The 259,927-nt window shown below is 44.2% G+C and overlaps 5 protein-coding genes and 1 pseudogene across 5 annotated transcripts; 5 read left to right on the forward strand and 1 right to left on the reverse strand.

Moving 5' to 3' along the window:
* Positions 1 to 31,610: 31,610 nt before the first annotated feature.
* On the forward strand, positions 31,611 to 212,959 carry fkbp16 (FKBP prolyl isomerase 16). Its single transcript, XM_060852871.1, has 9 exons — positions 31,611 to 31,694; positions 37,486 to 37,945; positions 44,877 to 45,046; positions 78,753 to 78,841; positions 176,572 to 176,789; positions 190,831 to 191,003; positions 201,815 to 201,892; positions 212,635 to 212,772; positions 212,873 to 212,959. The coding sequence occupies exons 1-9, from the start codon at positions 31,611 to 31,613 to the stop codon at positions 212,957 to 212,959; spliced, it is 1,497 nt and encodes a 498-aa protein (XP_060708854.1).
* On the reverse strand, positions 210,198 to 210,321 carry LOC132834447 (5S ribosomal RNA; annotated as a pseudogene).
* Positions 212,960 to 218,213: 5,254 nt separating the features above from the next.
* Positions 218,214 to 220,662, forward strand: LOC132834207 (zona pellucida sperm-binding protein 3-like). The gene is made up of 8 exons (XM_060852872.1): positions 218,214 to 218,438; positions 219,079 to 219,194; positions 219,284 to 219,387; positions 219,476 to 219,653; positions 219,737 to 219,863; positions 219,941 to 220,029; positions 220,120 to 220,241; positions 220,541 to 220,662. The coding sequence occupies exons 1-8, from the start codon at positions 218,214 to 218,216 to the stop codon at positions 220,660 to 220,662; spliced, it is 1,083 nt and encodes a 360-aa protein (XP_060708855.1).
* A 7,535-nt stretch (positions 220,663 to 228,197) lies between these two features.
* Positions 228,198 to 230,601, forward strand: LOC132834209 (zona pellucida sperm-binding protein 3-like). The gene is made up of 9 exons (XM_060852873.1): positions 228,198 to 228,383; positions 229,021 to 229,136; positions 229,227 to 229,330; positions 229,420 to 229,597; positions 229,681 to 229,807; positions 229,885 to 229,973; positions 230,061 to 230,182; positions 230,268 to 230,402; positions 230,480 to 230,601. Exons 1-9 carry the CDS (start codon positions 228,198 to 228,200, stop codon positions 230,599 to 230,601), a joined length of 1,179 nt encoding a protein of 392 aa, XP_060708856.1.
* An 8,094-nt stretch (positions 230,602 to 238,695) lies between these two features.
* On the forward strand, positions 238,696 to 241,289 carry LOC132834210 (zona pellucida sperm-binding protein 3-like). The gene is made up of 9 exons (XM_060852874.1): positions 238,696 to 238,920; positions 239,707 to 239,822; positions 239,912 to 240,015; positions 240,105 to 240,282; positions 240,366 to 240,492; positions 240,574 to 240,662; positions 240,750 to 240,871; positions 240,956 to 241,090; positions 241,168 to 241,289. Exons 1-9 carry the CDS (start codon positions 238,696 to 238,698, stop codon positions 241,287 to 241,289), a joined length of 1,218 nt encoding a protein of 405 aa, XP_060708857.1.
* Positions 241,290 to 249,789: 8,500 nt separating this feature from the next.
* LOC132834211 (zona pellucida sperm-binding protein 3-like) lies at positions 249,790 to 252,179 on the forward strand. The gene is made up of 9 exons (XM_060852875.1): positions 249,790 to 249,813; positions 250,593 to 250,708; positions 250,798 to 250,901; positions 250,993 to 251,170; positions 251,254 to 251,380; positions 251,462 to 251,550; positions 251,638 to 251,759; positions 251,846 to 251,980; positions 252,058 to 252,179. The coding sequence occupies exons 2-9, from the start codon at positions 250,593 to 250,595 to the stop codon at positions 252,177 to 252,179; spliced, it is 993 nt and encodes a 330-aa protein (XP_060708858.1). The 5' UTR covers positions 249,790 to 249,813.
* Positions 252,180 to 259,927: the final 7,748 nt, after the last annotated feature.

Below are 259,927 nucleotides of genomic sequence, written 5' to 3' on the forward strand. Positions count from 1 at the left end.
TATTCAGCTTACTTCAAAGCTCTATTTGTTTCATTCAAAATAAGCAAGATATTTGAGTCTGAGGCTTTGGTCAATTCTATGTATGGGTAGGTGACCTTATATTTGTCATGATTTGTAATGCGGTAATTCAAAATAGTGAGTTGAAATTGTTCAAATCTACATTCATGCAAGTATAATCTGAACTGTTTGAATGGTTATGGTTTACAGCAAGCAGGTGGTTCAAGGCAGAAACTTGCATTGCCAGATAAAGACCAATTCAGAGCAGGTTTTAATGAAAGAAAAGTGTTTGTGCAAAACAGAACAACAAATCTAAGTGTGCTTATCTTGGCATCAAACAATACTGACAGAATTAATGCACACAGGCCATTAGCATCTCAAATGCAAATGAGATTCTGAAACGGTGGCGAAATGGCAAATCCATGATAAGTTACAGGGAAAAGGTCAACTTAAAAATCATACCTTACATGAATATAACAAAACGTGGCATTAGGACTGTAAAAGTTAACCATGTCAGTTTTTGGGGGAGAAAGACTGAGCAGATCTTTGGGTGGTTCGGATAGTGTTAATGGACTTTTGACGAAAAGAATGGCAAGGCAAATGTCACAACACTCTTCGGAAACATTTAATGTTTTGTGTGAAGCAAATTAATTATTGATTCTCTGTCTTCAGATACAGTTTGACATTAAGAACATGACATTCCAGACATCTAAACACTCAAGGCAAGCTGCCATTGGGGCGCAGTGGGAAGAAAGGAAAGAAAATCAGAAGGCTGTTCAGCCCATTGAACCTGCTGCCCTGTCCAACCAAGCTATTATCTTTTATCTCACTGCCATTTTCCTGCACTATCTTCATTTCCCTTTAGACATTTAATATGTAGAAATTTATTGACCTCTGACTTGAACGTACTCAATGACTGAGATGGGTCTGCTCTCAAAGGTAGACAATTCCAAAGATTCACCACCTGTCCAGTGAAGAAATTCATCCTCACCTCAATCATTAATGGCCTACCTCTTATTCTAAGAGTTTGTGGATTTTCCCCCAGATGTTGGGAAAATGCTTCCTGCATTTATCCTGTTGAGCGCTGTAAGATTGTATAGTTAGAGTCATAGAGTCATAGAGATGTACAGTGCCGACACAGACACTTCGCTCCAACTCATCCATGCTGACCAGAGACCCCCAACCCAATCTGCTAGCACCCGGCCCATATCCCTCCAAACCCTTCCTATTCATATACCCATCCAAATGCCTCTTAAATGTTGCAATTGTACCAGCCTCCACCACTTCCTCTGGCAGTTCATTCCATACATGTACCACCCTCTGAATGAAAGTGTTGTCCCTTAGGTCTCTTTTATATCGTTTCCCTCTCACCCTAGACCTATGCCTTCTAGTTCTGAACTCCCCGACCCCAGAGAAAAGACTGTGTCTATTTACCCTATCGATGCCCCTCAAAATTTTGTGAACCTCTAAAAGGTCACCCCTCAGCCTCCGATGCTCCAGGTAAAACTGCCCCAGCCTATTAAACCTCTCCCTATAGGTCAAATCCTCCAACCCTGGAAACATCCTTGTAAGTCCTTTCTGAACCCTTTCAAATTTCACAACATCTTTCCGATAGTAAGGAGACCAAAATTGCACACAATATTCCAACAGTGGCTTAACCAATGTCCTGTACAGTCTCAACATGACCTTCCAACTCCTGTACTCAATACTCTGACCAATAAAGGAAAGCATACCAAACGCCTCCTTCACTACCCTATCTACCTGCGACTCCACTATGAACCTGCACTCCAAGGTCTCTTTGTTCAGCAACACTCCCTAGGACCTTACCATTAAATGTATAAGTCCTGCTAAGATTTGCTTTCCCAAAATGCAGGACCTCACATTTATCTGAATTAAACTCCATCTGTCACTTCTCAGCCCATTGGCCCATCTGGTCCAGATCCTGTTGTAATCTGAGGCAACCCTCTTCGCTGTCCACTACACCTCCATTTTTGGTGTCACCTGCAAACTTACTAACTCTACCTCTTATGCTCACATCTAAATCATTTATATAAATGACAAAAATTAGAGGGCCCAATGACAAAAACACTCAATCAAATTTGTGAGACTTGATTTCCCACGCACAAAGCCATTCTGACTATCCCGAATCAGTCCTTGCCTATCCAAATACATGTACATCCTGTCCCTCAGGATTCCCTCCAACAACTCGCCCACCACCGAGGTCAGGTTCACTGGTCTATAGTTCCCTGGCTTGTCTTTACCGCCCTTCTAAAATAGTGGCATCACTTTTGCCAACCTCCAGTCTCCCAGCACCTCACCTGTGACTATCGATGATACAAATATCTCAGCAAGAGGCCCAGCAATCACTTCTCTAGCTTCCCACAAAGTTCTCGGGTACACCTGATCAGGTCCTGGGGATTTATCCACTTTTAACCATTTCAAGACATTCAGCACTTCCTCTTTTGTAATCTGGACAATTTGCAAGATGGCACCACCTATTTCCCTGCAGTCTATATCTTCCATATCCTTTTCCACAGTAAATACTGATGCAAAATATTCATTTAGTATCTCCCCCATCTCCTGTGGCTCCACACAAAAGCTGCCTTGCTGATCTTTTGGGTGCACTATTCTCTCCCTAGTTACCCTTTTGTCCTTAATGTATTTGTAAAAACCCTTTGGATTCTCCTTAATTCTATTTTCCAAAGCTATCTCATGTCCCCATTTTGCCCTCCTGATTTCCCTCTTAAGTATACTCCTACTTTCTTTATACTCTTCTAAGGATTCACTCGATCTATCCTGTCTATACCTGACATATGCTTCCTTCTTTTTCTTAACCAAACCCTCAGTTTCTTTTGTCATCCAGCATTCCCTATAGTTACCTGCCTTCCTTTTCACCCTGACAGGAATATACTTTCTCTGGATTCTTGTTATCTCATTTCTGAAGGGTTCCATTTCCAGCCGTCCCTTTACCTGCGAACATCTGCCCCCATTCAGCTTTCAAAAGTTCTTGCTTAATATCGTCAAAATTGGCCTTTCTCCAATTTAGAACTTCAACTTTTAGATCTGGTCTATCCTTTTCCTTCACTATTTTAAAACGAATAGAATTATGGTCGCTGGCCCCAAAGCGCTCCCCCACTGACACCTCAGTCACCTGCCCTGCCTTATTTCCCAAGAGTAGGCCAAGTCTTGCACCTTCTCTAGTAGTTACACCCACATACTGAATCAGAAAATTGTCTTGTACATATTTAAGAAATTCCTCTCCAACTAAAGCTTTAACACTATGGCAGTCCCAGTCGATATTTGGAAAGTTAAAATCCCCTACCCATAACTACCTTTTTATTCTTACAGATAGCTGAGATCTCCTTACAAGTTTGTTTCTCAATTTCCCTCTGACTATTGGGGGGGGTCTATAATACAATCCCAATGAGGTGATCATCTCTTTCTTATTTCTCAGTTCCATCCAAATAACTTCCCTGGATGTATTTCTGGGAATATCCTCCCTCAGCACAGCTGTAATGCTATCCCTTATCAAAAGTGCCACTCCCCCTCCTCTCTTGCCCCCCTTTCTATCCTTCCTGTAACATTTGTATCCAGGAACATTAAGCTGCCAGTCCTGCCCAACCCTGAGCCATGTTTCCATAATTGCTATGATATCCCAGTCCCATGTTCCTAACCATGCCCTGAGTTCATCTGCCTTCCCTGTTAGGCCCCTTGCATTGAAATAAATGCAGTTTAATTTATTAGTTCTACCTTGTCCCTGCCTGCCCTGACTGTTTGACTCACTTCTGTTCTCAGCTGTACCCGTCTCAGATTGATCTGTTTCCTCACTATCTCCCTGGGTCCCTTCCCCCCACCTTACTAGTTTAAATCCTCCCAAGCAGTTCTAGCAAATTTCCCTGCCAGTATATTAGTCCCCTTCCAGTTTAGATGCAATCCATCCTTCTCGTACAGGTCACTTCTACCCCAACAGAGATTCCAATGATCCAAAAATGTGAATCCTTCTCCCATACACCAGTTCCTCAGCCATGCATTCATTTGTTCTATCCTCCTATTCCTGCCCTCACTACCTTGTAGCACTGGGAGTAATCCAGATATTACTACCCTTGAGGACCTCCTTTTTAAATTTCTGCCTAACTCTCTGTGATCTCCCTTCAGAGTCTCAACCTTTTCCCTTCCAATGTCGTTGGTTCCAATGTGGACAATGACCTCCTGCTGGCCCCTCTCCCCTGTGAGAACATTCTGCACCCTCTCTGAGACATCCTTGATCCTGGCACCAGGGAAACAACACACCATTCTGCTTTTTATCTGCTGGCCACAGAAACGCCTGTCTATACCTCTGACTACAGAATCCCCTACACAATTGATCTCTTGGAAGCCGACGTACCCCTCGTTGCATTAGAGCCAGTCTCAATACCAGAAACTTGGCTGTTCGTGCTATGTTCCCCTGAGAATCTATCACCCCCTACACCATACCAGTGTGTGAGTCGCTTAGAAGGGCAATGTCATCCAAAGTCGAGCAGTTGACTCTTTTGCCGCCCAGGGGCATGGAGACCTCTCCAGGGAACATACCAAAGGATCCAAAGCGATGTTATATTGGTAGTTGCGCCATGGTTAGCAGTGTCTGTCCTATAATGATACCTGCAATTAACAATGATATAACTAAAGATGTCAGAGAAATCGAGAGAAGGAATCACATTTGAAGAAGCGCATAAAGTGAGAGATCTTGGCCATTTCACCAGAGTGCTGTGTATAGTACCTTGCATAGATGGAAATAAAGGAATGTTACAGGATAGCAGTAGTGGGGAAGGTGATGGCTGAGTGGTATTATCACTAGATTGTTAATCCCGAGACCCAGGTAATATTCTGGGGACCTAGGTTTGAATCTGGTTACAGCAGATGGTGGAATTTCAATTCAATTAAAAAAAAACTGGATTTAAAGGTCTCGTGATGACCATGAATCCATTATCAGAAAAGCCCATCTGGTTCACTAATGCCCTTGAGGGAAGAAAACTGCCATTCTTACCTGGTCTGGCCTACATGAAATTCTTAGCTGCCCTGTAGGCAAATTGGGGATGGGCCTCAAATGCTGCCAAGCCAGAGATGCCCTCTTCTTGTGAATGCATTTTAAAAAAGGCCCTCACAGTAAATATGTATACCACTATTGCCCAGAGATATTGACAACTGTTATCTATGTGTTAGGTAGCAGTGTCAGTTTATAGCACACAATAAAGGATTGTCATCTCTTGGATGATATACCAAGGCCTCATCCACCCCTCAAGTGATTGTCAAAGATTCCTCAACATTATTTGAAGAAAGGCAGGAGACCTCTTCCCTTACAGTGGTCAATATTACTTCCGCTGTCAGTATGACTCAAATAGGCTATCTGTTCACTGATTCAATGTCAGTTTGTGGGAGCATACTGTGTGCAAATCCATTGCTACATTTCATTTCCTACTTTACAACATTGAGTACACTTCAAAAAATCATTGGCTAGAAAGCACTTTGGAATATCTTGAAGTTCTGAAAGCATGATATCAATGCAAGGCTTGTCTCATTTGTGTACATTCTGAATGATTGGTTAGGTTTGCTGAGGTCTCTGCAGGTTATCCTTCACCACGCCAAGCCAAAACTGCCTGATGAGAGCACATAGCACGCGGTCAGTATGTATTTCAGAAAAGGTTAAGTGGGGTTTACTCGCTCCACTGGCTAGGTGTCTAGTGTGTTGTTTAGTGTAAAGCCAACAGTATTGGTTAAAACTCTTTATTGGTTGAGGTCGTGTTGTGGAGACCTTCCTCCCAATGCTTATGGAGTGACTTGCCCTGTGCTGATGGCCCTTTGCGTAGATCATGGATTCTTAACATACCACATGGTCTTTTTCCTTTATGCTCATGCTCCTTGAATCCAAGGGTTGTGGACTTCAACATGGCTGATAAAAACTGGCTTAGCCACTCATCAGTTCATCAGCCTAGACCATTCAGATTCTCTGGATATCACTCCCTTTGACCAACACAGTCCACTGTCTGACCATCCTGCTGATGTCAGTGCTATCAGAGTTAGAAATGCAAGACCCTTTAGGGCTGAAGCAGAACAGCTCCATAGTTAGACCATGAGAACACTAGGAGCACGAAGAGGCACGAAGAGTTACTTATGACATTAAGCTAAGGAGTCTGTTGGAATTAAAGACTAGTCTTCACTGATATCATTGCAGAGCTCAGTGAGAGTTGCACATCTACTGATCCCTAGTGCTTCCTACCCCTGGCAGATAGGGAGAAAGTGAGGACTGCCAATGCTGGTGATCAGTGTCAAAAATTGTGATGCTAAAAAAGCACAGCCAGTCAGGCAGCATCCGAGGAGCAGGAGAGTCGACATTTCGAGCATAAGCTGTTCATCCTTTTTTTTGACCCTGGTGGCTGGGTCTAAGTCTATGTTGTTACAAGAAGAGGCACGTGTTTTCTTCTCTCCCTTTAGCTTTGTGAAAGTCGCCGTGTGGATTATGGACATTTTTGAGACACCTTATTTTGTATTGATCGATAAAACACATTATTTAATTCTGCTTCATATCTTCAGTGCTTTTAAATCACTTTGAGATGGCTGTAAAATGAGCTATATAAATGCACGTTCTTTCTTACTTTTCATTTTTTTACTTCATCAGTGTCCTTTTCCAACTACAAACATCTTTTGAATTTCTTCCTAGTCCCTCACAGCTGTCAGTGAGTTTATCTACCCTGTGGCTCCCTGCCATATATCATTCTCTACAGAGCATCTTTGCACATTGCTGAGCTGTTCATCAAAAATATTTAGGCCATTTTTGCATAGTGTAATCCGCTGGGAACTCCGTGTCCCACTCAGTCAGTGAAATAATCCTTTTTGTATTCCGTGCAGAATCATCCCCGGGAAGTATTTGCACATTCCAAATCTGCGTGAATGGAATTTTTGGCAATTAAATCAGTTAAGTGCTTGTTAGAGTCCTGGGGAATGTAAAAGAAACGTTACTGGAAAGTCACAAGTGAAGGCTTTTTTCATGAGGTGGATCATTTATTTTATATTGAGAGAGGAGCAGGAAGGATTAAGACTCACAATAAGACGACAGGTTAAATGTCATTTAAATATGTGGAATACTTGAAACCTACTCTGAAAATGAACAGCAAGTTGAGGGCAGCAGCACGGTGGCTCAGTGGTTAGCACTGCTGCCTCATAGTGTTAAGGACCTAGGTCTGATTCCACCCTCAGGCGACTGTGTGGAATTTGCACATTCTCCCCTGTGCCTACACAGGCTTTCTCTGATTTCCTCCCACAATCCACATGCAGATTAGGCAGATTGGCAATACTAAATTACCTGTAGTATCAAGGGATTAGTGGGAGGGATGCTCTTTGGAAGGTTGGTGTGGACTCGATGGGAAAATGGCCTGTCCCCACACTGTCGGGATTCCAATTTGTGTTTATATGGTGGGTTAAACATAATAAAAATTCCAGGGCCATGGAGTGTTATATTTGACACCTAGTCACATAAGGTGAAATGAGGGCAGATCGTCAAAAGCCAACACAAGGAGCTGGGTTTTTTAGAGCATCGCAAAGAAGGAAAGAGTTATAGAGAGTGGGAGAGGTTTTAGGACAGAATTCCAGAACTTGGGCACAGAAAGCTTCGTTACCAAAATTGGAGCAATTGGAATGATGAGTGAACATGTCTCAGAGGATTGTGGGACTAGAGGAGATTACAAAGATGAGGGAGCTTGTAAGCAAGGATGAGAAGTTCAGAAATTAAGGCATTATTTAAGCAAAGGCCAACAGTGTGGATTCCTCAGCCAGATGTGTTCTCATGGTCTGGGAGGGAACAGTTAAAATAAGCCAGTAACTAAACTCACCTCCTTTCTGCCTGGCCCTGAGCTGATTTTTACAGCAATGTGGTGAGCACCCTCCAAGACCTTCGTTTCCCCAGCCCCCAATGCCTTATCTTCACCAAGGACATCCGGTCCTTATACAGGTACCAACTTGAAGACCCCTCCTCCTACTGCCCCCTTGACCATGGCCTCACCCCTCCATCACCAAACCATGATCTCCCAGACTGTACACAACCTCATCACCTCAGGAGATCTCCCACCCACAGCTTCCAACCTCATAGTCCGGGAACCCCGCACCGCCCAGTTCTACCTCCTACCCAAGATCCACAGGCCTGACTTCTTGACCAACGCATCATCTCAGCTTGTTCCTCCCCCATTGAACTCATCTCCACATATCTTGACACTGTCCTAACCCCCTGGTCTAGGAAATCCTCACATACATCCAGACACTACCTCCACCTCCAAAATATTTTTGTTTCATAGAGTCATAGAGATGTACAGCATGGAAACAGACCCTTCGGTCCTCTCCATCCATGCTGACCAGATATCCCAACCCAATCTGGTTCAACCTGCCAGCACCCAGCCCCTATTCCTCCAAACCCTTCCTATTCATATACCCATCCAAATGCCTCTTAAATGTTGCAATTGTACCAGCCTCCACCACATCCTCTGGCAGCTCATTCCATACATGTACCACCCTCTGCGTGAAACGGTTGCCCCTCATAATTTTGTAAACCTCTATAAGGTCACCCCTCAGCTTCCCAAGCTCCAGGGAAAACAGCCCCACCTGTTCAGCCTCTCCCTGTTGCTCAGATCCTCCAACTTTGGCAACATCCTTGTAACTCTTTTCTGAACCCTTTCAAGTTTCACAACATCCTTCTGATAGGAAGGAGACCAGAATTGCATGCAATATTCCAACAGTGGCCTAACCAATATCCTGTACAGCCGCAACATGACCTCCTAACACCTGTACTCAATGCTCTGACCAATAAAGGAAAACATACCAAATGCCTTCTTCATCCCAGCCCCCAACTCCTCATCTTCACCATGGACATCCAATCCCCATACATCTCTATCCACCATGACAAATGCCTCCTAGCCCTCCGTTTCTTCCTCTGCTGGCGTCCCCCCCATTACCCCTCCACTGACACTTTTGTTTGTTTGGCTGAACTGGTCCTTACCCTCAATAATTTCTCCTCCCAATTGAAGGGGTAGCCATGGCAGCCGCATGAACTCTAGTTATGCCTGTGTCTTTGTCAGTTAACAATCCATCTTCCACAGTTACACCGACATCACTCCCCACCTTTTCCACTGCTACATTGATGACTGTATCGATGTTCATCAACTTCACCAACACATTCCACCCTGACTTTAACTTCACCTAGACCATCTCCGACACCTCCCTTCCTTTCCTGGACCTCTTCATCTCTATCAATGGTGACTGACTCAACATGGACATCTTCTACAAACCCACCAACTCCCACAGCTACCTGGACTACACCTCCTCCCACCCTGCCTCCAGTAAAAGCACTATCCCTTATTCCCAATTCCTCCATCTCTGCTGCATCTGCTCCCAGGAGGACCAGTTCCACCACAGAACACACCAGATGGCTTCCTTCTTCAAAGACCGCTAATTCTCCTCCCACGTGGTTGATGATGCCCTCCAATGCATCTCATTCACTTCCCGCAGCTCCACCCCCAAACTCCACCCCTCCAACCCCAACAAAGACAGAATCACCGGTCCTCAGCTTCCACCCCACCAATCTCTGTATACATCGCATCATCATCTGCCATTTCCACCACCTACAAACTGACCCTACCATCAGAGATATATTGCCCTCTCCACCCCATCCACTTTCTGTAAAGACCATTCCTTCCACGACTCTCTTGTCAGGTCCACGCCCCCCCCACCAACCCACCCTCCCCTCCTGGCACCTTCCCCAGCAACCCCAGGAATTGTAAAACCTGTACCCACACCTCCAACCTCACCTCCATCTAAGGCCCCAGAGGAGCATTCCACATCCATCAGAGCTTTACCTGCACTTCCACACGTCATTTATTGTATCCATTGCTCCGATGCGGTCTCCTTTACATTGGAGAGACAGGACCCCTACTTGCAGAGCACTTAAGAGATCATCTGCAGAACACTTGCACCAACCAACCCCACCGCCCAATGGCCCAACACTTCAACTCCCCCTCCCGCTCCTCCAAAGACATGCAGGTCCTGGGCCTCCTCTATTGCAACATCCTAACCACCCAACACCAGAAGGAAGAATGCCTCATCTCCCGCCTTGGGATCCTCCAACCCTATGGCATCAATGTGGATTTCACCAGTTTCCTCATTTCCCCTCCCCGCACCTTATCCCAGTTCCAAACTTCCAACTCGGCACCACCCTCATGACCTGTCTCACCTGTCCATCTTCCTTCCCACCTATCCATTCCACCCCCCTGACCTATTACCTTTACCCCCATCTCCATCTTCCTATCACACTCTCAGCTACCTTTCCCCCAGCCCCACCCACCTCCCATTTATCTCTTACCCTGTTGGCTCACGGGTTCATTCCTGACGAAGATCTCTTGCCCGAAACGTCGATTCTCTTGCTCCTCAGATGCTGCCTGACCTGCTGTGCCTTTCCAGCACCACACTCTTGACCAAACTCAGCAGCCTACTGCTGTATGTAAATGAATAATTAAATAACAATTAGATTTATTAGAGTCAGAGAATTGTACTGCACAGAAACAGACCCTTCAGTCTAATTCATCCATGCTGTCCATGTATCTTAAAATTAATCTAGTCCCATTTGCCAGCATTTGTCCCACATTATTTAAACCCTTCCTATTCATATACCCATCCTGCTGCCTGTTAAATGCCATTGTTCCAGCCTCCACCACTTCCTCTAGCAGCTCATTCCACACGTGCACCACCCTCCCAGTGAAAAGGTTGCCCAGCAGGTCCCATTTAAACATTTGCCCTCTCACCTTAAACCTATGCCCTCTGGTTTTACAGTCCTCTGCCCCGGTGAAAAGACCTTTGCTCTTCACCCTATCCACATCCCTTATGATTTTATAAACCTCTATAAGGCCACCCCTCAGCCTCCGACACGCCAGCGAAAACAGTCCCAGCATATTCAGCCTCTCCCTCTAGCTCAAACCCTCCAAACCTATTGACCTGAACAATACACTGCTGACTCTGGAGATGAGCATCTGCAGACCTCACTTTTGACTCTGGAGATGGTTGGCTTGGACAGGTAGATGGGAGTTATGTTTCTTGGTCATGTGAGGTTTGCTGTCACAGAAGCTTGGCCAAAGTTTTGAGAATCCTGAATACGGTAATTTAAATTAGATGGCTTAGCCTATTTGTAGTCAGCAGTTTGTCGTGAAGCTGCTGAAAACATTTAGTCAAGTCAAATTTAATTCCAATTAATTTGAAATGTAATCTGTGTCCAGGTCTGAAATGTAACTGACAGTGAAATCAGTGCTAGTATATGGTGGAGGAAGTCAGCGGGTGAGACAGTGCCTGTAAACATTTGACATTTCAGACCTCTATCCTTCCTCAGAACTGAAAAACAAAAAGATGGATAAAATATTTAAATCAATCAGGAGACAGTGGAGGAAAGAGTAGTATAAATCAATGCAAGGGTAAAGGTCAAAAGTAGACAGTTATTCAGCAAAAGTAATGGTGGGATGTGAGAATTGGAAGAATTAAGGAAACAAATGATGGGCTACTGACGTTCAAAAGATCACTGGCTTCACTAACCTCATTAATGGAACCATCAGGATCTTAGCAAGGAAGGTGTAATCCGTCTCCCCAACATTACCGAATTACTGAGATTTTGTGACACAGAAATTCAGTTTTTCCCACCCGATCTGAGTTAGTGTTTATCATCCACACCTTTATGTCTGCACACTGTTCCCACGTCACTCGCTCCCCTTTCCATCAACTCCCCCCCTACCTAACATGTAGCCTACTCTCAAAGGGATCCTCTCAAAAAACATGTCAACCTGATCACTGAATCTTCACGATGTGAGAGTTTGGTGCAAAAGCAAAGGCTGGTTTTAACTGACTATCTTGAGATTTCAATAGCAAACGTTCTGTAGGTTAGACACTAATTTACAAATCATCGAGGTAAAATCAATGACTGCAGATACTGGAAACCAGATTCTGGATCAGTGGTGCTGGAAAAGCACAGCAGTTCAGGCAGCATCCAAAATGCAGCGAAATCGACGTTTCGGGCAAAAGCCCTTCATCAGGAATGAAGATCTTGCAACTATGCAGCAAGAGGCCAGGGAAATTCTATCTTGTTTTCAGCTGAAGTTGCATCCTTCATGTTGTTCAAAATGTCATTGACTTTGAAGCAATTTGACATTGTCCCTCAACGAGCATGTGGAGTAAAGGGTTACATAATGATCACATGACGATGGAGACGCAGTGGCTTTGATCTCAGTTTTAGCTTTGTTTACACAGTTACTATGATGTCAGCAAAGAATTACTTTGAAAAGTCCTCAAATTCTAACAATGTCTTTTTCTTAGAATAGCACACACTAAACATCCTCCAAACACACAAGACAACAAAGGGACAAACATCCACACAAACAGATTAAGCAGTTGTTTGATAAAGTAAAAAAAAAACATTTTTTAAAAACGTACATTTCTAACGTACATTTTGTGACTACAGGATAGCCCGATGTGCTTTATAATAAGTATTTCTGAAGGTTAGACTCTGCTATATCATAGGAAATGTTACAAACAATTCAAGCACAGCAAAGTCCCACAAACAGCCATGTGATAGAGACTGGATAATCGGACTTTAGTCATGTTGTTTTGAGGGATGAATATAGGCCAACACACCAGGGAGGACTTTCCTGCTGGTCTTTGAATAGAGCTATGGTATCTTTTACTGAGTGGGCAGACCAGGCTCATCTGAAAAGATGTCACCACGAATTGTTCAGTGCCCCTTCAGTGATATACTGAACTGTTAGCCAAGATCTTGTGCTCAAATCTCTGGAGTTGGAACAAAACCACAACCTTCCATCTCACAGGCAGGAGCACTATACTGAGCCTTGGCTAACACCTACACAGGGTTAGCATCAAAACTCTTATTTCCTCCATTTGGTCAAGTGTTTATTTGGGGAAAGCGAGGTCTGATAGGTCTGGTTACAATTACATAAGATCCAGTAGATCTTTAAAACTACCTGCACAGTTTAAAGTGAATTCAATTTTACTGTATTTCTCTATTCAAATATTAATTTACATTAACAGCAAATAACAGCTGGTAGATGGTTTGTGAGGTTTATTTGTCTCGTTCAGTGTATGTCCAAAATATTTGTGACGATCAATTTTCCTGTCACTTTTTGAATGGACCTCTAAAATGTTCATTCTGATCTCTTTCTGTACCTTCTCTGCAGCTGTAACACTATATTTTACATTCTGTTCTACTACTTTGATATACTTTGCATGGTACTCCTGCCTATATAACATGCAAAACAATACTTTTCACTGTGTCTCGGTACATGTGTCAACAATAAATCAATCAGTCAAGCAACTACCTACTGATACTGCTGGAAAAGACTCCCCACAGTGTGGAAACAGGCCCTTCGGCCCAACAAGTCCACACCAACCCTCTGAAAAGTAACCCACTAGGAGTTGGGATATTGTGTGCAATTCTGGTCTCCTTCGTATCGGAAAGATGTTGTGAAACGTGGAAGGGTTCAGAAAAGATTTATAAGGATGTTGCCAGGGTTGGAGGATTTGAGCGATAGGGAGAGGCTGAACAGGCTGGGACTGTTTTCTCTGGAGCGTGGGAGGCTGAGGGGTGACCTTATAGAGGTTTACAAAATTATGAGGGGCATGGACAGGGTAAATAGGCAAAGTCTTTTCCCTGGGGTTGGGGAGTCCAGACCTAGAGAGCATAAGTTTAGGGTGAGAGGGGAAAGATACAAGAGAGACTTAAGGGGTAACATTTTCACGCAGAGGGTGGTACGGGTATGGAATGTGCTGCCAGAGGAAGTGGTGGAGGCTGGTACAATTGAAACATTTAAGAGGCATCTGGATGGGTATATGAATAGGAAGGGTTTGGAGGGATATGGGCCGGGTGAGACTAGATTGAATTGGGATATCTGGTCGGCATGGACAGGTTAGACAGAAGTGTCTGTTTCTGTGCTGTATCTCTTTATGATTCTAAGACACCCAGACACATTCCCCCTACCCTATATTTACTCCTGACCACTGCACCTAACCTGCACATCCCTGAGCACCAGGGGCAACTTAGCATGGCCAATTCACTTGACCTGCACATCTTTGGACTGTGGAAGGAAACCAGAGCAACCGGAGGAAACCCACCCAGACATGGGGAGAATGTGCAAACTCCATGCAGACAGTCACCTGAGGATGAAATCGAACCCAGGTCCCTGGCGCTGTGAGGCTGCAGTGTTAACCACTGAGCCACCATGCTGGAGTCGTTGTTGAGCATACAAAATTGACATTAAATTATGATGAGCCACTACTGTGTCAACTCTGTACACCACAATGGCTCTACATTTCTTCACCCAAAGAGTGGAGCCTTTGGAATTCTCTCCCTTAGAAAGAGATTGAGGCTAAAACATTAACTGTTAGAAAGAATGAGTTAGCTGCAGTTTTTGGGGCAACAGGGCTGAAAGGTTGGGGGAAAAGCAGGAACTGGGTATTGAGTTGGATAATCAGCCTTAACTATATTGAGTGGTATAGAATATTCAATGGACCAAATGGCCTACTCTTGCATCTATGTTCTAGCTTTCTATGCTATCCAGGATTTCTTAGGATTCTAGAGAATGTGTTCACTTTAAAAATGGTTGCCTTTCACTTGTGTAATTAATTTGACAGAATGTTAGTTGTATCTAACAATGCTCAAAATTCAAAATTAAATGTGAATGCTTGGTTTTGGAACTTATTTGTGTCAGTTGATGTTAAGTGCATGGTGATGGAAGGAATTGTTTGGATCATTAATTGAGCGCATATCAAGAGACACTTACAGACACAGGAGTAGGCTGATGTCAGGACTGATATACCTGTAATGGTTCACACTGTGAATAAATCCTTTGGCCTCTTCCTTCATCAACTGGTTGTTGACAATATAACACCCAGTAGATGTCAGTTTTTTAAATTAATTACTGGACTGTGGGTGTCGCTGGCTCGGCCAGCAATTTTTACTCATCCCTGATTGCCCTTGAAAAGGTGGCGGTGAGCTGCCTACTTTACCGGTTCGAATCCAGAAGTTGCAGTAGGGACACAATCGCCTAGAGGTATTATCGCTGCACTGTCATTCCAATGACCCATGTAATGGGAACCTGGGATCGAATTCTTCCACAGCAGATGGTGAAATTTGAATTCAATAAATATCTGGAATGAAGAGTCTAAGGGTGACCAATAATCAATTGTTGGAAAAACTCATCTGGTTCACTAATATCCTTTATGGAAGGAAACTGCCACCCTTACCTGATCTGGCCTCCATGTGACTCCAGACCCAATATAGTTGACTCTTAACTTTAGGATGGGTCTAGCCAGCAACATCCTCATCCCGTGAATGAATAAAAAAAACAATACCCCGAGCGTGCCTTCCAGGATTTTGAGCCAGGAACAGTGATATATTTCCAAGTCAGAATAGTGACAGTAGCTTGGAGGGAAACTTAAAGGTGTGGTATTCTCATGTATCTGCTGGCCTTGTCCTTCTCGATGGTGATGTTTATGAGTCTGGAAGGTGCTGTGTAAGGATATTGCTGAATTTCTGCAGTGCATCTTGTAGATAATACCGAGCATCATTAGTGGGGGTAATCAATCCTTAAATTCAGCATTCTGCTTGTTTCTTTCTGTGAGGTACCTAACGTCTACATGTCACTGCGACCTCTTGAGTAAGAGGTAAATTCAAATAATGTTAGTATGTCAACCACTGAACATGGCTGCAGCTTAGAGGAAACATTGGATGTAGTGCCAATAAAGCGGGCTCTTTTGTTCTATACGGTGTAATGCTTCTGAGAGTTGTTGGAGCTGCACTAATCTAGGCAAGTGGGGAATATTCCCTCATACTTATTAGTTGTGCCTTGAAGATGGTGGACAGGCTTTGGGGAATGAAAGTCAAAGAATTCAATGTCAAGAGCCCTCTTAAGATATAATTATAATTCTTATACACCCCACAATCCACTGGGAATTGATGTCATGCTCCGGAGTGGATGAAAGTTGCACTTTCCCTATCCCTGGTCAAGACTCAAGTTCCCCTTGAAGTGTTGAGTCCCCAGCCACTTTGTGTCCCTTGTGCTAATTTGACCTTGCCCTCTGTGTGTCAAAACCGAATGTATCACTTTGTAGAACATTTAGCGAGATGTCAATAAAATTCTTGTCATTGACTGCATCAGTGAAAAGACTGGCCTCCCAGAAGGAAATATTTCTGGTTCCATAAAGTAAATGTTCTTGGCTCGAAGGAGGTCAATTACCACAAACCTGATCCAAAGCTTTCAGCTGTTTGACTCGAGCTGTATTTGCTTTCCACAAATATCTGTTATTTTAGACAAATATTAATAAATCAGAGGAAAACTCAGTTACATTTCTATGTGACGTGTTAGCCTGTTCCTCTAGTTAAAAACAAACACAGTTTCTTTAAAAATATCTCCATGGACATAAATGATCTGTCCATTTATAATAATGGGAAACATACATTGGCTTTCCCTCGAATCCATGTTAAAAATTCTGTTATAATTCCTAATTTTGACTTTGCATAGTTGTGTAAAATGGGTAATCCGGAGTCAGCAGTCAGCCTGGGGCAGACAAAATTGAAAATCTTGTGCGACTTAAAGCAACATTCTGACACATTATCAAGAGTTGTAAACCATCCCATTATGCCAAGTTCTATGTCCATAGGATCTTTCATATGATGATAGTGCAACGGTTGCTTCCCTGTAAATCCAGCTCCAGATGGATGCAGAAGCGATGTGAAGAATGGGCACCAGAGGTAGACCTGAGTTTAGATCAGCATTGACCAGCTCTGTCAAGCTTGACAAGCCTTTGAGGTTCAATCTCTTGAGAAAGATGGTGGTGTACAATAGCAATTCAGAAATGACTAATGCTGGGGATCAAACCACTAAGACAGCTTGGAGTAACTGGTGTTTGGCCTCCATGTATCTCCAGGCAATGTGAGGCCCTCTCCAATGGCCCAGCAATCCCTCAGGTTAAGGGCAGTGAGAGATGGGGAACAAGTGTTGGCCTTGCCAGCAATAGCAAAAGTGGGTACTGCAGATGCTGGAGATTACAGTCAAGGTTAGAGTGGTGCTAAAAAAGCACAGCAGGTCAGGCAGCATCTGAGGAGATTCCTGATGAAGGGCTTTTGCCAGAAATGTTGATTTTCCTGCTCACCGGATGCTGCCTGACCTGCTGTGCTTTTCCAGCACCACTCTAATCTTGCCAGCAATGCCTATATCAATTGGAAGAAAAAAGGAAATGAAAACAGTCTTTCCATTTTCAACATTCCCACACCCTTGCCATTGATCACCTGATATGCCCACATCTGTGGTATGCCACCTTCACCAACTGGAGTTTGAGCATGGTCTTCATTGCCCTAGTGGATGATTTTTGACGTTGAGCCAAACAACCTTTAGCCCTATTGCTAATATTTTCATAAATAATAAACTAAAGCGTTCCAAGAAAATAAAAGCAAAAATAAAAGTACATTCCTATGACTTTTCTCCTGGGTTACTCATAACAGTGTCTGGAAGACTAATACATAATCTTTGGAGACGCCAAGGAAATCCTGGATGCCTAAGCTGAAGACTGGACCCCAAATCCTTCTGGCAATGAATTCATGTCACGGATATAATTCATTTACGTTCTCATTATTAGCTGAAACATGATAAATATTCGAAAGTCATTGTAAGTTTATATATTTAATCAGAACATTCACAAAACAAGTCCTGTACAGCTGCACCTGTGGGTGGAGAGATGTTTTCTTAAATGTACAATATGCTCTTTCATAGGTACATGGGTCGTGGGCACAGACTGAAGTGAAGCTCAGCTTTTTCTCTCTCACTCAATTTCTGCTTCAGGGACCTACAGAACAAGGCAAACTTGTTTCTACTTTTCAATCAGACTCTGCACTTTCTCGTGATGTTAATGATGTACTCAGGAAAGTCACTCTATCACAGTTTAACTCCAACCTGTCAGATAAACTTTCCATCTGTGTATCCCAGTTCAGCTAACACCACCCAAGCTTTTTAAATGTATACATCTGATCTTGAAGCGTATACAAGTAAGTTTGTCAGCAAATTCATCCTGAATGTTTCTCTTGGCCATGCTAACTGTGGGATAAATGGTTCTTTTCTTTCAGTAAACCCTACATGAAAGGCTAAGGCAGCATTAAAAAAATTAAAAGCGCTGATGATCTGGCTGACAACAATTTCCCACCCAACTTGTAGAGAGTTATTTGCTGCAGCATTATTAAATTGAGATTAAAATGAAGATGCTACTGTAATTAGGAGCTGGTAATTAGTGCCAGAACAGCTCAAGTTAGAAAGGGAGTGATCTCCTGGAATGCACTTTTCTAGAACCAACTGTGGGGCAGTCTAGAATCAATTTAGTGGTGACGAATGAATTAGTTGCTGCACCATATGCATTGGATCTATTTAACCCTGAGTCCTTGGTGCTCTCGGAAAGAAGACTTTATTTACAGCTTAGAATATATTCACACTCTTTCAATAACTTGTTGCAGCTCTGCTCCCTCCCAGTTCTCTCCTAACCCTGTGACACTCCACGTTACATATAATCTTCATTATAAATGGAAACTTGTGTAGCATGTCAAGATTAGCACAAAATGTTTTTAATATTAAAATCAAAGAGGGTAGGCAAGGACAGCATTAAAATAGCTTCTTCCCTGCTGTTATTAGATTTCTGAACAGATCTCTCAAATTTCAACTCTAATGTTGATCTTGATTTTTGTGCACCTCCTTTGCAACTGGGACTTTATACTCCTCGCTCTGTGCTATCACCCCATGGTCTTTGCACAGTATGATCTGCCTGTACAGCTTGCAGACCAAACTTTTCACTGTAACTATGTGCATGTGACAATAATAAATCACACGAAAAACATCATCAGGCATTCTGCTCACGTTTCATTACTCTGCATTAATTTAGATACTTTCTAACCATTCTGTTCTGAGATCTGACCTCCAGATTAGGTGTAACTTCAACTCAGCCCTCCTGGAACAGAGGTAGAGACACTACCACTGTGCCGCAAGGCACTGATTGACCAGACACTGATCAAAGTATAATTGAATACAATGGTGACTTTGAAAAGGCTTGACACAGTCACTAACCTACAGCGTTTTTCTGTAATGTGTGGCTGTTTTTGTCTAAATGCGGAGTCTATGCGAATTTTCTTTCATGGCTGCCCAGGCAAAACAACTCAACATGCCTGTGTAGGAACTTCCAGGTTGTTGTGTAGCTGCCATGCTGTGTAGTTTAGATGGAGCATTCTTCTTTATTTTGGCATGGCTAACACTAACAAGGTAAAGCAGAGACTGACGGTAAAAAAACTGGGCAGAAAACATTATTGGGTGATGCAGCGCATGAACACTGGCTTAATACAGAACCACACTGCTAAGCGGAAATAGCCACTTACTGTTAAACAGTGACAAATGAACTGAGGGAAAATCAAACGAAACAAAGTTCAGACATAAGTGCACAAAAATAAAGCAGATCCTGGGGAAGGGGGGAGATATAATCTACATTATAAATGGAAACTTGTGTAGCATGTCGAGATTAGCACAAAATATTTTTAATATTAAAATCAAAGAGGGTAGGCAAGGACAGCATTAAAATAGTCGAGGTAATATTGAAAATGAATGTAACAAAATAGCAGATTTGTTGTATAATTAAATTGTGCTGATCTTCACTGTACTGAAAGGAGATAATAAACCTGACAAGGGAAATTAATAATGCATCAAGGACTGGAACATGGTTCAGAGTTTGAGCAGTTCAGAGAGCACCAACTTTGATCTTTAAACACTAAGTTATGTCCAACTATCCTAATTTTTTTTGGAGGAAGTATCAAAAAGCATAGATGGGGGAATGGATGTAGTTTATATGGTATTTAATAAGGTTCTTCATGATCACAGATACTTAAAATTAAAGAATACGGAGTTTGGGATGAACTTGTAATCTGCTTTGGAAATCAGTGAAGACAACAGAAGGCAGAAGGATCAGTTGCATGTCCTTGAATTTGTCCTGCAACAATCTGTGTTGTGGCCTCGATTATTTACGACATTTGGAGAACACATTAAAGGATTATATATCCAAGACTGTTGATGACAAAATTATTGGTGGCATAGTAACTTGTATAGGTAGGGAATGGAATGTTAGGCTTGATATCCAGACAGGAAAATCAAACGAAACAAAGTTCAGACATAAGTGCACAAAAATAAAGAAAATCCTGGAGAATGGGGAGATACAATCTACATTATGAATGGAAACTTGTGTAGCATGTTGAGATTAGCACAAAATGTTTTTAATATTAAAATCAAAGAAGGTAGGCAAGGAGAGCAAACCCTCCAACCACAAGGGATGAACTCAGACTTCTCCAGTTTCCTCATTTCCCCTCCCCCCACCTTGTCTCTGTCCCAACCCTCGAACTCAGCACCACCTTCCTAACCTGCAATCTTCTTCCTGACCTCTCCGCCCCCACCCCCACTCCAGCCTATCACCCTCACCTTAACCTCCTTCCACCTATCACATTTCCAACGCCCCTCCCCAAGTCCTTCCTCCCTATCTTTTATCTTAGCCCGCTTGGCACACTCTTCTCATTCCTGAAGAAGGGCTCATGCCCGAAACGTCGATTCTCCTGCTCCTTGGATGCTACCTGACCTGCTGCGCTTTTCCAGCAACACATTTTCAACTTTGATATCCAGACGGGGCTAGGCTAGAAAGGGGAGAGATTCTAGCTACAGCTATACAAAGCCTTGGTGAGACAGTATCTCAAGTTCCAGACCCATCATCTTAGAGTATGTACTTCCATTGTATCAAAATTAGCATACATGCCATTGAGGTACTTCAGTCCTCTAATACAATTAGAGAAATTGGGATTGTTCTTTGAGCAGCATAAGCTAAGATGAGAAATGACAGTATGGAATGTTATGATGTTAGATTATGAGAAAAAAATTACATAAACTGGGTTTATAATCCCTGGGATACAGAGGGCAATAGGAGATTAGACTGAGATTGTAGGACTTTGAAGAGAATTGAAAGGATAGGAAGGGATAAACATTTTCATTAACAAGAGTGTTGTAGATAAGGGGGCTGGTGGGACACGTTACAGATCAAGCAGGAGTCAGAGTTGCAGTGATAGCAAACATCTTCACATGCATGTTGTCATCTGGAAGTATAGATGGTGTTGGCAGGGGCCCACAATGTTCTGTCGATCATACAGCTGAGCAGGAATAGAAAAAGAGGACATAACCTTAAAATTAGAACCAAGCCATGCAGGAGAGAGGCTGGGAAAAACTTCTTCACACAAACGGTGATAGAAGTGTGGGATTCTTTCTCATGCAGAACAATAATTCATGATCTGAAATCTGAGATATATTGCGCTCCGAGGAATGGCAAGCAAACCAGGTCAACATGAAATTGAGCCATGATCTCAGTGAGTGGCTCAGCAAGGCTTGAGGGGCTGAATGGTCTACTTATGTTGCTATGTCTCAAACATTTCTCCTCTTAGCTTATGCTGCTCAAAGAACAATCCCAATTTCTCTAATCGTATTAGAGAACTGAAGTACCTCAATGGCATGTATGCTAATTTTGATACAATGGAAGTACATACTCTAAGATGATTATTTCCAATTTTTCATCTTTGAGTGATTGCACAGAGCCAGGACAATGCTATAACTATCCAAAGTATCATGAACTTAGAGCCCCTACAGTGTGGAAACAGGTTGTTCAGCCCATTGAGTCCTCACTGGAACACTGAAGAGCATCTCACCCAGACCCAGACCCAGACCCAGACCCCTTATCCTATCACCCTGCTGTTCCCATGGCTAATTCTCCCAACCTGCATATCTTTGGACCATGGAAGGAAACCAGAGCACCTGTAGACATGGGGAGAAGGTGCAAACTCCACAGCAACCTAAGGCTGGAATTGAACCTGAGTCAGCAGTGCTAACCATTGAGCCACTGTGCCACCCAGCATGATTGATAGGGCATTTCTTCATTTCAATGTAATTCCATTGGAAATTCCAGAATAAATCAGCACTATAAAATCTGCCTAAGGCATTTACAACCTTTTGGTGACGTCTCCCCTGATGAAATTCCAGGTCAACATATCATATGACCCCTTGCATAGACATTTTGATTAAAATGCATAAAGCTAAAAGTGCAGTTAGAAGACTATAAAGCACATTGAAGGAATTCAAGTTTTCTAAAATTTTTTGAGTACATTTTGAAGCATATCCAATGTTGCCTGTAGGAAACGCAGCATCCAATTTTCACATTTGCAATGTGATAATGGTCAGAATAATCTTGTTTGAGTGATGCTAGTTGAGCTCCATGTTGGCTAGTTACCCAGAAAGAACGCCCCTGCTGTTCAAAACTGTATCACTGGGATCTCTGACATTGCCGGGAGATGACCGACAAGGTCCTTGGGTTTTAATATCTCGTTCAAAAGGGTACACCAGAGAGAATCAGCCTGGATAAATCACTCAGGCCTCTGGAGTGGGGCTTAATCTGACCACCAGCAGATCTAGGGGTGAGCATTTTACTGCTGAGGCACCAGTCTTCCATTTCTTTGCTTCCACCGCCACCTTCTGGCCCCTGATTAAAATGCCGTGGAGGAGCTTGGTGAGGTGAGCACTGGCTTGCCATAGCCCTGTCTGTGTGGCTCGCCAGTTCCTGGAGTCAGGGTGAGGGTGTCCTTGTTCAGGCACTTGGTGCCCAATTAAAGAATCCCCCATCAGGTTTGGAGGAAGCCGACTAAAAGCCACAGCTCTGCCTTCCTCACAATCTGCAATCCCCTTTCCACCTTCACCTCGAGCGTGGCTTCCAGTGATAATCTGAAGGGCTGGAATGAGCCTAGTATCACTACCTTCCCCATGATACTGCTATTCAATGGATTGGCTGGTCACTAATTGGCTGGCAGCTCTTGGCCAGGGATCTTGTCCATCCCTCAAACACCCCCTTAGGGCCCTGGATCCCAGCAATGCCCCATCTCTGTCTCTGAGTGGCACAGGTCATGATGGGTCTTCCCTAACTGAGGCATCTTGGGCTGAATCTCTAGCCAGCAATCAAGAATCCCACTACCTTCGCAGATTCTGCCTGATGGGTTGAATGAATTCTGTATGATTTTTCTGATTAAGTGAGTGAACAATTATTGCTACTATTGACTTTCTTCAGTGAGTGGGTCATCCTCTGTCAGGTGACATCGAGTCATAGAGTCATACAGAACAGAAACAGGCCCTTCGGCCCAACTTGTCCCTGCCAACCAGGTCTCCTAAACTGAACTATCCCCATTTATCTGTGTTTTGCCCACATCATCTAAACCATTCCTATCTGTATACCTGTCCAAATGTCTTTTAAATGCTGTAACTTTACCCGCCTCTAACACTTCTGGCAGCTCATACCTGTGTGAAAACGTTGCCCCTCAGGTCCTTTCTAAATCACTCTTCTCTCACTTTAAACCCAGGCCCTCTAATGTTGGACTCCTCTACCTTGGGAAAAGACCTTGGCTATTCACCCTATTCATGCCCTTAAAGTTTTAAAGAAACTCAATAATTTCTTCAGAACTGCAAGCAGATTTCACTGAAGCTTCATAGTGTTGGAGATAAAACATGATGGAAACACAAAGCAAACAACATTTAAATAACTACAAGCCAACGAATAAAGTGGAGCGATGAAAAGAATAAAGCTCAGCTGGCAGGACATAGTCATGTGAGAATTATGGCTTCCTCCTATAGGTTGTGAAATTCTACTGGAAAACAGAACAGTGGCAAACAGTCAGCAGAACCTAATGGGCTGAACGATCTCCTTGCATGCTGTAAGCTCAATACTTTATGATTCAGAGTCATGAAGGATATAATATCTTGGTTTGGTCAGAGAATCACAGAGTCACAGAGCCGTATAGCACAGGAGCAGGCCCTTCAGACCAACCGATCCATGCTGATCAGGTTTCTGTTGAATCATGGAATCCCTATAGTGTGGAAACAGGCCATATGGCCCAACAGGTCCACACCAAGCTTCCAGAGACTAACCCTCTCAGACCCATTCCCCTACCCAATTACTCTACACTTAACCCTGACTAATGCACCTAACCTACACAAACCTGAACTTGTCCCATTTGCCTGCACTTGGCCCATATCCCTCTAAACCTTTCCCATCCATGTACCCATCCAAATGCCTTTTAAATGTTGCAATTGTCCCCACCTCTACCACTTCCTCTGTCAATTCGTTCCATACCCGCACCAGCATCTGCGTGAAATAGTTCCCCCTGAGGTCCCTTTTAAATCTTTCCCCTCTCACCTTCAGCATATGCCCTCCGTCTGCTTTTTGCATATTGTGGAAAGGAGAAATAGATTTTAGGAGGTGACAAAAAGATTGGGTCTGATTTTGTGGCTATGTCTGTCAGCCAATGCTCAGAGCCCACCATCACTAACTGTGGGTTGTGCCTCTGTCCTTCTGCAGTCAGCCGCATAACACTTGTCAATTACAGCAGCACTGTAATATTCTTAGCACCCCTTGAAGAGGCTGTACCACTCCATCTAATCTTTTAGCAAAGGTGACTTTGAGATGTTGGGAAAGTGGGCAATGCTGCAACAGAACTCCATACTCGAATATAAGCTCCAAGAGGTGGAGGTAAGAGGCAGGAAGCACATTGATTTTGGGATGAATGATGGCATACTTGATCCTAGTTTCCTTCCAGAAGTAACATGTCCAAGACATTATCATGTTAACTTTGATAAAGTGAACACTGAGATGGAGATGTTACTGTGGACAAGATACAGTCAGTTCATTCACAGAGCAAAGAAATGCTTTATCTCTCTATCACAGGCATAGAGTCAGAGTCATACAGCACAGAAACAGACCCTTCAGTCAAAATAGTCCATCTCAAACATAGTCTCAAATGAAACTAGTCCCACCTGCCTGCTCCTGGCCCATATCCCTTCATAACCCTTCTATTTATGTTTTAAAATATAAATTTTATATTTATAATTTAAAACTAAGTTTTAAAACTTAGTACCCACATCGACCACTTTCTCAGGACATATATTCTACACCCTCTAAGTAAAGAGGTTACTCCTCATGACTTTTTAAAATCTCTCTCTTCTCAGCTTAAAAATATGCTCCCTAGTCTTGAAATCCCCCCACCCTAGGGAAAAGACACCTTCTATTAACCCTATCTATACCCCTCATGATTTTGTAAACCTCTATAAGGTCACCTCTCAACCTCCTCCTCTTAGTGAAAGAAGTCCCAGACTAACCAACCTCTCCCTATAACTCAAACTTTCCATAACCAGCAACACCCTGGTAAATCTCTTCTGAACCATCTCTAACTTAATAATATCCTTCCTATAACAGACCTGGACACAGTATTCCAGAAGAGGCCCCACCAATACATGATTTGTACACGATTGGATTAGATTTCTTACAGTATGGAAACAGGTCTTTCGGCCCAACAAGTCCACACCGACCCGCCGAAGAGTAATCCACCCAGACCCATTCCCCCCACCTTATATTTACCCCTGACTAATGCACCTAACATCATGGGCCAATTCACCTGACCTGCACATCTTTGGACTGTGGGAGGAAACCCACGCAGACTCAGGGAGAATGTGCAAATACCACCCAGACAGTCACCTGAGTCCCTGAACCTGGGTTCCCGGACATCCTCAACATGACATCCCAACTCCTATACTCAAAAGGTATGAGCAATGAAGTCAATACCTTTTTTAACCAGCTTGTCTATCTGAGATGCAATCCTCAAAGAATTATATACATGAACCCCTAGGTGCCTCTTTTCTATAACACTATCCAGGGCCCAGACATTAATTGTATAGGTCCCGCCCCTGCTTGTTGTACCAAAATGCAATGAATGGGACACAAGTTGGAGATGGGATGAAAATGCTACCATTCCAACACTTCAACTCCTACTCCTGTGCAGCAGGTTGCTTGCTGCAGGTGTTGAGAAGTTACCCTAAATAGCCATTTACAACATTCACCCCTCATTAGTAACTTCATTGGCACTTTAATTCTGTGTACTGACATAACACAGCTGGGTTATTATGCATGATTATTCTACGCAGAATGTACTGACTTGTGCTAATTATTTTACATAGTGGTCTCATGCCAGATAAAGCACGTCAATATAACTTTCATCAGTATTGCAGACAAAGTGCGTTTAGCCTTTGGCCTTTTCCATGAGGCAGCTCAGATATTATCTTCAAATCTTGAAAATGTCCATGCCACTTGAGCCTTAGCCATCGATAAATACCCTTCCCAGTATTCTCTAAACCCTTGTTAGTGAACTATGATCATCCCTGTAGGCTACGCTCCCTAGAGAATTGTTGGAACTTGTTTATCTCATTGACTCTACCAGCGACTGTTTATTCCCAGGACTGGATAGATGTTACTATTGTTAGGCCTGTGTTCTGTGTTACCTGATGCCATTAACTAGCTGCTGTATAAACTGTAGGCAGCAATTACCTTGCACCCTTCAAATTAATAATAACATATACAGGACAATAACTTACAGGTGAGATCATTGTCAAAGATAATCTGTGGAAACTGGTAATCCTGCAGTTTGTTTATCACATGCATCAGTGCCCAAATTAGCCTCGAAATTCAGCTATTTCCCATTGCACAGGTTTCACAGCAATGGAAAAATATACAGCGAAGAAAATTGAATCTACTATAAATAATACTGGAATGGTCTCAGCAGATGAAGGATTCTGAGAGCTGGAAGAGGATCTGTAAGTTGCCCACATTTAGCTTTTGTGTTTTAGAATGCTCTTCGAAGTTTCAGCTAATTTGGCACCACATAATTCACAAAATTTAACCCTGATGTTCCAACAAGGTGTTCTAGCTGTAATTTGGACGTAGGAGCAGAAATAGACCATTCGGCCCTTTAAGTCGAAAGCGAGGACTACAGATGCTGGAGATCAGAGTCGAGAGTGTGTTGCTGGAAAAGCACAGCAGGTCAGGCAGCATCCTGATGAAGGACTCCGGCCCGAAATATCGATCCTCCTGCTCCTCAGATGCTGCCTGACCTGCTGAGCTTTTCCAGCAGCACATTCTCGACTCTTATCTCCAGCACCTGCAGATCTCACTTTCTCCCACAAAGACAGTCATATTGGACTCAAAAGATTAACATGGTTCCTGTCTCCACATGTCTCGGTTGCCAGATCAGTTGAGAGTTTCCAGCACTCTCAGTTGTTACTTTGATGTTTTTTGCTCTCCATGACCTGGAATTCTGCTTGTACCAGAGGTAAGTGGAGAGTGGGCCATCACAATAGAAAGAGGGGAAACGGTGTGTTACGGTATTATTGTTGCAATATGCATCAGCTTTCCATTGTGCCATGCATTGGAAAACAAATTGCTGGCAAATCATAGGAGGGCAACAATTTTTTAAAAAATTGTACAGACTTGATAGTCTTTCACCTGAAATACAGACTTTTCTTAACATGTTAATGAAAGGGCAAAGTTTAAGTTACTCAGCTAATGGCACAGCATTTCTTGTACAAGGACAGAATGTTGTTCTTCTGAGGCAGAGCATGGAGATGAGTCTGAAATAAGATGTGTTTCTGTGTGGGGTGATGTGGGTCGGATTTTCTCACATGATTACATGCCAGTTTTTCTGAACCCTGCTGGAACCTTATGGCACCAATATCCAACTTCACATTTAAAAAGCACCCAGACAATGCTCCATTCTCTGTAATTCATTGTACATCGCTCAATCCCCCCTTGCTCATCAAACCCACACCACCTCTGAAGCTTGTTAGAGCTGCTTGCAATATCTCACAGAATCCCAACAGCATGGAACGAGGCCGTTTGGCTTTTGAGCGCATAGGCAAAAGTGAGGACTGCAGATGCTGGAAATCAGAGTCCAGATTAGAGTGGTGCTGGAAAAGCACAGCAGGTCAGGCAGCATCCGAGGAGCAGGAAAATCGACATTTCGGGCAAAAGCCCTTCATCAGGAATGAAGGCAGGGAGCCTCCAGTGTGAAGAGATAAATGGGGAGGGTGGGGGTGGGGGTGGGGAGAAGGAAGCAAAGATTACAATAGGTGGATGGGGGCGGCAAAAGGGGAGGGTGGAGTGGATAGTTGGGAAGGGAAATTGGCAGGTAGGACAGGTCATGGGGATGGTGCTGAGCTAGAAGGTTGGAACTGGGGTGAAGTTGGCGGGGGGGGCGGTGGGGGCGGAGGGGAAATGAGGAAACTGGTGAAGTCCACAATGATGCCCTGGGGTTGAAGAGTTCCGAGGCGGAAGATGAGGTGTTCTTCCTCCAGGTGTCAGGTGGTGAGGGAGCGGCGGTGAAGGAGGCCCAGGACCTCCATGTCCTTGGCAGAGTTGGAGGGGGAGTTGAAATGTTGGGCCACGGGGTGGTGGGGTTGATTGGTGCAAGTGTCCTGAAGATGTTCCCTAAAGTGCTCTGTGAGAAGGCGTCCAGACTCCCCGATGTAGAGGAGACCGCATCGGGAGCAACGGATACAATAAATGATATTGGTGGATGTGCAGGTAAAACTTTGATGGATGTGGAAGGCTCCTTTGGGGCTTTGGATAGAGGTGAGGGAGGAGGTGTGGGTGCAGGTTTTACAGTTCCTGCTGTGGCAGGGGAAGGTGCCAGGATGGGATGGTCGATTATAGGGGGACATGGACCTGACCAGGTTGTCACAGAGGGAACGGTTTTGCGGAAAGCGGAAAGGGGTGGGGAGGGAAATATATCCCTGGTGGCGGGGTCCGTTTGGAGGTGGAGGAAGTGTTGGTGGATGATACAATTTATACGGAGGTTGGTAGGGTGGAAGGTGAGGACCAGGAGGGTCCTGTCCTTGTTACAGTTAGAGGGGTGGGGTTTGAGGGCAGAGGTGCAGATGTGGATGAGATGCCTTGGAGGGTAAATTCAAACACGCGGGAAGAGAAATTGCATTCTCTAAAGAAGGAGGCCATCTGGTGTGTTCTGTGGTGGAACTGGTCCTCCTGGGAGCGGGTACAGCAGAGGCTGAAGAATTGGGAATACGCGATAGCATTTTTGCAGGAGATAGGGTGGAAAGAGGTGTAATCCAGGTAGCTGAGGGAGTCAGTAAGTTTGTAAAAAATGTCAGTGTCAAGTCGGTCATCATTAATGGAGGTGGAGAGGTCCAGAAAGGAGTGAGGTATCAGAGATGGTCCAGGTGAATTTATGGTTGGGGTGGAATGTGTTGGTGAAGTTGATGAACTGCTCAACCTCCTTGCGGGAGCACAAGGTGGCGTCAATGCAGTCATCAATGTAGTGGAGGAAGAGGTGGGGAGTGGTGCTGGTGTAACTATGGAAGATAGACTGTTCTACGTAGCCAACAAAGAGACAGGCATAGCTGGGGGTCATGCAAGTGCCCATGGCTACCCCTTTGGTCTGGAGCAGCGTCTGGGTGGGACGCTCTTTGAAGGGTTGAAGTGGGAGGATTCAAAGGAGAAATTGTTAAGGTTGAGGACCAGGGTTCCGTCAAACAAATGAGAGTGTCAGTGGAAGGGTACTGTTGGGGACATCGGGAGTAGAAGAAATGGATGGCTTCGAGGCCCTGGTCATGGCGGATGGAAGTGTAGAGGGATTTGATATCCATGGTGAAGATAAGGCGTTGGGGGCCGGGGAAACTGAAGTCTTGAAGGAAGTGAAGGGCATGGGTGGTGTCTCAAATGTATGTGGGGAGTTCCTGAACTAGGGGGGATAGGACAGTGTCGAGGTAGGTAGAGATGAGTTCAGTGGGGCAGGAGCATGCTGAGACAATGGGTCGGCCAGGGTGGTCAGGCTTGTGCATCTTGGGAAGGAGGTAGAATCGGGCGGTGCGGGGTTCCCCGACTATGAGGTTGGAAGCTGTAGGTGGGAGATCTCCTGCAGTGATGAGGCTATGTATGGTCTGGGAGATGATGGTTTGGTGATGGGGGGGGTGGGGTCATGGTCGAGGGAGTGGGGTCTTCAGGTTGGCATCTGGCTTCAGCTGTGTAGAGGTCAGTGCGTCAGACTACCACTGCACCCCCTTTATCTGCTGGCTTGATGGTGAGGTCGGGATTGGAGCAGAGGGACTGGAGGGCAGCGCGTTGTGAGGGTGAGACGTTGGAGTGGGGGAGGGAGGTAGACAGGTTGAGGTCGTTAATGTCCCGGTGACAGTTGGAAATGAAGAGATCGAGGGCAGGTAATAGGCCAGCACGGGGTGTCCAGGTGGATGTAGTGTGTTGGAGGCGAGTGAAGGGGTCCTCGGAAGGTGGGTGGGAGTCCTGATTGTGTAAGTAAGCTCGGAGGCGGAGGTGGCGGAAGAAGTGTTCGACGTCACAGTGTATATTAAATTAATTGATGCGTGGGCGGAAGGGGATAAAGGTGAGGCCTTTGCTGAGGACTGATCGTTTATCTTCAGTGAGAGGGAGATCTGGGGGGATTGTGAAAACTCGGCAGGGCTGGGAGGTGGGATCTGGTGTGGGTGTGGTGCTGGGAGTGGGGGCGGAGCCTGTAACTGGAGTGGGTGTGTTGGTAGGGGGAATGGGGATAGAGTCATGAGCAGGGGCGATGTTCCCCTCAGGGTACTGGGGGGCCGGGATGGTGACAGTGGGATCTGTCTGAGGGGAAGGTTGTTGGCAGTATGCAGGTGAGTGGCATTGGTGGGGTGGAATTGGTGGCAAACATGGCAGTAGGGGAGCAGAAGTCGCTGAACGTGTGATGTCAGCGATGACATGTGGGGTGGAAGTGATGTCACGTGTGGTGCATGTGAAATTGTGAGGGGCGGAAGTGGCTGTGGAAGCTGCCATGATGGGGATGGAAGTGACGTGATCAATCGCCGTGGGGATGTGGGCATAGAGTGCATGTCAACCCTTCAAAGAGCGTCCCACCCAGACGCTGCCCTACCCCTGTAACCCTGCATTTCTCATAGCTAACACATCCAACCTTGAAATTAGTGGGCCGCACGGTGGCACAGTGGTTAGCACTGCTGCCTCACAGCGCCTGTAGACCCGGGTTCGATTCCCGACTCAGGCGACTGACTGTGTGGAGTTTGCACGTTCTCCCCGTGTCTGCGTGGGTTTCCTCCGGGTGCTCCGGTTTCCTCCCACAGTCACAAAGATGTGCGGGTCAGGTGAATTGGTCAAGCTAAATTGCCCGTAGTGTTAGGTAAGGGGTAAATGTAGGGGTATGGGTGGGTTGCGCTTCGGCGGGTCGGTGTGGGCTTGTTGGGCCGAAGGGCCTGTTTCCACACTGTAAGTCTAATCTAATTTGTCAATGCTATGGGCAATTTAGCATGGCCAATTCACTGAACCTGCTCAGCTTACGATTGTGAGAGGAAACTGGAGAACCTGGACAAAAACCTACCTGACACGGGGAGTGTGTGCAAAGTCCATACAGGCACTTACCTGAGGGTTAAATTGAACCCGGGTGTCTGACGCTGTGAGGCAGCAGTGCTAACCACTGAGCCTCGTAAAGTCCTAATTCTTCTATATTCTTCTATATTACTGTCTAACACAAAGTCAAAATATGTAAGAAACCTCCTTAAGGCACTCCTATCTGGGAGAAAAGACAAACTATTTTCCCTACAGGAGGATGCAAGATGCCATCTGACCTGAGGCAGGCAGCCCAGAAAGACGAAACTGCAGAGACCATAGTGAGCCCCAGACCCTGCAGTCACAAGCAGGTGAATGACCTGCTGTAACCTGCCAGGATATGCACCACTATCGACTCAATGCCCCATGCTTCTGTCAGTGTGAACATTATAAGGTTGCCACTGCATGGGACTGTCACACAGGAGGTTGGGTGCTAAATACATTTATCAGTTGCTTTATGTGCAATCAATGTCTGATTCATCGCAGCTCCCAATGTAACATGACTGGCACCATAGTGTCACTGCCTCTGGTATATCCACCAGGATTCACACAGAAAACAGACAAGAAGCTACAACAGCTCCCATACCATTCAGCCTCTGGCCTTCCATCACAACTTGGAGAATGTGCACAACTGAGAGCTGCTTTTCACCAAAGCCTTGCATGGGACAAGGACACAACCAGAAAAGATGGCTGACTGAGGTGAGCCCCTATTCGTGTCCAGCTGGCATCAGTCAGTGTGACTATCTCATTTGGGTGAGGTTCTTGGTCAAGTCAGGCTTTTGCATTTGACAACCACAAGCCAAAGGGCATATGACTGAAAGTCCTCATGAGCTGGTCAACATGGAGAGGCTTCACCGCTACCACTGAGTAAGTATTTGCACAAAGAAAAGTCTTGGCAATAAAGAAGCCAAATAAGTGAAGAGGTCTGTACTTGCCAGGACTTAGTTGAAGAAATCTACCCTATCCAGGTAGACTGCCTCATAGACAGTCAGATTTGTGAACACACGTGTTTCCCATTTATATTGAAGCAGATTGTTTCCCTGAGTGTAATTCCAGCAGACTGAAATCTTAATGATTGTTCACAACATGCTAATTAATGCAAAACAGAAGGTCGGGAAAGCTATCCTGCATAAAACGTTCTGAGAACTTAAGACCAAAACCACAGATGAAACACTGAAGTTTTGTCTCCTACTCAATTAAACTTCCCTCACACACTTCTGTAAAATCTCTGGGGTGGGCAGTGAGAATTCTGCTGAATGTTTCAGAAGTGATGCCTTTTTTAAAAAAAAAATTTGCTCCTATTCAAAATAGTCTTGTCATATCAATAACTTTCATTTCCATCGAGCCTGAAAAGGAGAAATTATTCCCGGCTGATTGACTTGGACAGAAATAAACCGAGATAAAGTTGCTGGTGCATGAGTTAATGGAACAGCCAAAAATGAAAGATTTTGAGGTGGTTTCTGAAAATGTAAAGGTGAAGCAGAGAGAGTTTTGGAAGAGGTTCTGGAGATGAAATCCTACACAGCTGAAGATCAGGGTTTTGAATCCTTTGGGAATGGATGGCTATTCCCAGTCCTGTTTCAAACAGGCTCCACATTTCTGGCCAGATGTCTGATTGGATGATATCTGATATTGGGATTCTTCCACATGTTGCTGGATCACTGGGCACTGGGGAATCCAAGTTAATTCTGCTCTTGCCAATACCAGCTGGTGACTCTGTTCACTGAGACCCTGATAAGATCTGGGATCCTTACAAAGCTTTTCAACTTGTTCATGAATGAATGAGAGTGAGGTGAGCAGGGAATAGTGTGCCAAAGTGGAAAGTCACAAGATGGTAACTAGGTAGGTGGTGACAACTAGCTACATTGGTTTGAGGAGGGAGTCGTGATGGCCGTGGGAGTTGGACCCTATGCCAGGGAGTTGGACCCTATGCCTCTATGTCAGAGGCATCAAAGACAAACCAGAAGGTTAAAGGGGCAATTGGAGGTTCAGGGGGAGGGGAGTTAGAAGGGTTTGGAGATCAGGGGGTTGTCAGAGGATGTTGAGCTTTCCCTGAGGGTTGGGGAGGAGTCAGAATGGTGGGCACAGTGGGGGCAGCAAATATTCAACAAGAACAATGAGAAGAAAGGTGCAGTATAGATTTATCGCTGTTTATTTGTCGAAACGGTACTAATCAATGAAGAAAGGAACTTTCTGCAAAATGATTATGTGATTTTATAAAAATGCCAAGTGGAATTACATTTTGGAAAAGGCAGGAAAGAGAATTGAACCTGAAGCCAATAAATATTTCTACTTTGGCAGAAATCTGAATATGAGCTCTGGATGGCCTTTGATTTCCCTTAAATGCCCTTTGCAATTAATTGCTTCGGTCACAGGATGTACCAACATGATTTCCTAATGCAACAAATTAATGATTGAGTATAAAACCAGTGATGGTTTTTTCTTTCTCTTCTGTCTATGTTGGTTTTGTGTGATATAGTGCAGAGTTCAATTCAATTTTGACTGGGTCGATTGCCAAGGTTGACAGCATTCTGACCCCTGAGTGAGGGGATCAGGAGCATAATCTTCACTCCAGAGAGGAAATACTGAAACTAGTATTTCAGTTCAATACTGAGGAGTGCCGTACTGTCATAGGTGAGACTTTTCTGTGAGAAATTCAACCGCCACCTGAGCAGTAAGATATAAATCACTATGTGACGCAATCCTTGGAAGCTGGGAGTTCTTATCTTGATTGGATAATAAGATTCTTAAAATTATGGAGACAATTGAATGGGCTTGAGCTTTTGTTCAAGATTTAAGGGTCGCATTCCTATTAGGAACTAATCACAGACACATAAAAGAAAAGGAAGGATTTATAGATGAATTTTTAATAGATATAAATGCAACTTAAAGCAGGTGCAGGTACTATCATTACGTAAATTGTTTAAATTGGAATGAGGCTTTCATGAGGTAACAGTGTCATAGGTTAATTGAATTTTCTTTCTGAGGTTAAGATGTATTTCTATTAATATGCAAATTACCAAAATTGGATGAAATCAAGGTTCTTTTTAAAAATAATTGTTTGCAGATAAGGATCTGAACTGAAAGAAAATTCTTGAGCACTCAGCCAAATAGGTAATAAATTAAATGCAAAGAGAAAATACTGGAAACGTTCAGCAGCAATTGGGAGACAGAAGTGGAATTAGTCAATTGAATGTTCATCTTGGCACACTGCAACTTCCTCCTTGCTGTTCATAAGAGAACTCAACAGAGATCAGCCCTCACGAATGTGGGGTATTGTATTTTAATAAAATAAAGAAGGGTAGGGCTTACACAATTAAAGGAAGAGTCTTGGGTACTGTTGTAAAACAGAGGGACTTCAGGGTTCAGGTACATCATTCCTTGAAACTTGCATCACAAGTATGATAAAGAAGGTGTTTAGCACACATGCCTTCATTGCTCAGAGCTTGGAGTATAGGAGGTGGGAAGTCATGTTGAGGTTGTACAGGATGTTGGAGAGGCCTCTTCTGGACTACTTCCCCTCCCCCCACCTTATCCCAGTCCAAATCCTCCAACTCAGCACCATCCTCTTTACTGTTCATCGTCTTTCCCATCTATCGGCTCTACCCTCCTCTCCAACCTATTACCTTCACCCCAACCTTCATCGATCTATTGCATTCTCAGTTACCTTCCCCCCAGCTCCACCTCCCTGTCATTTATCTCATAGACATGTTCACAAATCAGGCAGCATTACTCAGAGACTGCTTTGCATGCAGTTTATCTATAGGTTAATCCCCTTTCAAATCTATTTACACAAACCATGAGTAGAAGCAAGTGTTTGTTTAAAAGTTGCACAGTTCACGAATGTCCTTTAATGGAGGAAATCTCTCATCCTTACTTGGTCTGGCCTGCATGTGACCCAAGTCAATGTGGTTGACTGTTACCTGGCCTCTCCAATGGCTGAGCAAGCCCCTCAGTTGCATTAAACGATTAGAGTAAAAGTATTGAGTGTAAATATCCCACATGCACTGCAGCGACTCAAGAAGGCTTCCACCTTCTCAAGGGCAAGAAAGGATCAGCAATAAATCATAGAATCCTTGCAGTGTGGAAACAGGCCCTTTGGCCCAAAAAGTTCACACCAACCCTCTGAAGAGCAACCCACCCACACTCATTCCCCCACCCCGTATTTACTCCTGACTATGGCCAATTAACCTAACCTGCACAGCTTTAGACGATGGGAGGAAACCCATGCAGACACGGAAAGATTGTGCAAACTCCACATAGACAGTCACCTGAGGGTGGAATTGAACCCAGGTCCCTGGTGCTGTGAGGCAGCAGTGCTAACTGCTGAGCCACTGTGCCACCTTTGGTGTCAATTTCAGTCTGACGACGCTCCTGTCAAGCAGGTGCTGTCTCCTTACTTTAAAGATGCTTCATAAATGCAAGTTGTTGTGGCTCTCAAAGCACTATCAGATTGTTACAAGCATATTTCAAATTATTTCAAAATAAGTCTTTAATGTAAAGCTCAGTTACTATCTTCCTACTATCCTATGCCAATGCATGAGCTAGGAAAGGGTACAACAATTTTAACAAAAGACATACATGGGGTAGAGATTAATTGTGCATTTTCAGGTGTGAATGGGGGCACTTGCCTGTGATACCTCCAGTGACTAATCTGTGCATATGTTTGGGCCTATGCTCAACCTCTCAAGATCACTTTTAGGCATTTCAAGAGGTCACCTAAGAAAATGCATTAGGACCCCCTCCACCTAGCACATATTAATAAGAGGCCTCTTTGAGAAATTGATTTCTGACAAGCAGAGCCAGAGCTTGGACATCTTCCTCTCAGAATCCTTTGACACGTTTACGACAGCAAACCTGTGGAATCGCAATAGCACAAAACATTTCTCAAGACCTGAAGACCAATTTCAGGCTGTTTTTTAGCCACCCAATTGGGAATTCAGGTGTTGACGCCACCGATTATGAACCTAATTTGTGTTGCAGATGTTTCGTCCCCTGTCTAGGTGACATCCTCAGTGCTTGGGAGCCTCCTGTGAAGCGCTTCTGTGATCTTTCCTCCGGCATTTGTAGTGGTTTGTCTCTGGCGCTTCCAGTTGTCAGTTCCAGCTGTCTGCTGCAGTGGCCGGTATATTGGGTCCAGGTCAATGTGCTTATTGATTGAATCTGTGGATGAGTGCCACTCATAATGACATTTATCCACAGATTCAATCAATAAGCACATTGATCTGGACCCAATATACCGACCACTGCAGCGGACAGCTGGAACTGACAACTGGAAGCGGCAGATTCAAACCACTACAAATGCCGGAGGAAAGATCACAGAAGTGCTTCACAGGAGGCTCCCAAGCACTGAGGATGTCACCTAGACAGGGGACAAAACGTCTGCAACACAAATTCTCAGCTCGGCGAACAGAACCACAACAACGAGCATCCGAGCTACAAATCTTCTCCCAAACTTTGAAAATTATGAACCTAAAGCATACATTCTAAATAATCCATTCCTGAGGCTGTCAAACACTCAACAGTGTTGTTAATTAAGCAGATGTAAATATAGAACAATATTGTAGAACACATGCTTCTGTAATAAGAATGGACTGGAAAAGATTGTTGAGTTTCAGAGCATCAGAATCTGAAGCAACTCTGGGAAAGATCAAGGTTCCTTGAGTCTTTTTTTAAAAATATATTTTCCAATTATTTTTAGCTGAAGTTGTTCTTTTAAAATCCAAGGAATGATGGGACTGCTCGATAATTAATTGGTTTTGACTGACACTTTACAGGATTTTGTCATTTTAATCTACAGAGATTATCTCCACAGATTCCTTACTGACATTGTTTGATGCATTTGTAAAATCATCTTAGCTGTTCATTTTGTCCTGCTTTTGCTGTAGAAATGCTGGACAGTCCATTGAACTAGTTAAGTGAAAGCTGCAATACCTCACATATTGTACAGACTTAGCTGATAAACAGGAGACCGATGGATTGATAACCTCTGAGGGACTCTTCAATTGAGCAGAGTCCTCCAAAAAGACTCAACAAACCCCCAGGAACTGATTACCAAAAACTGAAGAGGAATCAGTTAATCGTGCTGAAATGTTTTTGCAGTGTGCACATCCATCAGCCTGTCCAGATGGTGAGACCTTGGCAGAAGTGGATGAGGATAAAAAACAGGCAGATAATTGGGCAGATATCGAAGGAGCTCAGCGCTGTACACGACCCAAGACCTGTCCAGATGGCGAGGCCTTGGTCGATGAGATGGGTAAACATCATCAAATGCTCGGAGCACAAACGGTCAGAGGACCAGGGAACACCGACGAAGCAGCTTTCAAAACCAATAACGAGTCCATCATGGGATCTGTCAGTCCACAGGAAGTAGGACAAACAAACCTGGGCAAAGTTCCTGGCCTCAGTAAAGTTGTCAGATTTCAGCTGCCTCCAGAGACAATTCGAGCGTCTGATGTTGATGATTTACAGGCCCCATTTTTTGAAATCGATGGCCTTGGAGAATGCTGTGTCAGTGCTTTCACGAACACTTATCACTCTGAGAATTGGATTGGCATCACAGGCAAGTATTGACCCTTTGACCTGTTGAATAGTTACCATAACTTTGATCTAGAATTTTTAAAGAAAGTCATTATATCAGCAATAATCTGTGCATACATATAAATATGTCCAGATCCACTTACATAAAGCAAATCATTGAGTTATTCTGACTGCAAAAAGATAATGTCCAAGCAGTTTACAATCCTGAAATCTAAACAGTTTATTCTATTACCCCACCCCCCACTTTAAAACCTTTTGAACAATTTTAAGACCCGTACTTTACAAAAATATACATTTGATTCAAAGGATTTATTTAATGAAGAAACATTGAATTTTGCAATCAGTTTGTTTCTGGGAATTATTTAAAGATCAATCAGTAGCTGTAACATCAAATCCCATTTAATAAAAATAACACTTTCTTTAATGGCATCTCTAAGCTTCTGTTTTATATTTAGTGGAGTGTTAACACATTGCTGACAGAGTGGGGGCTGCAGAAATGCCCTTTCAAACTGTGTACTTGGAGCAGGAATGTAATTATTACCTGCAGGCAGCATTAACATTGAGCTTGGATTGGATTCTTCCACATTTTTGATGATTGATGGTGACAAGAAACGGTGTCAGGAAAGGAACAGGTTAATTGACTCAGCCATCCCTCAATATTCGCTCTGCTTGACCTTATTACTAATGCTTTCTGCTCACTGGTATCCACACATTTCTATTCTCTCAGTCATTCTGGAGCTCAGCGAAGCAGCACCCACTTTGTGCAGTGTCTTTGCCAAATTATTTCACCGAATTGTTTTCAGAAAGCAGTGTAATCTTCTTTTTGAGGTTATCAAATCCTTCTATCTTGTCAGACCACAGCAACGCTGCGACTGGGGCCTCCACAACTTTCTCAATTCCTCCAACCAAACAGTTTCTTGGCGTGAATGACAGGAAATTGTAAAGGGGCATTAACCCAGTGGAATGGCAAACTGAAAGCATTAGGTGGAAAGTCAATTTATATTGACTGTAATAGAGGGTAAAATTGCTCAGAGTTTGATATTTAAAACATTCTCCAGGCGGGTTTCAAACAGTCTAATGAGCACTGGTCTGATTGGATGAGATGCCCCAAAGGTGGGGAGGGAGGCAAGACCTGGTGTAGATCACACTGTGCAGGGCCCTCCAACCCCTTACATCCCCCAAACCAGTGAGCAAAGATCTCTGAATCTGCAGGTATACACACACACACACACCCACACACACACACACACATCTATACACACACATACAATACACACACACATATACAACACACACATTCACATACATATACACACCCATACAACACACACAAATACATATACACACAACACACATGCACATACACACTCACCTACAACACACACATACATGCACATATACAACATACACACAAACACACATACTTACATGCACACATCCAGCACACACCCATACACACATACACACAAATGCAGTGCACACACACACATATATACACACATATAAACACACATATATACATACATATATACATGCACATGTACACACAACCACACATACACACAAAACACCCATACATATGCACACACACAGATACACACGTATACACGCATACATGCACACACACATACACAGACACATATGCACACATATACAATAGACCACAAACACATATACACACACAACACACACAAACACACATAGACACACACACATATGCAACAGACACACACAACCACATACACAGACAACACACACACATACGGAGTTTAATTTAGGTAAATGTGAGGTGCTGCATTTTGGGAAAGCAAATCTTAGCAGGACTTATACACTTAATGGTAAGATCCTAGGGAGTGTTGCTAAACAAAGAGACCTTGGGGTGCAGGTTCATAGCTCCTTGAAGTTGAGTTGCAGGTAGCTAGCAAGTGAAGAAGGCGTTTGGTATGCCTTCCCTTATTGGTCAGAGTATTGAGTACAGGAGTTGGGAGGTCATGTTGCGGCTGTACAGGACATTGGTTAGGCCACTGTTGGAATATTGTGTGCAATTCTGGTCTCCTTCCTATCGGAAAGATGTTGTGAAACTTGAAAGGGTTCAGAAAAGATTTACAAGGATGTTGCCAGGGTTGGAGGATTTGAGCTACAGGGAGAGGCTGAACAGGCTGTGGCTGTTTTCCCTGGAGCGTTGGAGGCTGAGGGGTGACCTTATAGAGGTTTACAAAATCATGAGGTGCATGGATATAGTAAATAGCCTCACCACCCTATCCACAGTGGGTGGGGAGTGCTCATGAGCACAGATCTCCTCTCCATCTGCTGCAGTTGGTATCTGTTCTGTTCTGTGATCTATTCCTGCGTATGATCCCAATGGGAATGCTGGTTTGAAAACTTGCTTCAGTGTTTTAATTCCAGTTTGGGAGCCAACTGACATTAGCCTGGGAGTCATTTTATTGACAAATCAGTGTGGTTCACGTTTCCAGGCCAGCTGGCTGGTTCCATGAGGCCTACAATAGTCTCGATAGCCTTCCTCCATTATATAGATTCCAGGCTCCTCCGCCACTCTCCCTGCATCCTCCTCTCCTTTCTCGTCTCTGTCATCCTCTGAGGAAGAGCCATCTATCTTTCGCTGCCCCTCATCTACCTTCAGGCCTCCTGGAGCAGACACCTGCAGCAGACGGTCACAGTGTAGGCCCCTCTAGCTGGCCTGAGCTGGATGCCATCACTTTCCCTCTACTCCTCCCCTGTCTGGATACTTGACGGCGTAATAGGAGCCACCTCTTCAGGAGATAACCCTTTTCCCCAAGCAGCCACCCACAAGATCTGGATTTCAGCCTAAAGAGGGCTGATCCCCAGGACTGTCCCTAGAATTCCCGGCTTCCCGGGATTGAGGACCATCCTGCAAGATAAGCTTCCTGTGGACAAAGACCATCTGGACAATGGGTGGAAGCTTCTTCTGTTCAGCAGTGGGGCTGAGTGCTCTGGCAGTGCCTTGATGGCTCTGCACAGTCAGTGACCCCCTTGTAACATGATGCAATCCATCGATGGTGGTAAAGGTCAAAGTATTTGCACTGTCTCTGTGTCAAGTTAGATTCATCCTTGAACTCCCTGGAATAAGACATCCACAAGCAGCTGAGTGTGCTATTCCTCAACCCCACCCCTAGCCCCCTTGAATTCAAGGACCTCACAATGACACAGGGAACAGCAGCCTGTGGATACACACAGACAAGCCATGGATGTCTCACTAGGGTGAACAGTGATGGGCTACTGACGGTGAAATGCCACCCAGGTCTATGGCTATCCCCTGGAACAACCCAGACCTTTCAAACGTCAGGGCGTTGATAACCTTGATGGATGCAAATAGGGAACTGTCATGGAGTTCATGAGCAACAGAGCACTTTGCAAGACTCTCAGCCCATTGTCCTAGAGGGGCACTTTCCCCCTGGTAGAGACACTCTGCGGGGAGCTGACTCCTGGGCAGTGTGCCTTCCATTGCTCTTAGCGCCACCTTCTCTTGGCACTCCTCAGTGAGCTCCTGTGGCCTCCTCCCGATCAGAGGGATGCTTGGGCTTCTCCTCATTGCTCTGCTTGGATCGGTGTCGCCCATTCCATTCTCCCATCCCTGAGTTGCCAGCTGTTTGTGTGGCAGGACACCTTTTGCCAACCTTTGCCACCCAGCCGAAACCAACAGCCTGACACCCAGCCCAGAACTCATATACCCCTCCCCTCCCCACACAGGTATCGATGAGAAATGTGAGGTCCTCAGCACCAGCAGTGTGAACTCTACCTACTGAGCTGTTTATTGTGATTATCTATCTTTCCTTTGAGTTTCCCTGTGCCCCTGTTAAGCCTGAAGGCTCTCCTCTGTGTGCCCACCTGGGGTACCCAGACGCTAGGGTTCTCATGCCTGAAGGTTGAAAAGCCCAAGCTGGCCCAGTGAGGACTCTTCTGTCAGCCTAACAGGTACCTCCATTGTCCATTAAGAAGTCATGAAGACACATCCGCACCTTCCCATTGGAATTGGCTTTGCATTCCTCTCCAATAATGTGATTATCAATTTCACACATATGCGTGCTCACCTGTCCAAACTCTCTGACCGCTGTGTAAGATTCTCTGTCTGCTGACTAGGACCAATATCCTCGGTGATGTGCTCAGATCCCTGGACTGTGGTTTGAACTCCTGATCTTTGCATTTTGAGATAACAGGAATTTCGCTGTGCCAAGGCTGACATCTTTTTTACTACTTGCCTATTCATTCCATTGTCCAAAAATCCCCCAAAAGGAAGTCTCTCCCATGAATTGTCAAGACAAATGCTTTTGCCTTGTTGAACCTATTGGCAGAGGACCAGGAAAGCACACTCGCCGGCAATGTTAATGCATCCCGTATGCCGTGTTCCAAGGCCTCGGGTAGCACCATCCTTGCTGCGGAGGCTCCCATCTGTTCTCCTGCCTGTTTACCCCTGAATAACACCGACACAATCGAACTGAAACTGTCCTCTCGTCCAACAATTAAGCAAATCAATAGGCAGAGAAAGAGCCCTAAGAACAGGAATGTGGTGCTTCAGGGTGGCAGGTATATCAACATCCCTGCATTTGCTGCACTTCTGGTCAACTGACACAACCACCTTGGGAAGACAGAATATCAAATACAATGCATCAATCTAACCCAGTGCCAAGGTGTGATTCCTGTATAACTTGCCTTAATATTTCCTCTTTGTATTTGTGATTTATGTAGAACAGATATCTCAGCACAGTTCCTTCTGAAAGACTCCTGATTGTTGTGAGGATTATGTTTGATTGGATTTCTTTAGGTGAGATTGAGAGCCTTTGAGCCACCCGAGGGCTGTAATGTAGTGTTTGCTTAATCCAGTCAAGCAAAACTTTCCTTCAGCTAACTATTGTAAACGATGAAGCCATGGTGCTCAGTGGTTAGCACAATTGCCTCACAGTGCCGGGGACCTGGGTGACTTGGGTGACTATCTGTGTGGGCATGCTCTGGTTTCCACCCACTGTCCAAAGGTGTGCAGGTTAGATGGATTGGCCATGCTAAATTGGCCACAGTGTCCAGGATGTGTGGCCGAGGTGGATTAGACATGGGAAATGCAGGGATAGGGTTGATATGGGCTGAATGACCTGCATCCATATTGTGGGGATTGTATGATTGTTTTTACCCATCTTAGCCACCAACTCAATCCCTTTCCTGGACCACTGTCTGAGATGCTTTCAGACAACCAACAAATGTAGTGTCCTATTTAATCCTGAGATGTGTTTCCATATGTAACCCATCAACTTGAGTAACATTACCCTTCGCTTTGCTGCCTCAGTTTATCTGTTACTGGAACCCTCTATCATGCTTTTGCCACCTCAAGACCGCAATGATCTTCTGACTAGCCTCCAGTCTTGAACTGTCTGTAGACTTGAGTTTAGCCAATGCTGTGATGCCTGTATGCTAATTGTGATGCCTGTATGCTAATTTGCTCCAAATCCCATTTGCCAACACTGTACACATTTGCCTCCTTGAGTTCCTGATTCAGCCTAGATTCCACTTTTAAATCTTGTTTGAGTTTTTGGTTTCTTCCATGGCCTCACCCCTCACCATCCCGCCAACTTCTTCCAGCTTTACATCTCTCCAGGATCTTTGTGCCCATCCTGCGCTCTTACACATTCCCAATTTTAATTGTTCCCAACTGGGAGCCATACCTTCAGCTGCCTCGCTCCTGAGCATCTGCCCCAAAACTCTCAACCTTGATTTCCTCATTTAAGATGCTTCTGATAACTTACTTCTATGACCAGGTGCTTGCTTATCCATTCTAATGTCTATTTACCCGATGCAATGTCAAACTTTGTTTGTTAATGTTCCAAGGAATACCTTGAGATATCACACTGCATTAAAGTTGCTATGTACAAGTTGTTGCTGTTGCTTCTGGGTATATGTCTTTGCCAACTGATAGCCTGAATGTTGGATTACTTGAGTCCCCCACTTAATTATAGCAGTAATTATAATTCAAAAGTACCTCATTATTTTGGGACATCTTGAGTTCATGAAAGGCGCTATGTAAATGCAAGTCTTTCAAGTCTTTCCAATGAACAATTGCTACAGACATTCCTCTAGTGTCAGGCATTCCTGAAACCAGTTCAATGATCTGACAAAGAGCAGATCTCTGGGCAGGTGTAAGATCTTTGAACTCCTGCCTCAAGGTTGTCTCAGTATGATTTTGCAATAAGTTGAAGCTGTCTGGCATGTTTAAGAATTGTGTTTCTAGTAGCCATTTGAGCATTTCTTAAGAGATACAGTGTGTGCATATTGGGATACCTCAGATTTATTGCATTGTCTTCTGTTACTTAGATTTTAATAGATATCCAACAGTGAGTAGCATGGCCCTGGTCGTCAAAGATGTGTGATCATTCAGCTAGCTTTTCACAGAGAGCAGAATCCCGCAAGATTAGCTGTAAACTTCGACTAAGTCACCTCACATTTTTTGGAGAGTATTTTCGTTGTGGATTAATAAGAAAGAAAACAGATCCGGCATTTATAGCGTATCATTACCCAAGGATGTCCCAAAGCCAGTAAGGAACAGAAAAAAATGTACTTCATGCTGGGAATGGCAACAGTCAAAATAAACACAGCAAACTTCCACCAACAACAAAAGACCGGGTAACCTATTTTAGAACGTTGGCATTTTGCAAGTCCATAACAAGTTCCCTGGAGAATTTAGAAATGCACTTTTTCAAGGTTCTCGAAGTCAGGAGAAAGCTGCCTCACACAGAATGAAGAATTGGTCTTTGGGACTGTAGTCACTTAGTGCTCAACTCAACTGTTGCTAAAGTCAATGTGAGGGGCAGTCAGCAGTATAACTAGCAGCAGTGCACAAATCAGAGTGTTGCTCTCTGCAGTGCGGGCTGCACTTGTATTTGAGTGGATTAACCCATTACAATAACCTTCAAAACACATTCAATTTACAGATGACTGGCTGCTTCAGAAACAAATCCTGAAAGAAGGGCAGGGACAAGCTACCAGACCTGATGTAGGTCAAGAGGTCACATTAAAGTTGCTTGGAGTCCTGGAAGATGGGACCATAATAGACAGGGACCCAAAGCTTACCTTTATCATTGGTGATGGTGATGTCATACAGGTTGGTCCCATTTTCATTCATTTTTACTTTGGTTTCACTGTCTTGATTGATTGCTCCTGACCATGACTATGTTTTCCCACCCATTAGAATATCTCAATGCAACCATGTTCTTCTTGTGTTCTCTGTCTCTGCTGCAGGTAGGCAAAGAAACTGGCCCAAAATTCACCCCAACGAGTATAAGAATCAAACCCCACGCTATTGGCACCAACCTGAGGGTTGCTCAGTGGTTAGCACTAGGGTCCCAGGTTCAGCCTTGGGTGACTGTCTATGTGGAGTTTGTGCATTCTCCCTGTGTCTGTGTGGGTTTCCTCTGAGCACTCCAATTTTCTTCCACAGGCCAAAGGTGTGTTAGGGATAATGTGGGGTTACATGAGTGCTTTTTGGAGGCTCAGTGCAGACTCAGTGGGCCAAATGGCCTCTATCTGCACTATCCATGACAGCAACTAATCCAATCAACCCCTTGACCTACCAATTGCTGAGAAACATATACATCTACGTGCATGTTATAGTAAATAGACACAGATAGTGAGGATAGAGTCTCCAATTGCTAGCTTTTACATGGCTGACTCCCACTTTGACTGTCTGCCATTGGCATTTGTTTGAAGGAATCAGAGGTTGGTACTCAATTTTAGATTTTTTTAGATGAGATTACTTATAGTGTGGAAACAGGCCCTTCGGCCCAACAAGTCCACACCAACCCGCCGAAACGCAACCCACCCATACATTTACCCCTTATCTAACACTACAGGCAATTTAGCGTGGCCAATTCACCTGACCTGCACATCTTTGGACTGTGGGAGGAAACCGGAGCACTCGGAGGAAACCCACGCAGACACAGGGAGAATGTGCAAACTTCACGCAGTCTGTCGCCTGAGTCGGGAATTGAACCCGGGTCTCTGGCGCTGTGAGGCGGCAGTGCTAACCATTGAGCCGACCCAATTTGTTTGACCACAAATGCCCATTCCTTTGTCATTGTGCCCTTGGGTGGGATTTGAACCCGGAGCTCCTGGCTTAGACACAGAGCACCACTGAGTGTGCTGCAAGACCTCCACAACCACATTACATCTGATTAAAAGAAATGTGTAAAATTAAGAGACTTTCTGACATAAAAACAGGAAACACTATACAGATGCAGTCCATTATTCAGATTCTGAAAGAAAATAGGCTTTATAGGCTTGGCAGCGATCTTCATGAAGGGTCTCAGTCGAGCCCTCTGTGTATTTCCAGCATTCTATACTTTTTAAGGATTAATTCTGCTTGTTATTCATTCAGGAAATTTGTGTTGGCTTAATAGGAAGGGAAATTAATGAAGAGAATCCTATTAATAAAGTCTGGGGTCCATTTGTCTAATACTGTCAGCTATTCTTACCCATTAGGAATTTCCCAAAAAACCAGCATCTGGAAAAAACTGTTACCTCGTGGGAGATTGCTATTGTTGAACAAAAGGTCACTTTGTAGAATTAGATGAAAAAGGTTTGCAATCTTTAGTTGCAATTAATTCAAATTGAAAGTAAAAACAATTAATATCACACCGTTTATATCCTAAGGTTATCCTGAAGTGTTTTATAGCCAGTGACAATTATAGAATTATTTTTATTCTTTCATGGGAAATGGGAATCTCTGGCAGGGCCAGCATTTATTACCTGTACTTAATCGCCCTTGAGAAGGTGGTGGTGAGCTGCCTTCTTGAACCGCTGCAGTCCATTTGGTGTAGGTACACACACAGTGCTGTTGGGAAGATGGTGCCAGGATTTTTGCCCAGTGACATTAAAGGAACTGCAATATATTTCCAAGTCAGGATGGTCAGTGGTGTGGGCAAGACCTTGCAGGTGGTGTTTCCATTTATCTGCTGTCCTTGTCATTCTCTATTGTAGTGCCCATAAATTTGGAAGGTGTTATCTTAGGAACCTTGGTGAATTTCTGCAGTGCATCTTGTAGATAGTACACATTGCTACTGCTAAATATTGGTGAAGCAGAGGGTGAATGTTTGGGGATCTGGTGGCAATCAATCAAGCTGATTTATCCTGGATGGTGTTAAGCTGCTTGAATGAAGTCATAGAGATGTGCATCATGAAAACTATGAACCTGCACTCCACGGTCTCTTTGTTCTGCAGCACTCCCCAGGACCTTACCATTAAGTGTGAGAATTCTGCCCTGATTTGCCTTTCCAAAATGCAGCACCTCACATTTATCTAAACTAAACTCCATCTGCCCATTGGCCCATCTGATCAAGTTCCTGTTGTACTCCGAGGTAACCTTCTTTGCTGTCCACTGCACCTCCAATTTTGGTGTCATCTGCAAGCTTTCTAACCATACCTCCAATATACACATCCAAATCATTCATATAAATGACAAGAAGCAGTTGTTTAAGTTGGTCTCTTCGATTAAGTGGGGAGAATTGCATCACACTCTTGCCTTGTAGATGATGGACAGGCTTTGGGAAATCAGATAGTGAGTTATTCACTGTTAGATTCCTAGCCTATGACCTGTTCTTGCAGCCACAACATTTATTTGGGTAGTCTTGTTCAACTTCTCGCCAATGATACCCTCACCTCCCCTTCCCCCACCCCCCTCCTCCCCCCCCCCCCCACCCCACCCCGAGGATAATGGTTGAATGTCAAGGAATGATGGTTAGATTCTCTCTTGTTGGAGATAGTCATCACTTTATGGATGTACAATGACAACCCAAAAGTAACTCAAAAGAATTTGATCCAAACTTAGGCACTAATCAGTAGTAAGAGGCAGGACAGAGCCAAAGAAGATTACATATCCTCAATATTGCAAGGCAAGGAAAGAATAACTCCTGAGTAATTGTGTCAGTGATCACTAATGAGGGGTTTGCTGCAAAAATTGAGTCCAAGCTAAAATGCCATGGGCAATGAATGATGTGAAATTTGACAGACAGGATATTCTGGGAAACTTGGTGCTGCTAATAGTGAGTACGTCTCCTGATATAGATGACTTGCAACCTAGGTTTCCAAGGGAGATCGGGTAGACAAAACAGAATGACTTGCCACCATCCTACAATTTTCCTTAAATCCCCCAGAGACAGTGTCAGGGGATGGGAAAGTGGCAAAGGTCATAACCTTCTTCAAGAAAAGGTGTAAGAACATTCTTACTGATCACAGATCACTTAATTTAGCATTCAGGTAGAGTAAGAATATCCTGTCTGTCAAATTTCACATCATTCATTACCCATGCCATTTTAGCTTGGACTCAATTTATTAGATTGATAAATTCTTGATGTCACAAGGAATTAAGGGCTACGGGGAGAATGCTGGTAAGTGGAGTTGAAATGCCCATCAGCCATGATTGAATGGCGGAGTGGACTCGATGGGCCGAATGGCCTTACTTCCACTCCTATGTCTTATGGTCTTATGGTCTTAAGACTTGGGAAAAGATTAACAAGTGAAGACGTTAACACACAGTTGTAGAGCTTTAAGTTCCTTAAGGATAGAGAGTATGGATTTCTGAAAGATTGTGTTTGACTAACCTAGCTGAATCTTTTGATGATGTAACAAGGAGGTTTGCTGAAGAAAATGTTGCAAGAATGGTTTTAAGAAAGCATTTGACACAGTATCACGTAAAAGACTGGTTCACAAAATTGAGTCTCATGGAAAGAAGGGTCAGTGGCAGATTAGATAAAAATTTGCTTCAGAAAAGAAAATAGTGAGTCATGTTAAATGGCTGTTTTTCAGTCTGTGAGATCATTGACAGCTTTGTTCCTCAAGAGTCAATGCTTGGATCACTCCTTTTCTGATATATTTATAACTTGCAGAGACATTGGAATTTAAACCATTAGACCATAAGACCGTAAGACATAGGAGCAGAAATTAGGCCACTCAGCCCATCGAACCTGCTCTGTCATTTGATCATGGCTGATAAGTTTCTCAACCCCATTCTCCCGCTTTCTCCCCCTAACCTTGGATCACCTTGCTACGTCTTAAATATACTCAATAACCTGGCCTCCACAGCCTTCTGTAGCAATGAATTCCACAAATTCACCACTCTCTGGCTGAAGAGGTTCCTCCTTATCTCCATTCTAAAAGGTCTTCTCTTTACTCTAAGCCTGTGCCCTCGGGTCCTAGTCTCTCCTACCAATGGAAACATCTTCCCAACATCCACTCTGTCCAGGCCATTCACTATTCTGTACATTTCAATAAGATCCCCCTCATCCTTCTGAACTCAGTTGAGTATAACCCAAGTCCTCAAATGTTCTTCATATTTAAAGTCTGGTTGAAGATTTGTAGCTCGGGTGTCCGTTGTTGTGGTTCTGTTCGCCGAGCTGGAAGTTTTTGCTGCAAACGTTTCGTTCCCTGGCTAGGGAACATCATCAGTGCTATTGGAGCCTCCTGTGAAGCGCTGCTTTGATGTTTCTTCCGGTATTTATAGTAGTTTGTTCTTGCCGCTTCCGGGTGTCAGTTTCAGCTGTAGTAGTTTGTATGTGGGGTCCAGGTCGATGTGTCTGTTGATGGATGTTCTTGCCGCTTCTGGGTGTCAGTTTCAGCTGTAGTGGTTTGTATATGGGGTCCAGGTCCATGTGTCTGTTAATGGAGTTTGTGGATGAATGCCATGCCTCTAGGAATTCCCTGGCTTGTCCTATGATGGTAGTGTTTTCCCAGTCAAATTCATGTTCCTGGTTGTCTGAGTGTATGGCTACTAGGGATAGCTGGTCGTGTCGTTTTGTGGCTAGCTGATGTTCATGGATGCAGATTGTTAGCTGTCTTCCTGTTTGTCCTATATAGTGTTTTGTGCAGTCCTTGCATGGTATTTTGTAAACTACGTTAGTTTGGCTCGTGCTGGCTATTGGGTCCTTTGTTCTAGTGAGTTGTTGTCTGAGTGTGGAAGTTGGCTTGTGTGCTGTTATGAGTCGTAAGGGTCGCAGTAGTCTGGCTGTCAGTTCTGAGACGCTCCTGACGTATGGTAGTGTGGCTAGTCCTTTTGGTTGTGGCATGTCCTCGTTCCGTGGTCTATCGCTTAGGCATCTGGTGATAAAGTTGCGTGGGTATCCGTTTTTGGCGAATACCTTGTATAGGTGTTCCTCTTCCTCTTTTCGCAGTTCTGGTGTACTGCAGTGTGTTGTGGCTCTTTTGAATAGTGTCCTGATGCAGCTTCGTTTGTGTGTGTTGGGGTGGTTACTTTCATAGTTTAGGACTTGGTCTGTGTGTGTTGGTTTCCTGTGTACCCTTGTGGTGAATTCTCCATATGTTCTTCATATTTTAAGCTTTTCATTCCTGGACTATTCTCGTGAACCTCCTCTGAACATACTCCATCTTTCCTGAGATATGGGGACCTAAACTGCGCACAATACTCCAAATGTGGTCAGAAATACATCCCTGCTTTTATATTCAAGTCCTCTCAAAATAAATACCACTTGCTTTCCTAACTACTGATTCAACCTGAAAGTTTACCTTGAGAGAATCATGGACAAAAACTCCCAAGTCTCTTTGCACTTCAGACTTCTGAATTTTCTCCCAATTTAGAATATAATCCATGTCTCTATGCTTCCTACAAAAGTGCATGACCTCACACTTTTCCCACATTGTACTCCATCTGCTACTTCTTTCCCCACTCTCCTAACTTGTCCAAATCCTTCTGCAGCCAAATGTCAGAAGGAATTTAATATAGAGTTGTATGAGTTGATGTGTTTAGACAGAAGGGAAACAATATATATCAAAGGATAGAATTTGAAATGATGGAGATCAACATGGGAATCAAATGTGTTGATTCTTGAAAGTGATGTAGAGAAAAAGGTAAGCAAACGTATGGGATCAAGTACTATCCAATTTACATCTTCATTATTGATCATTACCTGGAGCATCGCAAGGAGAATGAGGCCTGTAGCAGAGCAAGGGGAATCCTGCCAGGAAGCAGTATGAGGGGAATGAGGAGCAGTATGAGGGGAATGAGGCCTGGAGCAGCGCGAGGGGAATGACACCTGGAGCAGCATCAGAGGAATGAGGCCAGGAACATGGCAAGAGGAAAGAGGCCTGGAGCAGAATGAGGGGAATGAGGCCTGGAGCAGGGAAAGGGGAATGAGGCCAGGAGCAGCATAAGAGGAATGAGGCCTGGAGCAGTGTGAGGGGAATGAGGCCTGTAGCGGCATAAGAGGAATGAGGCCTGGAGCAGCGTGAGGGGAATGAGGCCTGGAGCAGCATTAGAGGAATGAGGCCTGGAGCAGTGTGAGGGAAATGAGTCCTGGAGCAGTGTGAGGGGAATGAGGCCTGGAGCAGTGCGAGGGAAATGATGCCTGGAGCAGTGTAAGGGGAAATGAGCCACAATGCAATGCAAAAGGAATGTGTCCTGGAGCAGCACAAGGAGAATATCGCCTAGGCCAGTGCGAGGGGAATGAGGCCTGGAGCAGTGCGAGGGGAATGAGGCCTGGTGCAGTGCGAGGGAAATGAGGCCTGGAGCAGGGCAAGGGCAATGTGGCCTGGAGCAGGGTGAGGGGAATATGGCCTGGAGCAGGGCAAGGGGAATGATGCCTGGAGCAGGTCGAGGGGAATGAGGCCTGGAGCAGGGCAAGGGGAATGAGGCCTGGAGCAGGATGAGAGGAATGAGGCCTGGAGCAGTGCGAGTGGAGTGAGGCCTGGAGTGGCATGAGGAGCAGTGAGTCCTGGTGCAGCATGAAGGGAATGAGGCCTGGAGCAACATGAAGGGAATGAGGCCTGAAGCATTGTGTGGAGATAAGACCTGTTGCGTGCAAAGGGAATGGGGCCTGGAGTCGCATGAGGGAATTGAGGCCTGGAGTAGCATGAGGGGATTGAGGCCTGCAGTGGTGCAAGGAGAATGAGGACTGGATTAGTACGAGGGGAATGAGGCCTGGAACAATGTGAGGAGAATGAGGTCTTGAGCAGCACAAAGGGAATGAGGCATAGATCAGTGCCAGCAGAATGTGGCCTGGAGCAGTGCGAGGGAAATGAGTTCAGGAGCAGGGCAAGAGGAATGATGCCAGGAAAAGGGCAAGAGAAATTAGGCCTGGAGCAGGGCAAGGGGAATGAGGCCTGGTGCAGTGCAAGGGGAATGAGGCCTGGAGCAGGTCGAGGGGAATGTGGCCTGGAACAGGGTGAGGGGAATGACGCCTGGTGCAGTGTGAGGGGAATGTGGCTTGGAGCAGGGTGAGGGGAATGAGGCCTGGAACAGGGTGAGGGGAATGATGCCTGGTGCAGTGCGAGGGGAATGAGGCCTGGAGCAGGGTGAGGGGAATGAGGCCTGGAGCAGGGTGAGGGGAAGTGAGTGCCCGTACTGCACGAAGTGAATGACACCTGGAACAGTGCAACTTATCTTGTTGCAGCTGAGTGCCAGTGAGGGGTGGATTGGAGGCTGGAGCGGGACAGTCGTTAGATTTGGGCCTTGTCCTGATGGTCAGACCACATGCTGAGCTGCTGCTAATTAAAACTCTCTGCCAGACTGTAATGTCAATCCTATAACTACCTTATTTCTAACTTAATTTTTATACGCTGTAAGTAATGCTGCTACTTTTCCTTTTGGTCCTCTTTGTATCCAAGATTTGTACCTGTACCCAAAATAGAGCCATTAAAGGCAGCCATTGTTAAAACTTTTCACTGTACTCCTGTAGTTCTGTACTGGAGTATATATGACAATAAAGAAATACTATTTTCCACATTAGATTAGATTAGATTAGACTTACAGTGTGGAAACAGGCCCTTCGGCCCAACAAGTCCACACCGACCCGCCGAAGCGAAACCCACCCATACCCCTACATTTACTCCTTACCTAACACTACGGGCAATTTAGCATGGCCAATTCACCTGACCCGCACATCTTTGGACTGTGGGAGGAAACCGGAGCACCCGGAGGAAACCCACGCAGACACGGGGAGAACGTGCAAACTCCACACAGTCAGTCGCCTGAGTCGGGAACTGAACCCGGGTCTCAGGCGCTGTGAGGCAGCTGTGCTAACCACTGTGCCACCGTGCCGCCCATTCTATATCATTCCACCACTGTAGGCAGCAGTTTCACCCAATTGCTCTTGTTTTGTGAAAAAACATTCTTTCTCACCTTATCATGAAAAGCTTTGTGCCTGTGCTAAATGAAACAACAATACGGAAGCACAGTGAGCCTGGTATTTCTGGCTGATGGGGTAAACCATAAAAACGGGGGAGAAAAAGATCAATGCTGAGTACATGCAAGTGGGTTTAGAGTGAGTGAGTGCTTTGACTGCAAATGGAGAGGTGGGGATACGCTGAGTCCAGTCCCTGAATACATAGTGTCCTTGCAGTAACATGATAGTGATGGTTGCTGATGCAGCCTGGCTCACAGCATTCCAATGCAAAAGCATATAGTGAATGGATTAGAGACGTACCTGTAGAGTTCTGAGAGGCTGGCACCAACGTCAGCAATGTGTGGTGAGTACACAGTGTGCCCTGAGATGTTGGTGCTAAATATCCAACATGGAGGTCCTTTGGAGCAAGTAGTGAGCTGAAGTAGTCACTCTGACTTCCATGTCAAAACATTTTGACAAGTAACTTGTTTGGGAAAGTAGGACGCTGAACATTAATGAGGCAAATTGTGCTGTTAATAAAGCATTTAGCAAACTATCGTCCCCTTAAATTGCGAACTTGTTGCTGCCTAGCAAGAAGCATGGCCACCATTCAGCAAACAGCAAGTTGCTCCTAACATCACCATAGGCCTCATTGGATTTCCCACATGATTCTGCCACAAATCTCACTATTGCCAATGTGGCTCAGGCCCACAAAAGCTCACAAAATTCCACATATATGGGTTGGTTAGACAATAAGAGGTTCCATGTTCCAAATGTCTTGCTTCATTGCAGTCTAACAAAATGGTGTAAGACTAATAAGGCTCCTTCCTCAAGCAATAGCAACTTAAATACTTCCACCAAACCCTGAATAATGAAATTTGTCAAACATTTGAATTCTCATTGGTTATATTAATGACTATTTTATATTTATTGCCCTGGTTTTGCATTCTCCACAAGGGAAATCATTTTCTCTCCAACTTGCTGAGTTTACACCTCTGTAATTTTTAAGGGCTTGCAAACTCAAGAATGAAGGGACTCATCAATGAGATCCTTGAATCTCTGGCCAATCTTTAGAGTAATATCAATTATCCATTACCATAGTATACTTGCTAATTAAAAATCAATTGATTAAAAATTTATCAAGGGGTATCAATGGTCTTGGGGTTTCATTGCTAAGTTATTAATCCAGAAATTCAGCTAATGTTCTGGGGACCTGGATAAAAATCCCACCAGGGCAGATTATGGAATTTGAATTCAATAAAGAATGGGGAATTAAAGGTCTAATAATAACCATGAAACCAACTGTTGGGAAAAATCCATCTGGTTCACTGATGACCTTTAGGGCAGGAATCTGTCATCCTTCCTCAGTCTGGCCTACATGTGACTCCAGACCCACAGCAATGGGGTTGACTCTTAACTGCGCTCTTGACAATTAGGAATAGGCAATATATCCTGGCCTAGCCTGAAGCCTATGTCTCATGAGTGCATTAGGAAAAGATATTTAGTTGTGAAATCTTTTGTTAACCGATTCTCAAATCTTTTCATTAATTACAGGTTGTCAACTTGAAAATGCTTTCTTTTTCCCTACTTTCTGTTTTCTCTCTGTTAACCATTTATCCATTCCTATTAATACATTACTCCCAAACTCATGGACCCTTACCTGCGTAACTTCCTAAGTGAAGACAGTGACATCACTATAAAATGGTTTTGAGCATTTACCAGTATGTACGCTTTATTTTGGTATTATCATCTTCCCAAAAGGTCTATGTACCAACGATGAATCAGCCATTGATCTCTGTACAGCCTTCACACATTCTGCATCAGTCTGCTGCATCCAGCTTATTTTATCAGTCATCTATTTTCTCTCCTGCTTCCTTCTCCTCCTTTTCCCATTGATCTAACCTCCAATAACGGTTTGTATCTACCAGCAGCTTCAATGATCTCAGTATTGAATCATTGTCTCTTTCATAATAAACAGTGGCTCACAGTGTCAGGGACTCAGGGTTGATTCAATCCTCAGGTGGCTATCTGTGTGGAGTTTGCACATTCTCCCCATTTCTGCCAGGTGCTCCAGTTTTCTCCCACAGTCCAACAATATGCTCGGTAGGTGGATGCTGCCTGACCTGCTGTGTTTTTTCAGTGCCATACTTTTTGACTTATGCTAAATTACCCCTTTGTGTTCAGGAATGTATAGATTCGGTGCAGTAGCCTTTGGAAATGCAGGGTTACAGGGATAGGGTAGGGGGATGAGTCTGGGTGGGATGCACTTCAGAGGGTCAGTATGGACTTGTTGGGCTGAATGGCCTGCTTCCACACTGTGATTCATTTTTTCTCTAGCCACTTCTAGCACTTCATCACTAAGTTTTCTGTCTGGAAAGGCTACCAGACCATCCTCTTATATGTCCACATCTCGGATGAATCCAGCTTTCCATTAGTCTACTTGTTTGTTGCCCATGTCTCCAGGATATGTGACAAATGGCAAAATTTATTTTTAGATTCAGGCTCAGTTCCTGTTTCAACACATCCATCAGTCTAGATTGCAGAATTCACAAAATATTAGTTGTATACAGTGGACCTAGACATAAATGGATGGAGTTAGTGTCCTCATGAATCAATCAAGGTCACCTCACAGGCTAAGTTTCATGGATTGCAGTTTGAAATGTATAGCCATCAAGATAAAGTTGAACTAACTTATCTGAAGTGGTGTTCTGCACCATGGCAGTCAGAGTCCTAGATATGTACAGCACGGAAAAAGAGACCCTTTGGTCTAACTCATCCATACCGACCAGATATCCGAAATTAATCTGGTCCCAATTTGCCAGCATTTGACCCATATCTCTCTAAAGTCTTTCTATTCATATACTCATCTTGATGCCCTTTTAATGCTGTAATTATACCAGCCTCCACTACTTCCTCTGGCAGCTCGTTCCACACACACACCACCCTCTGTGTGAAAAAGTTACCCCTTAGGTCAGTTTTATATCTTTCCCCTCTCACTTAAACCTATGCCCTCTAGTTCTGGATTCCCCTACTCTGGGGAAAAGACCTTGCCTATTTACCCTATCCATGTCCCTTATGGTTTTATAAACTTCAACAAAGCCATCTCTCAGTCTTGGATGCTCCAGGGAAAACAGCCCCAGCCTGTTCAGCCTCTCCCTATATCTCAAACCCTCCAACCCAGCAACATCCTTGTAAATCTTTCCCTTCAAGTTTCACAACATAGAGTCATAGAGATGTACAGCATGGAGTCATCGGTACAACCCGTCCATCCAACCAGGTATCCCAACCCAATCTAGTTCCACCTGCCAGCATCTTTCCTATAGTAGGGAAATCAGAATTGAATGCTGTATTCCAGAAGTGTTCAATATCAAGTCAATGTTGGTACTTAGGAACCAGGTTCCTCTCAAAGCTTTGAGACTGGATTCTTAGTTCACAAAGCAGTGTGATGCCAACAGTGTGGGTTCAATTCCCAGGGCTGGTTTGAGGTTACCATGAAGAGCTCTCCTTCTCAAACTCCTCTCTCTCCTGGTTAATTCACCACCAGTTGCCTCTCTCTGATGGGGGAAGTTCCTATAATCTAGTAAGACAATGGTGACACAGCAACAGGGACATACAAGATGAAGGGATATTGACAGCAGTTTTTATGGAAAGGTCATTGGTGCAAAGCACCTTTGTGTTTTGTACCGAATGACCACACTCAGAAAGAAAAATTGGAAAACATTGCCTGAGAAATCTACAGAAATCTTAACCACAGCCAGAGTCTGAGCTTAAAGGCTTAGAGAAGAGATTGGAACAAGGTCTGTCCATGTTTTAATAAAGCAGAAATTCAGGATCAGAGAAACAGACAGCTCCTGCTCACAAACCTTCACTGATGAAAATTTACATGGATTTATATTCCACATTTTTTGTGCTTAGTGACAAAATTTTATACAGATATGTAAACATGTTGAACTACTTCTGGAGGCGCTTTGATGTTAAATTTCCAACCTATGTTTGTTAATGTCACACTGAAAATTGGAGTAATTAAATATGATTTATACAGAAAATGTTGGCCTCCTAATGAAAGTGTAATTGATCATTTGGAGTATCCTTTCACTGTGATTTCTGACAAAACACACCCAGGTGTCCTGGGAGAAGGAGAACTGCCAGCTGGCTAACAGTTGCCTTGTCTTTGGTTTTACAAGAAAGCAGCATACTGCTGCATTCTGAGAAGTGATAGCACATCAAAGTTATTGGTTGTATTCACAAGAAGCTACCACACAGTCCAGCCTCGCTGACCCCTCAGATCAAGGACTGGCCAGGACTGCCCCACTGCTGTGCTGCTACGAATTCATTTATATGCGTTGGGCACTGCATCAATACATCTTGTAAAGAACCAAGCACTGTGTGAACACTAAACACGTTCCTGTTTGCCAAGTTGGCCCTTTCATGTTGCTTTGCCTCGGCTTCGTTTAATAAGCTCTTTGATTTTATATCAGCTAGCTTATAGTATGGCTTCTTTGTTCTTTTGTTGTTTAGACAGTGGGAAGTCATTCAGAGTCCCTGAAATAAAAACCCCTGCGCAATGGCAGCTGGCCAAACATATTGTAAGTAATTAAAGAAAAATGTGGGCAAAACAGTCTTTTAAAGAATCAATTTTTCTATGCATTTCATCTCATGAACACTCGATTAGGTTTGGCAATTTTAAAAAAATGTAAGTGGTTGTTATGCGAATTAGTCTGGATAGCTCCACATTTGCAACAGAACTCAAAATTTGGGTCTAGATTAGAGTGGTGCTGGAAAAGCACAGCAGGTCAGGCAGCATCCGAGGAGCAGGAAAATCGACGTTTCGGGCAAAAGCCCTTCATCAGGAATAGAGGCAGGGACCCTGCAGAGTGGAGAGATAAATGAACTCAAAATTTGGTCAGCTCAGTTGAAGTTAAGGATTCTTCAATTCCTTCACTGAATGTTAATGTTGCTGGTGAGATCTGTATCTATTGGCCATTCCGAAAAGCTTTCGTGAAGGTTTGCTGTGCCACAGTTATGAATCACCCTGGGGTTGGGGAGTCCAATCTAGAGGGCATAGGTTGAGGGTGAGAGGAGAAAGATATAAAAGAGACCTAAGAGGCAACTTTTTCACTCAGAGGGTGGTATGGGTATGGAATGAGCTGCCAGAGGAAGTGGTGGAGGCTGGTACAAGTACAACATTTAAAAGGCAACTAGATGGGTATATGAATAGGAAGCGTTTGGAAGGATAAGGGCTGGGTGCTGGCAGGTGGGACTAGTTTGGGTTGGGATATCTGGTCGGCATGGATGGGTTGGACAGAAGGGACTGTTTCCATTCTGTATATCTCCATGACTCTACGACATGCACATTATAATGTATACCAATAGCGCCATTTCAAGTGGACTATTTTGGCCACAACTATAGCATGTGACTTGGAGGGAAACTTCTGTATGATATAGTGATGTTCCCATGTATCTGCTGTCTCAGTCCTTCTAGGTTTTAAAGTTTGGAGGTTACTACCTAAGGTCCTTTGGTGAGTTTCCGCAACGTATCTTGGTAGATGGGATACATTGCTGTTGCTGAGCATTTGTGGTGGGGCGAGTAAGTTTTGAGGGTGAAGTGGGCTGCTTTTTCCTGGATGGTGTTGAACCTCTTGTGTGTTGTTGGATTTGCACTCGTTCAGGGAAGTGAAGTATTGTTTCTCACTTTTAGTCTGCAATGAATTGTTTCCATTCAAGGAGTGAATTCCTACTCCAAGAGTTTGAAAGAGTTCCATCGGCTAGTTCTTCACATCGAGTCATAGAGTCATACAACACGGAAACAGATCCTTTGATCTAACCAGTCAATGCCAACCATAATCCCAAACTAAACTATCCCCAGCTGCCTGCGCTTGGCCCATATCCCTCCAGATATTTCTTATTTGTGCACTAATCTAACTGTCTTTTAAATATTGTAACTGTACTTGCATCCACCACTTCCTCTGGAAGTTCATTCTATACATGATCCACTCTGTGTTAAAAAAAATTGCTCCCATGTCCTTTTTAGTCCTCTCATCTTAAAAATATGCCCCCTCATCTTGAAATCCCCCACCCTAGGGAAAATACACCTGCCACTCATCTTATTTATACCCCTCATGGTTTTATAAACCTCTATGAGGTCACTCCTCAACCTCCTACACTCCAGTGAAAGAAGTCCCAGACTATCTAGTCTCTCCTTATAACTCAAACTCTACATTCCTGACAGCATTCTGGTAAATCTTTTCTGAAACCTCTCCAGCTTAATAATATCCTGCCTATAACAAAGCAACCAGAACTGAACATAGTACTCCAGAAGAGGACTCACCACCCCTTCAACTTTCACAACTTCAACATAACATTCCAACTCCTACGTTCAAAGGTCTGAGCAATGAAGGCAAGTATGCTAAATGCCTTCTTAACCTAAGTCTATTAACTTGTGGGGCAAATTTGAAACAATTGTGCACCTGAACCTCCAGGTCTCTCTGTTCTACAACATCACCCAAGGCTCTACTTGTAATTGTATAAGTCCTGCCCTTGTTCATTTTACCAAAGTGCAATAGCTGACATTTGTCATAACTAAATTCCCCTCTTCAGCCCATTGACCCGATTGATGAAGATGAATGAATTGAATTGAATTTAGTGTCACGTGTGCCAAGGCACAGTGAAAGGCTTTCTCTTGCGAGCAATACAGGCAGATCACATGGTTAAATAGCATAGATAGTAAATAACAGGTAAACAGGGACAAAAACAGAAATACACAGATACAGGCAAATGGAAGAGTTTGTGAGTCCATTCAGTATTATAACAACAGTAGATCTCTTTGTAATCTTAGATGGCCTTCTTCACTGTCCACTATACCACCAATTTCAGTGTTCCCTGTAAACATGCCTTTATAGTCTATAATCATTTATTTAAATGGCAAACGAATGTGGACTCAGTACCGATTCTTGTGGAACACTGCTGGTCACAGGCATCCAATCAGAAAAGCAATCTTCCACCATCACTCTCTGTCTCCAGCTGGTAAGCCAATTTTGTAACCACTTGGAAAGCCCACTTTGAATTTCCTGTGATCTAACTTTACTAATTAATCGACCAAGCAGAACTTTGTCAAAGGCTTTACTGAAGTGCAAGTAAACATCACCGTCATCAATTTTCTTGGTTACTTCCTCAAAAAACTCAATCAAGTTTGTGGCACACTTAAATTAGATTGTCAAGTCTTCATCTTGTACGAGTTGGAACATGTTCACATGGACCTTGGTGAAGTGAGCTTTGAGTATTATGCCCTGCCTGATGAAACCAATGATTTATTTGATGTGAGAAACATATGCTCAGGAGTGGAATTTCACAGATTCAGCTTCGTCCATTGGCTCTAACATCTGTCTCTGTTCTTTTGGCTTTCCTATGAAAAATGGAATGTAAAATATGGGAAGTAGGGATTTAGTAGTGTTTAATCAGGATGCTCTAGCCATCATAGTGTAGAGTAAGCTTGTGATAGACCAGCAGCCTTTTACTGCCTGATGAAGTTTTATTTTATTCAGTCCCTTGAGTCACTCTGCCATGTAATTAGATCATGGCCAATCTCTTGTCTTAGTTTGATCCTTGTAATCTAGTTCTATACCCTAAATGTATTACAGCATGTTATCAAGCTTGGTTTTAGGTTTTTCAACTGACCCAGTCTTTTTGAGGGAGGGGTAGTGGTTAACCGTATGTAATAGTTTGCAGAACTGTTCAATCTGTGAGCAGATAACTTCAAAAAGATCAGCTGAATTTTTATACTGAAATATAAGACGATTGTTAGCCTCACCTTGCTGAAGCAAAACAATTGCACAAATATGGCAATGTGACTCAGAAAATTATCAGCTATTTTCTTTCCCTCTGCAAACAGTGGAGAAGAGTTTGCTATTCTGATCACTGACACAGATTAGTAAAGTGTGGAGGTGAATTGACCTGAAATGAAAACCTCAACACCGTTCTGAGTGGGTGCCACTCATGTTCATCTGGAGATAATGGAGCCATAGAAATATCAGAATGGTTATAGTGAAAATAGGCCAAGCCTCAGAAATTGGCTACAAAATCTTTTGAGAATTGATGAAGGGACAAACCTAAAACCATCCAGTAGATATAATATATTGGATTTCAGAAAATATTTAATTAGGTTCCACATCTGAGGACATGGAGTTATCAGTGAAGTACTTAAATTTAATTAAAAATGATCCAGGCAGTAGGAACTTAAAGGTAATCATCAATGGATAAAGGTCTGTGCTGCTGACAGCAATACATATAATTCCAAGAGTATCTGCCTGACTCCCCATTAGTTATAAAAGATAAACTGTGTTCTACATCAGTAATATTCTCACATTTTTATTGCTATTAAATGCATAATTAAATGGTAAGCGTAGAAAAGGCAAAATGATAGTCAAAGATAAATTAAACAGGTGGATTAAATTAGAACTGGTAATACTTTTTACAAATAACTAATCACTTGGGAGTTTGTCATTGATCAACAGAAAACGTTATGGTGTAGGTGAATATGTTTTGGCAAAGACAGGAGCTACTTTTCAAAATTATGGCCAAGAAAGGAAAGGGCCTGCATTTATGTAGCATCTTTCATGTTTAGATTACTTACAGTGTGGAAACAGGTCCTTTGGACCAACAAGTCCACACTGACCCACCAAAGTGCAACCCACCCCCCTACACTTACTCCTTCACCTAACATTATGGGCAATTTAGTATGGCCATTCCACCTAACCTGCACAGCTTTGGATTGTGAGAGGAAACCGGAGCACCCGGAGGAAACCCATGCAGACACAGGGAGAATGTGCAAACTTCACACAGACAGTTGACTGAGGCAGGAATTGAACCCGTGTCTCTGGCGCCATGAGGCAGCAGTGCTAACCACTGTGCTACCGTGCCACCACAGTTAGTAAGTCCCAAAGTACTTTGCAATCAATGAAATACTGTTTTATTTGAAATGTGGTTGCTGTCGTGTCATAAGAAACACACCAACCAAATTAAATGTTAGAATTGTACATTAAAAATGTCTGGTCTGACAAAAAAACTACTCTAAATCTAGACTAGTCCCACTTTCTAACACTTGGCCTAACATTATGACATTTCAAGTGCTCATCCAAGTACCTTTTAAAGGTTGTGAGATTTCCTGTTTCAAATTCTAAACAATAAGGTCCCTCAGATAGCGATGTGACTAGATTTTTTATTCTCATTCATGGGATATACATTTCACCATCTTTGACCAACGTTTATTTCCCATCCTGTGTGGGTGGGTGGTAAGTTGCCTTCTTGAAACAGTACAGTCTCTGTGATGATGGTACTTCCACAATATTGTTGAGGCGTGAGTTCCAAGATGATTAAGACTTGACAACATAGCTCCAAGTCAGAATAATGTGTCAATGGAAAAGGAACCTGGAGCTATTAATACCGTTGAACGTCAAAGTGACATTGATGAGGTTCCGCTTGTTCAGTTGTCTGGCACATTGTGTAGTGAAAATGTCACTTGTCACTCATTAACCCACATCTGGATGTTGTCAATACCTTGATGCATTCAAGTATGGACTGTTTCACCCAGAAACTAAGGGAAATTTGGAACTCCTGTCTCAAAGAAAGGTTATTGACGGTCAAATGTAAATTTCAAAAATGAGATGAATCAATTTTTGTAAGGCAACAGTAATAAATGTTACAAAAACAAGGCAGGGAAATTAAATCCAACGATAGAATAGACTAGAGAGCTGTTCCCATGTTCTTTTTACTGTTGAATGTCTGTCTTCTCTGTATTCCACCCCCAATATTTATCATTTCAAATCTTTTGACATCAATATTCAGTGGATAACTACCAATTTATTTGTTCTCTTGAAATCACATACATTTGTATCATCTTCAAATGTTGCTATTGCACCCATATATCTGAAATAGACCTGAAATAGAGATATGGGGAAATAGTGACTTGGTTAATGACTCCAGGAGAGTTGGCCATGATAGGGACTTCAATAATAACCATTAAACACAATGTTATCATAACTTTGTGTCATGACCAGTAAAGGCTCAACCAATCTATTACTCTAAACATGGCTTGCATTCAGAATATAAATTAAAGAGTGTTCTAGAAAATTAAAAATGGGTTCCAAAAGAGACCAATAAAAGACGGCTACTGAAGGTCAGGTGACTTTTTGTCTTTCTGCGTCAAGTCTCCAAAAAGTTCCGAGTTGAATAACTGTGGGTGGAAGTCCCCCTTGAAAGGACGTGCATACCGAGAATCTACCTGACAAAAATACACATGCTTTTATTTACGGTTTGCTCAAAACTCAATATCTATAGACTCCTAAATGCTTTGTCTCTGAGTCCACTTTTAAGAACAAAGAGCTAAAGAAATTATTTCATCAAAAGTAGATATGAATGACCATTGTCTAATTCCCATTGAGTAGCAGTGGATTTCGACATCCAAACCATTCTGAGTGGTCAGTAGCAGTTACTCATGTGACTGAAGTTGGTTTCAGATAATGAGTCTTGTTATCCCAAAAACGAGATCGCAACTGGCCAGTTTGCAGAAATAGCATCAGGGAGGAAAAGGTGCAAGTATCTAACATTAAAAACCTGGAGATACCTCCATCTTAAAGTGTTCCAGCACTTCAGTTTGAAGCTTTCCCAATGCAAAAACTTGACCTCATAGTAAGAAAAACTACAAGTGACAGATGTCATGACCTGCAGAACACACAACTCTTTGAGCTGTAATGATTCCTCCTGATGGTACTACTGTATAAGTCAGATCTCAGAATGAAATTTGGCCTGATTGTTTTCTTAGTTATTAGTGCTCAATCATTAAAACATAGTCACACGAGGCTGTTGAGTTTATTTAGCAACAGAACGAAGTTTATTACATAAAAGAAGATTTAAAAAAACACTATTCAGGTTTCAAACACAGCACAAAGATACTCAAATATGCAATAAAACAAACTCTCATCTATTCCACATCATTACTTTATAGTGATTCAAATCTGGAGACATTAAGCCTACACATCAAATTTTTAAGTTCAATAAATTTGATTCATTCCAATTCTTTCCTGTGAACTGTGAAATATTTGTACATGAATATAATAATGAGAGCTTATATTTTCTCAGCTTTTTAATAACCTGAAGATTTCCAACCAAACTTTTCTGGTCTGAAAGTTTCACAAACTGAACTGTTTTTTATTGAAGTGAATATACTATTTCTGATGTAGTCTAGGCTCTTATTTTATAGGGAAATTATAATTGCTTCTGACAAAAATCAGGGTTCCTCCAAACTATTCAAAAACTGTAAATCTCTTGGTTTCCTCACAGAAGTCCCAGCCTTGATTATCCTGAATCAAAAGTAAGCTCATGAGCCATATTGTTATAAATCAAAACAGGACAAGCAATCTTCCATTAACACCTGGGAGAGGTCCCTGCTCTCTGACACAGGTCATTGTTCCAGAAGGATTGTCTGATTTAGTTATTATTTGGAAACCTTTCAGAAAAGTAACAAATCCTGCATACCACTATCTTAAAATTCAAACTCTAAAATTTATATCTATACAATATATATATCAATCAGACACCTTTCATTAAAGAGAAAATTCTGAAATAATCTTGATATAAGGCTCTAGCCATTCAAATCACACAGGCTACCCTTTTGGAATGGGAACACCTTCTTCAATGAGCCTATGATGAATAGAATCCGTAGTGTGGAAGCAGGCCGTTCTGTCCATTAGGTCCACACTGACCCTCTGAGAACATCCCACCTTATCCTTGTAACCCTGCATTTCCCTTGGCTAACCCACCAAGCCTGAACACCATAGACACTATGGGTAATTTAGCATGGTCAATCCATCTAATCCACTCATCTTTGGACTGTGGGAGGAAACTGGGGCACCCAAAGGAATCCCACACAGACATGGGAAGAATACACAAACTCCGCATGGACAGTTGCCTGATAGTGGAATCAAACTTGGGACCTTAATGCAGTTAACCATTGAGCCATTGAGCCACCGTTCCACCCACAAATATTTTTTCAATGATGAGCCAAACACATGGACAATGAACTATTCTTTTATTTACAACTATAAAATGCATTATCCTCTTTAACTGTAAATTTTGAGTGTGAGTGCTGAGTGATGGATGTAGCATTAAACTTTTGGGCTGAATGTATAAACACATAAGCCTTCTTATTTGAAGCCAGGAAAGTCTCATTCATTTAAAAGTGACCACACACTCAGGTTGAGAAACTCACATGGATTCCTTTAAAAGAAACACACTCATTTGAACAGTTAAAACAAGGAAACAAGGGTTTCAATTCTCCCCCTACCCTAATCGTAACACTGTGAATGTGCCATTATCCATCAATTTGTATGAACAAATATTTTTCAATCTTTAACAGGATGCTTTGAGTTCACCGTTCTCTGCTAGTCATTGTCTGCTCCTCATGTGGTCTTCACATTAAGAGAAGAATGTTTCTTTTTCTGCTCAACCAAAGCCAAAGATGGAGCTAGCCATGAAATGCTTTTCATTTCCAAATTCACTGAGCAGTCACTTTGGTGCCAGCAACCTTCACTATCTCATCCTGAATTATTTCTTACTGCAGATGACTGCAAACATTTACAATCCAAACTCAAATTATAACCTTCACACAACTAGATTAGATTAGATTAGACTAGATTAGACTTACAGTGTGGAAACAGGCCCTTCGGCCCAACAAGTCCACACCGACCCGCCGAAGCGAAACCCACCCATACATTACCCCTTACCTAACACTACGGGCAATTTTAGCATGGCCAATTCACCTGACCCGCACATCTTTGGACTGTGGGAGGAAACCGGAGCACCTGGAGGAAACCCACGCAGACACGGGGAGAACGTGCAAACTCCACACAGTCAGTCGCCTGAGTCGGGAATTAAACCCGGGTCTTCAGGCGCTGTGAGGCAGCAGTGCTAACCACTGTGCCACCGTGCCGCCCACTAATGCTTTATTGCCGAACCATCACTGGAGTATTCCTTGTTTAATGTGCAAGGGAGGGTCATGGTCTCCAGGCAATTGGAATGAATCCATTGAATGCCTTTGTGGAAAGCAGCTTGGCTGCACAAATTGTATTATGCTGATTTGGAGAGAATTCATCTATCCTAGCCTTGACTCGAGAGTCAATGAAAATCTCAAGTTGGGGCCAAACCTACAAGTTGCTGCCAAATAAGTTGATAATTCACATTTGAGTTTTCATTCTAATCCTTTTACAAATATGAACGCCTCAACAAGCATGAGAAACCACTCCTGAAATTCAGAGTGATACAGTCATAGAAACGTACAGGATGGAAACAGACCCTTTGGTCCAACTTGTCCATGCCGATCTTATATCTTAAATTAATTTAGTCCCATTTACCAGCACTTGACCCATATCCCTCCAAACCCTTCCTATTCATATACCCATCCAGACACCTTTTAAATGTTGCAATTGTACCAGCCTCCACCACTTCCTATGGCAGCTCATTCCATACACGTACCACCCGTTGTGTGAAAATGTTACTCCTTAGGTCCCTTTTAAACCTTTCCCCCTCACCTTAAATTTATGACTTCTAGCTTTGGATTCCCCCACCCCTAGGAAAAGACTGGCTATTCACCCTATCCATGCCCCTCATGATTTTATAAATCTCTGTAAGATCCCCCTCAGTCTCCGATGCTCCAGGGAAAACAGGCCCAGTCTATTCAGCCTCTCTCTCTAGCTGAAATGCTCCAATTCTAGCAACATCCTTGTAAATCTTTTTGGAATCCTTTCACGTTTCACAACATCCTTATTATAGCAGGGAGATGAGAATTGCACGCAATATTCCAACAGTGGCCTAACCAATGTCCTGTACAGCTACAACATGACCTCTCAACTCCTGTACTCAAAACGCTGACCAATAAAGGAAAGCATACCAAACACCCTCTTCACTATCCTATCTACCAGCGACTCCACTTTCAAGGAGCTATGAACCTGCACTCCAAGGTCTCTTTGTTCAGCAACACTCCCTAGGAAGTTACCTTTAAGTGCATAAGTCATGCCTTGATTTGTCTTTCCAAATGCAGCACTTCACATTTATCCAAATTAAACTCCATCTGTCACTCCTCAGCCCATTGGCTCATCTGATCAAGATCCTATTGTAACCTGAGGTAACCATCTTTACTGTTCACTGCACCTCCAATTTTAGTGTTATGGGCAAACTTACTAACCATGCCTCATATTCATACTCAAATCATTTATATAAGTGATGAAAAGCATATAAGCCATTTTCTCTGTTAATTCTTTGAAACAAATGGCTTTAAAGGTGTTGGATTCTCCAAAGTTTGAACAGCTATTGAGATGTTGAATGAGATTTAATTTAATCTGAAGAAAAGATTTATTTTCTTTGTATGCAGTCACTCAGGGTTGAGGATGAGACCATAGGACCATGAGACACAGGAGCAGAAATTAGACCATTCAGCCCTTCTCCACCATTCAATCATGCCTGATAAGTTTCTCAACCCCATTCTCCCGCTTTCTCCCTGTAACCCTTGATCCCTTTGATACTTGAGAATCTATCTGTCTCAGTTCACTCAGTTGAAGGGGTTCTAAAAAGATAAGTCCAACTGGGGATCAACAGATTCTGCTACATGTATGGTAAATGGTTATTACAGAGTTGGATGGTCGGGTTTTTTTGGAGGTTTGTGTGTTCCCTAATGCAGTTTCTTCATGTGTCCTGTGCCTTTCTAAATGAGCTTTCTCCATTTTGGTTGGATATGAACCTGGATCTCCCACGAGTTATTGACTATATATGACCTTTTAAAAAGCTTATGTCCTTTTCACTGTTATAAGAACATAGAATCCTTACAGTGTGGAAGCAGGCCATTCTGTCCATTGGGTCTGCACCAACCCCCCTGAAGAGCATCCCACTCAGCCCCACCCCTAACCTATCCCCAAAGCACCACATTTCCCATGGTCAATCTACTTAACTTGCTCATCTTTGGATTATGGAAGGAAAGCGGAGCACCCAGAAGAAATCCATGCAGACATGGGCAGGATGTACAAACTCCACACAGACAGAACCAAACCTGGGTCCCTGGTGCTGTGAGGCAGCAGGGCTAACTACTGAGCAACTGTGATGCCCATAACAACATAAGATCTAGGAGCAGGAGTAGGCCGTCTGACCTCATCGAGCCTGCTCTGCCATTCAATAAGATGTTCTTTTCATGGACTCAGCTCCGCTTACCCCCCAGATCACAATAACCCTTAATTCCTTTACTGTTCAAAAATCTACCCTTGTCTTTAAAACATTCAATGAGGTAGCGTGAACTGTTTCACTGCAGAGGGAATTCCACAGATTCACGACCCTTTGGTGAAGTAGTTCCTCTTCAGCTCAGTCCTAAATCTGCTCTCCCTGTTCTCAGATTGTGGCCAACACTGGCAAGGCCGTAATTATTTCCATCTCAATGAGAAGGTGGGGCGATATTTCTGTTTAAATGCTTTGAGATTCTCCTGGTGAGGATGCTCCTGAAAATATCTTAGAGAATCCCAAAGTGTTAACAAAGTTTAGAGACCATGAAGAATTAGCAATCAAGATTTTGGTCAAAGTTTTAAACATGCCCCAAAGCACATTATGACGGACATTAACAGGAACACCATCTCCTTTTCAGGTTTCATTCTTTGCTGTTTTCAAAAGGAAAGTGCTGAAGATGCTGGGAATTCAAAAGAAAAAGAGGGAATGCTCAGCATTTTCAGAAGTCCGGAAGCTTCTATGGAGAGACCGAGTGTGAACACTGTTACTCTCTCCTGAGACGCTGCCAGATTTGCTGAGCTGTTTTCAGCCCTAACCCTAAACATATCACTGGTTTCAATTTGAATCTTAACATGCTAAAAACCAATGTGTCTTTTGTTAACAATTCAGATGCAAAATTGATTCCATTGCTGATTCCTGTTCTAGCTTTGCAAGTCTCTTTTCAACAACAGTAGATTTACTAACTTACATTTTGCTCTGATCAGACTGATTCCAATTTTAAAATACAGGCACAAGGACACCCAGCAATCTCCAAACTAAAGAGGCCATCATTAAATATTCACAGTTGGTTTCAATGTTGCCACTGGGGCCTAGTCTGCCATTTTAAATTGAGGCCTGAGTGAAGGATGCATTAACAGAACCCGATTTTGTCAATCCTTTGCTTTATGTCCTGCCTGCAGGGTGGCATGGTGACTCAGTGGTTAGCATTGCTGCCTCACAGTGCCAGTAACCCGGGTTCGATTCCAACCTCAGATGACTGCCTAAATGGAGTTTGCACGTTCTCTCTGAGTCTGCATGGGTTTCCTCTGGGTGCTCTGGTTTCTTCCACAGTCCAAAGATGTGTGGGATAGGTGAATTGGTCAGGCTAAATTGCCCATATTGTTCAGGGATGTGTACTTTAGGAGCATTAGTCATGGGAAATATAGGATAAAGGTATGGGTCTGGGTGGGATACTCTTCGGAGGGTCAATGTGAATTTATTGGGCCAAGTGTTTCATCACTATAGAGATTCTATTCTTTACTATGTCAGATTTTGAATAAGAAGTTTTGGCAATCAAGTTTCTTTAATAAATATGAAATGGTTACTTTGTAATGGGAAATGTAGATGTTTACCCCTCTCAGTAACCTAACACACACACACACACACACACATGCACACAGATACACGCGGTAAAGGGAATAAAATGTATTTCTCTCTGCAGAGATTAAGTTTGAGAAATAAAGCACTTATAAGCAATAAGTCTTAATTCTTGAAGGCAAGAAGAATAAGGTGTAGCGTGTTCAAATAGCTGTCAGTCAAGCACTGTCATCAATAGAGGCAGATGTCACTAGCGTCTTCGCTCAGACAGTAAATGCAGATTGCTCAGGCAGCACAGTATTGAGCAGTCTCTCTTCCAGATGTTCATCAAGAGGATACAGTCTGGTATCACAGAGAATTCTCCACAAACAGGAGCAAGAGCCAGGGGCCGAGCACCTTCCTTCTTTCAGCAGCTTCCTCAACCGAATGCCGAAACCAACCCTGCAGAACGTGTTGAAACAGAACAGCCATAAAACCCAGAGGTAAAAACAGTCAGGAGCTTTCCCTGAAGTGAGTTCAAGCAACCAAGATTTGCAATTATCTGGAACCATGCAGCTTCAAAAGAAAAGCCTTCTTAAAAAAACACAATCACTATCCTTTCATTGACTACTTTTTAAAAAATTACAGGATCGCCATAATCTTTCAAACTCAAATCCACAAAACAATTCATTAAGATGCTGTCATAACAGGATTAGTAATCCAGCAGGGCTGGGTGAATAATCAGAACTGTGAATTCAAAGCCTGACGTTGTATAGCAACTGTGAAATGTTAATTCAGTTAATGAAGAACATTAGAAATCCCTACAAAACAGCTAGCCTTATTCGCGCAGACGAGAACAGGAAATTGATTCTTGACTTCCCTCCCTCAATTTGCTCAGCATTGCCATCTCAAAGGGCAAGCAAGGATGGAAAATAAATGCTGCCTTTGCCAGTGGAACCCATATTGTACAAAGGAGCAGAAGAATCAGCTCCACAGCATTGGAAGAGGGAGCTGGAAGCTCTCTTTATCCCCATTCACACCAATAGTCTTTGCATATCCATGTTCTGCCTTAATTAGCAACACAGGACAGAAAAGTGGGATTAGGCCATTCAGCCCTTCAATATGATTATGACTGCTCTGGTTGTGATCTTAGACTCATAGAGATGTACACCATGGAAACAGACCCTTCGGTCCATGCCGACCAGATATCCCAACCCAATCTTGTATCACCTGCCAGCACCCGGCCCATATCCCTCCATCCCTTCCTATTCGTATACCCATCCAAATGCCTCTTAAATGCTGTAATTGTACCAGCCTCCACCACTCCCCCTGGCTCATTCCATACACATACTTAAAACCACTTTATTGAATCCCTGCTTGGCCTTTAATTGGCAATTGGCACACTTGTCATTATTGGTCAGTACATTGAGTATAGGAGTTGGGATGTCATCTTGTAGCTATACAGGACATTAGTTTGGCCATTTATGGAATATTGTGTTCAGTTCTGGTCTCCCTGCTATAGCAAAGATATTATTAAACTAAAGGGTACAGAAAAGATTTATAACCCTCCTAGGGTTAGAGGGTTTGAGCGATAGGGAAAGGCTGAATAGGCTGGGGCTTTAATTCCCTGGGAAGTCAGATATTACAGGGGTTTATAACAAGATGTGGGCATGGATAGGGTAAATAGTGCTTTATCCCAGGGTAGGAGAGTCCAAAACAAGAGGGCATAGATTTAAGGTGAGGGGGAAAGGATTTAAAAGTGACCTGTGGGGCAACGTTTTCAAACAAAAGGTGGTGAGTGTATGGAATGAGCTGCCAGAGGAAGTGGTGGAGGCTGGTACAATAACAACATTTCAAAGATACCTAGATGGCTATATCAATAAGAAGGGCTTAGAGTGATATGAGCCAAATGCTAGCAAACGAGACTAGATTAATTTAGGTTATCTGGTCGGCATGGATGAGTTGGACTAAAGGGTCTGTTTCTATGTTGTACATCTCTGTGACTCGATAACTCTTATTTCCTTGTGCTTCAAAAATCTTTCAAATGCTGTCTTGATTAAATTCAGTGACCCAGCCTCCACTACTTTCCAAGGACAAAAATTTAGAGATTAATAAATCTGCAAGAGAGAGAAAAAACTTTTCATCTTTGTCTTCAAAGAGAGATATTTTATTCTTAAATCATACCTCCAAGCTCTAGTTCCCCTCACAACAGGAAACACCCACTCAGTATCCAACCAATTCAGTCCTCTCAGGATCTATATGTTTTAATAAGCTAATTCTTCCGCCGCCTTCGCCTCCGTGCCTACTTTTACAACCAAGACACCCGACCACCCTCTGATGATCCCTTCTCCCGCCTCCAACACACCCCATCCACCTGGACACCCCGTGCTGGCCTCGTACCCGCCCTCAATCTATTTATAGCCAACTGCCACCGCGACATTAACCGACTCAATCTGTCCATCTCTCTTACCCACTCCAACCTCTCACCCTCGGAACGTGCAGCCCTCCACTCCCTCCGCTCCAACCCCAACCTCACCATCAAACCAGCAGACAAGGGAGGCGCGGTAGTAGATTGGCGCACTGACCTTTATACCACTGAGGCCAAACGCCAGCTCGCAGACGCTTCCTCTTACCGCCCCCTTGACCACGACCCCACCTCCCACCACCAAACCATCATCTCCCAGACCATCCATAACCTCATCACCTCAGGGGATCTCCCATCCACCGCCTCCAACCTCATTGTCCCACAACCCCGCACCGCCCGTTTCTACCTCCTGCCCAAAATCCACAAACCTGACTGCCCCGACCGACCCCTTGTCTCAGCCTGCTCCTGCCCCACCGAACTCATCTCCGCGTACCTCGACACGGTTCTATCCCCCTTAGTCCAAGAACTCCCCACCTACATTCGGGACACCACCCACACCCTCCACCTCCTCCAGGATTTTCGCTTCCCCGGTCCCCAATGCCTTATCTTCACGATGGACATCCAGTCCCTGTACACCTCCATCCCCCATCATGAAGGACTCAAATCCCTCCGCTTCTTCCTTTCCCGCCGCACCAACCAGTACCCTTCCACTGACACCCTCCTTCGACTGACTGAACTGGTCCTCACCCTGAACAACTTCTCTTTCCAATCCTCCCACTTCCTCCAAACTAAAGGAGTTGCCATGGGCACCCGCATGGGCCCCAGCTATGCCTGTCTCTTCGTAGGATATGTGGAACAGTCCATCTTCCGCAACTACACTGGCACCACCTCCCACCTTTTCCTCCGCTACATCGATGACTGTATCGGCGCTGCCTCGTGCTCCCACGAGGAGGTTGAACAGTTCATCAACTTTACCAACACCTTCCATCCCGACCTCAAATTCACCTGGACTGTCTCAGACTCCTCCCTCCCCTTCCTAGACCTTTCCATCTCTATCTCGGGCGACCGAATCAACACAGACATCTACTATAAACCGACTGACTCCCACAGCTACCTGGACTACACCTCCTCCCACCCTGCCCCCTGTAAAAACACCATCCCATATTCCCAATTCCTTCATCTCCACCGCATCTGTTCCCAGGAGGACCAGTTCCAATACCGTACAGCCCAGATGGCCTCCTTCTTCAAAGACCGCAGATTCCCCCCAGATGTGATCGACAATGCCCTCCACCATATCTCCTCCACTTCCCGCTCCTCTGCCCTTGAGCCCCACCCCCCCAACCGCCATCAGGACAGAACCCCACTGGTTCTCACCTACCACCCCACCAACCTCCGATTACAGCGTATCATCCGCCGTCATTTCCACCACCTCCAAACGGACCCCACCACCAGGGATATATTTCCCTCCCCTCCCCTATCAGTGTTTCGCAAAGACCACTCCCTTCATGACTCCCTCGTCAGGTCCACACCCCCCACCAACCCAACCTCCACTCCCGGCACCTTCCCCTGCAACCGCAGGAAATGCAAAACTTGCGCCCACACCTCCTCCCTTACCTCTCTCCAAGGCCCCAAGGGATCCTTCCATATCCGCCACAAATTCACGTGCACCTCCACACACATCATCTATTGCATCCGCTGCACCCGATGTGGCCTCCTCTATATTGGGGAGACGGGCCGCCTACTTGCAGAACACTTCAGGGAACACCTCTGGGACGCCCGGACCAACCAACCCAACCACCCCGTGGCTCAACACTTTAACTCTCCCTCCCACTCCACCAAGGACATGCAGGTCCTTGGACTCTCCCATCGCCAGAACATAACAACATGACGGTTGGAGGAAGAGAGCCTCATCTTCCGCCTGGGAACCCTCCAACCACAAGGAATGAACTCAGATTTCTCCAGTTTCCTCATTTCCCCTCCCCCCACCTTGTCTCAGTCGATTCCCTCGAACTCAGCACCGCCCTCCTAACCTGCAATTTTCTTCCTGACCTCTCCACCCCCACCCCACACCGGCCTATCACCCTCACCTTGACCTCATTCCACCTATCACATCTCCATCGCCCCTCCCCCAAGTCCCTCCTCCTTACCTTTTATCTTAGCCTGCTGGACACACTTTCCTCATTCCTGATGAAGAGCTTTTGCCCAAAATGTCGAATTTCCTGTTCCTTGGATGCTGCCTGACCTGCTGCGCTTTAACCAGCAACACATTTTCAGCTAAGCTAATTCTGGACCATTCTGCTAAATTACTAACAGAATTGGGATAGATTCCATTGCCCCACTCTCCCCCTCATAAAGAAAGTGTGCTTTTAACTCTGTGAAGTGTTCATTGGATTTATGATACTACCATATTTCTCCATACATTTTTGTGTTCTGGTGTAAAGTTGGAACAAAATCAAGGATAGATTGTGGGAATAAAATTTCTATAAAACTGTAAAACGGAGATAAAATGTCTTTTGAAGTAAGGTCCCAGCTCTGGCTGCACATGTCTCAGGATGTATCAAGTCAGGTTTGTTTTACCCCATCTGCCTCGCCATTGGCGTTCAACAGAAAGCAAGCACTTTATTAGCCAATCAGATGATTCTTGTTGTCAATGAAATTTTTCGTCCCATCTCAGAGATTATTTTAACAAAAAAACGAAAATGTTTTGCAAGGAATTTTTTTTATAGTCATTATAATTTTTTTTTCCAGAGTTGCCAACAGTAGTGTCCTAGAGTTTAATTTTTAATTCCTGGAGATTTCAGGACAGTCCAGGAGGGTTGGCAACTTTTTAAAAAAAATTATCAACAACGTACAATTCAAGCACAAATGGTAAGATTTGCAATTATGTAACAGCGTTCACTTCCCAAAGTATTTTATAGTCAATGAAGTGCTTGAGATGTAGGCAACTTTGTGATGTAGACAAATGTAGCTGCAAATTGGCAGCTCTTACAAACAGCAAATTGACCAAATAATGTGTTTTTGAGCGTTGGTTGATGTAAAAATATTGTCTCGGCCGTAGGGGATGAGGCCTCTTGCTCTTCTTCCAACAACATCATGGAATCTTTTACAGTCACCTCAGACATCTAATATTTCGTCGAAAGGATAAATCAAATTTAAAACATTTCTAGAACGAAACCAACAATGAAAAGCTCTGAAACTGTTGAAATAGTTCCAGAAAGAACATAAAATTCATATTTGCTACAGGAAAACGAAATACAATTTCATATTTTGTCTGCTAAAATATTTAGTGCAATATGTAAGAGGACAGATATTTCCTGGCAACAATGTGAAATGGATCAGGCACTGTCTTGTGGAACCCAAATATTCAAAAATACTCACACCCATAGTTGAGAGTCTCTGACTGGATTTGTTTTTCCCTTATTCATTCATGGGATTTGGGCTTTGCTGGCGAGGCCAGTATTTATTTCCCATGACTCCTTGCCCTTGAGCAGGTGATGGTGAGCTGCCTTCTTGAAGCTAATGGAGTCATCTTGCTGTAAGTTGACCCACAATGCCTTTAAGGAGGAAATTTCCGGAGTTTAACCCAGCGACACGGAAGCTATAGCGATAAATTTCCAATTCAGGATGGTGAGTGTCTTGGAAGCAAATATGCAGGTGGTGGTGTTCCCATGTATCTGCTGCTCTTGTCCTTCCAGATGGAAGTGGTCTTGGACTTGGAAGGTGCTGTCTGAGGAATATTTGGTGAATTTCTGCAGTCATCTTGTAAATAGTGCACATTGCTGCTGCTGAGCCTCGGTGGCGGAGGGAGTGAATACTTGTCGGTGTGTCAATCAAATGGGCTGCTTTGTCCTGGATGGTGTCAAGCTTCTTGAGTGATGTTGGAGCTGCACTCATCCAAGCAAGTGGGGAGTATTCCATCACCCTCCTTCCTTGTGCCTTGGAGATGATAAATGGGCTCGAGGGAGTCAGGAGGTGAGTTATTTGGTGCAGATTCTTAGTTTTCCAGAAAGAACATATTCTCATGGAAATATGCATTTTAGTTTTGTTGTACAAATAAATTAACAAATTTCTCATTACAAAGTTGGTGCTGTCAATATTTCTGCCTGAAATTAATTAAGAGGTGGGTTGTCCTGAAAAATTCCAATTGTGACAAATTGGGGCTGTGGACTCCTGTTAAAGATTATGTTCCTGTAACAGTTGGAAATACATTGACTGCTCCTCAGGGAGATGTTAAGTCTGTGTCATAGTGGAGCCATTTTCTGGTCTTTAGGCAACTGTTGAATTTCAGTTTGAGCTCTCATTAACATTGGATCAAGGTTTCTACAAACAGCACGATACTTTGCTTCATCTTTCTAGCCCCAGCATCAACCCTGCTCAATCATGGTCTCAACAGTTATAAGTTTGGAGGTTTAGAGGTTCAGCAGCAGTCAACATTGACCAGAAATTCAACTGTATCAGTTACGTAAATGATGTGTCTACAAGATCAGGTCAGGATCAAGGCATACTGTGACAAAATGGCTCACCTCCTAACTCCTCAAAGACTTCCCACCACTTACACGGTGCAAGTCAAGAATGTAGGGGAAGACTTATCACTTGCCTGGGTGTGTGCAAAGACAATATTCAATACTCCAATACTCAACACTGTTCAGGATAAAGCATCTCATTTAACCAATGATTTCAAAGTCTCCACCATCCCCATTCATTGTGATTGTCGTGTATAGCATCTATAGATTGCACTGTGGTATCCTAATGGCACATCCCAAAACCACACTTTGTATCACCTATCATCAGTAGGTCTATGGTAACACCATCAACTTCAAATTGAATTACAAGCAACATACAATCCTGACCTGGAAATGCATCTCTCTTCCTTCATTGTTACTGGATCGGAATCTTTGATCTGCTTATCAATCATTGGCAGTAAACCTTCACTACATGGACTACAGTAGTTCAAAAAGAAAGCTTCCCACCATCTTCTCAAGAGCAATGAAGGATGGACAATGAATTCTGTCTCTATTAATGATGTTTGTAATGTGTATGTGTGAATTCAAAAGATATATAACAGGGATCAAATCCTGAAGATCAAAATGGATCCTCATACCCTTTCAGCAGCTATTAAAACCAGTCTGTGGTTTGTCTTCAAAACTGGACAGAAATCAGCTTTTAGCACATTGGAGGGATCTACATCGGCCATCTGGTGTCATTCCCAGCACTTCAATAATCTCAGGGTCCATGCCTGGTATATTGAACCGGACTCACATATATCTTTTGTGTGAGGAGTTTTGTTGAAGAGTTATGCCTATTGTGATGCCAAATGTTCCCACTCCCAATCAGTAGTCAATTGGTGTCTTCTTTCTCTGCAGCCACTTCGCTTTATGTCACAAACATTGCATAACAACATAATTAATTTATGGGTTATTTACAATTTACTGCTATTCATTTGTTTCTCCCTCTCTGACGAGACAGTGGACTCAAGGTGTGACATGGCCCCATGAGCACTGGTGGAACTCTAGAACATGGAGAATGTTTATGTCCAAAATAAATATTCTCCATGACCTTAGAGAGTGAGTTTCAGTGGAATAGTTGATTAAGGGACTTAAGATGCAGGAGCTCTGCCATTCCACAAGATCATGGCTGATGCTTGATCTCAACTTCACTTTTATAACAGAATCTCCAAATTCTAGATACACTGAAAGACAAAAAAACTGTTGTATGATTGATTGATTTTATTTATTGTCACGTGTATCTAAGCACAAAGAGAAGTTTTGTGAGTAGTACAGGCAGACCAGAGTAAGCAAGGACAAAGGGTGAACACAAAACTTCAACAGAGTAACGCATACAGGTTACACCACATGAAATGGACGCTAGGTGAGATCGACATTAACAAGATCAGTATTATTTGAAGTTAGAGAGTCCATTCATCACTCTAATAAAGGCAGGGACCTCAACCTCGGTGGGCAAGACAATATTTGACTATCAGAGACCAGACCATCTGTGTGTTCAGGAAACAAGAGCTGAAAATGTGTTGCTGGAAAAGCGCAGCAGGTCAGGCAGCATCCAAAGAGCAGGAGAATTGACGTTTTGGGCATGAGCCCTTCTTCAGGAAACAAACCAAGGCAGAATGGGCAAATATTCCATGCCGTATACAGATAGCCCCCAAGAGTTCCATTCTTGAATCTGTTTGTTAATTGATTTGTGCACCAGACAGACCACGATGCAGATTAGATTGCTTACAGTGTGGAAACAGGCCCTTCGGCCCAACAAGTCCACACCGACCCGCCAAAGCGCAACCCACCCATACCCCTCCATTTACCCCTTACCTAACACTACGGGCAATTTAGCATGTCCAATTCACCTGACCCGCACATCTTTGGACTGTGGGAGGAAACCGGAGCACCCGGAGGAAACCCACGCAGACACGGGGAGAACGTGCAAACTCCACACAGTCAATCGCCTGAGGCGGGAATTGAACCCGGGTCTCTGACGCTGTGAGGCAGCAGTGCTAACCACTGTGCCACCGTGCCGCCCAAATATGCAGGACAATATAAAATAACTGTTCATAAATCCAGCAAGTGTTTATCTGTCAGATCTTTAAAATTACACCCTTATATGTGATCATATTCATAAGTATGAGCGTTCTTAAATCAGGGACCCCTGATTACCTTAATCACTTTGTACAACTTGGAAGACTTGTAATGCATTCAAGCAATTAATTCATGCCTTAATATTTATTTTGCTATCTGTAGGCACTTGAATTCTGTGCATTTTCAATGCAATTGGACGAAGTTGCTCTTGTAATCTCTGACGGACAATATGCCTACGGTCACACTGGGAGGTAAGGTCATATTTTCATGTCTGTCGAGAGATTGTGGCTGAGAGATGTTAAAAGCCTGAACTTCTACGATGTTGGTACAGCAGACAATCATAAAGAAGACTAGAAATATGGGCAAAAGTGAAAATAGTCATCAAGCAGTCGACTCATTTTTGAAATATGGTTCATGTCGATATGTAAAATATAAATGTGAGCTTTTATTTATAGTAAAGAACTCATTAAGTATTGAAGTGCAAGAGGTTTCAAGAAAAGTAGTAGAAGTGAAAAGCCTTCATAAGTTAGCCAGACGTGACTTATAATGTTATTAAATTGACCACTGACCAAGTGGCTGCCTGTGAGTGAATGCAGCAAAACTCAGCTTTTACAAATAAATGTTTGTTTCTAAGTTTCAAAATCTTTAAGTTATTAACATCTAGATAATTTTTCTCAGATGGAAAGTTGCTCATGTATTTTCTGGTCAATCAACATTCCAGTATGCTGTTGATCCTTTAAGTTATTGCACAGTATTATTGCACATGTTGCAAAGAAGTCTCTCCTTATTGAATGTGGAATGCAAAAATAGATTAGATTTGTAGCCGGCTAAAGTTAAAGATTTGCATTTACAAATCCTAAAGCACTCTACAGCCAGTGAGATAGTTACCACTGTTACACAGAAAACATAGCAACCAATCTCGGCACCACAAACTCCCAAGGCAATGTGAAAATGACCAGATAATCTGCTTCAGCGATTGAGGGATAAATATTGGCCAGGACACCAAGTACAACTCCCAAGGAGTTTCAATTTCCCTTTGAAAAAGTGCCCTGGAATCCTTTACATCCGATTTGGGTTTCTGCATTTTGGATTCCAGTTCAGATCGATGAGATTGTGCCATTGAACAGATTAATATTCCTGCTGGGCAAGTCTGACCCTTTCCAAACTTCAATGACATGTGATGTGTTATTTCTAAATGTTTTCTAGCTAATCCATCATTATTATACCGTTCTGTTAAAATGCTTAGTTGCATCCACTGAGTTTATCCAAATGTTATATACTGTTAAAGAAACTATGAAAATGGCCGTAGGGAGGAGGATATGAACTAAGTCAATGCTGCCTTGGGAACACTTTATAAAGTTAAATATAAATATTGCGCATGATGAATATGTTGCACTTGGATCCAAATCAGTATCAAAGATCAACAAAGTGTATATTTCATCAATATAGACAACTGAAAAGAAACAAATAATTTTCTTTTCATTTAATTTACTTCCTGTGAATGCTATTTTGTTACTTTGGTGAATTATCTGAGCAGTGCAGCAACTTGTAACCTCCTAATTGCTCAAGTGTGACTTAGTAGCTGGTAGAGGAGCATTCAATGACAGCATGGTGTTGTATCACCTCAATGATAATATTCTAGCTGTACTAAAGTTGCAAAATCATTTTACCATGGCTGTTCTTAATTAACATTGTGACAGCCCCACTTCTCAAATTTAGACTCTCAGTTGAGCCAACAGTAATACGCTCCTTTTGAAATGCTTTGTTTGCACAGCCAGCATTTTCCAATACATTCGTCAAAAGGCTGACTCCTGCAGGATTTGTATCTAACCACCATTTTAGCTTTGACTTGTGAGTATTTTCTATCCAGTCAGACAGGGCCAAAGCCTCACAGAGGTGTGTTTGTCTTGCGATCCTTCCAGTTGCTGCCCATTTCAATAAAACATCTTGCTCTCGTGCTAGCACTCCCACCTTACGCCTGCCACAGTGCTTCAACACAAGCTGAAGAAACAGCACGTCATTTTCCACCTTGGCATTGTGAAGCCTTCAGGACTCAACTTCAAGTTCAACAACTTCAGACCATGAACGCTGTCCAACATTTCTGCCATGTCTTGATGTCATGAGTTTGATTTCTTGGAGCAGATCGGTTTTCAATCAGTTACATGTTACGAATGCTGATATGGCGTCAGTTAATTCAGTTGGCTGGACAGCTGGTCTAGGCAAAAGTGAGGACTGCAGATGCTGGAGATCAGAATCAAGATTAGAGTGGCGCTCGAAAAGCACAACAGGTCAGACAGTATCTGAGGAGCAGGAAAATGGACTTTCGGGCAAAAGCCCTTCATCAGGAAAGCTGGTCTGTGAAGTAAAGTGATGGCGGTAATATGGATTTAGTTCCCACTCAGCTGAGATTACCATAAAGGTCCTACCTCCTCAGCCTCAGACCTTACCTGGGGAGTAGTGACTCTCACATTAAATCCATCAGCATTCATCTCCCTGTAATGAGAAAGCAGCCCTCTGGGACTGTGGTGACTTTACCTATTGACACCTACATCTCTTCCTTATTACCATGACTTGGAGGTGCTGATATTGGACTGGGTTGGACGATGTTAAAAATCCATTCAGGTTACACCCCAACAGGTTTATTTGGAAGCTAGCTTTCAGAGCGCTGTTCCTTCATCAGGTGGTTATTACCATTGGCAGTCATTTTGTCTCTCGCTCTCACTAACTGTTCCATTAGATCCTCCTTCACTTCTGTCACTTTCCAGTCTCCTTCAGTTCCAAAGAAGAGTCAGATTGGACTCAAAACATTAACTGTTTCTCTCCCCACAAAATCTGCCAGGTCTGCTGAGTTTCTCCAGCACTTTCTGCTTTTATTCCAGATGTTCAGCATCAGTAGTATTTTACCTAAGCCAAGTGTATGTTCACTGAAAGCGAGGGCATGCCTCAATGTCACAAAATATAAGATTCACTGGAAGGATGTGCTGGAGTTAGAGGGGGATACAGCGGAAGTTCACTGTGATGAAGGGCTTCACTGGGTATGAAGGGCTTGTAATATCAGTTTGAAGCCTCTGGTTCTGTACTAGATGGAGTTTAGAAGGATGACGGGGAGATTGAATTGAAACTTACTGAATACTGAGAGGCCTGGGTAGATTAGATATGCAGAAGCTGTTTCCACTAGTAGGAGAGACTAGGCCTCAGAGAGAAGGGATGACCCTTTAGTACTGAGATTAAGATTAGATTAGATTCCGTACAGCGCAGAAACAGGCCCTTTGGCCCAACCAGTCCACACCAACTCTCCAAAGAGTAACTCACCCACATCCATTTCCGTCTGGCTAATGGGGCAATTTAGCCTGGCCAATTCACCTAACCTGCACATCTTTGAACTGCAGGAGGAAACTGGAGCACCCAGAGGAAACCCATGCAGACACAGGGAGAATGTGTAAACTCCACACAGTCACTCAAGGCAAAAATCAAACCTGGGATCCTGGTGTTGTGAGACAGCAGTGCTAACCACTGAATGACTGTGCTGCCCCCCAGAGAAGCGTTAATTGGTGGAACTTGTTGCCCCAGCAGGCCATGGAGGCCAAGTCATTGAGTGTATTTAAGATAGAGATAGAATGTAGAACATTGAACAGTAGAGGAACTTCAGCCCTCAATGTTGTGCCAAACATTTCTCCTACTCTAAGATCAGACTAACCTACATACCCTTCATTGTATTCAAGAGTGGTTTAAACGTCCTGAATGTATCACCACTCTCTGTGTAAAGTGCCTGCCTCTGACATCTCCTCTAAATCTTCCTCAAATCACCTTAAAATGAGGCCTCCTAGTGATAGTCATTTCTGCCTGGGGAAAATGAGTCTGGCTATCCACTCTATCTATGCCTCTCATCATCTTGTCCCCTCTATCAAGTCACCTCTCATCCTTCTTCGCTCCAATGAGAAAAGCCTAGCTCCCTCAACCTTTCTTCATAGGACATGTCCTCCAGTCCAGGCAGCATCCTGCTAAATCTCCTCTGCCTGCCCTCTAAGGCTTCCACGTCCTTCCTATAATGAGACAATCAGAACTGAACACAATATTCTAAGTGTGGTCTAACCAGAGCTTTATAGAGCTGCAGCATAACCTCGCAGCTCTTAAACTCAATCTCCCTGCTAATGAAAGCCAACACACCATACACCTTTTTAACAACCTTACCAACTTGGGTGACAACTTTGAGGGAACTATGGACATGGACCTCAAGATCCTCTGTTCCTCCACACTGCTGAGAATCCTGCCTTTAACCCTGTAGCCTGCATTCAAATTTGACCTTCCAAACTGAATCACTTCACACTTTTCCAGGTTGAACTCCATCTGCCACTTCTCAGCCCAGCTCTGCATCCTGCTAATGTCCCGTTGCAACCTACAACAGCCCCCCACACTATCCACAACTCCACCAACCTTCATGTCATCAGCAAACTTACTAACCTTCCCATTCATTTCCATATCCAAGTCATTTATAAAAATCACAAAGAATAGAGATCCCAGAACAGATCATTGCAGGGCTCCATTGGTCATCGAGCTCCAGGCTAGATATTTTCCATCTGCTACCACCCTCTGTCTTCTTTGGTCCAGCCAATTCTGTATCCAGGCAGCCAGATTTCCCTGTATCCCATGCCTCCTTACTTCCTGAATGAGCCTACCATGGGGAACTTTATCAAACACCTTGCTGAAATCCACTGCTCTATCTTCATTAATGAGGTTTGTTACATCCTGAAAGAATTTAATAAGGCCTGTGAGGCATGATTTGCCCCTCACAAAGCCATGCTGACTATCTCTAATCAAACTATGGTTTTCTAAGTGATCATTAATCCTGTCTCTCAAAGTCCTCTCCAATACTTTGCCCAGCACTGACATAAAACTGACTGGTCTACAATTTCCAGGATTATTCCTAATCCCTTTCTTGAACAAGGGAATAACATTTGCCACCCTCCAATCATTTGGCACTATTCCAGTGGACAGTGAGTATGCATAGATAATAGCCAAAGGAGCAGCAATCTCTTCCCTCACTCCCTGTAATAACCATGGGTATATCCCATCTGACCCAGGGGACTTACCTATCCTTATGTTTTTCAAAATTTTGATAACATCCTCCTTCCTAACATCAACCTGTTCTAGCATATCTGACTGCTTCATGCTGTCCTCAGAAACATCAAGGTCCCTCTCAGTAGTGAATACAGAAGCAAAGTAATCATTAAGGATCTCCTTTACTTCCCCTACTTCAGATCCAAGTTCCCTCCACTATCCATGACCAACCCTACCCTCACTCTGGCCATCCTCTTGTTCCTTGTGTATAATGCCTTAGGGTTTTCCGCAATCCTACCCACTAAAGCTTTTTCATGTCCCTTCTAGCTCTCCCAAGTCCGTTCTTCAGTTCCTTCCTGACTACCTTGTAACGCTGTAAACCCCTGTTGGATCCTTGTCTCCTCAACCTTAAGTAAGCTTCCTCCTTCCTCTTGACTAGATGTTCCACATCCCTTGTCACCCAAGGTTCTTTCAACCGACCACCCCTTCCTTGCCTCAGTGGGGCAAACCTATCCAGCACTACCAGCAAGTACTTCCTAAACAGCCTCCATATTTCTGTTGTGTTTTTCCCTGAGAACATCTGTTGCCAAATTAAGTGCCCCAGTTCCTGCCTAATAGCATTGTTATTCTTCTTCCCCCAATTAAATGCTTTCCCATACCATCTGCTCCTAACCCTCTCCATGACTATAGTAAAGATCAGGGAGTTGTGTACACTATCACTGAAATGCTGTCCCACTAAGAGATCTGAGTTCGTTGCCAAGTACCAAATCCAATATGGCCTCACTTCTAGTTGGCTTATCAACATATTGCATCAGGAACCCTTCCCAGAGACACCTGATAAAAACTGGTCCAACCAAATTATTTGAACTCTATAGGTTCCAATCAATATTAGGGAAGTTAAAGTCACCCATGACAACAACTATGTTGCCTCTGCACCTTTCCAAAATCTGCCTCCCAATCTGCTCCTCCGTGTCTCTGTTGCTGTTGGGGAGCCTGTAGAAAACTCCTACTAAAGTAACTACTCCTTGTGACTTCCACCCGTGCTGACTCTGTAGGCAAACTCTCCTCATCGATCTCCCTTTCTGTAGGTGGGATACTGTCCCTGATTAGCAATGCCACTCCTCCACCTCTTTTACCTCCTCCACTATTCCTTTTGAAACATCTAAACTCCTGAACATCCAACAACCATGATATCCCATGATATCCAAGTCTATGTAATGGCAACAACATCATAGTTCCAAGTACTATGCTCTGAGTTTGTCACCTTTATTCCTGATACTTGTTGCGTTAAAATAGACACACTTCGACCCATCACACTGACTGCAGGAGAATGGGGTTGAGAAACATATCAGCCATGGTCGAATGGTGGAGCAGATTTAATGGGCAAGTTGGCCTAATTATGCTCCTATACTGACTGGTGATAGTTCTCCTGTTGCCAACCCCCTGTTGAAAACTCTCCCTGATGCTGCAATAATCGATGGATAACCCAGCCATTTAAATATAATGCTTAAAGATGAAATTCATTGTGGTGGAGTTATCCAAAACTCTGCACCAAATGGGAGTTTTCTGTTTGTTTGTTTAAAAACAGTCCAATAGCAATATTGAACCATCTATACTTCAGGAATTTGCTACACCATATCAATTAAATCTAAACTCATAGAATCATATGATTGCACATGGTCGTTTGGCCCATCATGACTCTTCTGACTTTTTAAAACCTCACCTCATGACAATAATGGCCTAGAATGTCTGATTACCAATGGCACAAATCCCTCTGATGGTGATCATATAAAATAAGATTCCCTCTTACCTTTCCACATATTTGTAGCAAGATTTCCAAGTCTCTCTAGTCTGGCCATTCCAGATGCTTCTTTCACAGCTGACTGTCTAGGCCTTACAACAACACAAGAAGTGATGCCATGTCTCCCATGATGCTAGAGACCCTGGGAATGCCCCTTAAGGTCGTCAACAATTACCATACAGATAGCAGAGAAAGGTAAAAACAATGTAAATGCATAGTTTCTTTATTATTTTTCTGCTCCATCGAAATATTCAGTGCTATTTCTATTGATCAATTGTAGTGCAATTGTTGTATCAGGCAGTTTGTATCTGAAAGGTCAGCAGGCATCACTACATAAGTTCAGCCAGTAAGGTATAAAGAACTGCCCCTGGGAGGAGCTATCCAGTGTTGCAGAGAGTTCTCTACATGCTCATTAGCGAGTTGTCTGTGCTCCCTACCAATTCTCCACATACAGCTGCTATACCGTTACATTGGGCTTCAATGTATCACAGGTGCTAATGATATATTTTATATGTAATGTAAATAGCTACTTAGCAAGTTTTGAGAAGATTTGTAGCTCATGTTGAGGTTCTGGATGTAGGTTTGCTTGCTGAGCTGGAAGGTTCATTTCCAGATGTTTCGTCACCTTACTAGGTAACATCTTCAGTGGGCGTCCAGGCGAAACACTGCTGATGATTCCTGCTTTCTATTAATATGTTTGGGTTTCGTTAGGTTGGCGATGTCATTTCATGAGGTGATGTCATTTCCTGTTCTTTTTCTCAGGGAGTGGTAGATGGGGTCTAACTCGATGTGTTTGTTGATAGAGTTCCGGTTGGAATGCCATGCCTCTAGGAATTCTTGTGCATGTCTCTGTTTGACCAAAGGTATCCTTTCACACATGGTATCAATCGCTTAATTAATAAAAGCAGGAAGGATTGGTGATTGCAAATCCACTAAAGATATGCCAGACGGTTCCTGTAGAAACCAACAGTGACAATGATTAGATTACTTACAGTGTGGAAACAGGCCCTTCGGCCCAATAAGTCCACACCGACCCACTGAAGCGCAACCCACCCATACATTTACCCCTTACCTAACACTACGGGCAATTTAGCATGGCCAATTCACCTGACCAGCACATCTTTGGACTGTGGGAGGAAACTGGAGCACCTGGAGGAAACCCACGCAGACACAGGGAGAACGTGCAAACTCCACACTGTCAGTCGCCTGAGTCGGGAATTGAACCCGGGTCTCAGGCGCTGTGAGACAGCAGTGCTAACCACTGTGCCACCGTGCCGCCCAATATACCGACGCTATCTCCCAATACAATATGACAGTAGTTGGCTGTGTAATTAAAGTGTCATTATATTGTCTGACGTATTTTACCATTCAAAGTTATTTAACGACACCTGAGGAATTGGTGTGGGTAAGTCAGGTAACTTTATGAAAAGTAGAGTGGCAGCTTGATCAGATTGTAAAGTTGTCATTGGACAGTGTGGTAAATTAATAGATGAATAGATAGTGCCTTAAGATGGTAGATTAGCATGTGGGTAGGTTGGCAAGTGTGTTGATAGGAGCTGAGAGTTGTTCGAAGGGGATCGAGTAATGTCGTGGGACATTTTGGTGCTGTCAGAAATGGAAGCAACAGTCAGCATTGGATGTAGGGATGTGTGGTAATTTGTGAGGTGTGGTGTCGGGTGAGATGAGTACTAGAGAAGGGGAAGATAGTCATCCATCTAGGGGTATTGGAAGCTCATTGTGGAGTTATGTCAGGTGTTTTCAGGAGTCAATTTAATAGTTGCCGAGAAGTTATAGTGGGTTTTAAGTCTGCTAACATTTTCTTGTTACCTGTTAAGCTAACTTGGTTGGAACCCACTGAAGTCTCCAACTCTAATTCAGAGCTGGGGACCTTTTTGGAGGTTTCCAGACACCAGGAGATTGTCCATTGGAAGTTTCAACTTCCTGTGTAATTCCCACAGAATCAAATGTGCTGGGACTCCAATATGGCCCTGTCATACACCTCCTGTCAATACTGGAATGACAATCCTCGCAACATGGCCCTGTCATACACCTCCTGTCAATACTGGAATGACAATCCTTACAACATGGCCTGTCATACACCTCCTGTTAATACTGGAATGACATTACTTACAACATGGCCCTGTCATACACCTCCTGTCAATACTGGAATGACAATCCTTACAACATGGCCCTGTCATACACCTCCTGTCAATACTGGAATGACATTACTTACAACATGGCCCTGTCATACACCTCCTGTCAATACTGGAATAACAATCCTTACAACATGGCCCTGTCATACACCTCCTGTCAATACTAGAATGACATTACTTACAACATGGCCCTGTCATACACCTCCTGTCAATACTGGAATGACATTACTTACAACATGGCTGCTGATTTCTTATGGAGAAGGTTGATAAGGACTTTTGGTAATCTGAGAAACATTTGATATTGGTTTGGTTACAATAGCAGGGCAGAGGGGTGGGAACTCTGCAGCAAGTTACTCTAGTCCTATCTCCTCAAAGACTGCCTATTATTTACAAAGGTCCAAGTCAGAAGTTTAATGGAACACTTTCTATTTAACTGAATAACAGTAACACTTGGTATCATCCAGGATGAATTGGTTCACTTGATTAGCACCCCATTCACCTGCTTAACAATTCACTCCATCTACCCTCGGAGCACAGTGGCATCTACAAAATGCATTGCAGTAACTCGTCCAGACTCCTGTGACAGTAATTTTCAAACCTGTGACCTCTACCATTAAGAAGGATAAAGGCAGCAGGTAAACGGGAACATCATCATCTGCAATTTCCCCTCCAAGCCGCTCAGCATCCAGTTTGCAACTATGTCGCTGTTCCTTCAGTGTTGCTGGGTCAAAACATCAACATCTCCTGCCTCACAGTATTAAAGGTGTATCTACACCACATAGACAGCAGCAGCTCAAGGAACTGGCCCACCTACTGCAGCACAATTACAGATGGTCAATAAATGCTAGTCCGATCAGAGACCCCATATGAAGAAATGACACGACTTTCATTTAAGTAAAGCCATTAGTTTTATTATTTAGCTGCTATTGGTCACAAATATTATGTAATAATGTCAATTCATACGTTTTTCCTATAAATCCATACCCCTACCAAGGACCATCAAAGGTTCAAACATGGCATAGGGAGAACTGAATATCATCCAAGACAGTATTTCTCATCCAGATACAGAGATGAACTCTACTTATAATCCAGGTTCAATTCAAAGACTAAGTTAGACTTCGCATCCATTCACCAAGATTTAATCAAAAGGCAATTAACATGGTTATCCCGAGTTCTATTTGATAATACTTGTGGAAGAAGAAAGGAAGATTACCCATTTAAACAAGTTCCTTGTCAATTGAGAAGATAGCTGTAGGTTTGCTGTTGGGGAACTGCCTTGACCTTTGAGCATTGAAGATTGACAGGGTTGGCAGTTCTGGAGTTTAAGAACAAGGAATGATAAGGCAGAATTTTCCAGCTGAAGGTGGTAGGCATGGAGTCATTTGGTGAACAAGTGACTTGGCTCAGTAGCAGTTCAGAATCCCATTGCCTTCCCACCTCCAGCAAATCCAAGCTCTGGACTCTGATTGTGCTTTACAATGGAGTAATTGGAGTTGGGTGATTAAGGGAGTTTGAGGAGAATGGGTAACAGGTGCTCTTTGGCTTTTTCTCACTTCTTGAGCACCCTCGAATTGATTCTTATTCTGCAATATGGGTGGCCCAGTGATCAGCACTGCTACCTCACAGTGCCAGTGATCCAGGTTCAATTCCAGCCTCAGGTGACTGCGTGGAGTTTACACATTCTCCCTGTGTCTACGTGGGTTTCTTCCGGTGGTCCAAAGATCTGCAAGTTAAGTGGATTGGCCAGGCTAGATTGCCCATAGTGTTCAGGGATGTGTAGGCTTGGTGGATTGGCCATGGGAAATCTAGGGTGGGTCTGGGTGGGATGCTGTTCAGAGAGGAAGTGTGGATTTGATGGGCTGAATAGCCTATTTTCTCACTCTAGGAATTTTATAATAGGAGAAGAAGCCAATTATTTGGTAAATGTGTGACTAAGGTTTATTTTGTTCCTAAGTTCCAAAATAGTATCATCACTGGTGTTAAAATTAATACAATTATATAAAAAAAACTGAACGTATAATTGAATAAAATAATTAAATTGTTTTTCAGAAGATGTTAAGTATGGCAGTGCAGGTAATATGAGGCAGCTGAAGTATATGGGAGCTCATAGAAGCTCATTTGCTCTTAGGCAAACACATATAGTAATTGTTGAAGCTTGAGGAAGATCTGGTATCGAGCTTATGGGCTGGAGGCTCAACCACAGACACTGCAACACAACAGAAATCCACCAGGGGTTATTTTTAGTAGGAGTCAGTCATACTGGTTAGGATTATGTTTTCTGATTTGGTCAGTGTTCAGGAACAGGAGAATGGTAGTGATGGAGGCAGGTAAGGGGACTGAGATGGCAGGGGTGCAGGAGCCTCAACCTTTGCATTTGTCCAACAGGCTTGAGGTTCTTTCAGGTGGCTTGGATGGGAGTAGAGGCTGCAGGATGGATGAGTTAGCAGATCATGGTGCCCTGGTACTGAAACATAGAGTAACAAAACAGAATGCAATCTTATTAGGAGACAGTATAAGCAGAGGAATTGACAGCACTCTCTGCAGCAAACGATGAGAATCTAAACAACCATGTTGTCTGCCCAGTGCCAAAGCTTGGAATGACCACTTAGAGCTGGAGAGAAGCTTACAGTGTGAAGGGGAGGATCTGGCCATTGTGGTCCATATAGGTAACAAAGGTATAGACAAGACAAACAAGAAGGTTCTGCATGACGATTATGAGGAAATATCTTCCAAAGCAAGAAACAAATTCTCAAAAGTCATAATCTCTGGATAATTACCTGAGTCATGTCCAAATTATCATGGAGTAAATGTGAAGAGCAAGGCGACTGGCAAACACTGGCTCAGTGGGACTCAAAACTGATGTGGGAGAAGTGGGTTCCAGTTCACAGGGCACTGGCACTAATAATGGAGAAAATGAGAGGAGGTGTCTACCTGAACCGTGTGGAGCTGGTGTTCTTCTGAGCTGTTTGACTAGAGACATAGAGAGAATTTTAAACTAAACATTGACAGCAAGAGATCAAATTTGGGGAGATGCGGTAAATTAGAGTAGAAACAAGATAAAAGAAAAATGTTATTTAGGAGTTTTGTTAAATAATTCTTTTCATCTAATCTCATCAGGACAATTCGCAAGAATAACAATTTAAGAGGAAGTCCAACATTGTAGTCTGTGAGAAAGTGTTGATTGGTTGCCAAGTGAATTCTGATTGATAGTGATGTTGCCATGGTGAATCCATATATTAATGTTGATTGACACATTAACAGCCAGTCTTTAATAAAGTTTAGATTAAGCAGGTTCTCAGGGAATTGCCCTGAGAAATGAACCATTGAATGGCTGTCACCTGTTTTGAATTAAAACAGTTACATGTTCTTTCTATTTGCGAAGACTGAAAATAGAAACATATATATACCTTCCAGTACACTCAAAAGCACCACACTGTGAGCTTGAATGACAACACTAAATTGGTTGTTAGCATAATTCTTTGCACACTCAGCATTATTCAACAAATATTGTCCAAATCTAGAATTATATTAACACAGCGTGCAACATTATTTTGCATCCGTATTCATTGTATAGTACACAGGTGACTTCCCAGAAGTAGCAATAAATCAGGAAATGGATGAGAGAGAGCAACTCAAGAAAATTACTTTCACTAGAGATCGAGACTTAATTTGTTGACGCTATGGACTGACAAGTGTTTGGGTTTATACAGGTATAGAATATAGAATCCCTACGGTGTGGAAACAGGGCATTCAGCCCAGAAAGTCCAAACTGACCCTCATGAGAGTAACCCATCCAGACCCCATTTACCCCTCACTAATGCACCTAATCGCCTAATCTACACATCCCTGAACACTATGGGCAATTTAGTATGGCCAATTCACCTCACCTACACATCTATGGATTGTAGGAGGTAACTGGAGCACCAGGAGAAAACCCATGCAGGCACAAGAAGAATGTGCAAACTCCACATAGACAGTCACCCCAGGCTGGAATTGAACCCAGGTCCCTGATGCTGTGAGGCAGCAGTGCTACTCACTGAGCCACCATGCCACCTGCTGATTTTGATAAGGCAAGCTAGAAGTAGCTACTGAAATAATACGTGTTGTAATGATTGTAATGAAGTCAGCCACGTGGATCTCATAGCATATGAGTTCCCTGTTTGGAACTGTTACTCTGGTCCAATCAGGGAGCCCTGGCTGACAGTTATGAACAGGAGTGTCAGAGGTTCTGTTCACTCTGAGAGCTGACTCTGAGGGAGCTGGATCAGTGTCAAGGACTCTCCACGTGTAAGTATAGGGTGACAGGATACCAACCTCTGTGCAGTTACTTTGCTAGCATTGACTTTAATTTTCTAAAAATCCCTAGAGTCAGAGGAAGTCTCATTACATTGGAAGGTATTGAATCTAACTCTTTTATTCATAAAGGAGGGAGACAACAAACAGGAAATTACCAGCCAGTTAGCTTAAGAAATATCTATCAAAAGAAATATGTTAGGAGTTTTTTTAAAATAAGTTACAGCAGGACACTTCTGATGAGTTCAAGATAATCAGGTAGAGTAAACATAGTGTTCTGAATGGTAAATCATGTTTAACCAATTTACTTGAGTTCTTTGAGACTGTGTTGTGTACAAAAAGGTGGATGTATTGAACTCAGGTTTCCAAAATCCATTTGCTAAAGGGTCATATCAAAGATTATTGCAGAAAATAAAATGTCATAGTACGGGGGCTCATTGGCATGGATAGAAGATTGTCTGGCTAACAGGAAGCAGACAGTAAGAATAAGTGGGTCTTTTTTCAGGTAGGCGCGATGTAATGAGTAGTGTGCCGCAAGGATCAGTGCTGGCACCTCAACTGTTTGTAGTTTATATTAGTGTCTTGGATGCAGGGGTAGAAAGTATACTGATGACCAATAGATAGGAAAGTAATTTGCCAAGCTGACATAAGGAGGCTAGAAAAGATATATATCCTGATATATTATATTACTGTTACTGTAGATACATATAAATGAGTGGACAAAAATCTGGCAAATGGAGAATGTGAGAAAATGTTGGCAGGAAGAATAAGCAAATCTATACTGTCAAATTACTGAGAGTTTGCTGTGCTTCAAGCAGGATCCGGGTGTTAGAGTGTATGAACCTCAAGGTTAGAGTGTCGATAGAACAAATAATCAGGAAAGCTAATAGAATAGTATCATTTATTGGAATAGAAATTGAATATAAAAGGATAGAGGTTAAGCTTCAGTTATACATGACACTGGTAAGACCACATCTGGAGTAATGCATACCTTAGTAAGGAAGGAAATAAATTTATTGGAAGCAGTTCAGAGATAGTTTGCCAGAATAATATGTGGATTGAGTGGGCTGTGGCATGCGGAACGGCTTGGCTTGAAATCACTGGAGTTCTGAGGAGTAAGAGGCATCCTGTTTGAAACATTTAAGATCCTGCAGAATATTGACAAGGTCCTCTTTTGAGAGAATGGAGAACTAGGGGTCATAGCTTAAAAATCAGGGTTGCCTGTTTAAAACCGACGAGGCAAAATCTTCTCTCTCAGAGGATTGTAGAGTCTTTAGAACTCTCTTCCTGGAAAGGTGTAGAAAGCAGTCTTTGAATATTTTTATATTGGTGGTGGATTCAGTTTTGGTCAGGACAGGATGAAAGGCTATCAGCGATGTGATTTTGGGGTTACAATCGGATCAGTCATGATCTTATTAATGGACTGAGCAGGATCGACAGTCTACTCATGCTCTTTATTCAGGTGATCATATATAATGTATGATTTGGAGATGCCGGTGTTGGACTGGGGTGTACAATTAAACCTGTTGGACTGTAACCTGGTGTTGTATGATATATAATGTAGCAACTCACCATGGCCTCTTCCACAGTACCTTTTGAACCACCTGAAAGGACATAATCAGCTGATGCATGAGAACATCTATTTCTGCATGTTCCCCTCCAAGCCCCATACCATCCTGCCATGGAAATGTATCTTTCTTCACTGTCACTGGGTCAATATTCCAGAACTCCCTCCCTAACAGCTTTGAGGGTGCGTGCACCTATACTACATGGACTACAGCAATTCAAGATGGCAGATCACCAGACTAATTCACATGGCCTAGTCAGCAGTGTCTACGATCTGTGAAGAAATAAAACTGGCATTTGGATGGATATAGGAATAGGAAGGGTTTGAAGGGATATGGGCTGGGTGCTGGCAGGTGGGACTAGATTGGGTTGGGATATCTTGTCGGTATGGACAGGTTGGACCGAAGGGTCTGTTTCCATGCTGTACACCTCTATGACTCGATGACTCTAACTCTGCAGTGGTGATAGTGCAAATCTTTGGGATCTTCTAACCTGGGTGGAGGTTGGGGGGGGGGGGGGGGGGGGGGGTGGGGGTGAGGGTGGAGTTGGAAGGCACACCGAGCAAGTGGACTGTTTTGCATTGGACGATGCTGAGTTTTACAATTGATATTGAAGCTATGCTCTAAGCAAGTGTTGTTGTTCCATCACATTCCTGACTTGCACCTTGCAGATGTTGGAAAGGCTGTGGTAAGTGTGGAGGTGAGTTACTCACTGCTGAAATCTGGCTTTTGTCACCACAATATTTAAACAGCTGGTACATTGCAGCAAATAGCCAATGGTGACCCCAGGCTTTACAGGAATCAGAATGTGTGCTAAAGAACCACACTTGAAATCTAAACTTTTCTATAAATTAAGTGTAAAACAGTTAATTGTTGGCCTCAAATACCGGAAATCTGAGTAGGAAAATGCTGGGACCCAACAACAGGCAGTATGCAAACAGAAAAGACAGTTTTTGTGTTTCTGGATTTTATTCTGCTTATACTGGGAATGATAAAGAAGCAAATTTAAGTAGCTTTATTGATGGCTGAGATGTGACCTTCTTGGTGAAGCACTCTGTCTCTTAGAGCATTACATGAAAGGAATTTCATCCAGTGCCAAAAATAACATTAGGTTGGATGAAGAGCAGATGCTTAAATGAGGGTTTAATCACTGTTCTCATACATAATAGACACTCCAAGAGGGCCTTGTGGTTCTCTTGGTTGAAATCAGTTTTTTTTAAAGCACTATGATTATACAAACAGGAATTCTGTACATGCTTCCTTCATAATACAGCATTGACTTTGAATAATGCAGGCATTTGTTTCTAGTCGCCCTCAATGCCCACGTCAGATGTTACTTTTCCTAAGCAGATCATGGAATCAGCGAATCCCAATGGAAAGGCCCTTTGGTCCAACAAGTCCACACCGACCCTCTGAAGATTATCCCACCCAGACCCATTCCTCTACCCTACTACTCTACATTTCCCCTGACAAATGCCCCAAGCTTATACATCTCTGAACACTATGGAGAATTTAGCATGGCAAATCCATCTAACTTGTACATCTTTGGACTGTGGGAGGAAACCGGAGGACCCAGAGGAGACCCACACAGACATGGGGCAGACGTGCAAACTCCACACAGACAGTCGCTCGAAGGTGGAATAGAACCTGGGTCCCTGGTGCTGTGAGGTAATAGTGCTGCCCTTCGGTTAAAGGATTATGAATTGTTGGAATTTGCTACACTAGAACATTGTAGACCATACACTGTTGAATATATTAAAACTAAAATGGGCAAATTATTAGCCTCTCCATGAATCAAGGACTATGGGGAACAGACAGGGTAGTGGAGGTGAGGTAGAATGTCAATCATCATCATTTTGAATGGAGAATCAGGCTGAGGGAGACTATGGTCTATGCTTTCCACTATCATTATGTTCTTATATTTGTTCATCTATGCCATCAGTTTTGGTGATCACAAGTAAGATATTCCAGGATATCCTAGACTTTCCTTCATATTGCACCTACTGTACATGCGACCAGAAGCTTCAGAGAGAAAGGCGAATTCCACAATCTAACCTTCAAAAGACCCCCACATCAGTTGACACTGAACAGAACCTAATCTGAAAGGAGATAAGATTTGTCATCAGATCCATCATCAAGGCGTTGCTTAACTTTCTGATTGGAAATCAACTGAAGTTAAGTCTATAAGACATGTACTACCAGAAATGACTCGTTTCTATGGATTGAGGGCAATGCCTTTTTCTTCAAGTAACCATGAATTCTGTGCCAGAAGAGCAGGGACCATTGAAATATGATCCCCAGTGAAGAAGTGATGAAATGGGCATCGAATCTCAATGGATGTGTGCCCATATCTTGACAAGAGCATCATAAAATAATTCCATAGCCCACTCTTTCTCTGACACCCTTCACCTTCTGCTTTGATTTTTCCTGTGACCTTGCAGGGGCCACTGATAACAGTAATTTATCATCAGAAAGACTATGTGGACATAACCAATTGCAGATAATCTTTGAAAAATAGAACAGCCATTGTGACAGTTTTAGCCTCGCATACAGCTGCAGAACCTTCAGATGCTTTATCATATTAAAGGTATGATATAAATTCCAATTCTTGCTGTATTTCATAGAATCCCTACAGTGTGGAAACAGGCCCTTCGGCCCAATAAGTCCACACCGACCATCTGAAGAGTATCTCACCCTGACCCATTCCCCTACCTTATTACTCTACATTTACTCCTCACTAATGTATCTAGCCTACACATCCCTGAACACTATGGGCAACTTAGCATAGCCAATTCACCTAACCTGCACATCTTTGGAGTGTGGGAGGAAACTGGAGCACACGGAGAAAACCCACACAGGGCACAGGGAGAATGTGCAGATTCCACACAGACAGTCACCCAAAGCTGGAATTGAACCCAAGTCACTGGCGCTGTGAGGCAGCACTGCTCTTAACCACTGAGTCATGCAGTTAGAAAGTTTAATAAGTCCTTTCAGGGCCAAACTTCAGAAAAACATAGAAAATACGTGCAGGAGTAGGCCATCAGCCCTTCGTGTGTGCATCATCATTCAACATGATCCTGACTGATAAAGGGTTTTTGCCCGAAACGTCGATTTTCCTGCTCCACAGATGCTGCCTGACCTGCTGTGCTTTTTCAGCAACACACTCTTGACTCTAATCTCCAGCATCTGCAGCACTCACTTCTGCCTAAACAATCTCAGTATCCCACTCTCACTTTCTGTCCAAACCCTTTGACCCCTTTAGCTACACGTTCAGCTATACATCCAGCTTCCTCTGGGATATATCTAAACAAACTTGCCCCGACAGTTTGCGGTGATAGAGAATTCTTCAGGCTCACAACTCTCTAAGTGAAGAAATTCTTGCTCATCTCATTGTTGAATACCTTAACCCCTTACTCCTCGAGTGTGACCCTCAGTTCTGTACTTGCCCAACATCAGGAACATTATTCTTACATCTAGCCTGTCCAGTCCCACCAGGATTTTGGATGTTTCTATGAGATTTCCCCACATTCTTCTAAATTCCAGTGAATACAAGCCCAGTTAATCCATTCTTTCTTTATATTGGTCCAGGAATCAGTCTGGTTCATTCAGTTCACTGAGCAGGAACAGGAAAGTAGCACAATCCATTTCAGTGCTGCCACATTGACCATCTCAGTGTTGTTGGCATTGGCACTTCAGGCCTGGAGGAGAGTGTTACAGGTTCAGATCCAGGATACAGTGCACACTCCATCACTTGCTGCCTCACCTTCTGGGATGCCGCACGGGAGAAACGAGTTGAGAATTTGTCTGGTTTTTGCTGGAATCCGCTGTAATGGCAGGATGGCCTGATGAAAAGGGACTCCAAATAGGAAACCATTGCGCTGTAAAGTACTTCCATTGAGCAGGCAGCTTCCTGACACATCGCCGCAGTCAGAACAACTGCCCACCCTACAGAGTTCAGAATCCTGCGATCTGCTATCACTGTACAACGAGGACAACCAGATGACCTTTCACCCCATGGGAAGTTTAGCATTTCCGTGATTCTTCTCTGCTTTTTTCATCTGTGAAACAAAAAGAAACACAAGGCAATCTTATCTCGTAGTGACTAACTTTTTTTTAATGTCAGCATCCATCTTGATGGCACTAATCCAGTCCTGAAGGCATTTATTGATCAACAACTATCACAGTGCAAGTGGTCACCCTATACACCCTTTACACTGAGAGAAAACAATCAGCACATTCACTGGAAAATGCCAGGAAAACTACTCCCCCCTGGCTGTTTTCAAAATGCTGAGAGCAAGTTATAGACTTGAACAAAATCATATTAATAACTTTTAAACTTTAAATGTTTTTAATTAACTACTGCATTTATAACAGTAATGGCGACAATTCATCATAAGAGTAATTTATTGTGTGCAAAGTGTTTTAAGATACCTGGTAGATATGATGTAGGACAAATGACATTGTGAGTTGTTTCTTCCTGTATTTGTAAGGCCTATGCCAAATATTCCAGGTTACTCTATTACTTGTTTTGAAATTGAATTGAGTACATATCTTATAATTTGTGGTTAGTGCCATACAAAAATAACTCAGAGCAGCTGTTTTATTGTTGCAAAACTCCAACTAATACCCTTGCCTAATTTTCTTTCATTCTTGGGTTGTGAGCATTTCTGACAAGGCCAGAATGTGTTGCCCATTCCTAACTGCCTTTGCAAAGGTAGGAATGAGCCATCTGACGCTAACTATGTGGTGTACATGCTTCCAAAGTGTATTAATCTGGGTTTGTCTAACTGAGAAGGTTCCCAGATCCCCAGTGGATTTGGAGTCATGAGTCAGTCAGCTTGGAATGGATGCCAGGTTTCCTCTCCTGACAGGAATTAGTGAATCAGTTTGGATTCTTTTTAAAACCCATGATGTAGTAATAATTATTAAAGAGATTAACATTGTATTCCAGATTTATTAATTGAATTTAAAATCCCCTAACTGCTGCAGTGGGATTTGAACAATTGTTTCTGAAGAATTAATCGACTGACATTAACACTATGTTACCACACTTCTTGAGGGAAAGGAGGAGGACATTAAAATCTGGTCTCCTTTAACACCACCATTTCAGGACGTTGAAGTAGACGTTGGAACAATAGCATTTTTGTCCCATCTCCAACTTGTGCCCCATTCATTGCATTTTGGTTCAACATACAGGGACAGGACTTGTACAATTAATGTCTGGGCCCTGGATAGTGTTATAGAACAGAGGCACCTAGGAGTTCATGTATATAATTCTTTGAGGATTGGATCTCATATAGACAAGGTATTTAGCACGCTTGGCTTCATTGCTCAGACCTTTTGAGTATAGAGTTGGGACGTCATGTTGAGGATGTCCAGAGACCCAGGTTCAATTCTCACCTCAGGCAACTGTCTGTGGGGTGTTTGCACATTCTCCCCGTGTCTGCGTGGGTTTCCTCCCACAGTCCAAAGGTGAGCAGGTCAGCTGAATTGGCCAGGCTAAATTGCCCATAGTGTTAGATGCATTAGAGAGAGGGAAATGGGAGAAAGTGAGTTCTGCACACGCTGGAGATCAGAGCTGAAAGTGTGTTGCTGGAAAAGTGCAGCAGGTCAGGCAGCATCCAAGGAGCAGGAGAGTCGATGTTTCGGGCATGAGCCCTTCTTCAGGAATTCCTGAAGAAGGGTTCATGCCCGAAACGTCGACTCACCTGCTCCTTGAATGCTGCCTGACCTGCTGCGCTTTTCCAGCAACACATTTTCAGCTCAGAGGGAAATGGGTCTGGCTGGGTTAATCTTTGGAGGGTCAGCGTGGACTGGTTAGGCCGAAGGGCCTGTTTCCAAACTGTAGGGATTCTAATCTACAGGGTTGACTCCTAATACCATCAGAGCAGCCAAGACTGGGCAATAAGTAAAAACACTGGCAATAACATTACTAGTGTTGCTCATGTTGCAAGCACACAATTTAATCAATCATATTGCAAGGAAGGAACTGCATATGATCAAGTGCATTGATGTTCAAATATTGGCAGCGTCAAGCCAGTGTGAAGGTTTGGACATAGAATATATGACTGAATAGGATCTGGGCCATGTGATTCTCATTGTTAACAGCTGTTATTGAAGTGGGACTTGACTTGTGCATTCATTCATGGGACGTGGGTGTCCATTGTCAATCTGGCTATCCCTCACTGCCTTTAAAAGGTGGCTATGAGCTGTATTGTGGACCACTTCAGTCCATGCAATGGCACTCCCACAGTGAACCCATCAGCAATGACCAATTGGTGACATATGCCAAGTCATGTTGCCATCTGATTTGGAGGGTATCTGAAGTTGCTGACATTCCCAGACATATGTTGCTCTGTTCTGGTAAATGCTGGAAGCTCTCGGTTCAGGAGGTACTGCTGAAGATGAGTTCACTGAGTACACTCAGAGCATGAACATCAGTGGGATTCCCTTTCTCATGGCTTAGGTGTTGGAATGAGTTTGAATCCCATTGAGAGAAAGCTGCACATGCTTACTATTGCCAAGTGAGAAGTGATACTGAATGTAACTCTATATCATGAATCCTCAGCTAATAATGGCTGAAAATGTGTTGCTGGTCAAAGCACAGCAGGCCAGGCAGCATCTCAGGAATAGGGAATTCGACGTTTCGAGCATAAGCCCTTCATCAGGAATGAGAGAGAGTAGCCAAGCAGGCTAAGATAAAAGGTAGGGAGGAGGGACTTGGGGAAGGGGCGATGGAGGTGGGATAGGTGGAAGGAGATCAAGGTGAGGGTGATAGGCCGGAGTGGGGTGGGGGCGGAGAGGTCAGTAAGGAGATTGCAGGTTAGGAGGGCGGTGCTGAGTTGAGGGAACCGACTGAGACAAGGTGGGGGGAGGGGAAATGAGGAAACTGGAGAAATCTGAATTCATACCTTGTGGTTGGAGGGTTCCCAGGCGGAAGATGAGGCGCTCCTCCTCCAGCCGTCGTGTTGTTATGTTCTGCCGGTGGAGGAGTCCAAGGACCTGCATGTCCTCGGTGGAGTGGGAGGGAGAGTTAAAGTGTTGAGCCACGGGGTGGTTGGGTTGGTTGGTCCGGGCGGCCCAGAGGTGTTCTCTGAAGCGTTCCGCAAGTAAGCGGCCTGTCTCCCCAATATAGAGGAGGCCACATCGGGTGCAGCGGATGCAATAGATGATGTGTGTGGCGGTGCAGGTGAACTTGTGGCGGATATGGAAGGATCCCTTGGGGCCTTGGAGGGAAGTGAGTGTGGAGGTGTGGGCGCAAGTTTTACATTTCCTGCGGTTGCAGGGGAAGGTGCCGGGGGTGGAGGTTGGGTTGGTGGGGGGTGTGGATCTGATGAGGGAGTCACGAAGGGAGTGGTCTTTGCGGAACGCTGATAGGGGAGGGGAGGGAAATATATCCTTGGTGGTGGGGTCCGTTTGGAGGTGGCGGAAATAACGGCGGATGATACGTTGTATGCGGAGGTTGGTGGGGTGGTAGGTGAGAACCAGTGGGGTTCTGTCTTGGTTGCGGTTGGAGGAGTGGGGCTCAAGGGCGGAGGAGCGGGAAGTGGAGGAGATGCGGTGGAGGGCATCGTCGATCACGTCTGGGGGGAATCTGCGGTCCTTGAAGAAGGAGGCCATCTGGGCTGTGCGGTGTTGGAACCGGTCCTCCTGGGAGCAGATGCGGTGGAGACGAAGGAATTGGGAATATGGGATGGAGTTTTTGCAGGGGGCAGGGTGGGAGGAGGTGTAGTCCAGGTAGCTGTGGGAGTCAGTCGGTTTATAGTTGATGTCTGTGTTGAGTCGGTCGCCCGAGATCGAGATGGAAAGGTCTAGGAAGGGGAGGGAGGAGTCTGAGACAGTCCAGGTGAATTTAAGGTCGGGATGGAAGGTGTGAGTAAAGTTGATGAACTGTTCAACCTCCTCGTGGGAGCACGAGGCAGCGCCGATACAGTCATTGATGTAGCGGAGGAAAAGGTGGGGAGTGGTGCCAGTGTAGTTGCGGAAGATGGACTGTTCCACATATCCTATGAAGAGGCAGGCATAGCTGGGGCCCATGCGGGTGCCCATGGCAACTCCTTTAGTTTGGAGGAAGTGGGAGGATTGAAAAGAGAAGTTATTCAGGGTGAAGACCAGTTCAGTCAGTCGAAGGAGGGTGTCAGTGGAAGGGTACTGGTTGGTGCGGCGGGAAAGGAAGAAGCGGAGGGCTTTGAGTCCTTCGTGATGGGGGATGGAGGTGTACAGGGACTGGATGTCCATAGTGAAAATAAGGCGTTGGGGACCGGGGAAGCGAAATTCCTGGAGGAGGTGGAGGGCGTGGGTGGTGTCCCGAACGTAGGTGGGGAGTTCTTGGACTAAAGGGGACAGGACCGTGTCGAGGTATTGGGAGATGAGTTCGGTGGGGCAGGAGCAGGCTGAGACAATGGGTCGGCCGGGGCAGGCAGGTTTGTGGACTTTGGGCAGGAGGTAGAAACGGGTGGTGCGGGGTTGTGGGACTATGAGGTTGGAGGTGGTCGATGGGACTATGAGGTTGGAGGCGGTGGATGGGGCTATGAGGTTGGAGGCGGTGGATGGGACTTCCTCAGCTAATAATAGCTGGGGGACTCGCAATCTTTAATAGTTACCTTGGTTCTATCCCCCAGCTGGAGCTCATTTGTACTTCTGTCATGGATGATATGAAATATATATACATGTATAATCTCAAGTAACAAAGCAGGGAAGAGAATTGTAAATAAACTCAACTTTATGGAATAAAAATTAGAAATGTTTGGAATAGCCCAGAGTGACTTCAAAATAATACTCCTTTCTGTTGTGCAAACCTTCTCCATGTAATAAAGAAAGGTCATGCATCTATATAGAGATTTCCACATCCTCAGCATGTCCCAACTTTTAATGGGTTACTTTGAAATGCTGCTACTAGGTTCATAATATGGCAACTTACCTGTTTGCAAGGATTTCCCACAAATAGGACAGGAATGGCTGGTCGATAATATATGCTGGGAATGTTAAGAGACACAAGTCTCCCTAAACATCAGTGTTGGAGGATAGACCAATGTGAGTCTTAACAAGAAAAGACATCTGTCTTCCATAACACAAGGCAATTTGTTGCACAGTAACAGTAGTAACAAGCTACATTGCAATTACAAGCCGAGCTAATCTAGTTACTTGTCCAATAATATCTTCTGGGGAACTTTTACGTCTGATCACCTAAATATAAAAAAAACTGTTCCTGACAGAAGATAACCACTCTTCTCAGAGTTATCACATGTTTTAGTGATTGTTATCAGTATGTATAAAATCCTGATAAAATAGTAATGTGTACTTATTCTTGATGTCTCACAAGAGAACATTCTGTATTTCTGATGTACTACCAACTTCCTCTTCATGAAGATTGAGCCTATCTTCATTGTTTTGCTACATTGTCAAGCTTCTATACTTTTGGGCTTGAAGTTAGTTCAAAGGTTACTTTGGGTGTTTGTAGGCAATAACAGGAGGTTCTCCAGGAACCTCCTTTGTAAAGCATGAAGGGAGATGGTGTATAAGGTAATGGTTCTGAAAGCACTAATGCTGAAATTGTATCAATCTGGTAACTTCACTCAATCTGATAACTTCACTCAGCTTCAGGTGGAAAATCAGATAGTCCAGAAAAGGTCCTAATGAAGACAGAAATGAGCTCCTTGACCTCTATCAGTCTGTGCCTAACTGGTGAATAAAACTTGTACCTATAGTTACTGTGCAATAAATTGCCTTTTGTTATGTAAGACACATGTGTCTTCTTGTTAAGACATACAGTGGTCTCTCCACCAAGACTGATGATTCGACAGAATTTAGATTCAGTTGAGAGAGGAGGATTGGTGACAGCACATAGCTCAACCACCCAGAGTTCATTATGTCAGAGACCACTCTGCAGAAGATTCTCTGGTGTGGGTAGGCCATGCCTCCTGTAAAAGAATAAATGAGAATGTAATATATAACATTAATGTAACCATGTATAGCTTGGATATATTTGAATTGTGATGTGTCAAGCACAACCAGGGTATGTGGGCATGAAGGAAGACTAGAAAAGAGGAAAGCAAGTGGCTGTAAGAGATACAGGTACAAATCTTTGTTGCAGATACTTTTGCCATTTAGCAGTTTTTTTAGTACCTATCATTGTAATTCTGCCTCAGGAGGCCACAAGGTCAATCTCTGTTCATGATTTTAACTTAAATACTAGAGCTGTGGTCACAATTATTGCAGAAGAGAAGCCCCCTGCTGCACTTTAATGTTACACTGCTGGTTCACTTCAAATGTGAGACTGCCGTAGAGTCATTGCTGCACAGAATCATAACATCCCTACAGTGTGGAAAGAGACCATTCGGTCCATCACATCTGCACCACTCCACCGAAGAACATCCCTTTCAGATTCAGCCTCCTACCTTATCCCTGTTATCCTGCATGTACTATGACTAATCCACATAACTGCACATTGTTAGACACTAAGGGCAATATAACATGGCCAATCCACCCAATCTGCACATCATTGGACACCATGGGCAATATTACATGGCCAATCCACCTAACCTGCATATTGTTAGACACTATGAGCAATATAACATCGCCAATCCACCTAACCTGCATATTGTTAGAAACCATGGGCAATATAACATGGCCAACCCACCTAACCTGCACATCTTTGGACAGAAGGAGGCCATTCCAACCATCAGAAAATGATGGGCATACCAACTTATAAAAACTGCTCTGAGGTGAAATCTTGAACTTTTGTGCCTCTGTATAAAACATAGACTCATGGCCATCCATATGGGGATGACTGGGCTTGCTTGAGTTGGTACCTTATGAGACACTTCATTTTGCTGTCTCTGATATTAACCCATTTGTAATAAATAAGACTTTGGCCACAATAGCAGCATATTAAGATTATGTTGCCTATGTCCAGCAAGCAACGTGTCCATGCATGATATCTGCTGTTGAAAAGGTTAGATGGCGTTGGTATGTGAGTTTACAGCTTTTAATATAAGGGCAGTAAAGTTGAGAACCAGCCTCATGTGCATCTGATTTACTGTTCAACAACATATGTGATTGCAGCTGCATCGAATGGACTCAACCGTTTTTTAAAAGCTTGGAATGGTGTCAGTGATGATGTATCAAATAGAGCACACTGTGTTTTATGTTTTGAATTACTGGTATTAGTACTCAACACGAGAGTTTGCTTATTGATCTTTCAAATCAAAATGAATTAGAAAAAGCATCCAAGATTGTCATCTGTTTAGGGAGATCAAAGTACTGACACGAATCACATGAAAAATTATTGCAATTTATTAAAACTTTTTTTGCGAAGTAAATGTTGGGCTGTTTATTGACTTAAAATTTCTTGACTTTAAATCAATGTAACTTTACTTATTGCAGCTGGATTATATTAAGTATCACAAATAGGTTCAAATGAAAATGATAGGATTATCTGAAAAAATTCCACAATCCTTAGAATAATTGCAACTTATTCAGAGAAGCTTTTTCCTGGAAACATAAGTTTAATGATTTCTCAGTCTGATAGATCAGATCTTATTGCATTGGACATGAAGAGGTCTCATCATTTCTCTCACACAAATACTTTTCTTATTTAACCAAGAGATTTTGCAGAGTGCGGGGAATGATGTGATTTTTTTTGGTTTTTATAATTTACTCATGGAATATGAGAGGCCCTGGCAAGGCCAGGATTTCTTACCCATCCCCAGTTGTGAATGTGGAGGTAGGTTTTCTTCATGTTCCAATAAGGTCTTTGCAGTGAAAATGTTTGCTCTGTTTTGTGTAGAAGAATGTAGCTGGTTCAGCAATGTTAGAGGACTAGAGATCTATGTCCAAGTCAAGGTAGCGTGTAATTTGGAAGGGAACTTAATAGCTGGAGGTGCTGCCATCATTTTGGTGCTCTGTGCTGTCAACGCCCTAGGGGCAGCAACGTGCTGTTGTCGTAACTTGATAAGATGCTGCCACACATCCTGTCGCTTGTTGAGCCACAATGAGCCAGTGACAGAGGGAGAGGACATTCAGAGCTACAGGAATGGGGGCAATGCTGAAACAAACTGACCTAGTCAAGATGGTCTAGAGCTGCTTGAGCAATGAGGCAATTAGATCCATCCCAGTGCACACTCAGCACTCCATTACACCACAGGAAACCTGATAGTGCAGGATCTATTGACATTGCTTTTATCCTATAGCACTCATGTTGATAGGCTTGTCCAGATGAAGTACTGAAGATGGTAAGGAGTTTGGCACTCATATGGAGTGAATATTATCTGCCACTTGTCAGCACAAGACTGGACGTTATTCAGGTTTTGTGAAAAGTCGGTGTGCATTGTATTGTTTTCAGAGAAATGTTGAATGGAACTAAATAGTTTGGAATAATCAATGCACAGTCTCATTCTTGACCTTGTAACAGAGGAAAGGGTATTTGTAAATCAGATGAGATGGAGAACGTCAATGATGATGTTGTAAGGAGCATCTGCAATGATGTCCTGGTGTTGCAATGATTAAACGCCAATGACTAGAAATATTTTATTTTATATCAGGTATTGCTCCAGCTGCCATAGGGCTTTCCCTGTTTAAGCTTGATTAACTTGGGATGTCTTGGTGTAGCTTCCTGAGACTGTAGTGCTGAATTGTATCTGGAAGGGGCATAGCTGGCTGAACCTTAGTTCCAGACTCTGGATTGTGACTCCAGGCATATTTCCATGGACGATAACCCAGAGGTGGCCATGGTGGTATACTGAGGAGATTTTCAAGAACTCTGCCTTCTGGTGTCCTGGTTAATGAAGGACACAGGGAGAACTTTCAGCCAGAAGGTCAAAGAGAGAGCTCTTGACTCTGAACGTCCAGCATTCCTGCTGGAAGAGGTGGGTGCAACTGCTGTTGTTGGGGAGCCATAAGTACACCTCCAAAGATTACTAAGTGATGCCAAATATACTACAGACACAATTATTATGCCTTAAGGACAAGGGTGAACCCAGAATCACAGAATTCATAAAAGACCATTTGATTCACAATGCCTGTACCTGTGTCTACCCTTGCAACTGAATTGGTGTCTCTTATGCCGCAACAGATCTATACCTGGCTGCATTGCAGGACCCACCTCTGCCAACACCCCCAGCCTGTCACTAGGAGTACCCCACCATCCCCCCTATGGATTTCACCGACACCTCTGAAAGTTGGGGGAAAGAAAGAGGTGTTCAGTGTGCCCTCACTGTGCCCGAACAGGCTGCCTGCCACTTGCAGCTGGATGACGGTGAAAGGAGGCAAGTAGCTGGACCATGCCAGCAGACCAGTGTGCCAGTTAGTTACAAAAAAATAGATGGCACACCCACCTCCAAACCTGCCTCTACTTCAGGATGAAAATTGAGGTTTCAAGGGATAGAGGACACTCATCATTCACCGCATGTTGTTCGAAGCTTCAGCTTATTATGAGGAGAATATAAGATCTGGCTATACAAAATCATATTTATAGATTTTAAGAGCTTTGAAAAGCAAAGCAATACATTGAATTCTTATCTGGTAAGGAGCTGTGTATTGTACCAGTTTTGACAAAACACTCAAACTTAATTGGTTCCATCTTTTTTATATTTTTTATGCTGAATATCATTTGGACCTAGATCTATTCATGAAGTATTTTTAAGAGATACTGAAAGCTGGAGCATTACTATTTTCCTTAAATATAAAATGCCTAACTTTGAATCTCTGTGTGCACATACAATGTTATAATTGGTCAATGCAGAAAAGAAATTTAGAACGGAATCCAGAATCAATTTTTCTTACACTAGACCCTCAAAAATAAAGATTAAAATATAATTCAAAACTATGGTTCGGAACAGTTGTTGGATGCAAAAGAACATGAAAATGAATTAATAATTCAAACATCAAAAAATTATTTGTAGCAATCAACGTCATCTGTGAAGTAGTGATAGAAGTAGCTGGGTCATTCAATCTGATTTTTTCTCAGTAAAGATTTCTTGTGTAGATTAGTATTCATTATTTAGAGGTAAGTTTTGATTTAGATGACAGTAATTACTAGGTTTGAAATAATTCCAGATGAAGATTCTATCTTTGCTGTAACTCATTGTGGCACTATATCACCAGGAGAGTCCACTGCTTAGGAAAAGATGAGCTTAAATGTATCACCTAATGTAGTTTTGTTAAATACAGTGAGAGATGAATGAGTACATTCCACTTTGAAATGAAAATAGCAATTCATAGAACACAGAACATAGAACAATACAGCACAGAACAGGCCCTTTGGCCCTCAATGTTGCGCCAACCTGTGAACTATTCTCAGTTCGTCCCCCTACACTATCCCAAAATCATCCATGTGCTTATTTGAGGATTGTTTAAATCTCCCTAACGTGGCTGAGTTGACTACATTAGCAGGTAGGGCAGTCCACGCCCTTACCACTCACTGCGTAAAGAACCTGCCTCTGACATCTGTCCTTTCACTTCACTTTACTTTGGATATTCCAGCTTGTATTTATATTGCAGGTCAATGTGACTATGAAGCAGTCCGTACTTGACAGTAACACTCATGTTCAAATGTAAAATCCAAATTCAAGACTAATTTTGACCCAGAGAGAGGCAGTGTGATTCTGCCAAAGGATGGGTGGATGGGATTGTGGGCAAGGGTTAGTAAACTCCCAGTTTGTGTGATTAATGTTGTAACTCTGTATTAATATCAAAATCAGGTTGACAGTTGATGGGCCCATTGCTCAAATCAGCTGGGTTGGAGAGTAAGGCATCTGAAATGCCTTTGGGAAGTAGAAGTAACCTGGTATGAAGGCAAAAGTGAGGACTGCAGATGCTGGAAACCAGACTGGAGATCAGAGTGGTGCTGGAAAAGCACAGCAGGTCAGGCAGCATCCGAGGAGCAGGATGATCGACGTTTCGGGCAAAAACCCTTCATCAGGAATGGAGACTTCATCAGGAATGAAGGGCTTCTGCCCAAAACGTCGATCTTCCTGCTCCTCGGATGCTGCCTGACCTGCTGTGCTTTTCCAGCACCACTCTGGGATGAAGACAACCTAATGATGTTTCATTTTAAATGAGACAGAGAGGATTTTGAAAAGGATAGTTCTTCCATGGAAATGAGAATTGCTGACTAGATAAGCATTATTGTCCAGCCCTAATTGCCCAGAAGGCATTTAAGAATGAGTCACATCAGACCAGGTAAGGATTGAAGATTAGATAAAAATGAGGACTGCAGATGCTGGAAACCAAGTTTAGATCAGAGTGGTACTGGAAAAGCACAGCAAGTCAGGCAGCATCCCAGAAGCAGGAAAATCGACGTTTCGGGCAAAAGCTCTTCATCAGGTGTGGCAGACCTTCAGCCTGGTGTGGCGGACCCTCAGCCTGGTGTGGCGGAATCTAATTCTGGCATGGCGGATCCTTACCCTGGTGTGGCAGACCCTCACCCTGGTGTGGCAGATCCTCACCGTGGTGTGGCAGACCCGCAGCCTGATGTGGCGGACCCTCACCCTGGCATGGCAGACTCTCACCCTGGTGTGGCAGACCCTCACCCTGGTGTGGTGGACCCTCAGTCTGGTGGGGCGAACGCTCAGCTGGTGTGGTGAACTCTCAGCCTGTTTTGGCGCACTCTCATCCTGGCATGGCGGACCTCACCCCGGTATGTATAACTCAGCTGGTGTGGCAGCCCCTCACCCAGGTATGGTGAACTCTCAGCTGGTGTGGCAGCCCCTCACCCTGGTATTGAGAACTCTCAGCTGGTGCGGCAGACCCTTACCCTGGTGCGGCAGACCCTCACCCTGGCGTGGCGGATCCTCAGCCTGGTGTGGCAGTCCTTCAGCCTGGTGTGGCAGACCCTTACCATGGTGTGGCAGACCCTCACCCTGGTGTGGTGGACCCTCAGCCTGGTGTGGAGAACTCTCAGCCTTGCGTGGCAGTTCCTCACCCAGGTGTGGCAGACCCTCAGGCTGGTATGCAGACCCTTATCCTGGCATGGTGGACCCTCAGCCTGGCATGGCGGACCCTCACTCTGGTGTGGCGAACTTTCAGCCTGGCATGGCGGACCTTCACCCTGGTGTGGTAAACTCAGCCTGGTGTGGCAGACCCTCACCCTGGTGTGGCAGACACTCAGCCTGGAGTGGCGGACCCTCACCCTGGTATGGAGAATTCTCAGCTGCATGGCTGACCCTCACCCTGCTGCGGTAGACCTTCACCCTGGCATGGCGGACCCTCAGCCTGGTGTGGCGGACCCTCAGCCTGGTGTGGCAGACCCTCAACCTGGAGTGGTGGACCCTCAGCCTGGTGTGGAAGACCCTTAGCCTGGTATGGTGAACTCTCTGCCTGGTGTGGCGAACCCTCAGCTGGTGTGGTGGACACTCACCCTGGTGTGGCAGACCCTCAGCCTGGTGTGGCAGACCCTCACCCTGCTGTGGCGGATGCTCACTGTGGCATGGCGGACCCTCTGCCTGGTGTGGTGGACCCTCAGCCTGGTGTGGTGAACTTTCACCCTGGCATGGTAGACTCTCAGCCTGGTATGACAGACCCTCAGCCTGGCATGGCAGACTCTCACCCTGGCATAGCGGACCTTCACATTGGTGTGGCAGACCCTCACCCTGGTGTGGTGGACCCTCAGCCTGGTGTGGTGAATGCTCAGAGGTGTGGTGGACCCTCAGCCTGGTGTGGTGAACGCTCAGAGGAAAAAGTGAGGTCTGCAGATGCTGGAGATCAGAGCTGAAAATGTGTTGTTGGTTAAAGTGCAGCAGGTCAGGCAGCATCCAAGGAACAGGAAATTCGACGTTTTGGGCATAAGCCCTTCATCAGGAATGAGGAAAGTGTGTCCAGCAGACTAAGATAAAAGGTAGGGAGGAGGGACTTGGGGGAGGGGCGATGGAGATGTGATAGGTGGAAGGAGATTAAGGTGAGGGTGATAGGCCGGAGTGGGGTGGAGGCAGAGTGGTCAGGAAGAAGATTGAACTCTCAGCCTGGCATTGCGTACCTTCATCCTGGTGTGGTGGACACTCACCCTGGTGTGGTGGACCCTCAGCCTGGTGTGGTGGACCCTCACCCTGGTGTGGCGGATCCTTACCCTGTGTGGTGGACCCTCAGCCTGGCTTGGTGGACCCTCAGGCTGGTGTGGCAGACACTCAGCCTGGTATGGCAGACCCTCACCCTGGTGTGGCGAACTCTCAGCCTGGTGTGGCATCCCTCACCCTGGTGTGGAGAACTCTCAGCCTGGTGTGGCAGACCCTCACCCTGGCGTGGCAGACCTTCAGCCTGGTGTGGTACACTCTCAGCGTGGTGTGGTGGACCCTCAGCCTGGTGTGGCACTCACTCAGCCTGGTGTGGTGGTCCCTCAGCCTAGTGTGGTGAACTCTCACCCTGGTATGGAGAACTCTCAGCTGGTGTGGCAGACCCTCACCCTGCAGTGGTAGACGCTCACTCTGGTGTGGTGAACTCTCAGCCTGGTGTGGTGGACCCTCAGCCTGGTGTGGTGGACCCTCAGGCTTGTGTGGCAGACCCTCACCCTGATCTGGTGAACTCTCAGCCTGGCATGGCAGACCCTCACCCTGCTGTGGTGGACCTTCAGCCTGGTGTGGTGGACTCTCAGCATTGCATGGCAGACCCTCAGCCTGGTGTGGTGGACACTCACTCTGGTGTGGCGGACCCTCACCCTGGTGTGGTGGGCACTCAGCCTGGTGTGGCGGACCCTCACCCTGGCATGGTGGTCCCTCAGCCTGGTGTCGCAGACACTCACCCTGGTGTGGTGGATCCTCACCCTGGTGTGGTGAACTCTCAGCTGGTGTGGTGCACCCTCACGCTGGCATGGCGGACCCTCAGCCAGGTGTGGTGAACTCTCTGTCTGGTGTGGCGCACCCTCACCCTGGCATGGCGGACCCTCAGCCAGGTGTGGTGAACTCTCTGTCTGGTGTGGCGCACCCTCACCCTGGCATGGCAGATCCTCAGCCTGGTGTGGTGAACTCTCTGCCTGGTGTGTCGGACCCTCAGCATTGCGTGGCAGACCCTCACCATGGTGTGGTGGACCCTCAGCTTGGTGTGGGGGAACCTCACCCTCGTGTGGCAGACCCTCACCCTAGTGTGGTGGACTCTCAGCCTGGTGTGGCAGACCCTCAGCCTGGAGTGGCGGACCCTCACCCTGGTGTGGCAGACCCTCACCCTGGTATGTAGAACTCTCAGCTGGTGTGGTGCACCCTCATGCTGGCATGGCGGACCCTCACCCTGGTGTGGTGAACTCTCAGCCTGGTGTGGCAGACCCTCACCCTCGTGTGGGGAACCCTCAGCCTGGTGTGGTGGACCCTCAGCCTGGTGTGGCGGACCCTCACCCTGGTGTGGTGAACTCTCAGCCTGGTGTGGCAGACCCTCACCCTCATGTGGGGAACTCTCAGCCTGGCATGGCGGACTTTCACCCTTGTGAGGCAGGCCCTCACCCTGGTGTGGCGGACGCTCAGCCTGGTGTGGCGGACCCTCACCCTGACATGGCGGACCTTCAGCCTGGTGTGGCAAACCTTCAGCCTGGTATGGTGGACCCTCAGCCTGGCATGGCAGACCCTCACCCTGGTGTGGAGAACTCTCAGCTGGTGTGGCAGACCCTCACCCTGCTGTGGTGAACTCTTAACTGACATGGCAGACCCTCACTGTGGTGCGACGGACCCTCGCCCTGGTGTGGCGGATCCTTTCCCTGGTGTGGCAGACCCTCATCCTGGGGTGGCGAACTTTCAACCTGGTGTTGTGGACCCTCAGCCTGGTGTGGCAGACCCTCAGCCTTGCATGGCAGACCCTCAGCCTGGTGTGGTGTACTCTCAGGCTGGTGTGGCGTACCCTCGGCCTGGTGTGGCAGACCCTCACCCTGGTGTGGTGAATTCTCAGCCTGGTGTGGCGGACCCTCAACCTGGTGTGGCAGACCCTCAGCCTGGTGTGGTGGACCCTCAGCCTGGTTTTAGGGGTTTAGATAGGGTTGACAATGAGAACCTTTTTCCACCTATGGAGTCAGCTATTACGAGGGGGCATAGCTTTAAATTAAGGGGTGGTAGGTATAGGACAGATGTTAGGGGTAGATTCTTTACTCAGTGAGTCGTGAGTTCATGGAATGCCCTGCCAGTAGCAGTGGTGGACTCTCCCTCTTTATGGGCATTTAAACGGGCATTGGATAGGCATGTGGAGGATAGTGGGCTAGTGTAGGTTAGGTGGGCTTGGATCGGCGCAACATCGAGGGCCAAAGGGCCTGTACTGCGCTGTATTTTTCTATGTTCTATGTTCTATCAGGAATAGAGGCAGGAAGCCTTCAGGGTGGAGAGATAAATGAGAGGGTGGTGGGGCTGGGGAGAAAGTAGCATAGAGTACAATAGGTGAATGGGGGTGGGGACGGAGGTGATAGGTCAGAGAGGAGGGTGGAGTGGGTAGGTGGAAAGGAAGATAGGCAGGTAGGACAGGTCATGGGGACGGTGCTGAGCTGGAAGGTTGGAGCTGGGGTGAGGTGGTGGGAGAGGAAATGAGGAAACTGGTGAAGTCCACATTGATACCCTGGGGTTGAAGGATTGAAGATTTCCTTCCCTAAATGGCATATTAATGAACCAGGTTGGTACTTACAATGATGGTTATACAGTCACCATTAAATTAGCTTTATAATTTTAGACTTCATCCTGAATTTAATTTTTATCATCTGTCACAGTGGGATTTGAGCTCATGTAGCCAGACCATTAGTCTGTAGCTCTAAGTTACTGGCCCAGAGATATTATCACTAGGCGAAAGTGAGGACTGCAGAGTCTGGAGTTGAGAGTGTGGTGCTGGAAAAGCACAACAGGTCAGGCAACATCGAGCAGCAGGAGAATCAATGTTTCAGGCAAAAGCCCTTCATCAGGCCATACCTGATGAAGGGCTTTTACCCGAAACGTCGACTCTCCTGCTCCTGATGCTGCCTGACCTGCTGTGCTTTTCCAGCACCATACTCTCGATATTACCATTATGCCATTATCTCTCTAATCACTAAATAAAATGATCTTCAGTAGATTAAGACAAGCAGTACACTAAGTCTACATTTAATCTCCACAAATGTTTGGGAAGCTACAGAGTTAAGTTTTGTTAGGAAAATGTAAAAGTTGAGCAAATTTATAAATTATATTTGAGAATCTTTTTAATCTAATGGAAGTATGAGGAGTGTTAGACATAAGACCCATCACTACCCCTCATCCAGTTAGATAATGAGTTTATTCATATTCTGAGTGGTGTGACCCTCTGATGATGGACAGGTCAGTTGGCCAATAGAGGTGGAATGGAGACGGTGGGTCAGTTAGAGCAGAAGGTCATGTAATGAAATCATCAGGAACATGTCCAATCAGAATTGGCAACTGCTCCATCGAGTATCATGGGAATCTGCCTGGTGAAGTAATTTCGTTAGATGCTCTTAGTAACAGCAAAGGAAGAGATATTGATAAAAGTAGGCTACATTTGAACTGACTTCCCTAACCACATAGAAATCCACCAAATCAATAGCATTACTATGACAGGCAGGTGGGAGACCTTCCAACAGTATCTGCTCCTGGCCTTTACAAAGTGGTCATTAAAAGATCCAAGCTGTAGGCCACAAAGAGGTTCATAGTACCAGACTTTCTGTCCTTCTTCCACAGATACCTATGAACCCAGGTATCCATTGAGAATGAGTACACAGTATCAACTAACACAGAAGTGGCCTTCAGAGACCAGTGGGCACCACATGGACTGGATGCACCATCATCCCAGATCATGGTAGTTTGGTTTGCTTTTGATAATTTTCCATCCTAGCTTTGTAAGTTTCCATTGACCATAAATGTGTTTCAATTACAGTGCCCCACAATGGGCTTGATTTGGAGATGCTGGTGTTGGACTGGGGTGTACACAGTTAAAAATCACACAACACCAGTTTATAGTCCAACAGGTTTAATTGGAAGCACACTAGCTTTCGGAGCGACGCTCCGATGACAATCATCTGATGAAGGAGCGTCGCTCTGAAAGCTAGTTTGCTTCCAATTAAACCTGTTGGACTATAACCTGGTGTTGTGTGATTTTTAACTGTCCACAATGGGCTGTTTAACTTGGTCAATGTTTTCTTTAAAAGTATAGAAACAGACGATTTGCTCCATCAGACTCTGTGCTGATGATTCTGTCCATTCTGACCCATCTTCAGCAATCCATATAAGCAAATCTTTCTGTTCCTTTCTCCTGAGTGTGACAAAGCTTTGCTTTGAGCGTACAATACCCTGTTCACCTCAACCACCCTCCCTTGTAGCTGGTTTCACATTCAAGTCATTCTCTTGATTCCTGAATGGAATTATCAGTGATAGAGTCATTGAGTCATACAGCATGGAAGCAGACCCTTCAGTTCAACCAGTCCATGCCAACCATAATCCCTAAAGTAGTGCCACCTGCCTGCATTTGACCCATATCCCTCCAAACATTTCTTATTCATGTATTTAGCTAAATATCTTTTAAATGTTGTAACTGTAACTGCATCCACCATTTCCTCTGGAAGTTCATTCCACACACAAAACATTCTCTATGTAAAAAAAATTGCCCCTCAAGATTTTTAAAAAATCTTTCTCCTCTCAGCTTAAAAGTATGCCCTTAGTCTTGAAATCTTCACCCAAGGGAAAAGACACCTGCCATGCAGCTTATCTATACCCCTCATGATTTAAAAACCTCTGTAAGGTCACTCCTCAACTTCCTACCCTCAGGCAATAGAAGTCCCAGCCTCTCCTTACAACACAAACCCTCCAATCCCGGCAACGTCCTGGTAAGTCTTTTCTGAACCCTGTCCAGTTTAATAATTCCCTTCATATAACAGGGAGACCAGAACTGGACACAGTACTCCAGAATAGGCCTCACCAATGTCCTGTACAACCTCAACATGATGCCCCAGTGCCTATACTCAATAGCACTGATGTAGGATGGAATCTCATAGCATTCTGAGCTTTGTGGGCAATGGTGACATATCTGGCAGAAACAGACAAGAAATCTATTGAGGCCCATCTCAATGTTTCCACCTTTTCTGCTTTTCACAAACGAAGTGGCAAGTTTCTCACTGGGCAGTGGTGAGTTGCCACTTGTGGAAGATTAATACTTGTTGATAGCGTGGCATTGAGATATAAGAGCAAAATACTGCAGATGCTGGAAATCTGAAAATAACATGGAGTAGGTTGAAGAACCTGTTGATTCCCCACACCACAGGCACCTCTCTTAGATTAGATTAGATTACTTACAGTGTGGAAACAGGCCCTTCGGCCCAACAAGTCCACACCGACCCGCCGAAGTGCAACCCACCCATACCCCTACATTTACCCCTTACCTACCACTACGGGCAATTTAGCATGGCCAATTCACCTGACCTGCACATCTTTGAACTGTGGGAGGAAACCGGAGCACCCGGAGGAAACCCACGCAGACACAGGGAGAACGTGCAAACTCTACACAGTCAGTCGCCTGAGTCAGGAATTGAACCCGGGTCTCAGGCGCTGTGAGGCAGCAGTGCTAACCACTGTGCCACCGTGCCGCCCACAACTGTCTGGGGCTGAGCAGGAACCTGGTTTCTGCATGCCTCTGAGTGCCAGTGGCCTGGGGCATTTCTCCCTCTGCCAGCTGCAGAGCTGTCCCAGTGAGGTGCCAGCCAATTTGTGAACCAGCATGGTGTCAGTATCTGGGCTGGTGTGGTGGGAGGAGATGTGGGGCACAGATCTGCTGATGCTTCCTTGGGGGCCTCAGTATTCTTGTCCTCCGGAATTGAGGAGGTGTCTTCTGTTGGAGGGTAGCTGGATGTTTCTCTACTGGGCTAGTGGAGATGTTGGTTGTACCGATAAGACACAAGAGAGAGAAGGCGCCGTGGCCAGTGGTTAGGATTGGTGTATAATGAATGACTTTGACAGTGGGGTTACTGTGAGAGATGCAGGGGGATGAGGAGTGGTACTTCCTCAGGAAATGGGCATTTCAGCATCTCCACTGGAATGATCCAGAATTCTTCTGTGAGGGCCAAGATTCTATCTTCATACAGGGTGAGGTGCCTAATGACAAGCATCTCCTTTCCACCTGTACAGGCTCTCCCTGTCTTATTATGCACTGATGTCCCCTGTAATGAAAGAAAGGGAGGGAGTGAGTGAGATGAAAGTGAGTGGCATGTGCGCTGGTGCTGCTGCAGATGGGCAGAAAATGGTGAGACACTCCTAGGGAATGTGAGGGCAGGGCAGAGGCCATGCAATGTTCACAGTATGGGGGGGGGATGCCTGAGGTGGGAGTTTAGTTGAGGCTGAGAGCTGGTGGGGGAAGATATTGCAGGCAGCAGTGAGTGTGGTGGAGCAGGAGCCTTGGTGGGAGTTGGGTGCAGCAGTAGAGACGGAGTGAGTGTGAGTGTATCAGAGAGAAGAGCGTGGCACTTACTCTAACATCACGGGAAACACCCTTTGAACTTCTTCTGATACCTCTGGACATGCCTCTGCACCCTGGAGATGGCAGTGATCTGGGTCGCTACCTCAGAGGTTACCTCAGGCCTGGCTGTACTAAGGTAAGTCAGCTGGTCCCCATACTGTATGAGTTCCCTGATTGGGGATGTTAATCTAGTCCAATCAGGGAGACCCAACTGACATATAAGGATGATTGACAGAGATATTGAGAGGCTGAAATGCCTGACTCAAGCAGAGGTGATGCTATTGTCAAAGGTTATGCATTTGTAAATAAAAGGTGATTAGTGATGAGATGCCAGCCTCTGTAGAGCTATTTCAGCCTCCTCTGTTGGTGCTCCCAGGGAGAGGATTCCCCTCCTTTACACCAGCCTACCCACCAAGATCCTGTCAAAGAATCATGTGCCATTTTCTCATTATTGTCCATGTTCAGATTCTGTCCATCTATGAGCAGGGCAGCTTTGGAATGCCAGTGCTGGTGTGGGCGCACAGTAGCCTTTGGAAGGTGGCACAGATGCAAGGGATGCTGGTCTTTCAGCAGCTATCCGCTGAGTTATTCTGGGTACAGGGCAAGGTAAGATGAGAACCAAATCAGTTGAAATGAACACCAATGGAAGTGGCGCAGTTAATAAAGGAAGTGCTTTAGTAAGATACAGCAAGAGAACTCACTATGCCGTGTGACAAAACAGTACAACACAACTGGGCTTAGCCACAAAAATGTAAAAATTCAGCCCCATCTTTTGTTTACAGCAAACGAGAATAAAAAAGAACAACTAGAAATGAGTTACTGGAACCAATAAGGTTTGTGGGCATCGACCAAGTCCAATTTCTTGAGTGTAAGCAAGACATTCCTAAAATAAGTTTCTTAAAAATATTAGCCAAAGGTCGCTGAAGCAACTGTAAAATAAAACCCAAACGTTTGAGCGCTGGATTCCTCCAGTTATACATGCGTGAATTAATGCCATCTTCAAAACGTGTATGAATAGTTCTTTTGTGGGTGACCCATTGTAAACATTACTCACTTTCCCAGCTATGCTCACATACTCCTCCTACGCTAATGTGTAAAAAAAAGAATCTTACAGACTGAGGGCTTTGTGTTCAAACAGTTTGCAATATTAATTGCATGTGGGTTTTTAATGCAGTTTGCAATGTTTGGCTTTTCGCTATGGCATTGGGTGATATTTGCAATTCCTTTGTGGTTACATGATGTTCACTCCTCAAGTTATTTTGAAGAAACGTTTAGCTTAGTCTGTGAGCAAATGATGTTGTCCTTGCCACAAAGCCTGTAGAAAACTAGACTGATTAGATTTGTGCTGAAAATGTGTTGCTGGAAAAGCGCAGCAGGTCAGGCAGCATCCAAGGAGCAGGAGAATCGACGTTTCGGGCATGAGCCCTTCTTTAGGAATCGGGGCCATATCTTCTGAGACATGACAATCACCAACAGACTAGCACTTCACTCCTACCTTTTACCACAACCACCAGGTGTTGTATTTCTGGCTTGGACTTCTGAATCTAGCCTCTTCAGAAATGTAGAGCATATCTGATATCAATGGCCTTCTTTGTAGTATAGATTCACTGGGGGAAGCTGGGTATTTTTATATTAGTAGCGGATGTATACTGGCATGTTTCTATTGGCTATCACATTGAAAAGGTTTGGAACACTTAAGTAGTTTTTCACCATATTATTAAATGAGTGAGAGTGAGGTAAGTGGGCAATTGGGTCAGATGGCAGGTTGCCAAGGTCAGTAGGGTGTCAGATGGGTTGGGTGCTGTCGGATAATGTGCCATTGTGATGGGAAGGTAGGGCTATATCTGGACACTGGACACTCAGGACCCCTGTGTTCAGGAAACAAGCCAAGGTAGGAGGGGGATATTTTCCATGCTGTAAACAGGTAGTCCCCAGGTTAGGAACAGGTTCTGTTCTTGACTTTGTTCGCTAATCGATTTGTGCACAAATTTGAACATAATATGGGGCAATATAAAATAACCATTTTGGGTGGTGTAAAGGAGGGGAGTCCTCCCCCTGGAGCACCAACAGAGGAGGCTGAAATAATTCTACAGAGGCTGGCACCTCATCATCAATCACCCTTTATTTACAAATGCCTAACCTTTGACAATAGTTTGGACAATGTTCTTATGTCAGCTCTTTAAAGTATACCGTGTGGGGGATTATGTTCAGAAGTACAAGTATTTGTAAGTTGGACATTGATAAATAGGGGAATCCCCGCACTGTTACAGGACTTCATGAAGGAGGAGGGAGAATTTACCGTTTGATCCCATTAGCTCATAACTTCATACATAAAGATGCGATTTGCCTGAATTACATATAATTTACAACATAGATACAACTTGATTGGTTCATTTGCCCAAGGCTGGTATTTACGTTCTTTACAGCTTCCTCTCACACCGATGAGTTGAGCATGAGTTTGAAGTTGATTCTATCCAAATCTATTTCCACTTTTGCCGTAGTAAAACATAAACATTCAAACTCATCAGGCAAGAACATCATGCCTTGTACTCAGAGAACACGTCTCATGGCAGCTGTTATTCTCAGTGATTGCAACCATGTCCAATGGATTTGCAGTGGGCTTTGTGACCGACAGTTATGTTTTTGTCATCAACACTGAAAAGAAACAGAGGAAACATTATTACACTTGGTGCAAATGTCACTGCAGCTCAAAGTGTCAAAGACCATTCACTAATCCACAGGTCAAAGTCTAGGAATCCTGACTCCTCGTCGCCTGTTTGTGATAGGATACTCCCCATTTCAGTGGATGAATGTAACTCCAATAACATTCAAGAAGCTTAACACCATCCTGGCCAAAGCAGCCTGCTTGATTAACATCAAATCGACAAACATTCAGGATGATTGAAAAAACTAAGAATGTTCTCCTTGAAGAGAAGAAAGATGGAGGAGAATTGATAAAGGTTTCTAAATCATTAGCAGACTAGATAACAAGATACGGAGAAACTGTTCCCGGTTGTAAAAGAAAAAAGAGGCAGAGGGCTTAGTTTTAAAGTGATTGCAGATGAAGCAATGATGATGTGAGATAAACCGTTTTCACACAACAAGTAGTCAGGGTCTGGAATGCACGGAAAATTGGTGAAGGCAGGTTCAATTAAAGCAGTCAAGAGGGGATCGGAAAATTATTTGAATAAAAATAATGTGCGGAGATTTGGAGAAAAGGCAGGAGATTGGTGCCAGGAAATGGAATTTGTTGCCGAATGAAGGGCCAAATAGCCTCCTGCACAGCAACAATTCTTTGGTTCCGTGATTCACTCCCTCCGTTACTGACACTCAGTGGCAGCAGTGTACACCATCTACAAGATACGCAAAAATTCGACAAGGCTCTGTGAGCTCATCTTCCAAACCTTCAAGCATTACCATCTAGAAGGACATGGGCGGCAGATACATTGGAATATCACCACCTACAAATGCACCTCCAAGTCAAGCACCAACCTGACTGGAAATATATCACTGTTCCTTCAGTGTTGCTGAGTCAAAATCCTGGAACCCCCCTCCCTTGTAGAACTGTGAGTCGACTTACCACACATGGACTGCAAAGGTTCAAGAAAACAGCTCACCACCACCTTCTCAAGGTCAACTACAGATGGGAGATGGTGAACTGATCATAATGACTGGAAAGTGCAAAATTCTGACATCAATAAAGTATCAGGTTAAAGCAGGTACTTGGATAATTGATGTTGCAGTTACCAGGTGTTAATGAAAAACATGGGGTTCTATGGATATTATTTGATTGTTATATTTTCTATTTTCTTCAGTGATGATTTGTCAAATGGCATTTAAGTCTTTGAACCAAGGAAAGAATAAACACAATTGATTCCAAAGGAATAGCATGTTTAAACAGGAAAGAATTAACCTTAGTAGTGCAACATGAAACAATTCTTTTATTTAACTTGTCAATCTTCATTTGATAGCTGAAAATGTGTTGCTGGAAAAGCACAGCAGGTCAGGCAGCATCCAAGTAACAGCAGAATCGACGTTTCGGGCATAAGCCCTTCTTCAGGACCTTCATTTGATATTCAATTGTAAAAAAAACCAAGTTGTTTTTTTTTACGTACTTACGTCTGTATTATTTATACCTTCACCTGTCAGTGGAACCTTCATCTGTGCCATTGATACCTCTAAAATTTGACAATTCTCGCACCATTTAAGGGAGGTGATGGCCTAGTTGTATTGTTGCTGGGCTGTTGGTTCAGAGACCCAGGTTGAAATCCCACCATGATAGATGGAATTTGAATTCAGTTAAAATAACTCTGGAATTAACAGTCTAATGATGATAATGAATCCATTACCGGTTTTTGGAAAAACCTATCTGGTTCACTGATGCCCTTTCGGGAAGGATATCTGCCATCGTTACTTAGTCTGGCCTACACAGGATTCCAGACCCACGGTGATGTGGTTGACTCTTAATTGCCCCCTGGGTAATTAGGGATGGGCAATAAATGCTGCAACATCTTGACCCAGTGAATACATTTTTAAAATGTTTCCCAAGTTCAATCTTCCATAAACATGAAATCATCAAAATTTCTTGCCCATATCTTAACTCACACCAGTCAAATCCATTCAACATCCTTTGGTTCCTTAAGTTTGAAATTATCCTCGTTGTTTTCAAATCTTTCCAAGACCTTGTCTCTCCTTATCTCTGTAATCTCCTCCAGCTTACAGTCATTCCAGAAATCTGGCTTTTCTAATTGTGGTCCCTTGAGCATCTTCTGGATTTTAAATGTTACCCTATTGGACAGCTGTCTGAACCCCAAAATCTGGAATTGTCTCCTTGCGATCAGGGTTCAAAATATAGTAATACTATTTGGGAAGTTTGTTCTAAGGTAGAGGTTTTTGATTCTCAGTTTGTGAAGGCAACTATTTTTTAAGGGCCAGAAACTCTATTTCTTTTGGCAGTGGGTCAAAGAAAAATTGCCAAGTAATCATGTTATTAAAACTAAATGACAAGCTACATGGTGAGATAATTACTGGAGTATTTACTCCATTGTGTTTTTATGACCTAGAGAAAGCAAGACCAGAACTCAAGATTAGGAGGCTCAGTGGTTAGCACTGCTGCCTCACAGCATTAGGGTCCCAGGTTCAAGTCCAGCCTTGGGCAACTGTCTGTGCGGAGTTTGTATATTCTCCCTGTGTCTGCGTGGGTTTCCTCTGGGTGATCTGGTTTCCTCCCACAGTCCAAAGATGTGCAGTTAGGTGAATTGGCCATGTTAAATTGCCCATAGTGCTAGATGCATTAGTCAGAGGGAAATGGTGGGTTACTCTTGCCATGGTGGCACAGTGGTTAGCACTGCTGCCTCACAGTGCCAGAGACTCGGGTTCAATTCCCGCCTCAGGCGACTGACTGTGTGGAGTTTGCACATTCTCCCTGTGTCTGCATGGGTTTCCTCCCACTGTCTAAAAATGCGCAGGTTAGGTGAATTTGCCATGCTAAATTGCCTGTAGTGTTAGGTGCAGGGCTAAAATGTAGGGGAATGGGTCTGGGTGGGTGCGCTTCGGCGGGTCGGTGTGGACTTGTTGGGCCAAAGGGCCTGTTTCCACACTGTAGGGAATCTAATCTAATCTAAAAGCCAGAGTAGGTTTAGTTTTGAAAAAACATTCAATCAAGCAGATGGCTGTTTAATAGCCTAAAGTAGTCAACCCCTTGAGTGTTTTTTAAGAGTTCTGTAAGAAAGGTTGTTGGTTTATCCTGTACCTTGTGTTTCAGGGAGAGGGTGAAACACTTCTGGTGAAAGTGCAGAATGCTGCCTTCAGAAAATATGAGTAAACTCATCAGTTGAGTAAGAAATCAAAGAGTGAAAATAGATCCATTTCCATGGAGGTTATAGTCTGTAAACAGTATTGTTGGTAAAAAGAAATCTCTCTTTGTGCCATTTATGATAATATCTTTCCAAATTCATTTTTATAGTTTTTTTTCGTGTTCTTTGGCAGCCTCTTATCAATATGATTAGTAACTGACTACCATGACAACCATATTGCACAAACAACATTAATGGTCTATCAATTCCATCCGGAACCTGACTCAGTCAATCAGCTGGGATCATAACATTCTTAAAATTCTGTCCCTTCCAAATAAACGCTAAGTCTAGCAGATGCTGGAAATGTGAAATAAAAACCAAGAGTGCTGGAGAAACCGATCAGGTCCGAAGATCAGTCATACTGGACTCAAAATGTTTTCTCTGACCCTCTCTCCAAAGATGCTGACAGACCTGCTGAATTTCTCCAGCACTTTTTATTTCTCTTTTTCTTTGGTTTTCTGCTGCCCTTACCTGCTTTAAGACACTCTTTTGAAATCTATACCACTGTCTCTAAATCTTTTTCCGTGGGCCAAAACTTTCTCTATAATGCACCTTGCTCTTGAGGGCTTTTTCATTTTGTTAGGAGCACTATATAAGTGCAAGCTGTTGCTGGTTTCAATCAGAAGCAACTCTGGAACAATCAGCTGGAAATGTGGCGATTTTACAGAACAACATGCTGAAGGAAATAATGCCTCACGGGATATAGGTTTTCTGAATTCCTGGGAGGTGAAAGATTGTCCCCACATGTTAATGGATTTATGACTGGATTGAATAGAGGGAAACAGATGGGGTGTTATCTCTGAAGAACATTTTTCATATCAAAGCTTGTTGGAACATGACAGGCAGACATACTGAGTAGGGAAATATCAGTATGTTCACCAAACATGTCTCATGCTTATGGGCATTTTCTACCACACTAACTCCACCTAAAACCATGAAAGTATTTGACCATGAAACTGTGACAGTCCCAGGGCCAATATAGGGAATGGCGTACTCTGATTAATTCTTCTCCAGTCCTCTCAGGAGATCACACAGACTATGTGCTTTATTGACAAAGCCTTATAAGGAAGGTTTTACTATAAGTGATGTTTGAGATGTTTAATATGGTAATTCAGTATATTCTATATATATGAACATTCTGGAATAAGGATCTCCATTTCAAGAGTGAGCACAAGTCCCACAAGTTCCTTTCTGGACTGTGATTTCTACAACACGGCGAAAAGTAAAACACTATACATTTCATCTCAAAGAACAAATGCTTTTCTTCCCTATCCACCTTCATTTAAACACTTATCTGAAATGATTGCTAACTGCAGAAAGCCCTGAGATTTGAAAGTGCTGGATCCAGTGACGGGTTTATGGGTACTTCAGATTTTGAACATACACAGTTCCGGGGGAGAATGGGTCATTTCAGAGGTCAGATTTCTCCACATGAGTCAGATTTTGGTGTAGTGTGCTGTCCAGAAGTGAGAGTGCACATAATAGATGTTGATATTGATTTGATTTGATTTATCATTGTCTCATGTGTTACACAACAGACCAGACCCCCTCAGAATATTTTAAGAATGTAGCCTAGATCCTAACTAGTCCTTGCTTTACAGGTAAATGTAAAATATCTGCCCGAGATGCAACGTGACTGGTCAAACTACTTGATACTAAGCAAAACACAATTTACCTAAATACTGTGTTTAAAATACAACCAAAGACAGAGGAATTTAGAACAACTTAACACTATTGGAAAACTTAACAGAATAATAGATACAGCAACTATTGCTAATTGACTGTTCCAATATAGTAACATCCCATAGACACACCCCTTGGCAAAATGGAAAATCTAGGCTTGGATTCTTACATGCAGCTCTCTAATCCAGAAGGAAAAAAAACAAGAGAAAATTCGGAGAGAGAAGCAATCAGGAGAAATTCATTGAAGCTTCCAACCATCTTGAGACCCCAATAGCTATTGCTTAAAATTAAACCACACGTGCATAAGGTAGTAGAACAGCGTGAGGAATGCAGTGTTACAGCTTCAGAGAAGGTGCAGGGAGAGCGAGATCATCATTAGATTTAAAATTTGGGAGGTCCATTCAGAAATCTAATAACAGCTGGAAGATGCTGCCCTTGAACCTATTGTTACATATGTTTACGCTTTTGTATCTTCTGTCTGATTGAAGAGGATGGAAAAGATTATAACCTGGTGGGAAGGGATCTTTGAATATGTTGACTATCTTTCCAAGGCAGTAAGGCATATTGTGAAAGCAGGTCTGATTCAGTTAATTTATTTCTAAAAACTAGGTTACCCTTTTGGAGGTGCCCCCATGTATATGGTCCCAGGATACCTGGGGTGGGGGGTTGCGGAAAGCCAATGAAACTATCAAAGCTTTGAAAAAAGGCTCCTGAAGTACTATCTTTGCTTTTGGTTTCATTTTTAACATTAATCTGCATCACAGTGTCAACACACAGAGGCAGGTCGTGTGCCAGCCACATATGACTTTGCTGTGGCTTTCAGAGAAGTCTTTGTTCTGGTTCCTTTTAGAGAGAGATTGGGAGACAAGTGCTGAGCAATCCATGAGAGGGAAAACAACTTGAGAGGTCTTCGGCTTTTTAAAAAGGTTGGAACAATAGAGGCAGCCTGAGTGGGTGTGGTCAAGCTCTCACAGATCCAGGATTTTCAGTTCATGTTCAGCTGTTGCTGTTATACTTTCCGAGGGGCTGGAAGCTGTTGTAAATTTCTCCTGGCTGCTACTCTGTCCAAGTTTTCTCTTGAGGTTATCCTTCTGGATTACTGGATTGCATGTGAGACAAAATTTGCTTTTCTGTATTTACCTTTTATTCAAAGGACGTGTTACTATATTGGAGCAGTTAATTATTAATAATTACTCTATCCATCATTCTGTTAAGTTTCTAATAGCATTAAGTTATTCTAAGTTCTATTTTCTTGTGTTGCATTTTAACTATAATGTTTAAATAAGTTGTGCTTTGTTTAACATTGAGTACTTTGACCAGCCAAATTGCATCTGGAACACAGCACATTACATTTGCCTTTAAAATCAGAAGAAGTTAGGGTCTAGGTTACATGGTTAAAATATTTTGAGGGTGTCTGGTCTGATCTGGTCTGGTCCATAGCAAACATGTGCAGCCAGTAATCTCTGCTCTCAGTGTGGGTTGTCCAACCTGCTTCCCAGTGATTGTTGTCACCCAGGAACAGAATTCCAAGTTTCCGGGCCAGTCCCTCTAGAGTCAGGTTTGATGGCAAGGGAAATATCATACTTCGGCACTGGAATACAAATCAGGACAACACAACACAAATTGAATCATCGTAGGAGAACATTCAGCCCATCAAGAATGTGCTAGCTCTCTATGTTGAAAAATAGCATGTCCAAAGTGCCCATCTTATTAATTTAGCCTTATGCATTTATTTCTCATAACTAACCATCAATAGCTTTTTGAAATCATTTTTCATCTTTGCATCCACCATCTTGCGGTGGGGAGTTCCAAGCCATTACCACTTCCTGCACAAAACAAAATCCTTCTTCAGATATTCCCATTTCTCTTGCCCAAGCCTTCCGCTCTCAGGCAACTGACTGTGTGGTATTTGCATATTCTCCCATGTCTGTGTGGATTTCCTCTGGGTGCTCAGGTTTCCTCCCACAATCCAAAAATGTGCAGGTTAAGTGAATTTGTCATCGTAAATTGTTTGTAGTATCCAGGGATGAGCAGGCTAGGTGGATTAGCTGTGGGAAATATAGGGATGGGAGTGGGATGATGTATGGAGGCTTGGTTTGGGTTGAATGACCTGCTTACAGAATTCTGGGCCTGTGCACTTCTCTCCACTTCACTTGAGGAAGGAGCAGCGCTCCAAAAGCTTATAATTTCAAATAAACCTGTTGGACTATAACCTGGTGTTGTGTGACTTCTGACTTTCTCCACCCCAGTCCAACACTGGCACATCCATATCATCTCTGTTTTTTGTAGACAATGTCTCCATTTTAAAAATGTAAAATCCTATACACTTTGCTAACTGCTGTCACTGTGTTTGACTACTTTCAAAGATTTATGGATATGAATCTTCAAATTCTTCTCTCTCCACATGATCTTTATAACTGTATCTTTAAGTATCTACTTCTTCTCCTCATTCCTTCTGCCAAAATGTATCACATCCCACCTCTCTACATTAAGTCCCAGTTGCCATTTCTCTGCCCATTTTGCTGGCCAATGTTTTGTTGCAGTTGGTTAATATTATCCTCACTGTGTGTCACACTCATAAATTTGGCGTCATTCCAAAGTTTGAAATTTTACTGTGTCTTACAATATCCAACTATTTACTATTTATTGTCCTTAATCCAATTTTTTAGCCAAATTGTCACTGACGGTCCTGCAGCATGAGCCTTAATTTTATTAATCATGTTCTCATGTGTTGCCCAGTTAATTCCTTCCAAAAATCTATACAGACTATGATATTTACTTAATTAAACTATTTCTTTTATTTCTCCAGGAAATTAGTATAGTCAAACTAATCTACCTTTTGCAAATCCATGCTGGTTTTCCATGATTAACCCCGAATCTCTCCAAATGCCAAGTGTCCCTTTACACTCTTGATAATCTGGCCATTTATTGTCTTTGTTTGCCATGTTTATCTCCTCCAAATGCATGACCTCACAGTGCTCAGGACTGAATTCCACTGTCGCTTTTACGCTCACCTGATCAGTCCTCTTTGCACTCACCTTGCTTAATATCATCAAAATGGCTAATTTCATGTTGTCTTCAAACTTCCTACTATGTCCCTATCTTCAAGACTAAATCATTGAGATACAATACAAACAGCAAAGTACTCAAAACTGAGCCCTTCAGAACCCCCCCAACAGAAATAGTGCTCCAGTCACCGAAACACCCATCAACAATAACAATTTATTTCTGCCCTGAGGCAATTTTGGATCAAACTTACCCTTGAATCCCATGAGTTTTCAGTTTACTAGACAAGGTAGGTAGAGATAAGCTTTTTCCCAGGGTGAAGGACAAGAGTTCACGCTTTCAAGGTGAGAGGTGAAAAGTTTAAGGGGGATACACGCGGCCAGTACTTTACACAGAGAGTGGTAGGTGCCTGAAATGCATTGCCAGCAGAGGTCGTAGAGGCAAGCACAGTTGATTCATTTAAGATGGTCTGGACAGATGCATGAGTAGGTGGGGGAGCAGAGGGATACAGATGCTTGGGAATTAGGCGATGGGTTCAGTCAATGGATTTGAATCGGCTCAGGCTTGGAGGGCCGAAGGGCCTGTTCCTAGGCTGTAAATTTTCTTTGTTCTTTGTACCGTTCAGTCTGATGTTTGGACACTGTCAAAGCTTTGTTGAAATGCATGTATATTACACTGCATAGGTGACCTTCATTAACTCTCTTTGTTACTCATTCAAATAGCTCCATCAAGTTACCCAGATACAACCTTCACTGAGCAAATCCATGCCAACTGTCTATAATTAATCCATGTCTCTCAAAATGATGCTTTATATAATCTCAGATGCTTTTTCCTATGATTTACTAGGATAATTATTTAAGTTATCCCTTCCTCATTTTAAGCACCACATTATATTGTCTAGATTAGAGTATCTTAGCTATAGGGAGAGGATGGACAAACTTAGATTATTTCTGCTGGAGGGTCAGATGCTGATAGAAGTATATAAAATTATGGGAGGTATGGATAGGACGGATTGTAGGAGTCTTATTCCCAGAAAATGTCAAATTGTACGGATCATAGGGTTGAGAGGGGCAGGTTTAAAGAAGATATGCGAGGCAGGCTTTGTTATACAGGGGTTGAAAGGTGCCTGGAATGCACTGTCAGGGGAGGTGGTGGAAGCTGATATGATAGGTAGAACAGGCAGTTAAGAGAAAGTGAGGACTGCAGATGTGAGAATGTGGCGAGAGAGGACTCAGAGTTGAGAGTGTGATGCTGGAAAAGCACAGCCGGTCAGGCAGTATCCAAGGAGCAGGAGAATCGACGTTTCCTGATGAAGGGCTTATGCCCGAAACATCGATAATCCTGCTCCTCGGGATGCTGCCTTAACAGGACTTTAGACGGCCATGTGAACAGGTAGGGAACAGAGGCATAATGACCATGGGCAGGCAGATAGAATTAGTTTAGAATGGCATTATGGTCAGAGCAGATGTGATGAGTCGAAGGACTTGTTCTCATGCTGCACTGTTCTATGTTCTATGTAATATAATGCACACAGTTTTCCAGTTCTCAGGTATCACACCTGAAGATTGGAAAATTATAATTGTGGGCTGCTGCTATTTCTTGCCTTAGTACCTACCATTTGGTGATTTTATGTTCTTGATGGATGTTAATGTGTTAATGTTTCCTCCCTCATTATGTTTATCCCATCTGTAATTACACACTTCTCCTTAACAAGTGTCTGTTTCATCTTTCTATTTCATGAAGAACCAAGCCCCCATCTTGCACCTTGATATACAAGTTGCCTTTTTGGTTATTGATTGGCTGTAGTCTTTGCCCATCTTTAAGCCACATTTCAGTCATAGTTTTGATAAATGATATTTCCAAATTTGCAGATTGAGGTGAGGCCGAATATGAAGAGGACGCAGAGATACTTTAGTGTGATTTGGACAAGCTGAGTGAGTGAGGAAATGCGTGGCAGATGAAATAGAATGTGGATAAATGTGAGGTCATGCACTTTGGTAGCAAAAACAGAAGGCAGATTATCATTTGAATGGCTCTAAACTGAGAGAGAGGGATGTGCAACAAGCTCTCGGTGTAATCACACGCCAGTCTGTTAAGGTAAGCATGCAAGTACAGCTGGCAGTAAAGAAAGTAAGTTGTATGTTTGCAAGAGGATTGATGTACAGGAGCAGGTATGTCTTGCTGCAGTTATACAGTGCCACACTTATGGAATATTTTGTGCAGTTTTAGTCTCCTCATCTGAAGAAGGATGTTCTTGCTATAGATAGCGGTAGTGCAGCAGCTATTTACCAGAGTGATTCCTAGGATGGTGGGACTGACATATGAAGACAGGTTAAATCAGTTAACATTATATTTGCTGGAGTTTTAAAGACTGATAGTAGAAACTGATACAAGTCAATAGGACGAGACCGGTTAGATACAGGAAAGATGTTCCTAATGGCGGGGCAGTCCAGAAACAGGGGTCACAGTTTAAAGATACAAGGTAAACTATTTAGGGTTGAAGTGAGGAGACATTTCATCCCCCAGCGAGTGGTGAGCCTGTGGAATTTGCTACCATGGAAACAGTCAAGGCTAAAACATTGTATGATTTCAAGGATTTGGACATAGCACTTGATGCTGAAGGAATCAAAGGATATGGGGGAAAGGTGGGAACAGGCTATTCAGTTGGATGATCATTCATGATCAGAATAAATGATGGAGCAGGCTCAAAGGGCTGAATGGCCGACACCTGGTCCTATTGCTTCTATATCATAAATCCATCCTGTGACCACGACTCATTTTCTTGCTCACTAGATCCATTGCGTCACTGAACAATTTTCTCTCACCTCTGTTCATTCCAGACCCTTTGAGGTAAATGTTAACATTCTTTCAGTTTTTAAATTGCTGTTTTTTTTATCTATCCCCTAGCTTGTATCAGTTTTGGATTTTGAACAATGAACCTTTCTTCTCATCCATGTTCCAAGTTTCTTGTCATTCAGAAGATATTCCGATCTGATCTTTCTTTGATGCAAAGTGGATGACCGCACATTTCCGAACACTGGATTCAGCTGCTATAGTTTTGTCCACTTTCTGAAGTTATCGCTATCCCTCAGTATCTATTAGTTCATACTGGCCATACTGCTTACCGTGCCAGTGTCGTGATGTGGGTCTCTTTGTTTCTTCATCTGTCTTGCAGGGAAAAGCTGAGACTTCAAGGAGATACCACTAGGAGCTCACATCTTGTCAACTTGAATCTGTACCATACTCCTTTGTCTCCATCCTGTACTTCTTATCCAATCCCCTATCTAGGGCAATAAATCATTCATGAGATATGGGCACTGCTGGCCAGTCCCTACCCATTCCTATTTGCCTTTGAGAAGGTGGTGGTTAGCTTTTGCTGCCTTCCTGAACCACTGCAGTTCATTGGGGTGGATACATCCACAGTGCTGTTCATGAAATGTGTTTTCAATTTTGTTAACACTCTCTTATGGGGTATTTTGTCAAAGCCCTAGTTCTTGGAATCTATATAAGTAACATTTATTGATAGTCCTTTACCTGCAACATTTGTTACCACCTCAAAAGATTTCACTAAATATGTTGGATATTATTTACTGTTTGCCAATGCATATTGCCCTTCATAGATCAGTGTCGGTGGTATATGTATAGGAAGGGTTCAGGGGGATATAGGCCAAATGCTGGCAAATGGGACTAGATTAATGTAAGATATCTGGTCAGCATTGACGAGTTGAACCAAAGGGTCTGTTTTTGTGCTGTACATCGCTATGTCTCTATGTTTATTCAAATGCTATGCCATTTTGTCCCAAATAATAGATTGTAGTGATTGTCCCACAACTGACATATAGGCTATACATTTTCTTAATTTATCTCTTCTTTCCTTCTTAAAGAATAAAGTGACATTGGCAGTTTTCCAATTTAAGAAGCATTGCCTGAGTCAAGAGAGTTTTTAAAGATTGCGTGTATTATCAAATCAGAGAAGAATATAGCACAGAAGAAGCCTGTTCAGCTCATTGTGACCTTCAGCAGAGCTATTGAGTTAGTCCTTCTTCTTTGTTCCTTTCCTGTGGCCTTGTAATAGTTTTCTCTCAATCCAATTTTATTGTTCAATCGAGCCTGTTTTCACCATGCCAGCCAGTACATTCCAGAACACAACACCTTACTGCAAATTACAAATGGGTTGGTCATGTCACTTATCACCTCTAACAAATGTCCTTTGATCACCAACTTTTCTGCCACTGGAAACAGTTTCCCACTATTTCTGAGATGATAGGATGTAGGACTTAAGAGCAGGAATAGGTCATTCAGCTGACTTAATCTACTCTGACATTGTGGCTGGTCTGATTGTTCACGACTCCAATTTCCTGGCTGTACTCCATAATCCTTGATTCCCTTCCTGATTAATAATGTGTCCATCTCAACCTTGAATATAACCATTAACCAGCCTCAACAGCCCTCCTTGGTAAGGATTTCTACAGATTTACAACCCAATGAGAGGAGACACTCCTCCTTATCTCTTAAGTGTGTGACCCTTTATTCTGAGATTGTTCTCTGGTCCTAGATTCTCCCACAAAGAGATGTAACCTTTCCACAGCCACACTGTCAAGTTTCATAAGAATCTTATATATTTCAATCAGGTTGCCTCTCATGCTTCTACCTTCCAACAAGTGCAGGCATAATTCACTCAACCTCTCTTCATAAGACAATCCTTCCATACCTGATACTCAGTGGCTCAAAGCATTGTTATCTCACAGCATCAGGGACCCAGGTTCAATTCCAGCCTCAGGTGACTCTATGACTCTATGACTGTCTGTGTGGAGTCTATACATTCTCCCTGTGTCTACATGGGGTTGCTCTGGTTTCCTCACATGGTCCAAAGATGTGCAGGTTAGGTACATGACCATGGGAGATTGTCTGTGGGTTGAGGAAGTTGGCCATTGTAAATGTGGGGTTACAGGAATAGGATGGGGATCTAGAAGGGATGCTCTTCAGAGAGTCAGTGTGGAATTGATGGGCTGAATGTCCTCTTTCTACACTGTAGGGATTCTATGATTCTATGTGTATACCCATTTAACTAGTCTGTCGCTATCCTTCTGAAGCCTCTGACTATCCTCTTCCTTTCTTGTTACACTTCTGTAATGTTAGTCATTGGAAAGCTTGAGGTTACATCCTATACAGCCAAATCCAACATGGCTTTGAGGCACAGTTTTCACATCCTGGCTTCAAAGCCAGAAGGTCTGGTTTCAAAGCCTCTTCTAGGAATTGATGCCCTGGGAAGGCACAATTATGACATGGCCAAACATTTTCAGCATCAACTTGTAAAATCTTCCAACATACCTGTTGAAAGGCTTATCCCTGAAATGTCTACTCTCCTGATCCTTGAAGCAACCTGACCTGTTGTGCTTTTCAGCATCACACTATTTGACTCTGGTCTCAAGCATCTGTAGTCCTCACTTTCTCCAACATACACTCATGGCAAGGGACTAGAGAATCAGAGAGTCATAGAGATGTAGAGCACAGAAACAGACCCTTTGGTCTAACTCATCCATGCTGACCAGATATTCTGACTTAATCTGGACCCATTTGTCAGCACCCGGCCCATTTCTCTCTAAATCCTTCCTATTCATATACCCATCCAGATGCCTTTTAACTTTTTAATTGTACCAGCCTCCACCACTTCCTCTGGCAGCTCATTCCACATCCCTTATGTGAAAAAGTTGCTACTTAAATCCCTTCTAAATCTTTCCCCTCTCAACCTAAACCTATGCCGTCTAGTTTTGGACTCCCCGACCGAAGGTAAAATACCTTGACTATTCATCCTATTCATGCCCCTCATGGTTTTATCAGCTTCTATAAGTTTGCTCCTCAGCCTTCAATGCTCCAGGGAAAATAGCCCCAGCCTATCCAAGAGAGATTCCTGTTCAGCCATGTGATGGAAAAAAACTGGAGCCTTGACTGTCACTATACATAGTTCCAGGTTAAAGGTGCATGTAAAAGTGACAGCTGCAACAGTACCTCTTTGTGGGACCGGTTGGATTTATAACTGCTGCAGGTTAGCTTGATGCCAACAGCTTGGGATTCAACTAATTGTTCCAAATGGGTTGGATTCGGTTCCTTCCTTCTTGACCTACCTGTTGTAGAGGTCACAGTGCTAATGGGTTGGACTAATCTCCAGGCAGAGCACTGAATAAGGAGAAGGCACCCAAGTCCTGAAAACTAACGCTGATCGAAAGAAGCAGCCAAACTTATTCCAGCCCATGGGAAAAACATTGTTTAACTCAGTCTCCTCTGAACTTTATGAGAACTCTGCTCTGAAATAAACAGACCCCACTTGAGGCTTAAAAGTTGCATGTTTTGCACTGATGAGTCAGTTCTCTTCCTTTGTTACACAATTGTTCGGTCGTCAGAATGAGTAAGAAACATAGTCATGACAACCGTAGACAAATGTCCCTCTGCATTAGTCAGTGCTGTGTATCTGGCCTTTGTACTTCCAGTGCTCATATGAGCTTTCTTGAACCCTTAATGACACATTCCCACGTCACTGCAGTATTGCTAGTTTTTCCATTTGCCAAGTAATCAGACGTAGACAGCAGGTGGCATGTGGGGGAGTTGGAGAGTCATCAATAATTGAATCTTTGCTTTCTGACCTGATCAAGTTATGATGTCAAGCAGGGACTGGCACTATGACTAATTACTAATGCCAAACAGGATTAAAACATGCATCAGTCTGCAATGTTTTCCAGCTGTAAGCAGCAACTGTATGGGACAAACTCTGTGATTGTGGATAACAGCAAACCAGCAATTCAGTTAGTAGAAGACAACAGATGTTACCAACATTAACTTTCTTGTGAGTTTTGTTCATTGAGGTGAGGGACATTGTACTGCAGAATAAAACTCTTGTCAAAAACGCACACTAACAAAAGATGGGGTTTAAAATATAATTGGTGCAGAAATATGTTTATGTTTATCCTTCAGAGTTATGTATCTATGCAAGTACTTCACCTTTAAACTGATATTTGGGATTATGCTACCTTTTGCTGTGGGTTTTTGTTATCCTTCATCAAAGTTCTTGACCTACGTACAATACAGTGGGTTTTTGTGTTTCTATTTCTCAAATCAGAAGCCCATTCCTCTCATGGCACCAAATGTCCACTCATGATATGAACAACAATATCTGTCACTATGTTCATGATGAGCAATCCTCCAAAATTATTCTCAGCCACTGACTCCAAGCGTTAGCTCAGTTTTCTTTCCACAGATGCTGCCAAACCTGCCGAGTTTCTCCAGCACTTCCTGCTTTGAATTGTTTCAGAACACTTTGGAATTTTGTGTGAAATTCTGGTCTCCTTCCTATTGGAAAGATGTTGTGAAACTCGAAAGGGTTCAGAAAAGATTTACAAGGATGTTGCCAGGGTTGGAGGATTTGAGCTATAGGGAGAGGCTGAACAGGCTGGGGCTGTTTTTCCTGGAGCGTCGGAGGCTGAGGGGTGACCTTATAGAGGTTTACAAAATTATGAGGGGCATGGATAGGGTAAATAGGCAAAGTCTTTTCCCTGGGGTCGGGGAGTCCAGAACTAGAGAACATAGGTTTAGAGTGAGAGGGGAAAGATATAAAAGAGACCTACGGGGCAACTTTTTCACACAGAAGGTGGTAGTGTATGGAATGAGCTGCCAGAGGAAGTGGTGGAGGCTGGTAGAATTGCAACATTTAAGAGGCATTTGGATGGGTATATGAATAGGGAGGGTTGGGAGGGATATGGGCCGGGTGCTGGCAGGTGGGACTAGATTGGATTGGGATATCTGGTCGGCATGGATGGGTTGAACTGAAGGGTCTGTTTCCGTGCTGTACATCACTATGACTCTATGACATCTCTTGCCTTCTTCAGACTTGACTCAACTCCGAGGTGGTTTCCTTGGATGGTGTTAGCTATCCATCTTTAAACTCCTTAGGGAGAATGACTTCATGATGCCATCTAGGTCTATCAATTTATTTCTATTTGTCCTGTACTCTCCTGTAGCAACTAATATGTCATCGATGCTTTCTGGTCATCATTTCTTGAGCACATGGAGATTTGCATTTTGTCAGGTAGTTTGCTTAACTTGAGCAAGGTACTTGTGAACGCGATTTCCCAAGTAGAACATCAAGAAAAGAGTGCTTATTTGACTATTCCATTTCATATGTTATTTGAGTCCAGAATGGAATCCAATAAAACAGGTAAGGAAATTCTGACATCCAGCTGTGCAAGTTGAAAGCGAGCTTTTACTGATCTTTCTCCTGTGGCTCCATATTGTCAGCTGGTTGGGCAATAAAGTAAATGTTGTGACAATTTACAATACACTGTTCAAAACAAATGATATAAAATGGCACAATTTATGTGCTGAATTGCTAAAAGGAAATGTGGTGATAAATGCTTTGTTGACACCTATAATCCATCAGCCGTAGGCTGTTAGTAGGTAGTACCTCATCTCTGGGTGTGTCTGGTGGATCTCCTGAGTTGCATTTCAGCAGTCCATTAATCATCATCGACTAGGCCCTGAGTTATTTATCAATTGTGCAAAATTATTTCTTTCATCTTTTATCTATCCTGTGGGTGGAATTCATTTGAATATGTTTCACAGTCTGACCCCAACGTAGAAGTATGATCGTTATATGCAAATGTAATCTTAATGACAATAGTTAAAAGAAGTATCTATTGTCTGGGAGTTGCCTTTTTATCTTAGATAATTGTCTTTAGCTCCTTTCTTGCTCTCAACTAGACAACTATTGACATATTTTGAAGCCTTAAGCTAAAAACTGCTGAAGTAAGCTATCTCACCAATCCTGACTGGCAGTTAGCATTTGGTTGAAATGAGAAGAATAAATTAGATGTATTGGATAAATAAGCACAGAATTTTAGTGGTTCTCTATTTTCTCTGTCTGAAAGAAAATTATTTTACTTTATGTAGATCCACAGGCAAGGAGATGGTGATGTAGTGGTTCCATCACTGACCTGTAATTTGGATGGAAAGGTTAATGGTCTGGTGGTGCTGGTTTCAATCCCTTCCACAATTTAACATCAAATTAATAGAGGGCTGTTGAGGTGCACCTACCTCTGGACCAGGTGACCCAGGTTCAAATCCCACATACTCCTGAGGTGTGTTAAACATGCCTGAACAGGTTGATTAGAAAATACTTAAAAGGCATCTGGAATTGATAGGTAGTCTCAATCTAACTTTGTTGGATTCCATGAGAAACATGTCCTTCTTGGAATAATAACTAACCTCCTGACCTTCTCATATTTCCAATATGGAGACAATATATTCATTATATTTGAAACTACATGTGAGATTCTTCTTTTAATCTAAATGGTATAAGTCCATCCTGGGCTGAAATCTACATTTGAAATGGAACAGTCTAATGAGCTCCCTGCCCTCAATGTTCTAGCTGGGAAATCACTCAATGGGATCTCTGTTACTGTCTATCACAATCCCACCTTCGCTGACCAGTATGAACGTTGGGATTCCTACATTCCCACACGCTTTATCAGTAATCCTATTAATAAGACGCAAGCTGCACCCTGCAAACTTAATGTTGCAATAGGTGCACTAAAGCCATCCTATGGGATAATGGTTATACTGTTCAGATCGTTTCTTCCTGTTTATCACACAAACTCATCAAAGGCCCTAAGATGGTCACTCTTGGTCCTAAATAAAACTGTCCAATCCACCTGAGAAGGTCAAGATACCTCAAATATTCAAGGAACAGAGAAACTACCACTTTCTTATCATCTATGTGATGAACAGAATTTGCCATTAAATCAAAAGGAGATTCTGCCATTCACACAACTGAGTAATGTGGTCCACAAATTTCAATGCTGGTGTGATGCCAGGTATATTAGCTGTATGTCACAAAGACAGGTGCTTTCAATTGCTTGCAGTAAACAAGGTACTGACCTCCAACCAGCTCATGTTTGCAAACCTTGCAACAGTGTCTAACATAAGATGTGATTTTGCAGTCAGATGATATTTGCTGGATTATACCAAATGTGAGAGGAATCATGTTGGTAACCAATTTAGGATTGTCAGTTGCAATGCATTTGTCTGTACAGGAAGCTGCATATAGTAACATACAGAACACTGTTCTTTGCAGACAGAAAGCATGTATACACTGCACTTTTTTCAACTCAACTAAGCAAGTGACAGCTATTTGATGATTCTTTTCTCAGGGCAATGTCCTGGCCAACCAGCCGAGGCTAAACTTTAGCAAAGTCGACAGTGGGGTGCTGGAAAAGCACAGCAGGTCAGGTAGTATCCGAGGAGCGGGAGAATCAACGTTTCAGGCAAGAGCCCTTCTCATTCCTGATGAAGGGCTCTTACCCAAAACATCGATTCTCCTGCTCCTCAGATGCTGCTTGACCTGCTGTGCTTTTCCAGCACCACAGTATTGACTTTGATTTCCAGCATTTGCAATCCTCACTTTCTCCTAAAATTTAGCAAAGTCTGGGTGTTAACTGTCAATCAATATTAATGGTTGCATTCTCCATGGCAATGTATTTGCCAATCAGAATCTACTTGTCAACCAATCAGCACTCTCCCCTCATGCAGTATAAACGTTGGTTTCTCCCTTGACTTCCTACTGCGAATCCTCTTACAAGGATGCCTTCCTTGAAGAAGCTCTCTTCCTCCCTCTACAAGGATTTCAGTGAGTCCCTCTCTCACTGCACCCCCCAGGTCATCCACCTATCCCACCTCCATCGCCCCTCCCCCTAGTCCCTCCTCCCTACCTTTTATCTCAGCCTGCTTGGCTCTCTCTCTCTTATTCCTGATGAAGGGCTTATGCTCGAAACGTCGAATTCTCTATTCCTGAGATGCTGCCTAACCTGCTGTGCTTTGACCAGCAACACATTTGCAGCTGTGATCTCCAGCATCTGCAGACCTCATTTTTTACTAATTGTTGATAAATGCCCTCTTACATGCAAGACAAAAATCTTCGACAAAGTCTGATCTTTTTCAGCAATAAACAAAAATTTTCATTTGAAGAGGGAATTCAGTCAATCAAATGTGAAGTGACAGAATACAAGTGTTTGAGAAATATGGTTGCTAATTTCTTTTTGTTTCATTTTTGTTTAATGCATTAAAAGAACAATGGACAGCATTTGCCTTGACCTGATATTTGTAAATGGTCGAAGAACATGCAGGAAATGAATAGCGCAGCCCCAGAATATATGGAATGTATTGTCATCTCAGAGTCAAAGATAGCAAAAGTAGAAGGTTCCTTAAAAAGGCTAACTTCAATGTAGGAAGAACAAAAATAATACATAGACAATACTATATCGATGGAGGACATATAGAAACCAAAAATAATAGAATCATATTATAATGATACAATGCAGATAAGGGCCTACAGTCCATTGAATTTGCAACAACGAAATCTATCCTATATGAGGAACTGGAACCATTCCAGAAATAATTGGGATGTGTGGTGGGAGGGTTGGTGCTAATTCTGTCGAGTTTTTGGTGATAGAGAGTGACAATTCTTTTTCACAATTGTTATGGATCAGACCAGATCCCCTCAAAATATTTTAAGAAGGTAGCCTTGACCCTAAGTTTATCTTAATATAAAGGCAAATGTAACATGCTGTGTTCCACACACAATTCAACTGATCAAACTACTCAATGTTAAGCAAAATACAATTTACTTAAACACTATACTTAAAATACAACACAAGAAAGAGGAATTTAGAATAACTCAATTCTATTGGAAAACCTAACAGAATAATAGATGAAGTTGCTGTTACTATTTAATTGTTCCAATGTAGTAACATTCCATAAACACACCCCTTGGCATAAAGGCAAATTCAGAAAAATAGATTTGTCTCACAGGTAACCCAGCAGCAGAGAGAAAGCCTAACTTTTCACTGTAACCGAAAAAGGGAAAAGATAGCTCCGATTTCTTCAAGCTCAAAACAGCAACTGCTTAAAGCTAAACCTAAAAACTTAAAAAAAAACTGTGAGAGCTTGCCTCACCTATCCAGGCTGCCTCTATTGTTCCAACTTTAAAAAAAACCCAAGGCCTTCCGAGCTGTTTAGTTTATGGGTTTTCACTAGTCAGCTCAAGACCTCCATATTAAAACCTGTCTTCAAAAGAAAATGACAAAATACACCTATTAAAGCCATAGCATCATCACATAATTAACGTGTGATACAAAATGGGAGCGAGTAGAGCAATGGATTGTATTTGAATAGCGTCTGATGTTTTCAATCAGCCGTAAGTAACTGGCAATCAGTTATAACCCCCAGAGGGTCGATGTGGACTTGTTGGGCTGAAGGACTTGTTTCCACACTGGAGGAATTCCAATTCTAATTCTAATAACTGGGAAGGATTTTGTATTTTTCCGCGTAAAGCCCTTAAACGACAGAAGAGCTTACTTCGATTGGGCTAGATCACAGAATAGGTCCGGTTCCTCTCTTGGTTTTACTATTTATGGCTCTAACTTCAGTTCACATCTGGAGTGGAGCAGGACTAAATTAGTTGCTTGGTGTGATAATTGCCGATTTCCTGGGACAAACCCATTTGGCAGAGATTGTTTACTGTCCCTCCAGACTTCATGACTGTTCTGTCAAAAGTGTTCATTTAAAAAAAAATTGTATTAAATCTGGCTTTAACCTTCTCTACTCTGAAGACAGCAATCTCTGTGTTTTTCACAAAATTTAGGTCTCTTAATCTTTGCTTACAGCCTGGTAAGCCTCCTCAGTCTCCTAAATATAATCCTTTAGGCTTAGCCTGTAGCTGATAAAGGTTTAGCACAGCTCCCAGCCTTTCTGCACTGTTCCTTCACAGCACAGAATGCATTGCATTTTTCTTAATAGCCTTATCAGCATGCACTGTCTCCTTCTAAGATTTCTTTACCTAAACTCCACTTCTCATTTTTCCTGTTATCTCCTTTAATAGCGAAGGGTTGCCAATGCTAGGATTGTCCTGAAGTCACCAAGAATTAAATATTACCCAAACCCCGAACCACTACTGCAAACAAGCCCAGAAGAAAAGTCATGGATCTTTGTAGTAATGTATTTTTTAATAACAGTGTTGGAGAGAACGGGTAAAAAGAAGGCAGTTTGACCATCTGTGTGTTTGCTCGGGTTCTAATGCTACTTCCAGGAATATATGTCACCAGACGTGGCAATTTCATATCATGTTGCTTGGCTTCTTTGCTCCTCTCACCATTTATATCAGGTACACATTACATTTTGAATTTTTAGCATAATAGCTTAATGTTTCTGTATTTTGTCATAGATTTTCTCTTATCTTGAAGGCACTTATTCAGGCTGAGGTGGCATATCTCAACCATGAGACTTTGAATGTCAAGTGTGTGTGTGTGTGTGTGTGTGTGTGTGTGTGTGTGTGTGTGTCTATGTGTGTCTCTGTGCTTGCTTGTGTATGTGTACCTGTGTATATAGATAAGCTATTTGACTGCAGTGTGCTGAGCAGCACCCTGTGTTTCCCAAACTTCACAGCTGCATCCAGGTGTCTGAGGCTGACCATTGCATGGCCCTTTCTCTTGGTCTGTGAGGGAGGGGGTAGCAGGACCCACCGATGTGAAACTGGTTAAAGTAAAACAACATTACACTCAGACCCATGCATTGTACAGGAAACAGAGTCTGACAGGCTCCCTAATCCCTGGCAATCCGAACACACTGGCTCCCTAGATGCTATACACCTTCTTGCCCCAGACATCACTGAGCCTGGGAGAGAATAGGAACTATGAGGTGCCAATAGAATCTGTTTACATAGTGTTCCACTTTCACCACAGTCACTAGTCCCTGTTACATCCTGTATGGACATGATGTTAGACATCATGGTGGCACAGTTATATTTAGGGCTGCAGAGAGAGTCAGAAACACAGATGGAGTAAAAAAAAGTCACATTTATTTAAACATGATACTTCAATATCATTTGTGCCACTAAAATGCCCTCAATAGATTTTTGTCATGCTCATCCTCATACATCTCAGTCCCTAGCCCAGGCGGGGTTTATGTCTGAAAGGCCCATTAACCCTGACAGCCTCATTGACTGAGGCAAGTGACCCAGCACGGGCTTGATTGGGGGCAGCAAGGGTTGAGGTGGGGCACTCAGACACCCCTAGGAGGAGACACCAGGAGAGGGATCTGTGGGTAGTTCCTCCTCCAACAGATATCTCCTGGCATTGCTCCATCTCTTTGTGAGGAAGGAGGGTATCTGCAGTGTGTTCCAGGTTCCCCATGCTCTGGTCGCCATGTTCCTGTGGACCAATGTCTGGGGTGAAGGATTGTGGGTGTATGCCCCTCTCCTACAGTACCTCAGGTTGCTGGGCACTGCCAACCTGTCTGTGAAGGCAGCTGCTGAAAATGTGTTGCTGGAAAAGCGCAGCAGGTCAGGCAGCATCCAAGGAACAGGAAATTCGACGTTTCGGGCATAAGCCCTTCTTCAGGAATGAGGAAAGTATGTTCAGCAGGCTAAGATAAAAGGTAGGGAGGAGGGACTTGGGGGAGGGGTGATGGAGATGCGATAGGTGGAAGGAGGTCAAGGTGAGGGTGGTAGGCCGGAGTGGGGTGGGGGCGGAGAGGTCAGGAAGAAGATTGCAGGTTAGGAAGGCGGTGCTGAGTTCAAGGGATTCGACTGAGACAAGGTGGGGGGAGGGTAAATGAGGAAACTGGAGAAATCTGAGTTCATGAGAACGTGGCTGAAGAGCTTCTGTGCAGAGGAGATGACCTGGAGTGTGCAGTGAGAGAGGGGCTCACTGAAATCCTTGTAGAGGGAGGAAGAGAGCTTCATCAAGGAAGGCATCCTTGCAAGAGGATTCGCAGTAGGTTAAAATCTGAGAACGTGGCTGAAGAGCTTCTTGAGAAGCTCATTTCCCCTCCCCCCACCTTGTCTCAGTTGAATCCCTCGAACTCAGCACCACCTTCCTAACCTGGAATCTTCTTCCTGACCTCTCCGCCCCCACCCCACTCAGGCCTATCACCCTCACCTTGACCTCCTTCCACTTATCGCATCTCCATCGCCCCTCCCCCAAGTCCCTCCTCCCTACCTTTTATCTTAGTCTGCTGAACACACTTTATTCATTCCTGAAGAAGGGCTTATGCCCGATACGTCGAATTTCCTGTTCCTTGGATGTGCCTGACCTGCTGCGCTTTTCCAGCAACACATTTTCAACTCTGATCTCCAGCATCTGTAGTCCTCACTTTCTCCTGTCTGTGAAGGCAGCATTACGAGCTGAATTGCTGCAGCCTCTGGACAATGGAGACCACTGTGTCCTATATCCCTGCCTGCTGCTCCTGGCCCTCACTGTGTGTATGGACAAGGTCGCTGATTACCCACACCACAGGCGGCTCTCCTGGCTGGGGCTGAGCAGGAGCATGGTCTCCGGCACCTCTCTGAGGGCCAGGGCCTGGGATGTTTCTCCCCCTGCCAGCTCTGAAGCTGTCAGAATGAGGTACCCACCAGCTTGTGCTCCATAATGTGACATTCCTATCGAGATGTCAGTATCTGGGCTGGTGTGGGCTGCAGGAGCTGGGCTTGCTGATGTTTCTCCTTAGCCCTTGATAGTCCCTTCCTGAAAGGTGGAAGAGATGCCTTCGTTAAATCATACGCACATGGAAACAAGCCATTCCACCCACTGACTCTTCAAACAGCATCCCATCCATACCCAGCTAATGCACCTAACATGCACATCTTTGGACAAATGGGAAGAAATCAGACCACCTGGAGGTGCAGACACAGATAGAATGTGCAAACGCCATATAGACAGTCACCCTAGGCTGGAATTGAATCCGGGTCAAAAATTATGTGGAATTTTGTCCCTGAGTGGTCTCCAACCACCAACCTTCCAGTTAACAGCCGAAAGCGCTAACCCATTACGCCATAGAGAATGGTCTTCAGGTGGAGCAGCCCAGTTTTCTGAGAAGATTATGGACATTCAGCTGCCAGAGTGAGAAGGTTTCCCAGCCAGTGGTTAGGAATGGCACTGACAGTGGGAAGCTAGCCATGGAATGAGGATTGGTGTTTACTCACTGGGCGAGATACGGGTGTCTTGGAATCCCTGTGGGAGCGGTCCCAGTCTCCCCTGTGGGAGACAAGATTCTCTCCTTACAGTGGGTGTGCAGCCTGAAGTCGGACACTCTTCAGGTCCCTTTCTGCCCTCATGGGGGCTGCCATCGCCTGGAGTTGGTGAGGACAGGCAGAACTGTTAGTGCTGATATTTGTGGGAGAAAGACCATAAGGTGTTCCGAGGGAGTGACAAGGCAGCACTGAGGCCACACAGGGTCTGTGGTCTGGGAGGTCAGGGCAGAGTCAGAGAGGGTGAGTGAAGATGTTGTAGGTGATAGTGAGAGTGGCTGAACATGACCCTTGGCAAGAGGTGGGCACAGCAGCGGAGAAAGTATGAGGGTGAGGTGTCAGAGAGAAGAATGTGGCACCTTGGCATAGCAAGCAAGGTTGTTAACTTTCTTGAAGCACTGCTGGCCATTCCTCTGGACTACGGAGACCATACTGACTGGGTGGCAACCTCAGAGTAAGCTGCCAGGGTCGGGTGGCCACCTCTGCCTGTCCTCCTGGGAGAGAATGACCCTAGGGTACAGAAAGTTCATCTAGAGTCTTAGAAATCACTTCTCAAGTTGGGAAAACACAGTCGTTATTGGGTCCCAGGTGATGTTTATTACTGAACAAGTTAGATCCCAGAAACAGGAGCATGCGATATTGGGGATATGATTTTATCAAGAAAACTGGCATTTTTTCACAAAAGAAAATTAAATAAGCCCAAACTATTTACATATAATGCAAGCTAAAGAGGTTAGAGATAAATTTACAAGGTATTTTCCCTGGGGTGGGGGAGTCCAAAACTACTTGGCATAGGTTTAGGGTGAGAGGGGAAAGATATCAAAGGGACCTAAGAGGCAAATTTTTTGCAGAAAGTGGTGCGTGTATGGAATGAGCTGCCAGAGGAAGTGATGGAGGCTGGTACAATTACCACATTGCAAAGGCATCTGGATAGGTATATGAATAGGAAGGGTTTAGAGGGATCTGGGCCAAGTGCTGACGAATGGGACTAGATTAGTTTAGGATATCTGGTTGATATGGATGAAATGGACTGAAGAATCTCTTTCCATGCTGTACGTCTCTATGACATGTTGACTCCTTGCACCACACCATCCACCAGGAGCTTTGTGTTCTTCTGAGGGAACCCTCTTTGTCATCCTGCTGAATGACTGACTGAAGCTGAGCAGAGCAGCTTCAGAGTGCCAGTGCTCACTTGGGTGCACAGTGTTTTTAAATAAGGCCAGTCCAGCTAGTGACTAGTTAGTTCTTCCAAGAACCTGTGTGGTAAGATGGAGTTAGAGTTGGGCAAGAGAGGAATTAGAGGGGGAGTTTGGGGAGTTAATGAGTTATGTTGGCTAAGATGTGGAGAGAGATTTCATTGGGCCTCACACTGAAAATCCCTCCAAAAAAACTGACACTTAGCCAAATAAGGATTCAAATCCTGCGATTTCAAATAGAGATGGTGTAATGTGAGAAAAATCTTTTTTACACAATGAGTGGCTTGGGACTTGAATAAACTGCCTGGAAGTGTGTTAGAGTCAGCGTCAATTGAAGTATTCAAGAGGACATTGAATGATTGTTTGAATTGATGCAAGCATTTCAGAAAAAGGGAGATATGTGGAGAGCTGACCCTCCTTCTCATGCATAAAAATTCTGTTCCTCTTCCTCCCTTTGTTGCACTGCGGCTGAGTCTGTCTTGGGAATTGAGAAGCTCAGAAAGAGTAAGGGAGGCCAACAATCTAGCACTAAAGCAACACAAAGCAGTACAGGGAGAAATAGAAGGAGTTGAACTTTGAGAAGGTGAAGGGGCGAAGCTTACGCCTGACAAATCCTGGAATAGATCTTCATCAGAAGAAATGCACAACCTGGAATTTCCAAAGTATTTGTGTTCACATGCAACTAAATACAAATCAAATGTGCAGCCTAAACAGTTCAAGAACTTTGGCCATTTGTTGGTTGTACACTTAAATACAATCTGCCCAATCTCCTCAACCTTATTGCTCCCTTTACGAGCATGCATCAATACCCATCATTTAGATCTCAACGTAAAGTCAAAAATCCTTGAATATGTGTTTCCTGCAATTACACCTCTCAGACACTTTCATCAGATTAAAACCAGATTTTGTTTATGCCCAGTAAATTGTTTTTCCTGGAATCTACATTTTCTTTAGAGTTTTTATTTCATTCTTTCTTGAGATGTTGGCTTTTCTGGCAAGACCAGTATTTGTTACCCATGCCTAATTGTCCTTGAACTAAATGGTTTGGTCAGCTTGTGAATACAGGCCTAATCAAGCCAAAGTCTGTGAGAAGATTTGTAGCTCGGGTGCTCGTTGTTGTGGTTCTGTGCGCCGAGCTGGGAATTTGTATTGCAGACGTTTCGTCCCCTGTCTAGGTGACATCCTCAGTGCTTGGGAGCCTCCTGTGAAGCGCTTCTGTGATCTTTCCTCTGGCATTTGTAATGGTTTGAATCTGCCACTTCCGGTTGTCAGTTCCAGCTGTCCGTTGCAGTGGTCGGTATATTGGGTCCAGGTTGATGTGCTTATTGATTGAATCTATGGATGAGTGCCATGCCTCTAGGAATTCCCTAGCTGTTCTCTGTTTGGCTTGTCCTATAATAGTAATGTTGTCCCAGTCGAATTCATGTTGCTTGTCATCTGCGTGTGTGGCTACTAAGGATAGCTATAAGTGTCGTTTTCTAGCTAGTTGGTGTTCATGGATGCGGATCGTTAGCTGTCTTCCTGTTTTGCAAAACCAACGTAGTGTACAAAATCCCATGCAAGAACTGCACAAAACACTACATAGGACAAACAGGAAGACAGCTAACGATCCGCATCCATGAACACCAACTAGCCACGAAACGACACGACCAGCTATCCTTAGTAGCCACACACGCAGATGACAAGCAACATGAATTCGACTGGGACAACACTACTATTATAGGACAAGCCAAACAGAGAACAGCCAGAGAATTCCTAGAGGCATGGCATTCATCCACAGATTCTATCAATAAGCACATCGACCTGGACCCAATATACTGACCACTGCAGTGGACAGCTGGAACTGACAACTGGAAGGGGCAGATTCAAACCACTACAAATGCTGGAGGAAACAACACAGAAGCGCTTCACAGGAGGCTCCCAAACACTGAGGATGTTACCTAGACAGGGGACGAAACATCTGCAACACAAATTCCCAGCTCAGCGAACAGAACTAACCAAGCCAATTAAGTGTCAACCATATCTCTGTGAGTCTGGAGTCACATGTCAGTCTGAACAGGTAAGGATGGTAGATTTTCTTCCCTAAAGGACATTGGTGAAGCAGATGGGTTCTTACAACAATCAATTATAGTTTTATGGTTACTTTTACCAACAATAGTTTTAAGCTTCAGATAGAAATATAGAAACATTAAAACTATGAACAGGAGTTGGCTATTCAGCCCTTCAAGCCTGCTTCACCAATCAATCTGATCATGCTTGATCTTTTATCTAAACCTTGCAGTGCCAGGGACCCGTGTTTGAATCCTGCTTTGGGCAACTGCCTGTGTGGAGTTTGCTCATTCTCCCCATGTGCGTTTCCTCTGAGTGCTTTGGTTTCCTCCCACAGTCCAAAGATGTGCACGTCAGGTGAATTGGGCCATGCTAAGTTGCCCATAGTGTTAGGTGCATTACCCTGGGGTAAATATAAAGTGGGGGAATGGGTCTGGCTGGATAGCTCTTCAGAGGGTCGGTGTGGACTTGTTGGGCCAAAAGGCCTGTTTCCATACTGTAAAGCATCTAATCTAATCTAAAACACTATGTTTCCATTTATTTTTCTCCATGCCCCCTGTGCCTTTAATATCTGAAAGGTTATCAATTTCTTTCCTGAATAAACTCAGTGACCCAGTCTCTACATCCTTCTGTGAGAGTGAATTCATCAGGGTTGACCACCCTCTGAGTGATGAAATGTTTCCATATTTCAGTCCTAAATAGCTTAGCAAGATTGTGACACCTGGTTCTTGATTCCCCAATCTGGAGAAAAAAGTCCCTCCCTACTTCCAGTCTGTCTGGTCTCATTAGAAATTTATAAGTTTCAATCAGACCTACTTCTGATTCTTCTGAACTCTAGTGAATGCAGGAGAAAGTGAGGACTGCAGATGCTGGAGATCAGATCCTTTCCTGAAGAAGGGCTCATGCCCGAAATGTCGACTCTTTTGCTCCTTGGATGCTGCCTGACCTGCTGCGCTTTTCCAGCAACACATTTTCTAGTGAATGCAGGCCCAGTCACATCAATTTCTCCTCATAGGACAGTCCTGCCATCCTCAGTATCAGCCAGGTGAACCTCTTCAGTACACAACCCTACATCTGAACACAATTATATTAACTGAATTTAAATTCTACCATAGGTTTGATTTGGACCTTTGTTCCCAGGCATTAAAGATCACAAGTCCAGTCACATTAAAGTAGACAACCATTTCTCTGAATTTAAATTATCGTCTCTCACTGAGACTTGCTTTTCCTCTGATTAACTTTGATGGCATTAGAAAAAGTCATATTAAAGGCTGGAAAGCTTCCCTAATGGAAGGTTTTGAACTGTCCCATGCCTGCAATGAATGGTCCAAAGAATTAAATTCTCATGCTCAAGGATTGCTGTGGTATCTGTACTGTTTGTGGACTTCAATTATTTCACATGTTTTGTGCCCATTCCACACTTGGGTGGATTTCAGTCATATTCATGTTCACAGGGAATTGAATGGGGCTTGGTATCAGAAGGAGTGGCAGGGAAATGGTTTCTGGAATACGGCATTTTCAGATTCAGATTCTCTGGTGGAAGCACAGAGGAACGTCCAGGCTCAGATTTTAGGCCCAGATCATTCAGTGCCTTAGCTGCTGGTCAAGTTTGGGACCTTTGCTTCTCCTGACACATGTAAGTGATCCGAATCTTGCAGTTCAGGGGACAGTTTTGAAGTCTGCAGACAATACCAAGCATGGAAGAACGTTACACTGTAAAGAGAACAACGTAGAACTTCAAAAAGACATTGACAGGTTGTTGGAGTGTGTGGATAGGTCACAGAGGAAGTTCAATGTGTGAGGTGATGCATTTTGGTTCAAAGATCATAGGGAGACAGTATAAAGTGTCCTATTCTAAAGCTGTGGATAAGCAGAAAAACCTAGGTGTATATGTACATAAGTCATTACAGGTGACAAGACAGGTAGAGAGAGCTGTTAATGAAGCTTACAGTATTCTAGACTTCATGAATAAGAGGATTGAGAACAAAAGTAACAAAGTTATAATAAACTTTGAGATAAACTTAGACCTCAGCTGAGCTATGATGTCCAATTCTGGGCACCGCTTTATAGGAAGGCTGTAAGAATGGTTCCAGGGAGTGGAGAGTGTTCAGACATAAGGAAGTTTGGAAGGTTGGGAAGGGAGAAGGCTAAGAGGAGATTTGATAGAAGCTTTCAATGTTATAAAGTCATAGAGATGTACAGCACGGAAACAGATCCTTTGGTCCAACTCTTCCATGCCGACTAGATGTCCCAACCCAATCTAGTCCCACCTGCCAGCAACCAGTCCATATCCCTTCAAACCCTTCCTATTCATATACCCATCCAGATGTCTTTTAAATGTTGCAATTATACTAGCCTCCACCACTTCCTCTGGCAGCTCATTCCATACCCATACCACCCTCTGCGTGAAAAAGTTGCCCCATTGGTCGCTTTTATATCTTTCCCCTCTCACCCTGAACCTACGCCCTCTTGTTCTGGACTCCCCGATCCCATGGAAAAGAGGTTGTCTATTTACCCTATCCACGTTCCTCATAATTTTATAAATCTCTATAAGGTCACCCCTCAGCCTCCAACACTCCAGGGAAAACAACCCCAGCCTGTTCAGCTTCTCCCTGTAGCTCAAACCCTCCAACTCTTGAAAAGGAAAAAAACTGTTCCTGCTTATAAGATCAAGAACCAGAAAACAGTTTGAAGGTCCATAGGGATCTACAGCACAGAAAGGCCTTGTGGCCCGTTATGTCCACACTGTTAAAAACAGCGGCCTAAATGCTTTGTAAAAGTAGCAAATGTGCTGCGAGAAAAATCTTTTCTACACAGTCAGTAATTAGGGTCTGGAATGCACTGCCTGGAAATATGATGGAGGCAGATGCAGATTCAACTGAGGTATTCAACTGACAAGCATTGTCATTGGTTTCCATGAGATCAATTATTGAGATGAAATGACACCTCATCTTCTACCACGTATATATTTCCAACATGTAGAAGATATAACCATTGAGTCTGCAGCCACATGTGAGAATGTCCTGATCTAACTTTGTCAGCTCCATCCTGAATTCAAGTTCACCAAATGCACTTCCAAATTGAGCAGACTAACATATTCCTTGATGATTATAGACTTTGGAAAATTCCATGCAAGGACTGCCACAAACACTACGTAGGACAAACAGGAAGAAAGCTAGCCACCAGGATACAACAACACCAGCTAGCCACAAAAAGACACGACCCTGTCTCCCTTGTAGCCCTACACACGGATGAAAAAAAAACACCATTTCGACTGGGACAACACATCTATCCTGGGACAGGCTAAACAAAGACATGCCAGAGAATTCCTAGAGGCCTGGCACTCCAACCACAACGCCATAAACAAACACATAGATCTAGATATCATCTATCAACCCCTCCGAAAACGAACAGGAAATGACATCAGGAACCCCATCCAGGAGAAAGATATAAATAGAAAGCAGGAGACAACAGCTTCGCTTCACTTGGAGGTCGCCACTGATGATGTTACCTAGCCAGGTAATGAAACGTCTGGATATCAAACCTACAGCTCAGTGAGCAAACCTACACCCTAAACTTTGGAAAATGGAGATCAGTGGTGGGTTTATTTCTGAATTTCTTATAATTTGCCAGTGCCAGTGGTATGACCAAATATAATTACATTTTCCTCGCTGCATGATTTCATATCAAATTATCAAAATTGCAGAAATTCCCCGAAATACACAGGACATAAAATTGCACTCGTTATCTCAAAACAGTCACCAAAAGTGATGATGAATGAAAGATAATGGTCACAAGGACCAGCAAGTACAACCAAATAAACCAAATGCACCTCATGTTTCCAGCCAATGAACCAAATCTCTGCAAACTGAAGGCAATCTGACAACATTTAAAAATGTTGTTCTACAAAGGAGCAATTTGAGTTTGGAAGTTAATGTCTTGCTTGATTCCATTCCATACTTCATTGGGATATCTGCCCTGCTTTTCTACAGTATGTTAAACAAGAAATATTTCACAAAAGAAGTGGTGCATTGTCTCTTGAAGAATGTTGGCAATTTCCTCAGGGATGGGATGTTGTAATAGAGTCATTCAGATCCACATCACAGAAGAAGGCCCATCAGCCCATCGAATCTGTACTGGCCACAAACTATTCTCATCCCACTTCCAGCACTTAGACTCTAGCCTTGGCACATCTAAATATTTCTTGAATGTTATGAGGGTTTCTGCCTTTACCACTCCTACAGGCAGTGAGTTCCAGAGTCCCATTGGCATCTGAGCGAAGAAAAACATCTTCACATCCCCTCTAAACCTCCCGGTCCTTACTTTCAATCTATGCCCCCTATTGGGGCGGCATGGTGGCTCAGTGGTTAACACTGCTGCCTCACAGCGCCAGGGACCCAGGTTCAATTCCCGCCTTGGGCAACTGTCTGTGTTTGCACATTGTCTGCGTGGGTTTCCTCCGGGTGCTCTGCTTTCCTCCCACAGTCCAAAGATGTGCAGGTTAGGTGAATTGGCCATGTTAAATTGCCCGTAGAATTAGGTGGATTAGTCAGGGGTAAATATAGGAGGGTGGGTTTCTCTTCAGATGGTCGGTGTGAACTTGTGGGGCTGAAGGGCTTGTTTCCACGCTGTCGGTAATCTATCAATCTATCTCTCCAACAAGGGGAAATGTTTCTTCCTGTCCCCCTCAATTAGCCCCTCAATATTTTAAAGATCTCAATGAGGACACCTCCACAACCTCCAAGGGAAACAACACCAGTTTGCCCAAACTCTCTTCATAACTGAAACTCTCCAGGCAGCATCCTGGTAAATCTGCACTATACCCTCTCCAGTGCAGTCACGGTTACCCACATTTCCACTGAGTACAGCTGTGTTGAACTTACGTACTCGCTGTCAGATATTCTACTTGCTGCATATAGATCTAAAAACTGGTTTCAAATCTTAAAATTATGCACTGCTCTATAAATTTTCAAAAGGCTGCAAGAACCATTATCGCCCCTCAGAATTGTTTGTTTTGCTGTGAATAATTAATTAGGCCCAACATAGGAAGGGACGTGTGGTTAGCAGTCATGACAATAGATGCTGCTTTAGTTGTGAGATTCCACCTTTGCCTCGAAGCACACAGCCCTTTGATATGAAAAGAAAACACATATTTTACTCAGCTGGAACTTTACTTGCCACCTATTTAAACTATATCAGCAATTCACTTTCGTTAAAATGCTGTAGCCCTAAGGTGATGTGGGAACTCTTGTTTTACATCATATCTCCCAGTTGGTCGATAGACATTAGGGAGGGACAGCAGGTATATAGAATCATAGAGAGTCATAGAGATGTACAGCACGGAAACACACCATTCGGTCCTACCCATCCATGCCAACCAGATATCCCAACCCAATCTAATCCCACCTGCCAGCACCCGAACCATATCCTTCCAAACCCTTCCTATTCATATACCCATCCAAATGCCTTTTAAATCTTGAAATTGTACCAGCCTCCACTACTTCCTCTGGCAGCTCATTCCATACACGTACCATTACATACTTTTTTTTGGTGAGGCATTAAGCCTTTGATATATATTTTTAGATCAACCTTTTCAGACATATTATGATATACTTTTCATGAAAGTTGAGACTTGAACCTAGATCTTCTTACTCAGAGGTAGAGACATGACCACTGTGCCGCAAGAGCCCATTGTAGTTCTTGTTTGGTGAGGCAGGCTTCAAGTCTACCTCAGAGTGAATGGTGATCAAACCAAGTTCTAGATTAGATTAGATTACTTACAGTGTGGAAACAGGCCCTTTGGCTCAACAAGACCACACCGACCCGCCGAAGCGCAACCCACCCATACCCCTACCTTTACCCCTTCACCTAACACTGCGGGCAATTTAGCATGGCCAATTCACCTAACCTGCACATTTTTGGACTATGGGAGGAGACTGGAGCACCCGGAGGAAACCCACGCAGACACGGGGAGAATGTGTAAACTCCACACAGTCAGTTGCCTGAGGCGGGAATTGAACCCGGGTCTCTGGTTCGGGTATTGTGGAGTTCTGAAGAAGTTTCGCTGGAAGGGAAATGTTAACTCTGTTTTCTCTCTGTAGATGCTGACAAGCCTGCTGAGTTTTTTTCCTCCAGCAGTTTCTATTTTTGTTTTTGCTTGTGGGTTAATCTTAGCCACAAACTAAATATCTGGACCTGAAAACCACAAATGCTGGAGGTCACAGCAGGTCAGGCAGCATCCATGGAGAGAGGGTAAGCTAACATTTCGAGTCTAGAAGACTTTGTCAGAGATGAAGTGAAGTGTGGAGGGAGCAACATTTATGCTATAGTTGAGGGGGTAGTTGGGGTAGGCAAAAGTGAGGACTGCAGATGCTGGAAGCCAGAGTTTAGATCAGAGTGGTGCTGGAAAAGCACAGCAAGTCAGGCAGCATCTGAGGAGCAGGAGAGTCGACGTTTCGGGCAAAAGCTTTTCATCAGGAAGAGAGGCAGGAAGCCTCCAGGGTGGACAGATAAATGGGGGGGCGGGGGGGATGTGGCTGGTGGGGATGGGGTTGGGAAGAAGGTAGCAAGGAGTACAATAGGTAAATGGGGGTGGGGATGGAGATGATAGGTCAGAGAGGAGGGTGGAGTGGATAGGTGAGAAGGGAGATTGGCAGGTAGGACAGGTCATGAGGACAGTGATGAGCTGGAAGATTGGAACTAAGGTAAGGTGGGAGGAGGGGAAATGAAGAAACTGGTGAAGTCCACATTGATGCCCTGGGGTTGAAGTGTTCTGAGGCGGAAGATGAGGCGTTCTTCCTCCAGGCTCCAGGTGCTGAGGGAGTGGCGGTGGAGGAAGCCCAGAATCTGCATGTCCTCAGCAGAGTGGGAGGGGGAGTTGAAATGTTGGGCCACGGGGAGGTGGGGTTGATTGGTGCGGGTGTCCCAGAGATGTTCCCTAAAGCGCTCTGTGAGAAAGAGTCCAATCTCCCCAGTGTAGAGGAGACTGCATCAGGAGCAACGGATACAATAAATGACATTGGTGGACGTACAGGTGAAACTTTGATGGATGTGGAAGGCTCCTTTCGGGCCTTGGATAGAGGTGAGGGAGGATGCGCGGTCGCAGGTTTTGCAATTCCTGCGGTGGCAGGGGAAGGCGCCAGGATGGGAAGGTGGGTTGTTGGGGGGCATAGACCTGACCAGGCTGTCACAGAGGAAATGGTCTTTGCGGAAGGAGGAAAGGGGTGGGGAGGGAAATATATCCCTGGTGGTGGGGTCCGTTTGGAGGTGGCGGATGATATGGTTAATGAGAAGGTTGGTAGGGTGGAAGGTGAGGACTGGGGGGGTTCTTGTTACTTGTTACGGATGGAGGGCTGGGGTTTGAGGGCAGAGGTGCAGGATGTGGATGAGATGCGTTGGTGGGCATCTTCAACCACTGGGAAGGGAAATTGCGATCTCTAAAGAAGGAGGCCATCTGGTGTGTTCTGTGGTGGAACTGGTCATCCTGTGAGCAGATACGGCTGAGGCAGAGGAATTGGGAATATGGGATGGCATTTTTGCAAGAGGTAGGGTGGGAAGGGGTGTAACCCAGGTAGCTGTGGGAGTCGGTAAGTTTGTAAAAAGTGTCAGTGTCAAGTCAGTCGTCATTAATGGAGATGGAGAGGTCCAGGAAGAGGGGGGAGGTGTCAGAGATGGTCCAGGTAAATTTAAGGTCAGGGTGGAATATGTTGGTGAAGTTGATGAACTGCTCAACCTCCTCACGGGAGCACGAGGTGGCGCCGATGCAGTCATCAATGTAGCGGAGGAAGAGGTAGGGAGTGGTGCCGTGTAGATGCTAAGGGAGAAAAGATACTGACAGTTCAGAATAAGTGACCGGAATGTGTGAATGGCAGAACAATGGTGGATCTAACTGCCAGACTGGAAAGAGCAGACTGTCCCAGTGTGGTTAGGAAAGGGGACATGGTGACAGACAATGTAACAAGTAAAGCTAAAAGAAAGGGAAGGAATGGGAATGGATTCACAATTTGAAGTTGTTGAACTCAATATCAGAAACCTGTCCAGTGCCTAGTCTGAAGATGAGATGTTATTCCTCCAGTTTGCACTGTGATTCTCTGGAACACTGCAGCATGCCGTGACAAGTGGGCATGTGAGCACGATGCTGTGCTAAAATGACTGGCAAAGGGAAGGGTGGGTCATGCTTGCACAATGACTAGAAGTGTTCTTTCAAAGTGGAGCATAGCTAACTGGCCTATGGCAGGTATGTAATCATTACTGGAGTGATTCCAGTGATGCCAATTATTATTGTTTGTTTGTTGGATTCCAGTAGTAGGAGATAGTAACACAACCAACATGTTTCAATATGTCAAAGAGAATGAGTTTCCAAGGCTCCAACCCCACAGTAATAATGAGCACGCATCGTAGTAGAAATCAAGACTATTGCCGTCCTGAACCTTTGGCCGAGCTGCTTTATTTCTGGGAGTGATTTCCACCTGCAAAATATTACTTCAGGTAATGTTTCCTCTGGCTGTCAGTCTTATACAATCCAACCTTATTGCTTGGTATCAATGCCACAACACAAAAACTACCATGGGGGGCTGAGATGGAGTAGGGATGGGATTGGGGCGATATTATTTCATGTTCCCATTTGGAACAGAATGTAGAAACATGGATTAATGTCTCCAAGAAACACAATGGCATCCAACCCATTTCCGCATTGGTCATTGTCGTTGTGAGGAGAAAGTGAGGTCTGCAGATGCTGGAGATCAGAGCTGAAAATGTGTTGCTGGAAAAGTGCAGCAGGTCAGGCAGCATTCAAGGAACAGGAGATTCGATGTTTCGGGCATAAGCCTGAAGAAGGGCTTATGCCCGAAACGTCGAATCTCCTGTTCCTTGGATGCTGCCTGACCTGCTGCGCTTTTCCAGCAACACATTTTCAGCATTGTTGTTGTGAACCTCAATGAGAGGCAAGAGAAGTCAAGCTTGGCTGGATTAGTGCAGGTGATATCATTCTTGGTATCTCCTTGCCGTTGCAGTGATTTTTCAGGTGCCCAAGATTGTGAAGCAAATTCAACATCCGTCTGTTTGAATGAGTGTCCCTGAGGATGTGTTTGTCTTTCTGTGTCAATGTGATTGTGTGGAAGAATTATGCCTGAGCTGAAGGAAAGAAATAAAACTAAGAAGGTGTCTTTCATTTCCTCAGGATATCCCAAAATGCTCTGAAAACAGATCACTGTTGTCATTCCTGCTAGATGGCAGCCATGTTTGTGTCAAGGAAGATCCTATAAATGGCAGTTGAGACAAGCAATCAGTTAATCTGCTTTTGGTGGTGCTGTTTGAGGGAAATTTTTCAATCAAAATACTGGAATATTCCTTCCTTCTTCTCATATAAAGTCATGGCTACCATCGACCTGAGTGGGCCTGCTCAAAACCAAAGAGGAGAACTGTAAAAAGGAAAGTTACACCAGGAGAAATGAGTCTATGATAAGAGCGACTTGAATGCAGAGTGTCACAACTCTGGAGTTTGTTTGAAGTTGTAAGGCCTGCTAATACAGGCTTTGGTCAATGGCCCGGAATATGTCGCATTTTGTTTAATTTTACGCTTCTCAACATAATAAGTCTAATTTGAATTTACAGTTCAGAGCACTGAATATAAAAGCAGCAAAATTATCATTTGAATTCAGTAGATATTGCTGGTACAAGCATGTTGCTGACAATATGAACAATTCAATTCAATTTGTCGCAAAATCCACCTGCAGGGAGTGAAATCTAACCAGTGTCTGCTTCAACATGTTGAATATATGATATGAGTTGAAAAATTAGATTCGGCCACCAGATCAAAAAAGACCATTGCATGTTGAAGGAACACCATTTTAAAATGTTGGAATGATATTGCAATGGTGAGGATCTAAAATCTGGATTTAGGCTGTTGTCAGGAGCAACCATTTAATGCATGCTTTTACTAACGACAAAATGGCTTCTTAAGGTAAGTAACATAAAGTAATGTAACAAAATGGCTTCTTGGAGCAAATTAACAATTTTGTTTATAGTGGGATCTAACTCTGTTAAAAAAAACTGCATTCCTGAACTAAGTGAAAGGAATTAGCAAACAATGCCCTGTTCATAGTATGAATTAACTAAGTAAGATATGACATTATTAAAGTATCCTAAATTGACCTTGGAAACCAGGTGTCCCTAGAGATAAAGACATGCAAAACAAGTCAATTCCCAGGAAATATCATTGGCTTAATTTTATGTCTAGTTATCATTTAATTTCATTTTATTGGATTAATTTTGCTACTATGGCTGTTCTGTTTGTGAAGAGACCTGTAAAAGTTGCTTGTATTTTAAGCTAAAATGCACAGATTTTCCAGTGTACACAGAGGTGCTTAACCCCTGTGTTGCTCTTTAACCTATGCCCGGCATCTATATAAAATGTTAAATCTTGCTGAATCAGTTTTTATTTGACTGATCGTGGAACCGAGAGGTCCCTCCCGGGGTGCATAATTTTAATGTTTGGTAACCTCTGAGAGATAAATTAACTAAAACTCTGTTGCTTGTACCTTAATTCATACTAAATCTTGTTTCTCTATCACTTCTGAGCTCATTGACCTACATTGGTTTCCTGTTGGCTGATCTTGAACTTAAAATTATCATCAGATTTCTCCATCCCTTTATCTCTTCATTTAACAGTAACTTCCTTCAACCCTATAACCTTCTGAAATCTCATAATTCCTCAACATTTGGACTTCAGCGCCAATCCCTGACTTCTCTCATCTCTTGGTGGCCATACCTTTGGATGCCTAGAGCTTAAACACTGTGATGTTCTCTTAAAGCCTCTCCTGTTTTCCATCTCTTTCTCTCTCTCTCTCTCTCTCTCTCACTCTCACTCTCTCCCTCTCTCTCTGCATCTCTTTCTCTTTTCTTTCTTCATCATCCGTTGAGATTAAGGTGACCATGTTCATCACCAGAGCTATTTGATTGGGTTCTGTGACTGCATAGTTAACTATAAAGACTGCTTGGAATCAATGGACTGGATTGTATTCGAATACTCAATGGAAAACATGGATGAATACGCCACCAATATCGTGGAGTTCATTAGCAAATGCATGGAGGACTACTTGTCAAAGAATTCAATCTGAGTCTTCCCCAACTAGAAACCTTGAAAGAACTGAGAAATCCACTCCCTGCTGAAGACCAGGCATGCATATTCAAGTCGAATGACCCAGAGCTAGACAGAAAATCCAGGTATGACCTCTACAAAGTCATCAAGGATGTCAAGAGGCTGTACCAGACAAGTTCCAGGGCCAAACCAATCAAACAGACTCTCACTGCCTGTGGCAAGGTCTAAACAACATAATGGGATACAAAATGAAGCCGAGTAAGAGAGCAGACAGAGACACATCTCTCCTGCTGTTCTCAATGCTTTCTATGCTTGGTTCGAGCTGAATGCCAGCAGTTGCGGTGAGCTCTGGACACACCTGTTCCCTCAACCACAGCCACAGGTTTCAGGCAATGGCAATAAAACAAAACAATCAATCAATCAATCAATCAGTGCCTGGAAGGTTCTGGTGCCAGTGGGACAGGATACTGGAGTATTGAGCTTTGGATAAATTGCTTTCTCAGGGTTTCCTCTCCTCACTGCTTCCAATATGCATTGGCTTTCAAAGGAGTTTGTTTTTATTGGTTGCCCAGCTGCAGAGATCCTGGGCAAGCTCCTCCCAGCACTAATTATCAAAACTCCTAAGTGAAGCCTTCAGACAGTGACCATGTAGAGCTTCCTTTGACCTTCAGAAGTGCCTACCTCAGACTGGATGGAAGGTACACTTCAGCAAGGTCAGGCATTCTGCTGACATGACCAGTCCAACTCCGTTGTGACTATCTCAGCCTGGCACCTCAGTGTCTGGTATTCTGTCTAACCATCTGATTGTTGAAAGCTTCCAAAGAACTCAGATAAAAGGGGTTAAGCTTCTGGGAGTAACATGGCTACACAGTCCTGGTCTTACATGTATCAGGCAGATTGGGTAGCTCTATTGCTGAAAATGTGTTGCTGGTTAAAGCGCAGCAGGTCAGGCAGCATCCAAGGAATAGGAAATTCGACATTTCGGGCTAAAGCCCTTCATCAGGTCCTGATGAAGGGCTTTAGCCCGAAACGTCGAATTTCCTGATCCTTGGATGCTGCCTGACCTGCTGCACTTTAACCAGCAACACATTTTCAGTTCTGATCTCCAGCATCTGCAGACCTCACTTTTTAGCTCTATTGCTGCATAGCCTTTCAGATTGTTGGCAGACTTGCTCAGCTTCCTTCCCAAACTGCTGTTTGAAGGCTGCCAAACCTTAAACTTGCTGTATTAGTTCCAGGTCATGTCCTGTTGTCAATACAGACAGTTTGAGAGAGTGCCTCCTGAAATATTTAAGTTTATCCATCTCTAACAGGTTCTGGTCATGGACTGAAACTTTGGATTCAAGATAGGACTCTCCTGGAGAAGGGCTGGTACCTTATATCAGTTTTCGTCATGTTGATTGTAAAGCTTTGAAAGACAAGTCCACACTGTGTGGCATGTCCGGCTCTGAACCCACAACTAGTTTACAGTCATCAGCAAATTGGAAATTGTGTTGGATGTCCTTGGAGACCATGGTCTTTGCCTGGAATCATCACAGATTGAGGAGTTTCTGGTCAACGTGATATCTGATTCTGATGCCAGGATGGTTGTCATGGGGAGGCATTGGAGAATAGAGCAGAGAGAAATATGCAAGAAAGAAAATGGCATTAGCACACAACCTTATTTAATTCGATTAAAGACTGGCAATGTGTCCAAAGACTCTCATCATCCAGGATACATACTGGTGCTGACATGGAATAGTGGAACCATTGCTGAACATGTCAGCAATATTCCCTGTGAGCAATGTGCAGTCCCTTCCAGATTCCACATGCCAATTGCTGCATTGCATTCAAGTTCTGGGTGACACTGCCATGCTCAGAGTTCAGAGGCCCTTGCAGCCTGAAGGAAGGTTAGAGGGAATGCTGCTTTGTCAGAGCAGCCGTTCAGTCATAGAGCCATACAGCACAGAAACAGACCCTTCGGTCCAACCAGTCCATTCGATCAAAATCCCAAACCAAACTAGTCCCACCTGCCTCTGCTTGGCTGATATTCCTCCAAACATTTTTTATTCATGTACACATCCAAATGTTTTTTAAGTGTCATATTTATACCCACATCCACCATTTCATCTGGATGTTCATTCCACACATGAAACATTTTAAAATCTTTCCCCCCTCACCTTAAAAATATGCCCCTTAGTCTTGAAATTCCCCACCCTAGGGAAAAGACACTTGCCATTCACCTTATCTATGCCCCTCATGATTTTATAAGCCTCTATACAGTCATCCCTCAACCTCCTATACTTCAGTGATAAAGCCCCAGTCTATCTAGCCTCTCCTTATAACTCAGACCCTTCATATTTGGCAACATACTGGTAAAACTCTTTTGAACCCTCCTTCCTATAACAGGGAGACCAGAACTGGACACAGTACTCCAGAAGAGTCTTTGACCATGCCCTGCACAACCTCAACAGCTAAATTTCCAGAGGACTCCTGGCCCACTGTGTCTCAAGCTTTAGTCATGTCAACAAACATGGTGTAGAATGTGTTTGCTCAACTTGTTCTTGGCATGTCTCTTGGAGCTAACTGCAACTACCATACCAGTAGCTCCTCAATCCTTTCCAAAACCACACTGAATCTCTCTGGTATTAACTGGGTATGACGCCAGGTGTAAGGTCACAAGGGGGCCAGGAAAGTGTTTAAGTTGGGGAGGATGAGGGAAATTGGGCCTTGCAGAGGTGGAGAAGGGTGGGACACAGGCCCAAGGAGGAGGGAGGTGGATGTAGCAGTGAGGGGATGTGAGGGCCACATTAGGAGTAGGGCATGGGGAGGATGAGGGAAGTGGGTGGTGAGCTGGGAGTGGATGAAAAGGACATCAGCTCCTGAAGATGAAGAGGTTATGGACCAGAGAAGGAACAGGGTGCTCAAGTCCCAGGTTGGATTTGGGACTGAGGGGGGTGAAAGGGTGTCAGTTCCTTGTTGGGTTGGATCCGGAGCAGATGCTGAAGGTAATGGGGGAGAAGGTGGGTGTCTGGTGCGGGCTGTGAATTTTGAATTCTGGCAGGGTCAGTTCACATTCTGGGGAGTGGGGGTGGTGTGCATGTCAGGGGTCTGGGGTAAGTGTAGTTGCTGGTGTCTGATGTGTGCATGGGGTCAGTTGAATAGTTACACTGGACTAAGACTGGGGTTTTAATGGTCTAACTTTTCATGATTTGGAGGTGCAGGTGTTGGACGAGGGTGTACAAGGTTAATAATCACACAACACCAGGTTATAGTCCAACAGTTTTATTTGGAAGCACTAGCTTTTGGAGTGCTGATCCTTCATCAGGTGGATGTGAAATATAAGATCGTAAGACACAGAATTTATAGCAAAAGTTTACAGTGTGATGTAACTGAAATTATAAATTGAAAAAGACCTGGATTGTTTGTTCAGTCTCTCATCTTTTAGAATGACCATGTTAGTTTCAGTTCTTTCATATCTACATCCCAGAACCTTTTTTCAAGTTACATTCTCAAAACCATTTTTCAAGTTACATTCTCAAGTGAATTTTAACAATTTAACATATGAAAGAACTGAAATCAACATGATCATTCTAAAAGATGAGAGACTTAACAAACAATCCAGGTCTTTTTCAATGTGTCATTTGAGTTGCATCGCACTGTAAACTTTTCATTTAAATTCTGTGTCTTACGATCTTACTCTCCACAACCACCTGATGAAGGAGCAGAGCTCCGAAAGCTAGTGCTTCCAAATGAACCTGTTGGACTATAATCTGCTGTTGTGTGATTTTAAACTTTCCTGAGTAACTATTCATCTAATTTCATCAGATTCAAATAGAGACTTTCAGACATTCCAGATGTGAGGCAGTTGGGAATCTTCAATTTCCCAGGTAATTTTTTTCGGAGTCTGCTGCGATGGGGGTCAGTCGAGTCTATTCAGGTAAACCCACTTCAATGAATGTTTCTTTGATTACTGAACTATGCTTCACACCTCTCAGTTTCCAATGCATTGTTCTGAGCGAGTTTGTATTGTTTGGCTATCACACTGCAAAGGTCAGTAACATGCCTTTTTATTTTCTCTTTGATGGGTAATACACCAACATTAATGTGATAAATATGTCAGGACAAGAAAGATCTTTTATCTCTCAAAGTCACTGTGCCAAAATCACTGCCCTCAATATGTATGCTTACATAATTTCTTGCTTCAGACAATGAGTGCCTGTATTTCAAACTTCTAATGGCATCAGTTGTCAATGATACCTTCTGACCTGATTTTTTGTGAGATTATAAGTATTCATTTATATCTGCCCTTTGCCAGTAAATATCATGCTGTCTGCCTCTACGCTAAAACTTGTAACATACACTGGGCCATAGTTGTCTTATTTCTCAATGAAAAGTACCTGATGTTTTAAAAACTCTTGGTAAATAATTCTAATTATGAACTATTTTAATGTAGCCATAAATAAACCATCACATGACAATTACCTAGGTTAAAGTAGACTTGGATGTATTTATTCAAGATTAATGTGTCGCCATTATTGACACTGTCCTTACAAGTGGGTTCAGTCAAAATCAATGTGCTTTCAGGTATGACACCCACTTGTACTCTCTGTCCAATGTTATTCTGCAAGTCAATGGATAGGAATCTCTATTGCCAGTATCTAACAGCATCGAAAGGAATCTACCTCTTCCTTTTAGATGGATTAGATTAAAAAGGTTCCAGTGGATTATGTCACTGAGAAAAATGACATAAAAATAAATGAAGCAAAAAGGCAAAATACACAAATGATGAAAAGATTAACTGTGGCAGATAAATTTTGAAATATACAGTGAGTCAGGTAACATCCTGAAGACTAGATCATGTTAAACTGGATGCATTTTATAGAAGTTGGAGTTGGACAGCTCACATCAACCTTACTCCAGCTCCACCTCAATTGGCCGGAAGTTGACTCCACTAGAAGGAACTCACCCACAGCCATAACACCCGGCGACCAGACGAAAGTGGCTGAGGGTGGGTGGGATTCCCACCCCTCAGTGGAGAAAGTGAGGACTGCAGATGCTGGAGATCAGAGCTGAAAATGTGTTGCTGGAAAAGCGCAGCAGGTCAGGCAGGATCCAAGGAGCAGGAGAATCGACGTTTCGGGCATGAGCCCTTTTTCAGGAATGGGGAGAGTGTGTCCAGCAGGCTAAGATAAAAGGTACGGAGGAGGGACGTGGGGGAGAGGCGTTGGAAATGAGATAGGTGGAAGAAGGTTAAGGTGAGGGTGATAGGCTGGAGTGGGGGTGGGGCGGAGAGGTCAGGAAGAAGGTTGCAGGTTAGGAAAGTGGCGCTGGGTTTGAGGGTTGGGACTGAGACAAGGTGGGGGGAGGGGAAATGAGGAAACTGGAGAAATCTGAGTTCATTCCTTGTGGTTGGAGGGTTCCTAGGCGGAAGATGAGGCTCTCTTCCTCCAGCCGTCATGTTGCTATGGTCTGGCGATGGAGGAGTCCAAGGACCTGCATGTCCTTGGTGGAGTGGGAGGGGTATTTGAAGTGTTGAGCCACGGGGTGGTTGGGTTGGTTGCTCCGGGTGTCCCAAAGGTGTTCTCTGAAACGTTCCTCAAGTAGGCGGCCTGTCTCCCCAATATAGTGGAGGCCATATCGGGTGCAGCGGATGCAGTAAATGATGTGTGTGAAGGTGCAGGTGAATTTGTGGCGGATATGGAAGGATCCCTTGGGACCTTGGAGGGAAGTAAGGAGGGAGGTGTGGGCGCAAGTTTTGCATTTCTTGCGGTTGCAGGGGAAGGTGCCGGGAGTGGAGGTTGAGTTAGTGGGGGGTGTGGACCTGACGAGGGAGTCACGGAGGGAGTGGTCTTTTCAGAACGTTGATAGGGGAGGGGAGGGAAATATATCTCTGGTGGTAGGGTCTATTTGGAGGTGATGGAAATGACGACGGATAATATGATGTATATGGAGGTTGGTGGGGTGGTAGGTGAGGACCAGTGGGGTTTTGTCCTGGTGGCGATTGGAGGGGCGGGGCTCAAGGGCAGATTAGTGGGAAGTGGAGGAGGTGTGGTGGAGGGCATCGTCAATCACATTTGAGGGGAAATTGCGGTCTTTGAAGAAGGAGGCCATCTGGGTTCTATGGTTGCAGGGACAAATCCGCCACAAATTCACCTGCACCTCCACATACATCATTTACTGCATCCACTGCACCCAATGTGGCCTCCTCTATATTGGGGAGACAGGCCACCAACTTGCGGAACGTTTCAGGGAATACCTCTGGGACACCCGGACCAACCAACCCAACCACCCCGTGCTCAACATTTCAACTCCCCCTCGCACTCCACCAAGGACATGCAGGTCTTTGGACTTTTCCATCGCCAGACCATAGCAACACGACGGTTGGAGGAAGAGCGCCTCATCTTCTGCCTAGGAACCTCCAACCACAAGGGATGAACTCAGATTTCTCCAGTTTCCACATTTCCCCTTCCCCCACCTTGTCTCAGTCAAATCCCTCGAACTCAGCACCGCCTCCCTAACCTGCAATCTTCTTCTTGACCTCTCCGTCCCCAGCCCCACTCTGGCCTATCACCCTCACCTTGACCTCCTTCCACCTATCGCATTTCCAACGCTCCTCCCCCAAGTCCCTCCTCCCTACCTTTTATCTTAGCCTGCTGGACACACTTTCCTCATTCCTGAAGAAGGGCTCATGCCCGAAACACCGATTCTCCTGCTCCTTGGATACTGCCTGACCTTTGTGTTGCGCTTTTCCAGCAACACATTTTCAGTTCCCACCCCTCAGTGACCAGTCTGATTGTTGGCTGCTGTAGCACTCTCAGCAGTGCCAGAGCTGGAGGCTACTGCCAGGACTGTAGGGTAAGTGACAAATGTGATCAGGGCAGTCCTCAGTCATTACATTCCAAGGTTTTAGAGTGAGCGGGTATTACGAAAGTCCAGTGTCGGGGAGGGAAATGGGGAGGGAGTGAGGTGGCAAAGGTGGCATCAGGTGGTGAAGGACAAGCAGCACAGAAGGAAGGAGGCATGACATTTTTGCCCTGGGTATGCTCCTGATGTAAACTGCTAAAGAGGTGTGGAGCCACTCTTTCCCACTCTGTCTCAGCTTACTCACTCCCACCAAGGCAGTCGGACATAAGCAATGGTTGCATTTGATCCTGAATGGTGGGTTTGTTAATAAGCAGTGTTGACATTTATACGGTCAGTTTCAGTGCTCAGTATACTATGGGCTCAGCTCATGGATGGGTGTGTAAGTGGTTGACTCTGTAAATGGTTGACTATATTACATACCACCACCCACTCTGCTAAAATAAGTTCAGTGAGGGCACATAAAATCCAAATGTGTTGTGTAGAATGGCACCTTTCTAGTGTAAGGTATAAACACACAACCAGAGACACCTCAATGCTTTGTAGAACAAGAGTTCTCCTCTTTTAGCTCAACCTCATCAATTTTAACTTGCATCTGCATTCTTCTCATTGAATTAGAATTCTGAAAATTTGATTCCTGTTCTAGCCTGCAGTCACCTCCCCTTGCACCCTGTTCTGTGTTATCTGGGAAAGGGAAACTGTGGTCAATTAAATCTACAAATTTCTAATGTCCTCAATACTCTTGGAACCTGAGTAAAAGGTAAAGTTGCCATAACCCTAGCAGAGCATAGGACCACTCTATTAGTAAAGAGGGATGACTGGTGATGGTTTAACCTGGGGGGCAGTATGTGAGGGGAGAGGGTGAGAAGGATAACATTTCATGGTAACCTCAGGACGAATTGAACTATGCTGCATTGCAAGCCAACTATCCAGCCAACTGAGCTAACTGACCCTCTTGAATCCAAGTAACATTCTAGTGAATCTGTGCTGCAATTTCTCCACATCTTTTAGAAGGTGCATTGGCTGGTATGAGTAAACAGTACTCCAAATGTGGTCTAGCCAGAACTGTGTGTTTTTTCCTCCTCTCCATTATTCAAATTGAATTTCTGATTCTTTTCTTGTAAGTTGTGAGGAGGGATTACATAAACTAGGCTTGTGTTCCCAGGAATGTAGAAGGTTTAGGGGTGAGTTGATTGAGCTCGGTGGGATTTTGAAAGAGTTGAAAGTTGGGGATGTGTGGCAGTATGTGCAGAAGGGAAATCAAAGGGATAGCATTAACATTTGGAGACATCAAAGTGATTCCTCAGAATGCTTTGTGATGCAGGATGAAAGCACCACGAATGCTACCAGGATAACAGGCAAAGATACACTGCTTGCGGTCACATACCAGATAATATTGAGGGATAAGCACATCTGATATAGGAAGGAGTTAACAGCAGCCTGCACATTGGACTCAATTATTAATACCCTGCACTATAGGAAAGCTACAATCCTAGTGAAGCCACTTGCTAGCACTACCTGCTTCTCTCTCTCCAACAGAGAATGAATTGTGGTTAATTGTCTGTGAATAGAGAGCCTTGATGATGAGCTGTATGCAACAGCTGGACATCAAACTATGAGATGTTGCAAATATCTCCAGCCACGACAATATCCCATTGTTGTCTCCAGTGTCATGGACAATATAGTCCTCACCCTGTTGGGAGGTAGCAGTTGTGTTGGCACTGAGTGGCAGATTTCACACTGAGGCTGATCGAACTGAGATCTCACACATTGCTTCTCACTCAGATCCATGTTGTGAAATTGCTCTCCTGAGGACCCTTTGTGGATATGGCTTCCACACAAGAGCCACTCCCTGTTTCAGTAACTTGACCTCTCGTTATGGCCTCTTTTCGGCACACTCGATGCCCACTGGAATCTTGACAGACCACCCAAACCTGGAACTAACTGCTTTGTGTCTTTAAATTTGCAAGTAGTAGTTCCACACTTGCTGATCCTCCCAGCTGCACAGTAATTCAAAGGGAATTGCTAATAGTGAACCATATCTGGGAGCAACTGGTTTTTGCTGAAGGCTTTGAAGTCAGAAACAAAAGTCTTCAGCACCTGCTACGCTGTAGACATTTCACAATTTAAAACAACTGTACACAAATCAATCACATGCAGAGTCATGTACAACAAAAACCAATCAGCAACTAATCTGTAAGTAATTGATGATCGTTTTTGATAGCATGGAAATGAAAGATTTATTACTGCTGCTGAACTCACATTCAAATGTTAGAGCTCTGAGCTACTATTTAGCGCTGGTGTCAAATCACTGTTGAATTCCAATCATTCTAATGCTTTTGCCATTCTATTTATTTCCAGTGGATGTTCACTAATCCCTGAACCATTAATCCCTGAACCAATACAATGTTTGGCTTGAATTTCTCCATCGGTGTGTGAACACAGCTACTACTGATGTGGAGCTCTGAAATACCCTCAAAATGGACTCAACTTCTGGCCTACAACAATGTGGTTGATTCTCGACTGCACAATGAAATGGCCTAGTAAGCCTATTAACAAAACATAGAACATTACAGCGCAGTACAGGCCCTTCAGCCCTCGATGTTGCGCTGTCCTGTGGAACCAATCATTAGAAAGCCTCATCAAAGAAATAAAACAAGATGACCACCTGGCATTGATCTATGCACCGCAAAAGACAATGACGGAAATGGCCCTGTCGATCCTGCAAAGTCCTGCTTGTGTCTACATTGGGAGAGCTGTCTCACAGATTAGTCAAACAACAGCCTGACACAGCCATACTCATGGAATCATACCTTACAGACAATGTCCCAGACACTACCATCACCATCCCTGGATGTGTCCTATCCCGCCAGCAGGACAGTACTCCAGCACAACCTGCAACCTCATAGCCCGGCATATCTCCTCACTCAATCATTACAGGCAAGCCAAGGGATTAGCCCTGGTTCAATGGAGAGTGCAGGAGGGTATGCCAGGAGCAGCACCAGGCATTTCTGAAAAAGAGGTGTCAGCCTGGTGAAGCCACCAAACAGGACTAATCGCATACCAAACAGCATAAGCTGCAAATGATACACAGAACTATGCAATCCCACAACCAACAGATCAGATCTAAGCTCTTCAGTCCTGCAACATCCAGTCATGAATGGTGGGGGAACAGTAAAACAACACACTGGAGGAGGACTGTCCACAAATATCCCCAAGCTCAATAACAGTAGAGCCCAGCACATCAGTGCAAATGATACAGCTGAAGCATTCACCGCAATCTTCAGCCATAAGGTACAAGTGGATGATCCATCTCGGCTTCTTCCAATGATCCCCAGCATTACAAACACCTGTCTTCGGCCAATTCAATTCGCTCCATGTGATATCAACAAACAGCAGCAGCAGTGTGTACTATCTACAAGATCCACTGCAGAAATTCACCAAAGGTCCTTAGATAGCACTTTCCAAACCCAAGACCAGTTGAGATTAGATTCTCTCCAGTGTGGAAACAGGCCATTTGGCCCAACAAGTGCACACCGACCCTCTGAAGAGTAACCCACCCAGACCCATTTCCCTCTGACTAATGCATCTAACACTATGGGCAATTTAGCATGGCCAATCCACCTGACCTGCACATCTTCAGACTGTGGGAGGAAACCAGAGCACCCGGAGGAAACCCACACAGACATGGGAAGAATGAGTAAACTCCACACAGACAGTCATCCGAGGTTGAAATTGAACCTGGGTCCCTGGTGCTGTGAGGCAGCAGTGCTAATCACTGAGCCACTGTGCCACCCCTTTTCCATCTAGAAGGTAGATACCACCCCCTGCACATTCCCCTCCAAGCCACTGACCATCCTGACGTGGCAATATATTGCCATTCCTTCGCTGTCGCTGGGTCAAAATTCTGGAATTCCCTCCCTCAGGGCATTGAGGGTCAACCTACAGTATGCGGACTGCAGCAGTTCAAGAAGGCCGCTCACCAACCCCACCTTCTCAAGGGCAACTAGGGGGATGGGCAGTAAATGCTGGCCCAGCCAGTGACACTCACATCCCACAAATGATTAAAAACAGCAAAATACTGCTGATGCTGAAAATCTGAGATAAAAACAGAGGATCGGGCAGCATGAGTGTAGAAAGGAATAGAGTTAATACTTCAGGTCAGTGATTTTTAATAAGAATTTGGGTAAGTTAAAGATGTAATTATAAATGTAATAGGCTTTAAACAGTGTAAGGTGATGAGGGTGCAAAAAAGGATGAAAGGGAAGATCTGTGATAGGGCGTAGGCAGGAGAGATTAAATAGCAACGTGGTTCAAGTTACTGAAACTGGATGGAATAGTAATAGGATAAGTAAAGAAACAAAGGATATGTCAGGAGCTGGTGTGAACGGGAAAGTAACTTCTCTCCAAAAGCAGAGAGAAAGAGGGGGAGAAAATGACCACAAAAACACAAAACAAAGCAGGGACTTGGGTTATGATCTATTTTTCTTTATCTCAATGTTGAGCCCAGATGGCTATGAAGTGCTGAGTTGAAAGATGAGGAGCTGTTCCTCAAAGTGAGGTTGATGCACAATGTAAGAGTCTCCTGTTGATATTCTCTGTCCAGCGTGACAAGTGGAAATGGTTGCTGTTGGCAAAGTTGCAGGGGTCTGCAAATTTCCTGGAAGCAAAACCCAACATTTGGCATGTCATCATGGAGTGGAATATTACTCTTTTCCAGTCAATAGACCAACAATGCTTTAGGCATTTCTCCAGCCTTTTTGGCAGCATTCCGAATATGGATTATGTTCTACACTCTCACAGCCTTGTGAAAGATAAGAAAACATAAACAACAGCAAATACCCTCAACTTGGTATTAGGCAAAGAATGCAAATTAAGATCTTTCCAGAATCAGTAGTTTATGAAGAAGTTAAGTAACTGAACCGAATACAGCCTATTAACTTACAATGAACGTTTTATGACCTGTGCCATTGTTATTAACAAACACACACACATTTGCCTACCTTCATATTTTGTTGAATTAGTTCATTTTTTATACAAACTTGATGAAATTGGAGTAATATTTGCAATCAAGTCACAGATGACTAGACTAATGTTACCATTGCAACATTAGGAATCCCCGAGAAACCTTTTTCTAAGAGAGAGACAGCCAATCCATTTCATTGAAACCACACGATTTAAGATAAAGGGTCTTGGTTACCATGAATAAGAGTTTGGAGAAATCCAATATGAATGGCCAAAACAAAGAACTGCGGATGTTGGAAATCCGAAACGAAAGCAGAATATGCTGTAGACCTTCAGCAGGTCTGGCAGCATCTGTGGAGAGAATGCAGAGTTCGTGGTTCAGCTCCAGTAATCCTTCTCCAGAAAATTCTGAAGAGGGTGTTTGGATTCAATGCCGACTCTGCTTTCTCTCCACAGATGCTGCCAAACCTGTTGAGCTTCTCCTGCAATTCCAATCTGAACGATGCCCTTTCACTTGAACCTTACCGGTGAAACACTTCAAGTCAAGCTCACAATGTTGCAGTGACATTGAATAAATGTCAAACCATGGTGCCTTGTAGAAGTGACTCCGTTTCTTCCTTATGGGTACAGCTATGTGGTTGACGTTTAATTGCTGTCAACAGCAATTAAGGACGGACAATAAATGCTGCCCTTGCCAATGATGCTCACCTTTCCTAGAAAGAAATTAGGAGAGAAGCATTGTGGGAGAGCTTCACCACGTGGACAGTACTGAGACAAGGAGAAGGCTCACCTGCTACATTCTCAACAGGAGTTCGGGATGGACAATAATGCCAATCTTCTGGATTAGTGGTGCTGGAAGAGCACAGCAGTTCAGGCAGCATCCAACGAGCAGCGAAATCGACGTTTCGGCCAAAAGCCCTTCATCAGGAATAAAGGCAGCGAGCCTAAAGCAATAATGCCAGTCCATTGCCTCATCAAAACAGCAACATTTTCTTTACAAAAATGTTTAATGGTGAGCTCTCAGTAAGAAGAGAATAAGAGGATAAAGCGATGTCTGTTGTGTAAGAGCTGAAAGGTCTTAAGAAATTAATACTGAGGAATGCTGTAAGCACTGCTCATTATGGTGATGCTATTTGACAAGGTAGGGGAAGAACAATTTCGGATCTATAAAAAGTAGGAGCTACCACCAGGTTCTCTTCATAATCTCTGTAACGATGTAGAAACAGGAGCAGGAGTAGGCCATTCGGTCTTTGAGCCTGCTTCCCCCATTCAATATGATCATGGCTGATCATCCATCTCAGTACTCTGCTCCCACTTTCACCTCATACTCTTTAACCCTGAGAACTAAATCTGACTCCTTGAAACCATTCAATGTTTGTTGTATCTATTTAACTTGTAATTAGTTGCTAACCTACAATAAGCTACAGCTTGCTTAAGTGGGTGGCACAGTGGCTCAGTGGTTAGCACTGCTGCCTCACAGCTCCAGGGACCCAGGTTTGATTCCAGGCTTGGGTGTCCATGTGGACCCATGTGTCCATGGATCTCCCCGTGTCTGTGTGGGTTTCTTACAGGCACTCTGGTTTTCTCCCACAGTCCAACGATGTGCAGGTTAGGATGGATTAGCCATGCTAAATTGCTCATGGTGTGCAGGCTAAGTGGGTTAGCCATGGGAACTGTGGGGTTACAGGGAGGTGGTGGGTCTGGGTGGTTTGCTCTTTGGAAGGTTAGTGTGAACTCACACAGTCAATTGGCCTGTTTCAATACCATATGGATTCTATGATTCTACGACAACAGCTTCCTTTCATTAGAGTAACAAATACTTTTCCTCACACCCAGATCAAGAGGGCCCTATAGATCTTTACCCTCAAAGTGGATGGTGGAAGCAAATCATGCCCATCGTAAACAATAGTCTCCGACAACACTGTGGTCGATGGGGAGCAATGTGGATTCAACCTAGCTGTCTCCCAGTAGTCAGTGCTGAGGTCAACATGGGATTTAGGTGCTCTCTGGAGCTGATGTATTGGTTACTCCAAGGCAGGAGAAGGTGAAGACTGCAGATGCTGGACATCAGAGTCAAAATGTGTGGTGCTGGAAAAGCACAGTGGATCAGGCAGCATCCGAGGAGTAGGAGAAGCGACGTTTCGGGCATAAGTCCTTCATCGGGAATGTTCGTCTGTGTGGCATTTGCACATCCTCCCCGTGTCTGCATGGGTTTCTTTCAGCTGCTCTGATTTTCGCCCACAGTACAAAGATGTCCAGATTAGGGTGGATTGGCCACGCTAAAATACCTATGGTGTGCAGGCTAGGTGGGTTAGCCATGGGAAATGTGGGTCACATGCCACAGTTTTTGACTTTGTCACTCGATCGCAGTTACCAATTGCATCAGGTGCCAGGGCTCTGTAGGAGCTGACCCAAGTCAGGTTGCAGTCAAGAGCAAACGTACATCAGAGGTTGTGTGAGTACAGTTAAAGCATCTGGTGGGTCAGGGATAGTTTTTAGAAATGCTTTAAATTACAGACTGGGAAAACTAGAACTGAAGTAAAAGTGCTTTCAGCTCAAATTGAGCCTCCCCTCCCCCTTCCCCAGAGTGGATGGATACCATGAGGCACATCTACAGCAAAACAGATTTAAATTGTAATTGCAGACTTGTGGACATTGTAAGGAAACAGTTAAAGGGCCAAAGGGGCATATTTGAAAGCTAAGCAGATGGTGGAAGAAGAAAGTTAGAAGACTTTATCAAAGCCATAGAAGAGGCAAGAGATCCATTATTAAAATTATGCTAGAGACAGGAAACACTCTTCAAAACCACAGGCAGCGGGAATCATTCAGAGAAAGCTGTGAAGAAAACGTAAGCTATTACTAAAGCTACAGGCAGTAGGATTCACTCAGTAAAGCCATTGAGAAAATGGCTATCATTTATTTAGGTGGAAAATAATGGGAGATGTGAGAAAAGGTTGCAACTCTCCAGTTTACTTATGTAATTGCAGGCTATGTTTCAGCTGTACAGAGTACTGGCAAGACCACACACAGGGTATACAGTATTGGTCCTTTTTTAACCAAAGCTGTAAATCAGTTCAGCCTAGAAGCAGTTCAATGAAGGTCTACTGGACTAATACTGAGTTGAAAATGTGTTGCTGGAAAAGCGCAGCAGGTCAGGCAGCATCCAAGGAACAGGAAATTCGACATTTCGGGCATAAGCCCTTCATCAGGAATGACGAAAGTGTGTCCAGCAGGCTAAGATAAAAGGTAGGGAGGAGGGACTTGGGGGAGGGGCGATGGAGATGTGATAGGTGGAAGGAGGTCAAGGTGAGGGTAATAGGCCAGAGTTGGGTGGGGGCGGAGAGGTCAGGAAGAAGATTGCAGGTTAGGAGGGCGGTGCTGAGTTCGAGGGAATCGACTGAGACAAGGTGGGGGGAGGGGAAATGAGGAAACTGGAGAAATCTGAGTTCATCCCTTGTGGTTGGAGGGTTCCCAGGCGGAAGATGAGGCGCTCTTCCTTCAACCGTCGTGTTGTTATGTTCTGGCAATGGAGGAGTCCAAGGACCTGCATGTCCTTGGTGGAGTAGGAGGGGGAGTTAAAGTGTTGAGCCACGGGGTGATTGGGTTGGTTGGTCCGGGTGTCCCAGAGGTGTTCCCTGAAGCGTTCCGCAAGTAGGCGGACCGTCTCCCCAATATAGAGTAGGCCACATCGGGTGCAGCAGATGCAATAGATGATTATGTGGAAAGATTGGGCTTGTATCTGTGTGAGTTTAGAAGAGTAAGAAGTAATTTGATTGATCCCGACAGATCTTGATATGGTGCATGTAGAAAGACATTTCCTCGTGTGGGAAAATCTAGAACTGGGAATGCTGTTTAAAAATAAGTTATCACTCATTTATGACAGATTTGGGGAGAATTGTTTTTCATAGAGCATCATGGGTCTTTGCAATTTTCTTCCTTATTTAAGCAGACTCCATGAATATTCTTAAAACAGAAATAAATAGATTCTTGATAAGTAAGCAGGTGAAAGGTTAATAGGAACAGGTGGGAATGTGACATTATCAGATAAGTTATGATCTTGCTAAGTGGTGGAGTGAGTTTGAGGAGCCCAAATGCCTATCTCTACTCCTAATTCATATGTTAATAGATATGTTCAGAGATGGGCCAAATAAAACAGAGTTGGACATCTTGGAGAAAACAGCACTTAAGATACAAAATAACTTGTAAAATGGATACAAAGTTAGAGGTTGAATAAACTGAAAATGCTGTAGCTTACCAAGGTTGTAAAAGAAACTTTAGATACTTCTAAAGAATTGTTGAAAGCTTTTGACAATTACTTTAATCGAAAACAATAATGCCATTAAAAGAGGAAGAGTTGACAGAAGTGTTCAGCATCCAGGGAAATCTATGGGTAATCTTATGAATGATCTTATAGGTTAGTGGAGAAATTAGACTGAAGTGATTTAAAGTCAGAAATCATGAGGGATGGAATTTTTTGTTGAAATGATGTGATGTGTTTTAGTCATATTTATTATAGTCCAAAGAAGATTTGGCTTTCAAGAAAGCCATTCAATAGTAAATGAAGCTAAGCATAGACTCTTGACTGTCAGATGTTGTCACTGTGTACAAAGTGACTCCAAACTATCTCCACATTTTCCATTAACATCACTTGCAAATATTTTTTACTTCTGGTATTTATTCTGCAACAATTTCAATAAAGGACAATTCCAAGTACATGCAATGCTAAAATACATTTAATTTATCATTCCCTATCTGACAAGTGTTTTTCAAAAGAGATGTAAAATATTAATATCTGCACTATTATACATAAATGACAAAAGTCATATTGTTGTCTATTCTGGGTCTGTTTCGGGAATTAGATGTCATTCCTAACCCCCATCATGAGTAAGAAATTATCTTTATTATATTTGTTAGCAGATTTTAGTGCTCGTATTCAGTCCTAAAAGTACCACAGACTGCTGGTCCATCAAATATGTTAGTACCTGTGAGACTTCTTCAGAAAATGCCATTGAGATAGTCAGGCATCTAGTTCTCTTTCACTCCCTGAGACCATCATACTGCGGGGGGGGGGGGGGGGGGGGGGGGGGGGAGGGGGAGTGAAAGCCCTTATTTCCAACTGACTGTAAGCACGACTATAAAATAACCTTGGGCAGTCTCAGTCATATTCAAAGAGAGTATTAGATTAGATTACTTACAGTGTGGAAACAGGCCCTTCGGCCCAACAAGTCCACACCAACCCGCCGAAGTGCAACCCACCCATTCCCCTACATTTACACCTTTTACCTAACACTACGGGCAATTTAGCATGGCCAATTCACCTAACCTGCACATCTTTGGACTGTGGGAGGAAAGTGGAGCACCCGGAGGAAACCCACGCAAACACGGGGAGAATGTGCAAACTCCACACAGGCAATCGCCTGAGTCGGGAATTGAACCTGGGTCTCTGGTGCTGTGAGGCAGCAGTGCTAACCACTGTGCCACCGTGCCACCGTGCCGCCCAAAGGGTGCTGCGAATTGGTAAAAATTGGCATAGCCTTAGAAACCTCCATCAGAGGGGCAGTCAGGATGGTGTACAGGGAACAGAAAAGGTGTCAGAGTTATACAGTAGGAGTGCAAATATCCTTCGGCAAACTGCTGGAATGATCAAAAAGTGCTTTCCATGAGTTTTACTACAGTTGGCTTTGAAGTTACATTGTGCACTTGAACGAATAAAGAGCTCCATTTTTTCAGTAACAGGCCTTGGATTGTCAAAATAAAATTCACTGGGAAAACAAAAGGTTCAAATTACAGGAACTGAATTGAAATTCTCTTTGGCCGACGTTAGGATCTGATCTGGACCCCACAAAGCAACTGGGAGGTCTGAAGCTGGTTGGAAATCAGGCTGTGTGTTTGTAACTGGTAATTGGTGAAGCCCAGCATCCGTCATGTCTTCACTGACAGCTCAACCATTTTAAGGAAACAAGTATCAGGCTTCTTGCTTCAGCAGCAGTGGTTTAGGGTATACCCTGGTGGCAGCGACTGGGAGGCAAGCTCATGACCTGGGCTGTAGAGTCTAGAGAACGTTTCTGCTTCTCCTGACGTCAGAGCACTGATAAACTCACCGACCAGCGAAGAATCCTGAGAAAAGTCAGTATAGTGCCTGAAGTATCATGCCTTTCCAGCTTCAAGGGGCATAAGCAGCCACCAAGTCAATCATTTACCTATGAATGGAGCCTAAAACCTTTGTTAGGTTGAATTAGGGCCGCTGTTAAAATTATCCAAGCCTATATAGGAATTTGTGGCAAATTGTTGCTTTTTATGCTACATTTACAGAAGGGATACAATGAAGCCTGATTTCTACCTGAATATTTGAAAATGTAAAGCTAAAGATGTGCATGATGAACAATGTCCCTAGGACTAGATTCACTACACTACAGTGTGGAAACAGGCCCTTCGGCCTGACACCGTCCCTCTGAAGAGCAACCCACCCAGACCAATTCCCCTACGTTCACTCCTGACTAATGCACCTAACACTACAGGCAATTTAGCATGGCCAATTCACCTGACCTGCACATCTTTGGGAGGAAACCGGAGCGCCCGGAGGAAACCCACACAGGCACAGGGAGAATGTTCAAACTCCACACAGTTGCCCGAGGTGGGAATTGAACCCGAGTCCCTGGTGCTGTGAGGCAGCAGTGCTAACCACTGAGCCACCGTGCCACCTAATACTCTGTGCTTCCAGAGAAGATTTCACAGGCTATTGAGTTCCTGGGATTCACTGTAACATCTGGTTTTTCTTGCCTCAGGTTCATACTAAAATGTCACTGGCCTGTACTCCCTGCCTGTACTCAACGGCTTACATTTAATATTTCCATTGTACAGAACTGACAATGTAGTTAAAACAGCTGGTGTTAAACATTCGCTTTACCGCAGGTTATAGTTGATGATGAATGACCACTGATGTTTTCTTTCCTCTTTCACGTCAGAGAGCCTGATGTCCCTGCAGACGCAACAGTAATATACGAGGTCCAGCTTCTCAATGTCAGAACTGCTCCTGACCTGAAAACGCTCTCGGTTTCGGACTGCATTCGGATCTGTAAGCAGAAACGGGAGCGTGGAAACTACCACTTCCAGAGGGAAGACTACCACAGTGCTGTGAAATCATACAACTTGGCTCTGGATGTCCTGCATATTTCCTCAGAATGTAAGACACAACTCAATAATTATAATACCCCTTTCGCCAGTCCTCTGACTGGTATTGTAGGAATATCTGGCTTAGTGAATTGAGTGGAATAATTATCATTGAAAGAAGAGCAGATGGTATCCTCCCCAGTAATGTGGCCAATATCCAACTCTCAATGAAACACATAATGTGGTCATTATAATACTGTTGATTGTGGGAACTTGCTTTACACTAGTTATTCACCATATTCCTACAGGTGACCACAGCTCAAAGATTACGTTGTTGGCTGTAACAGCACATGGGATTATTCAGATGTGATGAACTGCACTGTATATCAAAATGTTTCCCTTTTGTTTATTTAATCTGTTTTTTTTGCTGATTTTTTTTGTCCATCCAAGTTTGTAAGGTGTCGTAAGAGCATAAGATATGGGAGCTGTGGTAGGCCATTCATCCCTCTGTGCCTGCTCTGCTATCCAGTGAGAACATGATTAAGGTTCTATATGTTACATTTGAAAAATGCATCAAAGAAGATATAACAGAAGGGGTAAAGATAATTGCTAAAGTAATCATGAGGGGCATGGTTAGGGTAAATAGTCAAGTTCTCTTCCCAGAACTGCGGGAGGATATAGATTTAAGGTGAGAGGGCAAAGATTTAAAAGGGATCTAAGGGGCAATATTTTCACACAGAGGGTGGTGCATGTTTGGAATGAGCTGCCAGAGGAAATGGTGGAGGCTGATACAATTGCAACATTTAAAAGGCATCAATGCTGGGTATATGAATGGGAAGAGTTTAGAGGGATATGGGCCAAATGCTGGCAAATGGGACTAGATTAATTTAGGATATCTGGTTGGCATGGATGAGATGGACCAAAGGGTCTGTTTCCATACTGTACGTCTCAATGGCTGATCTTTTGCTTTAACACTATTATCATAATAGATTTAATATGTAGAAATCAAGTCATCTCTGCTATGAACATACTTAGTGACTGAGCTTCTGCAGCCCACTGGGTACACAATTCCAAAAGCTCACTATCCTACAGGTGAAGAGATTTCTCCTCATTTCAGACTTAATTGAGTCGTCCTTTATTTGAGACTGTTTCATTTGTCTCTGGACAACACCCATCCCACCAGGAGAAACATCCCTCCAGGGTCTCTCGGGTGGAGTCCTGTAAAAATGATTTATTTTTGAATACAATCACCGTAGCCAGTGACAATCTTGTCCCTGCGCCAGAACGCTGTGAGTTAATTTCCCACTTCTGAGATGTGAGTATAATAGCTAAGATGCCTCTCTGGTGCAGGTGGAGGTACAGTCTTTTGGACGACACAAGAAACCAAGGCTATTTACTGGCCCTCAGGTGGAGGTAAGTGATCACAGAGCACTATTTCAGGGAATAGCTTGGGTGTTCTGCCCAGTTTCTTATTTATCCTTCCACCAGCATAATTGAAAAACAGGCAATCCAGTCAGTAGAAGGCCACTATCCTCACAATGTTGTTGATTGACCCCCTCAGACTCACTAACCTGAGGGGAGTTGAGAGGCAAAGATATTCAGCCAGGCTCTTGGGACTGTGGAGGCATAAGTACCCTAGGACACAAGCATAACCCCCTTCTGCCTCATTCCCATGACAACCCTGGGCCTACATGTCATGGAGATGCAAGTCTCTCACCATCTGGAAACACAAAGGAGGCTGAAATAATAGAAAATGCTGGGAAATCACAGCAGGTCTGGCAGCATCTGTGGAAACACAGTTAATGTTTCAAATTAACAAGTTTCTCTCAGAACAGAAAAGTTCTGAAGAAAGGCCTGTGACCTGAAACATTAACTCTCTCCACAGATCCTGCCAGATCTGGACAAATACTTCCAGAGTTTTCTGTTTTTATTTGAGATCTGCAGCATTTATTTTGATAAAGGAACTTGACAGTGAAAAGTTTCTGATCTGTTTACATCCTTGGAATAAACATTCACAATGTTTTCAGCAAGAACTAGTGACCTGCATGGATCCTCATATAATCTTTTGTTTATAAATCACAAAATGATGACAGATAATCCCTCATCGTTCATTCAAGCATATGGACACTGTCAAAGTGAAGTTTGACAAAAACACTAAACAATGGAGCAAAAATGCAAGGAAATGCAAACAAGCGTGAAATGATGTGTTTTAGTTGGAAGAACACTGAAAGACAATAAAAAAGGGAGGGTACAATTCCAAATGGGGGTGTATTACAGAGGAATCTGGGCATAATTGTGCTCCGTCAAGATTAGAGTAGTGCTGGAAAAGCACAGCAGGTCAGGCAGCATCCGAGGAGCAGGAAAATTGACGTTTCAGGCAAAAGCTCTTCATCAGGAAACTGATGAAGGGCTTTTGCCTGAAACATCAATTTTCCTGCTCCTCGGATGCTGTCTGACCTGCTGCACTTTTCCAGCACTACTCTAATCTTTACTCTAATCTCCAGGATCTGCAGTACCCACTTCTGCTGTATTTGTGCACAGGTCAATGAAGGTAGCAGGACAGGTAGAGATAGCAGTTAATAAAGCATGCACTGTCCTCCACTTTATTAATTAGGGAATAAAGCAGGGAGTTGATGTTGAATTTCATTGGCGTTTGTGGACAGTTGTGAGCGCCACATGTAGGAACAATGTGAATGCATTGGAGAGAGAGTGTGAAGAAGCAATTTACTAGTTATAAGGAAAGATTGTCCTCCCTAGAGAGAGGAAAGCTAAGAGGAGATTAGATAGAGGTTTCGATATCATGAGTTAGCTGGACAGTTTAGTGAGAGAGAAGCTGTTTCCATTTGTAAAGGATACAAGAATGAGAGGTCATAGATTTAAAACACAGATTAGATTGCCTACAGTGTGGAAACAGGCCCTTCAGCCCAACCAATTCTCTGAAGAGTAACCCACCAAGATTCATTTCCCTCTGACTAATGCACCTAACACTATGGGCAATTTAGCACAGCCAATTCACCTGGCCTGCACAGACACAGGGAGAATGCACAAACTCTGCACAGACAGTCACCCGAGCCTGGAATTGAACCTGGGACGCTGGTGCTGTGAGGCAGCAGTGCTAACCACTGACCCACCATGCTGCCTCTTGTAGTGTATACAAAGCAAGGATGATTAGATTAGATTAGATTACTTACAGTGTGGAAACAGGCCCTTCGGCCCAACAAGTCCACACCAACCCGCCGAAGCGCAACCCACCCATACCCCTACATTTACCCCTTACCTAACACTACGGGCAATTTAGCATGGCCAATTCACCTGACCCGCACATCTTTGGACTGTGGGAGGAAACTGGAGCACAGGGAGAACGTGCAAACTCCACACAGTCAGTGGCCTGAGTCGGGAATTGAACCCGGGTCTCAGGCGCTGTGAGGCAGCAGTGCTAACCACTGTGCCACCGTGCCGCCCACAATGTGGGATGTGGGAAAAAAAAATTGCACAGAGCAAGTAGTTAGAGTATGGAGTGAACTGCCTGAAAATGTGATGGAAGCTGGTTCAACTGAGGTATTCAAGAGGTAATTGGATTTGTTTTTGGATAGCAGGAACTTGGGGAAAAAGACAGGAAATTGACACTAGGTCATAGAACTGAGCCAAATGACCTTCCTATGTGCCGTAATAATTCTGTGAAAGTGTAACTGAGTGCAGTTCACAGCTACTGGAATAGTAGACAATATCATTCGAATAAGGATTAAGACATGCCTGGAACTGTTCGATCTTTGATAAGAATGAGTTGCTCCACTTTCTACGACAGCTTCAGCACAAAAGACAACCTGTCTTGTGTTTCAGCAAAGTCACTAATGCATCGCGAATGAAAATTGAAAGTCGTAATCATAGCTTTCTCATATTGAAATCACACTGACTCAGAATATGGGAAAACAAGGTTTTAGTTCAGACTTGTGAGCACTGTTTATTTTAACACATTGGCTGAAAGCTGGCCAGACTAGCTTGGTATTGAATGTACTTGCTGTTAGAAAGCTGGAGTTGCAGACATTGAGGTAAAGTTTCCAGGAGATTTGTCTTGCCTTCAACAGAAATACCACAGGATCAATGTAAATAGGGTTAGGAGAAGGCCATTAAGCCCTTAAACCTACTTTGCCATTCAACTAGCTCATTGCTATTGCTCCTCATCTAATCACATTGAATACTTATCCCTTGATAACTTTTATCTGACAAAAAAAATCTGTTAATTTCTGCCATCGACAGCAGCACTTCTCCCAGAAAATGCAGAATCTTGAGGAGGAGCATTTCAGATTTGTAGTACTTTTGGTTTGAAAAGAATCCTCCTGAATTTGCTACAGAGTGGTCAGGCTTTCATTGGTGAGCCAGCCAATATTTCACCCTCAGATAACATCAGAGAAAAGGGAGCAGTGTGGGCTTTATGGTCTTGTGAGTGAACATCAACAGTCTCTACACAATATAACAATATACAGAGGGCAGTAAAACAGAACATTCAACTTGAAGCCACTGGACTCAGGCTATAGTTCCCTGTCATTTGACACCACTATGACATAGCTTGTTTCATATGTGCTCTCAGTTGCCATATTTAGCATAAACATACAATTCTGTTGAAAGAGGACTCTTTGCAGTGGTAGTGCCCCTAGCTCTGGGCATGGGCTCAAATCCCACCTGCATCAGAAGTGTGTAATAACATCTGTAATTATTGATTCGCAAATATCTATAATTCCCTTCACAAAAAATGAAACAGGTGATCTGGTCATTATCACATCATTGTTTGTTGAGCGTATAGTCGCAGGTAGACAGGGTGGTGAAGAAGATGTTCAGTGTGCTTTCCTTTATCAGTCAGTGCATTGAGTATTGGATTTGGGATGTCAACTTGTGACTATGCAGAATATTGGCGAGGCCACTTTTGGAATACTGCATGTAATTCTGGTCTCCCTACTATAGGAGAGATGTTGTTAAACTTGAAAGTGTTCAGAAAATATTTACAAGAATGTTGTCAGGATTGAAGGGTTTGAGCTATAAGGAGAGGCTGAATAGGCTGGTGCTGTTTTCCCTGGAGCGTCAGAGGCTGGGGTTATAAGCCTTAATAGAGGTTTATAAAATTATGAGGGGCATGGATAGGATAAATAGACAAGGTCTCTTGCCCAGGGTAGGGGAGTCCAAAACTAAAGGGTATACGTTTAGGGTGAAAGGGGGAAGGTTTATAAGGGATCTAAAGGGCAACTTTTCATGGAACGTGTATGGGATGAGCTGTCAGAGGATGTGGTGCAGGCCGGTACAATTGCAATACTTAAAAGGCATCTGGATGGGTATATGAATAGGAAGGGTTTAGAGGGTTGTGGGCCAAATGCTGGAAAATGGGACTAGATTAATTTAGGATATCTGGTCGGCATGGATGTGTTGGACCGAAGACTCTATATTGCTGCACTGGTTCCCTCATTACAACAGCGACGACACCTCAAAAGGATTTCATTGATAGTAAAATGCCTTCTAAGCACTGGTAATATTAAAAAGATGCTAAATAAATGCAAGTCTTCCTGCCTATACACTTCTATGGCAAGACAAAATAGTTTCTTTACATATGTTTTTAAATATATATTTTCTAATCAACAGCTCTCTGCCTCTCAGTTCTGCCAGTGAGCTTCTGCATACCGCAGAATGTCTCAAGAGTGTTGTGTACTTTTAGAGAGAAGCTAACCACAAAGGTGGCTGAAATGGATTATCCTGGGAACTAAGGTCAGAGTGTAGTGACAGATATGACACTAGGAATCTTGGCCTTATAGACGAACATGAAGGGAGATGCTATGGTCTCATAGTCAGGGTTAGGAGACTGTCAGGGTCCACCCTGAGAAGGCAGGTGACCAGGGAGGTTAGTTCCTGGAGACAGGTACCGACGACCTGGCAGCAGAGGTATAAGAGGGTGAATGCCTTCCTGCCGATGGTCAATGTGAGAGAATGCACCTTTCACACAATGATTGCTACCCACTGACTGTTCATACTGCTCAATCTAATACATCCTCACCACTCGCCCAGGAACACCACCCAGCACTCAGGATTCACACCAAATCAGCAGGTATTTCACTTCAACCCGATACAATAGCATTCTAGACCTCACACCTGCAGAACAAGGTTCCACACAAAGAAAAGGGAGCAGAGCAGAACAGAACCAGAGAGGGGGCACGGAGCCCTCCATTTCCTGAGCCCTGCAGTGGGGAATGTTGTCTATGATCACAGATCTGGTAGCCTCATGGTCCATAGCTATCCATACTTTGACCATAGATCTGCAGCTCCCCCTTCCAACCCTCTCACCTCACACTAACAATCCCTTCTGAGTTCCGGCTATCAGACACTTATGACCTGCAGCCTGGGATCAGCAGAGGCAGGTGTGTCCTGTAAGCAGGCCTGAGCAGAAGGATGCTGTGTTAGCCAGGTCAGCAGCACAGGGTAAAGGGTCAGACTCAGCAGGACTAGTGATGGAAACCACAGGCTCCCATACTGCTCCCATACAGTGAGCCCATCCCATACAGAACACAGTGACCCCACCCCCACATGGAGCATAGTGACCCAGCCAATACAGAGCACAGTGACCCCACCACCATACAGAGCACAGTGAGCCCGTCCCAATCAGATCACAGTGACCCCACCACCCCACACAGAGCACAGTGACCCCAGCCCCCCACACAGAGCACAGTGAGCCCACCACCATACAGAGCACAGTGAGCCCGTCTCAATCAGAGCACAGTGACCCCAGCCCCCCACACAGAGCACAGTGAGCCCACCACCACACAGAGCACAGTGACGCCACCCCCACACAGAGCACAGTGAACCCACCCCCCCCACACAGAGCACAGTGAGCCTGCCCCATACAGAGCACAGTGACCCCACCCCCACACAGAGCACAGTGAGCCTGCCCCATACAGAGCACAGTGAGCCCACCCCCATACAGAGCACAGTGACCCCACCCCCACACAGAGCACAGTGAGCCCGCCCCAATCAGAGCACAGTGACCCCAGCCCCCCACACAGAGCACAGTGAGCCTGCCCCATACAGAGCACAGTGAGCCTGCCCCATACAGAGCACAGTGAGCCCACCACCATACAGAGCACAGTGACCCCAGACCCCCACACAGAGCACAGTGAGCCTGCCCCATGCAGAGCACAGTGACCCCACCCCCATACAGAGCACAGTGACCCCACCCCCACACAGAGCACAGTGAGACTGCCCCATACAGAACACAGTGACCCTGCCCCATAGAGAGCGCAGTGAACCCACCCCACACAGAGCACAGTGAGCCCACCCCCACACAGAGCACAGTGAACCCACCCCACACAGAGCACAGTGAGCCCACCCCCACACAGAGCACAGTGAACCCACCCCACACAGAGCACAGTGAGCCCACCCCCACACAGAGCACAGTGAACCCACCCCACACAGAGCACAGTGAGCCCACCCCCACACAGAGCACAGTGAGCTCACCCCATACAGAGCACAGTGAGCCCACCCCCACACAGAACACAGTGAGCCCACCCCCCACACAGAACACAGTGAGCCCACCCACATTCTGAGCAACAGGGCCCAGTGTTGATTTGCCAAACAACCTCTTGTCATGGTTAAGGCACATAGAGGTGTCTGAGTCCAACCTGGCAGAAGGCAGCATTCAAATCTGGACTTCTGAGCATATCTAGAATCACCCTCCTCCGAGGTGTGCAGCTGCTGACTTTACATTAATGGAGCCTGAAATAATTTCACAAGGACCACTATCCCATCGTCAAGTCACCCTTTATTTTCACCTGGAGAGTCGATGACACTGACCCAGAGCTCCCTCAGAGCCAGCTCTCAGAGTGAACAGAACCTCTGACATTTCTGTCTGTTTTTTTCCCTTTTTTCCTCATACTACCACCTAACAGCGATAGCGCTTATTTTTCCCCAGCACCCATTTCGTGTGTGTGCAGGTGTAGGACACAGCGAAAAACAACAAGTACATAAATCTTTATTTATATTCCACCACCAGGGAGAATGGAAACACTCGTGTGGGCCAGTGGCAAACAGAACTTTTCTCAACAAAGAGCAATTCTGGGTGATCGAAAAGTGAAAAGGGAAGGCAGGGACTAAATCAAAATAGAGTTGGAGGGGGAACTAAAACAGTCCACACCTCATGGTGCCCACTTCTCCCTGAAAATCTCGAGTGTATTAGTAGACACTGAGTGCTCCTTCTCAAGGGACACCTGGGCTTACTCCTGTTTATTTTTTTAATCTTTATTCAGTTTCCACCACCAGGAAGAAAAGACACACCCGAGTGGCCAGTGATAGTTACTCCTGTTTATATCTGTCAGCCACAGACCCCTGATTAGACCAGATTAACAGCCGCAATCAGGGAACACATATTCTATGGGGTCCACCTGGCTGACCTTGTTACAATCACTGCAGAAATAAAATCAGGGGAGCGTGGATGAGATTATTAAACCTGCAGTCTGTTGCAAATGCCTGATTAGGCTGTTCATCTCTCTATGTTTCACCCGGTAAATACTTAGAGCTTATATAACTTTAATGCTTTTCCCCCTTTCATATTGTTCTTAGCTGTCACATGTCAGCACAGGGAAAGTAAACTGTGGGAAAGTTAATCGTGAGTAGTTTTTGTTGGAAGAGTTTAAGTTCCTCCACCTTTGAGGCGATATTGAAGCCTGTTAACTAGTCTGACAACCTCAGTGAGGCATTTCTGTTTTCTATGGCCCCCTGCCCATTATGTGTGACTGATGTGTTTAATTTGTTGCAGCTAACTGCTGACTGAGTCAATCAGAGGAGATATGGAACCTTTATTATAAAGACAAATGAGTGATGAGGCTTAGCAAAAATCTCACGTGCATGTTGGTGGGTATTGTTCCCAATATTCCCTTTTAGATATTCTTAATCAAACTGTTATGAAACATGTCTGGACATGAATCAATGAATGAATTTGCTTTATTATCACATGTACTCGAATCAGTACAGTGAAAAGTTTACAAGTTGCCACTTATGGCATCAGCTTAGGTAGAAGATACTTAGGTACAGATACTAAATTATTTGGTATAAATCAGAAAAAAAAAGTTGTCTCAGATAATAATAAAAGGAAAAACTTAAAAAGATGATACCCAGTTACAGTCCTTCCACTTCAGTCTGTGCACCCAGCCTCCGGCCCACTCTAGGCCAAATCTCCAGACCACACTGGGCTTCGAAACTTTAGGCCTCACCTCCTCATGACAATCTCCAGTCCCCTGTCTCTAGCCCAGGGACTTGCCTCCAGTACAGAGGCTCACCTCCAGTCCAGAGACTTCCCTCCAATTCACACCAGGGATACACCTCCTCTCAATGGCCTCCAGTCCCCACCTCCTTCCTGGGGACTTGCTTCTAGTCCAGGGACTCACCTTCAGTCCAGGGACTTGTTTCCAATTCATACCAGGGATGCACCTCCCCGCAACAGCCTCTAGTCTACCTGCCCACCTCACCTCCATCCCAACTGATTCCATCCTGATGAGTTTAGAAAGTTTAAAGAACATGTGGGAATTGAAACCAGATCTTCTGGCCCAGAGGTAGGGACACTGTAAGAGCTCAATAGTTATTTTTACCCTGCACTAAAGTTCGTATTAATGAAATACATAGGCCTTGCAAATCTGGATGCGACTGGGAAATAAATTTGCCAGGATTCAAACTGAGTTTTCCCAGCTGCTGGACTCAGCTATTCCAAGGCTTCAGAGATCATTAACTGTCATCCTCACATCCCATCTTCACTCAACACTGAATGCTGTTAACCATTGCCAGGGTAGATCAGGTCCTTCAAAACTGACAACACCATTTCCACTGCTAATTTATGTAATTCATTGGAAGGAGTGTAGGAATCTGCTGAATGGATGGAATTGAAAAGGCAGAGCTTGAGGAGTTCTGGAAGTGATCAATAAACTTTACACAGAATTTGGGAATGGTTACAGCATAAAATGAGGTCATTTGGTCATCATGCCTCCACCAGCTCTTCAAAGGAGCACCATAACGATTAGAAAGCACATTTGGGTCAGCATGGACAAGATGGGCTGAACAGCCACCTTCTGTACTGTATCATTTCAATGGTTCTATCACATAGTGACAATTTTCTACCTTTTCCCCATCCTCTTGTACTCTATTTCCGTCCAAATAATTACCCAATGCACTCTTGAATGCCTCAATTGACAGTTACCATTGCAGGAAAGAACTTATAAAAGAAAAATCACCCACTGAGCAAACTTAACCAGAAAACGGTGCAAATACTCAGCCAGTCAGGTAGAGAAAAGTAGATCATCCAATTCTTCCAGTCTCTGGATTTTCAAAATATAAGTAGGTTGGGAGAAGCCCATCAGGACCCTGGGGATATCCTGAAACACGGAGAAATTAAGTTGCCCAGGAAGTTTTAACTGACTTCCAGTACCCAGAATTCCTCCAATACTGAGCCCAAGCTGAAGACTTGGGTCAGGCACGTAGCTGGATATTTATCCAGGAGGTGGAGCACTGGTTTATACTTAACTCCATGGTTAGCCAGTGTTACTAAACTGAGCAGCAAACCAAGAACCTTGTCCTGACAATCCTCAGACCCATCAAACTCCAACCTGCCTGGCTACAACATCCTCCCCCCTCCAACATCTGACCCAAACACCCACTGACTGACTACCCTACCCCACCCACCCAACTAACCCAGCGACCCGAGTAATCCCAAACCCAGCCCCACTGTGCCACACACTCACACATTCCTCCACTCACCGTTGTTGTTCAAGGGTGTAAGGGTGTGAAAAGGTTAACATGAGGAGTACCTGAAGCATCACCCAGTATGATAATGCAATTCAGACTTGGTGGGAGTTCAGATAAGGATCTCGAAGGAGCAAATCTTAATATCCAGATCAGGAAAGGTTGAAGAGTAAGAGGCAACTTAACTGAAACACGTAAGATACCAAGAGGTCTTTATACAATAAATGTAGAAAGAATTCTTGTGGAAGACTCTAGAACCAGGAGTCATAGTTTAAAAAATAAGACGGTTGTGTTATCAGCTTTGGAGTGATGTTCTTTTTAGAAACTTAACACATAAATAAGCCAAGTACCCAGATGTTGTCACAGACTACAATCCCTCTGCACTGTAGTACCTAGGGCACAAGCTGTGTCTGGAGATTACTCTGTATTGTATATATTAGTTTAGCTGTAATTAAAACCACCAGAGATCCTCCACATTCCTCATTTGTATGACAGACCATCAAAATGATATATGAACTCTTTGACTTCCATATGTGTTAATTTTACAATTCCTATCTGAGTATAACTGCTATTGCCCAAAGCTTATGTGCTTTCGCTTGTAGCATTCAAGAGATGTCTTTGGAAAAAAATACATTCCATGATCAATTTTGGAGTGATATCCCTTTGAAAGATCAACTTGGAAATGCTTCAAGTACCCACATGTTGTCACATGAGGACTGGATGTAGGATCGCTGCACTGCAGCATTAAAGGCACAAGCCATGGCTATGGATTCTCTACCGTATGCATTAGTTTAGAAGATAAATAAGACCACCAGAGATCTTCAATTAAACAGAATCCATGTACAGTACACTTTTTTAACATCCAGCACCTCTGGGACCAGGAGTGTACTAATTGATCAAATATTGGAGAGAATCAAGAGATCCACATAATCAATGTAAAACACACACCAAATAATAGAAATGTAGTGCAGGGGGTTCAAACATCACTTCACCCACAGCATAAATAAAACTTAGTATCAGAGTCTTCGCAACTGGCTCCTCAGACATTGTGGTAGATCATTGACTCGAAATCGAATCAGCTGTAGACATTTCGTGTGGCCATTTGATTGAACAACACATCGCAGTAAATACATTTTAGAAACTGTAATAATTGGGCAGAATAATACAGTAAATCTTGTGGTATTCGAGGTTATTATAATCATTAAAGATGTTGGTTCATTAGGTGCCAGTTAAAACAAACTTTGTTTCACCTCATTTATGTTACACAATGCAATCAATTTGTTAAAACACACAAGTGTTATCCATTTAAGACAGAGATGAGGGGAAGCATTTTCTCACAGAAAGTTGTGAGGTTTTTAAGCTCACTTTCCCCAAAGCTGATGGAAGCTGTGGTTTTGAATATATTTAAGGCAGAATCGAATGGATTCTTGATAAGCAAGGGAGTGAAAGGTTTCCCAACTAGGTGAGAATATGGAGCAGTCCGATGAATTTGTATTCTTAATGCTGAGGAGTCTCGCTGAATCTGCAGTGTGTTACTCTGATATTACATACTCAAGCTGCATAAAGATTTGCTGAACATCCAGCCAGAAAGTGCTTTCGGTTCTGATCAACAAGTTGTGAGGGAGAGGCACTCAAACTTTGGAAGTGGTGAGAAACAGTGGTTTCCCCTAAGACTGGAACACTTCAGCTGTGAAGTGGGATCATTAAGAATCCTCTTGACTGTACTTAAAATACTATGTGGAATAGAAAAAGGTAATCCTGAGCTAATCCTAATTCTAGACAGCACTGCAACACAAAGGGACGTGAATACAAACTAGTAAAATGATACTACGGGATAGAAAGTGAATTGCAATTACGTGGCACTTTCAAGTCCACGAGACACCCAAATCTAATGAATACATTTGAAAAGTAGTTAGGGTTTGTATGTGGTCAATCATTGTAGTTATCTGCACACAGTAGTGAGAGAAATGACTAACTAAATTGGTTTTGGTGATGTTGCATTCCAGGATAAATTTTGATCACATCATCTGGTGAACTGTATTGCTTTTTTTATGATTTAAATGATCTTTAACATCTATTTGAACATAACCAACGGTTTAATGTATTGTCAAAGAATCAGCCCCTCTGATCATCCAGCATTCTGTTTGATGCAGACATGTCAGCCTTCAGTACATGTTTAAGATCTGCAATGTTGTTTTAACATGAATCCATGGGTGGTGAGGTTATTACCACAGCACCAAGGAGATACTTGGAGCTGAATTTTCCCAGCTCTGGTGACACAGGATTGGAGAAGGCTATCATGATCAAGGAGGAGCCACTCCAGGATAGTTCTACAATGTGTTCCTGCCTCCAGGAACAAGCTGGTTTCTACCCACTCTACAGATATAGACAATTGTGGCAAATGAGACCCTGCTTAGGGACCATGACATCAGCGCTCATTCAATTTTGGATAGGTCCGCTGACTCATATGGAGGTCACCAGCTCTAATGAGGGAGACCAGGGCCATTGGAGGCAAAGACTCCATGTCTTAATGACACAGCCAGAAGAGGAAAGTGCATAACCTCCTGTGTCTGTTCCCAGAGGGTAATTTTGCCTCCATTCCCAATGGCCCTTCTGGCTCCAGATCTCTTTATTTGATGATATGAATGCAGATAGATGAGAGCATTGCGTACTGAGACACTATCACAGCCTCTTACCTGCCTCAGCAGTACCTACTTCTCCTGATGGATCCTGGCATCAACGTAAGCTTCTTGCATTCCAAGTCTGGGGCCACAATTAGGCAGCCTTCAGACTGTGACATGGGGTACAGGGGTGGTGTGGGTGGGCCCAGGACTCCCACTTGAACGCAACAACGGATCCTGAAAATTGAAAACTTGATTTCAGACAACATTTCAGAAAGAGAAAGTAGAAAAGTCACACAACTTACAGGAAATATTGGGGGGGAAAGAAAAGCAACATTGCTTCTACTGAACTCTAATTAGCAGAACTGAGAAATGACAAATGGAAATCCCACGACACACTGCTATTACAATATGACATTTGAAGCTTCAATTTTAAATGTGCCCACAGGAAATTAGGATGGGAAAAGCTGACACAAAAATCTGACAGAAACATTACAATAGAAAACACACTTTGTTAACTACAGAGTGCCATAGGTTGGAGTAGCAGCAAGCCAGAAGGAAAGAAAACAGCAATAGTTGAAAATAAATGTATTGGTCACACCGAAGCTCCATTTTGAGGTATACAAATCCAGTCGGATAGCTGATTTACTGGCTTTTCCTTGTGGGACACATCACTATGATGCTACTTTCTATTTCTAGTCTTTTAATGTCTCTGCTGTTTTCAAATTTCAGCTAATCCCAGCGCTCAGGAAGCAGAAGAATTGCAGGAAGACGGGCTGAAGTGTCTGAACAACTTGGCAGCTGCCCAGCTGAAGTTGGAGCTCCAAGATGAGGTGATTGCCTCCAGTAACGCTGTGCTGCAGCTGGACCCCAATAATGTGAAAGCTTTGTTCAGGAAAGGAAAAGTTGAGTATCGACAACTCCCCACCAGCATTTCCTTATTGCGTGTATTCACTTTGTGTGGGTTTTCCCATTTGCGTGAAGCTCTTTCTTCCCTTCATTTATCAATGAATTCCAGCTGGAGTCACATGTAGGCAGACCAGGTAAGGATGACAGATTTCCTTCCCCAAAAAATATTAGTGAGCTAGATGGGTTTTCCCAACAATCAGCAATGGTTTCATGACCATCATTGGTCTTTTCATTCCCGATTTGTTTTCATTGAATCCAAATTCCAACATCTGCCATGCGAGATTCGAACATTCCTGATGAAGGGCTTTTGCCTGAAATGTCGATTTTCCTGCTCCTCGGAAGCTGCCTGACCTGCTGTGCTTTTCCAGCACCACTCTAATCTTGACTACATGTGACTCCAGACCAACAGCAATATGAGGAGAAAGTGAGGACTGCAGATGCTGGAGATCAGAGCTGAAAATGTGTTGCTGGAAAAGCGCAGCAGGTCAGGCAGCATCCAAGGAACAGGAGAATCGAAGTTTCGGGCATGAGCCCTTCTTCAGGAATGAGCCTTTCCTGAAGAAGGGCTCATGCCTGAAACGTCGATTCTCCTGCTCTTTGGATGCTGCCTGACCTGCTGCGCTTTTCCAGCAACATATTTTCAGCTCAACAGCAATATGAGTAATTCTTAAACTGCCCTCTAGGCAATTAGGTTGGACAATAAATTCTGGTCCAGCCAGCAACATCTTTGTGAATGAATTAAAAAAGACTCTATTGAGACTGGTATCCTGTCACCAACTCACCTTTTATTAACATGCGGAGAATCCTTAACACTGATCTAGCTCCCTCAGAGCCAGCTCTCACAACGAACAGTACCTCTGACACTCCTGCTTATATCTGTCAGCCAGGACTCCATAATTGGATCAGGTCAACAGTCCCAATCAGGGAACTCATATTCGAGACAAAAATCGAAATTGCTGGAAAAGCTCAGCTGGTGTGCAGCATCTGTGGAGAGAAATCAGAGTTAACGTTTTCAGGTTGACTAACCCTTCCTCAGTTCTATGAGGCCCGCCTGGCTGACCTCACTACAGAAGGTTAACCCATCTATTTGAATGAATCACTTCTCCACTAGCTAGGGAATCATAGATCAGCTATATCTCAGGAGGCGGCCGTTCAGTCCTCTGCATCTGTGCAAGCTCTCGGTAGTTATATCTCAGCTAGTCCCACTCCCCTGCCTTTAATCCTGGCAGAAAGGAAGGGGAAAGGAACATCATACCAATATATTTGGCATTTGCACACTTCTATTGTGGGCGGCACAGTGGCACAGTGGTTAGCACTGCTACCTCACAGCGCCAGAGACCCGGGTTCAATTCCCGCCTCAGGTGACTGACTGTGTGGAGTTTGCAGGTTCTCCCCGTGTCTGCGTGGGTTTCCTCCGGGTGCTCCGGTTTCCTCCCACAGTCCAAAGATGTGCAGGTCAGGTGAATTGGCCATGCTAAATTCTCCGTAGTGTTAGGTAAGGGGTAAATGTAGGGGTATGGGTGGGTTGCGCTTCGGTGGGTCGGTGTGGACTTGTAGGGCCGAAGGGCCTGTTTCCACACTGTAAGTAATCTAATCTAATCTATTCACCCAGTCCAGCATCAGGCAATGAGTAAGAGTTAAGAATGAACCACTGTTTGAGAAAATATGCTGTCTTTTTGGACTCACTTCAGGTTTAGAGGCATCAAAGCCTCATCTGAACTAACGGGTTCTCATCTATTCTTATCAAACCACAACCATGTTGGGTGATTCCCTTCACTTGTAATTTCAAGCACTGTCCCCAGGATTGATGGAGAACTAAATGGATTTTGTTTGTACGTCCGCAGATGTTTCACGCTTAGAGATCACTTGTCATTATCACTTTCTAGAGAAAGCTTAACACGCCCTCCTTAAACTAAAAAATAGTGGAGTAAGCACTGTTTGCTGCTATTTAGCTGGCATAAAATGGGCATAAAATGTTCAATTTCAGACACCAACTTGCCACATTCCAAGGAATAATGTTTTGCCAGAAGTTAACCTGAATTAAGTTGAAATTAACTTAAATAAAGTTATGTTCCTTGCAAATATCAACAGACAGTGAATGAAAGAAACATAGAGAATCCTGGAGAAACTCAGCATCTGTGGATAGAGAAACAAAGTTAATGTTTCAAGTCTTGTATATCTTTCTCTACAGATGCTGCCAGGCCTGCTGAGTTTCTCCAATGTTCTGTTTCAGATTTCCAGAATCCACAGTATTTTGTCTTTAACAGAGACCTCACAATAGCAGACATTGGGCCTACCCAGCTCATGTTTCTTTCAGCATCCAGCTCTGTGGCCTAAGTAACATCCGCCAACTAGTGATACTTTCCTGAATAAAACCTGATCCCACTGCCACTGCCCTAATCCCGTCTCCAAACCGTCAGGAGGCAGGTGGCCTTTTGGCCTTTGATAAAAAGTCATTTGCTGCTGCAGGCTCTCCAGCTACTATTTTAGGCAGATGTGATCCAAGGCCTGAGGCCTAATTTAACCACAAGTTTCCTGGTTTGTGTGTGCTGAATGTGGGCACTGTATCAATTCATTGACATAGTCACCAAGCATTTATGAGCCCAAGCCTCATTCCTGAAGAAGGGCTCATGCCGGAAACTTCGATTCTCCTGCTCCTTGGATGCTGCCTGACCTGCTGCGCTTTTCCAGCAACACATTTTCAGCTCTGATCTCCAGCATCTGCAGACCTCGCTTGCTCCACCAAGCATTTATTGCCTGAGACTTCATAGAAACCCATCTCTCTCATTTCAAACAGTCTTTACAGGTATCAGGGCATTAGAATTGTAGGATTGGAAATGACAATTTAGCAAGATGTTAAGACAAAGAATCTTCCAAACGAAGGATGCTTGCCAGGCTTTTCAATGTGCGACTCTTTTTTCACACACAATGTGGTTGAAATATTGAATACACAATTTTCCATTGGTCAGTGTAATAACAAAGTAATCCATATGACCTCTCTCCAATTCAAACAGGAAGGGAAAAGAATCAGAAGCTGAATTGCCTTGCTTTCTGAAGAAACTTTAATCCCAATGTAAAAATCTTCTCTATGCATGTTGGATATTCATATCTTTGGACAAAAATGCAAGTAAATTTAAATCACGTGTTAACTTTCCTACCAGACCTCTCTCTTCTAATTTATAATTTGTTTTTCACAAGTGCAAAGCCCTCTCAGCTTTAAGGACAGAACACTTAATGCTGAATGTTAATCAGAAACTTGCTGTTTGTATTTGATGAGATTACAGCACACAATATTTTTCAGTCTTAAAAGCCAAGCAGCTGGCTACACCTCATCTCTGCAGTAAGTACACTTGCCCAAAGATAACACATGAAAGAGTATTAGGTCCTAATAGGTAGCTCCAAACACATTTCTCTGAAACAAAATCAGTGTTTATTGTGGAAATGGACATGGAAGATATGGAATGTAGGGAAACAGATGGTGACATCTTGAAAAATGCCCATATTACAGAGGAGGAAGTGCTGGATTTCTTGAAACACATAAAAGTGAATAAATCCCCAAGACCTGATCAGGTCTACCTAGTTACTGTGGGGAAGCTAGGGAAGTGATTGCTGGGCCTCTTACTGAGATATTCGTATCATTGACAGTCACAGGTGAAGTGCCAGAAAACTGGAGGTTGGCTAATATGGTGCCACTATTTAAGAAGGGTGGTAAAGACAAGCCAAGGAACTATATAAAAAGTAAAAACAATGACTGCAGATGCTGTAGACCAGTGAGCCTGACATCGGTGGTGGGCAAGTTGTTGGAAGGAATCCTGAGGGACAGGATGTACATGTATTTGGAAAGGCAAAGACTGATTAGGGATAGTCAAATGGCTTTGTGCATGGGAAATCATGTCTCACAAACTTGATTGAGTTTTTTGGAAAAGTAACAAAGAAGATTGATGAGGGCAGAGCAGTAGTTGTGATCTATATAGACTTCAGTAAGGCATTCAACAAGGTTCCCCATGGTTAGCAAGGTTAGATCTCATGGAATACAGGGAGAACTAACCATTTGGATACAGAACTGGCTCAAAGGTAGAAGACAGAGGGTGGTGGTGAAAGGTTGTTTTTCAGACTGGAGGCCTGTGACCAGTGGAGTGCCACAAGGATCGGTGCTGGGTCCTCTATTTTTCATCTTTTATGTAAATGATTTGGATGCGAGCATAAAAGGTACAGTTAGTAAGTTTGTAGATGACACCAAAATCAGAGGTGTAGTAGACAGCGAAGAGGGCTACTTCAGATTACAATGGGATCTTGATCAGATGGACCAATGGGCTGAGAAGTGGCAGATGGAGTTTAATTCAGATAAATGCGAGGTGCTGCATTTTGGGAAAGCAAATCTTAGCAGGACTTATACACTTAATGGTAAGGTCCTAGGAAGTGTTGCTGAACAAAGAGACCTTGGAGTGAAGATTCATAGCTCCTTGAAAGTGGAGTCGCAGGTAGATAGGATAGTGAAGAAGGCTTTTGGTATGCTTTCCTTTATTGGTCAGCGTATTGAGTACAGGAGTTGGGAGGTCATATTATGGCTGGACAGTACATTGGTTAGGCCACCGTTGGAATATTGTGTGCAATTATGGTTTCCTTCCTATTGGAAAGATGTTGTGAAACTTGAAAGGGTTCAGAATAGATTTACAAGGATGTTGCCAGGGTTGGAGGATTTGAGCTATAGGGAGAGGTGAATCGACTGGGGCTGTTTTACCTGGAGCATTTGAACCTTATACAGGTTTACAAAATTATGAGGGGCATGGATAAAGTTAATAGACAAGGTCTCTTCCCTGGGATGGGGAGTCCAGAACTAGAGGACATAGGTTTCGGGTGAGAGGGGAAAGATATTAAGGAGACCTAAGGGGGAACTTTTTCACACAGAGGGTGGTATGTGTATGGAATGAGCTGCCAGAGAAAGTGGTGGAGGCTGGTACAATGGCAACATTTAAGAGGCATTTAGATGGGTATATGAATAGGGAGGATTTGGAGGGATATGGGCCGGGTGCTGGCAGGCGGGACTAGATTGGGTTGGGATATCTGGTCAGCATGGATGAGTTGGACCGAAGGATCTATTTCTGTGTTGTACATCTCTATGATTCTATGACTCTAAAAGCAGAAATTATTGGAAAGGCACAACAGTTCTGACAGCATCTGTGGAGGGAAATCAGAGTTTACGCATCAGCTTCAAACATAAGAACTAGGAGTAGGCCGTCTGACCCATCGATCCTGCTCCACCATTTAATAAGTTTGTGGCTGAGTTTGAGTTTCATGGACTCGGCTCCACTTACCTGTCCGCATCTATTACCCTCCCCACTTCTAACTGATGTATTCCCTTCATACACTTATATGTTTTTATGGGTTCGGTGACCCTTCCTCAGAACTGACGGTGGGTAGGAAAGAAGTTTTTTATGCAGAAGATAGGAAGGGGGTAAAGATTAAATGATAGATTGGAAATAGAACCTAAAGAGAGAGAAGAGAGAAGAACAGTTGACAGGGAAAGGTGTGGATAATGGTCAGCCTGGGAGAATGAACAGCTGGTAGTGGATTCTCCACTGATGCTGCCAGACCTGCTGAGCTTTTCCAGCAATTTCTGTTTTTGTTTCTGATTTCCAGCATCTGCAGTTCTTTCAGTTTTTATTCTGTACATTTCTCTGAAAAATGAGCACAATACCCTCCCCCCCCACCATAAAACCAAATCAATGCATCATGCCTTGTGTTAAATCTTAAATTTGATCGGACGGATGTTCCTGTCCCTATCCAGTGCACATTAACTGACATATTAACCATTCCTGATTCTCTGTTGCCTGGAGTTCTGTTTCCATGTGGAGTCAATGCCAGGGCACATCAGTTTAAAATGCCATATGGTTGGGAGGCAGATTGCGGCTTATTGGGCTGTTTATCCCTCAATCTCAGTCTCTTATCTTTCACTTTATGAGCATTTGGACAAATTGATTTGTTTTTGATGAGTTACTTTTCTCCTGTGTTAATCAAAACCAGATGGTGTCTTAGTTCCAAGCTAACTGCTCTGACAGTTCTTTAATAATTTACAGACTTGAATCCGTAGCCATCTGACACAAAAATAGAACCATTGACCCTGTGAGGTTGTCTGAAGGAGGGTTAGAGTCCCAGTAAGCACAACCTACAAGGATTTTTAGCCATGGCTTGATATCAGTTACTTTGGCAGGAGGTCATAACTTCACTTGCTCTGTTGTGGCACTGTGATCCACAATAACAAACAAAAAAACTTGGAAACTTTCTCTTGGGAACTCAATGACCCTCTGGATTCAATATCGAGTTCAACAATTTTAGGGCTTGAGCTTCTCCCATGTCCTTACCCACCCCTCCAACACCAGGCCTTGTTATCACATGGTCTGCTATTACACACAACCCATTGTTTGTCACTAATTGTCCCCATTCATCCTCGTAGCCAGATCATTATCCGCTCCTTTGTCTGCCCAATTGTTCTTCTCTCTCCTTGGGCTCTATCTCATTTACTCCTTACTCCACCCACCTATTCTCTGCACAAAAACCAACCGACCGTCAGTTCTAAGGAAGGGTCACTGGACCCATGACATTAACTCTGCTTTCTCTCCACAGATGCTTCCAGACCTGCTGAGCCTTTCCAGCAATTCCTGCTCTTGTTTCTGATTTTCAACGTCTACGGTTCTTTTGATTTTTAAGCAAGAGACTTCTCTCTCCCAAGTAGACTTTCACGTCACTCCTCAGAACGGAACTTGTCTCACTTCCACCTTTGGTGATTTGCTGTATTCACCCGAACATGATTTGATAACATTTACACATTGATTCTGGATGTGGAGGACCATTTGGCCCATCTTCTGGCACCCACACAGCATCACTCTATAGTCCTTCAACCCCTATCGTTTATTTAGTCTTTCTCCTTCGAAACCGTATTTGTACCTTCATTCCAAGTGTTGATCGTTCTTGTCTAAAGATTTCCTGATATGGCCCTGCATTTGCTTTTCCCTAGATTGCCCTTGTACCCCTATTCCCCATACTTAGTGTTTAATATTAACTTTCTGAATGTGCCTTTTTCTGACATTCAGCCTTTTGGCTCTGCTGTTTGCAGATATATCTTGGCTGATTTCTATCGCAATCCTACTTAGTCCATCCTTTCTCCTCATCCCTTATTTTCTTGCCCTCAGGTTACCTCCAGTATTTCCCAAATTCTGGGTGAGAGTTCCAAATCTACTCTGTTTCTTATGTAAAGATGCACGCTTTCATTCGGTCAGAAAAGATTAGTTCTAAGTTTGAGATGATCACAGACTCTCTCCAAAGCAGAAGGAGGCCATTGAGTCTACACTGACCCCCTGAAGAGCATCCCACCCTGCATTCCTCATGGGCAATCCACCTGACCTGCACATTATTGGACTGTGGGTGGAAACTGGAGCACCCGGAGGAAACCCACGCAGACACGGGGGGAAGGTGCAAACTCCATGCAAACTGTTTCTCAAGACTGGAATTGAACCTGGGTCCCTGGCGCTGGGAGGCAACCGTGAATCCTGAGCTGATCTTTCTGGATTTCTCCACCAAAGGGATGCTGTATAACCTCATCAAGACCAAGACATGTTTCTCTTTGTTTCCTGCTGCTGATGTTTAACTTTCAATGTGTATCTCCCCATTCCAGTTTGTACAGTTATAGCAAACAGTCTCTATCCAGTGTGTCCTTTTTTTTGTCATTTTAAACATCTCTCTGCCCACCCGGCAGCCCAGATTTATCATGTCTGTGTTTCACCTCAGTCTTTCCTCATTCCAGGCAGTACCTCAGGAAAGCTGTGTTGCAGAATGTCTCAATCCACAACACCTTTCCCCTTGCTTGGATTTCAATACATGATACAACTATCACCTTACCAAGGATGAACACAGATAAACGATACAACTTTTTTTTTGTTTAAAGATTCTGTAATTCTGCCCGAAGTCCCAGTATATACCCCATTCTCAACCATTTGAGACACAGTATTTTAATATCTTGCAAATCTAACCTTGCCCAATTCCTCTGCTCCTTCACATTAAAAAGCCTGACCATTCGATGTATAATTTTTCCCAATATTTTTCACTGAAAATTTAGCACTCTTAATGACTTTGAAATCATTGTGTCACATTTTACCAATTGCAGATTGCTTGTTAACCCCTTTCAGTTCATGTTGGTCTTTAAAATTGGGTCTTCATATTAGAATCATCTAAACATGGAGATGTTTGGCTCCAGCTCTCCATTGATGTGTTCAGTGATCAGCTGTTTGCACATTCTCCCCGTGTCTGTGTGGGTTTCCTCTGGGTGCTCCAGTTTCCTCCCACAGTCCAAAGATGTGTAGGCTAGGTGGATTGACTATGGGAAATGCAGGGTAGGAGGGTGAGTCTGGGTGGGTTGCTCTTCATAGGATCAGTGTAGACTCAATGGACTGAATGGCCTGATTCTATACTGTAGGGCTTCTATGTCTGTCAATCTGCAGCCATTTGAGCACCATCCTTGAACCCTCACTCTCTGATGCTGCTACTCTCATAGTTTTTAAATCAAATGGCCAGCTTTGCCCAATTTCAAACCCCTTAATCTTTTTATATAGTCTCTTGTGTGGTAACTTTTTCAGCTTTCTGAAAATCCACATTCATCACGACCATTGCAAATCCCCCCTCCAGCTAAACTGGCTCTTTTCACTCAGAACTGTATTAGTTTGGCCATATAGTCTTAGTTTCAGTACTTTTAATGATTGTCTCTTTATGTAGACATCTGGAAGATTTTATCTTTAACAGAAATGTCACTGTTTCACCCTATCACTTCTAGTGCAGGTTCTGTCTGGGTTGGCTCTGTCTCTCTGGATCCAGGAACCACATTAGTCAGAGAGAACGAGAATGGTTTTGGACAGACTCCACTCACTTTAATAGACTGAATACAAAAACCGTTCAGCAAACCACATCAGTTCACAGACCAGGCAGACAGAGCCACGTAGTGATGGGAAAATAATGACAGGGACAGATAGAGGGTGCTATTAGGGGATTTCAGGCATAATCCTGTCCATCAGACCTCAGGGCAATGGTCACTTTCCACCTTGAACTTGTATTTTCCTAAAGTGACAGAGCACCATTTATAAGTACAACACTGCTCTTCCTAAGGGCATGGTGGCTCAGTGGTTAGCACTATTGCCTCACAGTGCCAGGCACCCAGTTTCGATTCCCGCCTCAGGTGACTGTCTGTGTGGGGTTTGCACATTCTCCCTGTGCCTGTGGGGGTTTCCTCCGGATGCTCCGGTCTCCTCCCACAATCACAAAGATGTGCAGGTCAGATGAATTGGCCACGCTAAATTGCCCATAGTGTTAGGTGCATTAGTCAGGGGTAAATATAGGGTAGGGGAATGGTCTGGGTGGGTTACTCTTCGGAGTGTTGGTATGGACTTGCTGGGCCGAAGGGCCTGTTTCCATACTAGGGATTCTAATCTCATCTAATCCAGGAAGTGGGGGGGGGGGGGGGTAAAGAAAGAAATCTGACACACAACCTACCCTCCCTCAAGGGTCATTCCGGAGCCTGTACTCAAAACAAGAAGACAGCTGGTCCAGCTACTGGCTGACACTCACCTATTGAAACAAGAACATAGAATCCCTACAGTGTGGTAGCAGGCCATTCAGCCCATCAGGTCCACACTTACCCTCTGAAGAGCATCCCACCTAGATTCACCCTATCCTTGTAACCCAGCATTTTATTGATTCATGATGAGGGTGTCACTGCCCTCATTTATTGCCCATCCCCAAGTGCTGTTAAGATTCAACCACATTGCTGTGGGTATGGAGTCACATGCAGACTAGACCAGGTAAGGATGACAGTTTCCTTCCCTAAGGGGCATTGGTGAACCAGATGGGTTTTGGGACTCTTATATCCAGATTTCTTTATTTACTGGATTCAAATTCTAACAAGTGGATTCCAACCCACAGATTAATAGTCCAGTGATAACAGCACTTGGCCACTACCTCCCAACTCTCCCATGGCTAACCCACTTAACCTGCACATTGCCAGACACTAAGGACAATCTAGCACAGTCAATCCACCTAACCTGTACATCTCTGGACTGTGGGAGGAAACCGGAGCACCCGAAGGAAACTCACGCAGACACGGGGAGAATGCGCAAACTCCACACAGAGAGTCGCCTGAGGTTGGAATCGAACCTGGGTCCCTGATGCTGTGAGACTGCAGTGCTAACCACTGAGCCACCGTGCCACCCATTTCTAGGTAGAACAGCTTCATAATCATTCATTACATTGCCCATTCTCCAATCCTCTGGCGTACATCCATATAGCTGTGTTTTCCAGTTAGTGCTTTCCCCATTTCCCTTGAGCTGCTTGAATGTATCCCTTCGGCTCCCAGGGCTTCATTCTCCTCGACTTAAACACTTTGTAGATGAAGCTTATGTACGACGGTAAGAATTGGAAACTAAGAGTTTTGGGGAGGTGAGGATGAGGGGGCAGGTGGAGAGAGGGTCACGTTGATTTGCTTCAGAATTTGAACTGGTTACACGCAAGCAATGAACCGACAGAAACACAGACTGACTGGAACAGTTAATAACCTTTCTCTCACCCCGGATTATAATCAATGTTGAGTTGTACATCACTGTGGCTCTAAAAGTCCCTTGAAGTCATTGTAAATGACTTTTTAAATTAAATTTCCACACACATTTAACCAGGCAAAATACAAACGCAGTCTGCCCATCAAAACAAACACACCAATTTATTTTTGGTGAGTCAAAATGATTCATTCTGTTTTTCCAATTTGTTGCAGTTGTTATCTGAACGGGGTGACTATGAGGAAGCTATGGAGACGCTCAAGAGAGCATTGAAACTTGAACCAAGTACAAAGGTAAATAAATGCATTAAACCTCAATGTAACCTTTTACACATATACAGAAGGATGTTAGTCCCTGCCTTCAAAGAAGATTGCAGATGACATGTTTCAGGGTACAGTGCTAATCCAAACAGAAGATGTTGAGCGGGGATTGGGAATGTGTATTTGTACAATCAGATTTAATTACGTCAAAGCTCCTGGGTGATGATGATGCTTTGCACTTCACTGAGACTCAAATCCTCTTGAGTCTAGAGTAACTAATAAAAATCATTTGACTATCTTGGCTTGGATATTTAAGTGGTCCCACAATGTTGTTGAAGTATATCTGCACTGAGCTGTGAACTTTGAGCAGTGAGCAAGCTTTATACTTTGCAAAATAGCATGTTTTTGTTTTTCCCATACCGATTCAGCAACTGCATCCCACGTAAAGCAGAATGGCACAGAAGCCAGACTCTCTGGAACAAACTAAATGTGTCTATCGTTTCTGTTTCTGCACACCCCCAGGGTTCTTAAGCTGGGAGAATTACTTAGACTGCCTGCACTTAACGTACAAGCTGTTATCCGCACAGAGTTCAAGATTAGCCAAAGGTCAAATTACTGAGCACTTTAATATACTCCAAGACATGTTGCTACAAATAGACATTGGAACAAGCAAAGCTAACAGAAACAGACACAAAACATTAATCTATTACTTTACATTTATTTTGGATCATTGTTGAAAACATTGTAATAGAAAGGGATTATTACCAGACAGGCATTTACCAGACTGCTCCAATATTATGAAAGTCTCTACAGAGCCGCTGGCTTTATTCATTCTCTAGCAATTACATCTTTGGGTTATTGTGTTGTTTCTGCAGACTGTCTGATATCAGTCCGGCTGTGTTCTCCAGTCTGGTTTAGGAACAGAGTTCAGACTGAACTTAACAGAGCCCCCATTTTAACTGAACCCATTGGCTCGAAATGGGGCGAGTTCAGATTGAATACCCTTTTCACACACCAGCCAATTTTTCATCACGACACAGTTCCTATCATTTATAAAACCACCATCAGTTACACAATTCTCACCAGTTATGCCACCCACGGAGATATTTTCAATCAACCTGTTCAGAGAAATCATTTGACAGTTCTGAGGCAGCTGGAAATTGAACACAGGCCTCCTGCTTCAGAGATAGGGACACTACCACTGCACTACAAGGGTCCCTATGCCACACACGTAGCATCCTAGATTTGAATGCTTTCAATTGCTTCCTCAATAATCTTCCACACATCAAAACTGAAGGTATTCATTGATAATTCAAGAGGATCCGAGTAACGTCCAGGATTGGGCAATTGAGCATTAGGTAACATTCAATTCACACAAATGGCAGACAATGGCCACCTCCAACAAGAGAACATCTAACTACCTTCATTGTACCCCTGTGGCATCCTTGAGTTTTCACCATCAACATTCATCATTGACCATAAACTGCAGCTTTCTAGAAAACTACATACCTGGCTTTTAGGAAATGAAAGGGGCAGCATTACTGCCTCAAAGTGTCAGGGACCCAGGTTCAATTCCAGTTTTGGGTGACTGTCTGGGTGGAGTTTGCACGTTCTCCCCACATCTGTGTTTCCTCCCACAGTCCAAAGATGCCATCCTCACATTCTCTGGCACACATGTGACTCCCGACCAACAACAATATGGCTGACTCTCAGCTGCCCGCTGAAATGGCCGCGCAAGCGGTTCAATTCTATAAATCGCTGTCAAATCTCAATAAGGAAATGAAACCAGGCAGACCACCTGGCATCGACCTAGACACCGGTAAAGACAACAGCAGAAACATCCCTATCAACCCTGAAAGTTCGCCTCACTAATATCTGGGGGCTACTGCCAAAATTGGGAGAACGGTCTCACAGATGAGCCAAGCAACAGCCTGACGTAGTCATACTCATGGAATCTTTCCTTACTTACAATGTCCCAGATACCATCATCACCATCGTGGGTATGTCTTGTCCCACCAGCAGGACAGACCCAGCAGAGATGGCAGCACAATGATATACAGTCAGTGGTGGTGGTGGTGGTGGTGGGGCAGTTGCAATAGGAGTTCTCAACATTGACTCCAGACCTCATGAAATCTCATGGCTTCAGGTTAAACATGGGCAGGGAAACCTCTTGCTGATTACTACATACCATCCTCCCTCAGCCGCATGAATCAGTACGCCTCCTGACCAATACTTGGAGGAAGCACTGAGAGCAGCAAGGGTGCAGAATATACTCGGTCCCCAACTGGGTGGCTCAGCAGCAGTATTACTGATCGAGCTGGTCGGGTCCTAAAGGACATTAACGGCTACACTGGGTCTGCAGTAGGCGGTGAGGGCATCAAAAGGAAAAAACATACTTGACCTCATCCTTACCAATCTGCTGGCTACAGGAGCATCTGTCCATGACAGTATCAGTAAACGCAATCACTGCACTGGCCTTGTGGAGACAAGGTCCCGCCTTCACATTGAGAATAACTTCCATCATGTTGTGTGGCACTATCACCATGCTAAATGGGACAGACTTTGAACAGATCTAGCAACTCAAGACTGGGCATCCACAAGGCACTGTGGGCCATCAGCAGCAGCAAAACTGTACTCCAGAACAATCTGTGACCTCACAACCATTACCATCAAGCCAGGGGTCAACCCTGGTTCAATGGAGAGTGCAGTAGAGCATGCCAGGAGCAGCACCAGAGGTACCCGATGATGCCACCAAACAGGACCACCTACATTCCAAACAGTGTAACCGGCAAGTGATAGACAGAGCTAAGCGATTCCACAACTGATGGATCAGATTTAAGCTCTGCAGCCCTGCCATATCCAGTTGTGAATGATGGTGGACAATTAAAAAACTCACTGGAGGAGAAGCCTCCAGAAATATCCCCGTCCTCAATGATGGAAGAGCCCAGTAGATCAGTGCAACAGATAAGGCTGAAGCTTTCACAGCAATCTTCAGTCGGGAGTACTGAGTGGATGATCCATCTCGGCCTCTCCCAGTGGTCCCAGCAGCACAGATACCAGTCTTCAGTCAATTTGATTCACTCCACATAATATCAAGAAATGGTTGGAGATACTGGATACCACAAAGGCTGTGGACCCTGACAATGTTCCAGCAATAGTACCAAAGACTTGTGCTCCAGAACTTGCTGCTCTCCTAGCCAAGCTGTTCCAGTTCAGTTACAACACTGGCGTCTACCCAACAATGTGGGAAATTGCCCAGGTATGTCCTGTACATAAAAAAGCAGGACAAATCCAACCCAGCCAATTACTGCCCCATCAGTCTACTATCGATCACCAGTAAAGTTTTGGGAAGTTGTCATCAACAGTGCTACTCAGCAATAAGCTGCTCAGTGACATCCAGTGAAGTCCAGCTCACCATCACCTTCTCATGGGCAACTAGGGACTGGCAATAAGTGTTGGCCCAGCCAGTTTCACACACCGCCCATTAGGGGATAACAAAGAATGTAACCATTGTTGTAAATAATCAACTGGTTTAACAGTGGCCTTTGGAGAAGGCAATTAACTGCTCTCACCTGGTTAATTGTACATGTGACTCCAGACCCATGCAGTCCAGGTGAACCTTAAATGCCCTTTGAAATGGCCGAGCAGGCTACTCAGTTCAAGGGGCAACTACAACGAATTCTGGCCTAGCCAGCAGCACTTACGACCTGTGAATGAACAATTAACATTCCTGAACTGTACAAAGTGTTATTACCTTATGCCTTTCCACCAGGTTACAAGGAAAGTCTTGATGTAACTGCAGTGCTGTAGCAGGAACCACAGAACCAAGGCCCTGCACTGCGTGCAGTTTATGCCAAAGATGACAATTCATTATCTGTATGAGATGAATGCTTGAAATGTTGTGAAGAAAGTTTACTGCAAAGAGAGGTAGGAAATAGAGCCAAAAACCCCAGCAGGATTATCTTAAGCAAAAATAAAATCTGCAAATAGTGATGTGGAATTCCAGACATTAAGCAGTTATAATATCCAGAGAAAGACAGATCATATATAAAGACAATAATAAATTCACATCTTAAATAGCTTCATAAACCACGGTCTCACATTAAGATAGATGTCAGCTTCAAAGTTCCAAGACTGAGGCTTGACCCAATCTTGGTATCTTTTGTTAGAAACATGTGATTATAATTTTATTTCTTTTAACATATGTTCTGACCTTTACTGGTTATGTTCTTACAACCAAGGCAATAGAACATGTTTGCACATTCAGTAATCTATCCACAAATGAGTTCAGTAAAAAAAAACACAGCATCGCTCTTTACAAATCACAGCATCTCTCTCTAAAACTCACAACATCTCTTTGTAAAATCAAAGTTTCTCTGTAAAAATCAGAACACCCCTCTGTGAAATTGGATCTCAAGTAAGATTTGCCTGTGACATGGGACTTGCAGTATTACTGAGTTATTTTTGGCAGTGAATCACATATGCATTAGTACACAGGATAATAAAACATGAACTGAGATAGTCCCATCTTTCCATAATTTTTTTCAAAGGGGAATGGAACAATTTTTCATAGCAACATGTTTGTCCCAAATTTAACTGCATTCAGGCAGCCAGAACAACTAGTGCTGAAGTAGATTGTTCCATACAGCTGAGTGGTGAAAACTGCAGTAAATTACTGTGGAATGTTATTGTGAGCAGATTAAGATGGGGATTATTAAATGTTTGCACTGATGGAACATCGTTCACGTCTCCAGGCAGTTCCAACATGACTGAAGTGTTGTCAAGTCACAGTTGCAATTTTAAACCACAGTGGTCAACAAATTCCCATTCAACAGCTGTGTTATCATGGCCAGCTCATTTGTTTTTTTGTATTACATTAGCTGAGCAATGAAATTTTGCAGCAAGCGAGGCAAAATTGTCCTACTCTTCTTCGAAAGAGCCCTGGGATACTTCGCATTCATTTCAGAGAGAGAATAAAGCCTCAGTTTAATGAAAAATGAAGGTGGGCACTCCAATCTCTGAAATGGACCTGCAAACCCTAGAAGGAGAGAGCATACATTTAGATGTCCTGTACCCACGGGTCTTTGTTCTATTTAGGCACTCAATCCACCACACCAACAAATAGGAGGCGCTGAGCAAATACTCAAAGGAGAGGAAGATAGATTGGAGACAGAGCAATGGAATTTAATGCAGCCAAGTGTAAGTTCACAGAATTCAATCTGAGGGAAGTGGAATGTGAAGGAAACCTGAGTTTACCATTCCACTTGTAAACAGCTTAGTGACAATACCTGCTACAACACCCAGCAAGAATTATTAGTTACGGTTGCCCTCTGCTGTAGATTCAGAGAACTGCACTTCTGCAAGTCCCATATGAGCACAGTCAAAAGTTAACTCGAAGCAAGAAACTCCTAGATTAGATTACTTACAGTGTGGAAACAGGCCCTTCGGCCCAACAAGTCCACACCAACCCATATACCACCCAGACCCATACTCCTACATTTACCACTTCACCTAACACTACGGGCAATTTAGCAAGGCCAATTCACCTAACCTGCACATTTTTGGATTGTGGGAGGAAACCGGAGCACCCGGAGGAAACCCACACAGACACGGCGAGAATGTGCAAACTCCACACAGAGAGTCGCCTGAGGCAGGAATTGAACCCAGGTCTCTGGCGCTGTGAGACAGCAGGGCTAACCACTGTGCCACCTATTGTCAGCTAATACAATGTACTAACCAAATAAGATGGTCTCAGTACTAAATATTGCCCTTCATGCCTTTTATTTCATTATGGAACAGATTTATTCCAGACATTTTGTAAGAAACATCACATTGAGCCCTCATGTGCATCTGAGGAGAAAAGGATTTCCAATAATACAGTAATTTACAACCAATGGAGTATTGTTGAAGTGATCATTGCTGTAATTAAAAGTTATTCAGCCATTCAGTATCGCTCCAGCATTCAGTTCAACATGGCTGTTTTACAACAAAAACATAAATTACTGGAAAAACTCAGCAGGTCTAGCAGCATCTGTGGAGAGAGGTCAGAGTTAACGTTTGCATCCAGTGACCCTTCCTCAGAACAGAGGCTGATTTCCAATTCATTTTCCAGCTTTTACTTCAAATCCACAGTAAAATCTTCATAATGACGCATTTTGAAGACAAGTTTATGATTACGTTTGTTGCAATCCATTAGCATAAACATAAATGGCATGGAAAGATACTTGAACAAAAATTCTATCAAAATGAGCAAAGTTAGTGACACCAGTATTGAGTGCTACATGGACATTATCACGAGACTCCAGGTAATAGGGATAAGTTAACACTGTGTAGCTTTATTTTCTCATCCATGTGCTCAAAATCCCACATTGTCAAACTCTAGCTTTGTAACCTCTCAGCTCTATAATCTTCCAAAAACTTTAGTCTTGCCACAAATTTTGTTGAGTTTTGTAAGAAAGTGAAAAGATGAGGGCAGATTCTTATCCGCTCTATATTAAATCCTCATATAAGGTTGACTCAGTTAACAGCGAAAACAAAATAGTGACTATATATTTGTTTAACATTGTGAGCTTCAGTTCAACGATGTTTGCTAAAGCCTTCTTCAGCGACCTGCCACCTTTTCCTGTCTGTCCACCCCTACACTCAGTCCCCCTGACCTTCCTCCAGCTCCTGTTCACAATCTCTCTTTGCACACCTGTAAACTGCCCCCTAACTCACCATCTGCACTTCCTTCAGCTTACATTTCCACCCTCTGTTCTTAGTTTTAAACTCTCTGATGTCCATTCTCTACTGTCAGCTGTTCTGAACCTGGACTGATGTCCTGGGCTCCACCTAGTGGTAGTTGGTGCTTGGTGTTGGTTCACCAGCAAATGCCACTAGATGGAGTTGGGCCAGTTAAAACATTTTATTTATAGCAATTAAATTATATACTATTTATTCTATATTTTAAAATGCATTTAATTTAACTGTTATTTTGTTTTAAAATGCAGGCATTTAGGAATGTACATCATTTAAATTTAAGAATATTCAGAAGTTAGTTTTAGCTGAGTAATGTCCTAAACTGTCAAACTGCATTTCCTTTCTATTTAGAGATTTATTTTTATCTCAGCCAGGATAATGTCTGTGTATTGAACCTCAGGGGTTGGGGGAGGGATACTAAGTGAATATTTTGCATCAGTTTTTACTGTGGAGGAAGAAATAGAGACTAGAGAACTCCAGGAAATAACTATTGATGTTCTGAGGATAGATCATGTTACAGGAGAGAAAGTGCGAGAGTTCTTAGAAAATTTTAAGATGAATAAATCTCCGGGACATGATCAAGTCTATCCCAGGACATTGTGGAAAGTTAGGGAAGAAATTGCAAGGCCCCTAGCAGAGATATTTCTATCATCTACAACCACAGGTGAGGTGCTGGAGGACTTGAGGGTGGCTAATAGAATCATAGAAATGTACAGCATGGAAACAGACCCTTCAGTCCAACTTGCCCATGCCAAACAGATATCCTAAACTAATCTAGTCCCATTTGCCAGCACTTGTCCCATATCCCTCTAAACCCTTCCTATTCATTTACTGATTCAGATGCCTTTTAAATGTTGTGATTGTACCAGCCTCCATCACTTCCTCTAGCAGCTCATTCCATACACACACCGAAGTTGCTCCTTAGGTCCCTTTTAAATTCTTCCCCTCTCACCCTAAATCTCTAGTTTTGCAATCCCCCACCTGAGGCAAAGGACATTGCCCATTCATCCTATCCCTGCACCTCATGATTTTATAAACCTCTATAAGTTTCTTTCAGCCTCTGATGCTCCAGGGAAAACAGCCCCAGCCCAATTCTTGTAAATCTTTTCTGAACCCTTTCAAGTTTCACAACATCCTTCCGATAGGAAGGAGACCAAAATTGCTTACAATATTCCAAAAGTGGCCTAACCAATGTCCTGTACAGCCGCAGCATGCCCTCCCAACTCCTGTACTCAATGCTCTCACCAACAAAGGAAAGCATACCAAACACCTTCTTCACTATCCTATCTACCTGTGACTCAATTTTCAAGGAACTGAGGTCTCTTTGTTCAGCAACACTCCCCAAGACCTTACCAATAAGTGTAATTAATTTGCTTGATTTGCCTTTCCAAAATACAGCACCTCACTTTATCTAAATTAAACTCCATCTGCCACTCCTTGGCCCATTGGCCCATCTGATCAAAATCCCGTTGTAATTGGAGGTAACCTTCTTCGCTGTCCACTACACCTCCAATTTTGGTGTCATCAGCAAACTTACTAACCATCCTTATTCACATCCAAACCGTTTATATAAATGACAAAATGCAGTGGACTCTTTTAAAGCCTACTGCACCTGGTATTCCCAGGTGGTCTCCCACCCAAGTACTAACCAGGCCTGAGCCTGCTTGGCTTCCGAGATCAGGAGAGATCGGGCAGCTTTTGTTCAGAATATTATGGCCGTAGGCATGTTGGACCTTTATTTAAGAAAAGCTATAAAGAGAAGCCTGGGAACTGTAGACCCATGAGCCTGCGATTGGTGACAGGTAAGTTGTTAGAGGTGATTCTGAAAGATATAATTTACATGCATTTGGAGAGGCAAGGACTGATTAAGGATAGTCAACAAGGGAAATCATGTCTCACAAATTCACTTGAGTATTTTGAGGAAGTAAGCAAAAAGATTGATGAAAGCAGAGGTGTAGACCTTGTTTATGTGAAGTTAAGTAAACCTTTGACAAGGTTCCACATAGTAGACTAATTAGTAAAGTTAGATCACATGGGATTCAGGAAGTGTTTGCTAGTTGGATACAAAATTGGCTTCACAATAGGAGACAGAGGTTGGTGGTGGAAGATTGTTTTCCAACTAGAGGCCTGTGAATAGTGTTATTCCACAGGGATCAGTACTGGATCCCCTTTTGTTTGTCATTTATATAAGTGACTTGGATGAGTCTAAAGGATGCATGATTAGTAAGTTTGCAGATGACACCAAAATTGATGGTGTAATGGACAGTGAAGAAGGTTATATGAGATTACAAAAAAGATCTTCATCAATTGGGTCAAAGGGCTGAGGAGTGACAGATGGAGTTCAATGAATAAATTGCATTTTGGTAACACAGACAAGGGCAGGGCTTATACAAATAATGGAATAGCCCTGGGTTGTGTTGTAGAACAGAGAGACCTAGGGTTTCAGGTACATGGTTCTTTGAAATTTGTGTCACAGGTAGACAGGGCAGTTAAGAAGGTGTGCAGCAGACTTGCCTTCATTGCTCAGACCTTTGAGAATAGGAGTTGGGATGTCATGTTGAGGTTGTACAGGAAGTTGGTGAGGTCTCTTCTGGAGTGCTGTGTACAGTTCTGGTCTCCTGGAACATAGTAAATTGGAGAGGACTCAGAAAAGATTTTTCAGAATGTTGCCAGGAATGCAGGGTTTGAGTTATGAAGATAGGCGGGATAGACTGGGACTTGTTTTACGGGAGTGTAGGAGGTTGACGGGTTATCTTATCAAGGTTTACAAAATCATGAGGGTGAATAAGAAAGGCCTTTTCCTCACGGTAGGGGAACTCAAAACTAGGGGGCATAGTTTAAGGTGAGAGGAGAAAGACTTAAAAAGGACAAGAGGGGCATCTTTTTTACGCAGGGACTGATTCGGATGTGGAAATGAATTAACAGAGAAATTGGTGGATGCGTGTACAGTGGCAACATTTAAAAGATATTTGGATAAGTTCATGCAGTGAAAATGTTTGGAGGGATACAGGCAAAAGGCAAGCATATGGGAGTAGTTTGGTTTGGGAACATAGTTGGTATTCCCACTATGGTCTAAGCGCTCGGTTTCCATGCTGTGTGACTCTATGGCTGTACTGTACTGTATTTCAACCTGTGCATTGCTTTGTAATGGCACAAAATGTACACAAGAAACCATTCCTGACTTTAACATTGATTCCTATGGGAAACCACATTTCACCTAAGGACTTTTCACTTCTTGTTGTGATAGTCAGGAATGTTGCCACAACTAAATGAGGAATTACCAGGAAACACGTAAGGCTTGAAGGAGCACACAGATGTAACAAAAAAAAACAAGAACAGTTTTCAGTCACATAGTGGCTTTAATGTTTAAGACTTACTGCAGGACTTCATTCTCAAACAAACTAATTGGCGCCAAGGCCAAAGAAGGAGAAATTGGGGCAGGTGACCAAAGGCTTGGCCAAAGGAGTACATCAAAAGGAGGTGTTTTAAATAGCAGAGAGAGGTGAAGAGGTGTAGAGAGGGGGCTGTAGAGACTGGGATCCTGAAAGTTGACAGATAGGGGTAAAGGACATTCTGGGGGGGTACAAAAATGGCCAAATAAAAGGAATGTGGAGATCCTGGTGGGGAGGTGGGGGATATATAATGAGAAAATATTACTAGAGGTAGGTGGGATGAGTGAGTGAGTGGCCTCATATTGATTTGACCACAAAAAGTAAGAAAATAAAAAATCTCTATGCTCACGCATCCTTTTAGCCAAGTAGGCTTGCTAAGTCAAGGAAAAATGAAGGTGAGTGGGCACGGTCAAAGCTGCCTGTGAGAGTAGGTGAGGACCATTTTAAAGCTGATCCTATTAACGAAACTGCAGATAAGCTGGTTGGTTCTTATGAGCATTCCACAGGGAAACATCTACATGGAAAGGTCCAAAGATTTATCTTTGCTTCTTTGACCACATGAGAAAACTGGATATTCCTTTTGTGCGAATATATACCCAGAGGCACAGGCAATGAATGTTAATCGATGTTTAAATTTTTCTCCAGGCCATTCATGCAGAACTCTCCAAACTAGTACAGAAAAGGATTGGTCGGGGAGGAACCTTGAAGCTAAAAAACAGCTTGTGTCAGAAACCTGGGGAGAAACGAGCAACATTTCATTCAGAGTCTCAGAAGTCAGGCCTGGTATGACATTTACCTGACTGCAATGTAACCCAGATCGACATGAGAAGCGCATTTTGAGAGATCACTGCTTTGCACCACTAACCTCCATGTTGTGTTGCAGGCTATCCCTTGGAAGTGGCTGTTCGGAGCTGCGATGGTGATCATTGGAAGCATGGTGACCTCTGTTGTCTTGGCAGCACGAGGCTAAGGAAGAACGAAGAGGCAAGACCACACCAAGGCTTTTGAAGAAGACGCATCCGACACAGCTGAGTTTGTTCTGGACTGGCTAACCAGTCTGTATCTTCTGACGCTGGCTCATTTCACAGAAAGAGAAAAAAAGGATGGAAAATCCCGGATTCTTTTCAAAATAATATCGATACAGCATTTGCCCAATTAGAGAGTTAGGACGTTTTCAGCAATTCTGAAACTCAGCTCAGTTTCCTTTTTAACCAGACTATGGTATGGAGCAGTAGTGTGATCAGTTAATTCAGTATAAACAGAGCAGAATTCTTTTAATCATGTTCAGTTCAGGCATGACACACAAATTGAATTGAAGATTGGAAATATTTCTGTAAAACACAGACAACTACTTGGGGAATAAGAAATGTATAGGTTGGGCATTCATGGACAGGATGGATCAAATGGCTACCTCTAGCTGTAAGATTCCACAATCACATTCCAATAAAGCAGTTTACAAACCTATTCCTGGATTAATCAACTGCCAGTAATCCTGTGCAACTTCAGTATCATTATTCAGTGTTGGAGGGGCGATTTTGTTGGAGGTGTATTATGCACATGTGCTACATCATTTCATTATACAAGAAACAGAAGAGGTCAAACCATGATATCGCAATCCACACTATTTTGAGTCGATAACTTTGCTAGACATTTGCCCTGTAGATTTATCCTGCAGTAACACTGTAAAACACAATCAACAAATGCAAGAAGCATTGAAAAATAAACTTGAAAAGACTGAATTTCATTCATTCAATTGTTCGTTGCATTTTTATATATATAAAAAAGTCTTGATTTGCAATGATACACATCTTAAAACCATTTAGCTTATTGAGACTATTAATATTGTGCAGGATAGAAGATCCAATGTTTGGATAGCCATCATATTTACTGAAGGAAATCCAAGCTTTAGGAGTTAAGAGGCTATTCATGCTCCTGCTCTTTCTAAGAGTAGCTGTACTGCCTCAGCACTGTGCTTGTATGGTAGCTGAGATGATGTGCTTGTTATGGACCAGAACAGACCCCCCTCAAAATATATTAAGAAGATAGTCTAGACGCTAATGTTTTCTTATTTTAAAGGCAAATACATGGCATTCCATTCCGGATGCAATTCGATTGGTCAGACTATCAGATTTAAAGCAAAGCACATTTTATTCATGCACTATAAGTAAAATACAACAAAAGAAAGAAGAAATTGGTATAACTTAACTCTATTGGAAAACTTAACAGAATAATAGATTATCAACTACGACTAATTCACTGTTCCAATATAAAGGTTCAGGAAGGGGAGGGAGATGTCTGAGATGATCTAGGTGAACTTGAGGTCAGGGAGGAAGGTGTTCGTGAAGTTAATGAACTGTTCACCTCCTTGTGGGAGCATGAGGTGGCGCTGATACAGTCATTGTTGTGATGGGTAAAGGTGGGGGAATGGTGCCAGTGTAACTGCAGAAGATGGACTGTTCCGTGTACCTGACGAAGAGGAAGGCACAGCTGGGGCCTATGCGGGTGACCGTGGCAACCCCTTTGGTCTGAAAGTTGGTTCCACCAACTTGCGGAACGTTTCAGAGAATTTCTCCGAGATACACGCACCAACCAACCCCACCGCCCTGTGGTCGAACACTTCAACTCCCCCTCCCATTCCACCAAGGACATTCAAGTCCTGGGCCACCTCCGCTGCCAAACTCTAGCCACTTGACACCTGGAGGAAGAACGTCTCATCTTCCACTTCCTTAGTAAATGGCTCAATCAAATTCTGCCTTGGTCACCCTCACTTCCCCTCTTAAGTTCAGCTCTTTTTCTCATACTTGGACTAAGCTGCACTGAGATCAGGAGCTGGGTAGCCCTGGTGGAACACAGACTGAGCATCAGTGACCAGGTTAGTGTGGAGGACATGTGCCTTGATAACACTGTTGACAAAACCTTCCATCTCTTCACTTGTGATTGAGAGCGGATTGGTGGGGAAGGAATTGGCAAGGTTGGGTTTGCCCCACTTTTGTCAACAGGTCACTATTGGGCAATTATCTCCATTTCCAGGTAGATGCTGCAGTTGTAGCTGTACTGGAACAGAATGGATAGGGACATGGCCCGTTCAGGATCACAGCTCATTCACCTTATTCCCACAATGTTAGTCAGGGTGCATTGGCTTCACAGTATCCACTATCTACAGCTGTTTCTCGATGTCACATGGCGTCAATAGTACTGGATGAAGACAGGTATCGGTGATTCTGGGGACTACAATGGATCGTTCCTTTGGATCTTTCTGGCTGCAGGTTGTTGCAAATGCTTCAGCCTTATCCTTTGTGCTGGGCTCCCCCATCATTGAGGGTGGGGACATTTGTAGAACCGCCTCCTCTTGGCAGTTGTTTAATTCGGAGTCCTACAGCACACAGACAGTCCCCTTGGCCCAAACTGTCCCGTGCCGACCAAACTATCCATCCACACTAACCCCATTTCCCTGTACAGGGCCCTCAGCCTTCTAAACCTTTCCTATCCATGTATTTGTCTAAATGAATTTTTGACCGTTGCTTATGTATCTGCCTCAAACACTTCCACTGGCCTCTTATTCCACATGCGTACCCCCCCTCTGTGAAATATTTGCCACTCAGGTTCCCTTTCATTCTTTCCCCTCTAACCTTAAACAGATATCCTTTCATCCTTCATTCCCCAACCCTGGGAAAAAGACTGAGTACATTCACCCCAACCATACCTTTCATGATTTTATACACGTCCATAAGATCCTCCCTCAGTCTCCTTTGCTCTGAAGAAAAAGGTCTGAGCTTGTGCAACCTCTCCCTCCAACTCAGACCCTGAGTCCTGGCAACATCCTTGGAAATTCCTTCTGCACTCTATCCTGTTTAATAGCATCTTTCCTGTAGCAAGGTCACCAAAACTGAACACAATACTCCAAGTGCAGCCTCAACAACATTCTGTACACCTGCAACATCACTTCCCAATGTCTGTACTCAGTGTCCTGACTGATGAAGGCCAGTGTGCCCATAGCCTCCTTCACTGCCCTGTCTACCTCTGACTCCACTTTCAGAGTACCATATACCTGAACTCCAAGGTCCCTCTGTTACACTACATTCCTCAAGGTCCAACCATTCATCATGAAACTCCTACCTTGATGTGACTTCCCAATATGTAACACCTCATACTGACCTACATTGAACCCCATTTGCAATTTCTTGGTGCACGTGCTCAGTTGGGAGAAAGTGAGGACTGTAGATGCTGGAGATCAGAGTCGGGAAGTGTGATGCTGTAAAAACAGTCGGTCAGGCAGCATCTGAGGAACAAGAGAGATAACATTTCAAGCACAAACACTTCATCAGGAACGATGGGGTGCCCCCAAGCAGGCTGAGAGATAAATGGGACAAGGATGGGGCTGGGAGGAGGTGAAATAAGGAAACTGGTGAAACCAACATGGTCCAATCACATGGGATCATGGTAACCTCCTTCACTGTCCACTACACCTCCAATTTAGGTGTCATCTGCAAACTTACTAACGATACCTCCTATGTTCACATCCAAATCATTTATACAAATGACAAAAAGCAGTGGACCCAGCACCGATCCATATGGCACACCACTGGTCACAGGCCTCCAGTCTGAAAAGCAATCCTCCACCACTACCCTGTGTCCTCTATCTTCGAGCCAGTTCTGTATCCACATCCCTGTATTTCATGAGATCTAACCTTGCTGATTAGTCACTCATGAGGAACCTTGTGAAATGCCTTGCTAAAGTCTACATGTATCATGTCCACCACAATGCCTTCATCAATTCTCTTTGTGATTTCTTCAAAAAAAAATCAAGTTCTTGAGACATGACTTCACATGCACAAAGCCATGCTGACTACCCTAATCAGACTTTGGCTTACCAAATACACGTGAATCCTGTCCCTCGTTGCCAACCACTGTACTAACATGACACCACATCTTCCATTTTAGAATGAAAGTTCTCTGAACACCCCACACCTACATCTACCTATCGCCATCTCAGCTGCCTTCCCCGTACCGCTAATCTCCTATTTATCTCTCAGCCCCCTTTTCCAACCCATAATCCTGATGAAGGGCTTATACCCGAAACCGACTCTCCTGTTCCTCAGATGCTGCATGACCTGCTGTGCTTTTCCAGGGTCACACACTTTGACTGTGATCTCCAGAATCTGCACACCTCACTTTCTCCCTCAACACCATCCCCCAACAAACTCTGCCAGAGCAAGGTCAGCGTGGGACTCGATACATGAGCTTCCTCTGCTCATTTTCACTGAACGGAAAGCTGTCTCTACACTTTTAAACTAAATGTACAGCTACACTCTGCATCAAATACTTTCAATCCAGGGACCTCTCTGAGTTAGAAACAGAGTAAAAGATTCTACTCTCTGCAACTGAAACTAAAGCTTCCGCTTTTCTTGAAAACTGGAAGGAAAGCTGCCCCCATCAAAGGTTCCCAGGACAGAGACAGCACGCAGTGAAATACAGAGTAAAACTGCCTCGAGTCTATAAATTAAAATAAACTGAAAGTAAAGCTCTCCCTGCATTGTCCCGATCAAACATTCCCCTGACAGGGACATAACAAGTTTAGATACAGAATAAAGCTTCGTCCATATTGTCTCCATCAAACACTTCCAGGGGGAGGAGTAACGTAAGGTCAATCCCTTTGTTCTACCCAAACCCCAGCCTCAGACAATCTCTCCGTGGGTCTCACTGTCAATCTCCTCGGGTGAGGGTGGGCAGGACCCAGCAGACACCCTCCTGGCTCAATGAGCTCCGTTTGTTGATTGTATTGATGGGGTCTTCACCATGAGACCTTGTGGAGCTGAATTCAGTCAGGTGACAGCACAGCAGCTCACAGCCACTCCTATTGGTCCAAATGAAATAAGTCCGCCTGGTAATAACTCGAGTTCAGTCATTGGTGGATATTGTAGAGGTTGGGGCTGGTTGATTGGTTCAATGTTGCTGCTTCTGGTCACATTGGTGTCAAGTGAGTGCAGGTTGTGTGTATAAAAGGAGCTGGTTGGGGGTGTGTGGGGATGGTTGAGTTGTTTAGGATCATGGGTGATTTTGTAGTGAGGGGTTTGTTCCCTTTGTTGGTGTTAGTTGGAGCTGTTTGTTGCTCTGAAACATGGCAACAGTTTCTGAGCCAGAGGTTTCCATGGACAATAGTGAGAGCCAGTCCTGTTCCTGAGAGAGTGCCTCCTCATGGGGGTCCTATTGCTTCCAGTTTCCGAATGTCTGAGGTTGGGAATGTGTTCCCACTGCAGACTGTGATGGTGCAGTGTGGAGAGCACAACCTGCTGGTCAGGGCCCAGCTGGATTTATTTGGAACCGGGCACCTGATTAAAGCTGCTGACCTGACCCTGGGGACAGCAGGTTGTCAGCCAACCAGGGTCTACCCTGAGAACCAGACTGTCCTCTTTGACTATGGGCTGCATGAGTGTGGTAGTAGATTGCAGGTAATGGGGGTTGTCTACACTTGCTGGAAGCTTGGGCTGTAGATGATTCCTGACTGTAATTCTAATGTGATGTTAATATTGAGAACTATGCTCCTACACTCTCAAATTATCAGACTAGGTTCCTCTCCTGGATTGGACTGTGCATGAACTGTTCTCCATCTCTAGACTTGTGCTCCCATTCTCATTGGTTTAAAGTGTCTGATTTACAGGGGTTGTTTTTTATCAGTATGAATTAAGTATCATGTGTTGACTTGTGGGTGGTGTTTTGATGCTGTGTTCTCCTGACTTGGTTTAGTGACCTTCTATTGTGTGGCTTTATATATAACTACTTTCACAATAGTGAGGTCGTAGGAGCACAAATCTTAGCAGTATGACTTGTTTAGTTGGATGGAAAGTAGCTCCAAAACCACCAGGCAAATTGTCTTGACTCCTTCCCACTGAGGGTGCTATTCTATGAATAAATTGACTGCTCTTGTACTTGAGGAGCTCTACATTTAGCATGTAAAAATGTTTTATTCTATTCTGGCTAATTATTTTCTCTATTCTTCCCATCTCTTGCACACTCTTATTGCCTCATTGTCAAATGTGTAGAACCCTCATTTCAGACCAGCCCCTCATTCCTAAACCTGGTGTCTTTCAGATGACTGGAGATTTCCTGGTCTACACCACTCACCTGACCCACATCCCAAACTATCCTGGATCTGTCATCGTGAGAACAAATGGAGCTGTTGTTCCCATTGAATGTCGGTATTTCAGGTGAGAACCTTTTCCTCAATTGTCAGTATGATACCTTGCTGCTGTTTCTGACACTGTCCTAAAATGGCTGCCCTGTCTCCTTCCCCCAGGAAGGGCAATGTGAGTAGCAATCCCATCAAGCCCACCTGGATCCCATTCAGCTCCACCAGGTCTGGAGAAGGGCATCTGTCATTCTCTCTGCGTCTAATGAATGGTATGTGATGGGTGCTGGGGAGGGATCTCCTGGAGGCTCTGTGGGAGTTGTACCCATTGGCTCCAACCCTTGTCTTGCTGTACTTCAGGTGATTGGCTTACAGAGCGCACTTCCACTGTCTACTCACTGGGAGACCTCATTCACATTGAGGCATCTGTTTCACTGGCCAACCATGTGTCCCTGAAGCTGTACATTGATCGCTGTGTAGCTACACTGAGCCCAGACAAGGACTCCACACCAAGATACAGCATCATTGACTACAATGGGTAAGGAGCTCTCTGCTTTCTCCAGCTGCTCCCATCTCAATGGCTTCACTCCATTCACTTCATGGCCCTTTGTCCATCTGCAGTTGCCTCCTGGACAGCAAAGCTGAGGACTCCTTTTCAACCTTTGTGTTGCCGAGAGACGGGCGGAAGCCGGACAAGCTCCAGTTTGACCTGGATGCCTTCCGTTTCAATGGAGATGAGCGTTCCTTGGTAAGAGGAAGCTGCTGATGTGCTTCTCCACATTGGGGAGGGAGTCACTAAACACTGACTTGTTCTGTGTCCCTCAGATATTCATCACCTGTCACCTGAGAGTTGCTGCAGTGGATCAGGGAGATTCCAGGAACAAAGCTTGTACTTTCCAGAAGCTGGAGCGTATGTAAGTTCCCTCTCCCTGTCCCTCAGGGATGTTGTTGTTGTTGGGAGAGGTGATGTACCATGTGGTTGATGGACTGTTTCTCTTGTTTAGCTGGAGGCCATTGGAGGGGTCAGACAGTGACATCTGTGCCTGTTGCCATGTGGGGAATTGTGGGAGCACAAGGGAGATCCTGATCCCTTTCAGAGGAAGGAGAGACCTTGCTACTGAAGCAGGTAGGATGTTGACCCTCTAAATGTTGGATCTCCCCTCACCCCCCCCCCCCCCCCCCCACCCCCCTTTCCTGACTGGGATGTTTCTTCCAGCAGAGACTGAAGTTGGATTGGAGGGGGAGGCCTCACTTGGTCCCCTGATCATTCTGGATACTGAGCTGACCAACCTGGCAACTCCTCCCCTAACTGAGGGTGACGGAAAGATGCAGGAGAGGTCTCCAAGCGGTGAGTTGGCTGCCTGCTGGTTTCCCTTTCTGTCCCTGCTTTCCCTCAGTAACCATTGGTTTCTCCTTGTTTTGTAGGTGTGGAGTCAGAGCTGGTTGTGATGGTGGTCCTGACTGTGACAGCTGTCTGTCTGATCTCGGCTTCATTGCTGGCCTTCCTCCTGTACAGGAGACACAAGCAAACACCCATCAACTGGTGATTGAATTAGTCAATAAAGCAATGATTCATGGTGTCTTCTGTCTGGAGCTGGTTTTGTTTCATTTTTTTAGTTTAAACTATTCCTGGGTACAATCCCTGGGTTGAGCCTCTCCAATCCATGAACTGAGCTTCCTGAATGATTTGGGTTATGGAAGATTGTTTGCCCCTTCCACTGAGTACAGGGGATTGATGACATTAGTTGGTGCTTTCCATTCTGATTAAATCACTTTGCAGAATGTGCTGGAGGAAGCTCTCTGTGGCCCTGTCTAAGGGAGAAACAGTTGGTGCTTGTCATCTGCTGATTCTTTTGAGGGGTCTGTGGATTCCCTGAGATGTTGCCAGTCCTGTTGTCTGTCTTTGTGAACTGGTATCCCTCCAATTTCTGACACCTACAGTATTGGGATGTCAAACTGATGGGCTGAATGTTGTCATTTCTTCAACCATGAAGCTGGGTTGGCAGTCCTCTAGGATTGTGGGCATTGACTGACTAGAACCATCATTTTGAATATTGGTAGTTCTAATATTCTATTGAGCATTGAGTTTATTAAACTGTGCTCACCCCTCTAGGGGATGTCTTTTTAAGACATCACTACCACCACCTGTGTAATATGGATATTTTTGAAGAAGTCACCACCTATATCCCTAATTTGCACTTTTTTCCATACTGTCCTCCACATAGTAACCTCTAAACTGCTCACTGCCCTTTTCATCAGTGTAATGGTGGAAAAGGTGTGTAATGGTTTTGCTGTAGCTGCAGGAGAGGCACTGTTTCACTTCCCTGACAGAGGCAGGCATAGCTGGGTCCCATACAGGCACCCATGCCTACCCCTTTGCTCTGCAGGTTGGTTTCACCAGCCTGCAGAACATCTCTGGGACACACAATTGACCATGTACCCTGAGGGTGGCTGTTACAATTGCAACAGTAAGAGGCATTTGGATGGGTATATGAATAGGAAGGGTTTGGAGGGATATGGGCTGGGTGTTGGCAGGTGATTAGATTGGGTTAGGATATCTGGCTAGCATGGATGGGTTAGACCAAAGGGTCTGTTTCCATGCTGTACATCTGACTCCAACTCTGCCAATGACATGTCCTCAGCTGCTCCTACCACCAAATTCTTCAGTCCATGAACTAAGCTTCCTGTGTAATTTGGTCATGGAAAATATCACTTCCCCCTACCAGGGAGGACAGGGGATTGATGACCACCTTGGAAAAGGAGCTTTCCATTCTGATTAAATCAGTTTCTGGAATGTGAGGGAGAAACAGTTGGTGTTTCTAGTCTGTCCTGATTCTTTTCAGAAGTGCCCATGTGGATTCCCAATGTTACCATCTCCTGAGATGTTGGCTGTCCTGTTGTGTTTGTGGACTGTTATCCCTCTGCTTTCTGACCTCCTACAGTATTGGGAGATCAAACGGAGGGACTGAAAATTACCATGCCCCTGAACTACAAAGCTGTGTTGGCAAGTCTTGAAGGGTTGTGGTCATTTGACTGAATAGAAACCTAATTTTGAATATTGATGGCCCTAATGATCTATTCGGAGTTGAATGTAAACTGTACTCACTCCCCAGGACAAGGGATGTGGTTGAAGACATCAAGCACCACCTCTAACATGGATATTTATGAAGATGTCACTATTTACTTCCCCACCTTCCACATCCTCCTCCACAGTAAACACTGAACTGTTCACCCTCCTTGTGCAACTGCAAGATGGTAACAATACCATCTTCAAGTAATGGAGGGCAAGCTGTGTAATAGTGTCAGTATACCTGCAGAAGATGACCTGTTTGTTGTACCTGACAAAGGCAGGCAGAGCTTGGGCCCATGTAGGTGCCTAGGGCTACCCCTTTGCTCTGACAATTCATTTTACCAACCTGCTGCACATCTCTGGGACACACAATTAACCCCAGTACCCTCTGCCACAGACATGCATGTCCTCAACTGCCTCTGCCACCAAATTCTAGCCACCTCTCAACTGGAGAACCACATGGGCTCTATGTAGATTTCAACACTTCTGATCTTCCCTTCCCCAGTTTATCCCAGATCCAACCCTCTAATTCAGCACTGTCCAACATGTCTTTCTGACATCTCCACACTGACCTACCACCATCACACCCCACCTTCATCTACCTACTGTATTCCCAGCTACCTTCCCCCTGGCCCTACAGTGTTCCATTTAGTTCTCATACCCTTGGAACCACCCCTCCCACATTTCTGCTTCAAATGTTGACTGTTCCCCTTGGATGCTGCCTGACTGGCTGTGCTTTACCAACACCACACTTTGAATCTGATCTGCAGTCCCCACTTTCTCACTGGTCCACTGTAATCAGTTCCCAACAACACACTCTTGACAAAAGGTAAGCTTAAACAAAACATTGTTTCTCTTGCAACTCCAAAAGAGAGAGAGTACCCCCCCCAAAATTTTGAGACGGGTGAGAAATTGCTTCCATTTCTAGGCCCCAGCAGCAACTGCTGCAAGTTAAAACTATTAATTCTGGTTCTGAGAGTTTGAAGACACCAAGTCAGGCTGCTTCTATTGTTTCAATTTCTTCAAAATCCAAGGCCTCAGTCTATTTATTTCACCAGTTTTTCAACAGACAGCTCTCAACCTTTTGGCTTAAAGCCTCTAAAAAACTGTCACATGCTGAAGTCTCCAGAAGAAACTTGCACTCAGGAATAAAAGCAAAATACTGGACAGGCTGGAAAACTGAAGCAAGCCACAGACTCTGCTGGGAAAACTCAGGTAGTCTAGCTGCATCTGTTGACAGACACTCCTAACCTTTCAAGAGTCACATTCATCATAAACCATGAACTGTCTTTCCACAGACTCTAAGATATTACCGACAGTGTCTTGGGCAGCATGGTGCCACAGTGGTTAGAACTGCTCCTTGACATCACCAGGGACCTGGGTTTGACCCTTGGGCAATTATCTATGTGGAGTTCTCCCTGTCTCTGTGGGTTTCCTCCCACAATCCAAAGATGTGCAGGTTAGGTGAGCTGGCTATGGTAAATTGACCATAGTTTTTTGGGATGTGAAGGTTAGATGGATCGTCAGTGGTAAAAGACGAGTAATGGTGTGGGTGGCTTCCTTTCAGAGGGTTAGTGTGGACTGGTTGGGCTTAATGACCTGTTTCCACACTGCAGGGATTCTACGTGAATTAACCTCCTGATTCCTTGACACTAATGCCTATCACTGAGCCATCTGTCTTAGGCTCAGGCTTCTGTCTACAGGTGGGTGGAACAAGTGGCATAATGGTAGTGTTACTGAGACAGGAATTCAGTGAGTCAGGTTAATCATCTGAGGCTGGAGGCTAAAATTTTATTGTAGTTGCTCATAGAACATGAAAATCCATCTTGTGTTTGAAAATATCTACTCTCGGTAATTGTGACTGTGAACTAATCTTTTATAAAATCCCATCTCATTCACAATTCCCATCAGGGAAGGAAATCTACCATCTTGACCTGGTCTGGCCTAAATGTGACTCCAGACTCTCAGCAAGTCACTGATTCTGAAATAGCTGAGCAAACCAATCAAATCAAGGGCAATTAGGGACAGGCAACAAATCCCAGCCACGACAGAGAAGCCACAGGATGTTAATAGTGAGGGATTGAGCAATGGGAATGTCATGGAGACTGTCATGGTGTGACAGTGAGATTTTCCCTTGTTGGAGACAGTCATTGCCTGACAGTTGTGTGTTCTGAATGTGAATGTTGTTCAGATCTTGCTGCATTTGAACAGGGACTGTTTCAGTATCTGTGACGTTGTCAATGGGGCTGAACACTGGGCAATGATGAGCAAACATCCCCACTTGTGCCATTCTGATGGAGGGAAGGTCATTGATGGAGCAGTTGACATGGTTGCGTCTAAGAGAGTACCTTGAGGAACTCTGGCAAAGATGTCCTGGGAATGTGGGGATTGAACATTGATAACCAGAACCATGACTCCAACCAACAAAGAGGGTTTTCTAGGGCCTCTTTGGTACATTGTTTAATCAAATTCTGCCTTGGTCTTAAAGCAGTCACTCTCACTTCCCCTCTTTACGTTCAGCCTTTTTAGTCATACTTGGACTAAGCTGCACTGAGATCAGGAGCTGGGTAGCCCTGGTGGAACACAGACTGAGCATCAGTGACCAGGTTAGTGTGGAGGACATGTGCCTTGATAACACTGTTGACAAAACCTTCCATCTCTTCACTTGTGATTGAGAGTGGATTGGTGGGGAAGGAATTGGCAAGGTTGGATTTGTCCCACTTTTTTTGTCAACAGGTCACTACTGGGCAATTATCTCCATTTCCAGGTAGATGCTGCAGTTGTAGCTGTACTGGAACAGAATGGACAGAGACACGGCCCGTTCAGGATCACAGCTCATTCACCTTATTCCCACAATGTTAGTCAGGGTGCATTGGCTTCACAGTATCCAATGTCTACAGCTGTTTCTTGATGTCACGTGGAGTCAATAGTACTGACTGAAGACAGGTATTATTGAGGCTGGGGACTACAATGGATTGTCCCTTTGGAGTTTTCTGGCTGTAGATTGTTGCAAACGCTTCAGCCTTATCCTTTGCGCAGTGCCCCCCATTGAAGGTGGGGAAGTTTGTGGAACCGCCTCCTCTTGGCAATTTTTAAACTCGGACTCCTACAGCACACAGAGGCCCTTCAGCCCAAACTGTTCCACACTGTCCACAATGTCCATCCACACTGTCCATCCATTTCCCTGTACAGGGCCCATAGCCTTCTCATCCTTTCCTATCCATGTATTTCTCTAAATGCATTTTTGAACATTGTTTATGTACCTGCCTCAAACACTACTTATTCCATCTGCGTACCCCCACCTCTGAGTGAAATCATTGCCCCTCCGGTTCCCTTTAATTCTTTCCCCTCTCACCTTTAATCTGATGTTTCTCTAGTCCTTGACTCCTCCTCACTTGGAAAAAGACTGAGTATTTTCATCCCATCCATGCCTTTCATGATCTTATACACTTCCAAAAGAATTCATCACCTCCCCCTCCCCCTCCCCCAAGTCTCCTTTGATCTGAAGAAAAAAAGTTTGAACGTGTCTGACCTCTCCCTCCAACTCAGACCCTGAGTCCTGGCAACATCCTTGGAAATTCCTTCTGCACTCTATCCTGTTTAATAGCATCTTTCCTGTAGCAAGGTGACCAAAACTGAACACAATACTCCAAGTGCAGCCTCAACAACATTCTGTACACCTGCAACATCACTTCCCAATGTCTGTACTCACTGCCCTGCCTGATGAAGGCCAGTGTGCCCATAGCCTCCTTCACTGCCCTGTCTACCTGTGACTCCACTTTCAGAGAACCATACACCTGAACTCCAAGGTCCCTCTGTTCCACTACACTCCTTAAGGCCCAACCATTCATCATGAAACTCCTACCTTGATGTGACTTTCAAAACTGTAACACCCCATACTGATCGACATTGAACTCCATTTGCAATTTCTCGGTGCACGTGCTCAGTTGGGAGAAAGTGAGGACTGTAGATGCTGGAGATCAGAGTCAGGAAGCGTGGTACAGTAAACACAGTCGGTCAGGCAGCATCTGAGGAACAAGAGAGATAACGTTTCAAGCAAAAGCTCTTCATCAGGAATGAGGGGTACCCCCAAGGGGGCTGAGATATAATTGGGATAGAATGGGGCTGGAAGGAGGTGAAATAAGGAAACTGGTGAAACCAACATGGTCCAATCACATGGGATCATGGTAACCTCCTTCACTGTCCACTACACCTCCAATTTAGGTGTCATCTGCAAACTTACTAACGATACCTCCTATGTTCACATCCAAATCATTTATACAAATGACAAAAAGCAGTGGACCCAGCACCGATCCATATGGCACACCACTGGTCACAGGCCTCCAGTCTGAAAAGCAATCCTCCACCACTACCCTGTGTCCTCTATCTTCGAGCCAGTTCTGTATCCACATCCCTGTATTTCATGAGATCTAACCTTGCTGATTAGTCACTCATGAGGAACCTTGTGAAATGCCTTGCTAAAGTCCACATGTATCATGTCCACCACTCTGCCTTCATCAATTCTCTTTGTGATTTCTTCAAAAAAAAACAATCAAGTTCTTGAGACATGACTTCACATGCACAAAGCCATGCTGACTACCCTAATCGGTCTTTGGCTTACCAAATACACGTGAATCCTGTCCCTCGTTGCCAACCACTGTACTAACATGACACCACATCTTCCATTTTAGAATGAAAGTTCTCTGAACACCCCACACCTACATCTACCTATCGCCATCTCAGCTGCCTTCCCCGTACCGCTAATCTCCTATTTATCTCTCAGCCCCCTTTTCCAACCCATAATCCTGATGAAGGGCTTATACCCGAAACCGACTCTCCTGTTCCTCAGATGCTGCATGACCTGCTGTACTTTTCAGGGCCCATACACTTTGCCTGTGAACTCCAGAATCTGCAGACCTCACTTTCTCCCTCAACACCATCCCCCAACAAACTCTGCCAGAGCAAGGTCAGCGTGGGACTCGATACATGAGCTTCCTCTGCTCATTTTCACTGAACGGAAAGCTGTCTCTACACTTTTAAACTAAATGTACAGCTACACTCTGCATCAAATACTTTCAATCCAGGGACCTCTCTGAGTTAGAAACAGAGTAAAAGATTCTACTCTCTGCAACTGAAACTAAAGCTTCCGCTTTTCTTGAAAACTGGAAGGAAAGCTGTCCCCATCAAAGGTTCCCAGGACAGAGACAGCACGCAGTGAAATACAGAGTAAAACTGCCTCGAGTCTATAAATTAAAATAAACTGAAAGTAAAGCTCTCCCTGCATTGTCCCGATCAAACATTCCCCTGACATGGACATGACAAGTTTAGATAATGAATAAAGCTTTGTCCATATTGCCTCCATCAAACACTTCCAGGGGGAGGAGTAACAAAAGGTCAATCCCTTTGTTCTACCCAAACCCCAGCCTCAGACAATCTCTCCGTGGGTCTCACTGTCAATCTCCTCGGGTGAGGGTGGGCAGGACCCAGGAGACACCCTCCTGGATCAATGAGCTATGTTTGATGATTGTATTGATGGGGCCTTCATCATGAGACCTTGTGGAGCTGAATTCAGTCAGGTGACAGCACAGCAGCTCACAGCCACTCCTATTGGTCCAAATGAAATAGGTCCGCCTGGTAATAACTCGAGTTCAGTCATTGGTGGACATTGTAGAGGTTGGGCTGGTTGATTGGTTCAATGGTGCTGCTTCTGATCACATTGGTGTCAGGTGAGTGCAGGTTGTGTGTATAAAAGGAGCTGGTTGGGGGTGTGTGGGGATGGTTGAGTTGTTTGTGATCATGGGTGATTTTGTAGTGAGGGGTTTGTTCCCTTTGTTGGTGTTAGTTGGAGCTGTTTGTTGCTCTGAAACATGGCAACAGTTTCTGAGCCAGAGGTTTCCATGGACAATAGTGAGAGCCAGCCCTGCTCCTGAGAGAGTGCCTCCTCATGGGGATCCCATTGGTTCCAGTTTCCGAATGTCTGAGGTTGGAAGTGTGTCCCCACTGCAGACTGTGATGGTGCAGTGTGGAGAGCACAACCTGCTGGTCAGGGCCCAGCTGGATTTATTTGGAACTGGGCACCTGATTAAAGCTGCTGACCTGACCCTGGGGACAGCAGGTTGTCAGCCAACCAGGGTCTACCCTGAGAATCAGACTGTCCTCTTTGACTATGGGCTGCATGAGTGTGGTAGTAGATTGCAGGTAATGGAGGTTGTCTACAGTTGCTGGAAACTTGGGCTGTAGTTGATTCCTGACTGTAATTCTAAATGTGATGTTAATATTGAGAACTATGCTCCTACACTCTCAAATTATCAGACTAGGTTCCTCTCCTGGATTGGACTGTGCATGAACTGTTCTCCATCTCTAGACTTGTGCTCCCATTCTCATTGGTTTAAAGTGTCTGATTTACAGGGGTTGTTTTTTCAGTATGAATTAAGTATCATGTGTTGACTTGTGGGTGGTGTTTTGATGCTGTGTTCTCCTGACTTGGTTTAGTGACCTTCTATAGTGTCTTTATATATAACTACTTTCACAATAGTGAGGTCGCAGGAGCACAAATCTTAGTAGCATGACTTGTTTAGTTGGATGGAAAGTAGCTCCACAACCACCAGGCAAATTGTCTTGACTCCTTCCCACTGAGGGTGCTATTCTATGAATAAATTGACTGCTCTTGTACTTGAGGAGCTCTACATTTAGCATGTAAAAATGTTTTATTCTATTCTAGCTAATTATTTTCTCTATTCTTCCCATCTCTTGCACACTCTTATTGCCTCATTGTCAACTGTGTAGAACCCTCATTTCAGACCAGCCCCTCATTCGTAAACCTGGTGTCTTTCAGATGACTGGAGATTTCCTGGTCTACACCACCCACCTGACCCACATCCCAAACTATCCTGGATCTGTCATCGTGAGAACAAATGGTGCTGTTGTTCCCATTGAATGTCGGTATTTCAGGTGAGAACTTTTTCCTCGATTGTCAGTATGATCCCTTGCTGCTGTTGTCTGACACTATCCTAAAATGGCTGCCCTGTCTCCTTTCCCCAGGAAGGGCAATGTGAGCAGCAATCCCATCAAGCCCACCTGGATCCCATTCTTCTCCACCAGGTCTGGAGAAGGGCATCTGTCATTCTCACTGCGTCTAATGAATGGTATGTGATGGGTGGCTGGGGAGGGATCTCCCGGTGGCTCTGTGGGAGTTGTACTCATTGGCTCCAACTCTTGTCTTGCTGTACTTCAGGTGATTGGCTTACAGAACGCACTTCCACTGTCTACTACCTAGGAGACCTCATTCACATTGAGGCATCTGTTTCAATGGCCAACCATGTGTCCCTGAAGCTGTACATTGATCGCTGTGTAGCTACACTGAGCCCAGACAAGGACTCCACCCCAAGATACAGCATCGTTGACTACAATGGGTAAGGAGCTCTCTGCTTTCTCCAGCTGCTCCCATCTCAATGGCTTCACTCCATTCACTTCATGGCCCTTTGTCCATCTGCAGTTGCCTCCTGGACAGCAAAGCTGAGGACTCCTTTTCAACCTTTGTGTTGCCGAGAGACGGGCGGGAGCCGGACAAGCTCCAGTTTGACCTGGATGCCTTCCGTTTCTATGGAGATGAGCGATCCTTGGTAAGAGGAAGCTGCTGATGTGCTTCTCCACATTGGGGAGGGAGTCACTAAACACTGACTTGTTCTGTGTCCCTCAGATATTCATCACCTGTCACCTGAGAGTTGCTGCAGTGGATCAGGGAGATTCCAGGAACAAAGCTTGTACTTTCCAGAAGCTGGAGCATATGTAAGTTCCCTCTCCCTGTCCCTCAGGGATGTTGTTGTTGGGAGAGGTGATGCACCATGTGGTTGATGGACTGTTTCTCTTGTTTAGCTGGAGCCCATTGGAGGGGTCAGACAGTGACATTTGTGCCTGTTGCCATGTGGGGAATTGTGGGAGCACAAGGGAGATCCTGATCCCTTTCAGAGGAAGGAGAGACCTTGCTACTGAAGCAGGTAGGATGTTGACCCTCTAAATGTTGGATCTCCCCCCACCCCCCACCCCCTACCCCCTTCCTGACTGGGATGTTTCTTCTTTCAGAGAGTGAAGCTGGATTGAAGTGGGAGGGGGAGGCCTCACTTGGCCCCCTGATCATTCTGGATACTGAGCTGACAAACCTGGCAACTCCTCCCCTAACTGAGGGTGATGGAAAGATGCAGGAGAGGTCTCCAAGCGGTGAGTTGGCTGCCTGCTAGTTTCCCTTTCTGTCCCTGTTTTCCCTCAGTAACCATTGGTTTCTCCTTGTTTTGTAGGTGTGGAGTCAGAGCTGGTTGTGATGGTGGTCCTGACTGTGACAGCTGTCTGTCTGATCTCTGCTTCATTGCTGGCATTCCTCCTGTACAGGAGACACAAGCAAACACCCATCAACTGGTGATTGAATTAGTCAATAAAGCAGTGATTCATAGTGTCTTCTGTCTGGAGCTGGTTTTGTTTCATTTTTTTAGTTTAAACTATTCCTGGGTACAATCCCTGGGTTGAGCCTCTCCAATCCATGAACTGAGCTTCCTGAATGATTTAGGTTATGGAAGATTGTTTGCCCCTTCTGGTGAGTACAGGGGATTGATGACATTAGTTGGTGCTTTCCATTCTGATTAAATCACTTTGCAGAATGTGCTGGAGGAAGCTCTCTGTGGCCCTGTCTAAGGGAGAAACAGTTGGTGCTTGTCATCTGCTGATTCTTTTGAGGGGTCTGTGGATTCCCTGAGATGTTGCCAGTCCTGTTGTCTTTGTGAACTGGTATCCCTCCAATTTCTGACATCTACAGTATTGGGATGTCAAACTGATGGGCTGAATGTTGTCATTTCTCCAACCATGAAGCTGGGTTGGCAGTCCTCTAGGATTGTGGGCATTGACTGACTAGAAACATCATTTTGAATATTGGTAGTTCTAATATTCTATTGAGCATTGAGTTTATTAAACTGTGCTCACCCCTCTAGGGGATGTCTTTTTAAGACATCACTACCACCACCTGTGTAATATGGATATTTTTGAAGAAGTCACCACCTACATCCCTAATTTGCACTTTTTTCCATAATGTCCTCCACATAGTAACCTCTAAACTGCTCACTACCCTTTTCATCAGTGTAATGGAGGAAAAGGGGTGTAATGGTTCTGCTGTGGCTGCAGGAGAGGCACTGTTTCATTTCCCTGACAGAGGCAGGCATAGCTGGGTCCCATACAGGCACCCATGCCTACCTCTTTGCTCTGCAGGTTGGTTTCACCAGCCTGCAGAACATCTCTGGGACACACAATTGACCATGTACCCTGAGGGTGGCTGTTACAATTGCAACAGTAAGAGGCATTTGGATGGGTATATGAATAGGAAGGGTTTGGAGGGATATGGGCTGGGTGTTGGCAGGTGATTAGATTGGGTTAGGATATCTGGCTAGCATGGATGGGTTAGACCAAAGGGTCTGTTTCCATGCTGTACATCTGACTCCAACTCTGCCAATGACATGTCCTCAGCTGCTCCTACCACCAAATTCTTCAGTCCATGAACTAAGCTTCCTGTGTAATTTGGTCATGGAAAATATCACTTCCCCCTACCAGGGAGGACAGGGGATTGATGACCACCTTGGAAAAGGAGCTTTCCATTCTGATTAAATCAGTTTCTGGAACGTGAGGGAGAAACAGTTGGTGTTTCTAGTCTGTCCTGATTCTTTTCAGAAGTGCCCATGTGAATTCCCAATGTTACCATCTCCTGAGATGTTGGCTGTCCTGTTGTGTTTGTGGACTGTTATCCCTCTGCTTTCTGACCTCCTACAGTATTGGGAGATCAAACGGAGGGACTGAAAATTACCATGCCCCTGAACTACAAAGCTGTGTTGGCAAGTCTTGAAGGGTTGTGGTCATTTAACTGAATAGAAACCTAATTTTGAATATTGATGGCCCTAATGATCTATTCGGAGTTGAATGTAAACTGTACTCACTCCCCAGGACAAGGGATGTGGTTGAAGACATCAAGCACCACCTCTAACATGGATATTTATGAAGATGTCACTATTTACTTCCCCACCTTCCACACCTTCCACATCCTCCTCCACAGTAAACACTGAACTGTTCACCCTCCTTGTGCAACTGCAAGATGGTAACAATACCATCTTCAAGTAATGGAGGGCAAGCTGTGTAATAGTGTCAGTATACCTGCAGAAGATGACCTGTTTGTTGTACCTGACAAAGGCAGGCAGAGCTTGGGCCCATGTAGGTGCCTAGGGCTACCCCTTTGCTCTGACAATTTCATTTTACCAACCTGCTGCACATCTCTGGGACACACAATTAACCCCAGTACCCTCTGCCACAGATGTGCATGTCCTCAACTGCCTCTGCCACCAAATTCTAGCCACCTCTCAATTGGAGAACCACATGGGCTCTATGTAGATTTCAACACTTCTGATCTTCCCTTCCCCAGTTTATCCCAGATCCAACCCTCTAATTCAGCACTGTCCAACATGTCTTTCTGACATCTCCACACTGACCTACCACCATCACACCCCACCTTCATCTACCTACTGTATTCCCAGCTACCTTCCCCCTGGCCCTACAGTGTTCCATTTAGTTCTCATACCCTTGGAACCACCCCTCCCACATTTCTGCTTCAAATGTTGACTGTTCCCCTTGGATGCTGCCTGACTGGCTGTGCTTTACCAACACCACACTTTGAATCTGATCTGCAGTCCCCACTTTCTCACTGGTCCACTGTAATCAGTTCCCAACAACACACTCTTGACAAAAGGTAAGCTTAAACAAAACATTGTTTCTCTTGCAACTCCAAAAGAGAGAGAGTACCCCCCCCAAAATTTTGAGACGGGTGAGAAATTGCTTCCATTTCTAGGCCCCAGCAGCAACTGCTGCAAGTTAAAACTATTAATTCTGGTTCTGAGAGTTTGAAGACACCAAGTCAGGCTGCTTCTATTGTTTCAATTTCTTCAAAATCCAAGGCCTCAGTCTATTTATTTCACCAGTTTTTCAACAGACAGCTCTCAACCTTTTGGCTTAAAGCCTCTAAAAAACTGTCACATGCTGAAGTCTCCAGAAGAAACTTGCACTCAGGAATAAAAGCAAAATACTGGACAGGCTGGAAAACTGAAGCAAGCCACAGACTCTGCTGGGAAAACTCAGGTAGTCTAGCTGCATCTGTTGACAGACACTCCTAACCTTTCAAGAGTCACATTCATCATAAACCATGAACTGTCTTTCCACAGACTCTAAGATATTACCGACAGTGTCTTGGGCAGCATGGTGCCACAGTGGTTAGAACTGCTCCTTGACATCACCAGGGACCTGGGTTTGACCCTTGGGCAATTATCTATGTGGAGTTCTCCCTGTCTCTGTGGGTTTCCTCCCACAATCCAAAGATGTGCAGGTTAGGTGAGCTGGCTATGGTAAATTGACCATAGTTTTTTGGGATGTGAAGGTTAGATGGATCGTCAGTGGTAAAAGACGAGTAATGGTGTGGGTGGCTTCCTTTCAGAGGGTTAGTGTGGACTGGTTGGGCTTAATGGCCTGTTTCCACACTGCAGGGATTCTACGTGAATTAACCTCCTGATTCCTTGACACTAATGCCTATCACTGAGCCATCTGTCTTAGGCTCAGGCTTCTGTCTACAGGGGGGTGGAACAAGTGGCATAATGGTAGTGTTACTGAGACAGGAATTCAGTGAGTCAGGTTAATCATCTGAGGCTGGAGGCTAAAATTTTATTGTAGTTGCTCATAGAACATGAAAATCCATCTTGTGTTTGAAAATATCTACTCTCGGTAATTGTGACTGTGAACTAATCTTTTATAAAATCCCATCTCATTCACAATTCCCATCAGGGAAGGAAATCTACCATCTTGACCTGGTCTGGCCTAAATGTGACTCCAGACTCTCAGCAAGTCACTGATTCTGAAATAGCTGAGCAAACCAATCAAATCCAGGGCAATTAGGGACAGGCAACAAATCCCAGCCACGACAGAGAAGCCACAGGATGTTAATAGTGAGGGATTGAGCAATGGGAATGTCATGGAGACTGTCATGTTGTGACAGTGAGATTTTCCCTTTTTGGAGACAGTCATTGCCTGACAGTTGTGTGTTCTGAATGTGAATGTTGTTCAGATCTTGCTGCATTTGAACAGGGACTGTTTCAGTATCTGTGACGTTGTCAATGGGGCTGAACACTGGGCAATGATGAGCAAACATTCCCACTTGTGCCATTCTGATGGAGGGAAGGTCATTGATGGAGCAGTTGACATGGTTGCGTCTAAGAGAGTACCTTAAGGAACTCTGGCAAAGATGTCCTGGGAATGTGGGGATTGAACATTGATAACCAGAACCATGACTCCAACCAACAAAGAGGGTTTTTAATCCCACTGAGTTCAATTTTTCTTGGGCCTCTTTGGTACATTGTTTAATCAAATTCTGCCTTGGTCTTAAAGCAGTCACCCTCACTTCCCCTCTTTGCGTTCAGCTCTTTTAGTCATACTTGGACTAAGCTGCACTGAGATCAGGAGCTGGGTAGCCCTGGTGGAACACAGACTGAGCATCAGTGACCAGGTTAGTGTGGAGGACATGTGCCTTGATAACACTGTTGACAAAACCTTCCATCTCTTCACTTGTGATTGAGAGTGGATTGGTGGGGAAGGAATTGGCAAGGTTGGATTTGTCCCACTTTTTTTGTCAACAGGTCACTATTGGGCAATTATCTCCATTTCCAGGTAGATGCTGCAGTTGTAGCTGTACTGGAACAGAATGGATAGGGACACGGCAGATTCAGGATCACAGCTCTTTCACCTTATTCCCACAATGTTAGTCAGGGTGCATTGGCTTCACAGTATCCAATGTCTGCAGCTGTTTCTTGATGTCACGTGGAGTCAATAGTACTGACTGAAGACAGGTATTATTGAGGCTGGGGACTACAATGGATCGTTCCTTTGGATCTTTCTGGCTGTAGATTGTTGCAAACGCTTCAGCCTTATCCTTCGTGCAGTGCTCCCCATTGAAGGTGGGGAAGTTTGTGGAACCGCCTCCTCTTGGCAATTTTTAAATTCAGTCTCCGACAGCACACAGAGGCCCTTCAGCCCAAACTGTTCCACACTGTCCACAATGTCCATCCACACTGTCCATCCATTTCCCTGTACAGGGCCCATAGCCTTCTCATCCTTTCCTATCCATGTATTTCTCTAAATGCATTTTTGAACATTGTTTATGTACCTGCCTCAAACACTACTTATTCCATCTGCGTACCCCCACCTCTGAGTGAAATCATTGCCCCTCCGGTTCCCTTTAATTCTTTCCACTCTAACCTTTAAACTGATGTTTCTCTAGTCCTTGACTCCTCCTCACTTGGAAAAAGACTGAGTATTTTCATCCCATCCATGTCTTTCATGATCTTATACACTTCCAAAAGAATTCCTCACCTCCCGCTCCCCCTCCCCCTCCCCCAAGTCTCCTTTGATCTGAAGAAAAAAGTTTGAACGTGTCTGACCTCTCCCTCCAACTCAGAACCTGAGTCCTGGCAACATCCTTGGAAATTCCTTCTGCACTCTATCCTGTTTAATAGCATCTTTCCAACAGCAAGGTGACCAAAACTGAACACAATACTCCAAGTGCAGCCTCAACAACATTCTGTACACCTGCAACATCACTTCCCAATGTCTGTACTCAGTGCCCTGACTGATGAAGGCCAGTGTGCCCATAGCCTTCTTCACTGCCCTGTCTACCTGTGACTCCACTTTCAGAGAACCATTCACCTGAACTTCAAGGTCCCTCTGTCCCACTACACTCCTTAAGGCCCAACCATTCATCATGAAACTCCTACCTTGATGTGACTTTCCAAACTGTAACACCTCATACTGATCTACATTGAACTCTATTTGCAATTTCTCGGTGCACGTGCTCAGTTGGGAGAAAGTGAGGACTGGAGATCAGAGTCAGGAAGCGTGCTGCTGTAAAAGCACAGTCGGTCAGGCAGCATCTGAGGAACAAGAGAGACAACGTTTCAAGCAAAAGCTCTTCATCAGGAATGAGGGGTACCCCCAAGGGGGCTGAGATATAATTGGGAAAGAATGGGGCTGGAAGGAGGGCAAATAAGGGAACTGGTGAAAATGACATGGTCCAATCACATGGGATCATGGTAACCACCTTCGCTGTCTACTACACTTCCAATTTTGGTATCATCTGCAACTTAGTAACGATACCTCCCATGTTCACACCCAATCATTTATACAAATGACAACAAGCACTGATTCTTATGGCACACCACTGGTCACAGTCCTCCATTCTGAAAAACGATCCTCCACTACTACCCTAGGTCTTCTACCTTCCGGCCAGTTCTGTATCCACATCCCTGTATTCCATGAGATCTAAATTTGCTAATCATTCACCCATGAGGAACTTTGTTGAATGCCTTGCTGAAGACCAAATAGATCACGTCCACCACACTGCTCTCATCCACCACACTGCTCTCATCAATCCTCTGTGTTACTTCTTCAACAAATTCAATCAAGTTTATGAGAAATGATTTCTCTCCCACAAAGCCATGCTGACTATCCCTAATCAGTCTTTGGCTTACCAAATACATGAAATTCCTGTCTCTCAGGATTCCCTCCAACCACTTGCCCACTACCGATGCCAAGCTCACTAGTCTGTAGTTCCCTGGCTTTTCCAGACCACCTTTCCTAAATAGTGACAATACATTAGCCAACCTCCAGTCTTCTGGTACCTCACCTGCAAATGCTGATGATACAAATTTCTCAGCAAGAGGCTCACTTCCTGAGCTTGCCACAGAGATCCAGGGTACACCTGATCAGGCCGTAGGGATTTATACACATTTATGTTGAATCATTGCATCATTACAGTGTGGAAACAGGCCATTTGGCCCAACAAGTCCACACTGACATTTTGAAGAGTAACCCAGCCAAACCCATTCCCTTACCCTATTACTCTACATGTTCCTTGACTGATGCACCTAAACTACAAGTCCCTGAACACGAATGGTAATTTACCATGGCTCATCCACTTAACCTGCACATTTTTGAACAGTGGGAGGAAACCAGAGCTCCCAGAGTAATCCCAGACAGACACAAGGAGAATGTGCAAACTTCACACAGAGAGTCACCAGAGACTGGAATCAAACCCATGTCCCTGGTGCTGTGAGGCAGCAGTGCTAACAACTGTGCCACCGTGCTGCCCCATCGTCCCTTTTAGAATGAATGTAAAATTCTCTCAACACCCTGCACCTTCATCTACCTATCACCATCCCAGCTATCTTCCTCCCCAACCTCTAACCTTCTATTTATCTCTCAGCCCCCTTTCCCAACCCATAATCCTGATGAAGTACTCATACCTGAAACAGTGACTCTCCTGCTCCTCAGATGCTGCATGACCTACTGTACTTTTCAGGGACCATACACTTTGACTGTGATCTCCAGAATCTGCAATCCTCACTTTCTCCCTCAACACCATTCCCCAACAAACTCCGCCAGAGCAAGGTCAACATGGGACGCGATACATGAGCTTCCTCTGCTCATTTTCACTGAACAGAAAGCTGTCTCTACACTTTTAAACTAAATGTATAGCTACACTGTCTACATCAAACACTTTCAATCCAGGGACCTCACTGGGTCAGAAATGGAGTAATAGATTCTACGCTTTCCAATTGAAACTAAAGCTTCTTCTATTCTTCAAAACTGGAAGGAAAGCTGTCCCCATCAAAGGTTCCCAGGACACAGAACACGCAGTGAAAGACAGAGTAAAAGTGCCTCTACTCTGTGAATTACAAATAAACAGAAAGTTGAGCTCTCCCTGCATTGTCCCGATCAAACACTCCCCAGACAGGGACATGACAAGTTTAGATACAGAATAAAGCTTCTTCAATATTGCCTCCATCAAACACTTCCAGGGGGAGGTGTAATATAAGGTCAATCCCTTTGTTCTGCCCAAACCCCATCCTCAGACAATCTCACTGTCAGTTCCCTCAGGTGAGGATGGGGAAGACCCAGGAGACACCCTCCTGGATCAATGAGCTCTGTTTGATGATTGTCTACATGCGGCCTTCACCATGAGACCTTGTGGAGCTGAATTCAGTCAGGTGACAGCACAGCAGCTCACAGACACTCCTATTGGTCCAAATGAAATAGGCCCTCCTGGTAATAACTCAATGAGTTCAATCATTGGTGGACATTGTAGAGATTGGGGCTGGTTGATTGGTTCAATGTTGCTGCTTCTGGTCACATTGGTGTCAGGTGAGTGCAGGTTGTGTGTATAAAAGGAGTTGGTTCGGGGTGTGTGGGGATGGTTGAGTTGTTTGTGATCATGGGTGATTTTGTAGTGAGGGGTTTGTTCCCTTTGTTGGTGTCAGTTGGAGTTGTTTGTTGCTCTGAAACATGGCAACAGTTTCTGAGCCAGAGGTTTCCATGGACAATAGTGAGAGCCAGCCCTGTACCTGAGAGAGTGCCTCCTCGTGGGGATCCCATTGGTTCTAGTTTCCGAATGTCTGCGGTTGGGAGTGTGTCCCCACTGCAGACTGTGATGGTGCAGTGTGGAGAGCACAACCTGCTGGTCAGGGCCCAGCTGGATTTATTTGGAACTGGGCACCTGATTAAAGCTGCTGACTTGAGCCTGGGGACAGCAGGTTGTCAGCCAACCAGGGTCTACCCTGAGAACCAGACTGTCCTCTTTGACTATGGGCTGCATGAGTGTGGTAGTAGATTGCAGGTAATGGGGGTTGTCTACACTTGCTGGAAGCTTGGGTTGTCCAGGTTTTCCTGGATGTGGTGATGTTGATATTGAGGAGGGGCTAGACTTCTAAATTCTCAAATTGTCAGACTAAGTTCCTATCTTGGAGTGTACTGTACCTGAACTGTTCTCCACTTCTAGCCTTATGCTCCTATTTTCACTGGCTTAGAAGCCTCTGATTACACTCTGTTCTGCTGGAATGCATATTTTGTCAGTATGAATTTGGCTTGTAGTTCAAACTGTTTTGATTTCATTCTGTTTAATTGTTTTCTTTACTACTTCCATTTGATGCACCCTGGATATTTATTGCCTCCCATTGCTATTAATCTCTCTACGTATTCCGCTAGTAATCTTTGCTCCATCTGAAAGTTTCATGATAAAATCAGGAAATGAGGGCCAAAAGATCTCTGCAGCCTCTTCCCTGTAATAACAATCACCTTGTCCCTGTTCCCTCAATATTTATCTAATTCTGCCTCAGACACCAACACCACCTTCTTTCACCCAATGTTTGGATCAGGAATTCCTATCCTGACCTCTACAATGATGTCGTACCTTGTTAAATTGATCCTAAGTGACTAACCCCTGACCTGTGACCTACTGCCCTCTAGTGGTCCCTCCATATCAGGGATGGGAAATCGGTCTCCTGGCCCTGAAACTGGGACAATTCTTTAGGGCATGTGACAATATGAGGGTGTCATTGTGAACCCTGTGTAGATCCTTCTCATTTCAGATCAACCCCTCATTCCCTAACCTGGTGTCTTCCAGATGACTGGAGATTTACTGATCTACACCACCCACTTGACCCACATCCCAAACTATCCTGGATCTGTCATTGTGAGAACCAATGGAGCTGTTGTTCCTGTTGAATGTCGTTATTTCAGGTGAGAATCTTTAATTGATTGTCAGTATGATCCCCTGCTGCTGTTGTCTGACACTGTCCTAAAATGGCTGCCCTGTCTCCTTCCTCCAGGAAGGGCAATGTGAGCAGCAATCCCATCAAGCCCACCTGGATCCCATTCAGCTCCACCAGGTCTGGAGAAGGGCATCTGTTATTCTCCCTGCGTCTAATGAATGGTACGTGATGGGTGGCTGGGGAGGGATATCCTGATGGCTCTCTGGGTGTTGTACCCATTGGCTCCAACCCTTGTCTTGCTGTACTTCAGGTGATTGGCTTACAGAGCGCACTTCTACTGTCTACTCCCTGGGAGACCTCATTCACATTGAGGCATCTGTTTCAATGGCCAACCATGTGCTCCTGAAGCTGTACATTGATCGCTGTGTAGCTACACTGAGCCCAGACGAGGACTCCACCCCGAGATACAGCATCATTGACTACAATGGGTAAGGAGCTCTCTGCTTTCTCCAGCTGCTCCCATCTCAATGGCTTCACTCCATTCACTTCATGGCCCTTTGTCCATCTGCAGTTGCCTCCTGGACAGCAAAGCTGAGGACTCCTTTTCAACCTTTGTGTTGCCCAGAGACGGGCGGGATCTGGACAAGCTCCGGTTTGACCTGGATGCCTTCCGTTTCTATGGAGATGAGCGATCCTTGGTAAGAGGAAGCTGCTGATGTGCTTCTCCACATTGGGGAGGGAGTCACTAAACACTGACTTGTTCTGACTATGTCCCTTAGATATTCATCACCTGCCACCTGAGAGTTGCTGCAGTGGATCAGGGAGATTCCAGGAACAAAGCTTGTACTTTCCAGAAGCTGGAGCGTATGTAAGTTCCCTCTCCCTGTCCCTCAGGGATGTTGTTGTTGGGAGAGGTGATGCACCATGTGGTTGATGGGCTGTTTCTCTTGTTTAGCTGGAGGCCATTGGAGGGGTCAGACAGTGACATTTGTGCCTGTTGCCATGTGGGGAATTGTGGGAGCACAAGGGAGATCCTGATCCCTTTCAGAAGAAGGAGAGACCTTGCTACTGAAGCAGGTAGGATGTTGACCCTCTAAATGTTGGATCTCCCCTCACCCCCACCGCACCCCCCCTTCCTGACTGGGATGTTTCTTCTTGCAGAGAGTGAAGCTGGATTGGAGTGGGAGGGGGAGGCCTCACTTGGTCCCCTGATCATTCTGGATACTGAGCTGACCAACCTGGCAACACAGCCCCTGACTGAGGGTGATGGAAAGATGCAGGAGAGGTCTCCAAGCGGTGAGTTGGCTGCCTGCTAGTTTCCCTTTCTGTCCCTGTTTTCCCTCAGTAACCATTGGTTTCTCCTTGTTTTGTAGGTGTGGAGTCAGAGCTGGTTGTGATGGTGGTCCTGACTGTGACAGCTGTCTGTCTGATCTCTGCTTCATTGCTGGCCTTCCTCCTGTACAGGAGACACAAGCAAACACCCATCAACTGGTGATTGAATTAGTCAATAAAGCAGTGATTCATGGTGTCTTCTCTCTGGAGCTGGTTTTGTTTCAGTCTTTTTTTAGTTTAAACTATTACTGGGTACAATCCCTGGGTTGAGCCTCTAGTCTGTGAACTGAGCTTCCTGAATGATTGGATTATGGATGATTATTGTTTGCCCCTTCCAGTGAGTACAGGGGATTGATGGCATTTGACAGTGCTTTCCATTCTTAGTTAAATCAGTCTGCAGAATGTGCTGGAGGAAGCTCTCTGATGTGGCCCTGTCTAAGGGAGAAACAGTTGGTGCTTGTCATCTGCTCTGATTCTGTGGATTCCCAATATTATCTGAGATGTCAGTTCTGTTGTCTTTGAACCGTCATCCCTCAGATTTCTGACATCCACAGGAGAGGGATGTCAAACTGATGGGCTGAATGTTGTCATTTCTCCAACCATGAAGCTGGGTTTGCAAGTCCTCTAGGGTTGTGGCCATTGACTGACAGAATAGAAACCTCATTTTTGAATATTGGTAGCTCTAATATTCTATTCAGCACTGAGTTTATTAAATAGTGCTCACCCCTCTAGAATAGAGAATGTCTTTTTAAGACATTAGCACCACCTGTGTAATATGGACACTTTTGAAGAAGTCACCACCTACATTCCCAATTTGCACTTTTCCATATTACCCTCCACACAGTAAACTCTGAACTGTTCACTGCCCTTTCATCAGTGTAATGGAGGAAAAGGTGTGTAATGGTTCTGGTGTCTCTGCAGAAGAGGGACTGTTTCATCTCCCTGACAGAGATGGGCATAGCTGGGTCTCATTTAGGTGCCCATTGCTACCCCTTTGCTCTGATGGTTGGTCTCACCAGCCTGCAGAACATCTCTGGGATGCATAATTAATCCCAGTATCCTGTGGGAGACTGGTACAATTGCAACATTTTAAGAGGTGTTTGGATGGGTATATGAATAGGAAGGGTTTAGAAGGGATATGGGCTGGGTGCTGGCAGGTGGGATGAGATTGGGTTGGGGTATCTGGCCAGCATAGATGGGTTGGACCAAAGAGTCTGTTTCCATGCTGGAAATCTGACTCCAACTTCCCACCCCACCTCTCCCCTCCATATCTGTCAAGGATGTGTCCTTAGCTGCTTCTACCACCAAATTCTCCAGCCCATGAACTGAGCTTCCTGAATGAATGGTTATGGAAAATGTTTCCTCCTACCAGGGAGGACAGGGGATTGATGACGGCCTTGGAAAAGGACTTTCCATTCTCAATAAATCGGTTTCCAGAACGTGCTGGAGGAACAGCGCTGTGAGATTGTGAGGGAGAAACAGTTGGTGTTTCTCATCTGTTCTGATTCTCTTCAGAAGTGTCCAAATGGATTCCCAATGTTCCCATCCCCTGAGATGCTGCCAGTTTTGTGAATTGTTATCCCTCTGATTTCTGACCTCCTACAGTATTAGGATTTCAAACAGAGGGACTGAAAATTATCATGCCCCTGAACCACAAAGCTGTGTTGGCAAGTCCTGAAGGGTTGTGGTCATCTGATTGAATAGAAACCTAATTTTGAATGTGGATGGCCCTTATGTTCTATTCAGATTTGAATGTAAACTGTACTTCCCCCTCCAGGACATCAGGCACCACCTCTAATATGGACATTTATGAAGATGTCACTGTCTACATCCCCACTTTCCAAACCTTCTATATCCTCCTCCACAGTAAACACTGAACTGTTCTTTTCCCCCCTTGTGCAACCACATGATGGTAACAATATAATCATCAAGTAATGGAAGGCAAAATGTGTAAGGTCATCTTCAGCAGCTATACTGACACCATGTTTGTTGTACCTGACAAAGGCAGGCAGAGCGTGGGCCCATGCAGGTGCCCATGGCTACTCCTTTGCTCTGACAATTAGTTTCACCAACCTGCAGCACATCTCTGGGACACATAATTAACCCCAGTACCCTGTGGGTGAACACTCCAACTCACCCTCTGCCACTGATATGCATGCCCTCAGCTGCCTCCACCACCAAATTCTAGCCACCCAACAACTGAGGATGAGCACCATCTTCCATCTTTGGTACCCACCAACCACATGGGATCTAAGTAGATTTCATCACTTCTGATGTTCCCGTCCCCAGTTTATCCCAGATCCAACCCTCTAACTCAGCACTGCCCTTTCTGAACTATCCAATGTGTCTTTCTAACGTCTCCACACTCACCTACCACCATCACACCCCATCTTCATCTACCTACTGTATTCCCAGCTACCTTCCCCCTGGCCCTACAGTGTCCCATTTTGCTCTCATACCCTTGTAAACCACCCCTCCCACATTTCTGCTTGAAATGTTGACTGTTCCCCTTGGATGCTGCCTGACTGGCTGTGCTTTACCAACACCACACTTTGAATCTGATCTGCAGTCCCCACTTTCTCACTGGTCCACTGTAGTCAGTTCCCAACGCCACCCCTTGACAAAACACAAGCTTAAACAAAACATTGTCACTCTTGTAAATCCAAAAGAGACATAGTCACCTTCCCCCCCCCCACCACCCCCAACCCTCAAACTGCAGATTTTATCTGTGACTGGTGGGGAGATGGGTGAAAATTGCTTCCATTTCTAGGCCCCAGCAGGAACTGTTGCAAGTTAAGACTACTAATGCTGGTTCTGAAAGCTTGAAAACACCAATTCAGGGTGCTTCTATTGTTTCAATTTCTTCAAAACCCAAGGCCTCAGTCTACTTATTTCACTGGTTTTTCAACAGACAGCTCTCAACCTTTTTGCTTAAAGCCTCTCCAAAAAACTGGGAAAAATATAATTCTTAAAACCAGAGCATTGCCACATGCTGAAGTCTCTAGAAAGAACTTGCACTCAGGACTAAAAGCAAAATACTGCACAGGCTGGAAAACTGAAGCAAGCCACAGACTATGCTGGGAAATCTCAGGTAGTCTAGCTGCATCTATTGACAGACACTGCTAACCTTTCAAGAGCCACATCCATCATAAACCGTGAACTGTCTTTCCACAGACTCTACTAAGATATCTCTGACACTGTCTTGGGCAGCATGGTTAGCACTTCTGGTTAGCACTTCTCCTTGACGTCACCAGGGACCTGGGTTTGATCCTTGAGCAATTATCTATGTGGAGTTTGCCCTGTCTCTGTGTGGGTTTCCTAAATTCAAAGATGTGCAGGTTAGGTGAGCTGGCTATGCTAAATTGGCCATAGTTTTTAGGGATGTGGTGGTTAGATGGATCGTCAGTGGTCAATGTAGAGTAATGGTCTGGGTGGCTTCCTTTCAGAGGGTCAGTGTGGACTTGTTGGACTGAATGCCCTGTTTCCACACTGCAGGGATTCTATGTTAATTAAACTCATGATTCCTTGAAACTAATGGCTATCACTGAGCCATCTATCTTAGGTTCAGGCTTCTGTCTACAGGTGGGTCGAACAACTGGCATAATGGTATGTTACTGAGACAGGAATTCAGTGAGTCGGGTTAATCATCTGAGGCTGGAGGTCTCAAATTTTATTGTAGTTGCTGATCGAACACGAAAATCCATCTTGAAAATATCTACTCTGGGTAATAGTGACTGTGAAACTAATCTTTTATAAAATCTTATCTCGTTCACAATTCCCATTATGGAGGTAAATCTACCATCTTGACCTGGTCTGGCCTAAATGTGACTCCAGACCCACAGCAATGTCACTGATTCTGAAATAGCTGAGCAAACCAATCACATCAAGGGCAATTAGGGACAAATTAGGCAACAAATCCCAGCCACGACGGAGAAGCCACAGGATGTTAATAGTGAGGGATTGAGCAATGGGAATGTCATGGAGACTGTCGTGGTGTGATAGTGAGATTTTCCCTTGTTGGAGACAGTCATTGCCTGACAGTTGTGTGTTCTGAATGTGAATGTTGTTCAGGTCTTGCTGCATTTGAACAGGGACTGTTTCAGTATCTGTGACATTGTCAATGGGGCTGAATACTGGGCAATGATCAGCAAACATCCCCACTTGTGACATTCTGATGGAGGGAAGGTCTTTGATGGAGCAGTTGACCTTGTTGTGTCTAAGAGAGTACCTTGAGGAACTCTGGCAGAGGTGTCTTGGGAATGAGGTGATTGAACTTTGATAAGCAGAACTATCTTTCTTTGAGCTGGGCATGACTCCAACCAACAAAGAGGTTTTTCTAATCCCACTGAGTTCAATTTTCCTTGGGACTCTTTGGTAAATTGTTCAATCAAATTCTGCCTTGGTCTTAAAGCAGTCACCATCATTTCCCCTCTTTACGTTCAGCTCTTTTAGTCATACTTGGACCAAGCTGCACTGAGATCAGGAGCTGGGTAATCCTGGTGGAACACAGACTGAGCATCAGTGACCAGGTTAGTGTGGAGGACATGTGCCTTGATCACCCTGTTGACAAAACCTTCCATCACTTCACTTGTGACTGACAGAAGATTGGTGGGGGAGGAATTGATAAGGTTGGATTTGTCCCACTTTTTGTCAACAGGTCACTACTGGCTCCATTTCTAGGTAGATGCTGCAGTTGTAGCTGTACACGAACAGAATGGATAGGGACACGGCCCGTTCAGGATCACAGTTCTTTCACCTTATTCCCACAATGTTAGTCAGGGTGCATTGGCTTCACAGTATCCAATGTCTACAGCTGTTTCTTGATGTCACGTGCAGTCAATAGTACTGACTGAAGACAGGTATTGGTGAGGCTGGGGACTACAATGGATTGTCCCTTTGGAGATTTCTGGCTGCAGTTTGTTGCAAACGCTTCAGCCTTATCCTTTGCGCTATGCCCCCCACCCACCTCCCACCATTGAGGGTGGGGAAGTTTGTGGAACCGCCTCCTCTTGGCAATTTTTAAATTCAGACTCCGACAGCACACAGAGGCCCTTCAGCCCAAACTGTTCCACGCCGACCACAATGTCCATCCACACTGTCCATCCATTTCCCTGTACAGGGCCCATAGCCTTCTCATCCTTTCCTATCCATGTATTTCTCTAAATGCATTTTTGAACATTGTTTATGTACCTGCCTCAAACACTACTTATTCCATCTGCGTACCCCCACCTCTGTGTGAAATCATTGCCCCTCCGGTTCCCTTTCATTCTTTCCCCTCTAACCTTTAAACTGATGTTTCTCTAGTCCTTGACTCCTCCTCACTTGGAAAAAGACTGAGTATTTTCATCCCATCCATGCCTTTCATGATCTTATACACTTCCAAAAGAATTCATCACCTCCCCCTCCCCCTCTCCCTCCCCCAAGTCTCCTTTGATCTGAAGAAAAAAAGTTTGAGCGTGTCTGACCTCTCCCTCCTACTCAGACCCTGAGTCCTGGCAACATCCTTGGAAATTCCTTCTGCACTCTATCCTGTTTAATAGCATCTTTCCAACAGCAAGGTGACCAAAACTGAACACAATACTCCAAGTGCAGCCTCAACAACATTCTGTACACCTGCAACATCACTTCCCAATGTCTGTACTCAGTGCCCTGACTGATGAAGGCCAGTGTGCCCATAGCCTTCTTCACTGCCCTGTCTACCTGTGACTCCACTTTCAGAGAACCATACACCTGAACTTCAAGGTCCCTCTGTCCCACTACACTCCTTAAGGCCCAACCATTCATCATGAAACTCCTACCTTGATGTGACTTTCCAAACTGTAACACCTCATACTGATCTACATTGAATTCCATTTGCAATTTCTCGGTGCACGTGCTCAGTTGGGAGAAAGTGAGGACTGGAGATCAGAGTCAGGAAGCGTGCTGCTGTAAAAGCACAGTCGGTCAGGCAGCATCTGAGGAATGAGAGGGACAACGTTTCAAGCAAAAGCTCTTCATCAGGAATGAGGGGGTGCCCACAAGGGGGCTGAGATATAATTGGGATAGAATGGGGCTAGAAGCAGGGCAAATAAGGAAACTGGTGAAAATGACATGGTCCAATCACATGGGATCATGGTAACCACCTTTGCTGTCTACTACACTTCCAATTTTGGTATCATCTGCAACTTAGTAACGATACCTCCCATGTTCACACCCAATCATTTATACAAATGACAACAAGCACTGATTCTTATGGCACACCACTAGTCACAGTCCTCCATTCTGAAAAACAATCCTCCACTACTACCCTAGGTCTTCTACCTTCTGGCCAGCTCTGTATCCACATCCCTGTATTCCATGAGATCTAAACTTGCTAATCATTCACCCATGAGGAACTTTGTTGAATGCCTTGCTGAAGACCAAATAGATCACATCCACCACACTGCTCTCATCAATCCTCTGTGTTACTTCTTCAACAAATTCAATCAAGTTTATGAGAAGTGATTTCTCTCCCACAAAGCCATGCTGACTATCCCTAATCAGTCTTTGGCTTACCAAATACATGTAAATTCTATCCCTCAGGATTCCCTCCAACAACTTACTCACCACCGATGCCAAGCTCACTAGTCTGTAGTTCCCTGGCTTTTCCTGACCACCTTTCCTAAATAGTGACAACACATTAGCCAACCTCCAGTCTTCCAGTACCTCACCTGCAAATGTTGATGATACAAATTTCTCAGCAAGAGGCCCAGCAATCACTCCCTGAGCTTTCCACAGAGATCCAGGGTACACCTGATCAAGTCGTAGGGATTTACACACATTTATGTTGAATCATAGAATAACTACAGTGTGGAAACAGGCCATTTGGCCCAACAAGTCCACACTGACATTTTAAAGAGTAACCCAGCCAAACCCATTTCCGTACATTATTCCTCTACATGTTCCTCGACTAATGCACCTAAACTACAAGTCCCTGAACAAGAACGGCAATTTACCATGGCTCATCCACTTAACCTGCACATCTTTGAACAGTGGGAGGAAACCAGAGCTCCCACAGTAATCCCACACAGACACAAGGAGAATGTGCAAACTTCACACAGAGAGTCACCAGAGACTGGAATCAAACCCATGTCCCTGGTGCTGTGAGGCAGCAGTGCTAACAACTGTGCCACCGTGCTGCCCCATCATCCCTTTTAGAATGAATGTAAAATTCTCTCAACACCCTGCACCTTCATCTACCTCTCACCATCCCAGCTATCTTCCTCCCCAACCTCTAACCTTCTATTTATCTCTCAGCCCCCTTTCCCAACCCATAATCCTGATGAAGTACTCATACCTGAAACAGTGACTCTCCTGCTCCTCAGATGCTGCATGACCTGCTGTACTTTTCAGGGACCATACACTTTGACTGTGATCTCCAGAATCTGCAATCCTCACTTTCACCCTCAACACCATCCCCCAACAAACTCCGCCAGAGCAAGGTCAACATGGGACGCGATACATGAGCTTCCTCTGCTCATTTTCACTGAACAGAAAGCTGTCTCTACACTTTTAAACTAAATGTATAGCTACACTGTCTACATCAAACACTTTCAATCCAGGGACCTCACTGGGTTAGAAATGGAGTAATAGATTCTACTCTTTCCAATTGAAACTAAAGCTTCTTCTATTCTTGAAAACTGGAAGGAAAGCTGTCCTCATCAAAGATTCCCAGGACACAGGCAACACGCAGTGAAAGACAGAGTAAAAGTGCCTCTACTCTGTGAATTACAAATAAACAGAAAGTTGAGCTCTCCCTGCATTGTCCGGATCAAACACTCCCCTGACAGGGACATAACAAGTTTAGATACAGAATAAAGCTTCTTCAATATTGCCTCCATCAAACACTTCCAGGGGGCTGTGTAATATAAGGTCAATCCCTTTGTTCTAACCAAACCCCATCCTCAGACAATCTCACTGTCAGTCTCCTCAGGTGAGGATGGGGAGGACCCAGGAGACACCCTCCTGGATCAATGAGCTCCGTTTGATGATTGTCTTCATGCGGCCTTCACCATGAGACCTTGTGGAGCTGAATTCAGTCAGGTGACAGCACAGCAGCTCACAGCCACTCCTATTGGTCCAAATGAAATAGGCCCTCCTGGTAATAACTCAATGAGTTCAATCATTGGTGGACATTGTAGAGATTGGGGCTGGTTGATTGGTTCCATGTTGCTGCTTCTGGTCACATTGGTGTCAGGTGAATGCAGGTTGTGTGTATAAAAGGAGTTGGTCGAGGCTGTGTGGGGATGGTTGAGTTGTTTGTGATCATGGGTGATTTTGTAGTGAGGGGTTTGTTCCCTTTGTTGGTGTTAGTTGGAGTTGTTTGTTGCTCTGAAACATGGCAACAGTTTCTGAGCCAGAGGTTTCCATGGACAATAGTGAGAGCCAGTCCTGTTCCTGAGAGAGTGCCTCCTCATGGGGATCCCATTGGTTCTAGTTTCCGAATGTCTGAGGTTGGGAGTGTGTCCCCACTGCAGACTGTGATAGTGCAGCGTGGAGAGCACAACCTGCTGGTCAGGGCCCAGCTGGATTTATTTGGAACCGGACACCTGATTAAAGCTACTGACCTGACCCTGGGGACAGCAGGTTGTCCCTCAACCAGGGTTGACCCTGAGAACCAGACTGTCCTCTTTGACTATGGGCTGCATGAGTGTGGTAGTAGATTGCAGGTAATGGAGGTTGTCAACACTTGTTGGAAGCTTGGGCTGTCCAGGTTTTCCTGGATGTGGTGATGTTGATATTGAGGAGGGGCTAGACTTTTAAATTCTCAAATTGTCAGACTAAGTTCCTATCTTGGTGTACTGTACCTGAGCTGTTCTCCATTTCTAGCCTTATGCTCCTCTTTTCACTGGCTTAGAAGCCTCTGATTACACACTGTTCTGCTGGAATGCATATTTTGTCAGTATGAACTTGGCTTGTAGTTCAAACTGTTGATTTCATTCTGTTTAATTGTTTTCTTTACTACTTCCATCTGATGCACCCTGGATATTTATTGCCTCCCATTTCTATTAATCTCTCTATGTATTCCGCTAGTAATCTTTGCTCCATCTGAAAGTTTCATGATAAAATCAGGAAATGAGGGCCAAAAGATGTCAGCAGCCTCTTCCCTGTAATAACAATCACCTTGTCCCTGTTCCCTCAATATTTATCTAATTCTGCCTCAGACACCAACACCACCTTCTTTCACCCAATGTTTGGATCAGGAATTCCTATCCTGACCTAGACAATGATGTCGTACCTTGTTAAATTGATCCTAAGTGACTAACCCCTGACCTGTGACCTACTGCCCTCTAGTGGTCCCTCCATATCAGGGATGGGAAATCGGTCTCCTGGCCCTGAAACTGGGACAATTCTTTAGGGCATGTGACAATATGATGTCATTGTGAACCCTGTGTAGATCCTTCTCATTTCAGATCAACCCCTCATTCCCTAACCTGGTGTCTTCCAGATGACTGGAGATTTACTGATCTACACCACCCACCTGACCCACATCCCAAACTATCCTGGATCTGTCATTGTGAGAACCAATGGAGCTGTTGTTCCTATTGAATGTCGTTATTTCAGGTGAGAATCTTTAATTGATTGTCAGTATGATCCCCTGCTGCTGTTGTCTGACACTGTCCTAAAATGGCTGCCCTGTCTCCTTCCTCCAGGAAGGGCAATGTGAGTAGCAATCCCATCAAGCCCACCTGGATCCCATTCTTCTCCACCAGGTCTGGAGAAGGGCATCTGTCATTCTCCCTGCATCTAATGAATGGTACGTGATGGGTGGCTGGGGAGGGATCTCCTGATGGCTCTCTCTGGGTGTTGTACCCATTGGCTCCAACCCTTGTCTTGCTGTACTTCAGGTGATTGGCTTACAGAGCGCACTTCTACTGTCTACTCCCTGGGAGAACTCATTCACATTGAGGCATCTGTTTCAATGGCCAACCATGTGTCCCTGAAGCTGTACATTGATCGCTGTGTAGCTACACTGAGCCCAGACAAGGACTCCACCCTGAGATACAGCATCATTGACTACAATGGGTAAGGAGCTCTCTGCTTTCTCCAGCTGCTCCCATCTCAATGGCTTCACTCCATTCACTCCATTCCCCTTTGTCCATCTGCAGTTGCCTCCTGGACAGCAAAGCTGAGGACTCCTTTTCAACCTTTGTGTTGCCGAGAGACGGGCGGGAGCCGGACAAGCTCCAGTTTGACCTGGATGCCTTCCGTTTCTATGGAGATGAGCGATCCTTGGTAAGAGGAAGCTGCTGATGTGCTTCTCCACATTGGGGAGGGAGTCACTAAACACTGACTTGTTCTGACTATGTCCCTTAGATATTCATCACCTGTCACCTGAGAGTTGCTGCAGTGGATCAGGGAGATTCCAGGAACAAAGCTTGTACTTTCCAGAAGCTGGAGCATATGTAAGTTCCCTCTCCCTGTCCCTCAGGGATGTTGTTGTTGGGAGAGGTGATGCACCATGTGGTTGATGGGCTGTTTCTCTTGTTTAGCTGGAGCCCATTGGAGGGGTCAGACAGTGACATTTGTGCCTGTTGCCATGTGGGGAATTGTAGGAGCACAAGGGAGATCCTGATCCCTTTCAGAGGAAGGAGAGACCTTGCTACTGAAGCAGGTAGGATGTTGACCCTCTAAATGTTGGATCTCCCCTCACACCCCCACCCTGCCCCCATTTCCTGACTGGGATGTTTCTTCTTGCAGAGACTGAAGCTGGATTGGAGTGGGAGGGGGAGGCCTCACTTGGTCCCCTGATCATTCTGGATACTGGGCTTACCAACCTGGCAACACAGCCCCTGACAGAGGGTGATGGAAAGATGCAGGAGAGGTCTCCAAGCAGTGAGTTGGCTGCCTGCTAATTTCTCTTTCTGTCCCTGTTTTCCCTCAGTAACCATTGGTTTCTCCTTGTTTTGTAGGTGTGGAGTCAGAGCTGGTTGTGATGGTGGTCCTGACTGTGACAGCTGTCTGTCTGATCTCTGCATCATTGCTGGCCTTCTTCCTGTACAGGAGACACAAGCAAACACCCATCAACTGGTGATTGAAATAGTCAATAAAGCAGTGATTCATAGTGTCTTCTGTCTGGAGCTGGTTTTGTTTCATTTTTCTTTTAGTTTTTAAACTATTCCTGGGTACAATCCCTGGGTTGAGCCTCTCCAGTCCATGAACTGAGCTTCCTGAATGATTGGATTATGGAAGATTATTGTTTGCCCCTTCCAGTGAGTACAGGGATTGATGGCATTTGACAGTGCTTTCCATTCTTATTTAAATCAGTCTGCAGAATGTGCTGGAGGAAGCTCTCTGATGTGGCCCTGTCTAAGGGAGAAACAGTTGGTGCTTGTCATCTGCTCTGATTCTGTTGAGGGGTCTGTGGATTCCCAATATTATCGGAGATGTCAGTCCTGTTGTCTTTGAACTGTTATCCCTCAGATTTCTGACATCCACAGGAGAGGGATGTCAAACTGATGGGCTGAATGTTGTCATTTCTCCAACCATGAAGCTGGGTTTGCAAGTTCTCTAGGGTTGTGGCCATTGACTGACAGAATAGAAACCTCATTTTTGAATATTGGTAGCTCTAATATTCTATTCAGCACTGAGTTTATTAAATAGTGCTCACCCCTCTAGAATAGGGAATGTGTTTTTAAGACATCAGCACCACCTGTGTAATATGGACACTTTTTTGAAGTCACCACCTACATCCCCAATTTGCACTTTTCCATATTACCCTCCACACAGTAAACTCTGAACTGTTCACTGCCCTTTCATCAGTGTAATGGAGGAAAAGGTGTGTAATGGTTCTGGTGTCTCTGCAGAAGAGGGACTGTTTCATCTCCCTGACAGAGATGGGCATAGCTGGGTCTCATTTAGGTGCCCATTGCTACCCCTTTGCTCTGATGGTTGGTCTCACCAGCCTGCAGAACATCTGAGATGCATAACTAATCCCAGTATCCTGTGGGAGACTGGTACAATTGCAACATTTAAGAGGCATTTGGATGGGAATATGAATAGGAAGGGTTTGAAGGGATATGGGCTGGGTGCTGGCAGGTGGGATGAGTTTGGGTTGGGGCATCTGGCCAGCATGGATGGGTTGGACCAAAGAGTCTGTTTCCATGCTGGAAATCTGACTCGAACTTCCCACCCCGCTCTCCCCTCCATCTCTGTCAAGTATGTGTCCTTGGCTGCTTCTACCACCAAATTCCCCAGTCCATGAACTGAGCTTCTTGAATAAATGGTTATGGAAAATGTTTCCTCCTACCAGGGTGGACAGGGGATTGATGACGGCCTTGGAAAAGGACTTTCCATTCTCAATAAATCGCTTTCCAGAACGTGCTGGAGGAACAGTGCTGTGAGTGTGAGGGAGAAACGGTTGGTGTTTCTCATCTGTTCTGATTCTCTTCAGAAGTGTCCAAATGGATTCCCAATGTTCCCATCCCCTGAGATGCTGCCAGTCTTGTCGTGTTTGTGAATTGTTATCCCTCTGATTTCTGACCTCCTACAGTATTAGGATTTCAAACAGAGGGACTGAAAATTATCATGCCCCTGAACCACAAAGCTGTGTTGGCAAGTCCTGAAGGGTTGTGGTCATCTGATTGAATAGAAACCTAATTTTGAATGTGGATGGCCCTTATGTTCTATTCAGATTTGAATGTAAACTGTACTCCCCTTCCAGGACATCAGGCACCACCTCTAATATGGACATTTAGGAAGATGTCACTGTCTACATCCCCACTTTCCACACCTTCTATATCCTCCTCCACAGTAAACACTGAACTGTTCTTTCCCCCCTTGTGCAACCACATGATGGTAACAATATAATCATCAAGTAATGGAGGGCAAAATGTGTAAGGTCATCTTCTGCAGCTATACTGACACCATGTTTGTTGTACCTGACAAAGGCAGGCAGAGCGTGGGCCCATGCAGGTGCCCATGGCTACTCCTTTGCTCTGACAATTAGTTTCACCAACCTGCAGCACATCTCTGGGACACATAATTAACCCCAGTACCCTGTGGGTGAACACTCCAACTCACCCTCTGCCACTGATATGCATGCCCTCAGCTGCCTCCACCACCAAATTCTAGCCACCCAACAACTGAGGATGAGCACCATCTTCCATCTTTGGTACCCACCAACCACATGGGATCTAAGTAGATTTCATCACTTCTGATGTTCCCGTCCCCAGTTTATCCCAGATCCAACCCTCTAACTCAGCACTGCCCTTTCTGAACTATCCAATGTGTCTTTCTGACCTCTCCACGCTCACCTACCACCATCACACCCCATCTTCATCTACCTAATGTATTCCCAGCTACCTTCCCCCGGCCCTACAGTGTCCCATTTAGCTCTCATACCCTTGGAACCACCCCTCCCACATTTCTGCTTGAAATGTTGACTGTTCCCCTTGGATGCTGCCTGACTGGCTGTGCTTTACCAACACCACACTTTGAATCTGATCTGCAGTCCCCACTTTCTCACTGGTCCACTGTAATCAGTTCCCAACGCCACCCCCTTGACAAAAGACAAGCTTAAACAAAACATTGTCTCTCTTGTAAATCCAAAAGAGACATAGTCACCCCCACCCCCTCTCCCAACCCTCAAACTGCAGATTTTATCTGTGACTGGGGTGGGGAGATGGGTGGAAATTGCTTCCATTTCTAGGCCCCAGCAGGAACTGTTGCAAGTTAAGATTACTAATGCTGGTTCTGAAAGTTTGAAAAAAAAACAATTCAGGGTGCTTCTATTGTTTCAATTTCTTCAAAACCCAAGGCCTCAGTCCATTTATTTCACTGGTTTTTCAAGACACAGTTTTCAACCTTTTTGCTTAAAGCCTCTCCAAAAAACTGGGAAAAATATAATTCTTAAAACCAGAGCATTGCCACATGCTGAAGTCTCTAGAAAGAACTTGCACTCAGGACTAAAAGCAAAATACTGCACAGGCTGGAAAACTGAAGCAAGCCACAGACTATGCTGGGAAAACTCAGGTAGTCTAGCTGCATCTATTGACAGACACTGCTAACCTTTCAAGAGCCACATCCATCATAAACCGTGAACTGTCTTTCCACAGACTCTACTAAGATATCTCTGACACTGTCTTGGGCAGCATGGTTAGCACTTCTGGTTAGCACTTCTCCTTGACATCACCAGGGACCTGGGTTCGATCCTTGGGCAATTATCTACGTGGAGTTCGCCCTGTCTCTGTGTGGATTTCCTAATATCGAAGATGTGCAGGTTAGGTGAGCTGGCTATGCTATATTGGCCATAGTTTTTAGGGATGTGGTGGTTAGATGGATCGTCAGTGGTCAAAGTAGAGTAATGGTCTGGGTGGCTTCCTTTCAGAGGGTCAGTGTGGACTTGTTGGACTGAATGCCCTGTTTCCACACTGCAGGGATTCTATGTTAATTAAACTCATGATTCCTTGAAACTAATGGCTCTCACTGAGCCATCTATCTTAGGTTCAGGCTTCTGTCTACAGGTGGGTGGAACAAGTGGCATAATGGTATGTTACTGAGACAGGAATTCAGTGAGTCAGATTAATCATCTAGGGCTGGGGTCTCAAATTTTATTGTAGTTGCTGATAGAACACGAAAATCCATCTTGAAAATATCTACTCTTGGTAATTGTGACTGTGAAACTAATCTTTTATAACAGCCCATCTCATTCACAATTCCCATCAGGGAAGTAAATCTACCACCTTGACCTGGTCTGGCCTAAATGTGACTCCAGACCCACAGCAATGTCGCTGATTCTGAAGTAGCTGAGCAAACCAATCACATCAAGGGCAATTAGGGACAGGCAATAAATCCCAGCCATGACAGAGAAGCCACAGGATGTTAATAGTGAGGGATTGAGCAATGGGAATGTCATGGAGACTGTCATGGTGTGATAGTGAGATTTTCCCTAGTTGGAGATGGTCATTGCCTGACAGTTGTGTGTTCTGAATGTGAATGTTGTTCAGGTCTTGCTGCATTTGAACAGGGACTGTTTCAGTATCTGTGACGTTGTCAATGGGGCTGAACACTGGGCAATCATGAGCAAACATCCCCACTTGTGCCATTCTGATGGAGGGAAGGTCTTTGATGGTTGCGTTGAAGAGTACCTTGAGGAACTCTGGCAGAGATGTCCTGGGAATGTGGTGACTGAACATTGATAACCAGAACCATCTTTCTTTGTGCTGGGCATGACTCCAACCAACAGAGGTTTTTCTAATCCCACTGAGTTCAATTTTTCCTTGGGACTCTTTGGTAAATTGTTCAATCAAATTCTGCCTTGGTCTTAAAGCAGTCACCCTCATTTCCCCTCTTTACGTTCAGCTCTTTTAGTCATACTTGGACCAAGCTGCACTGAGATCAGGAGCTGGGTAGCCCTGGTGGAACACAGACTGAGCATCAGTGACCAGGTTAGTGTGGAGGACATGTGCCTTGATCACCCTTTTGAAAAAACCTTTCATCACTTAACTTGTGATTGACAGAAGATTGGTCAGGGAGGAACTGGCAAGTTTGGATTTGTCCCACTTTTTGTCAACAGGTCACTACTGGCTCCATTTCCAGGTAGATGCTGCAGTTGTGGCTGTACACGAACAGAATGGATAGGGACACGGCAGATTCAGGATCACAGCTCTTTCACCTCATTCCCACAATGTTAGTCAGGGTGCATTGGCTTCACAGGATCCAATGTCTACAGCTGTTTCTTGATGTCACGTGCAGTCAATAGTACTGACTGAAGACAGGTATTGGTGATGCTGGGAACTACAATGGATTGTCCCTTTGGAGATTTCTGGCTGCAGTTTGTTGCAAACGCTTCAGCCTTATCCTTTGCGCTATGCCCCCCACCCACCTCCCACCATTGAGGGTGGGGAAGTTTGTGGAACCGCCTCCTCTTGGCAATTTTTAAATTCAGACTCCTACAGCACACAGAGGCCCTTCAGCCCAAACTGTTCCACGCCGACCACAATGCCCATCCACACTGTCCATCCATTTCCCTGTACAGGGCCCATAGCCTTCTCATCCTTTCCTATCCATGTATTTCTCTAAATGCATTTTTGAACATTGTTTTATGGACCTGCCTCAAACACTACTTATTCCATCTGCGTACCTCACCTCTGTGTGAAATCATTGCCCCTCCGGTTCCCTTTAATTCTTACCCCTCTAACCTTAAACTAATGTTCTCTAGTCCTTGACTCCTCCTCACTGGGAAAAGATTGAGTACCTTCCCCCCATTCATGCCTTTCATGATCTAATACACTTCCATAAGAATTCACCATCTCCCCTCCCCCTCCCCCTCCCCCGTGTCTCCTTTACTCTGAAGAAAAATGTCTGAGCATGTCTGACCTCTCCCTCCAACTCAGACCCTGAGTCCTGGCAACATCCTTGGAAATTCCTTCTGCACTCTATCCTGTTTAATAGCATCTTTCCTGTAGCAAGGTGACCAAAACTGAACACAATACTCCAAGTGCAGCCTCAACAACATTCTGTACACCTGCAACATCACTTCCCAACGTCTGTACTCAGTGCCCTGACTGATGAAGGCCAGTGTGCCCATAGCCTCCTTCACTGCCCTGTCTACCTGTGACTCCACTTTCAGAGAACCATACACCTGAACTCCAAGGCCCCTCTGTTCCACTACACTCCTTAAGGTCCAACCATTCATCATGAAACTCCTACCTTGATGTGACTTTCCAAACTGTAACACCTCATACTGACCTACATTGAACTCCATTTGCAATTTGTCAGTGCATGTGCTCAGTTGGGAGAAAGTGAGGACTGCAGATGCTGGAGATCAGAGTCGGAAAGTGTGATGCTGTAAAAGCACAGTCGGTCAGACAGCATCTGAGGAACAAGAGAGACAACGTTTCAAACACAAGCTCTTCATCAGGAATGAGGGGTTGCCCTCAAGGGGGCTGAGATATAATTGGGAAAGAATGGGGCTGGAAGGAGGGCAAATAAGGAAACTGGTGAAAATGACATGGTCCAATCACATGAGATCATGGTAACCTCCTTCGCTGACAACTACACCTCCAATTTTGGTGTCATCTGCAAACTTACTAATGATACCTCCCATGTTCACACCCAATCATTTATATAAATGACAAAAAGCACCGATCCTTATGGCGCACCACTGGTCACAGGCCTCCACCGTGAAAAACAATCCTCCACTACTACCCTAAGCCTTCTACCTTCTGGCCAGTTCTGTATCCACATCCCTGTATTCCATGAGATCTAACCTTGCTAATCAGTCACCCATGAGGAACTTTGTTGAATGCCTTGCTGAAGTCCAGATAGATCACATCCACCACACTGCTCTCATCAATCCTCTGTGTTACTTCTTCAACAAATTCAATCAAGTTTATGAGAAGTGATTTCTCTCCCACAAAGCCATGTTGACTAACCCTAATCAGTCCTTGGCTTACCAAATACATGTAAATCCTGTCCCTCAGGATTCCCTCCTATATCTTGCCCACTATCGATGCCAAGCTCACTAGTCTGTAGTTCCCTGGCTTTTCCTGACCACCTTTCCTAAATAGTGACAACACATTAGCCAACCTCCAGTCTTCCAGTACCTCACCTGCAAATGTTGATGATACAAATTTCTCAGCAAGAGGCCCAGCAATCACTTCCTGAGCTTCCCACAGAGTTCCAGGGTACACCTGATCAGGTCATAGGGAATTATACACATTTATGTTGAATCATAGAATAACTACAGTGTGGAAACAGGCCATTTGGCCCAACAAGTCCACACTGACATTTTGAAGAGTAACCCAGCCAAACCCATTCCCTTACCCTATTACTCTACATGTTCCTTGACTGATGCACTGAACTTACGTGTCCCAGTGCACGAACGGTAATTTACCATGGCTCATCCACCTAACCTGCACATCTTTGAACAGTGGGAGGAAACCAGAGCTCCCAGAGTAATTCCACACAGACACAAGGAGAATGTGCCAACTCCACACAGAGTGTCGCCCGAGACTGGAATCGAACCCATGTCCCTGGTGCTGTGACGCAGCAGTGCTAACCACTGTGCCACCATGCTGCCCCATCGTCCCTTTTAGAATGAATGTAAAATTCTCTCAACACCCTGTACTTGCATCGACCTATCACCATTCCAGCTATCTTCCTCCCCAACCGCTAACCTTCTATTTATCTCTCAGCCCCCTTTCCCAACCCATAATCCTGATGAAGTACTTATACCTGAAACATTGACTCTCCTGTTCCTCAGATGCTGCAAGACCTGCTTTACTTTTCAGGGACCATACACTTTGACTGTGATCTCCAGAAACTGCAAACCTCACTTTCTCCCTCAACATCATCCCCCAACAAACTCCGCCAGAGCAAGGTCAGCGTGGGACTCGATACATGAGCTTCCTCTGCTCATTTTCACTGAACAGAAAGCTGTCTCTACACTTTTAAACTAAATGTACAGCTACACTGTCTGCATCAAACACTTTCAATCCAGGGACATCACTGGGTTAGAAATGGAGTAATAGATTCTACTCTTTCCAATTGAAGCTAAAGCTTCTTCTATTCTTGAAAACTGGAAGGAAAGCTATCCCCATCAAAGGTTCCCAGGACAGAGACAGCACACGGTGAAATACAGAGTAAAACAGCCACGACTCTATGAATTAAAAGGAACATCACAGTAAAGCTCTCCCTGCATTGTCCTGATCAAACATTCCCGTGACAGGGACATGACAAGTTTAGATACAGAATAAAGCTTCGTCCATATTGCCTCCATCAAACACTTCCAGGGGGAGGTGTAATATAAGGTCAATCCCTTTGTTCTGCCCAAACCCC

Source organism: Hemiscyllium ocellatum, chromosome 39 (assembly GCF_020745735.1).
Source record: "Hemiscyllium ocellatum isolate sHemOce1 chromosome 39, sHemOce1.pat.X.cur, whole genome shotgun sequence".
Lineage (NCBI taxonomy): Eukaryota > Metazoa > Chordata > Chondrichthyes > Orectolobiformes > Hemiscylliidae > Hemiscyllium > Hemiscyllium ocellatum.

Coding starts and splice junctions, on each gene's coding strand:
- fkbp16 (XM_060852871.1), top strand. CDS start 31,611: ATGCCATCTGACCTGAGGCAGGCAGCCCAGAAAGACGAAACTGCAGAG. Junction 78,842..176,571: donor GCCTACGGTCACACTGGGAG/GTAAGGTCATAT, acceptor CTTTCACGTCAG/AGAGCCTGATGTCCCTGCAG. Junction 176,790..190,830: donor CCTGCATATTTCCTCAGAAT/GTAAGACACAAC, acceptor TTCAAATTTCAG/CTAATCCCAGCGCTCAGGAA.
- LOC132834207 (XM_060852872.1), top strand. CDS start 218,214: ATGTCTGAGGTTGGGAATGTGTTCCCACTGCAGACTGTGATGGTGCAG. Junction 219,864..219,940: donor ATGGAGATGAGCGTTCCTTG/GTAAGAGGAAGC, acceptor TGTGTCCCTCAG/ATATTCATCACCTGTCACCT. Junction 220,030..220,119: donor TTCCAGAAGCTGGAGCGTAT/GTAAGTTCCCTC, acceptor TCTCTTGTTTAG/CTGGAGGCCATTGGAGGGGT.
- LOC132834209 (XM_060852873.1), top strand. CDS start 228,198: ATGGTGCAGTGTGGAGAGCACAACCTGCTGGTCAGGGCCCAGCTGGAT. Junction 229,974..230,060: donor TTCCAGAAGCTGGAGCATAT/GTAAGTTCCCTC, acceptor TCTCTTGTTTAG/CTGGAGCCCATTGGAGGGGT. Junction 230,183..230,267: donor AGACCTTGCTACTGAAGCAG/GTAGGATGTTGA, acceptor TTCTTCTTTCAG/AGAGTGAAGCTGGATTGAAG.
- LOC132834210 (XM_060852874.1), top strand. CDS start 238,696: ATGTCTGCGGTTGGGAGTGTGTCCCCACTGCAGACTGTGATGGTGCAG. Junction 238,921..239,706: donor AGTGTGGTAGTAGATTGCAG/GTAATGGGGGTT, acceptor GGTGTCTTCCAG/ATGACTGGAGATTTACTGAT. Junction 240,872..240,955: donor AGACCTTGCTACTGAAGCAG/GTAGGATGTTGA, acceptor TTCTTCTTGCAG/AGAGTGAAGCTGGATTGGAG.
- LOC132834211 (XM_060852875.1), top strand. CDS start 250,593: ATGACTGGAGATTTACTGATCTACACCACCCACCTGACCCACATCCCA. Junction 250,902..250,992: donor CTCCCTGCATCTAATGAATG/GTACGTGATGGG, acceptor GCTGTACTTCAG/GTGATTGGCTTACAGAGCGC. Junction 251,760..251,845: donor AGACCTTGCTACTGAAGCAG/GTAGGATGTTGA, acceptor TTCTTCTTGCAG/AGACTGAAGCTGGATTGGAG.